General features: G+C 39.6%; 1 protein-coding gene across 1 annotated transcript; it reads left to right on the forward strand.

Annotated features, from left to right (window-relative positions):
* Window positions 1-97823: 97823 nt before the first annotated feature.
* Window positions 97824-231125, forward strand: LOC308118268 (transmembrane protein 132C; the record flags this gene model as incomplete). Its single annotated transcript, XM_080477618.1, has 9 exons — window positions 97824-97827; window positions 98293-99217; window positions 144869-145012; window positions 185248-185437; window positions 207502-207645; window positions 213951-214156; window positions 219575-219884; window positions 227967-228158; window positions 228750-231125. The coding sequence occupies 9 exons, from the start codon at window positions 97824-97826 to the stop codon at window positions 229824-229826; spliced, it is 3192 nt and encodes a 1063-aa protein (XP_080333744.1). The 3' UTR covers window positions 229827-231125.
* Window positions 231126-267816: the final 36691 nt, after the last annotated feature.

Consider the following 267816-nt stretch of genomic DNA (forward strand, 5'->3'; position numbering starts at 1 on the left):
CTGTGGGGATATTGAACTTCATACACCTTATTATTTAGGAAACCAAGTGAAGTAATTAATAGATTAAAACCTCAGAGGCGTACAGATTACGTGCCTGCTTCCATCTGTTTGTTTGTGTGCGATACCCTAACTGTGTGGTGCAGCTTTAGCCTTGATTTTTGCGCTACACTCTCAAGCAGCAGGAGGGAAAGACGTATTGATTTTAATGACCCGGCGACCTTTCTGCTGACAGTGTTTTTGGTACATCTAAAAAGTAGTGCAGCTTTTGAGTCCAGGATCATGAGAGAAAAAAAAAAAGACAGACAGCAGTCATGAATGTAATGAAACAGATAATGATCATAATTCATAAAAAAAAACCTATAGATAGAAAGCTTTTATCAGACGTGCAATATTTTGGGTGTGAAACATCCACATATAAAAGAAATATGATGTGACACAATCAATATAGAGGGGGAGTCACGGTGCTTTCTGAAATCCATCCGTGATGCATTGATGTCTCTTTGAAAAACGAATCACACAAACTACTTTTGTAAAACCAAGTCTCGTAATACCAGTTTGCGCCACAAGGTGTTGTTGGGAGTCACTCAAATGATTGGTCTGTTCATAGGCCAGCGAATGAGAAAGAAGCAACAACGTTACAGCAGTCTGGCATTCAAACCAACATGGACATGTTTTATGAGAGAGTAGCTGTGGCTCATCGCAACAGTCACTGTACGAGGTGGCAATTGTAAAATTTGTGAAATCTGCCCCCATCCTTGACAGGAGCACACAGATTGAAAGCTGCGCTCAAGGATATTGTCACAATTGCTTATCTTTCTTCTGAGATGGCCAAAATTGCAGTGTTTAGCCTCAAAAGGCTCTTTTGTGTTGGAGTAACTGACACTGTCAGAAATATCACAGGCTGTTTAACATCAGTTGTCCAAGAAAACATCTCACTGTACCACACAATCCCACAGACTTTAAATCACCATGACAGATAGATGATCACTCATCTCCTGTCCGAGACAGCTGAAATCGCAGGATGTGGCTAACATAAATGTCTAACCAGGAAGAACAACAGATACTGAGAAAAAAAAGCTGGCACAAAAAGCAAAGTGACTGGATTGAAAGCATCACATATGCTCGTTTTCATTTGATTCAAAACTTCTCATTGACCTGCCTGGGGCGGCGAAAGCCCAGCATGTGGCCCGATGGCCACAAGATACCCAGGTCTGTGTTTTAATGAACCATCAACTGTAAAGCCAAGCGGGAGATGATGAACAAAATGAGCCATTTCGTTCATTGATCTTCTGCTTCATCCAAAGAGTATGCCGGCACAACCCTTCAAAGGTAAGACAAAAGACAACCACAAACCGCCACAACTCAGTATACATCGTCTTCTAAAACATAAAGTCAAATCAGTAATTTTAAACATATACCACTAAAATTAAGCTACTCGTTTTCTTTGTCTCTCGGCATTAGGTGGTCTGAACTTTTGATTTCACAACAAGTTTCACACTGTGTAAAGGACGTCCTTTCTGACCCAAACCCTGAGACGTGACCCACAGTGGCAGTAACATTCAAACAAGCAAACGTTGTGTGACTAACTTCATCGCTCACCTTTATGCTTTTTATACGTTAAGTTAATGCTTCGAAATACCATATTAGTGATGTTTTTTTTTGTGTTGAACTTCAGATATCGTCGCCTCATTTTACTTTGGTGATGGTTTCATTTAAAGCCAACAGGCACATAATCTGTATTCTCTTTGAATATTCTCCTCAGCGTGTAGGTTTTGTTCACAGTGTGAGTTTTACAGTGACAATATTACAATACTGTATGTATTACTTTGTTAATTAAGTGACTTTTGTCATCATAATAACCATGGACTGATTGTGAAGGCTAAATTTCACCACTGTGGAATACAACAAAAGAATTGAGAGCATCTTCTTTGAAGGTTTCAGCACCACAGGAAGAGACACAAAAGAGACTGTGTTTGAATATTTTAGCACCGCGGAGGGAGAAATAAAGGGAAGAGAGGGAAGTTTTAACCCATATGCAGCCGTTATATTACTCTTTGGTGTCAGATATTTACATACAGAGCAGAAATGTTCACATCTATCCAAGGCCAAGTATTAAATTAAGGGATTTCTGAAAAATTGTAGTTTACATGCTGCAGACAATTTACTTGAATGGTTGACTGTCTTGCATTACCATTGTCACGACACAAGGCATTTTGCCTAATAACCTTCTCTATCATAGGGCTGACAATAATATATTTCTGCATCCTTTATCACTTCTTCACACACACACACACACACACACACACACACACACACACACACACACACACACACACACACACACACACACACACACACACACACACACACACACACACACACACACACACACACACACACACACACACACACACACACACACACACACACACACACACACACACACACACACACAGAGGCCTCGCAGCCATCAGTCAACCTGAGCCACTCTGTGGTTGCTGAAGTAAACACCATTATCTTTATAAAACGCTCACATCTCCACAGCAACGTCAACATTGGCTCATTTGCCGTTTTCGTTTACATATAGATACTTTATTTCTGTTTCACTGTATGCCATTAGTGTGCAATTGAACGGAGCAGCTATTGTTAGTACATTTATTGGATGTGGCTGCGACAGGCAAACCAATAAAATCAAATAATTAACAAAGAAATGAATAAATCTAGGAAGTTAGTAACATCAACACTGAATCGAATTGATTAATGTTTTTATAATAAGAACTGACGTTGGAAATTAAAGCAATATTGATAATGCTGTATTTTTCTGTTTTTAGATAAAGAAGAAGCCTGTGGAATCTGTGGATGCTGCCTTTCAGTAGGTGGCAGTGTGACACACATTTTAAATGGGATGCTTTCATGTCCTCAGATTTCACTTTTTAAGATTACACTCTGATAGTCGGTGGTGATTCGAATGGTTTACTCATTTATCTGTTATTTTTCTTTTCCCTGATCGAGGAGAATGTTGCTGAGTGTGCAGCTTTCTGCACAATCTTGCGAGACAAACACACCAGAGAGCCACTCACTGCTGTTAGTGATTGCTGTAAAGTAAATGTGTGAGATAAGAACATCACTTTCTCTGTCCAGCGTCTTCCCTGCCCATCTGGGGAGTTACAAGAGCAATCTTGTAGGCAGAGAGTAGCTTTTCCTTCCTTCCCAAGCCAGACACTCTCCTTTTCTTAAATATGTTGACCATACATTTACCATAGGTTGACACTTACCTGCACATTATCATCAAATTAACTATAGCCTGTCTTTTCAACAGCTATCTTCCAGATTCAGGAAAAAAGCAATCATAATTCATTAAAAAGAACTACAAATTCCACTTTAATATTTATATAAAAAAATCCCAGAATACATTGCCTCACAAAATATGAAGAGATCATTAAACAAAAATCAAACATGACATGTTGTCCAATGAAATAGTTGGCAGTTTTCAGCAGTCTGATGTTTGACAGTTCAGTCTAACTCTTGCCAGTGTGTGTTTCATTTTCACATTGATACGGCCTGCTTTAAATAATGGAGTATTAAATTCCCCCGAGGACAGCTGAAAACCCCGCATGGCTGATTACATCCTGCTTTGATTTAAATGCACTCATCCCTCACAAACATCCTTGGAGTCCACCCGCTCTGCCCGGAAATTAGTGGGCCAGTCAAAATGATTAATAAATGGCTGGTAAATAAATCTAATTTTGTCACTGTATAGGCGACACATCACACTCAGGGCTCCATGTTTTGGGCTGCTTTATAAAAGATGGGTATAATGACTTTCCAATGTTCAAAAAACAGTCCAGAATTTCAAGCTGTTTCCCATTGGTCAGCTGTAAATAGAATATCTCACACCCGTAACAGTGGGGATAAATGAGACCTGCAATTTAAGTTGGTTAAATTATTCACATTTTTTGGTGTTTTTGTAAAAGATACATCAGGCCTCTGGAAAAGCTCACAGCCAGGGTCCATTATAAAGACTACATTAAAGATTCACAAGGTGATTTTGGCTTACTTTCAATGAGTTACACTGTTTGAAAACCAATGCTACACAGCTATCAGTCTTAGCTGTGACATATAATGATGACACCTGATGTTTGACCTTTTAATCTATGACAAAGTATCGATTAAAGCCAAATATGACAGCAGAGAACAGATGAATATACATTTATGCAAAACAGGCCTTTCGTGTGTTTTTATTGCCTGTTGACATTCAGGACAGAACCTTTTAACCGGCACTGTGAATGCAAACTGTGGAAAACCAGGGCAGTACTTGCCACTTTGTACGTATAAAAACCAATTGCCCTATCACTGAACATTGTCTAGTAAAGTAATAGACAGAGAGGGCCCTCAGGCTCATGACCAGGAATAGCTGCTGTCCTGATTGTCCTCTCTGTTGGTGGCCGTGCATGTGTTCAATGTTCATCAGGGCTCCTATTTATTCACTTACACAGATACGCAGCAAGCCATGACACAGACGAAAACAGAATTGATTAAAAAGATTCCAGGATGAAAACAAGATTGGCATGGATAATGCAACTTCTAACAGAGATCAGTCATGCACGCAAAATGGATTGAAATAGATGCAAGTCTTAAAATTAGTCTAATATCCCCCTGAAACAGCGTCAAACTTTGAAATATTAATCTCCTTTTGGGAAAAGTATGATTATGTCCGATCACATCTAGTTTTGAGAAGGAAAGCCCTTGATCTAGGGTGCACAAGTACCATTGATTTTAAATGGAAGACTTCTCTTATCCTCTTTTTTTCCCCCTGCTTCGAGTGTATTACATCAGATTTGGAGAAGATATTCTCACACTTGCCTCGGTTTTCTAAAGGCATGTATTTCACTGTGTAATGAGAGTTTTCAAAGCACTGCAATACATTATTTCTTTTCTCTGCATCGTTTTCTGTATGTCCTAAAGAGTAAAGTTCAGTGACCATTTATTTAAAAGTCATTACCATTGATGTTTTGGAGAGCAAACATGGGAAATTCTCGAGTGCAACACGACTCAGGAGGCAGAAACGAGATTACTGATCATTACTGTCTGAGCGGACTGAGTTTTGATGTATTGCCACGCCACATGACTGTGATAGACACAGGTGGTGCAATCAGAATAATGGTTGGCATTATTGCATTTTGCATCTTGTATCAATATGTCTATGTCTTGTAAAAAGAAAAATGAAATCATACATTTATATATCACATCGAGACAACATTTCCATTTTCATTTCACGCCTCTCCTGTTTTGTCACATCTCACAAATGCCTCACGCACCTCTCTTCCTATCGGCCCATCCATTTGTTTCAAAGCAAAGATTATATAGCTTTTATGCATTATATCCAATCAACAAACTGTTTTGTTAATGTCAGTCTATAGAGATCACTTACAGCAGGCCAAGAGTTTTTTTTTTCTTTTAAAGGCCAACAGTATTTGTGTAAAATAACGGAGATGGAGGTCAACTCATTTCGTACATTTAGAAATACTTAATAAAATTATACTCACAGATACAGGTTTAACACTGGATATATGCCAGAAGAACAACATTGACATTGTACGTAGCTATAAGCTTCTGAATATATTGGGAGAGAAAATACTGAATGTACTGACAATAATTGTTGAGATAGATCGTAATGAACAGAGCTTAAGTGGATATAATACGAGTAGGATGCATGAGTGGTTATGAAAAAAAAAAAGAAGAAAAAAGACTTTGGCCATATAGACTACATGGCCTTAACTCTTTTACTGAAAAGCATATAAGTACAAAACACATTTTTCTTTATGAATACATTCTTTGTGTTTAGTATATTTTTAACCCTGGGCAGTACAATGTCAGGCTGCTACTTTCCAGCTAAGCCGCTGGAATCGGTGCAAATATCACTTATTAGTTTGCTATTTACATGAGGAGAAAATATAAGGAGGCTAAACTTTTCTTTTTTTTTTTTTTTGCTGAAACTTTTAGTAGAACAACAGATAAGTGATTGAAGTGCTCACAGTTTTTCAGTGATAATGAACAGCAGAAAAGTGTATTTAATTGAGGAAGTTGGAAGCCTCGACTGCCGGTTTCTAAACTATCACTGGCTTTTGACCATAAGTGGAAGATTGAGGCTCCCTTAAATTGGCCTGATGAATCAGGAGGTTTGCGAAGAACCTGCTATTTACGAGTAACTGCGGGCGAATCTGAACAAGCTGCCACTTTGCATCTGTTGTAGCACATTTTAGTCTGCAATGATCCCTTGCTACTTGCTGCACTACCTCAACTACTCCAGCAAGTGTGTACAGCACAGTCGCCCAATTACTGAGATACTTCACTCGTCTGCTCCTGAGTTCACTGCAATGAACTGACCTCGATGAGATGTGGCATATAAAAACAGCCAAAACTATTCAATATATACACAAAATACAAACATGTAGGTAATTATTATGCCTATAAGTTTATGGAATTATTTTAAGTGAACTATGACTTGTGTGGAAGGAACTCTGCATTTCCATAAATTGTTCATGCCTCCTACTCTTTTATAAATTTTTTTTATTGTAAATACTGTTTACAAACAAGAGCTACTCTCACCAAGTATTACTGTCTTTAAGCTGGGGCATCTGAATGTTTTTCACTAAGGGCCACATACAGAAGAATATACGAAGAGCAGAGCCACACAAGTGTCAGGCGGGGTATATGACTCAATTTGTCTTAACTTTCATGTGTCTTTAGTTCCACCTTTCCTGAAACCCAGCAGCAACATTTCCATTTTATTGGCTTTGTTTCTGTATAAAAAGCCACCTTGTTTTAAAGAAGCCTTAAAGGTACTGGTTGTCAAAATCAAATAATGTCCCATTTGTGCACTAGGTGGGAACAGTGAGTCACAGTAGGTTGTCTTCAGACAACTTCATTTAAATTTCTGTGAGTCTACTTATTGATTTCTAATTTCTAAATACTCCAGCCTTTGTTGTGCTGACTATTCTATCTGCCATTTTTTTTAATTGGACTCGAAAGAAAGTAAGAATTAAAATTCTAAAAGTGCTAACAAGGTTGGCCCTGGCTGGTTAGTTTCGTCACTTAGCAGCACACCATGTAAACCTCAATGGAACAAAGTCATCTCTATTATTTCCTTCAATCAACTTATTTCTAAGAACTATATATCAAATATATAACATATTGTATGTTTAAGGCGGCACTGGGCCCAAAGAAGCAGCTTTGTGGTCACCATTATACCATCTGTAGTTGTAATATCTTATTATTGTTGAAAATTAATGAGATCATTGTTTAAAATGTAAGGATTCCATATTACCCTCCACACAAGATGTGCCTGAATTCACATAAATCCAATGCCTGAACTCACATACACACATGAATATTTCAAACAGAAGAAGACACATTTGCTGCTCCATGTTAGTTTTTTTTCCCCCTCATTACAATCAACCACTGTGGTTCCTATAAAAGCAGATCCCACCTGAACCCTGTCACACACATCTTGTCACTCACAACTTTGTCAGTACGTATCCTTAAATCCTGGTTTCATGATACAATATATGAAGCTAAGTAACAGAAAGAAAGTGATAATAGCTATGCCAGCTTCAAACAATCTTTTCATTGTCTTGCATGGTGCCCATCATACTTACACGAGGCATGACATTAAGGTGTCCTCCGCTCATTCCTGTCCTCAATTCTGCCCATTAAAGCACATATGCTACTAATTACTTCAGAATTGTTCTGGGACTGAACAAAGAAGACTCTGATCCCAAAGGCTTTATGTCAATTTTGGGTGCCCGTCTCTTTGAAATTGAAAGGATACATACAGTATTCAGCATGGAGACCCAACACTGTTCTAAAGACTTCATTTAAGACGCTTGTGCTTTTGTCTAATCTGGATTTCATCAACTTGATCAAGGTACTTCAGCAGAAAAAGAAAACACGTAGTCTCTATTGAGTTAGAAAAGACAGGTTGACACCACATTGGGAGCCGACTGTAAGCTCCCCACGCTGCCCGACTCTTCACCCACACGTTTCCTTTCACGCCAAGTCATAATTTTTGGTTAAATACTGGACTTACTAATGTTTCTCACATTGTGAGATATAATTGCATAAAATAAATCACTCTTCTTTTACTAATTAGATCAGAGTTGGTAAACAGTGGGGCAACGTGGACCCCACCACAGTAAGAAGATCATATCACTTTTTAATATAGTAAATTAATTTAAGTAATACTGAATACATTTAAGGTGAAGACATGCAAATTCATGCATCAACAAAAAAAAAATACTTATTTCAAGTTACTTCTTTTCAATTAATTAGTTGTCCCTATCATCAGATATGCTTTTTTGATAGAAGTGTCTAATCTTTATTTGACAAGAAAGGTTGACATTTGTTTAGGTTCTCATAATGATGAAAGTTGCTCAACCTTGAGTTATATGCTTTTAATGTGAAATATTCTGCATGTCTTCATATATAATCTATAACAACTGTCCTGCTGTTACATTGAAGGATATGCACTTTAATCCCATCCCATATTATTTTAATTGTATTCTATTACATCCATAATAAAGGCAGTGGTAAAATGAAAATGTATGTTTCAATTAACTAAGTATCAGCTATATATTCCATTTTTGTTTTATGTTTTCTTATCAGACATTAAACGGAATACTAATCCTACTGGGAAAAGGCATTCCTCTGACCCGCACATCGTTCTAGGAAAAGCCCACCAAACCATTTTCAAATCTCTGTTCTGGATAAAAAAATCAACAGATCTTGTGAATACTTTTATCATAGTGGGTCTATTTCAAAATGAGGCTACCCGGGGTATAGTTAATTTTCAGCAAGGTTATTTTATACTTTGTTGTTTATATGTTAAATCTAAGTGTTGCCATTTAAAGAATCAGGTGATGAAAGACAAGCTTGGTTTATGCCAGGAACAAAAAGAGTAATATTCCATCTGATCTCATACTTTGCATTACGTGGTTGTTTCCGTCAAGTCTTGTTTTGCTGTGGATTGAGGAGAAAACAAAATAAAGGCGACTGCTGCAATTTCATCCCTATTGGCCCCTTGGCAAATTGGCCCTTTATCAAATAGGGGCCTCATCTATCAAGCCAAAGACGGGTATTGAAATTGCCCCACTGGCAACAAATCAGGCCAATGGATCGGCCTTTATCTCAGACAAGGCCGTCATCACTCTGTAGTGGCTGGAAGGGGAGGAACTGGGCCATTTAAGAGTCTATCCTGCATTTCTTCGCTGATGGATGTGGCCTACTTGACCTCTCGGTGACCAGGAGCCGCTGGACGAAGGCCAAACCTGTGGTTAACCTGTGTGTTTCTTTGTCTTTCACCCTCAAAGTCACACGTGGCCTTTTGCTTTTCTAATCCTAACGTGCAATGTTTTTTGTTTTTCACCTCTCCGCACCTCCATTACTGTTAACTTTACTTTTTCTACCCTTCTAATCTTGGCACTCTGTTGTCTCTTCACCCTTCCTCCTTTTGCTCCTTCACCCTTTCAGTCTCTCTTTCTTTTTACTTTTTCTTCTCTGAGTCTTTCCCTTCACTGTCACGTTCATTTCTGGTAGCTAATCAATGCAAACAGAGAAGGACCATAATCAACGACAAGATAAATGGATCATGTATCATTAGCTGTGCTTTCATACTTTTAGATATTATTCTACATGCTTTGATTGATGGAGGGCTGCATTCAGGTGATTCCTCACTCTTACTGTGCTTCACACAAGCTGCCATCTGTAACAGTAAGATATCTACAGTGGCTCCAAATACCATAATCCAACGGTGTGTTTCTGTCAATATGAATAACAGCAATGTTACAGGAAATACTGCTACCTATATATTTATATTGATCAGTGTGTTCTACTGCCTGTCTGCTGAATTGTTGACACACACACGCACGCACGCACGCACGCACGCACGCACGCACGCACACACACACGCACACACACACACCTCGATAGCTATGCAGAGTGATCAGTGTGACTTCGGCTCTGTCATTCACTGGCACCCGTCCCTGGCAGTCCTCGTCTTTACTCATCTTCCCTGATCAATTTCATGACTTATGGTTTTAACTAAAAGCCCATCCACAATCTAATCCTCTTCTTAATTATGTTTTAACTGCTCTGCTTTCATTTGATTAGATTCAATCATAGTGCAATTAACCCACTCTACTTTTATTCATACTCAATCAGAGAGAGGGATATTATCTTTACCTGCAGATTCATTAACGTGGGTCCTCTTTATGTCGCCGGGTTGATCAGAGAAATTAGCATGGACATGGAAAACAAGCATGCAGTGGATCTGAAGAATAAACCTCACTTCTTATATTGTTTAGGTTCAACTAACACGTCCAATAACACTGTACTTGGGAAAACACAGCCTCTTTACAACAACTGAGAAAGAGAGCCAAGTTTGCACTCTATTGGTTGTATATGTGCAACTATTGATTTTTTAAAAATGTATTTATATTGTTTTGGTCATTGGCATTCCCCTACTCTCCTAACTCAGTGTTATCTTGATTATCAGGACCTGCTTGGAATTCATTTTCTCCACAGTTGCTCATGGATTTTTGTAAAAGGTTTTGTTGGGGAAAAAGTGATTGTTTGATTTTTGTCACTAAGCAGCAAATCTGCTTTGTTGAAAAACAAAGTGAAGTTAATAACGAGATAAACTTTAAAGAATGTTCTCGAAAGCTGTGATGTTTATGACAGATCACACATAAAATGTGTACTTGAACATTTTCAAAGGCAATTCTGCCTCTCTTCTTTATTTATTAATCACATGGGTCGACTTGACAATCAGGTAATTGTCTGGCTGCTTGTGGGTTTTTTTCCCACACAAATTATTCATTTTAGCAAAGCTTACTGAGCTCTTACAAATGTTGTTATGTTTGTCTCTCAAAAAGAAAATTGCCACAATACCACGTTACCCGATGACTTATTTTTCCTGGGAAATCAGATGGGAGAAGATGTTCTCAAGCTAGAATTGATAAATGTCCCATTCAAGGTGTTCCCCCTTGGTGTTCTACTTATACTGTACAGGCTTCCATTATTGAGTTTAATCCAGATTGTACTTTGGTCAGATGCCTGAAATTCATCAGCTGACTCTAATTTGACAACAGGCCTTGCCAGAAAAAGCTCATTTTGGCATTTTGTTAACAAGAGAATGAAAATGTTGATTAGTAATTTAATCGAGAGCTTTAGTTTCCGGCTTAACTTCCTCTTAATCACATCAGATCAGTACAACATCACTGCAGATGTAGATAAAATCCTTCACTTAATCTTTCAGTCTTCTTGGATTATCATCTCATCAAAGTGTGTGCGTGTGTGTGTGTGTGTGTGTGTGTGTGTGTGTGTGTGTGTGTGTGTGTGTGTGTGTGTGTGTGTGTGTGTGTGTGTGTGTGTGTGTGGGTGGGGGGGTCTCATTACAAATTGGTCCCATGAGAATGGCCAGATGATACCTGCGTCTCTCTCCAGAGCTGAAGCCAGGCAGGCATGCTCATAAGCGTGTTCTTGGTGGCCAGATGTTCAGCTGTGGGTGTGGTCAAGCTTAAAGAATAAAAAGGCAAGTGGGGGTCAGAAGGAATGCCGCATGGGCAGCATTCAAAGGCATATAGCGCACAGGGCCTTTTTCTGGCGACAGTAGCTGGCGAGTGGGAGCATTTGTACTGTGAATATGAACAGTGACCACAGTGAAAATGTCTTTTATGTCAAACAGTTTGACACTCCTTCTATGTTCCATTGTCACTAACACCAACCTAGAGCTGCCCCGAGCAGTTTAAAATCAATGCTAAGTATTTTTGCCAGCACTATTTCTATGCGTGTCTGGCATGTATGAAGTCGACTGCATAATCCCACTGCTTGCCCTTGGTGCAGAACGAGAAAATGGAGCACCATGAAATGCTAATCAAATGTGGGGAAAACCAATTCTGAATTCTGAAAGCCTTATCCCATCCCATCCCCTTGACTCAGTATGTGTGAGGTGTTATCAGTCCCTAAGGGGAAGCAGGGGAACCTTGGCCTGCACATCGTTGAGGGAAGGAAAAAAAAAAAAAACTGAAGTCTTCCGGGGGAAGAACACCCACGCACACAATGGACACCTGCAGAAAGTAAAACAGGTCAGGACTCTGGTGGTCTGATAAGGCAGAGGACTCATGAATTAAAGAGTGGTGGCGGGGAAATATGACATTTTTCTTTTCCATTCTGTCTATCAGGACTATACTCACTTGCTGGTGAAATTACCTGGAGAGAAGCTGGTCCGATAATGGACTGCTAGACGAGATTTACTCCAGTAATTTCTCTCTCCTCGTAAGGGCAGATTGGCATTGAAAATTCTAAATACGTTTTACCGTCTTTTGGGAAATTTGTGAGACGGATGGTGGGGGGTGGTTACATTATCATAATAGATCATTTGTATCTGCTTAAATACCTGTTTTTTTTTCTATCATGTAATAGAAGCTATTCTTCTGCAAATCATTCCCCATTGGATGAATATTAGATTTACAAGGCTCATTGCGCTTAATTAAAAGAGCCTGTGGGAGCCTGTGTTCATCATTCCCAAAAGTTATATAGGCTGCCTTATATTAAGGTTTTGCATGTCGCTTTATATTTTGAGAAACAGCACATTCTGACTCCACTGCCGCTCAAATCTACTTATTCATGCAGATATAAGATCCCTGTACTATTGTTTGGGGTTAAATGAGAATGTTTGCTGAGAAAGAAAATGATTAATATAGATGTGGTAATAGCATAGAAGTGAAGAAATGCGATGGGTCTTCTTTCTCTAATGATTGGTTTAAGTGACTGCAGTAATGGGCTGAGGTGCCAGGGCCAGTGATTTACAAGACTTCTTTCTGCTGTCATGCAGCCGAGGCCGCCTGGAGGAACTAACCAGTGATTTCAGCCCCTTTTTTTAATCCTGTCTGAAAAATATAGATTCACACATGATAAATATGTCTGTACATCACATTTTTTGTCATTCTCGAAAAGCCAAGTGTGGTTCTACATATTTAATGCAGAGTAGAAGGGGAGAGGAGTGGCTGTGTTCTGAGCTAACCTTTAACTGAGAGTGTGGGTGATGCCACAGAGGTGTGTAGCGGCAAAATGATAAATGGCTTCAGCGGAGAGAAAAGGTGGATGCAATTTCTTACCATGTGCCTCAAAGTTGAAACTTTTGCGATGATCCTCGTTGGTGCCTTGAAACGGTAAGTCCCGAGTCTCGCCTTATCAGATGCCTCTGGAGCAATATACATGAAGCAGCTATTCCTCACTTTGAAAAAAGGGTTATTTTGTCCTCCATGGGGTCTTTTGGTGGGCAAACAAAGTGAAGGGGAGCCTGAGGGGAGGATAGGTGGGTAAATAGCTTCTCTAATGGAGTCCTAATCTGTGGAGGCAATCTGCAGAGAGCTGCCCCTGGCTGTGCCAGTTGGGATGATGAGAGGTGAGGTGACAGCATGGCAGTTATTATTAGTGGTATCATTGATCAGACAGCCGCAGCGGCAGAGTTGGAGAAGGATGATGGATTTGGGGGCTCCAGCCCAGCGAAGACATGACGGCTGTCAGAAGACAGTCAGGGAGGGGCTCAACGTTTCTATGTGGAAAAATGAGAAAGTGTGAAGAGTCCGCGTTGTTGTTCTTTACTTTCATGTAAATCAGGAGGGGTCTTGGCCATAGTTCAGATGGGGGCTGACTTTGTTTGACAGAAGCCATCCATCTCAGGCAATGACACGTTCCAGATGAAAGAGTTTGTGTTGTTAAGGTGGAGCACAGATAACTTTTACCAGGAGGATTTGAAGAAAAAAAGATGATCAGTATCTTTCCATTTCTCTCAGAAGGTTTGCCTACTTTAATCCAAATAGCTTTTTCCCCCTGACCTGACTTTGTCTTCTCTTATTGTTGGTCATGGACTCAACTGCATGAGCTTTCACGGTCTTAACCAGCATAACTCAAATGTTCAGCTTTCTGAAATTAATGGAAAAAGGTAGACTGAGCATATATGGCTGTCTATAGTGACATATTCAGCTTTCAGATTTCATATGGTCATATATGGTAACATGGTTTTGGTAACATGCTTGTCACAATTAAAGCAGTGTTAACCTGTCAACATGTCCAAAGTTATGAGACTGAACATCACCGGGAAATGTGAACCTTTGTACAAAATCAAACATTTGTCAAACAACATACTTCATCAACAGAAAGACCAACAAACAAACAGAACTTTGCCTCTAGTTCAGTGATTTTCAACCAGTGTGCCGTGGCACACTAGTGTGCCGTGAGAGATCGTCAGGTGTGCCGTGGGAAATTATCTAATATCACCTAATTAACCATTGTCGGGTGTCTGTGCTGTAATAAAGTGTGGCAGATAATGTAATACTCTTCTATTTCAGTGGGTGGCAGCAGAGGGCGATACATGCCTGTAAAGACAATAGAGTTAGCGCTGCGCGACACGTGACAGTGACAGTGACAGTTTGGGATCACAAAACTCCGTACTCTTGAGGAGAAGTTGTCATTTTATTTCTCTTCAGCCTTCACAGAATGCCTTGACTGGGTTTGGGACCCATACAGCTCAGCATCCGTTGCTGGAAAGGACATGACTTTAAAGGAGCAAGAGGAACTCATTGAACTGAAACAAGATCGTGGTTTAAAGCTAAACTTTGCTGATCTTCCTTCGGACAGTTTTTGGTTATCTGTTGCCAAGGAGTTCCTCATTCTGGCCAACAAAGCCATTTTGACATTGCTGCCGTTTTCAACCACATATCTATGTGAGCTGAGCTTCTCAAGCTTGACTGCGATAAAAACTAAAAACAGAGAGAGACTGAGAGCTGTTGAGGAAGAGCATCGTGTGTGTCTTTCTACCATTCCTGCCAGGATATCCATTTTGTGTTCATCGAAACAGGCCCAGGTTTCACACTGAGTATAAATACATTTAGAAACTATATCATTAACTATATGTATTATATGTACTGTGTTAGAGTGTCATTTTGGTTGGTAGTGTGCCCCAGGATTTTGTAAATGTAAAAAATGTGCCGCGGTTCAAAAAAGGTTGAAAATCACTACTCTAGTTTACAAGACTTAAACTACCATTTGCTAGAAAGATCATACAGATTCTCAGCGCAAGGAAGAAAAAACTATACCATCATTAAAACTGATGGCAACATGTACAACTCTAAAGTTCTTGTGAGTCACCAATCAGTCCAGTCATAATAGGAGGCATTCAGCTTTAGATATTGTTCTCTCTGTTTTCTTACAACATAATTCAGGATGTTTTATGATTAGGTATGATAGCGGGCATTTCCTTTGAAAGCCCATTGAAACAAGCATCCAACAGCAGCCAAAGACACTGAGACAAAAGACAAATTGATTAAATATATTCATAGTCTTGACTGGATTACAATATCTGGAATTTGCAGTCATATTTACAAGAGAGTCAGTTGTTGCTTAGTAAGTGTTGGCAAAGCATTTCAAAGACAGTTTTAACACTAATGTGACAGGCCAAAATGTTTTTATTTCTTTTAATATTTTTTTAGCTTGTGTGTACATTATGAATATTATGAATATTATGAATATTATGAACATCCACAGACTGACTTGTAGTAGCACTGAAAGTGTAATCTTTAGAATTTAGGAAGATCAGCTTTATGCTGACATGGTTAGTATTTATGAATAATACATTTACCATCATATCAAAGCAGTGAGCTGAAAGCTCAGCACTGCAGAATCAGGCTATATTGCCATCTTACAAATTTTGATTTAATTTGCTTTTAGTTTCCTGTTGCTTTATCATGTCAAGTTGCTTTGAGTGAGTTTTATCCTCCCCAAACCTTTCAACCTCAACAGACTGACTAAAGATGCCGAATGATTACAATTCATGACTGCATATAGAAACAGCCAGCCAATGAGAAAATAAATAAATATACTCAACTTTTATAAACGTGGATACAGGGCAATGATGACAAAGTCACATCCTGACTGTTATCTGCAGGGTGAAATAGTGTAGAATAACTGGGATACTTACAGCAAGTTTAATCAATCAGTGACTATTGTTACATTGTCTACAGTTAAGCTGAATGCAATAAATGGTTTATTAATTCACTATTTCATAATAAAGCTGCACTGTTCAAATTAACTATTTAGATAAAAATAGCACAAAGTTAATGAAAAAAATTAAAGGGAATTTATGTACAAAAAGGTTTAAATATTTAAAACATGAACAAACCACATGGAGATTTTGTTTATCATTTCCAAACCACACAGGGATATCCTTTGAAGCATGATATTGTGTCTGTGTCGGGAGCATTGCTATCGAGACAAAAAAGGAAATTGCTATTCATTAATTTCTCGCAAAATATAACGTGACAAGAACTTGAAACAACAACAAAAACCGAAAAAATAAACAATCATTGCAGCTTTTTTAAACAATGGCAACTCTAAAGCCCCATTTAAACAACAATGTATTCAAGTGAAAATGGAAAAACTTGTAACAACGATGCTCGGAGTCACTGAAAACGCAACTTTTTGAGAACGGTTCCCAAGGTGGAGCATTTTGAAAGTGCTCTGACTTTGTCTCCGTGTAAATGGAGGAAAATGCTAATTTTCTGAAACGCTGCCACTGCACAAGTCTTGTTTTCAGCGCATCATTGCCGTTTCTGTGAAAACGGACTTCGTTTTCAAAACAGTGATGTGTAAATCAACATTTTTCTGAAACAAAAATGCAAAAGCAGTGCTTTCTCACTTGAAATGTTGTCGTGTAAATACAGGGCCTTTAAAGATCTGTGCATTTCCATAAATTAGTCTGTGGTGAAGAGACATACTACAGGAGCAAATAGTCCCCGTAGCCTGAGAATTGAAGGGCTCCCAGAGTCCAGGTGAAAGCTAAAAAGAAAGTACCTGCTGAATAATCAACGTCAACATATTACATCTGTTTAAAAGATTGAGGATTAAGGAGTCCAGCATGGATAGCGATATACTTTGTTTTTCATATTACCATTTATCCATCTCATGTCATGGATAAGGAGGCTTTAGGTGTTTCTATGCCTATTCAGTGAGCATTTGAAGTAGCTGTAACTACCACTAAGAAGCTTGTCTGAGTGTAGGTGGGCTATCTTTCACTGGGAAGGTTATTATCCGCCTGGTTTGTGAACATGTATAAGAGTGCAGACACAAACCTCCAGGAAGACTAAAGTAATCATTAAAGGCTGGTGCACGAAAGAGTCTACTGAATCTACTCTATCGGGTCCCTGCGCACGCGTTGTGTCTGTATATTGAGTATTAACACTGACTTTTTCAATGTGTGTGCTGGACTCCATTGTTATTGCGTAATGTCGCCATGAAGATGCATCACGGGCTCAACGTACTGCTGCTTCTCCTCCACGTTGAGAAGAGCCGATTGAGATGGTTCAGCCATTTGATCCGGTGCTTCTTGGCTGCCTCCAGGTGCAGGTGAACGGGTAAAGACAACGGGGATAAGGCCCTAATGTTGACTCAGGATCCCCAGGGGATTATATCTCTTGATGGGTTTGGTCAAAGGAAGTGATCCTGTCAGCTCTTCACCTGTCTCTATGTAAAGTCTACATCATTGTCACTTCTTGTTTTATTTTGTACTCACCTGTCTGTCTGCGTGCTGCACACTTACTCTTCTCCTTGGGTCTAATCATCTTCATGCGCGTTACATGCGTCTCTCCCCATCCCCCAGTGTATAAGTACGGCTCTTCCTCATGTGTCCATTGCCGGATCGTCTTTGTACGGTTTGTCAAGACATCCCGCTGCTCCTCATGCTTCCTCATGTTCTGACTTCTTCGTGTTATTGAATTTTCGCCTGTTTTTTAGATTCTCATGTGCATGACCCTTTTTGGATACCTTTGCCTCCCTATTTCTGAAATAAACTCTTTCAATGTCAATCTGTTGTCGAGTCTGCTTTTGGGTTTGCCACGATCCCGGACGGATCGCCCACAGGGATGTCTCGGCGTCTCTTGATCTCTTTATTGACCCCTTGTAGATTCAATGGAAAAGAAGATAGACTGAATAATAGTATACATATTTCACTCTGTTCAAACTTCATACATAAAATATATCCTGCTCATTAGATCATATTCCTCATCTTTTTTTAAAAGATGGAAAATAACAGAAGCTAGATATTATTGAATCGTATGAAGATACACTAAAGTTATCAGGCTCAGACCCCTTCTTTAAAGCTAACACCAGAGCCCTTAACCATAACGTTAATTAAATATAATCATTATCAAAAGACTATATAAGTGTACTAAAATATTATGGTATAATTTAATAAAGAACTGAAACTCAACCCTCTGTTATGAAAGTTGATCCCATTTGTCACGCTTTCGTAATATCAGAGTCTTATTGGACTTCATTTTTATTTCATTATAACCGTTTTCCAAGCGATGTAAGTCACTTCCAAAGGGAGCAGCTCATGCCTGTCTGACTCAGATAGAGGGCAGAGTTGTTTTGGAGCCGAGGCTGGGTCGAGTCCAACTCCACAAACTCACCACGGAGCTGTGGCACATCAGAGTCAGTCCCATCCATTCTGCTGGCACAACACCAAACACATCTGGGCCACTTTGACGTACTCGCTGTGAAATGTCTTTTCTCTCCAAGCAGTGCACAAGAAAGAGAAATCAGGACCACGAGTGGGTTAGATCACTGTTTTCTCCTCCTCTGCTGACCCTACCAATAAATTTGACTGCAGCAATCAATCAAAGCAGGCCAGATCCTGGCCTTGTTCACATGCTGGACTACACTTGTGACAGTGAGGTCTTTAAATTGTGTTTGCCTCATGGTCAATATTACGGTTTGCTTTCTTTCGTTCCTGGTTTCTTTAGATATAAATTGTTTGCTTAAACAGAGACACTGTCGAAAGGGGACTCCAACTCACTTCTGACCCGATAAACTAAACACATTCACACTCCTCTCCTGCTGAGATTTTAATGAAAAAAAACGCCCCAAAATAATTCCACAAATTTGAATAACTTGCCTGTTATGTTCTGATTGTGCAACATCATCTGCTGGGAAGCAAAATGTCACATAAATCAAATCAAAGATGTACCTAACCACCGAGAATAGGACATGGGTTGTTGAAAAAAAAAGAAAAACGAAAGGACATTTTCTTTAACTCGCCCGTAGCTCTGACACCTCCGTGCCCTCAATTATCCCTTTGTACCTTTTCCTCCTGTCTGATCTCCTCAAGCTGCTCCTTGTCATTTAAGGTTTAAACCGCCTTTTCTAAGACAGTTTAAATTGTTTTTCTCTCCTTTGCGGTGCGTTCACTTGACAGTTTTCTGTTAACAAGACATAACAAAAATAAAAACTCTCATTCTACTTGACTTCGCATTCAGTAGCGTCTTTGGCTGTGATCCAGGCTGTAAGTCCAATTTCCATCCTCTGCTTGTCAAGTCTGTTCGGTAACCTTTTGTACGAAGTTCTGCATACGATACAATTTTATCATATGTGCCCTGCTGGGTGGAAGGTGCACAACTCTATGCAGCTTCTCCCCCACCCGAAACGCATTATGATGCCCTAATGATTGCCGGAGGGATATTGCTCATTCTGTCTTGATGTCTTTTTTTTTTTTTTTTTTGCGGATGCTGCCCTTTTTTGGTTGAACTCTGCGATTGTGAGGCACATTTTAAAAATTAAAGAAAAAAAAAAAAAAACGTTTCCTGCCTGTACTTATTTCCCTGAAAAGTCCAAGCCTCCCACAAGAAGTTACGTGATTGTGAGCCAAAGGCACATTAGCAAGTTTCACCAGTGCGCGACATGAGAGATCTTTCCTTCACTTTGGCTGATTAAATTAGATGCCAAAACCATGTTTATGTGCTAAATGTGTCAATATAAAATCCTTCAGAAAAAAAAAAAAAAAACCTATTTCATTTTCTGCACTCTTCAATGAACCAAATTCCATATTGGAGTGCTTCTGCACCATAGCACATCATCTCCTATTATCATCAAGTGGGTAAAATGCCTCCCGCTCCCGGCCATAAAGTAAACTAAACTGAATAAATTGCTTTTCCTGTGATAACCTCATAGGCTTCAGGAAAGTTCTCAATGTATTTTCTCCACCTTGGTTACAAAATTGCAACTTTTCAGACCTTCAAACTAAAACAGTTAAACCTTTGGAATTTTTACCGCAAAGTACTTCTATCCAGTGTGGCTTTTAAGACAAGAATTGTAGTATTTTCTTCTTCCAAAGTAGTAGAAGTCAAATTGTAAGTATTAATAGTATTTTCACTTAATTCTAACATCAGATTTGTCTCTCTAGTATATATGAACATTCTGACATTAAGACTTATTACATTGACAGTGATAGCTTAGAGGTTATTGACGTGGACTTGATAATCGAAAGGTTCAAACCCCACAGCTGCCAAGGTCTCTGAGCAAGACCCTTTATCCAAAGTGCTCCCTGGGCAGCCCACTGTAGCAGCCTGATGCTCCTGGCATGCATAGCCCGGGTTAACTATGGATGGGCGGGGATAAATGCAAAGATGTAATTTCCCCATTATAGACAACACTTTACAGACAATAACTGCCCTTGATGGACTTCTCACTTGTTCGCGCCTAAGGTTTATTGTGCCTGCACCATAGTCCGATGAGTTTGGATCCAGCCCAACACAACCCTCAGTTTGCAGCAGTTACATGAGAAGGCATTCTGACGAAAGTCGGATGAAAATTCACAGGGCAACAAACACAATGGGAAGATGTCGGACAATCTAAGATCAGAATGGCAAAAAGGTACTCAAACTAATTCCTGTGCAACATAAAAAACGATTTGGGTTTCTGCTAGACAAGCTTCTACACTGACAATCCGTTTACACGTTGTAAAAACAACGACGTTTGCATTTACAATCACAAATGCTCTTACTTGGAGCAGAGGCTTTATGCTTGTTGTTACACTGCTGCCTATAGGTTTGGCATTAGCTCATCGTGGCTCTTACTTGGCGTGAACTATTGTTATTTTTGAAAACGTAGAGGGTGAAAATACCTGGTTAAGTGTAAACATGGCCATGTTTTCTTACACTCTGGAACTTCCTCTTTCACTTCCTGTACTGCTTGGCAGACGATAGTAGAATGGAAAGGGTATGTAGCACAACTATGATTAATTAGTGAATGTCAACTACCCACCAGAATACTCACACACATGTTGAGTCTTTCTTTAAACGTGCTGCATTTGATCATTTCTCCAAAAACAGCAGTTCTGAAGACATATTTTTCTATTTTCAAAGGAGGATATCCGAACAGCATGTAATGAAAGATTTGGATTCAGCATGCAAATTCATTTTCCATTTATGCAGGAGCCGTGCTCAATTCAGCTTCTGACCATTTGTTATCTACAAGGGTATCTTGATATCCTTCAGTCGAACATTGGACCAAAATATGTATAGTACTTTTGCCTGGGAAGGAATCAAATCACTCCAATTTAAAATCGTTGTAAAAAAATATTATTCTAAGGTTTTGCAGTCGACTGGAATGTAAGTATACAAATAGAGTGATCATGTTTTGTATTCAAAAGCTGATTTCAAGGCGCTCACCCAAAGACGATGTAGAAATCCTAATTAAAGGTCAACAAAATTCTACAAAGAGCAGAAAATGCCGAGAAGAGATGGAGGAAGAGAATAAATATAAAGTAAGACAAGTGGATCAGTCAACGAAAGGTCCATTATAGATATGCAGATTAAGAAATTGAAGGCTTATTTAACAGTATGAGTTTTCCTTTTTTTTTTTACCACAACAGCAGATGCATAGTAATACATGACTTGAACGCAATGAAACATGGACTCTGTAGATGTTACGTAGCAAAGGGAATGTATACAAAGTAGAATAGTGAATGACAAAAAGCGGCACACGGGTGAGTGTAGAGCAGTGATAGTCAGGCCACAATACTGTATAGAAATGCAAATTGTCAAAGTGCAAACTATTAGACGTGGCAAGAGACAAGAGAACAAGACTATTTCCTTCAAGATATACATTCTCAGATCATATTCTTGCTTTGGCTCTAAGGACCCGTAACTTCCGAATTTGTAAGGAAAAAAAACTGATTTATAATTAAATAAAAATGCACTGGTAGTGTGGAACACAACTTAATTTATTGTGCTTTTTACTGCCTGTAATCAAATGTTTTATCAACAGTTTATTCCAGCACAACGGTAGATAAATCCATAAGTTAGCACAGATGCAAATAATTGAATGCAGGCACTGAAAGGTAAAGTATTACAAGTGGAGATAATTGCATGCAATGCTACATAAACTGCCTGATTAAATCACTTAGTTGTGTCTATGTCAGTCTAAAGCAGGAAACCTGTTTCATCTTCCTCCACCAAGAGCCTGTATTTACTATTCAGCAGGATGCTCCTGGTAATGAATGAGGCTCTTAATTGCCCCGAGTCCTCTAGAGCCAAATGAATCATATAATACTCCCCCGTGTGATTGTGTCACCACTGTGCTGACTAAACAATAGGCTGGGCTGGCCAGCATTTATGTCATGGTGACATGGTGAGTGGTTGCATAGTAACTTCTTAGCTAATGAGCTGACGGTGCTTCTGGACTGTGGATCTGTCTCATGTCTTTATCTGGGTCAAGTTGTTTGTGTTGAACCAGGCTGAAAATCAGGTAACATCTGGGTTACAAATGCTTTTATTGATGAGATTCTGCAGACTAAATGCTAGATTAGTGTGCTTAAAAAAGAACAAAAAGAAATAAGAAAAAGACGGGCAGACCGCGTCACGCTGCTGTTGTTTTTGTTTCTTTGATAAAATCTAGATTACATGTAATCGCTGACATCTAAAACCCTGGTGACATATTTCTTCTTCATTACATTTCTTGTGTATCCCGAAGTGTGACAAAAAGTAGCCCCCACAAGCAATAGCCAATGCAAATTTTTTGCAGATCAAGCATGACTGTATCAAAGTAATTTACATATGTATTGAGATGACGCATTTTAAATCTATTACTGTAATACAAAAACCTCTTTTTCCTTCTCTCCCAAAAGAAGAAAGACACATGCGATTTCTGAGGGTAAACCTCCATGATTGTACATGGTCACTGGCTGACGGATAGTGCACTCCTGGCGATTGTGATTAGCCAGGGGCTTTATTACCCACTGTAAAACATTCCAGACTTTAATGTGCAATTGAGCTTCTCTTTGTTTATGCTGCTGCAGTGCATCCTCTCCCCCCCCCGCCCCCCTCTCATTACAAACATTCTGCTCCTGCATTCAAACACCTTTTCAACTGTCTCTTGAAGGGCCGCACTGCCTCTTTGGGTTTAACAGGGTTTAAGTACTTTCATATGTCACTCTGACACATGCGGGGACCGGAGGGTAAACACTCAGGCGGGCCATTGCCTCCACAGTTAGACATTTCATCTGATACTGTTTGATGTCATGATTAGTGTGGTGGACAACGGGCATTGTGTCAGCCTGTCTAGACAATCTCGCACAAAACCTGGCAACGCTATTTTCCACAGTAACATCTCCTTTTTGCGAGAATTTGTTGCCGACAGACAAGGTTGATGCCACTGCCCAGCGGAGAGACCCGTGATGCATGACGTTCCTCTCATATTCCCAAGCATCTGTTAGAGGGTCAGGGATGTTTTAAAGAAGTCATTAACATGCATTGCAGGTGACTGGACTGCAATCAGCATATGAACACATAATTAAAAGAAAATTTAGGGCACTAAAGATCGTGATTAGGATCTAACTGCATTAAGTACCAGGTGGTAAAGGAAAGTCCATGGCAACGGTGAATGTAAATGTTGGTAGAAATGTGCTGCAAGTGCACCTGCAGCAGCAACAGAAGCAAATCTCTGCCCTTCTCTGGCAATATTTACAAGGGCCACTTATACTGCCTCAAGATTTGGAAACCCACTTAACATCGGTGTAGACGTGCCTTTGACCACCTGTATATTGCAGAAGACATCTATTACACATCTATATGAACTGGATTGTTATTAAACGTGGCAACAATGGTGTTGTAAGGATGATCCATTTAGGACTGAAAAGACTGAGATTTCATCAATACATCTAATGGAAACAGATTATCTCGTTCAGCTTCAAACTGACAGTGCTGGAGTCTTACATGAATTCACAATGTTATGGACAGGTCAAATAAATCAAACAGACAAGGCTGAATTAAACAAGGCAACTGTAGTTACAATACTGATTGAAGGAATCTTCACTCATATCCAGAAAAATGTTAAGCTGTTTTCCATTGGAATGATTGTCCTGTTAATTACAAATGACATAAAGAAACTCGTTCTTCATTATTATATATTATATATTGTGGTAAGATCAATTTTCTCTAACCACAAACTAACCTCTCTTTCTTGACTTGACGAGTTGCTACAGCGGATCATTGCCCCCATCACCCACTAGCCTCCTCAACAGTTACACCACCCATCTCCATGTCTTCATTCAGTACATCTTTGAGTTTTCTGAGAGTCTTCCTCTTCTGATAGGCAGCCTCTTCTCTAATGGACTATCATTGGAATGAAGACTATTGTGTCTCTTAGTTACCAATAACAACAGCATAGAAAAGGTATTGGTACTTACTGTATATGCTTTCTACAGTGGCATCTCAACCAATGTACACAATTTTAGTCATAGATTTTTCTTTTTTTAAATAAATGATATGCCAGAGTAGAGCATATTTGGTTTAGTCCACTATTGTATATGTCAAAAAAACCGACTCAGCTGGTTCTTATACTGTAGATTACAATATCAAATACATTAGCAAATACCTGATCGTTTTAACAGCTTTTTCCTAAAGACCTTAACCAACTGACTATAAGAGGCAACCGCTGTTGCATCAATGCAGAAAAAATAAAACAGGGCACCACGGTGGTCATGTTAAGTATCATAAACCTTATTTTGTCAAATATCTAATTGTCTTTTCAATACAAAAAGAATACTTGAAGGAAAATCACGATTGGATTCCTTTCGAGGGACTCAGGATGAAGTTAATATTCATCTTATAAGATGTTTCTGATTAGTCATAAAATAAACAAAAACTTGTATAGTATAATAAATAATGTTGGAGGATGCTGCTTTAATGATGTACATTTGGTAAAACTGCCATGTTACACCAAGTAAATTAAAAATCAAACTCGATAGCCAGACCCAACAGTTACAATAGCTCACTTCTGAACACAACATAAATATTTCAGAACTGTGTTTTTATATTCACCTCTAGCTGATAGAAAAAACAAATGAACTAAACAGCATCTAACGATTTACTGTTATTTTGTCTTACAGAGTTAATAGTCTATAATATAATATAATATAATATAATATAATATAATATAATATAATATAATATAATATAATATAATATAATATAATATAACGGGTAATATAACGGGTAATATAATATAATATAATATAATATAATATAATATAATATAATATAATATAATATAATATAATATAATATAATATAATATGACACAACATTTCACAGAATGCATTTTAATTACAATTGGTCCAGGAATCAAAGTGCCTCTTGTAATAACACAAACAATGTTTACCAATTACCAGCGAAGCTGAGAAGTAATTGATTACATTTTTGCAAGAGCCTTCCTGACAGGCAAAGTGTGTTACAGTTAGCTTTCTAAATTACTCTCAATGGATCACAGAAGCCTTTATTACCGGAGGTAAATGGGCTGCAGGGCAATCTGTTGCTGTCTGTCCCACTTAACCCAAGACTGCAATGGGAAGCCGATATCTAGTGGTGCAGCAGACTGTGCGGACTACAGAGATGTTAGAGGGGCTTTACTCACCAGGGAGAATACACTCCATGTCATAGGACTGAAAGGGGAAACTCTCCAGGCTCTTGGAAAGTCTTCTACCAGTCGTACCTGCTCTAGCAGGGAATGTTAGTGGTGATTTATTACAAGGTGTGACAGGTACATTTCCATTTTTATACATTCTGAAAGATCAAAAACAATTCCTGTGGAGAAAGAAGAACTTCCATCGTGTCAGTCAGGTAAATTAGGTCCAATGGCTGCGCAGTTCTTATGGTTGCAGTCATACGAGACCATGCCATACATTTTATAGTCCCAATGAGGATATTCCTTTTGTGTGGATACAACTTTGTAAAGGATCTAACACACTCAACTTGGTAACGTTATGTTTTTGTAAAGATTATGTGAGAAATTTAATGCAAAATAGAGGGTAAGACAATTCTAAACATGTCATTTGGTTCAGTCTACACATGAACGTAGATGAAGACGCTACCTTTGAACCCACCACCAAGGTAAATACTATTCAGAAGAAATAGGTAAACCATTGATCAATGGGGGGGCGATCACCTCTGATCAAATACAAATAGTTTTCTCATCCATTTCTTTTCACAAAATGTGAATATCTTTGTGACAGTGACTCATCAAGCACTTTTTTTTATTGAAGCTAAGTCTCAGTCTTTTGTCTCAAGATGCTCAGTCAGTCTGGAGGCATAATTTGCTGGTTGGAAGCTTATGATTTAATTCAAAGGTGATGGGTACTCTGTGCCCCGCAAAACAGTGCCCTTGCTAGTCTGTTTAATTAATGCGGCGATTTTTCTTTAATTTCTTTTGACAAACTTGGGTACTTTGTGAAGATGTCAGGGTGGAATTCGCCTGAAGTTTATTATGTTGTTTGTTATTATTTAAATGTGCAGTCTGCATGGATTTTCTGAGGCCTGTGGAGAAACCGTGAGACCAGTGGTAGCAATTATGAGGCTTCCTCTCTGATCTCCCTTCACTAATTTCCCCACACAATCGCCATACATTTCAGGAGCAATCATTAAAAGTGTGGTGGAGAAACGATTCGGATGCTTCGCCTTCAAAATGTACTCATTCAGTCAAGACATAATACTTTCTATAAAGTGAGAGGAGTATCAACATATAATATTTACTAGCCTCGCGAGGGTCCACCCACAACTCGCAGACCTCTTTAAGATCACATAATGTAATGTACAGACAAATCAAACACTGATGCTCAATAATTAGTAGGAAACCTTATACCACTGTTTTTCCCCTACTCTTCTGATGAGGATATTAAAAGTTTTCCATACTATAACATCCCCATTTTGCCCTTGTTAATGAGAAATAAGAAGAAAGTTCTCATTTGATGAATAGCCCATTAGTTACCATTTAGTTCACAGTGCTGGGCGGTGAGCATCTTAGTTTTTCTCCTGAATAACCAATTATTTATTCCTCTACATGCATTTCTAGATAGAAATCTTGAAATGATCACCTTTGAGGATTTAAAGTCACATTGTTTGTGACTCTTTATGGTCTTGTAACCATGGGAAAAAAAAAAAAAAAAAAAGAAACTCAGGTTACAACTTCTAAATTCTGGGATAAATAATGATAGGGTGAATTTCTTGCATGCTTTAACAGAAATACGAAGTATTCAAATTCAATAAAATCACGACAATTATTAATAATTAATGATGATATTCATTTTCATTTATTAGTAATAATAAATAGGCGCATTAAATTGTGCAAATGGAACCAAACAGCAGCATCGAGTTTCTCCGAGGTCAAACAGGAATCAGGAATGAAGGGCCACAGGCTAAAAGAAGCTAACAAGCACGGGAACTACTCAACTGAAGTTTAACAATAATTCATAGAGGTCAGAGTATTTATTTTTAAATTATTTTTTTAGAAAATGCACTTGTTTTAAAATACCTTTAAAATCTCTGCATTTGTGTCATTAGTGTCTAACCTCTCACTAATTTAAATACAAAATTTCACATGGAATTCTCTGATTTTGGTTTTAACAGCATAACGTAAAAGCTGAGCTACCAAGAACAAATGTCCATGGACCAGAGGATGGCATTTTCACACAAAGTAACCTTTACGGCTACAGATGTATCACATACACAATACCTGTCCAACTTCTCGGGAATTACTTATATGTCACTCTCATGGTGACTCTGGACTAAAGGTTAGAGGATCACTGAAGTCATTGAAGTGGCAGATGAACTGACAACTGACCTACAGACTTACTTTGCCATGCTGCTCACGCACTCAACGTCTTTAGTTTTGGTATTGTAACAATTGTGTAATAACCCAAATAAACCCTGCTTGAAATATGTATTTCTACAGGGAATCACTATTACTGTCAGGCTTTGATCCAGGAGAAGATGAGAAGGTGGTCATACCGCCTTGTGAATGCCCGATGCCATCAGATCTTGGAAGTTAAGCGAGGTAGGTGCTGGTCAGTACCTGGATGGGGGACCGTGAGGGAACACCAGGAAGCCTGAGTGAACGCAATGTGAGAGTGAGTGGTTGGTGGTGGTCAGACGGGCCAATGGGGCAGATTGGCAGCCTCACTTCCATCAGTCTGCCCCAGGGCAGCTGTGGCTACATATGTAGCTTACCACCGTCGAGTATGGAGTGAATGAATAATGCAATGTGAAGCACTTTGAGTCTCCTAGAAAATAAAACGCTATATAAAACCTATGCAGCATTATTACAACTGAAAACACCTAATTAGAACAATTCAAAATATTTTCAGATTTCAGATGTTTCAGTCCAGTTCTTTGTAGTCCAGTTGTAGTAGAGTTGTCTCCCTGACTACCCAGGTAGTGTATATGTTTATACAAACAAAGATGCCTTACATCGGAAATACCTCATATTAATAATGTACAATGTGATTGTTACTGATCTCTGACCCCCCCCCCCCCCCCCCCCCCCCCACATATTTTCTACTTCAGCTGAATTATAAAGCCAGTTTATGTGTCTCAACATAAACATGCAGTTTACAGAACAGCTGCTTCTGAATTCAAATATGTTGTTTTCCAACATATGAAATCACAGTAGCCATTATAAAATATGTTTTTTTTTTTATATATATGTACATAGAAGAAAATACACCTCCTTAGAGTGAAAAGGTAGATGCGATTCCCATTGTGGTGCCAATGTGGCATACTGCTGGCTCATGCTTGCATTTTCTTTTAGCAAAAGTTTCTGTAGTTACTAAATTAGCTAATCGCTTCAAGACTCATAGCCACACACGTCTGTTAGCCTGAAACAGCAGCAGTTTTATTCTTCACGTGAGTATTACTGCGACACTTTGTGACACCTTCAGAAACAATAACACAACAGAGGGTGAAGTTTTATGTGGGTCGCAGTAATTTATACAGTGTGGAGTGGATACTATGTGGAGATCCGGTGATGCTAATAGCTATGATAAAAAAAAAAAGCTTAATTGTTCATCTGCATATATTTGGACGTTTGTGCTCCAGTGAGTGAAAAACAAAAGATCGACAACAAAAATGGAGAGTAGCAAGGATTCTCATAAAACTACAACCAATTCAGAAAATGCATACTTTATATGGGAAATTAAGCAATTTCCCAATTCAAAGACTCTCTTCTTTGTCGAAAAAAACAGTCATATCTAACAAATGACCTAAGAAAAAAACGCTTAAAAAGACACTAAAAGCTGAAATGTGACCCAAATCAAAACTTAATTGGTCTGCTTCACCAAATGCGCTTGTCCTATTAACTGTGCTGATGTCAGGGTAAAGTATTTACCTTTTACAGCAGTGATCAATCAGTTTTTATTGTCATTACATTTTAAAGATATCACGGTACACATTAGACCTAATGGCTGCGTAGCTGGTCATGAACTTCGTAAGTAGACTTCACAAAATCAAATTGGAAAGTCACTCAGCATTAGCTGCTCTCCAGCATATAATGGCAGCTGATGACAGTTCGGCCTTGATCCGAGCTCCCTCCCTGACTGCTTGTTGTTGGTAATGGCTCGGGGGGGCGGTGCAGCAGGCAAGTAAAGACCATGGCAGGTTACACATCAATCTCGTCTTGTAGGGGAAAGGTCTCTCTTGGAGACTGATAAATGTTAATTACTTGAGCCTGACATGAGCCCAAGAACGAAGCCTGAGCAGCAGCGTTTGAGCCGAGTGAAGAAGACGGAGGGATCGTTGGTCAATATGAGCTTTATTCAACTGTTGAATGTGCACGGCTTTGTGCAATGGATGTTCTCTCTTTTTTTTCCTTCAGACCATACCAGTGGTCTAAAGGCATCACATCAAAAATAATGGACTGTGGCAGTAAAATATTTGTTACTGTTGTCTTATCGTCAGATTGCTTCAAAATTGACATTTAGGTTAATTGTTCATGCCAATTCTCAGTCTTAAAATTTTCCAAAGCCAAACAATAATGTTGTGACTTTCTGTAATCTTAGTATTCTTTATAAATACCACAAAGAATCCAAATCTTAGGTTGATTTAACCCTACAAGAAATTGTTGTCAATCTGAAGCCAGACATAGCTTATCTGTATGTATCAAGGAAGAATAAAAGAGTCCTGAAACAGTAAAAGCTGATTTAGAGGAATTATTTTAGCATTAATAACAGAAGGTTGTTCACTATAACAACTTGATTTTCTTCCTCTCTTCCAAGTAGTGCCTTGTACCTTTTTTATCGTGGATTTGTTTCTGTGAACTTGGCGTGGTCACACATGAGATGTGCTGCCAGATTCTGTAATTTTTCTTTTTGTCAGGTTGTGTTGGTGTTGAAGACGTACCACTTGTTGCTGACTGTGTGAACGGTGCATGATGGCTGTTCTGTTTGGTTTCATAATCCAACATAACTGATTCAATGGGATGTTTTGTACTTAACTGTTGGAGTACACTAAAGTTATGAAACACAACACTTCTTGTCTTGTGTATTACCACCGACGCATATCAAGAGAATTTTTTTTCGTGTTGTTAGGGTGCCACCTTCTTTGAATCCCAACTGAAAAGGAGACTGATATTTAGCTTGGTTATGGACACAAGTTATGTTTTACAAGTTTCCAGCAATGGTCAGCTCGCTGACAGTCCTTGCTATAGTGTCATTCCTCACTTAAACTATTTATTACATGAATTGCTTCTCTCCCTTCATTGCCTCACTCATATGCCCACCAAGTTCCCTGCGATTTATCCAATGTCAGCTTGTGTTGACTCCGAAACCTGCAACCCTAACATGAATAAAATGATGGGTGGATGAATGGAATATGTCTAATGATGACCGTGTACTGCTTGTAGTTTAATTTGCACTCGATGTGAACAACAACAAGAAAAAGGTGCTTATTCATTTGGACTGATGATATTTATATTTGTTGAGGTGATGTCTATTATATTTGTACCTTCGAATACTCTAAAACTGCTTCCTAATTCAAAAATGACAGAGATTACAGTTTTGATTGTAATTCATTGAACGGAAGAAGATTTAAAAACAATCTAAACGATAGGCTATAATGATGAACACTCAGAACAGAACACCATGGAAGTGGAAGGAAGAAACACCTCTTAGACAGTCTAACTCAACATCTAAAGGCTGTAATGTTTACATCATACCTGTTGTAATGGTTTGCACAAGTTCTTATAAGAGTACCAATACCAGGATCTGGTCCGATACTGCATGGAGTACTCGTACTTGGAGAAAGATCCCTGATACAACCCGACGAGTACTATGTGACATCAGGCACCCACAATGAGTGCATGAGGGATATCTGTGGTTTGGAGATTCTTTAATATTAATGACGATGGCAGAAATAAGTCAGACTGTAAACTCTGATCTGACAAAATATCAAGACAAGGGGAGAAAGATTGTTTGTACAAGTAGAGTTGATTAGAGACTCAGCGGAGGTGGTTTGAGGCCGAGGTTAGTACTCGCACTTGCGCTGGTCATTGGTGCATCCCTCGTACTTAATAAAGTAACTAGTGAGTGTGATATACATAGTAATTTCACACCGTTTTCATGGGTGAGCAGAATGAAGCACTGGTCAGCTTTTTGAGCAAACGACATACGTATATTACAAAATGCGTTTATATTTTTTGCAAACCATTGATGGGATCCTTTAAGATTGTCCAAGATCTGGGATTATAAAAGATGCAGTGGGAGTATTTATAATTTGTAGTTGGTAGAGCATGAGACTCGCAATCTCAAGGTGGTGGGTTCATGTCCCACGCCGGGCGCCACCTTCCCGTGGGCTCACCACCCGTAGGAAAGGTTCTTAATCGGTGCAATGTGATCTGAGTGACGGTGCTCAGACTGCCACCCCCGCGAAACGGATTAGCGAGAGAAAATGGATGGATGGATGGATGGATGGATGGATATGTGAACAGAGGAATGACAGAAGTATTTATTGGGTGAAGCGGCATATCCTCCATGCATTTGTCCTCATTAGTCAATATAGATCAGCTAACAGCCTTGCTCCAAGTTGGCCCAATGGAAGTAGAGAGGATGTAATACTGCTAATCAATACTTCAGTGATTTTGCCTGGAAGAGAACACATGCTTTGTGCGTGAGCCAGCTGATGTATCCACAAGAAATACTAATCAGCGATAAGCTGGAATCACAGGAGGCAAAATCTTTTCTTGCAATTATCTTCCAGTCTGAAAGCAACAATGGTTTCTTCTATTGTGAGCTTGTCAAAGAGGGGTGATTAGAAAGGAATAGACAGAAAAATAGATAGCCACAGAGAGGGACCGTAATGAGAGCTTGATGATTCATATAAAAAAAAGTATATATATAACTGTCCAAACTGAACTGATGTTATTGATATTTACAACAGTGTTGGTAAAATGTGTTTATGTTGCCAGTCATTTCAGCATCTGTAATTTTCTAGTGTTTGTTTTCAACCAATGTCCACACAGGTATAATTAGTGTCTTTACGTTTCAAAGCAGCAGGTTTATTTGTATCGCACAAGGAAATATAATGTGACACTGTTGACGAATGCAGAATGAGAGCAGATAGAAAAAAAGGCAAATGAAACCAAGAAAAGTAAGAAAAAATAAAAACATAAAAAATATATAGTATGATGAAAACAAGAGCAAACAAGTAAATGGAGTGAGAGATGTAAAGATGCAGCGTTAAAGAATCTGATCAGAGAGCGGAAATCTGCTTCCTATTGAATAATCCTGGGCATCTGTATCAAACCTTCACAACTGCAACTTTAGTGTAAAAATATGCAACTAATTTTTATAAAAAAATTGGTAAGGTCAATTAATGACCAGTCGGGACAATATGTTACGCTACTAGTAGGTTGGAAGCCAGTCTCTGTGGCACTGGCAGGTTCATCAGCCATTAAAACAAGTCTCATGCTGGGATTTTCCTAATGTGGAGGCTAGATGGTGATAAAGCTACAATAAAGTCCATCATACATATGTCTTGGTGACATGTTGGGTCCCAAGACAGTCTTGACATGCCAGATCAGCCCAGACCACCAACATTTGCGCTACCTGCTGCAGTTTCACAGAACAGAACGGAACAACATCTTCTATCTTCTATCTTCTAGCAAAGCAAGCTGAGCTGGTATGGAGACATCAAGCATCACATCACCTTACCACAGTCATCCTAAGAGGAACTGTTGAGGGAAAGTGAGGAAGGGGCCAGACTATGAAAGAGTGGAGGGTCAAACCTGCGAGTGATCTGCTCAAGCTAGATGTAAAGCCAGTTGTACTTAAGACTGTCGAATCCTGAGATATAATTGTAGTAACCAATACACTAACATAAGCATGTCAAGTTGGATGACATACAGTATATTCACTGAGTAAAAGCTACATTCAGTTGCAGTGTGACTAATTTGACGTGATTTGCTGTTGTTATTTTAAGCTGAAGAATGCAACACATCAAACACAAATGAGCTATACAAAGTTCATCCATTAAAAAGGAGAAAAACGTAGGTGACTTGATTAACTTCAAATAGGAAATACATGATTGGACCACCATCTAACTCAACTGTCTTCAGCCTTCATGAACAAAAAGCAATTCTTCAATTTTACCATTCCCCACCAAATAAATTTTGAAAAACATCAGACGCATATTTGACTTGAGACCTCGGTCTGGTGGGCAAAAATCAGAATTGCAACATTTACACTGTCACACAACAGATTGGACATGGGTCACTAATAAACAGAAAATGGGAATTGGGTTGCATTTGCCTGCAGTTCGACTTAAATGTTCTATTCTAAACAGGTCACCACCAAAGAAATACAAAGACACAGCAAAACTTAAAGACATCTGAAAAATCCAAATGCTGTGTCTTTGGAGCGCTCGGGAGGATCAGAGTACCTAGAGAAACTCTTACACCATGAAAACACCATGTTCCCATACAAAATGATAAAGTAACAACAGTAGTAATAATGATATCTCTCGTTTACACACATTACACATTATGACAAAGCAGGACCAGCTATTTTCCCATTACATTTTCCTATTTTCTGCTAAGATAATCTTTCCAGTTCTTCATATATGTCATACAGACCTAAGCAGTGATTCTGACCTCAACCGTCTATGTGCTTTGCAATGAATAAACAGCAAGCATGATTTTAACAACTCTAAATCAGCATCATGGAAGCTTCTATGATTGTTGGCTCTGCGGGATATTAATAACTGACATCTTTAAAAATAGGCTTTTACACTGAGTTTAATATTCCTTGTTGCAAGTAGTGAAAACCTGTCAATCAGCGAGAATCACCCGCCACAGTGCCACAAGGCTTGTGTGCATGCAAGACGCTCACAACATGCCACAACTGTGCAACCAAAAAGCTGGCTGATCGTTTGCCACCCACGCGTTTCCTGAGGATGGGTCAGTGGGAATCTGACACCACCCATCACCATCAAAATCCCCCAGCGTGCCGAGTTGCAGGTGTTTTCTCCGAAATGAATTGCGTGTACTGTAACACAAGTGGAAAGCTCTGCGATGAGATAAATCAGCGTGCTTGACACCATGTTTACTTCACTAATGGGTCTCCCTAAATGTTCTCGTTTCCCGGTGAATTGCACGGGCACTCCGTCTCAGACCTCTTTGGTCCTTCATTTGCGTTGAGGAATTTCTCAAAGGCGCATGGCAATATGAAGGAAGATGTGTTTCACAGCAGCATCTGATCTTTTATTCATGACATATCGCTGTCATTGCGCGTCTGCCTTTCTGCTCCCATTCATCAGCACATTATGATATTGTTTTGTTGGTGCTACCCCCGCTGTGAGAAGGGTATGAAACAATTTTCTTTTTAAATACCTAATCAGGTCAGCCTCTGGTAACGACCCCAAATCAACGTGTGTGTGTGTGTGTGTGTGTATGTATGTGAATGTGTGTGTGTGTGTGGGAGAGATATGGAAACAGAGAAAAAAAATTATTAATATCAGCGGTGGATCTGGTGATTCATGCCTTTCTTGTACTCTTCACGTAGGTGAGTTCAGTATTTGCCACATGTGGAAGGAAACATGTGCGCTGATAAGCCTTTTGTTGCCGATGCAGCAGGGCTTCCAGCGAGTGCCTTCCTTTTAATATGTACAGAGAAAATGCAATGTGATTAATGCTGCTCTCTGCCTTTACCCTAACTGTTTAGCATTCCTTCCTCATCACCATTTCTGCCGTAATGTTATGATGTATGATGGGTCACCGGCGGAAGAGATGTGTCCTTTCATTCTACTGCTGCCAAAAAAAAAAAAAAGTCCAGATAGGCTTACCTAAGAAACCCACATCTAAAAAAGACCATGTTAGTTGTTTACCAGTACATCTGAGGCAACATGATGATTAGTTGTAATGTCAGTAGTATAGGCAAACAGATCGAACAAGGCGTGTTATCCAAGGCCGTTGGATTTCTGTCAAATACAGGGCTGCCAGCAAACACTTGTATTCTCGCTGCGATTTCATGTCTGCTCTTTGTAAGAGTGTCCATCCCGGATAGAAGAGCTTATAAAGAAGCAATGGGAGGAGAGTCGGAGTCGCACTCATTGGCATCCACTCACAAAGCTTGTCAGCAAACATAAACCAGGAACAAGCTACTCAAATGGCTTATAAAAACCGTAATTTATGACATGTCATTATGATCTATCAGGAGGATTGGATGTCTTACAGCTTACTGAACAAAGCTACACGAAGTCGACTGGCTTGAAGATTGCTGATCAAGACACAAAGTTGCTCACAAACCTGTGAGCTTGCAAAAATGTATTTGCATTTCCAGGCTTGGATAGTAAATGAAAAAGTGAAGAACCACACCTTTTAGAGACAAAAAAAATGGCAAGTCAAGCAAGGGATTAAAAAGGAGCCATCCATTCTATCTCAGTAACAACAAACAAAAGTAATAGTGTGGCTGTAAATTGAGGGAGTCTACTCAATCCATCTTGGTCGCACACACAAGGAGAGTGGAAGACAAAAGCAAGAGCTGAAAGAAAGATTTTTGTCAAGTGAATTCACCATCCATCCATTCATCTTTTATATCTGCTTTATCTGACTTCGCATCGCAGGGGGTCGGCGCTGAGCCCAGCTGAGTGCTGCTGACAATGGATACACTGTAAACAGGTCTGTCCCCTGGTTAACATGCATGCACACCTATGGGCAATTTACTGTCTTTGACGTACTCGCATAATGTAACATGGACTCAAACTTGAGTCGTCTCACGCCACTGCGCAGTGCACAGTCAACTTAACATGTCACTAAATGAATTTGTCTTCAACCTTAAAGACCCAGTAAAATAAAGAATAACAAAAATAATTTCTTGTTTTAAATTTTATGTGTGTTTGCTAACACTTTCATTTCTTGATCACGTGAATGCCTGGAGCCATCCTGACCCTCCCTGCTCTGTGCTTATCAGACCACCTACACATAATACTTGCACCCAGACTCTCACCCATCCCATCACCACCAGACTCACAACCTTCAGTCTCTCTGCTCCAACCAACACTGACTCCATAACCACCGTTAGATCCCTCCTCACTCGCTCACTGTCATTATTGTTGTTCTGCTGCATATGTTATCATTTATATTCTTAGTTTTATTTTGAGTTAACTATCTCTGGACTGTGCTCTATTTACATTTCCATTAAAAAGTGATTCACACCAAATTCTACTGCTGTAAAGATGTCAACTGTCTGATTATTAATTCTGCACTCAAGGCCAATTCCTGATTCTGCATCCAATAGAAATACTAATGTAGTTTTACGTCTGGCTCTGCTGCATCAAAAGGATTCTGATAGGCTTCTGATATTGGCACAAACTTACAAGGATGCATAAGTAACATATATGCAGTGCAATTAGTTATTTAAACTGTTTATCAAATCCGGACATCAATCACAACTTGCAAGTTCACTCCCCCATCTACCTCAGTTCAAGACGCTGAACTCTGAATGGCTCAAGGGTAGATTGAGCTGTCACTATGTGTGTGTGTGTGTGTGTGTGTGTGTGTGTGTGTGTGTGTGTGTGTGTGTGTGTGTGTGTGTGTGTGTGTGTGTGTGTGTGTGTGTGTGTGTGTGTGTGTGTGTGTGTGTGTGTGTTTAACAATGTAAAGCACTTCAGATGTTGCTAAAAAAAAAGTGAAAAACTATATAATAATAATAATAATAATAATAATAATAATAATAATAATAATAATAATAATAATAATAATAATAAGCATTTTACCACATGAAAACTTAATCTGAACATTGTTGGCCTTGATTTATATTCCATATTCAAATATTTGCTTATGTGGGATAATGGAATTTAATTGTACTGCATTTCTTTTTTTTATTCATTGTCGTTTTTTGTTAAAAACATTTCAGATCCCTGTTTTCTGAGAATGCTATCCCAGTGATAATCTTTGGTACCTCTTTATTCACTTAAGGCCATGTCTTGATGTTTCTTCACACGTTACTGTGTCCATCAGCAGCTCATTCTGGATGCTAGGATTTGTTATGTGTGGTCTCCTGTTGTCAGCCAGAGAGAGGAGTGTTATATAACACTCTTAAAAACAAAATATAACCACATTTGGTTATTTTTCTTGTTGAATGATCGGGTTACGATCGTATTGAGCTCCTCAAAAGGCTCCCTCATCCATCATGCCAAACCACACAAGATACATCGTTGGCAAGAGCCTCTGAGAGCCCTCAACAGACAAAATGTTGGAGAATTTATCAACAGTCTGGCATCAGGGATGGATGAGTATGATTCAGATAAGATAACCACGTCTGAGTACAAATCTCAGTGAGTCATTTTGTAAAGGAACAGCTTCTCATGCCTCCACATATAATCTACAGCAGTGCAATCCTAGACGTGAGGGATTGCAACATGATGGTACTTCTCAAATTTGTTATATTTTAGTAAGATATTTCGACCAGTAATTCAAGGTGATGTTTTTTTTTTTGTTTTTTTTTACACCTTGAGGGTTTAATTCATCCCATCTGTATGTTAGATTTACCCATACCTTGGAGCGATGAATTCGGTAACAGTGATAATCAGATAAACTCCCTTAATTCCCACGAGTGCAACCTGGGATTTACAATAATTGCTATTCGATATGGTTAAACCCCACAGTTTATAGTCAAATCGTTGGTAATGCAGAGGGGCTCATAATATCTTATTCTCTCCTATGGATCACTTTCTAATTCAAAGGTTATATTTCAGTGCAAAATCATCCTTCCACATTTGGAGAAGTCCTGGGTTGGATAAAAAAAGAAACACTAATGGGACGTGTTACTTTACAGTTACACTGCAGACATCACACCGTGTTCAGGAGCTAAGAAAAAAAAAGAAAAGTTTTTGACACATACAGTCACCCGTGTCTGGTAAGACCTCCATGTGACTTCTCATCAGCACCTTTACATTTCTTGGTTTGACCTTAGTTTTCTACACGCGACTCCTCTGTTGGAAAAGCACTCGGGATCCTTTGTCAGTAATTGCAATCGTGTGTAAGAGAGCGTGTTAAGAATTCATCTCTCTGTTGGCTGACACAAGCATCACAATCTGAGCTGCGCCAGAAGTAATTAAGGAAAAGAAGCAAAAAAAAAGAATCTCCAAAAACAACAAGATATGCTGTTACATAGGAGAATCCTACAAAGTCAGCTGGTTCTGGAAACCTCTCACCATTTCGCAAGCTGAGCTGGTGCCAAGAAGCAAGGAAACAAGAAGCTGCAACAAACTGGTCCCAGAAGGAAATCAGGAGACGCTCAAAGCCAGCAAAGTGACATCCCATGGGGGCTGCGCTCACCAGGAGGAAAACACCAGTTATGATTTCACCTCCAGGATGCGTCTGTGTTGGATCAGGCAAACAGTCGTCGTCTTGCTCGAACACCAACATCAGACAATCTGTTTTAAGTCTATTTTGTGCCTCTTTGATCGGCGGCTAATTAAACAATCGCAATGCGAACTATCATGTAAAAATGATGACGTCAATACTGTGTAATCGGTTGTGGTTATACAGTGATCAGCCAGAACATTATGACCGGTAAAAATAATAACATTGCATATGTCTTTTTCATAGTACCTCTCGTCAAGTGGAACATGGATCTCGAAAGTGGACCTCGAATCTCTGCAGCTCTGGTGGAGGTGTTCGCAGCATCTATCGAAAACGGTAAAGAGAAAAAGCAAATCAGTGCCATGACTGGTCAAGATTTATTCAAGATTCCTACTATTGTCATTTTGTGAGACATCACAGAGGCAAGAAAATGCAGATACAACCTAAGTAAAAAATATCAATTCAAAACTCACAGTAAAAGGTATTTATAGGAATACAAAAAACCTTTTTGGATACTAATGTGAAAGGCAACAAAATATGTGGCTACTGACAAACAATTATTATACAGGACGAGTTCACTAGAAGGAGTTCAATCTGTTTTTCGGAGGTGTGGAAAGGAGAAGATGCTTCTTTGTTAGAAATAGACGTACATAAAACACTGTCAGGTGAATGAGATCAATGTGGCTTAACAGTATTAACAGTCTAGGTTTTCCTGTTGTGCTCTGATTTAACCGACAACAAGCTACAATAACTTCGACTGTAGCAAAACTTCATTATGTCTCTAACTTAAAGGTATCAGATCACACAATATTTCACTGTCTGTTTTCTATGGGCAGCAAAACAGACCTATACAAAATCAGGCGTGTGGCCATAAATTCATGGTTAATCTGTATGTTTCTATTGTTGCTTTGCATGTTAAATTACAACAGGAAATCTGGTCGTACCATAAGAAGTCCCCAGTGTTTGGATGATATATTGGATTTTTGCATTGGAAAAGAAGTGAGGAAGAAAACTTAATATGAGAAACCTTTTTCATTCTGTATTTTAGTCACGCAGGGAATGCGGCTCTTATTCTGACTCAGTTACACTTTTCATTCAAATCATAGACCCCCTACCCAACATTACAGGAAGAAGAAAAGGATTAACAGAGGTGAGAGTCATGCTGGCCTCAGAATGTTTTTGTGACAGTAAAACAGGTATATTAGAGAACTGTCTGAGGCAAGTGAAGGCTGGCCGAAACAGAGGTGATATCCTGATGAGAGACAGATGTACGAGGCGATGTAACGAAAGCTGTTTTCACCTCACACTGTTTTGATTGCCACTGTTATGAATATTGCCAAACACCTTCTGTCACTTGTAGCTCTGAGAGACATTCATTTAGCGTCACTCAAACATCACATTTTAAGTAATAACATGTTGCAGGACACACAGTCATTTTCAAGAATCTCATGCAGGGAATGCTAACTATATGTTTGGATTTTTCACCCCGACTGAAAACGTGACAGGCCGAGATCCAGACAGCTGCCGAAGCCAGACAGCACGACTGAAGTCACTAAAACAGCAGCAATAAAATGTACCATTCATATTTTATGTCAACTCCACGAATCCGCGATGCGGTATGGGGGAAGCCTTCCTCGAATTCTGTCATTTGAGAGAAGAATTTTGGAATTGTTCTTCCTTTGATACTTTATTCCACTTGGATGGTGCTGGAGGAGCTGAAAGTAGGATGCAGGGAGGGGGGTGGGGGGGGGGGGGGGGGGATGAAGGAGCAAGCCGAAAACCCACAGGGTCTCTCGGTTGCTCAGCTGATGGCCTGTAAGCGGTGTTTAGCACTGCTGTGGAGAGGCTGCAGCTGCAGGGTGGCTCCTCTGGCCGCCTTTCTGCATAGCATGGGCTTGTTTGTCCCATAACAGCATGTTCGCTCTGCTCTTTAAGAATAGTCGACATGTACCCCGGCAGTTCGACCTGCAGGCTTTCATCCAGCTGCTTTCAGTGAAGTGAAAACACTGATAGTTAACGGTTAAAAGTTCTAGACTCTTCAGCAGCATGCCATTAGAGATTAAATTCTTTTTTAACTAGAAACAGGCAGCGTCCTCTGCCTGTTTCAATCAAATTCTCATTAGTGAAATCAACTTAATTAAATGTATTCTTTCGTGAGTTTATGTCTCACAAACCACTTGGATCTACACTATATGTGTACAAAAAAGTGAACAAAAAACTTTTTACCATTAGAATAAGTGTCCAAATGGACGACTAAAGGTTGAGGAAAGACCCGGCCATTAAAGCTCTGCTTCATCTGGACTCACACGCCGCGATCATGATGTGAAGGAGGCCATGATGTGAGAGGTGCCAGGGCGGCTCTACTCCTGCTTGGTTTAAAAGCTAAAAGCTGACCTTCACACACACAACTTGTATCCATCTCACCGGCAGATGTGAATTCACTGAACAGCAAAGTGGATCATTTGAAACTACGAGGAGTGTCATGAGGGTTCCTTATGGGTTTTTGCTTGACTGTGCTGCATTCAGTCCAAGCAAGTGGGACTACGAGCTTCCTTTGCACACTGTTTCCTCACATCGGGGCAAATCGGACTAATATGAGTGTATGGATCCATTTTGCTTTTCAGTTTTATTCACACTGCAGGAACAGCTGCCAGAGGAACATCCATTTCTCCAAAGACTGCACTGATATGTTGTCCCATAACAGTTTGCAGGTTGTAATAAAATGAAAGCAATCGGCTGGCAGATGTATATTAACAGAACAACGTGGGTTAAGCAAAACTACAGAGAGACACTTAGAACGTTATGAGGGTCCGGTGTGGCCCACCCAAGGTTCCAGTCCAACCATTTTGGATGAATTTAGTGTGAGAATCAGTGTGTGATTTATTCATTGACTAGGGATTGTGCTTTTGAAATTTTTTTGTTTTACTAAGAGTAGCAAACATAAATCATCAGTCAGACCCATGCCCAGAGATCAGTGCTGCAGCAGAAAACGTTTGCTATTGAGATGTAACATTAGCATCTAGGCCATGCTTTGAGAGTCAATTAGTGAATGAATAAATCAATAAATCAATGAATGAATTAAAGCTGTAATTGTGAGGCTTGAGGAACTTTCAGAAATCATCTTTGGCCAACAGAGGAACACTGTCACAAAAAAAAAGGATTTCTTAATTTTCAACAGATTTGCCAAATAAAGCTCAAAGTCGAGTCATTAATTGCTTTGTGGTGACAATTGTATGCAAAGTCGGAGAAGAAATACAAACTGCTGAAGGAGGTTTTTCTCTTTCACAGCTTTTTCACAATATTCGGAACTAATGGGCTTTGTTAGAATGACACATTGTTGAGATTGGATTTTTTTTTAAGTAACTTTGAATAAAGATATTTATTAAAATAGCTAACACAAAAGGAAAAATATTTGAATTTGCTGTTAATTATGCCATTATTTTTTCTTTATCAGGCTGATGGAAAATGAGTTTGACCATCAGGACTCTGAGTTCCCTCTTGATCTTGATAACTGACTTTGAGACGAAGCACGTGTCTGTGTAAGTTACATGTAAGTTACATGTATTCTGTCATTTATGGTTACACCGAGTTTGATTGGTGGTCTCATCATATTTAAGCAAATGATGATGGCGATGAATGAATGATGCCGTTTCTGACCCACTAACCAAAAAGGGGTAATCAGTTGTATCCAGTAAAATGGCAAATGTTTAATGATCCACTTTTTGAAGACGCCCCAGTGTGGCTGATCACTGATTATTCCACTTCAGGAGCTGTGCTCGTCAAACACTTTAGTGTCTTGATGCCACTTCAGCCGCGGACATCATGTTCATCCTGCAGCTGCTCCGAAGAAGACTGGCGCTGAAGCAGCACTCTGGAGGTCTGAGGGCTTGCAGTCACAGGAGCCCCACAGGGGGCAGTGTTGGCTCTCATGAACTACCCCCGTGGCACAACAGGTTGCACCAACTGTTCTCACCTCTGCACTGGCCGCTCGCTCATGATCCACCTCCGTTAGAGATGTGATCTGATGGAACAATCACATCTGTTTGGCCAATTAAAACCCGAGTTTAAATGCGATAAATATTTGCATTTGAATGGAATGTCCAACACAAAACCTCACCCCTGATGGAGTTGTACTAGACAAGAGACGAAACGAAATGGCAAGTTGAGGCAAATGCAATGCGAACGTGCATTTTCTACCGTTTAAAATTAGTTCTATTTATTTGTTCATTTTCAAGCCACAGTATTATAAAATAAATCTATCTGCTTGGTGTGACGCGCCGTTCTGAGGTGTCCACTCTCGATTCCCAACAAATTGGAGAGGGAAAAGGGCATAAAATCCCCCTGTGATAGGAGCTGGGAATTTCATGCCACAATACTTGCTGACGTGACGCCCGGAGGGAAAAAAAAAGAGAAAAAAACCCTTTCAATTTGCCGATCCAGCCCCGGAGTGCGCGTCCCCCTCTCAGTTTCTGCACCAGCATTCTCCCATTCACAGCCACAGGGTGCAGAGAGGCAACAGGATCCGGCAGACAGCCCCCCCTCCTGAGTCTGTGCTCTCTCTCCCTCTCCGTGTGGAAAGTTGCAGGACTCTGTCTCTTAACAGATATTACAAATCTTGCGTGATGCGCGCAGGCGGTGGGCATCGCCGCAAACGCGCCGCTGTATGGAAAAGAAAAGAGAAGAGGGAAACAGCTGCGAGTGCCATGAGATCTCTATTGGGGGAAAAGACCAGATATTGAAGAGGATTTTGTCTTCTTCTTGTTATTCTTGATGAAAACATTGCAGTGTGATCAGAAGAGGCGGCTTTATTTGGAAGTCACCTGCCAATAATCGTCTGGGAGCTGCGCAGCGTCCAGGGCAATAAGAGAAATGGTAAGAAGCAAAGAAACAAGCCAACACTGCATCACTTTTCACACACACACACACACACACACACACACACACACTTCTTCTTATCTCCTTTAAATTGGCTTTGCATCGCTTCCCCGGCACACTGATACGGACAGATGTTTATTGTCGATGCAGAGAAAGACTTAAATAAATCCCCGGGACGCATTCAGCACAGATTTGTCAAATATTAAAAGGTGCTGTAGGGTGTGATTGGTGACAGACGGTTTATTTCCACGCACCCCGAAGCTGCCTGTTTTATCCTCAGAAATAAGCACTCACAAGGTACCGTGAAGACTCAGCTCAGCCACAAGGAGAAGTTGATTCACTGTGCCTGTTGTGAAATCCCCAGGTTCGGGGGAAGATTTCAGTTTTCCCTCTTAATTGCCTTCTTTTGAACTAAAAAGGAAAGAAAATCTATTGTGAAGTGTTTTTTTTTGTTTGTTTTCTTTCCTTCTGACTGCGCATTCATGTCTGTGCTGGCAGGTGGTGTCGCACGGAATACAACAGTTTGCTTTTAAATGGAGAACTGCTCACAGAGGATAAATTGTGTGCAAAGTTGCGGGGCTTTCTGCTGACGGAGTTATCCATTCGGCTGACAAACACGCGCGCGTCCGCGGAGGGACATGGGGCCGCTCCGGTGCGTGGGACTCACCACGCTCCTCCTGTGCGCAGGTAAGAACCCCTGAATGGGAAACCACAGCCAGCAAACACGCCTGCTCTGATGATAACACAGCAAGAATTATGGGAAACCGAAAGGTTGTGGTCGTGAAATGAAAGACACCGTAAACACATCAACCTTTTATTTACTGAGTGATTGCATTCAGCTCGGGACATTTAATGAAATGCAAATTATTTCCTTTTAGCCAAGAGGACATATATAATTTATGAGACACATAATTAGCTGTAAGCTGTTGTGGCAGAATACAAAATGACTTGTAATATTAACATGAATGAACTGTGACAGTTGCCTAGAGTGTGTGTGAGTGTTTGGGTGTTGTAGCAGCACTGAAAGGGAATGCAGTGTAGTGTACATGTGAGCATGGCACTGCAGAGCACCAGGAATAACAACAGGCTGCAGGAAAAGAAAAGAGAAAAAAAAACCTGGGAAAGAGAAGAAGAAGTGTCCTTAAGTTTGAGCAGCTCTCCCTTGTATAAACCCCCCCCCCCCCCAAAAAAAAACAATAAAATATGTGGGTGTCAGTGTGTGTGCACTGTGTATATCAGAGTGAGCGAGCTGGTGTGTTTTTTTTGCGCGGCTTTGTGCAAACCTGTGAATCAAAATGCATATGTAGGCAATACTAAATCATGTGTTTTGCAGTTTCACCTTTAAGTGGCAGTCGAAACTGATGTGAAACAAGGTTTCTCGCCTGGGTAGGTTCAAGAGAAGACTAAATTCATATTTATGTTTGGGTGTCGGGTAAACACAACATTTACTGTATGCTCATGTGGATCTTTGTTTTCCCTCACGATAACTGAATTCAACATTTTCACTGCACAAAACTTAAACCAACGTCCAAGAACGTCCATTGTTTGACTGATCAAAACCATCAAGTACAAGTGGACAGAGCACTTCAAGACAGTGAAAGTGGTTTAGTTATGTCTGTATAGTTAGACATTGTCTTGCAAGGTCAGATAATTTACAGAGAAAGGATTCTGTACATAACATTCCCTGAAACTATGACATGTTCTCGTTATTCCTGTGCTTTTCTCGAGGGTAAATAAACAGGTTCAACCGGTGCAGAGCCAGATGATGCGTCTACGATCTAAATGATATATATATATATATATATATATATGCAAGTAGATGGTAACCAGCGAGTGTCACAATGACAATTTAAATTTTATTCCACCAGAGACACAAAAGCGTAAATTGTTTCATAATGTTGAGCAAACAAAGCTCAGGACAGGATGAACTGTGATTGGCAATGAGGTCCTTTGTAGCTCAGAAAGTGCAGTGCTAATCCAAGCACTGCAGAAGTAGGTGTACGGCATGCTGTTAACCTAAAAGAAGTACTCAATATCAGATAGACACAACTGAATTGCGGCATTAGTCTGAATGAAACTGGACTTTATTCGTATACATAAGCTCGGCTGAACGTGTTTAGAGTTGGACGAATACACCTGGACAATGTGAAAGTCAAACCGCTTCTGCATGTATACAGAGAAGTCTGACTGGAACGGGACGGGGTGGTCAGTGCAAACACTGCACCTCTGGGTCAAATCCTGATGCAGAAGTGGACAGAGTCAACAGAACAGTATGCTTGTCTACATTTTTCCATCACTGTCGATTGTTGTGCTCTTGAGTTGCTCACTTCCCAGCTCTGATGGACTATTGGTGAGGTCTGTCCTATGCTGTAGGATGACCAGAAATGGCCTAATACTGAGAAAAAGAAAGCGTGCATATCACCACCTGTTGTCTCTGAGGCAACATCATTTAAATAACAGCTCAACAACATTCTTGTGCATATATACCGAAAAATTAAACATCTTAGTGGAACCATACATTGTGCTTTCTTGTATTTGCAGGAATGGAAAGAAATGGCTTGCGCATGATTTAGCTTGATTTAAAATTAAATTTGAAATAGACAGCACACAAGAATGTATGTTAGAGTTGGAAACAGAGTTATGCACAACTATGCATAGTTTTCAATTCTCAGTTAAATGATTTCAGTTAAACGGCAGCTTTGCTTCAATTAACCAGTCTGATTTTCTAACCACTTACCCAGTTTAGCAGGCTACTTTCAGAAAATCTTTCCACTTTCCTAAATCTCAGCAGTTTCTGAATAATTGTTCTCTAAGCTGTTTTTTTCCCCCCACTCCTGTGAAAGCTACATTGGAAAACAGCGCTCATTTTGAGTGAAGCGACTGTCTTCAGCAGGTGGAGCGACTGCATAAACATGACGATTGCTCCCTATCTCATCAGTTCGGTCAGCATCCCGAGGTGAAAGTAAGAAAGTGTTGGGAGGAGAGAAAAAAAAAAAAAGGCTGATTCCATCCTGTCAGTCAACCCCCTGCAGTTCAGAGCCTCAGAGGATAATATGAGTCTCCAGCCACCTGATTGCTTTCACCGAAGGGTTCGAGGTTGTCTCTGTGAGACAAACGCACTGACAGGCAGGAACCGCGGAGCATTCCTCCTCACACTCATGTACTGTCAGGCTGGTCATCAGGACATTTGGAGATACTTCATGCTTCTACTACATGCACAGGCATTGCTATCTCTTTGTCAGACAGACAATGACTGTGTTTAAAAATACTTCCTCTGTGAGACAAATATACACCTGTCGCAGATCTTGTTATTAAAACTCAATCTTAGATTTATTTAAACAACCCAATGCCGTTGTTCAGTATAGTAAGATACAATAAACAGTGAGGCATAGATACTATATTCATGATTTTGTACAGCATCCGTAAAAAATGTGATGAACTTTAAAAGAATATTTGTGCTGGCTATAAAAGACCATAATTCAGACCCGTTTCAAAGTGCTAATTAGATCTTGGTGCACACACCATCTCTCTCTTTTTGTCTATTGTTTTCGAAATGTTTCATGGTCCGGCTTTGTTCCCATGTGGGGGCGCCAGAGAGCTTTAGGGGAGGCGCAGCAGCAGGAAAAAAAAAATCTGTGGGTCAGGGGGTTGTCTTTACCAACATTATTTTCCCCTTTGAACATTCGAGAATGATTCTTGACAAAAATAAATAAACAAAAGGTGCAACTGTTATGTTTTAAATTTGTTTTGTGTAATGTACATTGCCAACAGAAAAGAGCTGTTAAAAATTATTATATATTTTAAAAAGTGAAACAATTAGGAAATCTGTTCGACTCTAACATTAGACACGAGGGGCCTCCTATCTATCTATCTATCTATCTATCTATCTATCTATCTATCTATCTATCTATCTATCTATCTATCTATCTATCTATCTATCTATCTATCTATCTATCTATCTATCTATATGTAAAATTGCACATTACACAGCTTGATTGCTTGTTTTAAAAGTACTTGAGTATGTGGTAGTGGTTACAAAGGGCACAGTGCTAAACGTGGGAGGATTCCCACTTGGAGTTTGCCTTCTTTTTTGTATGTGTGTGGGCCTTCCCAGAGTGGATTGGGATGGAAAGTTGAAAAGTTACAAAACCAAAATACATTTTAGCCCTAATTTAATAATAGCTCACTTGTTCACTTTCACTCCCTCCCGCATTCTCTCGCTCATATGCTCACACGCACAGAGCCCAAACCAAAATTACAGTCGCCAAAGGCGTTTGTGCTGGTAAAGCTATGTGCATTTTCTTTCAACAAAAGCATTACAGCTGAATTTCTCAGTCAGTTAGTCACAGAGCTGCTTTAGCACATTGTAATGTAAACGCTGGTGATTTAAGCCTGTCACCACATAGGATTGTTAAAATTAGACGATGCTGCAAATTGCAGACTGTACCAATAAAGATGTCACTCTCTTGCTTTGGGTGAAATCTCTCCACAATCACTACAGTGGGGTTAAGGTTAGGGAAGGATTAAGCGTGGTAAAGCTTGGACAGTTCAAATAAATATTTAAACATGGCGTTTTCTACTTTGTAGATCTGTTATTCATGCTGGCTTTTAGTTCATCCCCTCTGTCATAAACATATCTATGTGGGACCATATCAACCAGGTCGAACAGATTATATGCCATGTATGGAGAATATGGTCTTGTTCTGACTTGTCTTGGTCTGGGGTTGATTTTGTGAGGTAAAACACCATCTCCAAGTTGTTTATCAAAGCAGTAGATTCATTAGTTTTAGCTTCAAAGCAAAACCACGCACACCAATGAGCATGCAGAGTTCAAGCCTGGGATCAACAGGTTTCAGTCGATGCAGCAAACATTTCCTCCTGTCAGTCAGCTGCAGAGCATTAAACCAGAGCTACATTGTCTGTAAGGACGATTTCAGTTCTCTCGTTTGGCTGTTGCTCAGTTGAGGTGGAGTTGGTCGTCTTCCAATCGCCCAGGTTGGTAGTTCAATGTCCCATCTTTGCCCGTCCTTGGGCAAGACACTTAAGAGTTTCTCCCAGTGGTATCTTAGCACTTTGCATGGCATTGGTGTGGAAGTTGTGACTGCAGGGGTGGTAAAAAAAATAAAATAAAAAAGCAGGGTAATTTAAGTCTATTTATCTCTGCCTCCCTCATTTTGCCTTTCACTGAATCTAACTCTTCATGCATGCACACCATGTCACTTCATTGAGGTGTAGACATTACTTCCGTAATGTTCGTTAAAACCTCGAGCAAATTATTATGATGGACATTCTTAAACCGGTTAGCGTTACGCTATTAGTCCAGGTGGTTAATTTTATTCCTTACATTCATTTAATATCATTAAATAGAAATATCTTTATATAGCATGCTACAAAGAGCTTCAGATTCATAGAACCTTTACTTGAAATACAGCAGTTTGAAATAAACCAAAACATCTTCATTAATGAAAATAAGATTTATTTTTTATTTTTTTTAAGTTTGGCTTTATGCTAATGAAAACTTATTATTCAGTTAATTAACATTTGTTCAATATAGACGGAAGAGGCAATTATTCTGCACAAAATATAGAATACCGCCTACATACATGACAAATATCATGAGCTATTTTTGTCTGCTGGCTGTGTGTAACTGTACCAACCAATCCAAAACAAGGCTCAGCATGAGTGCCGTTATACGTGCAAGGTCTATGTTTGATAGGTGATTTGTATTAAAAAGTTCATGAGCCCTATTAACAACTTCTACGTGCGTTCCCACGGGGCCGGATTAGCCACGCTTAGTGTAGCTCAGCGAGCTTCGATGCCGTTTCCACAATATATTCCATCAGGAGTTATAGTCAGTTCAGCTTCATTGACAGTTGTTGTGATAGCGTCATTAGAGGTTGTTGAGCGTTCATGCATGAGTCGTGCTTGGCTGCTGAGTCAAATTTCACGGATGTTTTTCAAGCCCGGCCTGTCCCTGTCATTGTAAATTAATTGCTCCCATTAACCTTTTCAGTCACACCGTTTCTTACTCTGATCTTTCTTTTTTTCACTTATGCCGCGACAGCGTTCGCACCAGCCTCTACAATGGAATGAAAGCTTCGCCTCCCATGGCTCTGCCTGAATGTTTTCTTTATAAATTTTTCATCATTTTGAAATCACAAATCAAAACTCATACTGAAGTAAACCGATTCCAGCCAGCCGGGCTAGACCTGATTTCCAGGAGCACTTTTTTTTTTTTTTTTCAATTACTAGCCCTTATACGGACGGCATTGCTGCTCCTTTTAGAGACGGGAGTATATTTCACTGGGTTGAAATCATTCTCTGGACATTTTTTTTTTCTACCTCTGTTTCTAGTTTTCACAAAAAACTGATTATTTCATGCCAATGTTAGAAGAGAGAAGAAGCCTAGAGTGACCCTGCACACACATTACGGCGGTAATATCTAAACTGGCAAGTACCTTCAGGAGAGTGAAGCCTCATGAGATATTACTTGTTGGCTCTTAGCATCTCCTGGATTAATTTGTGGAGGAGGTTGGCAGAGCAGCGCAGCTCAGAGCAGTTAAAGAAACAGCAGATGCTTAAAGAATTAGCTGACTTTGGAAAACCTGCATGAGAAAAAGAAAAAAAAAAATCTCCTCTCTTTTCTGTACCGTCTCTTGATTTCTCCTTAAATGGTTCAAAATGCATTTCAATGTACTGTGATGTTCATTACAAGAAAAGAGGCACTTACGTACTTGTTGCTGGAGGACCTGACCAGAAGGAAATTCTCTCATGGGGTCTTTCCCACAACAAAGTGGCAACAAACCCGGGGGCAAAGTCAAAGTGTATCACTCAAACAAAACAAAAATAAAGAGCAGGAAGAGTCAGTGGGGAAACAACAGGGGGGTTGTTTTTTCAACTATACTGTAGTTCCTGTAGAGTTCAATCCTAATATTATATTGATTAAATTGGATGTAAAGGAAATGTAATCCAGATGAATAAAAACACAAGCTGTTGTTTGTTTGTGTGATGAAACCACACACACACGCACACAGTGAACAATTTGCTATGAACTTTAAAGATGGCGAGTACACGGACATTTGTATGACTATTACGGGCGACTCAACTATAAAACTACCAACTCCTAGTACCAACTGGCAGCCGCCATTGTTGTTATTGTCAATCTACTCACACATGTACATAAGTACTAGTTACTACAGGCACATGTGCAGTAGCAGCACGTCAGAAAAGTTGTGTTTCCCCCGTTTCCATGGAGGCAGACTTTTGATGTTTTCAAAAAGTTGCATTTTCCCCCATTTAACAGGAGATGGAGTCAGACCGTTTTCAAGAAAGTTGTGTTTTCTGTGGCTCCGAGCAGCGTTGTCATGCAACACCTAAAGTGCAACGAAAGTTTTCCATTTTCACTTGAAAACATTGACGTGCACACACGGCCTAAATGAGGAACTCTCCAAGGACAGTTAAAGCCCTCTAATTGTCACACATTTCTTTTAATTACCTCTGGAGTCCAACAATGATTTCCAACAAAATCTTTGTGAAATTGCTGGAGACGTTTGACGTGTGAGTGAACTTAGAGTCACTGTCAATGTGGGAGATTCTGCTGCTGCTGTGCTTCACTTGGATTTTAAAATTTCAGCTTTCCGCTAGTGAAGTAACTTTAACCGCAGTGAGAGGGAGGTAGATTTTATTCCTCTCTTGAAAAACATAATTCATCTGAAGGGGGTATACACTGACCAAAGGGGAGTAGGTCCTTATCCGTCCCCAGGCCCCCTGGCAAAGCACACTCTGGTTGTTTGTGAGGACAAACCCTTACTTAGCGATAATTCGCCACATGCAGCACAAAAATGTTTTGTCACCGACTGAAACGTTGTATTGTAAAGTGATGGATGGAGCCTGGTTTGCCCTGTGTGACACTGTACTTAGACAAGACTCCAGCGAGCAACGGAAGGAAATGTTGCACCAGGGAACCGTGTGTCATATTATATGGGTCATAACGCAGAGACAAAAAGTGATAAAAAGAGAAGTCGTGCAAAGTTATGCCGAGTACAATTTGTAGTGCAAATCCTTCCACATTTTGTATGCTTGAAAGGGCTCCTATGTAGCGTGGTCTGGAATATAGTAAATTGAATTTTATACCAGGCTCCAGAGAGCAGCAGAAGGAAACGCTCCAGCAGGGAGCCGTATGTCTTTCTATACGGGCTTTATATGGATCATAACACAGACACAAGTCATAACATGAAAAGTAATGTGAAGTTGCGTTGTGAAAGGTCCGTGCAGCAAAGCCATTTCTTTGTAATTTTCAGATAGTTACAACATAACAAACATAAATCAAATCGACCATCCTTCACCAATAAACCAGCACCGTCTCTCCGCGGTGCTCTTGTGAGGAGTTTTTCTAGGTCCTTGGCAGTCGGGTGGTTCCAAGCATCTTGTAGAACTTCCCACAGCTCTTATGTGGGTTTAGGCAGTCTCAGTTGTGTCTATCACTTCATGTAATCCCAGACTGACTCAATGATCAGGGCTCTCTGGGGGCCGCGCCATCTGTTGTAGGAAGCCCAGTTCTTCCTGCCACCGAGGAAGTTCTCTACGACTCCCGATAGCCAGTCCGGGTTGTTTTCTCATGGCGCCAAATACATTTCAAGTAGACACCTGCCTGATGGTCGTACAAGACGGAGAAGAAATAAAAGAGCAGTATTAAAGCTAATATCCTAGAGGGAAAGCTACAGAGTTATTTCTTCTTTATTGTCATTTTTACTATTCTTCTGGTTCTCCTTCTTTTTCATTTTATTATCATCACAATTGTTATTATATTGAAGCGAAACTTTGTCAGGATCGCTTCAGTAGTCAGTGCATATCACTGACGGCATAGATATGCACTTAAACAAGCAATATTCAAACGTGATCATAAAGTGGTCTCACAAATAAAGCTGCAGGATGGCACTAGAGAGCATGCGATACGCAATAATATTGTTAAGTCTTGTAAATAAATGACTGCTATTCCTTTTTTGGGAACAAATTTTAACCAGCCACGACTGGGACCTATTGCATTACATTTTTTTATTTTAAATTTTTTTGGGATGTTGACATGAAGAAGATGAATGATAGTGCTTAGACACAACACCTTTTCATACCCGTATACAGTATTGTGAATGTTGACATCGTAAAATCTGCAAGGTATTGTGCATTTAGTTTAATAAACTTGAACTAACAATATCCCACAATCTCTTGAAAGTAATTTAGGGAATATAATAAGGTTTGTATACTGAAAATCAATCTGTATTTAAACCATTCATCTCATGCCATTCATCCATCATCGATATAGTGGCACTCACTTAGGGAACCACAGTTATACAGTGTCGAGGCAACAATTAAACACAAATACATCTTCAACTGTGGAAGCAAATACTCTGAGCACCTGGAATAACGTGCACACACAGGGAGAACATGTAAACTCCATTGAGAAAACCCCCCAGATCCCAACTCGGACTCAGACCGGTTATCATCTCTGTATAGGAGTACAAACCACTGGGTCACCATGCAGCCTCACTCCTTTCGCTATTAAGAAAAACAGACTGTTCATTACTTTTAAACTGTTCCATGAACATATTGAAGATTGTCCTTTTTAATTACAAAAGTATACATTTCATTTACCAACTGTTCTCCCAAATAAATGATACCCACACTGAAAGTCAATTTGTTACGTTGAAAAAGAAAGTTTTTAATGATATTTCTAGCATATTTCGGGAGTCTTGTTTTTTTCCCCCCCATGATGAATCATGCAAGAAAAGTACACACACTTTCAGCTGTTTTTTTCCATCTCTCCACTAACTCATAATAAAGTAAATGAAAATAGAATAAATAAAAGCAATGTCCAGTTTGCGAGAATAATATTTCATCCATCATCTACTTGCTAATGTTTTCTGCCATGTGGTGTTGGGATGACAGTGAGGAGGCTGTTATCTATTAATGCCAAATCTATTCTCAGGCTGTAGTGGTTCTGCTCGTTTGACAATAAATCGTAACTTCTTCTTTTTTTTTTTTTTTTTCCAACCAGGAGCATCATTTCACATGGCACATAATCATTTGATTCATTGTTGATTCGAATCTATGACTAATAGCCTAAATATTTAGTGCGGTGATAATGAGAACACAGAGAAAGTTTGAAGTGCCTCTGCACAGCCACTCAAGAGCAATTTGTGAAATGGCAGGTTTGGTATCGAGGAAAACAATTAAAATACAACAAGGGGACTGTTGCACAACAGCAAAAATACCAATATGCACTTAATAAATACAACAAGATGTATCAGATGGTGATAGAGGATTAGTTAAAGCAGCTCTCGTTTCTCTGGTGGTTTGATTAAAGGACCAGTGTCTCCCCTTTATTCAGGGACATCAAGTGGTAAACAACTGAATCGCCCCTCATCACACACTTCTGTTTATGATTATGAGAAACCTACCAGCTGTGAATTTAAAAATGTAAAAGGCCCACCTCAGACCCAGTGGTTGGCTTGTCCTGCACTTTCTTTTTTTCTAAAACACTTTTCACAGAATGAAGCATTTTTTCCAATTCTACTTCTTTTAAAGCCACTACTTCAAAATCATCACATCATGAAAATACGGGCACATGAAATTTATGAACAGTTTTACATCATTCTGAATTTTAGATTACGGAACTCTTAGAGGGAAATTTAATGGGATCCTGTTCAGCACTTGCACTTTTCCAAATGAAACACAACCAGAATTTATTAAAAAGTTACTTATTTTAGAAAACTTGACCATCAGACAATGTTTCTGTGCGTTTTCTCAAAGTACTGCATGTAACAGCAATTACACCAAACGAGCCATTTACCTGCACGGTGCGAGGCAGTAAAAAGTAATGAATAAGTAAGTTGTCTGTTGTAACATCCTTAAATTTTTATGCTGCAAATTAAAACCTTAAGTGAAACATTACTTAGAAAATAAGTAAAAATGTAAAACAAGCATACATTATATGGGCTCTGCCTGGATAATTCAGATAAGCACCACTTCTTCCGGGTGTTCACTCTTAAGTGTCTTTTTGGCACTGGATGACTTTTAATTGATTCAGTGGATTTTGGGCAATTCTTGTTCCCCAGCTGATACACAGGTTTTTAGTTTTTTTCTCCAAGTCACACACACACACATACACACACACACAGAGTATGAGCATTCAAATTTCCAACAGAAGCAGGAACATCCCTCAAGGTGCCTCTTTGATATAAACAGAAGTGACAAAGGACAGAGCTTTATGGAAAAGTTGAATGTTGCTTGAGAGAAGAATCTAATAAACGGCACCAGACTTGGGGTGCAGCACTGATAACAGATGTTTGGACATTCTGTTCATTCTTTCCTTTGCAATTGGCAGATTTGCTTTTTATTCAATAAGCACTACATAAAATGTATGGATAAATAAAGGTCTCGTCTTTGAGCTTGTCTTTCTTCTTCTGAGAGATTTGCAGTGTCATTGTGAAATAATAAAGTCGGTTTGGGGCTTTTTGAGGGAAAGATAATGTCATAATTCTTTTCCTCATTTATATTCTGCGGGACTCATTATCTTAATGACATGTATTGCTTGATTCGAAGGTGAGTCCATGTGGGAGAACTGTGGACAAAGACGAACAAACGTTACAAACTCCACCAAGTTTGTATGGGATTATTACAAAGGGCGGAGTAAAATTTACATAAAGAAAGCGTATACTTTAAATCGATACATTTTATTTTAAAATCTGAGAACAACCAGTCAGCATAATGGCATCCAGCTCAACATCCTTTCAAACTACAACCTTAAAAAGAGATATCCAGCTGAATGAAAAATTTAACAAATCAAGACATTATTGTCTTCTTATGAGCAGAATTTATAGCAGTTGTTGTGTAAGAGCACATTCGACTGTACAGGTGTAGTAGCCATTGTCAGTGATTGTTGATACAAACGACACAATCTGTCCTCATTTATGCCTCAATTTGTATAAATTCTACAGTAGACGTTGTGTATGAAGCCATTCATCTTTTAAGTGGATGTCAACTGATTGCAGATACTCTTTTGAAATAGGAACGGCGGGATCAGTCAATCAAAACTTTAGCAGATATGCAGCACTCTAATACCAAAAGAACAAGCTGGTGTTTTTTGTTTTTTTCCTCCAGCAGCTTTGCAGCATCTTTCAAGTTAACGAGATCTAAAGAAAACAAAACAATCCAAAAAAACCTAAAAACTACTAAACTCACATAAAATAAACTGCTCAGAGTTTTCCTTGTGTGACTGCTCACTTTGTTGTGTTTTCTGATGACTACATTTGTACAGTTTCTTAAAAGTAATGACTAAAACAATATGAAGCTTAAGTCACAAGCATTGCCGAGTGTCTTTTGAGCAGCAGTGTAGAAGTACAATTACACTTGTATGGAAAAAAAAAAAACCTGGAAGTTTTGTGTTTAGAGAATAAACTTAAGGTTTTAAAAATGCATTTAATGTTTAATTGAAACTATTTAAAATGTCATCAGATTTTTTGACATGTTCGCGTTCCTCTATCAAGATGAATCAAATAGTCAACATTTCAACTGTAATATCAAAATTCTCAACATTCCACGGCCCTTTGTGAATTTTCTTTTAAACTTCATTTCAATTTCACTATTAGTTTCAATATTTTAACTTTATTCTTTAGACATGTTTTTCCCTTAATGCAGCTCTACTTTGCTCTCATACGTCAGCCATTGTCATTTCCCGTCCAGAGTTAACCCACTCAAAAATCTCAGAGGAAACTGGATGTTCAAAAGTCCTCCTGTTCCCACAGGTTTCACTTTACTAATATGATCAAACGCGGAAAGGATGAAAAAGAGAATAATCGATAGACGATGGCATTAAGATGAAACATTTCACGGCTTCCCCTCTTCACTGTGAGTGTTTGGGGAATTGGGAATAGAGCGGGCCTAACCACGGCTGGCATGTGAGGATCCGTGCTGCTGCACCCCGACACACATAATCACACACAAGCCCACGTGCACAGCATCATTAAAGATTTTGTGACACAGTGGTGCTGTGCACTGTAAACACACACAGGCACACACACACACACACACACACACAAACGGAATCATCTCCTTGGGCAAACAACTTCACAGCCATCCAACTGGGAAAGGATCGCACTCCGCGGGAGGTCTGGAGACAATTAGCATAACCAACACAATGCTCAGCGCTCAAACAGCGAATCGGAGAGGAAATGAATATGAACCTGAGCAATCAGAGGAAGGTTGGGGGGGGGCTGGGTGTGAAACCGTATTATTGGCTCTTCCTGGATGAAAAGATTGACAAAGAGAGCACGTATTTATCTCGATTCAGCAGCTCTGGTCCCATAAGACAGTGAAGGTACGGTACGCCCCCCCACCCACCCACCCCCGCTCAGATGTCCTCTGGCAGCATCACTTTTCAGGTAACACTGCCATAAGTTTTGCAATAACTTGTGAAAGAGAGCCTTTATTTTCTTAGTGTTCCTGGAGTCGTGTTTTGTGTTTAAATACCGCAAGAGTTGTAGTGGAGATGATGACAGCAGTGATGAGGGAAGAGTTTTCCGGCGCTGCTGTTATCTGTCCAGGTCAGAGGAGGAAAAGCTATTGCCTCAGTATTTTCTTCCTTTTGTCCGGCAGAGAAACAAAATCCAACATGATTGATGCCTGTGGCAAGGGTCTCGACAGGCAGCGCTCACACTCATCTCATCTCATTATTGCCTGCTTTTTGTAAATGCCTGACTTTACTGGAGAGCTGTTCCGACCATCCAGTTCATCAAATGTTAAGAGGCCAGAAAAATAAGCTGCAAAAACATAAAAATAAAAAGCTCAGCTGAACGTAACAGCACCCCCCCCCCCCCCCCCCCCCCACACACACACACACACAAAAGGGTAAAAAAAAAACAAAAAAACAGACAGGTGAATTTTAATTTCAAACTTGATCGACACAACAGAATTGCAACCTGAGGGAAAACTGTTCCACACCTTGAGGAAAGTGGTTCCCAAACCGAGACTCAATTCCCTCACCAATTATCAGCAACACTGCCTCTCGAGAGGTAAACATTACTCCAGCCAATAATAAAAAAGTATTAGCAGTGGGGCTGCCATCTTCTAAAACCTATATCTGTATAGGTGTTAATACTTTCACACTGCATTTGAGGCCGGGAGCATTTCAACCATAGTGATAACTAGATTGGAATGGACTCTTTCAGACCTTCCAGACCTCATAATTGTATACTATTTGCTTTAGATAATCGAAAAGTATGCCCTTATGCATGTAACTTCTGATAGCCAGTGCCAACTCAAGCGTCAACAGTTTTATTCTATATGGTAATGTGCTCACCATGCACGGCGCGTCGTCTCTTCAAGACATTTGATCGGTGTGTAACTTTAATCCCGTGGAACAGGCGACAGGGTCAGAAACCATTTTGTTCTAAGCATGCAGGTTTTGCTCAAACAGGTGATGCATTGGCGGGCAGAATGAGGCACAAATATCGATCGATCTGCAAGCTTCAGGCCAGGACCCGAGCTTGAAATTGTGAACTGCCTAAAAAAAAAAAAAAAAAACCCTGTTATTGGTCAATTTCTTGTTAGCATTAAATGTGCTCATGGATGGTTGGTAGGCCCTATTAGGTCAGGAAATTGCAATCTGTGCACCAGTGAAACAGATGTCATCACAAAATGAGAAAAATCTGTTTTTGAGTTGAACATTGTGTCCCTCTGTCTGCGTGCGTGCGTGCGTGCGTGCGTGTGTGTGTGGGTGTGTGTGTGTGTGTGGGAGAGAGAGTGTGTAACACCAATGGCCACATACTAAGTGTCTGCTTCTCAGTTTCAGTGTCGTCTGCCAAAAAAACACTCTGTAATCAGATTCACAATAATCACAAATGCCGGTCCACACATATGGTGTTCCCACCCTGCTCTATTATCCACCTTTCATCGTCCTCATCTACCCCATGCTTCTCTGTCCCCACCTCACCTTCACACCTTCATCTTTCTTCTCCTCTCATCTCAAATGGCGTTTCTCTTTTCCACCTCTCTTGAATTATATCTCGCATGGTCCACTTTCTCCCGCCAAATAACAAAACTGAAAATAACATTTAGCCAAATCAAAGCAAAAGACCACAGGAGGTTTTTTTTTTTTTATTGTGACTTTGAGCTTACTAGATTTTTCTAGTAACGACAAAGGTACCTCAGGAGTTTGCATGTTTCCTTGTACATGTATGGTTTTTCTCATTTGGTGATGTCTTCCTATACAGTCCACAGACCTGTTGGTTTAATTGTTGACTCTAAATTTGTAAATGTTTTCACGTATAATTGTGTCTCTCTTCGTTTGGCTTGTGACTGACTGGTGCCCGACCCCGCTATTACCCAATGCTGGGTAGGATCCCAACACCTGCCACTCTAATTTGCATGAAGACAGTATAGTTCAAATGGATGGGCGCTACACATGGAGTTTGCACCTGATGAAAAATTTTTACTTTTTGAGAATCCCCATGCTTGGTTTCTTCAGTTAGATGATAAATCCATTCATACGTCAGAGTGCAGAAATGAAACATGATGCATCTTCAACTGATTTGCATCCCCCCCCCATGTAATTGATATTAAAATATGGGTCACCCAGTGGCTGGTAGGGCAATCAGTGAAGTTATATACAGGTATTTCTATTAAGATGCGAAAGTGCAGGCCATGCCTTAGGCCTTTCTGTACAACTATTTATGAATGATGTATAACACAAAGATGTCGCAGGTTAATTGTACCACCCCCACTCAAAACACACGCACGCACGCACGCACGCACGCACGTACGCACACACGGGTCGGTTATTGTGGCGCATTTGAATGGCTTAAGGGTTTCATTGTCACTGTTACAAAAACAATGAAATTTGGCTCACCACTCTCCCAATTAACAGCATTTAAAGATATATATTATAAAGCAATGTTAAATACAGATTAAAAAATATGTACAATGGAAATATATCCAAAAAAGAGAAAATAGAACATATGGACTCCGTGATTTTCCACTAAGAGAAAATCGGTCCCTTGATTTTCACACACTGGATTGTTAACACATGTCATATCCATTGATTGTCAGCACAGGCATAAGAATGACGTTAGTTATTTTACCTCAAATAAATAAAATTATTATACTCTTTAAAAATGTCTTCAATTCCCATAAAGGTCTAAATAGTTTGTTTTAAATTCTTACATAAACAGTACAAAATCAAGACTCCAATAATTTATGATTTCAAATATTTCTGTCCATTGTTGTCACACAGCGAACGAGGAGTCTACTGGCAGAATTTACTGACCTGTACATCATGTTGTATTTCTAGCAGTGTGTCCCTATGAACTCATTACTTTCACTCCTCCGCCATCTGTGACATTTACCTCTCTGTAGAATTTAATTACCTCGGGTAACCAGACCAACCGATGTGCGTTTTCACAGGCATCAATCTAAATTTCGAAGAGAAATGGAGAGTGAGCTTGCTGCTGGGGCCGGCTGTGGAAGGTTCACTTTTGTGGGATTGTGTTCAGATTTTGAATGCTCCCTCACGTTTGTGCAGCCAATGAAGATATTCCCAGTCCTCCTTGTCTGAAGCTTTTGACTCATGTGGATGCCGTGCCAATATTTGTCAACAAACAGATTTTAAAGGCTGTGGCATTTATTTGATCAGATTACCCCAAATATCTGATAACAGCCCATAATGTGCATTTCCACGACTTTAATCTATGCCTAGGTCATGCATGCACCCTATCCAAAGCAGGAGCAGTGGTTTTATGACGTCTCTTATTTAAAAATTTCGCCCTCATTTCCCACACGAGCAACATGCCGGGCTGCTCTGGGCATGCCCAGGGCCAGATCTGGGCACGGTACTTCAGTAATAGAGGATAAATCAGCTCTTAAAAGGTCCATATAGGGGGAACAGAAACGTATCCAAAGCCTAAGGATTTGAGCAGAGTCGTGAAATCCTCTTTGTTTCGCTGTGGGCATGAAACAGAGTCAGTGAGCCTTGTGTGGGCTCTTGGTACCAGTCTGGGGCCTCTTTGATGCCAGCTTTTTTTCCAGCAGGTAATTGGGACTCTGTGAGCTTGTGTGTGTATGAGTGTAGCCTCTCTCCATAAAGTGAGGCGGCACGCTTCACTGTCCAAAGCAGATGTGGAAAGACACATGCCACTTCCATTTGAGGTAACTGATGAGGTAGACAGCTGGACTGATGTGGTCCACTCATGTCTTAACACTCAGAGCCTGAGGTGTGATTTCTATCAGCACTTTCATTTTCTTGAGCTTTCCAACCTCTTTGCGTCCCCATATGTGTTTTACTTTCTGGGATGGATTCCCAGAAGATTAGAAGGCGGATATTGATTTTGCATTAAAACATTCTGTGCTAAAAAGAGTTAGAAGGTATCATCTCTTTGTAATCGAAGCAGATGCTTCAAAAGGCTAAAAACACAAAAAAATATGCCAAGCGCCGATTTGCTTGCCAACTTGCCGTCTTATTGCGCGGTAATGATAATATTTGGACCAAGGGGTGCTCTGAGGAGCGAGAAATGTAGAGAAATCCTGCACTATATTGACATTCAGTAAACAAGACTCAACAGTACACTGTGTAATGTTTGCCTTTGTATTACTCTGCAATCTTTGCTCTAAATCGCACATGCATTGTACAGGATCAGATTGCTTTTCTCGATGTAGTCAACTCTCTGCTCTACCTACAGTTATCTCGAACAACAGATGTGTCGCCTTTGTTTAATCCAGTCTGTTAGTTTGTTTGCACAGTCTGTTAGAGAACACCGGTATCACTGCCTCATACAGTACGGAACACATTGTGGGGGTTGTTTAAAGAGTGGGGGTGTTAAAAACCACATCAAACTGTGCTACACTGATTATTTTCCTAGTTTATAAGCAATTTCTCTCAAATTACCAGTTATTTTAGTCTTTTAGCCAAGATTTATATTGCTCGTTTTGTCTTAACACCAAAACTTAGAGCCAAATGTTTGGTATTTGACTTTAATGGCTAATTTGCAAAAAGATATTTGGAGAATGTGGTCAAAATGAATTTCACAGAAACCTGACTTGCTTTCAAATTTTCATCTTCAATGGACAACTGCAGAGACTACCGGGGGCAGACTCTCATAAATAAATGACTTTGTGTGACTCTCTGATTCAAGTTTCCAACAGGGGAGAAAATCTGAAGGGAGGCAAGCCTCATTTTGGGTTAGCTATATATGATTATATACGTCTCTGAATGAAGAGTATAAATTAATATGAGTATAAAAATCCAATATACTGCAAACATTATACTGTCTTATAAGTGAAGAAAATGTTAAATAGTAACACGAGTAAATGACCTGCCGTCAGTTTGTCCTTGTTTGATCCACACACAGCAGCTGCAGGCAAGACAATGAGGCTGGTGTGAAATTAGAAATTCGGAAATGCATTATCCCTCATCACTTTAACATAGTGCCAACTAATATTTATTACTAATATAGCCTACTCCCTCATCACTCATGCTTCATTTCACCCCAAATTATTTTTTGATGAGTGTCAGACTTTCTCATGTCAGACATTACATAAATCTACAGGTCTTACTTTAGTACTTATGGTAAGTTCTTATATAAAGCCTGAAATCATAGCACTTGATGCATTCATGGTTTGTAACGTTATTTCATGTATACTCATTACATTTTAAACCACACTCAGTTTTTATTTGTGTGTTAATCTGACATATATTTGTTTTAAACTCCACTTCTTTTTTAATTTCAGTTATATCAGTTGGATTTCAAAGAGTCTCAAAAATGTGTGAAATTGTTGCTCTTTATGATCTGATGTATTTATTGAAATGTGGGTAATGTGAAGGTTACTTCATGAGCAAGATGCAGAAGGCAGTTTTACAAGAAAATACATCTAGAAATATTCTTGAAAACTGTTTGTATATATTTGGCCAATCAATATTAGGTATGATCCTGGTCTGTAAAGCTAATTACCTCCAGTTTCGTCATGATGCTGTAGAGGGCAGAGGTTCTTTCATATGTAGATATGATTAAATTATGCCGTGGTGAACTCATTAGCTTGGATTTACATTTAGAGATGTTTTTGTGCTCCACCCCCCCCTCCCTCCCTGAGCCCTCACAAGGCGGGTAGCGCAATCAGAGGATTCTGATGACCTGACATTTCCTGGCCAGTTTTCCACCGGAGCAGCGCTGCACGCTCACACAGTGATGTCTGCTCATCAAAGCTGGGAAATGGCACCACGCTGCTTTTAAATTCATGGTTCACTTTGCTATATTAAACACTCTCGTGGTTCTGTAACGGGACTAGCTGGGTAATTAAGTGGGTCAAAAAGCAGATCAAAGTCCTCTGGTAGATAAAGTCTGTACTTCGGACCGTATAAGCTGTGTGGAGTCGAACGTAGGTGGGTGTGACACCTCGCTGATCCTGTCAGGCTTTGATTTCTGAATCAAATAATCTTCATTGTTTGAATTTATAATCGAAGAGATGACTCATTCAGTTGTTCCAATAATTGGATTAGAGTATCAGAATGCATTTTTTTTTTTTCTATTGAAGGTTTAAACTGAAATAACAAAACAAGTCACTTGAAGCTTTTCACTCTCTGTGGGTAAATTTGCCGGGTAACTGACTGTTTTAGGTGAGCTTGTTTAAAGAAAGTAGTGGATCTTATCGTGAAGAAAAGGGGGAAAAAAAATACAGGTAGCCATCAATCATGAAACTATGTTTTTTTTTTTGTCATACTACTGGCGCACCATCACGACACCACAGACTGCAATTTCATAGAAAAAGAACGCTTTATCTCAGCTGTCAGAGAAATGACTGGCTACCTGATTATGATGTTGTGTTTTCTCTCGGAAGTTTTACCATTCGACATATGACGGTGAATAAGCCGTCGCACAGCCTGCAATGCACACACGGCATGCCAAACATTCAGGGTAAGGTGCCCTCATGAATATTAACATCACAAATTGTATTTCCATTTGCTTACAGCTTTTCTTTCATAATGATTGTTTTCTTCTTTTTTCCCCCGTTGATGTAATATTACACTGGAGAATAATAGTGGTAGAAATAAAAGGGAGGATTGAGGGCTTATCTCGCTCTGCAGGTGTGGTATTACAGGCTTCTCAATGGGAATCAGACTTGTGGTGTGAAGTATAAGCTCCTGCACTGCGCACAGCATTCTGTACATAATCCTGGTGCACTTTTCCCATAACTGGGAGCTGGGACAAAGTGAAGGGCACACAGTCTGTTGGCAGCATGACACTGACAAGCAACTGCTGAGATGGGGGTGGAGGGTGTGTGTGTGTGGGGGAGCGTGGTGGTGGTAGGGGGCACGTAAGTGCTTGTTTTGCTTTTGTGTGTTTTGGATACTGCTGTGGGTCAGCATTGCCTGGGAAAACTCTTCTCCGAGTCACTTTAAAAGCTACTTCTTTTCCCCCATTCCATTTCAGTGTTGAATAACATGCACAAGAGAAAGGAAACACACAAATGATAGGCTGAGATTGTTAATAAAGGATAAAGGGCTTGGCAAAGCTCTTTTCAAAATCCTAACAAATTGGTTCGATGCAGTCGAAAGCAATACCCCGCTCAATGTAGTATCATCATCAAACGGGCTCATTATATATTATTAGTGATGTAATGCTCTTCGATGGGTCATCCTTCAAAGCAGTGTAGAAAAGCAAAATTAATGCATTCTAATATATTTTCATTATGTATACTGATCTATTTTTGTGCACCACAGTGTTTGGCTCTTCTAATCAGAAATCAGTCCCAAACTTATGCTATGTTCTCATCTATTTCCATGCACATTGTGATAAAATGAGACAGTGCATGTGGACCACTGAATATTCAGTGAGTCTTTGTAGACTAATTATAATGTGTGTCTTCATAAACTTGGGGACTGCATGCGGTGGCTGAATAAGGCAGAGCAGAAAATAAATTGATTTCTTCCTTTGAAGCAGCTGTGTTGTGCACACGAATGTCTGATGAGGGGCTGCGTGAAATAAAAGAAATTGTATACTTTATTTCTTTTGTATGATAATTTAGGCCAGCTACAGCGTAGATCGCATTGTGTCGAATCCTTGCCTCAGCAAAAACATTCCCAGCAATCTATTCTGGGATGTGATGAAATTAATGGAAGACTTTTTATTGGTGCAGGTCATGTTCGTGGTGTTGTGGCACTGTAATGAAGAAGAATGTTGAGGGTTGTTGAGGAGGAGGAACATAAAAATGGCCCCTGGCAGGTTGTGCTCACTACTGAATGGCAAATGAGTCCATCATGAGGAACGCTCACTCAAACCAAGCAATAATGAATCTGAGTTTGGGTGTGCTTACGCCCATGTTTGCTGATAGAGTATGTATCAAATCTGCAAAGATTAGGATTTACGCATACAAATTCACTCTTATGAGCAATTGCACTTAGTCTTTCATCGGCTTTGAAGAGTTCAAGTACTTTGCACACACGCTCACATATATTAAACAAATTCATCTAATACACTCAATATGCTCTCCATTTTTGCACTCTTCTACCAAGGAACGTTATCTTTTCTAAATTAAACCCAGAACTTTATTTCTGCTCACCTCTGAGACAACATTATGTCCCCATGAATGAAAACACAAAGGAAAACTGCTCATGTGTGTCCGTGGATATCAGTGTGCATAAATTAAAACTTTAAAAAGCACTGTAAACTTGTGCGCTCCCATCAGTGGATCACAGGCACATTCATTTGAAGACATTAGTGTAATTAATGCAAACAGATGAGACCATTAGATCTCAGCCTGTATTTGCCTGTGATTTGCATTTTAGAACGTGAATGAAATGTGCTGAAAGGAAGAAAGAAGCTCGGCTTTTGTCAAAGTGGAAAAAGGAAGAATAAAAAACAGGTACTTAAAACAAATAATATATTTCACGACAGTTACCTAACATATTTGGTTTTGCCCATAAATCTCTAGTTTTACTGATATTTGTCATATTATGACTTTTTTTTCCTTTCTTAATCCTCGTCCATTATTCACTATTATTCGATGTGGCTTGCCCCATTTACAAAGCTTGGCAGCAAAATAGGGTGAACTGACCTGCAGTAATAGGATCATTCATCCATCTGTTTTTATCCAGATGGACTCTGGATTTTCTCGTCAACATCAGGCAAAATGCTGGACACACCCTGGACAGGCTACCTGTCCATTACATCAGGTAAAACATTAATTTAACCCTATCTATTTATCCATCCATTTTCTACACAACTTTTTGAACAAGCATTGAAAAGTAGGTGATGGAAAGGCCTTGCAGTTTACTGAGACCCTAAACAAACACCTGTGCATGCAGTGAGTAAACATGTGAACAGCACAGAAAGGCACCAAAGCCTGGAATTGAATATTATTGTTGTGATGCAAGACCACAAACCACTTCAAAACAGCCAAATCAGGTTTTTAAAACATAAATACATGACCCAGAATCTTCCATCGGTACTAAAATGAGCTTTTGCAGAAGTTTGTCTCTAGATGTTTTATATAGTAACAAGAGTTTACATTCAAAGCTTGAATTATTGCTGCTTAATATATTTTAGTTTGATGTTTTTATTAATATTTTTTTTAGCACAGCTTTGAATATTTGAGTTTAACTAAAACTAATCTTAAGCATTATTTTCCAACACTGGGGTGTTTGATAGCATTTCCATTCAGCCTTGTTTTTATCTCCAACCATAAATGCAGCATAGGATTTCTGCAAGTATGGATTGGTATTGAATAAATATTTAGAAAACCTACCATAAATAATATCTTCAACCTAAAATGTGGCTTTATGTAGGATTTATAATTTAACTGTGTTTACATGATTTAGTTCTGATTATTTCTGGCTGTGTCTTGGTTAATCTGGTTATAAGAGGAAAGAAGTACAAATTAATTATGTATTTTCTGTTACTATTGCTAACTGAGTCCATGAAATGCCATAAACCAAAAACAAAACCCGCTACTATCATGTACAGAGTTTTTACGGCCGATAGCTGAAGAGTGATGATGCAACCAAATGCATGTATGCTTCTGAGAGAGAGAGAGAGAGAGAGACCTGAGAATTGCACGAGAAGCTGCTCTTCCTGTGCGACCAGACACAAGTTTGCTCCAGGAACAGACTTTGATGAGTCCTCCGGGGGAACTGATGGGAGACTGAAGTCAAAGGACCACTCGTGCAGCTGCTCCTTTCATACGGTGTGATCTGAGATGTGTTGCTTCCACTTGTAGAACAGACAAGTCCCAGGATGCAAAGGCACCATATATAGCCACACGCGCACACACATACATATATACGCGTCTCTGTCTGCTTTCTCTCTCGTCTTGATCACAGATGAAGTGCATACATGATAAAACTGGAGGAGCTGTATAGCCTACAGTCGGTGCTAATATTTGATTTTGTCATTTATGAATGAGGAGAGTAATCTATAAAATTTAATCTGAAAAGGGAAATGTATTTGATTTTCATACTGAATTTGATTCAGCATCTGAAAAGTCAAACTGAAAAGCAATTGAAGAATTTGTAGATGATAGCAGCAAAAGAAACTAGCACTTCCCAGATCGAATTACCAATACAATTGCCACCGTTGTTTTTACACTAGCAGGCATTCTCTGAGCCTTTGGCATGATGACTCTTTGTGGACTCCTGAGACAAAGGCCAGGCCAGAGTTGAAGCCCAAATCGATTTCAAATTTGGCCTAAAGTGTTTGCTGTCATCCGCTGGATCTTGGCCCTGTCCTCACTGCTCCACTGTGGTATATCACCCGGAGCAAATGCCACAAAGAAAGCATTGGAAAAGTGCTACAGATTGTACAGGACATTAAAGTGCACAAACTCATCGACCACTACATTATCTGGGTGGTGGTGGTGGGGGGGGGGGACCCAAAATGCTTTCATTAGATTACTATTTAAAACATCCAGCTGCCTTTATTCCTCCCCAATATATGAGAAGTGGCTTCTCTGTATAAGGGAACGGCAGAGGCTTGAGTGACTGGACGTCTCAGTGCTCCGAGGCTGCTGAGTCAGGTCAGTCTGCATCGCCAGAGGCCATCGAGTCAGAAACTGGGGGCCGATGTTAACAAAGGAAAAATCCACCACTTCTTGTCTCCGATGAATTTTCTCAAACAGCAACCCAGTGATACATCCCAGCACAATAGAGCTACTCGAACTCGAACTGCTGCCTCAGTATTTAAGTGTGAAAGTGAATGCTGGATGTTTCCTCAGCACTCTCATGGTACAGTATGTTGTTTTAAAAAATGTAGTTAAGGAAGAAGATACCTGGAGGTGACTTGAAGCTATAACAATGGGAAAGAGCACAGTTTGCCACAGGCTGCGGTATTGTTAGCCCTGTGTGTAGTTTCGTTGCAGCTCGGGCTGGGCGATTTGGTCTAAAAAAAAATTTTTTTTAAAAAGCTATGATTTTTTTTCAAGAACAATTCAGGTTTCGATTCAATTTTTGATTTTTTTTTTTCCTCAATGCACTTAAAAATGACTGCAGACATCAGATATATTGTCAAAAGTGCAACTTTATTGTTGTAATCGTCCTCAGAGTTAAAATGCATATAAACAATCTCAAAATACAAAGTAAATGTCATTCAACAAATTCATGCTTTAACCCAGGAACTACGGAAACTCACACGGAATGGTAGAACAAACACCTTTAAACGACTAAAACTTTGGGGAAAAAAAACTTTAAGCTACAAATTCAATAAATCAATTAAATCGATTTTTTTGCCCAGCCGTAGTTGCAGCACAGACATTGAGCCTCTTTTTGCTTTTTTGTTTAACTTTCTTCTACATTTTGCAATGTTTGTTCGCTGCAGAATTTGAACATAAACATGAAAACATTTCCATCGTTGTTAATGTCGAATTGCAACATGGATAGTGACACAGCAATGGAGAAGACAGACTTCTTCTATATGCAAGAATCAATTCAGTCAGTGTATTAAACACAATGAACAAAAACACAGGAGTTATGTTTCTTCTCCTGGACTGTGCGGAGGTTTTGCATGCACACAAGAATTTGAGAGGGGTCTTTGACATACTGTAGTAGTGTTTCTGGTGATAATACTGACATTGGTTAACACTGATGAAATAACTATACTATATGGAATGATTTATCCCCCGAACAAAACATCTGCTGGCATATAATTAAATTGAAGACATGCGCTCCATGGCATTTATTCATTGAGATGGATAATTTATATCCAAACATAGAGTAACACATCTAAATAAAAGGTATCTTCAATACCAACAACTGCAATAAGTATGAATACCTCCAAATGTGCACATCATGCAACATGTGCAAACAGTGCCAAGAGTGTGCAATGAATGTGCAGTCAACTCCCAGCTCACCTCACTGGAAATGTGAGCGATTAAGAGTATCAATAGATCCCCGATACACTCAGACACGCCGTACCCACAGATGCCTACTCCAACACCAAACACTTATTTGAAATCACTTGTATGGTAACTTCCCTGTTTCCGACAAACATTTTAAATATACTCAATTCAGTGAAAAATTCTAAAATTCGTAATGGAAATTCATTAAGATTATTCAAGCAATCTATAAAAGTGAAGCTGATCAGCCAAGCACAGTCATATGATGTCACAAAACAGACCAAAATTCACATATCAAATGTCAAAAACACCTTTTAAAAAAAAGTGGTGGAAATCCAACTGAGCCAACGGGAAGAGATCTAACTGTTATGCAAAATAATTGCGGTCAACTCAAACAACTCCAATCAGGGATTTATGCAATGTATGATTTCCTAAGGGGTATGCAGGGGATTTCCTCTTCTTTGGTCCATTTCGCGCTCCCTCTGCTGAATTAGTTTTTAGCACCGGTGGGAACATCTACTCCCGCCCATATAGTGATTCATGCTACTTCACCAGCAGACCATGAAAAATACATAAAACCGATGTATTTTAAAATCTAAGAACACTGCAGCAGCTTCGGAATATTAGTGAAGTCAGAATTGGATTTTGGATTTCTCAGAAAAAGACTCATTCCCCCCGCGCCCAGGCCAACGACAAAACCAGAAGCATCTGGTCTAAACTGAGCTTAACAAAAGCATTTTTCCCTTCCACAAATCTCACCCTGAAATTTATGTAATGTCTTTCACAGATTTGGATTTGAAAAACAGCACCTGGGTGGCTGGTTGGTGGAGAGTAAACATCCACTTGCAAACAAGCAATTGCAACTTCGAACTGTGTGGATTATTTACATAACGTGCACGTCATGTACGTGCAGCTCTAAGCTCACAGAATCTTGAAAATTTATCGTCATCGGGACATTAACATGCGCAATACACATATCGCAAGAGACTGAACTGTGATAAATTATACATTTTTCGTGCATTCATGCTCTGCATTTCAACGTATTTGGCTGATTGCACAGAGCCTTATTGCCTCAAAGGCCCATCCCTTAGTGTGTGTTATAAAGTTGGAACGGACAGAGACCAATGAACAAGTTCTGATTCTGTAAACACATTAAAATATTGTGATCTTTGATCTAAGTTTAGTAAACTCATGTGTGCAATTAGAAACATCAGGACATTGGTATCTGCCCTCAAACATCATATGTCAGCAACAAAACAATCCTCCAGAGTGCTGTTTTGAGCAACTCAAAGAAAAGATGGAAATCACACCTCCTGTGATCCCTGTTGTACCACAAGTCACTAATGAGCAATTGTAAGAGAAAACGTTTGAGATAGATTTAACTAGTAATAAAGTGCAAGTGTTTTAGGAACTGATATAAATCAATCATTTTCACACCCATAAGAAGAAGGCAGAGAACACCTTTGCTTTGTTCATCAGGAGGTGTACAACAAGGTCTGTGCTAATAACTACTTTGTGATTCACAAAGCAGCAAGAAAATGTTAATTTTTGAACCAGCCACAATAGTGAAAATGCATTTTGTGCACTCCCAATAATCGATTTCTCTCTTGCACCTCACACTAGGAAACCCAAGAGGTTTAGCCTATTTATTTCATCCCCTGCTATCAACGTGGAAACTTGCCATGGGCTAAAGCTCCTGTCTGCTAATCACTTTTATCACAGGCCACTGCCGTCACCAGCTGGGAAACAAATCAGCAGCATTTGGCTGCTCATTTTGCTCATTAAGTGTAAAAATTAACATTTCAACCTTTAGTGTAAGACAACCCAAACAAGAGATGACCCTGTGTGTCCATGGAAGTGTGTCTATGAGTACACACACACACGCACACACACGCACACACACACAAACGCACGGAATCGAGCAGCTCCTTGCAGAGTGATGGTTGCAGCAGTGGTCCCAGCTGAAGGTAATTGAAAGGATGTGCAAATACCATCTGTGTGCAGGTGAGAAAACTTCACCTTCCCAGGAGTGTGTGTTGCAGGGAAATGACCAGCATGCTGCTAACAGACAACAGACTAATGCCCGGGAGCTGCTCAGTGACCCGCGGAAAAATATGACAGTGTCATAACAGCCATCTGGTCTGCTTCCATTGCTTCTATTAATAAATCTACTGACTAGGCAGAAATGGAAATGACGAGTGGGGTATGCAGAATATTAACATGTCAAAACCTCCTTTATCACATTTTTTTCCTCTCTACATTTTCCTTCAACTCCCCCATCTCATGCACACACACTCCACCACTTCCCAAAGACTTGGCATCATATTAATTTTACTGGAGGCATGCGCCTTAACAAAACACTAATCTTATGGCGCTGGGAGGTGTGAGTGGAAGGCTGAACCAAGAACTTGGATTGTTCCATTGGGAAAACTTTTCATGAGACTTAAAAATGTGATGCGACATCACATTTCACTGATGTTCTTCATGAGAAACACACTTCAAGCACAGCTAAAGTGAAAATAGCCAGACCTCATTAGCCGAGTGTCAGGCGTTAACTGGTTTTATACGTATAGAAGCAACACATTGGTAGTAAAGACTTTCTAGGCATGGTTTCATCTGTGTGCGAGTTTATATTGGTGTATGACAGCAGTTTGTGCCCTGTATGCAGACCTGCTGGTTGTTTAATTTTTTTTGTTTTGTTGTTGTTTTGTAAATGCTCCCCACTGAGACATGGGGGATGATTTATCCTTATTTAACAGGTCTATTTTCTCACGAGTAATCCCATATATAACGTCTCTACCACCAGCTGTCATGTTTGCAGGCTGAAGCAAAGCGATCACCCACATTCAGGGATGATGACTCAGGGTGTTAGGCTGAGTGTGTCACCCCAAACATTTCTGAAACAAAACAACCTCCTGTCCTCTTTTGTCCTCAGATGTATTTAAAATGAAGTTCTTCTTCTTCCTTTTTGTCATACAACGTATTTATTTAGAGGTTCAAAAACACGAGAGCCTTTGTTGTGTTAAACAAGACCAAATTAAAGAGATGGACCGAGCAAACCACTCCTCTCATTGAAAAAAAACCAACAAAAAAAACAATAAAAAGTGATGTTATAAAGACGAGAGCCAGTGAATGCATCCATTGAGTTTCTTAAAGTTGAGGAATGGAGAAGAGAAATTTCAGGAGTGTTTGGTTCATATTCCCAGCTCTTTTTGTATGTTCCAGACTGAAAAACAACCCCAAAAAGGCTTTCATTACTTTCATTATTTCCCTTGGATTCAAACTCATTTTGATGTTTTTGACTCAGGTTTGTCGCTTGAGATTGATTTCAGAAGGAAAGCAGGACGGGGTGAAAGGGGTCGTAACAGGAACCAAAACAGAACTGTGTTTTTGGCACACCATAATTATATTTCAATCATGCAAATGAGTTTGGTTTTGGTAGTTAGAGAGCTGTTGGAGTGTGTAATTGAAAATGCAAAAGATTGTCTTGCATCAAAATGTCGAGGAATGCGCTGGCTGTCTGCTAATCAGAATGGCCCCCACGTGCCACGCACGCTGAATCGCTGCCTCAATCTCTCCAGAATTGAATCGTTTTATCTTAATTAACTGCGCAGAATCCATCCAGGTTTGCCAGAGTGCCAATTTCGTTCACCCTTCTCTTGCTGCACATAGCGAGAGGGGGAAAAAAAAAAAAAAAAAAAAAATCAGCGCTTCCCCCACTTTAATAAATATTTCTGGGCCCCGCTGTGATATCGACGAGAAGCAGTGATCGAAGGACCGGGTGCTGTCAGTTTACTGTGCACCAGTTAGATCTTCAACAGATATACTGCGCACCTCTCTCAGTGGAGCCGCCGTAATGTTCCTCTACAGCCGGTTGTGCCACATCTTAGTACAATTCATCTCCATTTCCTTCACTTGTGTTTCACTGCATTTTATACCCTAACCAAACAGCTCTTGTGTGGGTGATATACATTTCTTGTGCACTTCAGAGAAGAAAACTTTCTCCGAATGACATCAATGGGAAAGCTCTTAGTACATTTCAGCATCATTGGTTTTTTTTTTGGTCGTCCTTTTTATGAGAACACTTTGTTTTTCTCTTTACTCTCCTATAGAAGCCTTTATTAATATCACCCCCATCGGTGGGGTTTTTGGAGCTGCAAGAGAGTGAGATCTGCGTTTTCATTAATTTGTTCACATTCTTTTGCAAGTACAAGCCTCCTGCTGTGGAGCTCCGCAACCTTAACAGACAAGCCTGCAATTAGTAAAAAAATGTGAAAGACGATGTAGCACACTTAAAAAGCAGCAAAGAGGTAGTCATGCTTCACAGTTGATGTTAAATAAGATTCCTCCATACCTACATATCTCCACTGAATGATAACCCGGAGACATGGCTGATAATTTCCTCAATAATGAGCAGTAAAATTTAATTATGTTCCCAGTCTGATCCCACTGCCCAGCACTGTTTGAGCATGTAATTTCACAGCTTTAATTGCTTGCAGCAATTAAGTAGCCTCTACTAATTGCTCCATTATGGACACATTGGACATGAATAATGAGCAATTTAATTTAAATTCTGTTTTTGCATTGCTCATAAGATAAATTCATTGTGGCTATTTTGTTATACTCAATTGGGCCAAAAGGCAAGCTTTGCCCTTAAGCATCTCGGCATCGGCTAGTGCACACTGCACTCACCTCAATTAAAGAAATTATAATTTAAATGATAATTTGTGAAAACCTTTGGTCTTTGGGGGGGAAGTGCTGGACAAAGAGAGAGCAAGAGAAACGAGGTGGAAAGAATGGAAGACACTGCAGCCCCAACAATCTCAGTGTGATTATTACAGAGCAGAACCCTCCCATTTGTGCTCGGAGCCAAGGTCACAGCAGACGATTTTAACAGTAATTCTACACCTGAGTTGTCCACCTTCAACATCCCGGACAGATTATCCTGTAGTGTGAACGGGCTGAGGGCCGCGGAGTGTGGCACCGTGGGCTGACGAGATGTTTTCAAACGTGTCTGGTTTTATCTGGCTCACGTAGTGTGAAGTGCAACAAGAGTCACCCAGGCTGAAATTTGAGAAAGAGAATCCGCAACGGATAATCAGAGTTTAGACACACGGACAGGAGATGAAAAAGGGAATGAACTGCAGGTTGAACAACAACAATCTCACTCAGTCTGGCAGTTTCCATCGGATAAGACCCAAACTCTGTTTGTTTAACATTGTTTAGGCCATTGTGGGAAATAGAGCAATCAATATTCAATCAGTACTGTGACAGGAATAAGTGACATCCAGATTTTGTGGAACTGTGTTTTGCATCGGCGTCCTATTTTTGCTTATAATTTTATTTACATTATGACTTTATCAGTATATTATATTCACAAAATTAATTATTGCTTTTTGTGATACGAGGATCCCAAGCAGCCTTTATTGACCCAGTTCATCACAAGACCAACACAGAAGGACACACAAGCCAGATGGACTTGACACTGGACAATAAACTGCCATCCATCCATCCATCCATCCATCCATTTATACCCAATTTATCAAAGTTAACATAGGAGGGGCCTCTAGCTATCATTGGGCCAAAGGCAGGATACACCCTGGAAAAGCCAACAGTCAGACAGCCAATTACACGCGCATGCATTCACACTGATAAACAACATACAAATCACCAATTAACCGAGCATGGATGTGTTTGGACTGTCAATGAAAAAAAAACAACAACAAGCAAACATGGGAAACACATGCAGACACGCCAGGAATCAAACCAGAGGTTCTCACTGTGAGGTGATTGTGCCAATCATTGATTCAGCTCATATGAAATAGACCTATTGATGCAAATTAGTAAAAAAAAAAGTCAAGTCTCCTTCTGTGTCTTGGTCAAGTGTGCTTGTCTTACCTGTTTCACCACGTCCTGTTTTATTTTGATACTCACCTGTCTGGTCTCTGTCACACTTGTCCTTCCTTGCTGCGTGTGTGATTCTCCCTATTGTGACTCACCTGTGTTCCCCTCCCAAGTGTATTCAAATGCTTTTCCCTCATGTGTCTGTTGCCAGATCATCTTTATCACTTGTATCCAGATATCCTGCAGCTCTCCTCGTGTCTCTCTGGTGTCTATTCGTGTTTTTGACCTCCCCGTTTTGGATAACCCTATTTGGACTCCTTTGCCTCCTGATTCTTCATTAGACATTATCATTGGTCCAGGTCTGCTTTTGAGTTCGTCATGATCATTGACAGAAAATACATGTCGGTCATGAATTCCCTTTTATCGACTTCAGAGTAAATGTGCAATTGTGAAATAAAGACAGATGACACAATTCATCAATTTCAATCATTATAAAAGTTTTAATAAACTTGGTTACGACAACATATTTTACTGAATGACTTCAACATCGAAAGCGACATCCATAGACATGTGAAGATGCCAGCTGTATTATGCCCAGACATGTGTGGACGTTGGCATTGTAACATGAAATGTCATAAAAATGGTAAGAATAAGATGTGTAAACAAGACTTCTGCTGCCACAGCTCTACATGGCGGTCCACTTTTCCTCACCTCTATATTTATTTGTCTATTTGTTTTCACCGCAATGCACTGTAGCCCAGTTGGTTAGTGAATAGCTGTGAATGGCAGCTGTGCAGTGTGGTTAGTCGGCCATTGTAAAATTTCAAACACTGCCAGAACATTACTGCAGGTGGTTGAACAACCAAGCACATCTGTCTGTGAACATCTGTGAACAGGTCTCACTGTACAACCCAAACCCACAGATTTCAAGTAACAATGAAAGGCATGTCCAAAATCACATAGTGTGTAGCTACCATCTGATGAATAAGCTATGAAATGACGTTTTTCTGTAAATGTGGTGGAAATCCAAATTTTGCCTAAAATAGACTGCATATTACACATTGATAGATGACAACTAACTGCCAACATATGAATAATATGTAGTTTTAATTTTTGGGTGAGGCTGTATATCCTTGTCAGATCTAATTCGTCAAGTCTTGACTTCTGCTTTAGCTAAAGTTGCACAGTCAGAGGAAGGTAATGCATCTAAAGTGATCGACTGCATGCGAACTTTCATGAAAACAAACAACAAACAGTGACAGAGGGAAAAGAACCACATGAAAGCCTAATTGTAGTGTTAAAATGGGCGTTTCATCATTTTAACAGACAGAGACAAACTGACAACCAACATAACAGCTTATCTTCACATATTCAGAAATAATGGAAGAACACAAAGAGGAATATAAAAAAACCTTTTGTGACACAAGCCCTCACTGAAAGTGAAAATGAAGGATGCCGCTCGCTTGCCTTTGATGGCTTTCCCACACTTCAAGTCTCGCTAAATGAAAGACAAATGTGTCTAATTAGTCAGCAGCAGGTGCAGGGAAATGGCTGGCTTTAGCGGCGGGGTGCATCTTCACTGCCTGCCTGTGAATATTGACTGTTGTAGATTGGGCATGCGAGGAGGGCGCAATGGGGAAAAGCAGCTGACCATGACAGTGGCTATGACAGGCGTTATACACTCCTCTCTCCGTGTGCCACACTAAGTCTGCGGCGCCTGTGTTTGGGGACAAATTCACTCGTCTTCTGTGTTTGCGTCAGCACATGTTTGCTTTTGTCTGTCTCTCTCCGCGTCTGTGTGTGTACAGAGCCGGTTTATGATACTGCCTGTGGTGTTTCCTTTCAAGTGGATTTGTGTGCGACTCCGACATTGTTCCATAGGCTCCGTGCATGTGTTGCATGTTGAGTGTGTGTGTGTGTGTGTGTGTGTGTGTGTGTGTGTGTGTGTGTGTGTGTGTACATGTGTGTGTGAGACTGACAAGGCTGGAGTGTAGAATGGTGTCACTGCAAAGACTACGGTGCTGTGCCGACAGGGACCTGAGGACTCAAGTTCCTCGGCTGAGGTGCAGGCTGAGATAGAAAAAAAAAAGGAAAGTACAAGAAGAAGAGGTTAAGTGGGAAAAGACAGATAAAACCTATTCATAAAGATGGAGGGGGGAAGAAGGCAGAAGAGATGGATAAAATGAGGGGTATTTTGATCAAAAGTGTATATTTACTCTGCCGGAATGAACTTATTTTAATATGAATAAAAAGTAATGTCCTTTAAGAAATGAACTGAACTGGATTTAATTAAGTGTCAGCTGTAAAAGCGGTCGAGTGTAAAGATTTATACATTTGTTTAAAAGAGCAGTGCTGCTCAAGACTAGGCCCAGCTGTAAATGCCACACTGGAGAGCCTGCAAAACTGAATAAATATTTTCTCCTAAACAAACCACTCATGTACAAGTTGCCTGCGGAATATTTCAACTCCATTAGAATATTAGCTCTTTCAATGAGCCACCTGAAAAGCTGCAGGTGAGTGTGCGCGTCTGTGCATGACTCACAAGCTGTCACTGGATTTTTACAGTAGCTGCCGTTGTACTGCCTTAATCGCTCCCACGAAGACTCAATCTGATTTGCTGTAATTTTATCATTAATCCTTCGCTCTTGATGTAGAATAGTGACAGGTCTCTTCAATTTCTCATTGATGTCAGCAAACACTACACTTTCAAGATGTGACTTACAAAGGAATAAGCACTCTGACATTCGGATTTGAGAACTAAGAATTACAATGAAAAGTTCCCTCTTGAAGAAGGAGTTCTTTTGAATGCTGAATTTGAAGGTTGCAGCCATAGTAAGAGTAAAAGGTAATTGCGATTAGCCAGTTAGCCAGCAGAGATCCATTCATTCATCTTTAACAAACTCTTCATAAATGTTGGAGCTGCTCATGCCTATACCAGCTAATATTGTGTAAAAGGCAGTGAGTACACCCTGAAGTGGGTGAACACAGCAAGGTATGCGTACAACTTTTGTTAAATAGCCAAAGTACCAGCAGAAATATTATGGATGCACAGGGAGAACGAAGCAAACCTTGGAGCTCTCATACTTTGAAACTGTCCCTCACCAGACAAAAAATTAAATAAAATCACAAATTCATTCAATTTATCTGTTCTTTTTGTGAATTTGACAAGGTGGCATCAAAGTCAAACCAAACTTTAAATTCTTGATTGAATGTATATTAATATAAAAATATTAATATTAATGAATTCCGGTTCACTTATTGAACTCGACAACTCCTGGATGTTTTCTGGTCACTTTGCATGCGTCAAATGGATGGTTTACCCTCAGAGTGAAGAACGCCACAAACACATCTTTTAAAGTGAGTGTTTTCAACATTATCAATTAACATTAACAAGCATTAACATGCTTCTTGGTGGCGTGATGTGGTTTGTAAGACCATTTTACTCAAGAGGACAAATGTTTGACACCCTGTTTCGGTAAGCTTTCCATTCATCTGAAGCACCTGTTTGTCAGGTGCTTCCGTAGCGCTGAATCTATTGTGAAAGTTTTGGCTTAAAACAGTTATTTTATTTATTTGTTGTTTGGGCAGGTGTACTCTTTAAAGTTTCACAAGAAGAAGATATCTGCTGACTTCAAGAATATAAACACTACAAAGAAGAACAACAAAGCAGAGGTTCAACCAAAACTTTTCATTCACGTAAACCTTAGTTATTTATTGTCTGATAATTGACACAACAACTTTTTGCTGAGAGAGCAAAACTATATGAATATGAAACTCAAAAATACTATGTTTGAATAAGATTTTATACACGCAATAAAGTTAAATGAGTTACTTAAAAAAGCATATAATTGTAGGGAAAAGAACTATTTCAACAAACTGAAAACACACTGCCAATTATAAGCAAACCTTTACAAAAGGCCACCCTATTTTTAAACGTTTTACATCTGATATCTTAAAGCATTTAGTTGCGATCTAACACAACTTGATGCCTTTTTATATGAAATGACTTGAACTTTAAATTTTTTTGCAATTAAAACTAACCTTCAATCCTGCTCTGTTACTGGTAGTTTCACATTAAGCTCCCTGCTTTCTGCTGTTATCTAACTGAGTCCATTTCAAGGCAACAAATTAACACTTAAAGAAACAATTCAAATAGTGCATAATCTTTTTTTTTTTTTTTTTTTTTCCTGAGGAATAAAAAAGGCCATATCCACTATAGCAGGGTTTTCAGCTGTGCCCGGCAAAAACGTAGAGAACAAAGAGCCGAGAACATTTTCGCTCTCTGTCATTGGCTGCTTTGAGCTAAATGTTCCAGGGACTGCTGGTGATTTTCATTACCCGCAGTCTTATCAATATTTTCTGTAGCGATCATACTTTTTATGGGAAAGTACAGATAAACACTGTCATCTCACCCTTATGTTCTCCGCTATGGTAACAGACACATGCAGCAGATGAAAAGGACAGCTCTCCCTGACAGGAGACAGTAAATGATGCATGAAAAGAAAAGAGAGAGGATTTCAAGTTGAATTTGAGAGCGAGGAAGTGAATAATAGAAGAAGGCTCACAGGTTTGGGTAATGTTTTTTTTGGGTGGGATATCTTTGAATCACAGCTACTTTGAGATGGTGTGCGGGTGCGAGTGGAAAGCCAAGAGATGTCCACTGCTAATTTGGACTCATCAGCAAGATCAGTCGAGACACAGCAGTGAGCGGGGGATTGTATGAGCCCCCCCCCCCCCCCCCCCCTTCCCTTCAGCTGCCTGATATTCTTTTTCTATCTCCAAGCCACTGAGCTGTGTGTGTGCTGTCAGCTCAGTAGCAGTGTATACTGGTAGGAACAGGCACTCCTCTCCATGCCCCACTGATCTCTACAGGGGGGTGTTCACAGATCTAGAACACACATACACACACACACAGATCCAATAAACCAAGTCCATGTTATGTTTTGAGGTATTCATCCACGTCTGCATTTACACAAACACCACTCCGTGACACGCATTTAGTACACATGCTAACCTGGATGCATTCACACAGAAACATATAGGGAGGCGGGGGCTCAGCCACAATCTTGATTCCCAAGCACAGCAAACCTCTCGTACAAAAAAACAGCATGACCTTTGAAGCCATCTCATCTCTAGCTGAATGAGGAGCGTGAAACATCCTGTGTGGCTCAGAAATGAGTTCACAGTGATGCCAAGTTGCGAATGAGAGCCCCAGTGAGATTGCTCAGCTATGAACAGCGTCCTTGTGGAGATTTCGGGCTGGAGTCCTGTAGCTGAAGCTATAGCTGACAGACTGAAGTGCACGGTGACAGATGAGTGGATTTGGCCGCGTCACATTGGAGCCACCTCTAGTTTTGTAAGATAAATTCTGAAAGAGATCATGTGGCATCCTTTTGTTTTTCAGTTCATGATTAAATCTTCAGCTTTTTTAGCTTGTTTATTCATTCATGGCTCATATTACACAGCTAAAAATCATAAACCGATACATAGGATATTGAAATTGGTGAGACACAAATACATTTTGGATTGTTGATCAAGAAATAAAGGAGTGACTTTGAGATGAATTTTGATAAATTGTGCGATTTCTCATCAAGATTGCTGCCTTCCGGACAAATGCGACAGCTACGGACTAATTACTCAGAGGACGAGCTGGTGTTACTGCTTTATATCATTTGTTAACATGCATTATTTTTGCCCTTCTTCCAACAATGACAATTTCTACAATGAGATTTTCTCAAAGAGACAATGATTTCACATACTGAAACAGAGTACGCCCTGTGTATTATGTGTGCTCTATCTTGGTCATTTGAAGTGTTTATGCATTTTATTTTATGGTCTTGCATCAAGTGGCATTGTAACAAGCCTAATCTTCCCATTAACAAACTGATATGTGCCTTTTATTGGCCTCAACCTGTGTCATCTGAACTGGATTTCTGCTCAGGGACTTGTGTGTTTTGTTCTCTCCCTCTGCTGGTGGATCAGTTCTTCTGGCTGTTAAAATTTCATGACTGTTGTCTCTGTGTGTGACAAAGAGCCACTGTGCTTTTATCTTTGATGGCTCTTGCTGATGAAGTGAGAATATAAAAACAACAAGAGCTTGCTCGTGGCCAGGGGGAGCTGAGCCAAGCTGCCAAGAGTTGCGATGCGTGATGCCCAATATGATGCTCATGAACCGCTCAGCTGGGTTGTTAAAAGACAACCAGCCATTGAATGTGAGCTTTAAGTGAAGACACTGCATGCAAATCCAGCACAGTTACTTATGAAAACCATAATACATGCTCTGTCTTTCCTCTCCCCTTTCACTCTCTTCACTTCAGTGGACCCCCTGTCTTGCTTGGCTGGCCACCAGCTCTCGTTCATATTTCATCCTGTGAGCCATGATCAAAGTGGAGCGGGAGTCTTTGTTTTAGCAGGGCCCGTGTGACTGCACTAAATTTGTCCAGGACTGCACTCTCTGTGTCAGATCAATTTAAACCAACATAAACAAGCAAGTTCCTTCGTGGCTGGTATTTAGGGAGGGTCATTAACTTGGGAAAATGATTTTCCCAGTTACATCATAGATAATAATAGGCAACTTAGATATTGATCTGCTCTCATCAACGGAATGCTTTTTCTCTGACAGTCTGCTCTCTTTTCTGGACACCCCGACATGTGAAGTGAATACTAATGCCTGCAAGCACCAGTGCCCTCACGTACATGCTAATGGAGTAAATCAAGCGTGGAACTCCTTAAGTGTAGTTATGTGAGCACTTGGGGAACTACAGGCCTGTGTTTTAACACATTCACAGAAACTCTGCTCGCCGTCTTTATTATCCGAACAAGCAGAAGTTTTTTTTTCTTCTTTCTCCCTTTCATGACCAACAGATTAACATTCAGAAGTCAGTGAGGGGGAGGGTAATGCCTGATTCTGATTGCAGTGGCATTTTGATAGTGATCAACATGCAAGTGAGTGAAAGTAGAACAGAAAACTAGTCTGCACATGCCTCCGACTGATTTCCAAGGACAACAAGTGTCGGTCTAGGACATCAATGTCGTTGTGGTTACGTGTCGCCATATGTCATGAAAGTGTATAGATACAGCAGGGGAGGGAGAGACGATGGAAAGCTAAAAGATGAAAGGAAAACGTGGCAACAGATCCCTAAAATAGATTAAAAAGAACAGACCCATGAACAATAAAACCATAAACCATAAAAAGAGGTCTGCGAGTCAATATTCTCTATCAGTTGGCCCATGAAACTTCGTACAATTCATCCAGTGATTGCTGGGATATGTCACTCAAAACTACAAAAGTTATGACAGAAGAATTGCAACCGTGTTCAATGGCATCAGTCCAAATGAAAGGTCCATTTCAGTCCTTATCTCTCCCTGTTTATATCATGTGGAAGTGGCCACCTCTGCCTCCCAGTCAGCTCAGTCAAACATACAGCGTCCTCAGCAGTATGGCTTTGAAACTGAGCCTTTTGTTAGCATGGCATCAATGGAAATGTGTGGATGTGAGACTTTGGTCAAGTTTAGTTCCTCTAAAGTCTTTCCTCACTGTTTGACATGCAAGCTGTAGGGCCCCCAATCCTATCTGATTCAATTCCATTGAACGACAATTTTGGGGAAACAACTTTTGTTTTCAGCCATATTGGTTTTACAGACCTGTGGAAGGAGTTACTGTTACACTGGCGTTAGAGTGGAATGTGACAACTGTATCCGTAATTGAGGGACTGAGCTAAAAGTTATTCCAAGATGCCAAAAACACAAACTCAGTCAATATCGTCACAGCAATGTTACATTATTACGTATTACTATCCCCAATTTTTTGTGAGTGGAAACACATGAAAACCCGTATCATACATGCTGCACAATGGAAAGGAGGCCTAAAGAAATGTTTGCAGTGTCACTTCTTATCTTGAGTTGGTCACATGTTATACTTAATAAATAAATATAGAAATTACATTTGGTACACAGCAAGTGTGGAAAACAATTTTTTGATCAGTGAGCAAATACAGACCGACTTTATCTCAACTGGGTCCAACCAGTAAACTGAAAGCATAATGACCAATATAAACCAAGAAGCCCATCATTGATAAAAATCCTGTAATTTCTCAGAACACAGTAGTTCTGCCATCTTTACTGCAGATGTTTTGACAACCTCACCACCATGTTAGTCGTGATTCTCTCCTCAGCTATGAGCATTTCTGACATCAGCTGTTCATTTCTGGGTCTTCGTTACTGCGTGGACACAAATAAATATTTAGAATAGAACCCTGATCAGAACGAAAATTCTTCATGTGAACAGATGTATTGGAGGATTCTGATTGGTCAACTGAGAAAGGTATTTCATTCTCAACTAGATGGGTTGTTAATGCCGATCCTTAGCCACAGTGAACGTATACAAAGAACACACTTGTTTGTCATGTCTTCCTAGGGGGGGTCAAATGATCGGAAAAGGGGCAGTAGCACAACATAACTAGTGGATATAAGGGGCAGTGCTGCCACATCACACGAAAAAATACACTCCATGTTCATCTCTTCTTGATGACACTATATCACCAAGGGGAATGTTTCTGTACAGTAACGGTTTCAAAAGAAACACTCGGAAAATAAACAAAAAGTAAACACAAGCCTTATTTGTCTGGCTGACAAATCATCTATATATATACTGGAGAGTTTCCAGGTAAAGCTGGATGTGGATGGCCAACATCACAGTACAAAGTACTATGGGGTCGTTCCACTGATTGATCCGAGTCATATTTGCTGCACATACTGTATAAACCTGTTAATAATTTTATATATCTGTAATCCATGTTCAAGTAATTGGGCCAATTTGTGATTCCTCAATCAGATTGACAAATAAAAAGAGCATTATGTCCTCTCTTCTTTATATTAAAACTCCACTTACTAGAAACAGAAGTTTTCTGTCCAGTCTGAATCACATGTTTGGCACCCCTGGTTTACAGTCTCTTTGTATTTACAATTATGTTTTACTACATTTAACTACTACAGCAAAAAAATGTAATTCTGCTAACTATTAAACACACACACGCACGCATACACGCATACACGCACACACACACACACACACACGCACGCACCACTTACAGATTCAAACAGGCTCTATAAAACAGTATTACCTCCATTAGAGAAAAAAAAAACCCTCTCTCCACTCAATACTTGTAAACTCCAAATTGTTGTCACAGAGTAGAAAAAAAAACCACAAGCAGCATCCCTCTAAAGCCTCCTATATTGTTAGCAACTTATAGATTAGTCCTCAAATATACGAGTGTACTATGTATGGGAGCTATTGTGTAACATCTGTTGTGGATAAATGCTTTAATATCTTGCAGGAGACTGTGACCTTGCTTCATTGTGAGCCATTAATGTTTGTGTACCATCTAAACTACCAGCAATCAAAACACACAATCAAAACGGTTTAAAAGCAGTGACACAGCTGGATAGATTTTGTTTTGAATTCTTTCAGAAATTTAGGGTTTTTCCAGAATCACTGTGCCTCAAATGTATCTGTCCTTGGGATGTACGTGGTCAGCAAGCGACCCCTCATTGCAAAAGCTGTTTTACTGACATGATGAATGATTAGATGTATTTAAAAATTCATTCAGGGGTTGTAGATGGAGTTATAGACTCGATGTCTCGAGCATTAGGAAGGGATTTGAACTTCTTCACACATTTTGCGTTCCGGCCTGATTTTAGCTGAAGTTTTCCACACCAACTACAAAAATAGCCTATTTAGATGCATTGAACAACGACTCTTAAACCCCTTACATGTTCACTTATACATGTATTCCTCGTCCTCAGAAACAGGACACAGTTAAGTGAGGGTAGAACCTGGTAATTTACGTTTGTCCCCTTCACAGCGCAATTAGACTTCTCCTTGCTCCAACAAATTCCAGCCCGAGTCAAGAGTGTCTCTCTGAAGATTCTCCAACCTCGACAGCTGTTCTCTCCTATGATTTTCTCAACCCGTTATCACAGGGGCCCTGCAGAGTTGTCCTTTTACTTATGTGAAATACGTAGGTGCAAGGAGCAAAAAGGAAAACTTTCAGAAAGCTGTGCCATCCATAAGAAGGTGAAATAACAGATTGTCGATCTATTACTTAGATTTATTTTGGATTTATTCTGCTAGCCTTTTGGAGAGGTAACCTTAGGTCTCAGTGTCGCTGATGTTTCAACCCTGAGTGATTTACCAAAGGAAGACAGCATTTTAAAGAGTGCCACAATGATGTAAAGACATTTTATGATGCGCCGCATCTTATTTTACGGTCGACTATAAAAAATGGAGAAACTCTGAAAAGCTTTTTCTCAGCAAAAACCCAAGGCGATCGTGAGGTAATTATCTGACTAAACCTTTCACAGCTTCTGTTAGTCACAAAATCTGGCCAGAGAAGGATGAGGCTGACAAATAAAACTAGGTCTAAGCATTGAGAGAAAATGATAGACAGCCTTTCTCTTGGCATCTTTATTTCCATTTCCTGCTTATTCCCTTAACCACTAAGCTCACTCAAAGACTCAAAATTCTCCGTGGCACTTTTTTTGGGGGTGGATATGGATAAAGAAATGCATGCCGTGAGCATTTCGTGCTGCGGGGAGAGACCTCTGAGTTCATCTCATTTCAGAGTTTCTGAGCAGCCGCGAAATGACTGTCTGTTCTTTCCCTCTGCTCCTGCTGGAGTGTGCAACGGACATCCTCAGGGCCCTGTGAGACCAGACTCCTCTCTTCCATGCTGTTTACCACCTTGCTGCTGTCAGAGGCGCGCAGCTCTCCGCCAGTGCCACTGATCAACACAGTCCACTGTATCTCTGCCAGAGGCATCTCACTACACTCATTGCTTGACTCTCAGAAAAATGTGTTTGGGCCATACTTAAAGATGATGCAGCAAGACTTTCAGAAGTCCAAACTTGTGATCATCTGTTGTTCGGCCAGTGGGGTGCTCAGTGGCTCAAAATCTAAATATCCATTGAAGGTGTTCGCCTGAGGCTGCATGATAGTCATCTGAGGAGTTCCAAGGGGTTCATGCATATCCAGAGAGAGAGAGAGAGAGAGAGAGAGAGAGACACACACACACACACACACACACACACACACACACACACACACACACACACACACACACACACACACACACACACACACACACACACACACACACACACACACACACACACACACACACACACACACACACACACACTTGAAGCAGAGCTCTACACAATTAATCATTCAATTTTTACTTTTCAAGCCAGATTGATCCATATCACAGCGTGGTGGAGCCTATCTCAGCCGATATCAATTACCCTAACAAGCATGTGTTTGGATTTTGGGTTAGAAGCTGGTGTGCTCATTTAAAGGACAGGCACAGGGAGAACATTAAAACCTCGAACAGAAAATAGGTACCAGAAAGATGTATTTCTAACCTTATCTTGAAACATTTGATCTCTAAAAGAAAATAGAATGGGCTGGAGAGAAGATGACATTGTTGAAGAAATAATTCATGAAATGTATGAATATTTTTTCCTCTTTTAAGCGCGTGCATTAATCATACCTTTACAGAATAGAACCTGGTTATGAAGTGGTAAATGGAGTAAGTGAGTTTTAGTGATGGGTCATTGAAGAGCACATTACAAGATCAATCACCTTCTTATATTCACATTCCAACAGTTCTGCTGGAACAGAACAGAATAGAATCAGTATTATTGTTTGAAAGTCAAGACCCAGTGTGACTGAACTGAATAAAATATATACAAAACAGGGATTATTGCATTTCAGACAAAATGTGAATGCTCAGGGGAAGAAACAGGTGTTTTTTTTAAGTGTGAGTCACCTTGTGGGAGGGAAGCTGAGAGAACAGGTGATCTGGGGCCGTTTGAAAAAAAGTAGCTGAACAAACTATTTAACCGGCAGTTTCAGTCATCATCATTCATATTTAGATCATCAAATTGTTTATATTGGAAATACGTAAATGAAAAATGATTCCTGTGGGATGTACTTGTTTTTCTACATGAGTGTATGCATACACAACACAAGTACACACACACATTCATATATCCACATCAATCTTATTTCTCCTGCACTCTTTTGTGTTGCTGGTCTCGCACGGTCTGATCTTCAGATTTTCTATTCCCAACTCCATAAATCTCAACACATATGCAGTCAGACGAAGGGTGCTCATTATACAGTAGCGCAGAGCCCCTAACAACCCACCAAACTCATGTTTAAATATCTATCTCTTGAGCAGGCAGCAGATACAGATCCTTGAACTGTGAAAAAATGACTTCTGCGGCAGCTTTGTGCAATTACAGCTGCCTTCCACTGCTTTTAGTAAAACTATGTTGTGAAAGATCATTCTGTTAAATCACCGTGCTCCAGTGCTTGACGATGCACTGCAACGTCTAATGTTTGAATACAGACGTACGTGAACTCAAGTTAGATTTAGTTTCGCTCAGATTTTCAAAGCTTGGTATTTCAAATGGTGGACTACAGTTTTCAATTATCCTGAAAACTTGAAAATCAACTATCGTGCACATTTGCATTTTACTGATTCAAGCATTATGATAAAGTGGAAAAAGACCTGTTGACTTAAGTCAACTTTTCCCATTTCATCACTTTTTTTTTTCTGTCGAGAAATACCTTCTGATCTGGATCAGCTCACACACACTATCTCTCTCACTTTCTCAGAAATCCTTCTCAATCCCTTATTAATTGCCTGGACAGTACTTTTAATGCGCCACAAACTGAAGGAGCAGTTATGGATCACTAGGTGTTTAGCAGAAAGGATTTAGGAGGATGAAAACATTAAACACCTGCCGATCACACCGGAATTTTATAGGTAACCATAATCTGTTCAGATCTCTCTGCTGGGAGTTCATCTTCTGATCATCAGCTTAATTGTTCTTTCTTTGAATTTGCTATAATTCACAGCACATAAAGCCCATCCAATATTCCGACTGGGGTTCAGTCCATTGACTTATAGCACAACTATAGTTCTGTCATTATGTCCATATGTTCATTTGTAATTAAAGAAAGTTAGTTAAATAATAAAATATTGTATTGCTGTACTTTCCAATTCCTGGAGATAATGAATCTGCTGGTTTGCATTATTTGAGTCCTTGGAGCAGCTGCAGAGCCTGATGTCCAAGGCCCATTGACTCTCTTACAATGTAACCTTGCTGGAAATGCCAGGACATTACTCACCCTGCTCCATTTTTTTGCCAACTCACTGCATTATTCTTCCCCACTTAACTGCATCTGATTTTATACATTTGCACAAAAAAAGCATCCCCGGTGTATAATACACAGCGTAGCTGAAATGGATTCACTTGGATGTGATTACCATGTGCCGAGAGTTGTCGTTATTTATGACATGAGTTCCCCCCCCGCCCCCCCAACCCCTCCCCAAATCCCCCCCTCTGTATCTAAGCACACCACTGCACCATCCGTCACTGTCACTGCTTTCATTTGACTCACTTTCAGAGAGCGGTTACCTCTGTTGGAGAGAGCATCGGCCACATTCATAAGCTCGCCAAGCCAATCCGGGGGCCTAAATGACAACAGCAAAGCTCACATAGTTAAAGTTGAAGCCTTCGATTACCCCTGTGGGCGCCCTCGTAAGGAGGCTAACTGCTACTCTGCTCTGCGCAGCACATTTCCCGTTCCTTCAAGAGCTCTCGTCTCCTGTTCATCTCATCTTAACAACCACCAAGGCGGCCATCCTTAGTGGCTCCCCACACCGCCCTTTCCTTTCCACCTTTCTCGACACTGTACAATGCACAACGCTCGGCCCGGAGGCAACGGACAGAATTGAAGTGTCATAAAAAGCCCATTCAAGTCCCAAATGTGTCTTCAAGGCAGAAAGCTGAGTTGTTGTTTTTTTTTTTTGTTGTTCTTGTTGTTGTTTTTTTCCCCTTCCATTCCTTCACAAGCGCCATCCCTCCGTACCTCCACCAGGGAGATGGGACGCCTGCCTGAGTAAGTGGGAACAATGTTTTTGATGAACACAAAGAAATGTTTGAAAACTGCAGGAATTTCTCCCCAGTGAGGCATAACTAATGTCTAAATGGGAGTTTGAGCTTTTCCACTTCCTGTTTCTTTAGGATTACTGTAACACACAAATACACTGTTATGGAGTGAGAATAGGTGGTGGACAGATCTCAAGCTGTGTTTCATTTGGGGTCATCTGTTTGGGTCTAATCGAAGGAGCTTGTGGTGCAACACACTGACGGAGAAAGACTCATTTTCAGAAACTTTTAGACTGTGTTCACTCTTTTCACATGTGTTCCAGTTCAAATAGACCTGGGTGTGAAGCATGAATCCTGCGATTTTCAGCCAGAATCGAACCTGTTTAGAAAGCAGTTCTCAGTATGCTTGCAAATGTTCTTGTGATTCAATTGAAGTCTGATTGAAGTCTGATTTCAAAACAGGTCAAAACACAAGACATAATGGATGTTAAAAGTGCCACATTCTCACAGTTTATTGTAATTCAGGTTTTCCTCTTGCAATTCTTGCTCCTGTTTTGGTTTCACATTTTTTTCTCTTCTTTCCCAACTTCAGGGAACTGCATCACACGAGTGAACGAGTGGTGCAGTTCTTGCTGTATACCCCGTTAAGTTTCCTGCCCCCTCCCCCAAGGGATGGCACACCCCACACTTTGAAATCCACAACTCCAAATTCCCATCCCAGCTCACTACTAAATTAGGGTTTGCCAAAGTGTGGGAGGATGAGATCGCCAATTAAAGATAATAAAACACATTGCCTCCTCCCTGCATGCAACACCCCACCTTCATCATCAACTGCCAGCCCTCCAATAAATATATTTCTCCTTAATGAGATCATTGAAAGCCGTGAGGAGTTTTTCTCATGAATGACCCCCAGAAGACACAGACGAGATCAAGCAATGCATAGCTTTGGCAGTGCCTCAACCACTGTTCTGGGAGTTTACCGGTTTTACAATGCCTCCAATTACATAATTCTTCAGTTTCTTGAAGGAACTGTTATCTTTTCTTTAAAAGAATTCTCTTTTTATTTCTGTGCAAGTAACACGCTGTGGTGGAGGAATATTAGTAGGAGTCAAAGAAAAGTTATCCTCATTCATAAATCTGTCCTTTGACCACTCCTGACTGGCTCTTCCGTTCCCACAGATACCAGAAACTAAAGCATTCTGATCCGAGCACACCCGCTGTTAGTCTTAGTTTATCTGGTTGACATTTTTCTGTTGCTGGGCCTCCTCATATAGTTCTGTGTCACCACCCAAAAAAAGACATATCCCACCACTTGGAAACAACATATCTGTGGATTACAGGACAAATTAAACAATTTTAAATGCCATTTCGGCTCTTTTTCTTTTTGCCTCATCCCTCATGGAAACTTCATATCTATTTATGATTTTGAATTGAACAGAATATGAAAGCTGCAAGGTACCCACAGTAGACACACAGATGGTAAGAAAAACATGTTCAAAGAATGATCAACAGTGTCATCAGAAATGGATTTAATTCACTTTCCAGGCTGCTTCAGTTATTTCACCCAATTAGTTATTCAAGGACGGAACAGGCAGAAATGTTCATTATTTCAAATACATTAGCATATTTCACATAAAGAGGCGATTCTCTGAAAAGCAAACTTTTTCTCTGCACTTTTACACCGTCTGAAAAGATTCCAGCCCAGCAGGTAATCGCCGAACGTGTTAAAGAATCTGATTTGTATTATGCAAATGAAAACTAATGCCTTTGTGATTAATCTGTCTTTAGAGTTAAGTGACTGGTATTACGAAAGTGGAGTGGGGAATATCTTTCACTCTCTCTTAATGCAGGCCAATAGTCGCAACAGGAGCGCAGCATAAAAAGCGTATCTCGATATATTTGAGTGTGTGTTTGTTTGAAAAAAACAACATGAGAGGCAGGTGCTTTGCTTGGGAGCGAGGAGGATATAACAGCATGCTGTAAATTACTTCAGACTCAGACGACATCGACTTAAATGACCCAAAGGCCATTTTGGAACTAAAAAAAGCCATAAGATTTGCCTGAGGCAAAAACAGTTTGAGCTTTGAAGAAACGTGAGGCTCTGACTTATTGGTGATATCTGTGAGCCACCAAGCCCTGCTCCATCCATCTCACCCGGGTCACAATACTTCATTTTCCCTCATTTCTCTGAAAGGGGAAAATATGATTCCACCTATCGATTGCTGCATAAATGTGTTGCCTAGTGATGAAAGATGAGGTGTGCCTTGCTTTTATGTGATCCGATTAACCTCCAGCTGGGAGTGGGCTCTCTGCTCGGCCCTGGCTCTCCTGCGGTGTCAGGGTGCATGAGATGGGCACTTAGAGCGATTAGTGTTCTAACGTGTTTTGTTTCGGTTGAGATATCATCCCTGATGTTTCACTAACCAGGGGATTATACCTGCTAGATACTGAGCGCGGTTTCACATCTACTTAATGCAAGAATAGTTCAATTAGAATCGTTTAGGCTTAAGCGCCAAAGAAATTATAGTTCCGTTCACATTTGACTTGATTTGACCAAAGTTGATGTTTGTTTTATACATAAATATTGGTTTTCTATGGCTATGGGAGACCACCAACAGTTTCTGGTCAATTTGAAACCTCTTTTAAAGTAATACTTCTAAAAGGTGATGGAAACTGCTTACAAAATGGTGGAGCTACGGCTTAAAATTCAGACTTATAACTGCTGGCAATTAGCCCAGTTCCAATCAGCATCAATACAGAATAACCTAGGTTAAGATTAAGGAAAGCTAAAGTTTTTCTAGTGACTCCAGGCTCACATCTTAGAATAATGTGCTCAATCCAGTGTGCTATACCCAACACTTATGTCTGTTTAACAACTGCCTTTCAGTTTTCCTAGTTAAGTGTCGTGGGGCTCGGAGGCGCTGAGAAAACTCGGTCTTTTCTCGGCTGTATGCGCGCAAGAGGATTTATCAGAAACCGTCTTTGATAAGGTTTTTAAACTTCTTGACTTCGCCAATGGCATTTTCTCCATCTGAACAGCAGCTGACATTTCTGTCTGGCCCTCCAAGAGCCCCAAATACCCTTTTCACTCCATTGTTCTGCAGCTGAAAAAAAAAGAAAGCTACTTCTCATACTGACGGCCAGTAGGTCCACTGATGGCGACTTCGACGTCCCCCAAGCAGCTTCTCTTCAGACAGAGCGCTCACGTAGAGCAAATGTTTAACAAAAGAAAATGCCACGTAAAGATCACGTCTTAATGTTTTACCTGGTGGACTTATGAAAATTGGGGATTTCAAAAGCTTTCTAAATGTCAGTATTAGAAGATTAAAAAAAACAAAAAAAAGAAAAGAAAAAAAAACAGCAGTGCCTTCTCTAAAATTGAGTCGAGCGAAAAGTGTGAGCACTTTGTGATGTAGAAATAAGACAGAACAACTGCGTGAACAAGCCTTGTTGAGGTTTGTTTTCAATTCGAGTTTGATTGACTAATTCAAAAAGGACCTTGATTTAAATTTTTTACACAGTCACAAATAGATGCTCACCTTCAGTGCACTTTTTGAAGGCCCAATGATGAACGGGAAGACAATCAAAAGTCACATTTTGGATGCTTTGATTGAAAAGACACTGAATGATTAAATCAAGCCACAATGTTTTAATGCATACCATCATAGGATGAATGATTACTTTTAAAAAATAAATCACAAAGTGTCCCGAAGTGATGTCATTCAGAAGTAAAATGAATGAGAAATGCCCCTTCTTGCTAACAGAGAAAAATAAGTTGTTTATTTATTAAGTGGGGTTGTGGTTAAAAAGTTCATTTAAATTTATTTTTGTCAAATCTTTCAAATTTCCAGAAAAAAATAAGTATATGAGCAATTTTGATTAAAATTTTTCTAAACAAGTAATTCTGAAGGGAGTGATTTACCTGGAGTGTATTTCAGGTCAGGAATGGGTGATTTTGATAGTGGAGTGGACAACAGCAACAACAGACTTCCTGGAGGATAACTAGTAACTGAGCTCTGGGAATGAAGTGGGTATTTTGAATCTACAGGCAGGCATTTTATAATTACACTTTTAAATCAGGTAAAAATACTGTAAATGCAGAGAAATGATGACTGATTTCAGGATCTAAATCTATTTTGTCCTCCCATCACACACACACACACACACACACACACACACACACACACACACACACACACACACACACACACACACACACACACACACACACACACACACACACACACACACACACACATATATATATATACAATTTCTGCAAATAATTTAACAAATAAATCCTCAATTGTAAGCTAGTTTAGAATATAGACAAATCTTGATTGTGTTTCTCCAACTATAGACAAAGACAATGATAGACAGGCTGACAGATGGACCAGATTCCGCTTTGTCATTGAGCACCTGGGCTTGTTTTTTTGCACTAAAAGAATAGTCGCAAAATGTTGCATCAGCAGGTTGGAAAGGAGTGAACTCATGTACAGGTGCTTCTAAAATACAGCAATGTTCTGCAGTATTTGTGATATTTCTGCAAGGAAAGGAAGTCTAATTTTAAACCCAATCCTAAAATGAAGGAAGCACGAGGGCCACTCACATCATCTCCGATCTTAGGCACACTTAGAAGAAGACTATCCACCATCATGGTCACCTCTCACTCTCGCTCGCTCCGTCCTCTGCTGCTTCTCGTCTTACCTAAACTACTTCCCCTCCGATAAATCTCTCATGAAGTCTGTTTGATTAATGCATTACTGAAGTTGGCCGGGCTAATGTGTCTGATCAGGGAGTGGTTGCAAGATACACACATGGTGAAGGATAAAGGCAGGATGAGAGGAGAAAAAAGGCAAGATGAAGGGATTATATTTCTTGGGTGAAGATCAAGCAAGGTCACCAGGGAGAAGAACAGGTGATTAGATGAAATGATTTCATTCTAAGCCACACGTGTCTGTCTTGGGGACATAAATGCTGTAATACCATTTTTTAAAAGAGGTTATTTTACAAGTTGTTTGCTAAATGTGGTAGGAATGGCGAGGAAAATGTTTTAAATGCATTTTAATTCGTAGCCCCTGCTACTGGGGGGCCTCCTGGCTCCAGCTACATGAATATAACATCAAGTCATTAAATCCTGAATCTTAACATCTGTCTAATGATGAGGTCCGGTTCAGCTGCATGTTTGATATGTGATCAAACTCCTCGGCCCCCGCGTCCTGAGGGGTTGGCAATGCCCAGAAATGGTGCATGAGAGTTTATGGCCAGGATTTACCACAGAGGATAAGTTATCTACACAAATCATTTGCTTTTTCATTTGCAGAAACAGTCCGGCAGACATGATTTACAAGTACAGTCGCCGCAAACATGAAATCCAAGGGCAGCTCAGGGCAGGACAAATCACAGCAGCTTTGCCTCTCTATTTACGATGTCCTATTGGTGTCATGGAGTGGGACATATTCTAAATCTGAAGTTACAAATTACGACATTTTCCAGCTGTAATGAGGTATTGAGTTTGATCTGTGTAAGTAGAAACTAGGACAGTGTGTCACATCCCACCCTAGAGAAAAGGCTAGACAGGAAAATCTGCTCACTCTGCCATAAGCACCAACTAAGCACCTCGTCCCCTCTTGACATTGGTCTCGGGTTGGTCGTTTATGTATATATTTTGTTTTTTGTTTTTTTAAAGGGCAAACATTACTCTCACAGTCAAAACCATCCAACGGCAATCACTCAATTTGTACCGTCTAAATCAAAGACTTCAGATCTTTACTCTTCCTACCTACAGGGAGGCGGCTGTGTGGGAAAATGCAGTTTGCCTCCTCAGTTTAACGAACACAAATAGAAACACAAAAGCAACTCGCAAGCTTACAGAGCAATGCAACTAATTTCATACTTGGAATTCAGTTGTTACTCATATCAGAGTCAGACGTTATGCTATTAAAGGGTATGATTATAAAGAAGAGAAAAGCCCGTAATTAGGTTTAGCTGCGTGGCTGTTCTTCCTTTAGACAACAAACACACCTTTATTGGTGTGGTGGAAACTCAGGCAACATTTAGCACAATTCTCCATTAGTAAGTGTGGATGACTGTTAATAACACTAAAATAAATGCACCCAAACTTATATTTTGGGTCGTAACTCACATGTTTCTGGTTTGAAGTCAAAGACTACTTGATAAAATACATTGCTTAAATGCACTCAAATGAAAAATGGGTATTCAAAATATTTAATTCACAGGAGCTTTTCACAGTTTGCCAAATTTCTATAGATATAGCTTAATTTACCGTGTATATATAATCAATCAAATTACTGTATTTCTTTTTGTGATCTTTCTTTATGACAAGTACTAATGACGAGATCGATATTGTCAACTGTACAGTAGATATAAATACTACTATGTATACAGTAAACTTGCATATTGATTTTTTTTTCTTCTTAAAAACAATACATTTATCATTTCTATCATCAGTCATTTTGATAAAAGCAGGATTGCTAATGGTGAATTAACCCTTCACTGGCTCCTTGTTTCTGAACTGCTGCCCTTGTGCCTTTGGACCAAGAGCCAGTCAATGCACCGTGGCCATAGATTGTCACAAATCACTACCACGCCACACATCCCACAGCATTCAGGGTTCAGGACAGAAAATCAATGGGCTCTCATGGGCCACTCCATCAGTCCAAATATCTGAGGCTTGATGCTTGATAGTGAAGAGAAAGAGGTGGTGGGGAGGAGGGATTGGTGGGAGTGGGCTTTAGTGGCATGTGAGGCCTGATGAGGTTATATGGCCACGGCTAAAGAGTGTGCTGCGGTGTGAAAAGAAAAGGTCATTTAAAAAAAAAAAAAATAGATAGAAAAGCGATAAAAGAAAAAAAGCCTGGAAAATGAGACGGCCATGATGCTATATGTTTATGCTGGAAGTAATGTAAACCCTGAACTCTTGTTCACAAAACCAAACTGATGTTTACAAATATTGCCACACAATGTAAGCGCATGTAATGCGATATTGTGTATCAACTTGTATTAATATATATAAACAGATCTACAGTTAGGTTGTACACTGATCACCTTCTTAATAATGTGATTGACTCTTTTGTTCTCCATACACATAAAGCTGCGATGCACTGGGCATTGTGACACCTTTCTATATGAACCAGCATTAACCTCTGCAGCAGCTTGAGAGTTGTATTGGAAAGCACAAGCTGGCCTTCAGTTCCCATCAATAACCTTGGAAGAAACTCGCACTTGTTTTTGCTTCTTTCACATCAACTTGTAACGGAATGTTCACTTGCTGAATAGCCCCGACCTCTAACAGGTGCCATGAGGGTTATTCACTTGCCAGGGGTTATAATGTTATGGCTCATCACTATTGCAGAATCACAAAATTTCCCTGATACGTCATGAATGCCGTCTTGCACAAACAAAACTAATCAAATCAACCCCTGTCATGACTTAACCAAGTTTCACCATATAAATTTGAGTATATTTGGAATTAATGTAAAACGGAGTGTCTGAGAAACTCTACATGTGCTTGTTTATATGCATAATAGAGAAGCATATTTCTGGAACTGCGAGAGTTGCCTGAAAGATGCGATATCTGGAACACCAGGCAGAGATACTCTGTAATGGCAAAGAGACAGGTTCATTCGGAGAGGTCACGAGCGTACCGGAGCGCTGACACAGGATGACAAGACACCATGGCCTTGTCACATTATAAATTGGTTCTTTATTTTTTTTCCAACTGTGATTTTATCAGCTGCCACCAATATGCTCCTTTACGTGGGTCATATCAGAGCCCTGGGTGAGAAAAACATTGTAATAAACACAGTAAACATAGAAACTACATAGAGTCTACTGCAGCCATCTTTGCTAAAATCACATTAATACACGTGTCATTTTTCTATATACTTTAAATACAAGTGAGCTGTTCTGGGGAGCAATGTGAGTATTGGTCCAGCACATCAATGCCATATTGCTTTGTTGAGGTAGCAAAATAATAGTGGCCTACGTGCCTACTTATTGTATGTCGACTGGTGGTGCATACATGCTGATGTTACACACAGATATTGGTAAAACATCATAAGTTGTGTTTGTTGCTTCCAGCTGTTTTGCGGCAGTTCAGTTGGTTTATTTTGGATCTAAAAGGGAATGTCTACAGTAAGGTGGAACAGAATACGACAAGATAAAACAGTGTTAAACTCAATGTTCGCATTTTACATACAGGAAAAAACGAACGAGAATCAATATCTTGTACTCGTGCACCATCTTACACTTACTATTTACTTGTATTTATCAATAGTCCTGAGCACCATTCATTTGGTGGGCTTACTTACGGCTCAGTTTTACTGTGTAGTAAAGTCTTCTTTTCTACAGCTTTTCAAATCCACCCACATGGGTCAAAGATCAAAGATATCAGCATTCGCGGCGAAAGTGAATGAAAAATAGTCCTCAACTGGGTTTTTTTGGTGTTGCACAAAAAAATAAAAAATAAAAATCACACCTATTGCTCATTAAGAGCCTGAGTGGCAAGTCGATGATCTCTGCACCTCACCTGGTGCTTAGACTGTCAAACTTTAAAAAGCGAAAGTGGACTCAAATGTGTCCAAATGTACCTATGGCATTAGCTTTCGATCTTGAGACAGGAGGCTGAATGACTTTCAGATCTTGCCAGCGATGAATGAGAGACTGATAGGAGAGGGGGAAAAAAAGGGAAAATATGAAGTCCCGGAAGAAAAATAAAATGAAGGAGAAATTGAAGGATGGGTAAAAAATAAAAAAAAGTTGGAGTTTATCTGCAGTAATGAAAAGGATTGAGAGCGGGAGGGAATACGGACAAGTCTGATAAGCATGTGACTAAGAAAGACAAGTGTTTTGAATTGAGTCTAACAAATTCTTTTAAATAAGAGCAGTGGCTCATGAAAGTGATAGCATATGGAAATGTCTCCAGCAAAGCATTTAACATTCACTACTGGAACTGACTTTAGATACGATTGCCTCAGGTTGCAGGCAGCGCATGCAAATGTTAAATGTAAACTGCCAGCGTCCACTTTGTGAGTTATTTCATCCAATTTTTCTTATTCTGCTCTCTGATTTCATGTCTGCATCAGATTTTGTAGATGGTTTCAGACCATTAATCTTTCTCAGACAGTTACGAGAGCTGTGACGCTGAATTTGTTGAAACAATGTTTAAAGGTTTTTTTTCTGTCTTTTTTTTTTTTTTTCTTGCAGTGGTGAACAGTAAGGTGATCCTGGAGGGTCTGCAGAGGTACGGCCCAACGCCAATCTATCTGCCTGTCAGCTACCGGATTCTCAACGCTGAGTCAGCGTTCTTCTTACAGGAGGCAAACCAGGACTTAATGAGGAACTCCAGCCTCCAGGCCCGCACCGAGTCCTTCTTCATTCACCAGGCACGGCAGATGCCTTTCATCAATGCTAGCTATGGCCCGCTGTCTGTCCAGCAGCCTGTCCCGCTGGAGCTGCTGCAGACACTGCCAGGACCATTTAGCGCACCCTCCTTCACTTCATCTACAGTGCCAACTACAGCATCATCCTCACCCCTTTTTACGTTCAACTGGAAGGTCCACACCTACATAATTAGTGAGCGGATCCACCCCAGCTGGCCAAAGGTTCAAGTGTTGTTCTACGTAGCAGGCAGAGACTGGGATGATTACAGCGCCATCCACAAGCTCCCCTGTGTCCGAATGTTTGCCTTTCATGAGACACAAGAGGTTCGCGGGACGTGCAGGCTAAAGGGCGAGCTGGGGATATGTGTTGCCGAACTGGAGCCCCTGGCCAGCTGGTTCAGTCCGCCCACGGTGAGGCCTGGCAGACAGAGGGTCTCTGAGCAGGCCCAGGGCACCCCCGTGGAACTCTACTACATGGTCCAAACCACAGACACTGGAGACTGCAGTTCAGAGGACTCCAGAAAAGGCAGCTCCGTGCGCCCAGACCAGCAGAGGCCGATGGGCTATTTCGCAGGGCATACACCAATGCAGCGCATCGGGAGCGTCAGGCTGTTTCAGCCGTTGTCGGAGCTGAAGCTGGACAATAACTTTGTAGTGATGGTGCCCTCCAAACCCATCCGACAAAGAGAGACAGTCTCAACCTTTCTGGCTCTGTCCACACTTTCTTCAGTACAAATTTTCACCCTCAGGTGAGTCAGCTTGCATGGGAGTTTACTTTGCAGCTGTACTAATGTTTTCTCATTTTCCAGTTTAAACAGAAATCAGTGAGCATTCATGTATTTCACAATTTACATTTAGAATATACCCATCTGGCACTTAGGTGTGAAATTGCATTCAGCTTGCAAAGGGTTCCTAAGGAAATTCTTAGTTGTGTTTGTTTAAGTTATACAGCAAAAAGAGAATCAAATTGGTTTCAAATTTCCATTAACATGATGTTGTCTGTTGAAAATCTCCCAAATTTGGCACGACTCCTATTTCGCTTAAGGTTGACTTTAAAGTTGATTCTATTTTTGTACTATCTCAACAAACAACAAACAACCAGTGCTGTCTGAGATATTGATAATTAGCAATTGATTGCATCTTCAAAAAGTAGTGGTGTAAATGAATGACTCAATACCAAATGAAGTATATACTCAGGGACGTAACTATCTTCTTCCTTGTTAAAAAGAGTCTTAGAAATGTGAATTACCATTTTGTTGCTTTGACACTACTGAGCTATCAGCGCTGTGTGGTTCACTCTGATGACTCTTATTCTCATTTGGCTCAGCTGAAGTTACGTCAGCTAATTTGAGGAAGATGCTCTATGTCCTGAATGTTGGCTTTTGCAAGAAGAAATTGATTTATGAGAAGAAAGACCCAGGTAAATCATGCAGGCAGCTTAGAGAGATGGGCTTCTGTTCATGTAGGGGCGTGAGGCAGTGAGATGCAGAAAGAGAGAGCAGATTCACAACTGTTTATTATGCAATACTACTTTCACAGTAGTAATCAGTCACCAGCACATTTCGGCCAAAACTGGCGCCATTACAGTAATGCATCACTTTATAACATGTTATTCTCAATACTGTCAAATCCTAACCCAAACCTCTCACATTACATTCCTAGCCATACATCACAACATATATTATATTATATAAATAAACAAGTCTGAAAAGGTCAACCATTGAAGAAAACCAATAACTTATGTGGGGCATATTTTAGTCGTATTTGTAATATCTGCCTTCTTAATGGACAAATGAGCAGTTTTCAGTCAAAACAAATGAACAATCGGCGTGTTTTTCTTTCTCCTTTGAACAGATACTGTTTGTGAATCATTATTTGTAACAGCCTGTTTAATCAAAAATAATCTGCAGTTGGTAAAATCATGGATTAAACTCTGGCAAAGGAGATTAGAAAATGTGTGTGATAAGCTTTTGATTTGCCACACGATACACCAGCCGACAAAGAGAGTTACCATGACACCACTACTCCGCTGCCCAGCAGCCATTTGGTAATTTGGCCTCTGATTTAGGTCATTTGAGTATTATTCAAAAAATATATAATATCATAAGCAAAAAACCTGCTCTCCCAAATAAATAGAGATGTGAAAGCACCAACCCATAATCAACCACTGTGTGTGTTCTCAGATCAATGTGATTCTAATGAGCAAATGTTAATTTCAGCTTACATATATTTCTTTGGGGGAAAAAATAAATAAATTATCTTGCCACACTTGCAATTTTGGCTTCTGACCAAAAGTGGAAGCTCCAAACTTTTTTTACTGAACGTTTTACGTGAATCTATTTACAGTTTGTTTCTGTTTTAATTTACACTTAAGGGGTCATGCTTATGGCTGGATGTCAACATTGTAGAACATAGATTATATTTTTAATACCACATATTTTTCACCCTAAATCTGTCTCACATTAATAGTAATCTGACTGAATACAGCCCATAAAAATAAGATGTTTAACTATATCCTGTAGGGATTAAAATGAGGATTTACTGTCTGCTGTAAATGCTCCGTTATGAACACAAATTTCTAGAAGAGCGCCAAAACACCTTCCAAAACATATTTATCACAGTCTGTAGATTACGTTGACTAGATAACCCTCAATTACACCTTTGTGCCACTTACATGTTTGTTTTATGCACTCAACCTTAAAATTGCCGGTCTGAGGGCTTTTTTATCTGCTGTGATTCCACACAGAAGCAACACTAGTTATTGATTCATTGAGCTTTGTCTCATACAAATTGCTAGTCAAAGTGACTGTAATTGCTTTATGTTGTGTGATGCAAATTAAGGTGTAAGGAATATGCATTTCCACGAGGCTACTTTTATGCCTGAGATCTAAATCATCGCAGATGAAACAGTTAGCAGCCTCAAAGTGGAGCTGTGACAGAGAGCCTTGGCAATTTGTCAACCCTGGGTGAGCAGGAAATCTGCCAAAAAGCCTCATTGCTTTTTCTCTCACTCCAGTGATGATGAACTCCCATGAAGTATTAGCGCTCACAGTGTGTGTTTATCACATTTGTCAGCATGTGTGTAAATGGGAACTTTAAAGGCGGTATTTTTCCTTTAGTGCCTCCTTCCACTGGTGTTGTGCCCCGACTGTTCAGAAGTTCATCTTTTTTATGTTTTTCCGTTGGGACAGCAAAGACTTAAAATTCAACCAAAATACCTCATTAGCAACCGAAAGATTAAGCCTCAAAGTGTTTGAAAATCACAGGCTGCTTCACAGTACTTGACTGCCAGCTTACCAAGAGTCTGTAAGTGAACAGCCAAACGCTGACTATTAATCTCGCATCAGCTTTGTTGTGCGGCGCTTTTATCTTACAGGACAAAACCTGTGCCGCTATTCAACGTCTTTTTCTCACAGGCACTGGGTTTCCTCTACAAATTAACACTTTACTTAAAAAAATTCACTCCACTAACTCAATATCTTCATGACGGTGGTTTGAATTTTACTTCTGTGTCGCTGTTGATGTGGGCTCCAGTGTCGGAGTGTCTGTGTTGATTCTCCTTTTACTGAACAGTGAGCTTGTGCTTCTCTTTGCTGCATGTGTTTGCATACCGACTGCAAGTGTTTGCCTTTGCTCTGGTGTGGATGCGTTTATGGACAGCTTACTTTACAAAGTACTTCCAGTGTATTTCTACTATCCACCAAGGCATCCTTAAGTATTTATGAAGTCCCTCCCTCTCCCCCTGTGAACTCCCTCTCACACCCTCTGCCTCCCCCAAGCTTAACTCATGACTAAAACAAGGAGAGTCGCTCTGGACAGTCTTTCATTCAGTGTGTTTTCTTAACTCCGTGTATTTTTTTTTCATTTACAACACTGCATTTTTGGGACAAAAGGATGTGACATATAATCCTCTTAATTTATTGTTTATTAAGCAGATTAACTGATGCAAGACGGTGCGTGTATTTACGTATACATGGATGAATCACATTGAAAAATGAGGATTTTCTTTGAAGGCTTTGGTTAAGTGGACTTCCAAGGGCACACTGCAAGCGCAAATAAGCGTTTCTTCAAAATCAAGATGCATCAGTATGTAATAGTTTGTCGATCTGCCTTGTTTGCTTGTTCTAGAGCACCACTTCCAATCAGCAGGCTCACATGCACTTACACCATTTGATTTACTTGATTACTCAAGTGTCGTTATGTCACGGTGGTTCATGAAGACTTCAGTCTAGTATGTTAGGATTTAAATCAGGGTTGTCTGTAGGCAGGAGTTTGGCAATAGACATGTAACAGACAACAGAAAATACAATATGAAAGATCATATGAGTGAAATATAATCTGGTTTGTTAATTTTGCAAACTAAAAAAAAGAATGGTCGCATGTAAGTTGAATTGTTAGATAGCATAAAAACAAAAAAGGATTAACTGTTTGATCACTAGGTGGCAGTGGAAGCAGAGCTGATGTCTTAAAAAAAACCCTGCAGAGATAAGAAATTACTTGTGTTTTGTGGAATGATTGCATTTCCCCAAATGTACTGTTGCAATATTAAATTTTTCTTTAGGTTTAATTGTTCCAGCTCTCGTTTGGATGTAATGCAGAGCAGTCACATTAAATCACATGCAAAAACAGAACATGGCTAAATATGAAAATATAATATATAAAAATGAACATTTTTAATTGTGCGAATAGAATATAATAGTTTGGCCATGTTACAAGACATTGCTCTCAAGTGAACATGGGAAACTTTTGTGTTTTGGGTGAGTGTTTACACGACAATGGTGCTCAGAGCCATTGAAAACTCCACTTTTTGAAAACGGCTCTCAAGGTTTAACCTTTCAAAAATGCTCAGTTTCAGACTCCGTGGAAACAGGGAGGGAAAACAGCTGCCCCTGCACATGCGAACCATGGCCATAGTAAATAGTGTTTTTGCACATGCGTGAGCAGATTGACAATAACAACAATGACGGCATGACTCCCAGTCTATATAATCCTGAGACTTTGCAGTTTTTTAGTTTAAAGTTATTTGAAATAGTCCAACTTTGTTGTCTGGCCAGAAGAAGGTCAGTGGACTCACCATTGTTTATGTTTAGAATGTATTGCTCTGTGTGTGGTTTCTTTACAAAAACAAAACAACAGCATCCACTAGTGGCCCAACATGAAAACTAATCGTTTTTAGTGTGGTTGCCGTTTGTGTCTAAACAGACATCGTTTTCAAAAGGTTGCTGTATAAATGAAACAGTTTTCTGAAATGAAACGGCAACAAACGATGCGTTTTCACTTGAAATGTTGTGTAAACGTTGCCTTAGTTTGCTCTGTGCTTGAGATTATTAGATAAATATGAAGTTTCTTTTTAGTGTCCAAGAGAACCAAAAAATATATATATTCTGCTTAACAAGGCAATAATATTCAGGATATTCTTCAGGGAGCAAAGTGAGAAGGTAATGACTCAAGAGTGGATCATTTTTAACACAATTGTTTTAAGAATTTCTATACTGTTTCAATGGCGTGAATCAGGAGTTATTCAGCACATCCTGCACCCAGAATGTCTGAGAGTACAAACTGGATCGTATGTGTGTTTGGTCTTCACTTCACTTAAATGAAGAAAGCTGCAAGTGCTCACCGCTGCTTCCTACAGTCAGGGAAATGCACCGATTCTCTCACATCTTACTTGGTCATTGTGTTTTGACAACAAAACAGCTAGACAAAGCGTCCTATCGACAGACATAAAATAAATAATCTATTCTTTGTAAAATGAGGACTTCGTAAAGGTTTCTACAAACATTACACTGACAAAAAAAAACAGAGGGACGGTAAAATATCCGAATTGAATCGCAGCCCACAGCTGCCTCTCCCCACTATTTGACCAGGAAATTGGCACATTTGGCAAATTTGAGCAATTTTGACACTGAAATTACACTTTCAGCAGATATCACACAAATGATAACGTCTATTTTATGATATGTATTTTTCCTTTTTCATGATAATCAAAGTGGCTCTGACTCCAAAGGTCCGTGGGGTGGCTTGTGGTGAGAACTTCATCGCATTGCAGGAGCTGTACAAACACACGAGCTCAGCTGTCAGAAATAGTTACAGCAACAAATTGTGGTTAAGCAATTTTCCAACTATATAAAGGCACTATAACATTTCACAAGTGTGCACTACTCAAATGTATTCTATGTGGAATAAACAAGGAGATGCTCACCCAGCAATGCCAACTGAAAGAGAAATTATTGATAATTTAACAGTTTCTATTATATATGATCAATAATCACCACAAATACACAATAAGTTGACATTTTCGAGAATGTTTGTTGTAATCAGCCTCCTGCAATCTGTAAATTACTTTCTTAGCAAACCCTGAGGGCATATGTCCTATGTGACGTGTTTCCAGCGGATAGTGGTTTGTTGGGTTTGAAATACCGTGACGTTTGTCTCCGGATGTACTCAATGATCAACTTCTCCCACCCATGAGACATTCAGTCAGGGCAGATGATGCCATACTGATGCCAAAAAAGCCCTTAGTTTGCCTGTGGGGGATTAATAAACACAAATAGACTGTATTTGATTACTGTGCTGGAGCACAACCTGTTATTTCAGTTTTGAAAAGTGTAAGATAATTTCTCGAGTAGTTTCCCACCTGACAACACTCTGTTCATCTCCTGCTGCCTTTATTGGGGGTTTTTACCGGTAGTTATTTTGAGACGCTGATGACTTGACGTCACAAGACACTTCGAAGAAGTTGCACAGAATTGGCACAAAACATCCAATCAAAGTAGTTTTGCGCCAGCTTCTTGTGGTCTGTCAGACATTTTATTTATTTTATATTCCCTTCACAGTGTAGTCTGGAGGCTTTGGAGAAAATGTTGACCGAACAGTTCCTAGCAGGGTAAAGCAAAGAAAGTTATTTGTGATTGCAGCTGTGCATTCCTCCTCCTCTTCTTCCCCAAACTGAGGACATGCTTAGCCTCATCTACTGCAGCCCAAACAACCGTATTTCAAAGAAGTCACCACTATCTCTCTAATAAGTTCAATCAATTACATTTTGACTTCAATAAATGTGATTCGCAGTCAAAGTTATTCTGTGTACCACTTTGCGTACAAGACTGCAACACAAAGCCCCTGAGTGAAACTTACGCAAAACAAAAATCACATGTACACACTGAGACTTGTGTGTACAGACGATTTGGAAAACACTGGAGTAGAACATACAAACTATATATATATTGGCATTATCGATATATATTTTATTACACTCCTGCCATGTCAATATTTTATTCTTTAAATCACATCAGTGAATCAATATTTGGCCTTAAAAGGTTTAAGTATTCACTTTTGAGACATTTACAACTTTGAGGTAAGTAACAGTCAGAGGACCGTCTAATGTACGACTCTTTAGTACCCACCATATTCATGCTTTTAAGTTGCATTAAAATATTTAACTCACTTTAAAGCTTCAAAGGAAACGGTTGGCGTTTGTGATTAAAATTTTAACTATTCCACCTTTGCAATTGGAGTTTCTCACATTGGAAAGCACTCTAAAAATTCAAAAATGAATCCTGAGCTGACTTTTTTTATTCTCTAGCTCCACAACTACTTTAATATTGGCTCCCCGTCGTCTCCGCCTCATCGTGTAATTGGCCATATTTAATCTAATCTAATCCAACGTAATTATTTTGAATGTAATTACAGGAATTTAATCCCAGCAACTAAAAAAACCCCACATACAGTCATAAATATTCACATATACAATACTCTCATAGTTCCAGGCATGCACACGCACTCATAGACCCCCCATACACACATACATGCATGGGTGCATGCACCCGTGGGCTTTCTCTGTGCCAACTGTAAAAGTCATGGTGTGTTTGTCATGCTAAAGGCTCCCAGTGGAATCAATAATTCCCCCTGCCTTGCCTCATTAGCCAGGGATAGAGTGGTGTAACAGGTTGGTAAAGGGTTCTCCAGCTACTCTTTATTCAACATGCAAATGAAAACACTATTTCCTCCTGAACAAATTAACAGGCTTTTCAAAAGATAAATTGCCCCAGCTGTATTGTAATTTTGACTAAACAATCCAACATGTTTCCACAGATCCCCTCGGGGGCAGTGCTGCTGATGAATGCAAATGAATTTCTAATATCTGAGAGTGTGAAGGTATCAGTGTGAGAGTCTTCATGCGGTGCCAGCCCAACCAGCCAACCTGAGTTGGTTTATTATTCAGGGATGGAGCAGGTGAAAGAGGCAGCTCAGTGCTGCCAGAGAACTGGGTCTGGTCGAGGGCAGTTTGTTATTCAGATGCTATGCAGACACGATGCTGAGCCTCGTGTCGGCTGATTCTGGCCCATAACGCAGTTCAGGTTTACAGGTCATCGGCCCTGGTTGTTTGTTTTCTGGCCATTGTGTGCAGAAAATATCAGCAGAAGAAAAAGGTTGGAATAAAGGTGTTCTCCACGGAGTATTAACTTTATCTTGACTGCTCTCCTCTGTGATTCAGTTCCTGGTAAAGGTCACACAAGATAGGTATGTCTCTTTTCCATTTTCATTTCTGTACTTATCTGTCCTTTTTTTGTACTTTATCTGCTGCTCTGTCTCTGGTTTCCCTCTCTTCCTTGCGTTATTTAACCTTTCTCTCTGGGTACATGTGCTCTCCTTTCTGTCAGACTCTTGCTTTCTTGTGGTTAGACATGTACCCCCGTCTTTCTGTGGCTTTGTGCTGAAACACTGGCAGAATCCCTCCTTTGACATGAGACAGAATTGACTTTTAATTCTGGATATCTAAATTTAAAAAAAAGAAGATAAAAAAACAAAGACTTCTCGCCCTCATCTTCTTTTCTTTACCCGGCTCCCTTTTCCCTTTTGCTCTGCTGGCTCGCTCACCATTGTTTACTTTGACAGCACAGACTTTCCTCTTCCACTCATTAATAAGTAATTAGTGATTTGAGGCCTTGGGAGACTGCTCACTATGTGGATCCGACTCTCTATTGGGTCCTGCTGCCACAAAGCAATCACCATTTGCCCGCAGCAGGTAATTTGAATCCTTGTATTTCTACCATAATGATTTTCCATCACTTTTCTCCTCTTGAATTTGTGTCTAAGCTGATGAATTTATTGGACCTTGGAAGGCCAGAATATATTGCTTTGCCACTTCCCCGCTGTCTATCTTCTCTCCCTCCCTCTCCCTCCCTCTCCCTCTCTCTTTTTCCCTACACTTGCCCCGTCCATCTGCCTTAGGAAAGGCTCCATGTTCCCAAGGGATTTTTGTGATCCCACAGCTTGGCAGAGGGTCACACCAATGTGCCGTAACATTCAGAGTGACACATGCCTCCAAGACTTTTGAACACCGACGGGGTCAGAGGTTGCTTCGGTATTTCTCTGTGGTGGCTTTGAAGTTGTGAAAGTCTTGCAGGTTTTTTATAAGGGCAATGAAGGAAGCAGGTGCAGGATTCTCCCAAGAGAGCGGCGCTTCATATCTTGGCGAGTGATTGGGTTGCAGTACAAGCATGTGAAGAAGATAGGGAAGTGTGTCTCTTATTCATTTTGACATTTCAACCCATATCAAGATACTCAGTGCAATATGTCATAAGTGAAAAGAAGGGGGTGGTTGTTGACAAGATTTTGGGGAGGTGTAGGCTTCCCCAGCTATCCATACATCCACCAGATACTTTATTGGGTGCAGATTTCTTGTACCTAAATCTGTGTGGGACAGATTCAACAAGGGGCGGAAAACGTTCCTCAGAGATCGTGGTCGATACTGACATAGCGTTACATAAGCCCTAGATTTGCTTCACATCTGTGATGCAAAGGATTCATTTTACCATATCCCCCTGGAATCATGTAAAAGAAACCAGTTTCAGATTATTCAAACTTTGTGTCATGGCAAATGATCCTGGTGAGTGTACCATCAGAAGACCGTGGCCATAAATGGAGCCCACACCAGTTGTAGCCTCAACAGTTTATATAAGGCAGAATGGAGCTATGCTTTCGTCTTGTTTACTCCAAATTCTGACCCAGTCTAACCTGGGTGGCAGCAGGTATCAGACCAGGGAAGACTACAAATCTTCTATTGTCCAGTTTTGGTGAGCCTTCCGCACACTGTAGACTCAGTTTCCTGGTTTCAGCCAAAAGGAGTGGCACCTGGTGCAGTCTTCTGCTGATGTAGTCCATCATCTTCAAGGTATGATGTGTTTGGGTTAGTGTTGCCTTTTGATCATCTTAAGACATTCTGGTCATTCTCTTCTGCTTGCTGGTATCAACACGGCATTTCTGCAAAAAGAACTGCTGCCAAGTGGATATTTTTCTCCTTCTTGGACCATTCTCTGTGAAAACCCAAGATGGCTGTGCATTAAAATCCAAGTAGCTCAGCAGGTTCTGAAATACTCAGACCAATCATGTGATCAGCTGATTAGCTATTTGTGGAGTTCTTGAAGAGGTATTCGTGATAAAGTCACCAGTGAGTGTATGATGGATCAACATGAGCCAATTCTGACACCAATGAGAAGATAATATAATTAATATTCTTACTAATAAGATCTAGTTTTTATACCATGGGATGTTGGAGCCAATCCCAACTATCTAATTTGATGTAAATCAGATAAATTGTAAATCATTTTAAACTTTAGTGGTAAAAAATACCAACAAAAAATATTATTTCCAGTTGAGGATGTAATAGTACGAAATTTTAATAGAATACATTTTCTGCTGAAAACTATATTTATTCATTGCAACTTATTCAAACAGTAGCTGAAATTTTAAAAGTAAACTCAGAATGGAAATTAACATTACATGAACCACCAATTTCATGTATCTGGGATGTAATTTATTGTAACACTTCTATATTCTTAATACATAATCATCAATTCCATTGTTTTGAGATTTTGTGTTACAGCTGTGAGCTCAGTGGTATGAAGCTAATCAAAGTCAATCCATATGAAAAAAAATCAAAGATAAAGAAGTGATTAGAAGGCCAAGCTTATGATTGTCTAGGACACACACACACACACACACACACACACACACACACACACACACACACACACACACACACACACACACACACACACACACACACACACACACACACACACACACACACACACACACACACACACACACACACACACACACACACACACACACACGAATGTGGTAAAGTTTAGTGTATTAAACTCAAGGCTTTTAAAATAGTTGATAACAGCTATTTCCTTCGAGCTATTCTACATACAGAGCAACAATCTTCAGCTTAGTCCCGCTCGGCACTCTACTTACAATGAAAGTACACCCACACTTCAGACTTACAGAACAATGGGGGCGGGGGGGGGATGCATTACAAACTGCATCTGTGTGCATCTGGGAGACTGCTCACATCATTTTTTAACTGAAATTAAAGCTGCGCAGCAAGGCATTGGAAATGTATAAACAGTCTATAAGTAATCCAGGGATTGTTTAATTTGTGAAACAGTCACTGCAGAGATGCATCTTTCTTATAGATTTGCACAAAATCTTTCAGCTTTTACTACTGTGTAAAACTGCAGTTTAACATTAAGACAGGCACAATTCTTTTTCTCTGCTTCACAAAACACAGAAGAGGCAAGAGAAGTTGGGGAAACATAGGAAAAGATCAGAAATTATTAAATGGTTGAGTTTCTCAGATGCAAGCACTGAACAAGTCTTTTTCGACTTGTTTCACACTTTACATAAATACAATATTCAACATTTCTCAGAGACCTTAAATCTCTTTCATATTAGTCCTGGGGTCTTCACAAAGTTTCTGCATTCATTTCACAGGGTGAAATGTCACGGTGTTCGTTATATAATTGCAAATGATGGCACATTATTAGTTTAAATTGAGCACTCGGTAATTTGAACCAAGATCATATAATTATTTAGCTGCTCTCACGAAGTAGAGCTGCATACGTTTTTGATCAAATAAACGGCTAATAGAAGCTTTGGTTCATGAATGTTAATCAGACATAAAGAAGTGTGCACTCTCTATCAAAGATTTACCTTGACCTTGTGTATCGAGAAGCACAGCATCTGAGCTATAATGTGTCGTGTGTTACTATGTGCAAGAGTCACAATGCTGGACAGGTAATGTGACGGTAGGCAAATTAGCTTAGACACATGAAGCGATCAGCACCATTAAGGCCACATTATCTAGGTCACAGACACGTACACACCACTAGCCAGACAAATGGCTGAGTTCAACAAGCAGCTCGTACTCACTGGCCGTCACACACAGTGAAGAGGTCAGGCCATTTGAAAGTGTCTGTTGCTAAGCTGCCAACCCCTGCAGTGGATCAAAAAAAGAAAAAAAAAAGAAAAGCCAACTAATAGTAAGAACAGCCTTCCAGTCTGACTCTGGCCATACCATTAATGGACAACCATCTGTTCGTGGCCACGGCCCATCATTTCCAGGAGGACATCGCCCCGTCTGGACCGAGGCACATGTGTTAAAGGAAGGATTTCTGGTGCAGGCCACAAAGATGATACTCAAAAATTTTAATGTATCGAGAGCCAAACCCAATGAATTGGAGAGAATCTGTAGTTCAACACAGTAGAACATTCAGACAAAACTGTACTGCAGTAAGTGTCCAGGGCTGAGCGAGATAGCACTTTTGCTCCTCAGCGAAACAACCCTAGTTTAATTCTCTTATTGGGATCTTCCTGTGATGAGTTGGCCTGTTCTCCCTGTGAGCATGGGACTTTATTTCTCTTTCCTTTTCTTGTAATTCACTGTCCAGTGTGTATCCTGAATGTCCGATACTGTCAGCACACTACCTTGGATGAAGTTATGGAATCTACAGAATATGGATGGATCAGAAGGTTAATGATTTAAAAAATAAATAAATAAAAGATTTCTGAAAGGCAGTTTTGTTACAGCTAATGTGATTAACAATGAAGTTCTAAACCTTGGGCATGTAAAGACAGGTTGCTCTTGAATTTGTTTTTTGAATGAATCCATTACCATCAGACACTGTACAGTTTGTAAGGTTCTGCAGCAGACTTGTAATTTCAGGCTCCAAAAATAAACTTTTCTCAACTTGGCAACCGTTATGATGCAAGTGCACAGTGCGGCTTAGAATCAGACTTGACATCTAAAACCTCAACCCAATCGATCTGGGCTGCAGTTCTGTTGAAGCTAAATGGGACGCAGCTCAGCACATTAAGAACTGTCTTCAACAACAAAAAAACATTACGTTTGATCTTACTGGAGTACCAACATGATGGCCCCGCTATCAACCAGCCAAGGTTGTCATGAAGGATTTGTTTATTTTCCGCAAGCTGCTGGTGCAATTCCTTTACTTATCATGCTGTTTGTTAACATCTTCAGGCAAGACTTTTTTCCCTCCAACTTTTACAACTCCAGTTTCTACCGTCTGAGTTGAAGATGATATATTTAGGGCTAGAGGGGTTGACAAACAGGGTGGGATTAGGTAGCGAGGCAGTACTGGCAGAATAAGCTCTTGCCAGTGAACTGGTGTGTGTGTATGTGTGTGTTTCTCCTAGACAATCATAAGCTTGGCCTTCTAATCACTTGTTTATCCTTGATGTTTTTCATACGGATTTACTTTGATTAGTTTGATCCCACTGAGCTGACAGCTGTAACACAAACTCAAAATTAATGCACATTTTAATGTGGACTTGAAGGAAGAAAAATATAAAGATAGAGGGAGAAATGACTAAATGTTACGGCTGTTATATCTGCTGTTTGCTTTCGAAAACTGATAGCCGACCAGAGAAACAGACAGAACGTATCCCGGCTGTACAAGAAATTGCGTCACTCACAGTGGGCCAAGAGAAATGCATAAAGGTTTGAAACCGTCCGTAAAAATAAACAAGGTGAAAAAGACTGCAGAAAACACAAGCCACCAAAAATTATCTAAAAAGATTTGTACTTGTTTATTCTAATTAAGAAGCCATTTATTGTTGTTGTTGTTTTTATCTAAAATCTTTTTATCATGACAACAAATGAGCGTGAGCCATTTCGCCATGTGCACTTCATAATGTTTGGCTCCATTCATAAATTATCCATTTTGAACCATCCTGCAAGGAAGGTAAACGTTCTTTGAAAATGTGCCCTGCATGGATAGAAACCATTCACCACAAAGAGAAAAGAACACAGCTTATTAACTTATATAGTTTTACTATGTTTGACAATAATTGATGCTGCATCTATAACATTTAAGAACTATCATTAGGAATTGTTGACATTTTATTCCCACCTTGAGCTTTTTAATTTTAGCCATTTAGTGTTTCAATAATACTTTTGTCGTATGTAATCTGTCTCCTAATATCAAACAGACAAGTAAACCAGCACTGCCGGCAGTGAAAACTAATGTGTGTGTGTGTGTGTGTGTGTGTGTGTGTGTGTGTGTGTGTGTGTGTGTGTGTGTGTGTGTATTTGTGATTGATTTCTAATATCTTTTTTAAGCTTATTAAGCACTTTGTGCTACAAAACTGTCGATACAGTGCTGTACAATTACATTTTACAATTACAATTACATTTCAATCGCAGAGGCTGTGATGAGCTATGTTGCTAAATCTGTGCGAGCCTCATATCTCCTTTCCTTTCCCTCCACTTCTGCAGTTGCTCTTTTCTGCTTTAGCTCTCACCCTCATGCTCTCAGAATGGCTGGGCACTTTCTTTTAAAAGCCAATAACATCAAATACAATTACCACAGTTCAAACTCGTACTGTGTCCACACAGAAAGTTGTGTAAGCGGCACGTTGGCAGAGCAGCAGCAACTCCAGCGCTCCACTGGTGTGTCGACACAATGTGCCGCGGCGCTGCGGGGAGCTCCAGTTAACCCGTGGCTTGGCAACGCACAGAACCAAATGCACAATTACAGCAGTTAGGGAAGTTAATCAAAGAAAAATAGACTTGAAGCGTAAGAGTACACTTGCTGCTACACTCCTGCTTATGAGTTTAAGGAGCAAATGAAAAAAAGAAGAAGCTGTTCCTCCACCTGTGTAGTCCATTAAAGAAAAAAAAGAACGAAAGACAGAAAGAAGGAAAAAGCCTTGAAAGGGCTCCTGTGTAATCATTGCTTTCAAGGCAAGTTGAGAGAACATGAATAGAAATCTACAGTCAAAACTTACCGTTTCATTTAAACGCTAAGGTCAGAGTATTTCATATTCAGGAAGTGTTTTACAGGCAAGTAAATTATTAATAGTTAGAACCTGACCACATCAATTAAATCACAATGTCTCTGTCAAATAAAGAACACCAGTTTTGATCAAAAAGAAAAAGTTATTGGTTCTAAACTCCTTGTAATTACTTGGTTTTCTCGTAGAAAATCAGGAACAAAGTCTGAATCATCCAAAAACCAAATGTATCTGACATTTGCTATTATTTTGTAGATGATGTGTCACTATTCTTACCATGGAGAGAAACATTTTATTTGAAAATGCCTATCTTATCTATTCATTTTGCATTGTAGACTGATCAATTCACAGTCATCAATGATCCCATCAGCCATGTGTTTATTTTGAGGGAGGGAGCAAAATTACCGGCAGTCATTACCAGAACATAAACTTTACAAAGAAAGGGCACATATTCTTACAGGTTCAAAGTTTTTTGGTTTATCTACACACAAGACAAAGCTTTTAAATATTACAATGACAAGGTCGTCTTGTACATACAGACTGTACATAAGTTACTGCATTTGTCTGCGCTTGAGTCACTCGGATGCAAATCACTGCAACAATCCTGAGACCTGGTCGACTGAGCCCGCCCATGTTACATTTAGGAGATAACCCCATCCAACACATTACAAGTTCATCACTTAATGGATGCCATACTCTCTGCCTAAACTCAGAAATGCTTTGCCACACATGGACTAAGTCAGAATAAGGCTGAAATCTCCAGGGCGACATATTCAAAGCTCTGGGTGCTTTACATTGAATCAGATACAAGAACTTGTTTCATTCAGCCAAATAATGATTCAAAAGAAGCCCATCTTGCATTGTGTGCTTTTTCTGAAGCACAGTAATGACACATAATTTCATTAACATTTAAAAAAGTTAAATGATAAATTATATCTTTATAAATCCTTCACATTGAAGTCTCTCCAATAACTGTCATAACAAACAATCTGTTCCATAAGACATGATGTTTATCTGCATTTGTATGGATTCACAAACCTCATTTCTGTGCTCAGAAATGACAAACGTGCATCATAGAGGTGTGTGTATGGGATTGGGGACAGCATGTATTGAATGCTCAGCTTAAACGCACGACAGAAATAATGATAGAGAGGCAGCTGCACAGAATTTACAAGCAAAAGGTTCCAGCCTGTAGTCTACACGTTGTGAAAGCACTGATGCGACACCAAGTCTACTGACAATCCTGTAAGAATAAGAGAATTCTGAAGGGAAACCGACGAAATGCAGTACATAATAAATAAATAGATAAATATATAAATCTGTAATGTTTTCCGAATTATAAGCATCTGTTTGGAACTCTAGCCGAGTCTCAACCCCCACAAAAAAATAAAAATTTTAAAAAAAGATTGTATTTGCAATGCTGCAATGTCCACTGTACTTTAAATATTGATCTAACCACCAATTTTGAAATAACGTTTGAGACTGACAATAAAACACACCCAGAGTAGAAAACTCTTTATGTCCATGATCCCACTGCCTTTATAGATTTAAAGAGACAGCTGTCTTCATGTTGTACACAACGTTTGACAATGTCTCAAAGTGTGACAGCATTTGAATCCTTTGCATATCCCAGCCTCCCACTGCAGTCAGCATTAAAAGTTAAATCATTTTCTTTCCCTGCAGCATAAGTCACATTTTAACAAATACTGCTCACAGAGTCGGCGCTTAAAAAACCCCAGACAAAAGTCTCATGCGTAAGAACTGATTATCATCACAGCTCCACATTTACTTATCAAGTCTGCATCTCCTTTACATCCGATTCATGCATCTTTACTTCTGTCTTGTCTGATCACCTGAAACTATTTTCTTTGAACCAAGTCTGACGCTAATACTCTTTATGCTTGTGCTACTTTGCTGACCAACAGTAATGCTTTCATCCAAGACAGTTCAAGGCATCATGATGTCCTGAAGAAAATGTTGCAAAACCACTGAGTATACCAGCGCCGATCCTGGATTGATACATTTGAAAGCGCTTTCCCAGTGTTGGGTATGATAGCTACATTATAGGAAGTTAAAATTCATCCTCTGCTCCTGCAAAGATATTGCTCTTTTATGTGGTCGGCTTTCATTCCCTGAACAGGTCGCCTTCCCTTCACAGGCGCAGGCAGAAATACAAAGTTCGTGGCAGTGACAACAAAAAAGGCAGTGACAAAGACCTAGAGAGAGAGCAACAGAGAGCGAGCGAGAGAAGCGACAGAGAGGGAGGGAAAAAAACTGAACTGACAAGCTGACAAAGTCTGGGGCTTCTGGGAAGAATCATTAGGCTGATATAACATTCAGCATGCAGCTTGGAGCGGTGCCTTTGGCTGGGCTTTAAGCTGTGTAGTGTTGGTCAGTCTGGCGGTAGCTGGTTGGGAGGTCAGCCATTGATCTGAAGATATAAGCTGGTACTTTGGATCCAAGCCTTCATCATCCTGCAGGGCTACCACCACTGTGGGTGGATAAGTCTTGATCTGCTCAGGGGGTTTGCATCTGTGCGTGTCACTGTCTGCAGATGTGGTATGGTTTGGGTGTGCATACACAGGGATGTGATCTGTGTGATTAATTTTCTTGTCAATCCTCCTGGGGAGTGTCAGAAGAAGAACAGAGGGCATGAGAAGAGAAACACGATTAACTGGGTACCGAGGAGAAACAAACTGCCTCGCAGTGTGTGTGTGTGTGTGTGTGTGTGTGTGTGTGTGTGTGTGTGTGTGTGTGTGTGTGTGTGTGTGTGTGTGTGTGTGTGTGTGTTGTGTGTTGAAAATAGATCAAATTTCAATGAATCTTCTGCCCTCTCTTATTTAACAAGGAAGGAAGGAACACCCTGGGGCAGATTGTCCATCCATCACGAAGCAAACACTGACACACACACGCATCGAAGTCCCCAGAGAAAACCCATGCATAGACAAGGAAAACATGCAAACTACACATAAAAATACCCACGCTGGTGACACTTCTGCCATGAGACGAGAGTAATACGCATTACAAAATACATTACTCTATATTGTGCTGCCAATAAGTCACCAATTGACATCACAAGTGCATTTTGGGATTACCAGAAGAAAATGCTCAAAATGGAACCAGGGTAATCTGTAAAGACTAAAATTCTAACCGCTCCACGATTGTACTGCTTACTTACCACTGAAGAAATGTATTCGAATAAATTGATACATTACATCTGAATGATGACTCATAGCATGACATTTAACCTCATGAACAAGTTACAAGTTCTGCATATCTAAATATGGCGGTTAATTAAAAGTAAGAAATTTTACAAAAGAAAAATCACTCTCTTACCTCCCTATGTTCAACTGGGAGTTAATAATACAATAATCATTGAAGTTCCATTTTTGTTCTTTTAAAGAACATGGGTAATGTTAATGTATGGTGTCTTTCGAAAAAAATTTTTTCAAAATAATTGCCCAGCTGAGTGGTCTAATCTTCACATCAAATTTTCGTAAGACCTGAGAACCAGGTATTTATCTACAGTATCTTTTTTTTTTTTTTTTTTTAACCTTTCATTTAACTTCGAAATAACTTGGCATTAAAGTCTACCTTGTTGAGGGAGATCTTGCACTGAAGGCTACTTGGCACCGTGCATTGTCACAAGGTTAGAGGGATGATAAAATCAGGCATGACAAAAACAAACATGGGACACTTAAAAATAGAAGATACATCCAACAAAATCAACCTTAGGAGCAAAAATTGCACACTTAGTTACACTTTTTTTTTTTTTCCTAATCAGAGCTTTGAACTCCCTGCGAGGCAAAATGATTAAGCTGTAATGTGTTTTGAAGGTTATCCTCACAACTAGGGCACAAAGTAGGAGACAGCTATTGGAGCAACTTCTGAGTAAGTTATTGGGTTCCTGCTGAAGTGGCGATATAGAAATACAGAAATCACACTTATTAAGTATAAGTGATTGAAAATTACATAGATAAGAAATGAATTTCCCATATGCGGCATCCGTAATTAGACCTCACTCTTGCTGCGGTTGCTTGAGGCTTAATGAAACCAGATCATAAAGTCATCATGTGTCAGGGTTATAGTGAGTTGGGTCACAAAAACCCCCCAAAAAACTGTGTTCAGAGTATGGGCAGTAAGCATACGAATAATGTACTAACAATCCAATAGGCATATACATTTTCCTGTTTGCCTAATATACACTATCTTTATAAATGTACAATAACCTGTTTCAAAATGAAAATTAAAAAGATTAAGAACATAAAACTGGAGCAAATGCTCTAAGCACATTTTGCAAATGCACTTATTTTTAATGTTGTTGGGTTTTGACTCTGGACCATGTCATGTGTAGTTCTGGCACTTACAGGGAATGGTGTAAAGCAGAGCTGCTATCTTGCACACAGGGAATCTACAGGTAAACTCAGCCTCTTACACCAATTGTACTCGTCTCACACCAGGTGATGTGTTTTTCGTTGGACGCTGGATTTCCTGATGTTTTTCACAACAAAACATATTTTCGTCAATATCTGTTGGAGCCCACGGGGGATTCATGTGGCCCATCAAGTTCAGATGTGACCTTCAGAGTGTGTGTTCAAATCGCAGTCGCTGCAGACGGTAACAACCTGCTGTACCCCATAGTTGAAGTATTTTACTATAAAAGTGTAGGGCAGACATCTTTAGATGCAGCCTGTAACCATTGCATTTATGGTTTTTAGTATAGCTAATTCTAGAAGCTACAATGTATAAGAACACAGTAACTCTCAGCTCTTGTTGAGATTGTGGGAAGTATTGGTGCTGAGGGTGCTGCAGCACTTGTTGGAAGGAATAGAACCTGCACATCTGTAACTACATTATATAAAACATGCACTGCAAACAATCAATGTCTCCATATTTGCAAATCAAAACCTCAATAATAACAAAATGAAAAATGTTTATGAAATATTGCCAGATTACACTCGCCTCTGTAAAGTCTTACAAACTACAATGACAAACTTTGTAAGAAATCTTATATGGGTGACTCCTCTAACAGCAATGGCAGCTGCAAACTTTGCAAATTTGGGCTATCTCAGCCAGAAGATGGGCAATCGTGGCAATGACTGTTGGTGGTCAAAATCTGTGACCTTGTGCTGTATTAAGATCTCTGAAATATTAGTCAAGTGACCACCTACAGCCTTCACCGACGATCTGAGAGCAATGGAGAAAACACAATACAGCAACATAATTCTGGCGCAGCCGAACAAGTTGACAGGTTGTAATGGAGGTGAAAGACAAAGAAAAGGTTGATGGGATTACAAAAAAAAAGAAGAGGACAGCCTTGTAGAGCTGTGGCAGCAGATGCCTTGTTTTACACAATGCATCATCAAGCCCCTACAGTGACTACCACGTGGTGGCGTAATTCCGTATTGACGCGTCACACAGTCAACATCCCCTTTGGACGCCACTTCTGATTCATGTTCGGATTTATGAAACATGTGTTTCAAGTACTGAACCTACTGCTGCTGGGATGACTAAATTCAAGGCAGTCAGTAGGCGCTTTAATCCTCAAATTAGTTTCCCATAAGAATTGTTTGAGATTTCATATTTACAAAAAAGGCATAAGGAACCAAGACGCTCTAATAGGGCTTTTGATTTGAAATGAAAACATAAAGTTATGGCAGTCAGGCCTCCTGTGGTGTAACTTTCATCACTCAGGCAGTGAGTGAGTCAATCACTTGCCGACATTTGCGTTTATGGGGCTGGCCCAGCTGTTGTGATCCAGCATTTAATTGATTAATATGACAGATTTGTGGCCTGTCTAACTGAATGCGAGGAAACCAATTCTGTGACGACAAATTAAAATCGGTGACAGATATGAGAATGCAACGTTCATGTTTAAACTTTAAGAGGCCCTTTAGATAAACCGGCACGCTGGCTTGGGTTTGGACCAATTAGTGCAATTAGAGTTTTATTAGTGAGGACTCTGAAACAGAAGGTTTTTTTTCCCCCCCTTTTAATCTCCATCATACTTTCATTGCAGTGTATGATTTCAAGTACAGACTCATTAACAATGCATTGAAGATGACGCAATGATCACTTGTGCTAAAAGATTAAAGTCCTTGTAGAGGTTCAAGTTGAGAAGTAATTTATCAACTTTAAGATTTCTTGGAAGACCTGGGCAAATACACCTTCTTTACTCCGGATTAAATTACATTACATCATGTTGTGTCAGTAAATTTGTCATCGCTGTGTGAGAAACCTCTCTTGCAGCAGGTGAATTCAAACCCATCACAGGTAGCTTTTCACTCAGATGATATCTGTTGGCTGTCACAATAATTAATCTTTATACAAACAGAAAAAAAAAAATAGGGAAAGTTATTTCGGATGAACTCCGACTACTTAATAAATTGAACTCAAAATGTTTGTGTGATAATCTTGGAAAGATAGACACTAATAATACAGTCAGAGGGTATTAGTTGGTTAAATTTCTCTCCTGACATGAAACACCCAACATCCCCCTCTGTTTATCTAGTTGCACCACATCTCCCTACTTCTAATACTACAATGTGTATCATGTCAATCCATAGATAGGCCTTAATGTCATGTAAGAATATAGCGATGGTCCCCTTCCAGTCCCTCTTAAAATTTTTCTAAAAAAAAAAGTTTGAGTAGGAAGTTTGAGTACCTGGAGAAAGAAACAGGTATTCCATACAAAAAAACCAACATAAATATTCAATCAAAGCTGAAAACTTGATCGTCATCAATGACAGCACCTAAAACAAAAATCCAAGAGTACTAAGATAGCTGCATATGGGGATTTCACCAGGGCGAACTCCTCAACTATCTAATCCATAGCCATCACTAGACACTACGAACATATAGGACGGGTTATGCTGCTTGTGTTTGCATGATGTGTTTAGTAGTATTCTATAATTTCCCTAGAGGGTAAACTTCTGAGTGTATCTCCAGTGGGATTCACAGGCAAATGGTAAGTTCATCGAGAAGTGAAGAACCCTTTGTGCTGAGGTATTACAGCCTCCTTTGTCATCTGTGTGGAGCACTGAGGTTCAAATGCAGCCGCACACATCCCTGAAGCATGCATTCACGAAGCAGACGTACATTTTCTATCAACTATCCAGACGTCTCCCCGGTTGTGTGAAAGTGTTGTGAAATCCTGGATGACCATTTTGTAGGGTTCACTCTCCGGTCGACCCGAATTCTGGCCCAACAGTAATGGTGACTGGAGGAGAGCTGGCAGCGTCACTCCACTTTTTCTCAGTGCAGATGAGCGTCACTGTGGCCCAGAGGACTCACTCCGATTCTCTTTGTCTGGCTTTCATGACACAGAAACTGACACAGACGCACCCAGCTCCGCACTGACACAAAAACATCACATCTCTTTTTCGACTGTTTTTCAAGCTGCTCTGTATATTCATCAAAATGCGCTCCGGTCCATTTGCAAGCCCTCTTTGCACACAGGGTCGCATTTCCACGTCTGGACTGCCAGGCCGATTTGTGATAACAGTTTGTGTGCTATGGGGGGAGGGGGACTCGTCATTTTTGATTCACGCACCATCAACTTTAGTTATGATTTAAGGGTCACAACTGATCAAGCTGGACCAAATCTGCTGCGGTCTGGGTTAGTTTGTCTTGACAGTCACAGTCAGGTTCAGACAGAGTTATTTCCCATCATTGCCAAGATTAGTGCAAAGATCTTTTTAAAGACTAAATGAAACAGTGATCAACATTCGGGGAATTTGAACCCCCTGCAGAAATATTGTGGCAAACAAACTGCTTTGTGCCACTAATAAGCATTACATCATCAGGTTTCCTTTCAAAGACACAGCTCCTTCAAAACTTCACTTCAGACCCACCAAGTTCACTTCTGCTCAACACCTCGCTGGCTGACACTGTTGTCACCTTCTCCTCAACCTCGGCGAGATTCAGCAAGTTTCTTCACAAAATAAATTAACTTGACAAACTCTCCCTGATGGCACCTGGGAGAAACACAAAGTCTTGATGTTTGAGGCGTCATCACAGGTCTTGATAATGCTCAAATCGGATCACAGCTTTAATGAGTGAAGCAAGAAGCTGCTGCAGAATATACGTACACAACCACACACTTTTACTTCAATGCGTCAGGATTAAACTTGTGAAACTACATATTTATATATTTTTGGTGCATCTCCATCCATCCACGCGAGTTTCTTGCTAATTAATGTGTCGGGGAATAAATTGCAGCTCTGTCTTGACCACCGCCTGCTGGTTGGTGTCATGGCCTGAAAGAGATGTGCGGTGACGAGCAGCAGGGAGCGAAAATGAAGGAAAATGCAGTCACACTGACAGAATGGCTGGCTGGGGCTTCAGTCTGGTGCTTGTCTTTGGGTTTTGTTTTTTCACTGATTAATTAAAGACTCTTTCAAACAGGGCCCATCTTTAAAAAACATTGTGAATATTTTCGGTTTTGGCTTCGGTATGCAGGCTGTTTGCTCATTGCACAGCTGAGTGCTACTGAGTGCTACTTAACAGGCTCAAGATCTCGAGTCACTGTGTGTGTCTAACACAAAAGATTCCCCTCAAAATCTGATTATAAGCCGAGCGTAGCATTGTGGCACGAAAACACCCAAAGCGTTGCCTTTGGCAGTTTTGCAGTTGGACCTGAGATGATCTGAGCTGTTGTGTTTGTCAAACTTATTTTCAAACCTAAAGTTGTGTTTATTTGGTCTAAATCCAGGTGAAAAAAAAAAAAATGAATAAAAAGACCTAATGTTGCCCTTTCGTTGTCATAAGCCCTGATGGATAACTCATTATTTGTGCATCATCAGCACAACGCAAACCCTCGTAGCAAAATCAATTTCCAGTGACAGCAAGTCCTGCAGCACTTACTGTAGCTTTTAGGTGGCATGAGACAACCTTGTGAAGAAATGCTGCCATTGCATGTTTATGCAAAGTCTTGAGTCATTGAGTGTCCATGTTTCTGAACCAAAAGTACATCATACAGCAACATTTATAAATACCAAACAGTTCTAATTGTGGTCTCTTAAGTTTTTTGTTGGAATTAATTATCTCCAAACTTGTCAACACAGCTAAAGTTTAATGGAAGATATTAAAAAATAATTTAATTGGAGAAATGTGTTAATTTAACCATTTTGTGCAAAGTCAATGATCTCAACATTTTGACACTGTCTTGTTAAGGACTCTAAGTGGAGTTATTGCTGTGATTAAAACACAGCTGAATGAATATTATCCAATAACAGACCTCCACTGTAACAGCAACTACAACAAACACATGAATAAATGGTACAGTTTGGTTCAGTTTGGACAAGAAAACATCCACGGCTTCTATACTCCATTGTATGATTAAAAAACAAACAGCAATTTGTAATATTTTGTCTGCAGTAGCTGTTATGACGGCTGAAGGTTAATTTATGGCTCATCAGTTTGAATATAAATGGTTACGAGTGGCACAAGCGTCTTTACACTGGCATTCAACATCTTCATAATAGGTAGAAATGCACAATGCCAACAATTTTGTTGCAAAATATTATTGCAACGTTTGTAGTTATCTTTTGAATATATTCTTCTAAATTTATTGGTTGCACAGAAAAAAGTCTGAAAAAAACCTCCCGTTTATAACTGTGAAGGAGTGATTTATTTATATTGTGTTATGAACCCCTCCCTTGAATTCCTATCCTGTTGGCACGGAAAGGAATTACCTACCACACTTGGCTGTTTATGATACATAGAAAAGTCAAAGTCCCCCAAAAAGCAGACGAATATAGGTTTTTGTTGATATACTAGCCACTATACTGGCTCACAAGACTTCTACAATATGACCGTCTAATCAGAGAAAAGACCCACTGGCATATCACAACAACTTTAAGCTTCTTTCTAATGTTAAAAAAAGATAAAGATGCTGAAGAACCGCCTCAGTTTGAAAGTTGAAATTATCTTGGGAAGAAGAGGCAGAAGTCTCACCCTGCATGTTTTCTGTTTTCACAATTCTACAGCCACAAAATCTAAATAAATTCAAACTCCCTCATCATCAGAGAGTGAAAGGGAGATTGTAAGAAGTATAGAAGCAATATATTTAACCTATGCTTGATAGATTACACTTATGCCAAGGTGGCTCCGGTATGAATTGATTCGCTGTTTTTGTTCACACTTTCATCCCTTTGGCACGCAGTGTTTGACTGTGGTCAGAGGGAACAGACCCAGCATTGTCACTCCACAAGACTCAATGCAGACATGCTGTGTTTTGGCCCGAGGGAGGGATGGGTGGAGAGAGAGAGAGAGAGAGAGAGAGAGAGAGAGAGAGAGAGAGAGAGAATGAGCGAACAGCCCAAGGGAGTCCTCTATGAAGGGATCAGTGTAAACATCCAGTGGCAGTGGAGGTGTTGGTGGCCCTGTGAAGTGGAAGCTGTGCTCAGGGCATGGTGCTGGCTGATAAGCACTACTAACATGCAGGAGAGAAGTGAGTTGGTCATCCCTGTTAAAACACCGCCAGCCACCCGTTCCCCTGGTGCTTTATTACTGGTGCTGCACACTGAGGACAGGATCAGACTCCTTCCTGCAGGCGAGGTGAAGGAGTGGAAGAAGGGCACGACTTGTCCTGGTACAAGCTTGTGTAAGTGTGTGTGGTTTCAGGGAGCATTGACACAGAGAAGCCATTAACACAATCATGATGCATCATCATTAATCATCAATTATTTTAACAGACCACAATTAATTTCTATGATTCTGACAATTGCCGTCATCTGAAGGAAGTTCTCATATTGTTGCTTTGGTTAAATGACATGCAAGCCCCGTCCAACTGTGTTTCTAAATACGATTTGCCTCAAATCAAACAAATCAGATCTGAGGCAAATAGGCAGCAGTCAAAGGTGCCTGAATTGTATATTTACAGATCTGATCTCTTCAATGTTTTATTTACATAGCCTACAAGAACAAAATAAATTGAAAATGTAATTTCTACATGTTCTTTTGTCGCCTGCCGGTAATTGACTTTTCTTCAATGTAGTCGCATATTACCATTAAGCATTAAATGAAGCAGATGATTAAAGCACATAAATCATGCATTGTTAAGATGGTGACAGGCTTGATTATTAGCTAATATGTCTCTCTGGGACTTGTGGGTCACTTACAATATACGTATACATGAGAAACACAAAAACTTAGTAAGGAATTCTTTAGCGAAGAAATAGTCACTCTAGTGAGCAAAAAGAGCAAAGGTAGCAACAAATTATAGTGATGAAAGAACAAAGAACAAAGGAATGCTCCACCAGAGTCCTGCTTGGAATTTCTCTTACTACAATACCATCAATAATTTGGTCTGTTGCCGCTTTTCTTCTTCTAATGCAATTTGCACCAATTTTGAAGAGCATTCTGCAGGAAACAACAATAATCACATTTTGGGGCGATTATTAATGCATTTATTTGACTACTTTCTCCTACAATGACCCATGTAATAACATGCTTTGATAAAAAGACATTGTTAATACTGTCACCAGAGGGTGTCCGTCATGATTCATACTTTAATATGGGGCATTATTTGTGATGAAAGTCAGAGTGGGGGACTATGAGCAGGTGTATCATAGGTAAAATGAGATGAATTCATACTAAAAAAGAAAGAAATATCAAGTCAAAGTAATGTCAGTTCATTCAAAAAAAACATTTTAATGTTCGCAGATAAACAATTTACAATAAAAATTACAAGCGCACTGTTTGGTGGTTTGCGTTTGAATGCAAAGACTTGGCTAAAAATGGCGAGAACACGACGACATTCATGTGGACAGGTTGATGAAGTTGGATTGCTACCATCAAGTTGTGTTGAATATTGTGATGGAAGATTGGAAGAGTCTCTGTGAGTATTGAGACACTTGTGTTAAGTCAGAAACACAAAGAATTCAAGGCAAAGCCAATCATATTTTTCTTTTATTGCTGAAAAAAATGAACTACTTGGATTTGGGGTCTTAAAGTGATGTTTCACTGAGGTGTGGTTCAGTAAATAAAGAACAGATACCCATGAGTACATGTATATACACATATAGAAAAGCATTTTGAAGGTAAGGGTAAGAAAAAAAGCCATGCAAATGTCGGTTTTATTCTGACGTATACTTTTTATTCCTTGTTAAGGGATTGTAGGAGAGCAGGCAGCAGGAGTCTGAAGTATGACCAAAGAAAATGAAGAAGTCGCAATCTGAACTTTTTCAACTTTGTGAAAATGGGGCAAGCTTGCTTCAAAGTGACACAGTGATTTACCCGAAAAACTGACAGGAAGCCCGGAAATCTTAACCAGCTGTGGAAAGATCATCAACAGGAAGATCATTTGTGCGACTCGCGTCTGTCTCATCAACGCAGGAGATTGAGTTAAAGTCAGAGAAATTCAGCGAGAAACTGTCGTGCGAGAATATTTGCTACGCTTGTAAGAGAAACCGCCTTGTGGTGGGAGTCATTATCAGCATACACTCGCTCCATGGGATTGCATTTTACCTCAAAATATAGTATGATGCTACACATACAGTAGGTCTATAGCTCTATGATGATTAAATAATATACATGAATCACACATTCTTGTGCTGAAGAGGGTGTATGTTTACTGTTTGGACCAGGCTTTCTGTAAGTGCAAGGTCAGCTTGCATATAAGCCTTAAATTTCATTTGAATTTTACCCTGCTTTCCTCTTTGGTGATGTGAGGCATGCACCTCCCAGTGACTGCAAAATAAGCCACCGTTGCCTCGGTGAAATGCACACCATGACCAGAGCCTGATGAAACCATTTTTTAAGGATAATTTCATCTTGCAAGGTTGTTAGCAGTAAAAAAGATGTTATTAACTTTATTGTAATGTTGTTTACCACCTGCTACGCAATGGAATTTCAGACTATTTCCTTACACAGTGAGATTCCAATTGTCACCTGAGTCTGTAAAAGTTTCTGTACAATGCAAATCGAGAGCAGAAAAAGTTTCACCTTATCAGCGCCGCCATGTTATAGTATGTTAAGGGATTTGGACTGACACTCTGGACGTGTTACACTTTACATCTTAGAGCTGCGCTGCCACAAATGCATGCTGTGCAGTTTGATTTTGCTTTGCTCCTGAGGAAGAAAAAAAACCCACATTATTTACTTCTTCACAGGCACAGAGTGAAGAAGAGAGTCTGTTTTCTTTTATAGAACTATTCCGTCTCAGATCTCTGATCAGGGCCCTGAGAGGGAAAATGGGAGGAAAATAACAAGTTAGAGAGGAAGGGGTGATGAGGGGAAAGACAGTCAGAGAGAGAGGGAGAAGAAAACACATTTCTTCAGAAAGTCTGTTGTTTCTGATGCTGCTGATAACAAAGAACCATTTTTGCAAAATACTCAGAAATATCAAGGAAATATCTGTCTGTCTGAATCCCATATGATATGAATATATATATTTTTTCTTTCTGGTAAGATAGAGTGGCGAGATCACAAACAAAAAAGAAAAAAAATTGCCTTTTTTTGCATAATTTTGCAGCACAAGCGTCACCCTGCAGCCAGCAGAGATTATGTGCCGTTTTTCCTTCCAGGCCTTTATCAAAGTCAATTATTCAAACCCTAAATCACCACCTCCGTCCTCTCTTTGATTGCTTCCCTTTCTGTGTGTCACCATCACATCTGTCACAGTCCTCACTTTTATCTCACACACACACACACACACACACACACACACACACACACACACACACACACACACACACACACACACACACACACACACACACACACACACACACACACACACACACACACACACACACACACACACACACACACACACACACACACACACACACTATTCGTTATGGGGACTTGTATTTATTTCCTGAAGACTTATTCTGAACTCAGCTGGTAACTACTACTGAAAGCTAAACCCTTTCTCCTACAAATTTATTGACTTCTCAAATTGAAACCTCAGTTTCTTGCCCCCATGGTGACACAGTGACTTGTATCCCTGTGGGTCAGTTTTACTCCTGCACTGGATAACATATGATTTGTCATAAAGGTGTTGATTAGTGCGATAGCAATATTGATTTGTGATAAATATACATGAGCACATGATATTGATGCGGTTGTGCTTTAGAATGTGTTCTTCACAACAGCAGTCATCTTTCGCTTGACCCTCATTTACACCAGATGTGACTGGGTGTTGTTATTCAGTTCCCACCAGCAATGTTTCAGAAATGTAGCAGTTTTAGGACTTTGCTGATCACCGACATTGTTGTGTTTCGGCCTTTTGACTTCTTCCCTGTGGCCAATATGCATCAGATAATATCAAGATAATGTTTTAGTTTTTTTTTACAAGGTACTGTCTTCAACAAACGACTAGTTTCACTATGCCATTTGTGTGGGGACTTCCTCTCTGGCCCAAGCTTGTCTGCATGAATAACAGACGTACTTTCCAAGTAGCCACCACGACTGCAGAACACAGGAGAAACGAGCATTGTGTAGAATGACCGCAGTACTCCGAGTGCCACAGTGCTGATGTGACTCACCACAGCTGATCTGATTTACAGGTCAGCGATGAGTTCTGCTTTGTCGAGATTTTCCTCCGCGTACCTTCTTCCATTACAATGCTCACTAAGCTCTCTACACACAGTTTGTGGCCTCTGACTCTCACACCAAGTATAGGGGCATATAGGGCAGTACAACTCAATCTGATTGGCCAAATATGCTGACAGGCAGAGAATGACTTATTACTGTTCAGTTAGTCTTTTACAATAATTCTGCATGTTGATTTTTATATGATTTTGCAATTTTTTTTTTTGCAGCCCTCATTCGAAAGCATTCAGGTATAGTTCCCAAATCTTACAGAAACACAAGGCTACACATATTTCAGACCTTGTCAGATAACTATACAGTCACTCGAGGCTTTTCCCTGTCTCCTGGATGCAGTGCCCAATTCGGACTGTTTAGAGGAGCCCACTGGTGCACATAATGAAGTGCAAATAGGTCTAATGTACTAGTTGACATGCCAGCTTTCCCAGAGCAGGCCGGAATTGATTTACCTTCAATTTCTTCTCAGAATTTTTCAATAATCTGCTCATGGCACTTTGCAGAGGAGAGTCAGTAGGCATTTCTGACAAATGCCTTGTTTTGTCCCTGAAGGAAGCCCGAGACCGAATGAAAACTAGAGTGGATATTTATTTCTGAAGTTTTGCATTTCCACAACAGGATCCAATCCTCATACATTTTGTGACTATCATGACAAGTTTTCAGAGGGACCTTGTCTGAAATGTTGGGTTAGTGTGCGTTTCCTTGTCACATTACCACTCGAGCACTTCCTGCACCACCTTCCCACTGCTCCACAAAATGTGCCAATACTGACAAATACAACAGTGCGTGGCATGCAGAGCAAGAATGCTGTGGTTCACTCACAATGGCAAGTAACGTTTAATCAATTAGATCAGAAATATTGTTCATTCGCCAGCCCCGAGACAGCTAAGAGCCATGGTGTGACCCTTTGATCCTGATCACCTCGCCACACATCTGCAAGTGGAAACCCTCAGCGAGCCAGTCAATAAATTAGTCATACATGAAGTCAGGGGAGAACAGGCTTTTAGTCCCTTCTCACCAAGGCAAGTTCCCAGTGCCATTCATGCAGCACACTTCATTAGTCCTAGCTGGCTTTTGTGTTTGTCCCCCCGTGTGTCACATCCTTCAAAACCTCCTACAACAATGTGCTCACACAATTTATGATCTAATTAGGGGGCATAATGAATAGTCAACCATTTGTAACGATCATGATTAAAATGTTTTACTGATTGCCAAAGATTAATTGTTTCGGTAATGGTGTCAGATTGATGTAATTTGCATACATATGGCAATTATGATTTTTTTTTGTTCTTCCTCTACAAAAACTCCTTTTGACACTACAGCTTCATTGTGTGAAAATGATTTACGCTTAAAATGTCTGGTCAGAAATATTGTGATGAAACAACAAATCTCAGTTCAAAGTAATCAACTCACAAAAAGTAATTCTTCTAAATATATATATTTTGTATTAGGTGATCTGTTTGATATATACTGTATATCAGAGGTAAATTACAATTTGGGACATTCATCTCTTCTAAACTATTAAAGACTAACAAACATTGAACAAACAAGTATCTCAATCATAAAGGCAATACTCTATAAAAGCTGGTAGCTATGTAGTCCATTGGCTTTAAAAACTATAACAAAGCACACATTTTTAACAAGATATTGTGGACAGATGGTTTTCTAAATATTACAAGTTTTAAAAAAAAAATGTCTGTAGGGAAATGGTATTTTACTTTTATTTTCAAGTGAGTAAAGCAGTTGTTTGTTCCTATAACCTCTAATAAATCAGAGCATTAAATTATCTTAAATCTAAATCTCTTTTGTTAAGTTTTGGTGTTGCTTTATTCATAGAGATGATGCATAAATGTATAAATCAACTGAAACAAATTTGCTATCATCTGATTTCTTACTGGGGATCTGTAGAGCAACGTAATAGCAATTTATTCATAAATATTCCAGTCAAGAACAAAGTTGGCATATTTGAAGCAATGACTCTCGACATTGCTGACATCAATAATGAGTCAGATAAAGGTGGCATGAGGCATGGAGTTATGGTCCTTGTCTGTCATGAGGTTGAGAAAGGAATCTCCAGTATTGTCTACTGCTATGGTGCATTTCTCTCATGCACAACATGTTAGTTTGAACCAAACATCTAAGGTTTGCGTCACTTGGAAGGCCGTTGTAGCGAAACTTGCAATAGTAAAAAGGACTCGACCAATCACTGAACTGCAGGTCAGTGCATCAAGTTCCTACACTGACATCAGCATCAGCGTTAATCTATGTAACCCTTCCTACATCAGGTTTACCAACTTGCGATAATCTGTTGTGCTATATCCTGAGATTATGCCGCATGGCCCCCTTCTATACCCGTCCAAATATTGGATGAGTCCTGGATCATCCGTCCGGCCCAACAGAGCAAATGTAAAGTCTAATTTTATCCCCTGGTTGCAACCTTGTGTCAAATAGGTTTTACAGGAAGCACTGTCTCCGTGTGTTTGTATCCCCTGTTTAACTGGCCAGGCTCCCTTTCAAATGGCAGCCATAGGGATCAAGCTTCTGTCTGCAACAACATGACCTCATTCCTTCAGCTATAATCTACAGCAGCAATGGTAGTAAGTTCCTAAAATCCAGCATTAAAGCAGATACAAAATTGGAAGTTTTCACGAGCCTGTTTGATGAATGTTCCAACAAACATAAAAAAAAAATAAAGTGGAAAAAAAAAGCCTTTGACACATATTTCAAATCTGTGTCGATATGAAATCCTGTGTTTGCTCTACAAATACTAAAGATTGGAACGAGAATCGAAACACATGTAGAGCATCAGATTGGCAGAGTTCTTGACTTTTACATTTCAAGTCTCATGTCGTGATGGGAGTCAGATGTGATTTACTGGAGGTGACTTGCTTTTGGCCACAGTGGATGTTGCACCGTCACGCCCCTCAGTGTCATCATCCCGTTGGCCCGCTTTCATGTACACAGTCGCTGCACACACGGCGTTCTCCTTGTCATTTCAGTCAATACCCACCCACATACAGTCTGTTTCTTTCATTAAGAATAACATGTTATTTTGTTGCCTTTCCCTTTGACATTTTCTCCAACAATTTTGGCTTAAAAGAAATGTGGCTTAGGGGAATAATGAAATCTTGGGGCATATTAAAATAAAATAAAGTCATTGTGTGCTCGAAGCTATGGGCTTTGGTAAATCACACTTTTCATGAGCTACAATGTAATTTCCTATAATTCTTTATTTATTTAAGGGAATAATACCTTAATTACATCTCACTCCCGGTCTATTGTAAGATGGCTTATGTATGGGCCCGGCCCAAAACAGCAGCAGTGCATTGTGCAGAAATAGGCTTCACATTAGTGCTATCGCATCAAATTATTATCATAGTGCTCCTGAGGCCGTTGCTTACAAAGTGATGTTTTAAGGATTCCATTAGCCTCATTTGTTTAAGCATGTGGACGTTGTATGCAATTTGCTTTAAAGCCATTACAAAAGAGAGTTCAGACAACCCCCTTCCCCCTCGGTTTTATATAGTACTGTCCATTTCATTCATTTTTGCATAGTTGCTCAAATGCTGATGGACGGAATTGAAAACCATTTCTGAAAAATGATACGGATGCCCACGGTGACTGCATTGTATTGATGTCTCTGCTCAGTAAACATCAGGACCTTGACATTTGCTGTTCATTGACAGGGGAATAAGAGATTCCCCAGTGCTAAGATGTGCTTAAGATGTACCGTTCGTATCAAACATCACCAGGATTTTCAAGTGAAATGCTTCCTTCCTCAGACGACCTTGGGGGGTGGGGGAGGGTGAGGTTGATCTCTGAATTTCACATAAATTCATCTCTCAATACCCCGGCCCATATGATTGCTCTTGATCTTTTATGGATATGTTCATGTCATACGGCTACAGCCAGATCACGATTCAAACATCTTCTCATGTAAAGACAGTAACACCCCTCTCTTATTTTGTCCCTTCTTCTTTTTTTTTTTTTTTTAAAGATATGAGTTTGTTTTCAGAGCTCAGGTCCGGGTTACCTGGATGATTTTAATTTCAATTAAAAGCAGACTTTCTAAAAGAAGGTGGAGAACACTGCAGATGAGGCGTCACCATGCACGGTGTGTTTTTCAGACGGATGTCGCTGAAGGCAATCAGCAGCTCCTTTATCATCAAACTGAAAAGCAAATGGCCAGTCATTTTCCTAGGACAGTCCCACTTCCGATATGGTCACCAGATTGTAAATGTGTTTGGTGACTGTCAGCATCTACTCAATTAAGTGGCACTCGATAGAGTCCACTCCAGGTTGAAATGACTAAGCAGCACTTTCAGTAGTACTCTCTTTGATCATCTTCGTCCCTTGATAGATGGGCAGCTTTTAACCGCTCACAGCTCTGATATTCTCCAAACACATCCGTTCACTGGCTGGTTTAGATCACACAGATATTGATCTGTGAAGAAAGATGAGATGAGAAGGCGGTCAATGAAAGTGAGAAGTAAAATTGACATTTCACAAGGCTGAAATGAAGAATAGGCCCCAAGCAAGGCTCCATTTTCCAGGAGTAGTTTTCCAGCCGTGAGAAGATGAAATTAGAGGGTGTGAATGAAAGTTAGTTGATGACAGCTTAGATAAATAATACGGCAAAAAGGATTTTTCAGGCATAGGATGTCAGCAATCTCAACTATAAAATATTTTTTTTCCTATGATACCATTGTTGCAGTTGAGGCATCAATGTCCTATCTGCAGTAGTTTGTAATAATATACTGGACTTTACTGAACGAAACGTTGCGATTCTGTGTCTTCTCATGCCATTTGGTCCAAAATAGTTTTAGAATTGTTCACAAGTTCATTTTGGAGCACATACTGTGGCAATAATTGGACACGGAGACAGCTGAAACAAGACTCTGGGAGTCTTTTTTTTTTTTTTTGTGTAAAAAATATTCAAATTTAAAAACTTGACCTCATCAAAGGACTAAGTGAAGTGTGGGGCAAATTACAGACATCGACAATCATCACAGACGAACTAAACTGCATTAAATTATGAGAAGTGTTCCCACAAGGATGAGTCCTAAAACTTTTACATTTCCCATTTCCCAGTTTCATAATCAGTAAGTTTTATAGGGTGGTTTCTGGTAAGAAGCCTAAATCAATATCCTTTTAACACAAGTTCAGCAGATTTTTGTCTTTCATTGTTTCAATAAATACCAAACTAATGGTCTTTTTTTTTTTAATTACTTACAAAGGGAAGTTGCCAACAAGTGGTAAAATAAAACTACAAATGCTGTCTGGGATTTGGCAACGCTGCAAAAATGCAAACCGGGCCACTTTTACAACATAAAAATGTCACAATCGCACTCTTGCCAACAAACCCGAAACCATGAAAAATATCTCATTGACTTTTGTCAGGAAAGCCATGGTGACACCACTTTCATTTTTGACCTACTAAAATAGATCCTGCCTGCAGCACTCTGTAATCCAGGCTCACTGGGATATCAGTGTTTCAGCAAATTTTCAGTCAATAGTTATCGACATGATTTAGTCTGAACTCGAGTGGTAGAGAGATTGCCACTCGTTTGTGAGAGTGGTTACAAATTCAGCACCTTTTCCCATTGAAGCTTAAAGTTCCAATTACAGGTGTGCGTGACTAAAAACTGTAAAGTGAGAAGTATGCAACTTTCCTGCAAACAGCTGATCACTTGCACACATTTTGTTTAATTAGTACGTTTCAGTCAGTAGACCTTCAAATTACCTGATGTGAGTTTACTCACCGAAATAAGGTAATTAAATCAAATGAATATGCGTGACGGACAATGTGCAAGATCTCATTTGTTTTTCCTTTTTATATATATATATATATATATAAAGCAAGATAGTGTGGGGCAGGAACGATAAATAAGCACGAAAAGAAGGGTGAGTAATGATGTGAGAAAGGGTCGGGCGCAAAGACTCGGTGTCAAAAGCAAAATGTTTGAGAGTGGGAGAAGACAGAGACCGACAAAGAAGAGATAGGGAATGTGAGACAAAAGGGTGAGACGGGGAAAAACAGCACAAAGCCTGGGTGGAGATGAGCTTTGTCTGCTGAGCGCGCTTTATCAGATGGTGTTAATCTTGTCTTCCGTTTGCGACGTTGCCACGCACCAGCACTTTTGACTAGCTCTGATAATTGGGAGAACAGCATCAGGCTCGTTAATTGAATTAGCTCTCCCTTTATTTCCACATCTGCCCGTGTCCACTCGCCCCTAAAAACACTCCACTGACGACTACTCCCCAGCTAATTGACTCGGAGCGTTTGCCATGCAGCCTCGTTTCACCTTCCTAATTTGTTGGTCCAGGTCCCAGCCTGTGCTCACCTGTCAGTGGTGACCATCTAATTTAATTTTGCTTTGTGTTAAAGGAGATTATATTGCTGTAGAGCAAGATGAATAGAGAGGTAGATCACTAAAAATAGAAGCCAATATGGTAAACTAGGGGTTTGACAACTTTACGATCAAAAAGAGCAATTTTCCCCCAAAAAATTTAACGACTCAAGCCACAAAGCACATTTAACCTTCCGATTGAAGCCAAACAACTTATAAACTCGTGCACATAGTTTGGTCTGTGTACCATAACTGTCGATCATGAAGTCAAAGAAGCACAATGAGTATTATTCTTAATGGGAAGTTCCTAAGACCATGCAGTGCCAAACACCATAGAATTTATAGACACAGTTGTCCTGAGCTGTGCCCGACTTATTAGGATGAGGTAACTCCTAATGGCCTGTCTCTCTGTGTTTGTCCTTTTATGGACAGGTAACATGCAGTCACCTTTTATCCATTTTGGGTTGGGACTGGCTCTAGCCTTCATGAGTATTGGTTGGATAAAGTATTGGCTGAGCCTGAAAATACAAACATGGCATGGCAGTAAACAGTGAGAGTCTCCGCTGGTTAAAATCCAATTTTAGCAGCTTTTCTGTGTGGCGCTTGCATGTTCTCCCTGTGGGTGCATGACTTTATATTATGGATACACACTTCAGGGACACGCGCATCAGGTGAACCGGTGACTAGATTGTATATGTGTGTATGTGATAGTCCATCACTTTCTTCCCCGTGATGCACCGGCCTATTGACTTTTGTAAACCGTTACTGGCTCCAACTCACGCAACTATACGTTGGATAACGTGTTACACAAGATGGACTGAAATCAAACATCCAGGCAGCCAGAATTGCTGTTAGTGAAGGCGAATAATTCCAGCCTAAATGGATCAATCAGTCAATTGAACTCTCAGATTCCTCCCTACTCTGTTGCTTTTCTGGGGAGAATTTTGCATGGCTGTCCTACTGAGGGCTGAAGTCCAAAACTCAACATTTATCACCGGCAGTCAGGTTGCTGTGCAGGCTACATCGGGTTTAGTAGCAAAATAAAATAAAATATTTAAGTGTCACATACAACACCTCAGAGTGCAAGATAAGAGTTGCTTTGAAAGATTTGCTGCACGGCCACAGAGAAAGGCTTAAAGAGCCTTGCGTGGCTCCGGCGCTGCAGGTTGCAGACCCCACTTTTGCCCATCAGTTATTGAGGGTCTATTTCAGGACTGGTTTTGGCTGCAGGTGTTCGAGAATTAAAGCACACAGGTCAGCTAAACTACCTGTATAAAATTTAGCTGATCCCACCTGCTGTTGCTAAATTCAATTTAGCTAATCTGCCTTTTTAAATTTAGTTTGTAAAACAGGCTCACCGGCGTTTTGAGCACAGGTCCCTTCATTCGACTAACCCCCCCACACCAATTTGTCATCTAAGAGGTCTTTTTTTTTTTTTTTTTTTTCCCCTCACAGCATTCTCCAGTGTTTCAGTGCAGTTATCTAATGATGCCTGGTTGTATATGCGTGCGCTGTGGCTCATCTGTCATACAACTTCTCTCTCCATCTGGTTCTCTCTTTGCAGGATGAGGTGCGGAAACAGTTTTGTGCTTTTTGTAAAATAGCTGATGTCAGATGTGATTGTGCTCACTTTTCTTCAACTCATCACTCACTTTTATCTTTCGTGAAAGTTGGTCCAGTACCCCACTCCCTCAGGGTGTTTTAACATTAAATAAAATACAAACACAAGGTGCATCTGTGTGTGTGTGTGTTTCCCTCGCTTCTGCGTCTCTGTCTTTTCCAGAGTAATGATCTGTTATCACCTGTATGGCAATACAGAGATCTCATTTCCCTTCTGTTTCTCCTCGTTTTGTTATTATGAGTGTTTCAAGTTAGAATTTAGTGGGTGGAATAACCTCGCTAATGGTCTCTTGAGGATGACATTGACATATACCTCCTTCTTATATTGTTGTGAATGTAAGTGAACAGACAACGAATGCCTTTGCTGACTTTGACTTTTTTTTTTTTAAATTCTGTAATCACTATAGGTCTCTCTGCAACTTTTCTCCTCTCACGAATCTATTCTCTGTCCCCTGTCCTGTTTCCCCCAAACAGATACAACACCTGTCTTTTCTAATCCGCTTGGCTGATCTCTCTCTCTCTCTCTCCCTCTAAGACCTTTTTTTTTTTTTTTTTTAACAACAACCCCAAAGCCAGCTTTGGCGCCTCCATTACTGCTGGAAACAAGAGCCAATTTTAAGATCAAGTAGGACTCCAACCTCTGAATGTCGCTCCAAAATTTTGCTCATTTCCACAATGCTCTTCAGTCATTGTCATCTTAACGTCTCCTGACAGTGACCTCCGTTGCTTTTAAAGAAGGTCATTCTGGACTTCATCGCTTCATGCCAAGGTTCTACTCTTTCATTTCAAAAGAATTTATCGAGACCTGGGTTACTGAGGACTAGAGCTTTGACACACACACACACACACACACACACACACACACACACACACACACACACACACACACACACACACACACACACACACACACACACACACACACACACACACACACACACACACACACACACACACACACACACACACACGGGGAACGTAGATGCACTTATTAACGCAATAAGCATGTTTGAAGAAGCCAGAGAAAACCCCACGTAGGTAGAGAGAATTAAACTTCACACAGGAAGGTTCAGTCTCTCAGGAGGTTTGAACCAGGGACAAATTTACGCTCAGGCGACAGAGCTAGCGATTGTTTACCACGCCGGTGCAGCTTTCCCGAGTGAAAACACACTCCGATAACATGCAATCTTAATCTTTAGCTACCAAGTCTTGAGCAGATTATCTTGGAGCCAAAGTGAACATTTTTAGAAGCATGTTCTTTCATGCGGCGAGTCACATCAAAGACCACCAAATCCTAATCAGTTCATCTCTGTGCAAAAAATTGTAAACACCTCACATGTTGAGAAATCCTGTTAAGGAAAATCTGCATTGAAGAGAATGAAAGGGACAGACACAAACACATTCTATAAAAACAAGCTCAGAGCTTAATTCCTGTATTTGCCACACCTTGTATCGGCGTACCTTTCCATCAACCATTAAACTATATGACCATATAAACGTTATGACTCCACAAGTTCACACACTTCACTTATGACAATGGCTACATTGTGGTCAAACCTTTATTCACACATACAGATGAATGAACAGCAAGACCACTCACCATAAATTAAGTATATCACTGGAGTTTTCCTCATTTACATGTCACTTTTCTTTAGTTCTGCTAGTTTTGGTCACCAGAAGTGACAATTTTCTATGATTATCAAAAGAATTTCGAGACAAAGTGTTGCTTCGTGTAAGCCAAATAAAAAAGAACCACAGTCCACAGTTGGTCCCCTGGCCATAGTTTGAACACATCTGGAAGAGACTCCAACATAATACATCACATCTCTAAAGCTGGTGCGTACCGAGCAGCTGTGGTCCTGAGGTCTAGACACTTGGTGTGATAAATCAGCAGAAAACTAAAATCTGGAGTTTCTCTTGGCTCAGGACATCGACTTGTGATTGAGCATTTTTATGCATTATTGCTGTTTTTACTTTAGTGAGAGATCTACATTCTCACTCTTATTACATCACAAATAAATCAGATGCTTTGTCAGGTGTTTACTCTTTTCTGCAGCCTATTTAAAGATTTTTCTCCCTTTTTATTTTTGCCAAAGTACTAAATAGCTCCTACATACTGATCATTGATTGTACATTTATATTGTGCCGGCATATAAATGGTTTAATAATTCTTTAAAAACATTGAACAAACGCTATAAAAAGTAGCAGTGTACAGTGGGCCATATAGTAAATAGAGAATGGGAACAATAGTTACATGCCGAACTTTTTGAATTGATTGAAGCTTTTCTGTCAGGGCTCTTAAGCTGAAATGACCTGCCTGAGGAAACACGGTTCAATATCTTTTTATAGCACTTTTTAGACATGGCTCCATAGACAGTAATGTCAGCTTGTCTATCTGTGCCCCACATTGGTCAGGGCTGAAAAATCTCAACAATAGTAAGCCGAATTGCCATGAAATTTGGTATAGATATCTCTTAAGCCCAGAGGATGACGCCTAATGAGCTTCTGTTGCAGCACATTAGGTTCAAATTTGTGGATATGGCATATAGGCATGTCCCCCTGTGAACGAATGGTAATCCCCTAAAGATTCATTTAGAACGATTTCAGGCTTGACATAAACAACACCTGATCTCATGAAGTATTTTAAGTTTGTTTGCCTTCGATCAAACTTCCCGCTGTGTACAAAACATTAATATTAATGTTGGCCGGCATTTAATTAAGCGTGCAGGAGCCATGTCAGGAGTGCAAGGTGTGTCGACATGTCATTCGGGCAGTGGCTGTGGTGGAGTGCCATTTCTGCACATCAATCAGATCCCGCTGAAAACGGTCCGTTCTGACAACCTCGTCTCATCTGTAAATACTCATCCCATTGATGCAGCTTTTCATGGAATTAATGAGGCAGCTTCATGTGCTGATGCATGTGGAAGGGGATCTCCCTTCAAATTGCTTTCCTTTATTGCCTCCCCCTCTCCCCCCCCATCCTCTCAGTTTGTCCTCTCTCACCAGAAATCACATTAGCCAAACCAATCTCATTTACAGCATACCATTTGTTAATTTAGGCCCCCGTGCGGTGCAGCTACAGCACCCGCTTCAGTTTCTATGTCAAAGAGCGCAGCGCACGAGTGTGAGAAATATAGATAAAGTTTAATGAAGGAGGAGAGCAGAGAATGAGAAAGGAGGATAAAGTGTTTGTGAAAGTGGAAGAAAGGTTGATAACAAAGACTGCGGGTTTCAGGACCACAGAGAGGACGTCTTCATGAGTGCTTTTATATTACACTTCAGGAAGAACCAATCCATTGACTGACTACCTAATGCATTGATTAGGTCCTCTGCTGAATAAAATGCTGAGCTTGAGAAAAAAATAAACATACTGCAGCTGATTTAGTCCGGGCATTGAAAAATTGCACTTTAATTACATAAAGAAATGCAGCTCATCTCCATTCGACTTTCTTTATTTTAAATTAAAGGATAATATAGGTCCTGTGTATGAAAAAAACAAAACAAAACAAAACAAAAAAATATTCAGTTGGAGCTCTGTTTTTCTGGATCATATTCTGCAAAAGCAGCCATAAATCAAATCTCACTGAAAAAGATCAAAATGTGCAATGCAAACAAATCAGAGGCCCTGTTCTCAGCTGAGTAAACTTTCACTGCGTTTCTCAGGGCAGTTTTTGAAAACATTCTCGAAATGGGCCCGTCTCTTTGTAAACTTTTAAGGAAATAGTAGTACTGCAAATGCACACTACGACTGCAAACTATGACTTTGATTTATGTTGTTTGGCTACTCATGCAGCCAATATTAAGGAGTGACATATCAAAATGAAGCAGTGTGTACCATCTGGGAACACCAGGTGGCACTGTATCTCAACAAAATGCTGCTACAATATCACTAAAACCCACCTTCTCCAACCACATTTGTCACCATGTAAATCAATGAATCACAAGGTTATTTGATCCACCACACATTCCATCATTTGTCATGGTCGTTTTGAATCGCTTCATGTTGTTGCAATGTTAAGGTTAAATGATGCTGTTTTGTTGGTTCCTATTGTTTTGTGTTTACTTGAATGCACTGTTAGAGTGAGTTGGTATGTGATTGGCCGAGAGCGGAGAAGGGGGGCAGGAGCGGAGTTCGCAGTGTGCTAGCAGACGGCTAACAGTCGCATCACCTCTGACGGTGCACCGCGGATCTCTGGCGTGTCTACAATGGAGTAAATATCGTACCTCCCCAGGATCTGTTCGGTCCCAAAATCTATTGGATTGGTCCTTGGATGATAACAAATCATCCTTGAATCGTTGATAGAATTGGGTTTTGTAGTTTTTGCGAAAAGTTTGTCAAATTCATACATACGTACAAACCAATAAATAAATACACGTGGACAAAAACATAACATACCCTTCAACTTTCGTTGGCAAAGGTAAAAAGTAATAAAACACAGAAACTGAGTAGAACAAAGAGAGTCAGTAGAGTCTAAGAAATTAGGGATTCGCGAAAAACAAAGGAACTGCTCGCATAATGAAGAATACTCCCCTGTCTAAAAGCACATCTCAGCAACTCCTCAGTTGCAGGTCCAGAAAAGATGGTACATTTACTTTCTCTTCATCCTGATCAGTGGACATGCATTTCTTCAACGTACCAGATACCGAGGAGGCTTACAAGATGAATGGGGGCAGTTAAAAGGTGCTTGAATGTTCTCTGTCATGTTGTATTCAGATAAACACCATCAACTTGTGGCCTGTCATGCAAACGACAGCATTTCCAGCATTTCCCGTCGTTCCGTTTTAAAGCCGATCATTAACAAAGCTTTGCCGTTTTGAGACAAAAAATGGAAAAAGTACATTAGTTTCCAGTGGATCAGTCCAATGTAAACAATGCATGTTGTAAAATTGTGAAGAATCTCCATTATTTTGATTTTCTTTTTTTTCTATTTAAATTTAGTCTTTAACCTTTGTGGAGAAAATTGATGAGTTGACATGAAGAACAGTTTGAAATGTTGGAAATTAAATGTATTACGCACAGCCATTTATTAAAGGGAATATAAGCTCATGGCATAATTAGCCTTGACAGTTTGCTCATGGTCTATTTATCCTACCGGCTGCACATCAATGAACCTGGACTTGTAGAACTAATAGTTGCTTCTTTTGTACACGTCGCACCTTATCTTGACTGTATGAACCATTTCTCTCACTGGAGCCAAAGAAAATGTACTGTTGGTCAGAGAGAAGAGCGCTCAATGACCCTGATACTGTGGAACAGATGCCAGCTCGCCTGCAGGCCTCCTACAAGACAGTAGGAAAATAATTTTCGATAAAACAGGAATGAAAGTAAGAACTATGGACGATATAAAAATCTCCCAACAACACCTCTTGTAACAAAGACAAATTAATTTATTAGGATTTTAAGTCTGAAGAATTGGCCAGAATCTTCTATGGATGCAAAGCTATATACTCCTCTACTTTCTGGTCGGGTTTCAATTTTGTAGATATAATTAATTTACAAGTTATGGTCATGAGAAATGTGTATTGTGAATCATGTCAGTGGCAACAAGATGGAAATATAAAGGTTAATTCAAACAGATCTGAAAATATTTCTAATTATTTGGGGGGTGGGGGAGGGGGATCTCATGGATTTGTAAAAACAGCTTTCTTAATGTGTCGAAAAGGGCAAACTGAGTTTATCGGAAAAATGTAGTGGAATGTAGAGGAAATGTAATCAAAGGTGAGAAAGGTGTGACGGTTATGCATCATTATATGATCTAACATTTACCTTGAAACTGGAGTTTGGTATCTGATCAATCTACACACACAGAATACTGCACGGCTTCAGTAGATTATCGCTTTTTCTGCGCTCCCTTGCCAGATTCGCATCTGTTTGTGAGTTTGCGGTAATTACTGTGCCGTGTCGAAGGTGACGACTGGGGAAACGGGAGGGCAGACGGCAATCAGTTGTCTCCTCCTAGTTATTGTCGGCATCTTCCACACCAGCGGCCCTTTATCTTTGCTCGTCGGGATCGGCGGTCGACACGCGGCCAGTTATTACCGCTGCAGCGACCACGATAAGATCAAAGGAGACCGGTTGTACATGGAAGATGTAATGACTGTGCTCTCCTAAGCACTGCTGCTCGGGTTGTCATGTCATTATCCACCCTGTTAATGCCGGGGTTTTTTCTCTCTCCACATCCTTTACTAGTCTTTTGCAGATTTCAGAACAAGAACAGTCTCCAATTATTTTGATGTGCAGGGAAATTACACAGACTCTGTGTTTTACTGAATAGAACCGTGTCTATCCGTTCACCTTTCCTGTGCTGTTGGTGTTTGACTTCAGAACAGCCTTCTCTTGCCATCTTGCTTGGTCTTTGCTTTTTTCCCCCCCCCCCACATAAAATATTCTGCTCCATTTATGCCAGAGGTTTGAACAACAGCAATTTGTCATGTTGTAAAAAGAACTACTGAAAGCCGCTCATGTACTTCATGACAATTTCATGTGACAGATTTAAAGGTTAAGAAAGCAACACACTGTCAGAATGTCTCCAGAGGAGGTCATGGTTTTGTAGCGCCCGTATATACCTCCACAGAGCGTGACCATGAGTAATGGAAGTGATAGCGGGACAAAAAGGGTGGGACAAGGGTAGAGATGATGTGGAGGATGTCGTGACTGGCGTCCTTTAAGGTGCTTTAGGTGCCGAGCAAAACGGATCAAACATCGTTGTACTTTCTGCCAATTTCCGCCTCCTGATATTCTGATTTTATTGAGCATCAAACACAGTTTGTCATGTACAACAACGCTTTCATTTAGTGAATACACTAATTGGTTTTACACATTTTCAGTTGAACTTGCTAACCCCGACTTTGCATTACTTTAATTTAGTGAATGTGCCATCTGTTCTCCTGATGTTATGTTTCAACAATGCAAAAAGAAGTAAATCATGTCTGAAGGCTTGCACGAGCTCAGCTCTTTTCCACAAGTGAAACATTTGAGCGTCTTTCAATGTTGGACCTTGAAATGAACAATCATGGCTAGTAAACAAAGCTAATCATGGCCAATCCATTTAAACATACCTATTATATATTATATTCTACCACTTATTACAACCCGAAAAACAAACATCTTAATTACAATAGCTAAACATTACTACCTTGGTCTAGACACAGGTCTCTGTGACAGAGCTGTGGTACTGGACCACAGTGGTTTGTACAAGACCACTTATTGAATAGGCAGTGTGTATATTGTCACTGTCATGGGCTGAATTGTTTACATTCTCACTGGAGTTAAACTATATAGGTATAATAGGCAGCATGTCCCAGAGGTATTGTTCCAATTACCACTTTGGACCTCACCTTTCACTCCTTTTTCCTTTAGCCTGTGGCACTATTCAAGCTTCTCATGCTCGTTCAAGCTGATGTCACTGTCAAATAGGATTGCCAAGTCTATCACCGCTGCACATCAAAAATAATATATTTCAAAAGTCATATTTTCACATAGACCTTGAAAGAAATTGAGAAGTGGTCATCCAGACATATTTTAAACTGTGACATATAAAGTCATAATGAAATATTGAAGTATCTGCAGCCATTCAAGGTTGGTAATCAAATTTAAGATAATTTGTGACATGAACGTCTTTGTACAAAAGGTCAGATTGCCTTCAGTTGCATCCCTTCCAGTGAACCAGACGATACTCAGGGGCTTGTACAAGCAAATCAACTTACATTCATTGGTCACCTGTTATGAATATAGTTCTACAACAAATTTCATTAGATGTGTCAAACCATAATTGACTCTGAGGTCTGTGAGGGTGCATGCCATTTTGAGATACTTTGCAGAAGCTATATGTTTTGTATCTATAGCATGTGATGTCCAATGAACAAAGCCTCAAGCACTTACAAGAAGTTAAAAATCAGCTTCATCACAGACAGTATGCTACAACAAGGGGAATACAGGCCTGTAAAAAGAAAAGAAGAGTGGCGGGTTAGAGGGGAAATCAGGTCAGTTGCTTGGGGTGGACTCAGACATACCAGCGTTCATAGGGGATGACTGACAACAAGTCCTATTTAGTGATGAGTTCAACTTTGAGATTAATGGCAATGACGCAAGAGTGTACGTAAGGACAAAAAGCAAGAGAGAGTGATAGTGCCGTGGATCAAACAGACAGTGAAGCACGGTGGAAATATTCAAGTCAGGTGGTGTTTTGCCTTGTCTGGAGTCGGGTACCTGCACTGAATTCACACCGTCCTGACCCAGTATGACAAATTGCATGCCATTCCTATGAGTCACAGTATAATACCCGTGGTGTATTTTTTTGTGGAGAAAGATTCACGCTTGCCGCAGGATAATGTGCCTAACTTCCTCAAAGTTTCGCAAGAACTATTGGAACTCCAATGTTTGCTGACTCATACCGATTGTGTCTGTTGCAAAATGGTCCTATAACCTCTTTGTGAAAACTTAATAAATCCTGTAGTTTCTATATGATCTGATACACTTATGAAGTCAAGTCAAAACTTTATTAAAGCGAAAGGCTGAATGGGTCAAGATTCTGAAATTATGGAACATTTTCAAGTCATTAAAATTTAGTGAAGAATATTTTTGTTTTATGTTCTTGGAGCTAACCAAGTGAATCCTCAATCCATGTATTTGTATTTTTTTTAAATACTTTTGGAGCAGACATGGAAAACGCTATGTGGATTTCTAAAATCCCAGAATCAAATGTTTGCCCTGTGGTGGCGGCTGATTGTTAATGTCCGACTCTGACCAGCATATTTTTTGTGTTCCAGGGTCAGGCTGAAGGACGGTGTGGCATTTCTGGGAGCCAGAGCCAGTAACCCAGTTATGTGGACGGTGAGTCAGGATGTCAGGAGCGAAGGTCACAGGGTTGTCACCCTGCACTGTCACAGGAAGGAGAACAGTTTCAGTCAAAGGTATGGCCAACGTCCTCCGCCCTCCTCCGCAGAATTAATCATCGTGTGACTGAAATATGAACCTAACACAATGCTGAACAACCAAAAAGCAGCACCACACTTTATTTCTCAGACAGGTGTCAGAAAAGAGTGATAGCAAAGAGTTAGGTTGAAGGAGGACATGACTCACATCTCAACCATTCATTCTCTGGCACTGCCAAGCGCACAGATTTCCATCCAGTTTCAAGTGTCGTCAAAGAAATGCATTCTTCAAGGAACACAATGTTAGTTTTGCTGGTATTTAGACGGTCAAAGAAAGGGAAGAATTACAAAATGTCAGGAAGTGTTTCTGACACAGGTCCCTGTGCTCATCAACTTTTTTTTTTTCTTTCTCTCTAACATCTGTTCTTTTCAAACATGGAGTCCTGAGAAGCCTGAGTCCAATCCCAGCAGGGTTTAGGCAAAATGTAGGGTACTCGCTGGTTACCTGGATATAAATCCACTGGGGTAAAGGAAGAACATGCAAACTTCACATATGAAAATCTTGAGCCTCAACAGATGCAGTACTGTTCTGTTTTTTTGTTTTTTTTTTGAGGGAAGAGTGCAAACCATTCATTACTGTGCATCCTTTCTGACCACGTGTACTCTTGTAATCAGCATGTACTCCTGCTGTCTAACAGCCAGTTTCACTCACGCTGTGACGTGAAGTGTAATCTTACACTTCACGTCTATTTTTAGAATTGTCAGCACATAGGTACAGTGATTGTGTGGGTGGGCTCCGATTGCTTCCTGGAATCCTGGTGAACTACAGCAAAATAGCCTGCATTAATGTGTCCTGCACATGAAGCACTCATCTGCTCTAGAAAGATACTGCTCTTCATCTCACATCTCCTGTGATCTCGCACAGGATATTGTCATCTGTCCCAAAATGAATAGGTGTTCGTCAATGAATGCATGTTCATCAATGGATTAATAAACGGAGCACTCAAGAAGAGTCAGAAGTGCAGAAATGCTCAAACAGTGATAAAGTCACTCAAGGCAACCACAAAGATACAAAAGTGGCCACAAAGAAACGCAAAACTACACACAAAAAAAAAAAAGAAACAAAAAAATGAAAAATGGCTGTAGAGTTAGGTATTACTGAGGGACCTCAGTAATACAGATAGAGAATGACCACCTAAGTGTAGAATGAACAACTAAAACAAACTACAAAGAGTTTTTACAAGTAAATTGTTCTTTGTCTTAGTGGAAAGATGTAAGATGCATTTCTAGAAAATGTGAAGCAGTTAAAAACACATAAAGAAAAAAAAAGGTGCCATCTCAACATAAAGCCATTTTTAACACTGCTAATTGCTACAAAATATACAAAGAAAGTCCAAAACCCATTTGATCTAATTGCAGCATTTTGCAACTGTCGACATGCATGTTTTACACCAGTATGGCATTGAGTCTCTGTGTTGTACTGTTATTGCTAGTTTTACTAAAAAAGGATCAATCAATTACTTTTACAGAGAAAAAAAAGAAAAAGATATTTTATTTAAAAATTTGTGACATTGCAAGTGCACATTTTTGCACTGACTGGAATGGAACCTTTGAAGGGCCAGTTTTGGCTTGCAGGCCTCATGTTTGACAGCCGTCAAGAGACAACATATGAACACATGATAGAAATTAATGGAGATGAAACATAAAACACAAAACTATATGAAAAAAACCCCCAAAACAATAGATAAGAGATACAGAATGAGATGATGACACATAATACAAGAAAGAAAAACAGCATCCACAGTCATTAAAACAACACTTAGGCATCCAAAATAACCTTATGGAAATGCAAAAAGACAAAAAAAATGACCAAAAAACAAAACAAAACACAAAGACCATCAATGTGACCACATATCAAAAGCCAAAATTACCATCACAACAGCTACAAAGTGACCCAATAGGATCACAAACAGGGTGGAAACACACTGGGAAGCCTTTAATGGTCTATCTATGGATCCATTTTTCTCTTCTTCATCTTTTCCTAGACATATTCTGTAAACAACCATAATCACTGTGTTATATCATCAGTCCAACATATATGGTTCTGCGAGGTGAAATACTCTGGCATGTACTGAACACATCTCTATAAATTAGCTTTCAGGGGTTACAAACACATCTTACAGTTGCTTGTACAAAGGTGTATCCTACAAGGTATGCATGCTTTCCCCTATATCACACTGTATCTTTTAAGAGTTATTTCTCACCTTCCACACAACCATTCATTTCACTTAATTTCAGCGGGCCATAAAAATCATCCCAGAGCGAATTGACACTTGGTTCAGATGGGTAATCCATCAAAGTACATTCATCCCAGAGGGGGTTTTATCATAAAGCGAGCAGGGAATTTTTCCTTTCATGTACATTCCAATATCCTCAGACTTTAAGTTGTTACATTAATAACCAATTGTGTCCAAAAAAAAAATCCCTAAAACAAATTTGCTTGGAAAAAACAGACAAATTCAATCCTGTTGGTTAATGGGTGTACCAAAATGATTTTATATATATATATATATATATATATATATAAAAAACGCAACTGTGCTTTGAAAGTGGTTGTCAAGTACAATATAAATTTCAGTTTATGGGATGAAATATAAACATAGCAGAATGTAATATAATTTATCGCAAGCCTGAGAAACTTACTTAAAGTCAGCGTGCGCTAAAAAGCACCGGCTCTGCCAGGTCATTACAGAAATGCAAAAAGTTCAGCGACATTTGTAACTTTTCAATCATGTCGAAAGGATTTAAAGTATGTGTGCATGCCCATGTGCAGGTGATTGCCGCTAACAGGTCGCCGTTTCCAATAATGAATAATAACTGTGTGTCAACGTTACGGCGTTTGACATTCAACTCGGCAGCCAAACGGCTTTGGGCAAAGACAAAGTAGCTGCACACAGGAAGTGACACACCGTGGCTGGGTTGTTATTTCCTCCCGGGTGTCAAGGTGACGACAGTGATGAATGACAAGTCATCTATCATTTACATGCATCTCTTTCACAGCCCCGCTGAGGAGAAGAGACATTGAATTATACAGCACTGCTAAAATCAAGGTCATACATGTTGAATCTGGTATTATGCCCCGCAATGCTGCGTGTCACAAAAAGACTACCTTGAAATATTGAAATGATAATGCAGCACCCGCTGTGACCCTGTGCTTTCAAGTTTCCGAACGCCACAAATCAAATGGAATAACTGCAGAACATCCAGTGAATGTGACGAGCACCAAAACAGTGAGCTTTAATTTATAAAATCCATTTGATGAGTGTAAAGAAGTACTGAGAGAGCAACGGTCAAGGTTTTGTCGATTTCATCAAAATAGCAAAAAATATATATAAAAAAAAAAAAAAAAATTGATGAAGTAAACATGGTCACAGCACATTAAACAAACAATGATTTTCTCCTGTTATGTCACTTTAAGCTTGTGACCACAAATGGTGGACTGGGGAGGTCAAACCTTAACCAAAAACAAAAGACATCCCCATGAACTGTCCTGCACCTGAAGAGACAAAGACACAAGTTCATCAGCTGTGATTGCTCTTCGCTTTTTATCTCCAAAGTAAAAAGGACTCCTGCATTTCCTATTGAAAGTGTCAAGAAAGAAATATGGTCCATTTGGAGAAACAAGCTCTTTCTCTGAAAAAGAAGGTTCTAAGTCTTGAAAGTAGAAAAGAATGGTTCGAGAAAGATTTTTCTATTGAATGAAGACTTGAAGCTTGGAAATGTAATTTAGCTCCATGATATCTGCAAAGATTTCCATTGTGACATTTAAAAAAAGAAAAAAAAGCATTTTAAAGTGATAGCTCATTATTCAAGTCTTTTTGTTAGGATCTTGATAGCCATCCTGTGAGATGGAGATATCAGCCTGCAAAAAAAAACCACAAACGAGGCTACTGGAAATGTGAGTGGGAAGCCAATGAGTCTGAAAAGACAAGCGCCTTCGAACATATTCCTCCAAATGTCCATCGACGCTCGCTTTGCTGGCCATTAAATTCCCTGCCAGAGCATGAAAGCTAAACAGCAGCAGCAGCAGGATGCGTTTCTTTCGGCAGGAAGTGAGGCATCAAAGCCAGTTAACATGACCACCAGACCTGATGAACTTAACAGTCCAATCAGATGGAAATGGATACGGGATGGAAATATGAAAGTACACATTCTGTCTGTAACGCAGCGTGTTCACGTATCGCTTTGTCCTTTATGTTTCCTTTATGTTTCATCTTATCATGTCCATTGTGCTTCTTTTCTGTGCAAACCTTCCCTACTGGTATTTAATACAACCTGCTGCAAGCTGCAGATGAGCATCCTGTGAACTATTAACAGCACACTGCATATTATGTTTACGTATACAGAAGTAAACTGTTGGTTCAGTTTATTTGCGACTTCGGTCAAGCACTTGTTTTCAGGTTTGGAATTTTTAGTTTTCTCTCCCCACATTTGTGTGTCATTTACATCGATGCAAAACTTTTCTGAAACGGAAACACAGGAAAATGTTTCTGTTGAAACTTTGTGTTAGCGAGGCCTAAATGCCCAAATGACCAGCCTGCCTTTGGGATCTTTGCTTTTATAACTCGAGCTGCCTTTTGGTTTTCACTATTTCGTCCACCTGTAAGTATCTACTACACTGTCTGATTCCCCAAGTACAACTCTTTAAAAAAAAAAAAAAAAAAAAAGGTGAAGAAGACTTGTGCCATTGTACATTATTTTGTGTTTGGGTCTTTTCTCCCTAAAGATTCTCATCCTGTGCTCGCACTGGCACATAGCTCAAAACAGGTATTCTCCTGCACCTCACCAAAGCGATTTCATCAGATGTAATGCTCTGGGATTGTACTAATGTTTTGAGTGACATGTCGAGAGGAGAGAAGCAACAGAGATTGTGGTAACACAAGTTTCATCACTGTCCACTAATGGCTTTGTCAGAGAGAAGGTCATCGGTTCATTGCACTTTAACCTCACAATGTTGAACTATTTTTAATCCATTGAAAGTACAAATATAGTCTCTGTTTCTGCCAGGGATGATGTCACAATGCAGTCAGAAATTATTATTCACTTTGCAGCATTAATGACAGCGGAGATAAAAGGAAGATTAATAAGTGACACTTACTCCATAATACTTCATTCTTTAATCTGTTGAGTCTCTCTGCCGTCTCAAGGCTGTGGACACAGGTCCATCTGCCTTCAGTGGAACGATGCAGCACACGTCAAACTACTATTACGCACGACAGAGCCGTTGGTGAGCTTCTGTGCATGAAGCACCAGACCGCCGCAAAATAACCACTGACACCTCTGGCTTATGTGCACATCAAACTTGTCACTCCAATGAATTATTCTGCAGTTTTCACTGCAAATCAAGCGGCGCGCTGCATACTGACACGGGGAGAACAGCTCCTGCAGTCCAATGAAAAAAAAATCAAAGATCAATTAAAACTTCCCTCAGTGCTAATAACACCCCTGAGGACCGTCCTTTTCTGCCGGTCTTTCAAAAATGCCTCCCCAGAAGACGCAGAACAACCATCTGGTCTGTCGTCTTTTTAACGAGTACTGCCAAAGTAATATCAGGAGAGCTGCATTCTTTACACAAACATCATCACCAGCATGATACGATACAGGCTGATGGCATGTGAAAACAAATGTTATGTAAATGCAGATTGCGGACCCTTTCGCTGGCAGACCTTTTGACGTGTCACAGCGAGTAAAGCAAAGTGAAATTAATGGCATTAATAATGATTTAATTCCATTAAATGTCGTACTGAGCCATGACAGCGAACCGGCAGAAACAATGGCAGGACCTCCCTTAAGTGGATCGGAGCTGCGTCTCTCCCGCTGTGACATGTGGAAATGTCCGCTCTGAAAAGGCTCGATTATCAGGGTCACAATTGTCTTTGCAATATGAAGGTTGTGACTGTATTACTCTATCAGAAAGTCAGCAATTATTATTTCTTTACAAAACATTCACATGAAGACTGATTCAAATGAGATTAAAATTTCATCATTTTATAGTTATTTGGCAAATAAAGTTTAAGAATTGTATTCTCAGTGCTGACAGATAAATGCAATATAACCCTTTTTTTCCCCTCAACAAGTTAGAAAAAAAATATTTTCTGTCGTTTCAAAAAAAAAAAAAAAATGTCTTTAGACTATTATTAATGACACCTTTAGTCAGTCAGTGATTCTTTGGCAGGGGTGACGGCATCTAGAAATTTCCTGCAAACGTATGCTTCCAGTTTCTGAAGTGCAGGTTTGCAGAAGTCCTTTCCTCGTAGAATAAATTCTTCAGCTCCAAACGTCGCCATCACAGCACCTTTTGAGCTGATCGCTTAAGAAGCTGTGCCATTTGACGCTACATTGCTTGAGGTAAACGAAGCACAAAACTAGTTTAGGTCTATGGGGTTTAACTACTTTTGGTTGAAAATTTTCAGTCACAAAGCAACAAGTGATCAGTGATTTAGGTCTTGAGTGTTTCCATGAGAGTGAAGTGAGTAACTCTTCTTGCTTTACTGTGAACATGACAGAGCGACTGAGTGGCCAAGAAGTAGAATTCAGACCAGAGTACATTGCAAGAGATTTAAAGTGACAGTAAATTGACAGTTTCAACAGAAGATATCGGCAAATAAATGCTGCCGCACCGGCTGAAATCATAAATAGTCTCCTACTTCCAACACAGCAGGCGAGGAGGACAAAGTCTCACCAAAAAAGAGGAAAGTCAGTCAGAGGTATGTGGCAAGGATCCCGCTTCAAATCTCACTGATGCCATTTAATATCCCCTGTTTCTATGTTCATATTAGTATCAAGGCAGTTTATTTCAGGCTGCTCCCTAGCTGCTTTACATACAACTGTAGTACTGTAAAATACTAATTCATTTTATGCAAAAAACATATATAGTCATTTCACTATTTAATTAATAATTTCAAGGTCTAAATGTGCCAAAATAAAATAAATATATACGCCATAAAATAATTAATTAAATGTGTCATTAATTAATTAAAATCTGAATTCATTTTATGTAAAAAACACATTTGATTATTTCACGATTGTATCTGTCAAACTCGCCAATCAAAGTCAGCGGGCGGAGCTAACGCTGATCGAGTCAAAGCCATTGCTTTTGTCTGAAGAGTTTCTATAACATGATGGCTCCGTTACCGGGATCTGCATGAAATAATTATGTATCTTTTTTTTTTACATAAAATTAATTAGTATTTTGCTAAATTAATGACACATTTAATGACACATTTCTATATTTAATTCCCATTTTAATTATTTAATGACATATTTAATAATTTTTTTTAGCATTTAATGACACATTCATATATTTAATACCAAATTAAATAGATTTAATGGTGTATTTTTAATTTATTTTTTAATTTAGGAACATTCAGTCCTCCATACAGCCACAGTTTTGTTACTTTATTTTTTTTTAAATTTTAACTTATCGACTTCTTTGAATGACTCAATACACCAAATTGAAGTACAAAAGTGTATTACAAAACTAAAAAGGTGTTGGTTTGGGAAAACTGACTGACTTTAATTACCAGCAGCACATAGTAAAATATCTTTGACACAAATGATTATTTTAGATCATATATATTGACAAAGAAAAATATTATGTTTCACCTTTAAACTATAAAAGATTTTACAAGCTTGGTAGCCCATGTTATCCCAGATTTATCCAAGCAAGTCCCAGAAACTTCATGCAATGCCCCATAAGATTTGGGTACACTCAGTTTTCAAGGTTTCCATCAATATTCAGTGGTGTGGATGTCAGTTGAAGTGGTCTTGATATTTGTTTGGGCGGTTCATATTCCTGCAGGAAAATGTTTCTCATTCTACAAAGGCTCAATCCAGAGGGTAGAGCATGTCTGTGAAGAATGAAGAGCTATTTGTCCGTAGTCGAGGCGAAGTTGATGTAGAAGAGGTATCACACTTCAAAGTGAGCAACACCCCCTGACTCAGATATTGACTCCAGTTTGTCTCAGTTTGTTCCCGGGTTCCTCTATTCATGTCCTCAAATGCACTCCTCTGTTTCTGCCATAAACGTCGGATTTGGACGCATATGCAAATCTGTGAAATTCTGATACGTCTTAGTCAACGTCAAGTGTTTGGCCTGGTCTCCTCTCCTGACAAGCGGTTAGCCTTTTAAAGTGCTGCGAATGGCCCCTTAAAATGCTTCAATCGAGCCCCGGTTTGACACAGAGCAACTCTCTCTGCTTCGAATAACAATCTGGCGTTTGACACTTTCATTTAGTTGTTATATTATGCTTCCGACTATGACAGTGCTCCATAGTAAGCTCTGCTGAGTTTAAAACATGAAGCCCAGCTTTATTTGCAATTTGTGAAGAGTGAGTGCAAAGTGACTCACTTAAACATGGCTCTAATGAGTTGATCGAATTCACCCGAGTATAAATCTGAATAAAGCTCCTCTGGAATGGTTTCAGCTTTACTCAATGATGCCACAAATGTTGCTTCAGCATCACTCCTGATGTCAAAATAGAGAATAAAGTGCAAAACGTTTTCCAAACTAGCAATGTGTTATATCCCAATTGCCAGGCTGCATTGAATTATACTCAACAAAAATGCAAAACACAAGACAATTTATATAATCCAAACCTAATGAATTTCCCATTACTTTTATTCAAGATGTTGCTTTTGTTGGGCTTGGCCCCAATCTTTAGGCTAGTCAAACATTAAAAGTGGGTCTGAAGCCTTTTTCAGGAGGCAATCTGTGGGGCTTCAAGAAAGAAAGGATAGGAACCACTGGCAAAGTGAATAGTCTAATAGTCTTTCAAAACAGAGGGAACACAGCAAATAGCTGTGATTTTATGTTAACACAGCCCCTGAATATTTCAGTGTGGCCTTAGTCTGTGATTTTTGTATTCCAGTCAGAATTGTGCACTTTTATATAATCAGCCCTGCGCACTGCTGGACGTCACTGAACGAGCAAAGGTAACAAAGAGAAAAAGTTCCAGTCTTCAGATTCTTTTTGTGAATCAAACCTGGAATTATTATCATCATATTCTTTGTTTTATAGTAATTTAAAGGTACAGAAACTGGCATAAGTGGCCAATCAGTTTTACCACATTACTTACAAGCACAGTATTCTATTGTTTTTCGGCTCCTATTGCTGCACAAGTTACTTGATGCAAACCGCAGAGACCTCACACGGTGTAGCTGACAAATACTGATGTGTTTCCCATATTTATGGAACTCTGCAAAAAAAAAGGGATTACATCAACATTCTGTTTGACGTCTGAAGAAATGCTGTAAACGACATTGTCGTACGCCAGTGTGCGTCTTTGATGATAATGTGAACCCGGCATGTAAATTCAAACTTGTTATGTGGCCAAAAAAAAAAGAAAAACCTGGGCTAGCTGCATGTTTCAGTGTGACCAAAGAAGCCCTTTAGAAACCAGTCAAGCAGATTTTTTATTTATTTTTTTCCCCCCAAATTGCTGATCTGTGTCAGAGAATACTGTGTTCAGCATATTTTATTTAAGGGCATCTGTATGCAGACAGCAAGGACTGCAGTCTGGGTACTATTGTAACGGATAAGGAAATCCCATCATGAGCCAGCTTGGGTCGTGATGTTACTGAATCTGTCTCAGTATCATCACCGAAGATAGTTATATATTTGCCTCTAATACACACATTAAGTCCAGACATCAATACCAGCGTAAAGGACAGATGTTTTTCAGTATCCGGAGGTAAATCATGGTACAGTCTTGAGATTTGTTATTTTGACACGATCCCATCTCCTTGGATATGGTTATATTTGAATGTATATTATTTCACTTGTACTTTAAATTACAGTTCTTATTAGTCAGTTTTATCTCATGATCTGTTATTATCTATCACTATGTTGCTGTTGCCATACTGGATTTTCCCCATGTGGGAAAAATAAAGTGTTTTATTTGATAATAAATACCTTGAGGAATACCAATATGAAGGTATGACGTGTGAATAAACAGGATACAAATCTGGAAAATAAGCACAAAAAGCAGATAAAAAGTGTTCATGAGGTACAGGGAGTAAGAAGAGTGGGATATGCACTGGGTGTTTTCATTGCTGCAACCATTTATTTGTTTATTTACTTATTGGCTTCCTTTGCTTTATTTTGTAGTTTTGAACATGCGATTGCTTAAAAAAAAAAAGAAATAAAAAAAGGAAAAAAACACAGGATCCAAATAGACTGATGGGAGAGGGGGTAGGATTTAATACACTTATGCTTCTTCCTACTCCTTTTCAAACTTGTTAGGTTGTCAACTTCAGTTTATTTAGTTTTACTTATTATGTCTGAACTAAAATGCAAGGAACAAACTAAGGAATGAAGAATGAAAGGTAAAAAGAATGGTCATGTAATTGGCCTGCAAGAGGCTCCAATCCTGACTGCCAAACCACCAGGCCAAAAAAAAAAAATTCCTTAAGAGTAGCACACACAACACTGAGGCACTGAGATCATTGTGAGCACACTAGTTTTTTGAACATTTCTCTTTATTGTGCACCAGAAGGTATCAATAAAGTTGACTTTATGTTGACATTGTTTCAGTAGTAACCCTTTAGTTTTATGAAAATATACACATTTTCATTGTCTATACTTTATGCCACAACAAAGAAAAACTTTAAAGTTTAAATCAAATTTATATATATATATATATATATATATATATATATATATATATATATATATATATATATATATATATATATATATATATAAAATAGTATTTTACTAGTTTAGCAAACTCAACATGAAATTGGACTGTATATGGCTCCTGAACTAAAATGTGTTTGACATCCATGTACTGTACCCTCGACCATCAAATTGACAGCCTCCATCACCTGTCAACAAATGTCTTCTCTTGCTTATGAAACAATAAATGAAAACAACCAACAACAAACTATAAAACATATTTAGGCTTATTATGTAGAAAAATATATATGATAAATTAACTTTTTTTTTTAAAGTTTTATTTATTTATTTATTTATCCATTTGTTCGTTCATTCATTCATTCATTCATTTATGATATTCCTATATTCTGGGTGCAATGGTATTGGATTATACATGACAAAGTAAACTAAGGAATAATTATTTGTTTGCTTGAAAATATTTTATTGTAAATTCTAATGTAAGATAGTTTTAAATGTGTTATTTAACCAAAGCAGCTTCCTCTTATTCATAGAATTAGACTACGTGGTAGCATGTTTGAACCAAACATTGTGATGTCACTTGCTCAGCACCTATCAACAGAATCCACTAAATGCTTTGCAGATTTAGCGATGAAACTAACTATGATGCAAATCTAATAAAATCTGACTGCTGCAAGATCAACGCTCAATCAGTGGTCATCGAATATTACTGGTGTAACAATAGGGTGTTATAACAAAGCCAGATTTACTGTCGACAATGTTTCAAGGCACTTAAATGCTGAGAGTTTCCTTCACCAGCCAAGACCTCTGTGTCCGTGTCCTTCTTGCTCTTTGTTTCCACGGAATGAGGAACTGCTTCTCCCTGCCATGTTGCTGATCTACATCTCTTCTTTTTTTTTGCCTCAAGTACAGCTGAATTCAAAATCCCCATCAGGTGTAGAGATAATTAGGCAAGGGAACGCACACACACTGGAGAATCATGTACACACTCCCCCTGTGTCTGTGCATGTTGATGCTGGAGCAGCGGTAGGGCCCTTCATGTAAATGGTACCCACAGTGATGTTGATGGGGGATAATCATTCGGGGATCTTTCGGCGTGCATGTTGAGTGCTTAAGCCTCCTCTGCTGTTTTATCTGTTTGATGAAAGTTTGCAGACTTTTGGAGTTTCTGTTTGATTTAAAGATTTGCTTGGACGCCTTAAAGAAATGCAGGTTTTGTTTGCAGTAGCAGCTTCGAGGTTTGGGAACGTCTGTGACACTCCTTGCTTGCTGCAATGGGAGTTTGATTTGTAAATGCAGGAAGTGAGGCGTGGCATCTAACGACTAATTAAAGCAAACTGCCTTTAATGACCAGCGTTTCTCGATGCACTCACAGCGAGATGTGCTGGCTCCTGCTTTTCACAAACAAAAGCCTTTTCAGGCAACAAGTCCAGAATTTCAGCTCTATCAATCTATTGGAAAAGTTTTTTTTTTTTTTTTTTTAGCTTCTGTTAGTCAAACGTGAAATGCTGTAGAAGATCTATGAGGAGGAAAAAGATTATATGAAAGAAGACAAATGTTCTCAATTTTCTGTCAGGCTGCACCACTGATGGGTTTTTAAACCTGTTTTCAGCACAAAGCAGGGATATACTTTCCAGTTGGACTCATTGGTGATTACTCTGTAGATTAATTTAGAGGTTAAAAGACTTTTGTCAAGCAAATATCAGAATAATAGTCAATAACGATTTTTATTCTAAGGAGCCATAATATTCATTATTCAGCAACTCTTGCTTCACACTAAATTCGCACTCCGAGGGACAGTCGTATTGCTTTCATTTTGACAAGGTCAAGAACCACTACTTGAAACATTTCTATAGCAGTTCAACATAAACGTTTTCTTCAGTCAAGTACCCATAACCAGTCAAAGCGTTTTTGGTTGGAAAAAAGACAGAAGACAATGTCAGTGTATGATTTCTTAAAAAAATACTTAGCTCCCAATAAAGATTTGTGCTCATAAAATTACTCCATTTAGCTGTCCTCTTTTAGGTTGAAATAAAGATCTGTTTTAAACTCAATGAATAAAGAGAAAAATAGATTAATATATTTCTATCAACACTGAAGATTGGTGCCACTCTTAACTCGTTTTCCTCCACATAAACACAGAACCATGGATGGGTTGCAGCTTGTAGATTCTCACAGTGCTAGTAAATTGTGTGAGTGACCACATATCTAGTTTTTTTTTTTAAGTTAATATGATGTCACACACCTTTTTTTTATTTTTTAAATTTCTGTCATTTCTGATGACTGTCACGTCATGAATTATGTTCAGACCTGCCGCATGGTGGTGTAGTGGTTAAGCACTCTCGCCTCACAACGAGAAGATCCGGGTTAAAATATCAGCCGTGTCTGTGTGCATGGGTTTCCTCCGGGTACTCTAGTTTCCTCACACAGTCCAAAAACATGCATGCAAGGTTAATTGGTGATCTTAAATTGCCTTTATGTGTTGATGTGAGTGTTGTGGTTGTCTCGCTGTGTTTGCCTTGAGATGGACTGGTGACCTGGTATATCCTGCCCTCGCCTTTTGTAAGCTTAGATTGGCTCCAGTGCCCCATGACCCAGGATTAAGCGGCATAGAGGATGGGTTTGGATGGATGGATGGATGGATGGATGGATGGATGGATGGATGGATGGATGGATGGAAAGAACCTTGGGTCCATAGTTTCCAGCATATTTGGTCACACTAGAGCTCAAATGACAGCTTAGATATTTGTCCAAATGAATCACAATAGAATGTCTATCACTAGATTTCATTTTAATCACTCCATAACTCTAATTGTTATTGTGGTTGGATTACCTAATGTGCACCCTGATTCCTCGGCTTGAACGATTCAACTCTTGAATCTTAAAAATAAGGCCAAACTCTTGAGTTGTTTGTTATGCTATGTTGTCATCATGCTATCATTTTGCTGTTCCGCCTCAATTGGGCTCAAACTGGGCTGCATGTAGCACTTGAGCTAAAATTACTTTGATCACCCCTAATTTACATGGCAGAACGCTAAAGGCTGATTAACAGCAAATTGAGAATACATTCATCATTTGTGCTTGTTTAAGTAATAATAATAAAAAAAGGCTGGATATAAATTCTAATTATATGTATTGCCTGAGCTTGTTATGCAAAACATACTGCCTGTGGATAATGAGGGGTGCTGTGAATTACCTGCAGAGAAAGTGGTTTAATAAGGGGTTTGGTTTGTGTATCTACAGTGTTACACCAATTCAAAGTGTGCACAACCGATACGTAAGTATGTGTTGCATCCTCAGATTTCTTTATGGCAAACTTTAGGTCATTATAAGTCATACTTTAATCATGTTTAGGATGTAGCATCACTCGTGAAAATCAAGAAATATTACGTTTTGATTATATCGCTGCATTGATGCACAATTGTCCACATTTGCATTGCGATGCATCGTTGGAACGATTAAATGTACCACCCCTAGTAAATTATAAGAGGTACAATTGCAAGCCATATTAATCATTCTTTTAATAAAAATGTGGTCATTGCATTAAAACTGAAGTATGAGCCGCTGCCCTGGCCAAAAGTTTAGTAGGTTAATGGTTGATTATAGCATTAATATAGTTCTGTAGAAAGGGCCAAAAAAAGGTCAGTGAAAAGAGTTTCATTGATTGATGGGACTTAATAAGTCGTCTCTCAGTTCCTTCTTAGAAAAGGCTTTTTTCTTAAAGGCACAGCTGTAAAAGCACATTCACACTTTATGTTTATGCACCATGTACATGAATGTGATTATGGTAAATGGACTTCAGCTGCGTGAGCAGCCCCAAAGGACTTTACATCATTAATCACATTCACCCATTCAAACACACACCAATGGAGTAACTCTAATGGGAGCAATTTGGGGTTCAGTGTCTTGCTCAAGGACACTTCAGCATGTGGACAGGTAGAGGTGGGAATGAAACCTGCAACCTTCCAATTGGGAGACTAACTCTACCAACCGAGCCATGCTGCCTCCCGTTCTTTGTAGAGCTGTGCTTTGTAATAACTTGTCCCTTGGTCCAACAAATACCCCGAGACACATGACAGACATGTACATGTACCAACTTTGAGTGAAAGGGAAGCTACAGTCAAATATGTTTTTCTGCCTGCAAATATTGAGTTGTGTCTGTGTGCACACACTCAACCAAGTATGTCGACTGATATGCATACACACCAAAACCAACAAACAAGCAAGTGAACAAATGAAACCCTCCAGCACTTCTTCACCTTCAAAGTCTGCTGGATCATGAAACATGCCACCATATTCAATTTGTGTACGGTTGCTGGAGAGGACTCCTGCTGTTAGAAAGTGGGAGGAGGGTTTGCTCCGAAAGGCTGACAAGACAGTCGTACAACACCTACACAATGATGCAAGCCTGTAAACCAAAGTTCTCAGGGCTGCTAAACACCACAACGGTCTTGCTCCTGAGTGACAACACAAGGAGAAGCCAGGATAAACGGGATTAAACTTGAGCCAGCATTGTGTGCATTTCATCGGGTTTCAATTCATTGCAGTTGTATAAAGAAACTTTATTTTTGGGTTAAGGTTTTTAACAAAAAAAAAATAAAGATCTTGCAGGGAAGTTGCATACGAAGAGTCTCAGAGTTGTACGGAGCCTTTGATCGGGCGAGTCTCAGTGTGCAAGTGCTGGTATGAAAATAGGCTAAAGATTCAAATTGTTTTCTAGCAGTTGATGAAATCATGTTTTAAGCATCAGTGAAATTGAGACTTGTCATTCTGTGTTTGCCCCAGCCATATGCTGAGGGAGGTGACACGAGCCTCTGAGGGTCTTTCTGTGAAACAAAGGAAGCGAGCATCAGCGAGGGGAATGGAGGACTTGTTTTAGACAGGAGTGATTAGCATATTTTGTTCCCAAGCAAGAAGAAAGTCATGGTTGCCATATAAATAGTCCATAAAGATCCCAGTGAGTTAAATTTTCCTGTGCCAAGCACTGTTACATCCCAATCCAATATTTACTTCCAAGCTGTATATCAACAACCCTTTTGTATTTTTATGTGGAATTATTCGCTGAAGTGTATGAATAATTGTGGATATACTTGGTCATTGATTTTCTGGGTGAAGCACATAACGGCAGGATCTCATTATGTTATTGTATTTCCAGATTAATGACACATTGGGTCATGATGCCTGGGCGAGTTAATAAAACACTTTTCCTATTAACCGGGCGAGCTGCACTGCAGCAATTTGTAACAGTGTAGGCCAATGGGTCATCTACCTGTTGTCTTGCCAAAGGAAAAGTACTGAGTGGACTCAGCTATTCATGGTACAACGTGTGATTGAAACACGAAATGGCCATATAAAACATGGGCTATGTGAGACCTTATCCCAAAGTGAAATCACAATGCGTCATTTATCTCCTGGCGGCTGGTATTTCATCACTTTTATGTTAGCAGCTGAGACATGCTTAACTAAAATATCAAAGAAATCCTTGAAATATAAATTTTTTTCTTATGAGAGGGAGAGAGAGAGTATAGTATTCACTCAAGAGTAGGTCATCCGGGTGTGTGATTATGACCTTCGTGTCAGAGCTCCGCTGCTTCATCACGTCAAAGATTCTGGATGGTCATATTCCGAACGTTTTAGAGACAGTGAAAGCTTTGACATTTCATCTACATCAATATACAATACAAGATTGAAATAAAAATACTAATACTGTTTAATGGTTTGGTTATATATGATAATCATTATTGGCTGAATTTCAAAAGTGAGAAATATGGCATCAAAATTACAAAACTACTAGTCGGCACTATTAGTTGGCCATATTGTTTCTGGAGGCCTCATGATGTTAACAGCACCTTTGCCTTACGAAAGACCCCGGTTCTTGTTCAGGGGCCTTGCTTTGCAGAGTTTTCATGTTATTCATGTGAATAGATGTTTTTTCTCCTTGCACTCTAGTTTCCGCCCACATATGTGTTTTTAAAGCTAATTGGAAACTCAAAACTGCCATTTGGGGATCCAATGGTTCTGTTTGAGGATTGTGTTTGAGGATTGTGCCCATAATCATCTTGTAGAGAAAGAACTATCTGAATCAATGCAGAGCTGCGGTGAGAGATGACCATCATCTTATTTCTAAAATATTCCATCTTGTGAGTTGTGTTTGTCATAACTGCACGACCCACATCCATAAGGTACAGAAAGTCACTCAATACTGCCTTGCACTGCTTTGGCACTTTTGCACCATTATTCTTGTCATCTCTATCTACTGGACCTTCACCACCATTATCATCATCATCATCATTTTAAAAACCTAAATGAAGAAATCCTTTATAGGAATGATGCTCATCTCAAAGCCCAAATTGTGTTAATTGTATTCATTTGTTGTCTCTTTTTACTAATTACTTCAGAATGAGGTACATACTGCCATTAATTGCAACTGATTTTGTTCTGCACCTATGAGAAGACACCCCTCTGGGTTTTTGGTTATAATTAACAAGATAGCATCAAATAGTAGTTGAAAATGTGTTCGCTGCACATCCACAAAGAACATTGCAGTCCAAAGGAGTTCTACTAGATTGAGATCTGGCAAATGGAAACTATTTCAATAGGACTGAATGGATTGAGACATGCTCTTGAAACCAGTTTGAGATGAATTGAGCACTATCACATGTCCCATTATCAAGCTGGAATTAGCCATCAAAGGATGGTACACTTCGGTCACGAAGGGACAGACATTGTCAGCAAAAATTTTTATGTGTGCTGTGGAAACAATGTTCAGTTGGTACTGAGAGACCCCACACCCTCACGACATTACCAGCAGCCTGAATCAGTAATATAAAGGATGAATTAATGCTGAAATGCTGTTTAGACTGAATTCTGCCTCCAACGTACCAGCTGCAGCATGAATCGGGAGTCACGGGAGCAGGCAGTTTTTTTTTTTTCTTCCAATCTTCTGCTCTGCCTTTGATAAGACCAAGTGAACCGTAGCCTCAATTTCTTGTTTTTATCTGACTGAAGTCATACCTTTTTAGATGTTAGAAGTTCGCTCATCTGCTTTAAGGGTCCACAGGTTGCGAGTCCAGAGATGGTCATGTGCACAACTTAATTTCAACCTGCGGTTATTTGAATGGTTTATTGGTTTCCTGCATCTCAAATCAGTCAGTCCATTTTCTGACCTCTGGTATCAACAAGCCACTGGACACAGAACTGCCACTGACTCAATAGTCGGAGTAGTCCGCAGAGATAGTTGCATGTAAAGGTCTCAGTGGAAAAGCAAGTTTGTGACACACTCAGATCATCTTGCACCAGCATCTCTACTTGAAGTCGCATTGTTCGCATTTATTCTCAAGTGAACTAGTTGTGTTGACCACATTTACATGACTGAATATATCTGTTGGCTGCCATCGACTGATTAGATATTTATGTTGATGAGCTGGTGAACCTCATTTTATTGCTGATGAGTGTCCATTGATTGCGTTTTTGACTGAATCTATGGTCTCGATGCAACTTAACTACCTGCCTTTAGTGTATATTCCCATATATTGATCCATCTATGGATGCATTTAATCCATGCAGGATAGATAAGACAGGAATTTAGATCAATGGAAAAGGTTTCGCTTCCTCACACACAGGTTATACGGGTTCCAAGTGTGTGAACAGCACAATCTGTGTCACATATGGAAGCCCTGCTATGTACATGATCTCATTTAACAAGCCTAAGTGGCCCTGAAACACCATGTACATTTTAACCCAATTTGATTGATTGTTCTCATGATGCAGTAATAATAGCCCAAAGCCTTGGAAGGAGTGCAGCCTTCCTATGCTTTCATCACTTTGTCTTCCGCTCTTGATGACAGGTTCTCTCTCTTTCTCCACCCTCGATTTGAAATGCAATACAGTTATTGTGTGGCTTCTCTTACATAAATCCTATCATTGGAAAAGAGTAGAAATTTGTCACTCGCAAATGCATCTGTTATTATGAGCAATGGTGTCATCCTACAGTGGATATATAATGATTATTTCTCATACAATTTGAGAACTTGTGTATGTTAATGATCCTGCAGAGATGCAATTTAGGCCACCATATGCGTATGAGAGGTGATTTGAATAAAAAATAGTTTGCTCATTCAGCAGTGACATTTGACTGTGCCTCCATAAACCGTGAGCCAATGCAAATGTACATTGTTGATGTTAGTGAATATATGTCTATAAGGCTGCTTCACTCCATGCCCAAGAGTCGTTAGGAGTCGGAGCGATTGACAGAACAATGATGAGTGAAGATTGAACTAGAAAGGAGTTCGATATTCAGTCCTCATCAGTTCACGGAGAGAGGTCAGAGGGCCTTGCACTGTTCTCTCTGATTGCACCGAGCTTCGCTCACATAGCGAATGAACACATACAATCAATGGTCAGACCAAGCAGGAGCAGTGGGACTGCATTTACAACCAGAGTTAAATCAAAGGTCCCCTCAGTGCAATCTGATTCCAATGGAGAGACTCTTCATGCATCAGCAAGATGCATGGATGTTAATGACGTGTGTGTGTGTGTGTGTGTGTGTGTGTGTGTGTGTGTGTGTGTGTGTGTGTGTGTGTGTGTGTGTGTGTGTGTGTGTGTGTGTGTGTGTGTGTGTGTGTGTGTGTGTGTGTGTGTACACACCTATTTATGTGTAATTGATTAAGTGGGCAAATTTAAGAATAGACTACCATTACTTTGAGCCCTGAAAAGCTTGGCAGTTTTCATTAGTTCAGTGTTGTTATTTGTTCAATTAACACAGAGTCAGAACAGTGTGAACTCAAACAGCAAGCAAGGTGGATAGATTTAATCAGTGTGTGTGTGTGTGTGTGTGTGTGTGTGTGTGTGTGTGTGTGTGTGTGTGTGTGTGTGTGTGTGTGTGTGTGTGTGTGTGTGTGTGTGTGTGTGTGTGTGTGTGTGTGGTCTCAAAAGAGAGCGAGAGAGAGAGAGAGGAAAAATTGGTGTAAAGAAAGGGATAATGTGTATTAGTGTGTGTAGATGTAAAAGTGTTTGTCCATGTGTTTTCCTGCATGCCCTTGAATCTATGAAGGGTCCTTTGCTTTGTTTCTCCTATCTATCATCTGTACCATTGCACTTGCAATTACCCTCCCAGGTGGTCTAATTTGTATGTTTGTGCACTGCTGTTTTCCTTCAATTGCCTTCACTGGTGTATGGAGCATGCTATTTGGTTAAAAAAAGAATTTGGAAAACGTGCTGTAATCCTTCAGAAGCAATCACTCAGGCATCGTATATTATATTTTATAAGAAATGTCTGCTGCAGTCTTAGCTTGACATCTGCATGATTGTCAGATACATCCGCAATATTGATTGTATGTAATTCAATTTGCATGAGTGGCATATGAGTCCTGCGTGTTGCCTGGCATCCTCATGCTTTAATCATAATGACTCAGTAAAGAAACCAGCCCCCTGAGTCTAATGTGATCAAGATAAAAACACAAGTCTTATTTATTCCCTCAAACCTGCCATCATTAATGGAAATCAACATGACATGATGCCACTAATGAAAAATAATTAATTTAATCTCAGGAGAATGATTTATACCACATCCTCCTACTGCAAAGATGTACTCTGCCCTCTTCCTCACTTTAACCTTCTTTAATAACAGCTTGAGAGACCAATTAGATGTTTACAGTGGATTCCATCATATTCTTGGACTTTACTTAATTACTTATAGAGTATATCGGTCTGTGTGAGGAGAAGCTTTCCTGATTGAGCCTTTGGGGACCTCAACCCTGTTGCTAATCCAGGTAAAGCAGCGAAAGACACCAATATGTGGAATCAGCGGGAAACCAACAGGAGGTTAACGGCTTCTGTTATCTGCTATGTCTGCTCCAAGCTTACATTCACACATCCCGCGTTTCCATGTTGTCAAGAACCAAGTTGAACAGCAAACCTAAATCAGATAAGCCATGCCTCAATATAATTGTTGACGTAAAAGCTGTCGGAGAAACCCCTTGTGTAAAAATGTAATCAAAAAAAGAGACTAATACAGATCTTTTGGTTTTGTTTTCACCAGGCATTTTTTTTTAATCTGCTGTTTGTATTTAGAAAAAAATGTCTGTAATTTTAAATCCTTCTCCTTTCACTTCCTAACAAAGCTCTGTAGTTTCTCAATCAGACTTATCAGCAAATGGAGCCAGAGCTGGTGGGTAGTTGCCCACAGACAAGCTGGAGATTGGCCATGAAGCCTGGTGGTGTTTGATAAGGCAGTCCTATTGGCCTTGGGACCCCAAGCTCAGACCCTCTGATCCACTTCATCTTCTAATAAATCATCTGCTGAATCCTTGGCCCCTGTTAATTCTTTAGAGCTCCCTTTGAGGTACTGCAAGAAGGTGTCCAGGGATTTCCAGCACACAGCCCTGTGCCAACAACTTAAACACACTGTATAGATTGCCTTGAGACCAGAAAGATTAAAGAAAAAGCTTTCATTATTCAGGAAATTGTTCTTTTTAATATATAGAGTGCCACTGAAAAGTTAAACGTATTTTACTTTAGTGAGCAAACAGAGCATTGTATGGTCGTGTGCATGAACCAAGTTCCATCAGGAACAATGCCGCGTGGCATTGACATTAAAATCTGCATTCCACACATTTTGGCCACGGCTTGCTTATGAACATCTGTAATCTCTCTCAAAAGCAAACATCGGACTTTATGTATAGACTTTCATGAAAAGACTCTTTCATGTTGATCATCAACCCAGGAACCGTACGATTTTTTAAGTGTAGTCTTAGTCTTAAAACTTTGTGATCTCCCTTTGCATCCTAAGATACTGTACGTATTCAACAGAAGTTCTGACTACTCATTTAGAATTCAGTGAGGCTGCTGGGTGCCTCGGTGTGTGTGCGTATTTGTGTGTGCATGTGTTTGTGTGAGAGAAAGAGAAGTTGTGACAAATCACAAGACTTAACACATTGAAAAGTTGTTTGCTCAACTGTTGCCTTTAACACCACAGAGAGAAAAATAGAAGGAAAGGCAAAACTGGGCTGCTTGTCTCTCCCTCTCTCTTCGAATCCCTGTCTCATCCAGTGTATGAGCTGGAGAGGGTTCTGTTTACTTGACAGATTAATGAGGCAAGGGAACAGAAGGCTGCAGGTCAGTGGGGTCAGCATTCTTATTAACCTTGGCCAGATACACCGATTCAATAAACGCAACCTCAGAGGTGTTTGTTTATTTGTTTGTGTCAATGCGTGTGCATGCATGCAGCCTTGCTGCTTGTGTTTGTATGTATTTGCACCTCCGAGTGGGCGTGAGAGGAGCAGAGCCCTAGCTGGAAATTTCACAGGTGCCATTGACGAATTTGGACTGGGTCAAGGAAACATACTATTGTAACGCCTGGATTTGATTTGCATCATGTAGTCATAAGCATTGACATACGTAAAATAAGACAGCCACCAAAAATCAGCTATGAAATATATTAGCATTTTCTCTCTGGCATGTCATAACAGCTAAGTGATGATGACCCATGAGCTCAGGGGTGCCCAACCCCGGTCCTCGAGGGCCCCTGTCCTGCATGTTTTAGCTCTCTGACTGCTTCAGCATAACAGAATCTAGTGATGATGTGAAAAACTCTAATAACGAGCCCCTCATTGCAATCAGGTGTGTTGCAACTGGGAGAGAGCTAAAACATGGAGGAAAGGGGCCCTCAAGGACCGAGGTTGGACACCCCTGCATTAGCTTCTAAAAACCACCCACAATACATTGAGATAGATGATAACATGGATAAAGCACAGATCTCATGGGTGCAAAATGCAAAACACTAAAATCACTGAATAAAATCCTTTTCAAAGTCTGTACTGGACTGGGGGGATGACAAACTCTAATCAGTTTGCTGGGTGGCCTGTAGCCAGACATCCATCTTCTATACCTGCAGTGTGACATAGGGTCATAGAAGGTTAAATCTCATACCAGCTCACAATCAGAGAGATGCAGCAGAGAACTTGGACAGTCCATTACAGGACACACAGAGAGACATACAATTACACACACACACACACGCATGCACGCACACACGTGGAGAACATTCAAACTCAATAGACAGAGGCCCCAAATCCCACAATTAAACCAGCGTTTACAGCGAGTACTGAATCTAATGAGCTGCTGTCTTCTTCAGTGATGCGTTCGGAAAACAAACTGTACATGAGAGGATGATTTCCCTCTTACTTTTCATCTGCATCAGTGACGCCAAATACAAGATTGGTCTTTAAAAAAATTCTGATCATTATCAATATTGATCATATTGATGATCTCACCATATTCTCACAGAGACCAGCTGCACTGCCTTTATGTCCAGTCAACATGTCAACAGTTCAAATAGTGACAGGCTTGTAATTCAAAAGTAAAATAAGTAAAAACTAGCCAATAACTGTGTGCCATAAAACCTCATGTTAACTACAACAACATGCAATAATAATGGGAAAAATAAGACCGTAAGAGTCCAACTTTCCACAGCCAATACATTTAGATAATTGCCAAGGAGCGTATTACATCATCATGTTAGAAGCAGTAATATATTACCATTCATCACTGTGTTGTCATTGCAGCTATCTTACGTATTCATTAATTCCGCCCACATTGTTTACTTCGGTGTCACATATGGTCAATGTCACACATCCAAACGTCATGCAATGCCAACACTTGATGTTAATTTATACTTAACAGCATGAACAGAATTCTTCTCCATGGATGTTCCTACAGTGAGCAGCAATGTACTCTGGGAAAACAGATAATTAATGACAGTGAATCCACATGCAAAAGATTTACAGTGTGAACAATAGAAGTGTTGCCACATATGTTTAAAGGCATATTTTGGAATAAGGGTTGACATTTTATCACGTTACGTCAGATTTAAAGCCACATTGATATTTGGTTTAAAATCACATGCTCACTGAGGTATCTCCCAAATCTATCAAGTTTTAAAGTTCAGAACATAAATTGTTTCTATAAATGCTTTGCAGGACCATGTATCTTGCTTAGGCACCAATAAAACAGGTAGAAAATGTTAAAAAAAGCCATGTAGTCCACTATTTTGAAATTTTGTTGGGGAATAAAATACTTAACAATACACCAGCTAATAGCAGTTAGAAATATTTATTGCATCCATACTTTTGGTTCAGAAACACCAAGATTCATATTTACATAACAGCCATCACAGTGCTCAAACAAGCTTTAATTGCAATACGACATATGCAGAATAATAATAATACAAATGCAGAATAGATGCAGAATGGAAAAACCTGTCATAAAAGTAAACATTGCAGTCTCAAATTCGAAACGGATCTCAAATGCTTTCCAAAATCAAATATTTCATTGGCTTCGTAAACCCTCAAATTGATAAAGGAGTTGCAGGATTCTCACAGGGACATGCCAGTCAAGCTCCTTATGCTGGAGCACCATGAGGCTACAAGCTCATCTCTCTTCAAACTGACATCAGCGACACTTGCTTTGTGGTAAATTTCCGTCTGTCGATAGAAATTTGAAAGTTGTACAGTCTCCTAGGGCAAGGCTGAAAGAAGTTCAGAGAAGCTGCTCTCACGTTCAAAAACAAGCATACTGCTGAGACCCTGCGGACAAGTGCTGTACGGAGAGCTGTCTATGAAGAAAAGATTTATTTTCTAGTCATTTGAATGATCTGTTTGACTGCCTGTGTATATCTCTTGCAATCAACTCAAGTTCCTCTGATAGTAGAAGAGGAGAGACAAGTAAATTGGGGGGGGGGGGGGGGGGGGGGGGGGCACCTGTGATTACGTGCTCGGCTTCCTCCGTTCGGCATGGTTCATCGAGGGAGAACTTCTTTCTTTCTCAAAGCAAGAGAAAGAAGAGAGAACGTATGAAGCGTTGGGAGCGGTGAGCCAAAGTCAAAAAGCAAGAAGAAGTGACAGAAGTACAAAGAGAAACTCAGCAAGTGCGATGCCTCTCAGGCCAGAAAACACAAAACCTAAAAATCATGCACATCATGGGATTTAACACTGGCAAGCAGAGGCAAGTAATAGAGAGGACAACTTAATCTAATTCCTGTCATCTCTGTGGATGTGTGTGAGTAACAACGAAAAGAAGAACTGTCATTTCTGGGGGAGAGTTTAAACTCCAAGGGGGAGATTAGCCAGTCACACTGAGTTGATCTTATTGTCCGGGATAAGAGGATGAGCACCACAGCTCTCTGGAGAATTTCACTAACACTCCTGCAGCTCACAGAAATCAATAATGGGATGGAAAATGGTGTTTATACACAGATTGATTGTGTTTTATCGTTTTCAACGTCTTTAGCGTGGCTTATAACAGCCAGCTGGTCCTTGAGAGGGGTTTAATGGCGACCAGTTAAAAGGTGGTGGCGGCGGTGGGAGGGATCCCGACACACTGTGTGGCTTCTCTGTCTTGAAAAAGAAATTCAGAGCTTTGAAAAAGCCAAGGTAGACTGAAGACAAAAATCATTTAATAAATTCTCCTTCACATGTTCTCTTTGCGAGCACTTCACTCAACTTCACAAATGCTTTAATGCTGCGCTGCGGCAGAGCTGACTGAAAGATAACCACTCAGAGGATGCTTTGCTTTGTAGCATTCCTGAGTTAAAAAGATAAATCTAATGATACAAGCTACCGGTCAGGCCATAAAAGAAATGTTTAAAAAAAGTGTTAAAATCTGTTCATGTAAATCAGTTTGCCCAAATCATTTTGGGAAAGTTGTAAACACCAGCTGAATCATGTCAACAGCCAAGTTTTCAAAATCAACATTTAGTACAGGTCAAACAATATCACTGAAAATCCAATATTACTTTTTTCACATACTGTATAAACTAAAAGGTTTTAAGCATCATAGAGATTGTGGTTGTGATTATTGTGCCTCAGATTTAGAAAAAGAAAAAGGGAAAACAAATGACATGATGAAATATTCAAACAGTTTAGATTAAACTTGGAGCTTCACCAAGTAAGAAGCCAACATCTTACACCTTCCATTCAGAATGGGAGAAGGACTGTTTTAAGTGTTTGTCTGATCTGCCAATCGAACATTGCTATTCCCTAGTAGGGAAATGTGGAGCAGCAATTCAGGTGGCTCATAAAAACTTTGATATTGGCTTCCTTCAAAAGGAGAGCTCAGAAAGAAAAAAGTAAAGGAACTGAAGTCACAGATGTCTGGACAGCACTTCTTTTTTTTTACCACAGCTGACCTCAAACGCGAAGGCAGCCACCGAAACATCGTTCCGTGTGAGTCACTCCATCGTTAAGCACAAGAAGTCCTTCCAAGATGGAGAGAGGATAAAAGAGGCTTCTGTAGACTCAGCCAACTCCTTATTGAGGGACTTAAAAAGCAAACCGGAAATATTATCTTCAATCAAACCTCCAGACGTGGCATTTTTAACCGACCTGACCAACATGCTGAATGAGCTTAATTTAGAGCTGCAGGGCAAAAACAAAATGGTGGTCAATACTATGAACTCAGTTAATGGTTTCAAACAAAAAAATACAACAAATGTCTTCAAAGCTGCAGTGCCATGATTTTTAGGTTTTTCCAAAACCTTGTGTCAGAGCTGGAGATACAATGGAAGCGCAACTGGAAAATGCGCAATCCACAGAGTAGACTGACAAGTGTCTGACAAACGCTGTCAAGACTTTACTTTAACCTGCGGAGGTTGATTCAGTTGTATCTAATATTGCAATATTGCTTCACCTGAACCTCTCTGGAGTGGGGGATGACATTTTGACATACAAATAAATCTATAAATGACAAAAGCAATGTTGAAAAACAGTTTAGAAAACAACAACTGACAAAATAGCTCTTGAATTTAAATGAAGAAAAACTTAAGTTGATTTAAAAAAAAGTACATTTGTTTTATGTTTTTCAAATGATAGTCAACATTATAGTTTGAAACAGGAAGATATTAACCAGCACTAAAAAAAACGGGGAGGCTAATGTCCCTGTTGTGTTGTAAGCCTGAATAAAATCACTTGATATTTTTCCCTCTGCTTTTACAATATTATAGAAATCCTCAACTGGTAAAAGGACAAAGTAACACATTGGCAACTTGTAAAGAACATTTTACCACTTGATTTGTTAAGAAAAAATTTTTAAAAAAGAAGAAAGACAAGCACCAGCTGTAAACTGAACTGTGCTGAGAATCTCTGTCATCAGCACTATTTCAGAATCAAAATAGAATGAACTGCAGGAGTGCAGGTTATTGCAAAATTGTTTAAAACATTGGTTTTTGAGAAAATAGCATATCTTTCTGATGTCTAAAGTGAGAGAAAAATACTGTGCTGACATGTAATGATTTACTGTAATTTAGCAGTGTGAGCAACACATTCAGCAGAGTAGCAGTCAGTGTTTCTCTACCCGATGGGGCGACGCCATTGAGGTTTGATTTAACTCTGCACTACAATTCACAGTTCCTCAGACATTTAAGATGGAAAAATCAGTTTGATGCGGAAAGACATACTTGTGTCTCTCTTCTATCCCGCTTTGTACAGTCACACGCAACATTTATAGTTACAGGGAATTTCAAGCCTGAACTGAATGTTTTTGGACTGCATGTGGAAACCAATCTATATTAGCACAATGTGAACATACAAACGCTCTGCAGCTCCGAAAAACCTACCTTGGAGAGATGGCATTATTGTAAGAGGAAAAGGCTGACGGTGAACATCTTTCTGAAATAGTCAATTAAATTTCAATTACATCCAAAATTATTAGAAAAACATGATAAAAAAACAGCAATATGAAGTGTGCAAGTGTAGCCGTTTCTGTCATGTACATCAATGTTTGATGGGTAAAGTCATAGTTGTGATGAAGAATTCACCTCACGGGCGAAGGCTATTCAGACCATATTTGTTAGTAAAATGCGATGTGTGCACTTTAACAGAGCAAAACAAATTACTCACCCATTTTTTTTTTTTTTCAAATTTAATTTACATAGATTTCCAGTCAAAGTGGTACCGACATCTTATTGAAGGTTAAAAAAAAAAAAAAAAAAGCGCCACTTTTTCCATACATATTTTTGCGGAACAATTTTGTGGAATTTCAACACGGTGACAGGTTATTTATAGAGGATGCTCGTCTTTGAGGAAAAAAACCTCCTTCGACATGATTAGATTCAAGTCCTAAAGCTGAGCTCACCGTTATGCGTTTGCACCATGCTAATGTTTCCAATTTTCCAAGAGAAGTCTGTCCTCCCTCGGCTGCATTTTAGGCTCTGATTGGCTTTTGTTACGATGTGGCTCAGAGTGGCTTTTGATTGGTGGATGCGCGGAGCCACATCTGTTTTCTTGCAGGAAGATCAAATCCCCTCATTTCATACACCGTTCCAGAGAAATACACAGGAAAAAGGTGGAGAAAGAAAGGAAATAGATCAGCAGGCAGTTCAAAAAGGCAAGATGGGTTGAGAAAAGGAAGAGGAATGGTAAGAAGACTATAGGGTGACGGGGGGGGGGGGCAGCGGAAAAAAAAAAACGACCGAGGTCAGGAAAGGAATGAGCATGAAAGACCACACCAGAACAAAACGGAGGGGGTTATTTCAAAAAATATCAAAGAAGAGACGAACCTAAAGGCAATTTGGGAGACGACCTGCAATATTTCGCTTTCAGTTTTTCCGCCATCTGCTCCCCCCCAGCCCGCCCTGCTCCACAGGCCTGCTGTGAGAGCAAACTAATCTGTACTGACAGGGACAGGGCCTGACGTTGAGGGCTTGATAGTTCCTGAGGGAAATTCACCCACATACATAAATTGGTTACTCCACGTTTCATCTGCCTCTTGACATGGCTTCATTTTATGATCTCTTTGATTATCTGTCTGTCATATGTCAATGTTTATCGCTCCATAAACACATCCATTCGGGATGAAACAGGCATCAACTGTACGAAAAGCCATCAGTTCCCCAAATGCTGCAAGGTTAGGATCACAGAGCCGTTTTATGAGCACCATACATTTATTAAACTCTGACGCGGCTCAGCGAATTGTCTTTGGGGAGGAATGTTTTGTGTTTTGTTTCTCTGAAAATTAATCATGATCACCCACACACAACGGAATTATTTTCTCCCTGTTTTATTGTGTTTGTCATGTCTACGTGCATCTCTGTCATGCATGTATGTTCGTCACTTGTCTCAACGCCTACAGGGGGCTGAGTAACTTTCTGCGTCTGATCATCACCTTCGGAGCTTCGGTGGCAAATTCTCTTAGTTTTAAGAAGATCTCACCGTCATCATTGGAGATTAGAAACAGATATTAGACCTGAGAAACTGAAACTCCTAATAGAGATGATTGGACTCTCATGGGATGTACACACCCGATTAAATTATGGCTTCTTCTACACTCGATTCAGGCTAAATGACCTCGTTACACACATTTAGGTTAGTTTGGACTGAACTAGCAGAATCAGAGGTTGTCGCTGCGATTGATGTACAGTGACCTTTATAACTACAAAGTATTAAGACGCAAACCGAAGCTCCCGTTGTAACAAGGTTATATTCATTTGAGATAATATCTGATTTCCCGCGATATCTTCAGACCGATTGGAATTGAAATACATTTCTGTTAGGATGGAGACAGAACACTCAGCCACACAGCTGGAGAATAAATAGACTACAAATAATTAAAACAGCTGCAAAAGCAAATCATCCGTGTCACCAGACAGAGAACGCAGAGAAATAAAGACGGTAATTACATGTGATGTACAATGTGATCTCCATTAAAGGAATAAAATCGACATTTTGCAGACTGCATTGTTCATTTTCCAAGGCTTAGAGTCCAACCAACACCACAACTGCGTGGCTAATTTTGTTATTACCCTGTGGAACAGAAAATGATACGTAAGAGCAGGTGTTACAGCGTTAGCAACAACTTTAGCACATTCCTCACACCAACAAAGACTGCAAGCTGAGGAACTGTGCAGCATTAAAGCACTGTTAATGAGTCAGAGCAACAGATTGTTCTTCTGTGTCAAACGTGACTTGAATGCATAACAGAAGAGCCATTTAAAGTTTAGTTACCTGTAAAAATACAAAGGTAGACACTGATGTGTTTGGTAACACCTTCAGCTCTAAAGAGACATGCACACACATTTTGCAAGCATACAAGCATGTGCTGCTGGAAATGACTTCCTTTTTTATCATAATTTTACAAAAAAATGTGAACCCAGCATACGCAAACCTTTTGTGATGCTAAAAAAATGTCTTGTCAGCCGAGAGAAATGACGTATTCAAATAGCTCGTGCCTTATGTATTCTCTGCTTAAGGCATGGATGGTCACTGCATCCAAAAAGCACAATTGTTATATCATAAATCATAACATTTTCATTAGAAATATATTTTTCATAGGATTATTAGACCAGCATGTCTCCAACCCACAAATGAAAATGCCATCATTTTAATACACTACATTTAAGGACAAACTGTTTTTTTTGTTTTTTTTTTGTTTGTTTTTTATTTAACTTGATGAAAATGTTTGTCTTGCCCAAAGACAATAGCAAGAACAAGCATGCAATTGTAACCCACTGAGCAATCGATACTGCCAGGGTTAATAGGATAGAAAATTTTCTTGTTTATACAAACAAAAAAAGGATAATTATTTGTATAACACTTAATGCATAAGACTAACTGTCTCAAGAGGTTATGCAGATGGAGAAAAACAAAGGGTCACGGAGGAGGTTAAAATCTTAAATGTTTATAAAACTACTGGAACGCTTGAGTTATTCATGATTCATTCACTCAGTGAGGTTTCTGAGCCTGGTGCCATCACTGCAGCTGACTATAGTTGGTTCCATGCTGCAGTTATTCTCCACTTTTGCTGGAGTGAGACGTGGTAACTTTGAATTTGCCAAGAAAATGGCAGATTTCATAAGAAGTTACTGCATTCAGTTGCTTGTTGCCAAGAACAAGTGCCAATACACAACCCCTCATGGACATATTAACATTTCAACATGACAGTTTATTTCTTTCATGTTGTTGTATGTTTTGTAGGAATCTAATTAAAGGCACTGAGGAAACACTATTGGAATAAAGTGTTAAGAAGCCAGGAAATCCTTTAAATCTATTGAAGGCATGTTTCTAAATGCATTGGGTAACATGGAATGAGCAAGATTTATGGGCCCAGCCTCTTTATGCAAGGACAGATGGACCAGTACTTGCTCATGCTGTCCATCATCACACCTACTTTGTTGAATTACTTCCAGTTGATGGACAAGACAACTGCTGTCTACCACCGTCCATACAATTTCTCCATCTGTTTGTACTTTCCTGCTGCCAACAGGTCTATGTCATACCCGTCTTGGAAAACACTTCCACACAGATGTCTTGTTCAGTTGTTGATCTGACCTCCAGTCAACCACGAATCACACAGGAAATGATACGTGCTGGGTCACAAATACAAACATCCTATCTGCAGCACTTCAAACAAACACAATCTCAAATGCTGGAAATTCCACACTTGAAGCCCAAACACACACAAAGTGTGGGCCTGGCCAAGCTTTTTGAGCCAGAGATATTATTTACATCATGTCCTCACCCTGGCTGAGAAAATGAAATGGTAATGTGCTCTGGGAGTAAATTCAGTTGTCTCCTGTCTCACATAATAGATATAACTGCACAATTTTTTTTCACCTTTAAAAGACCTGGAAATATTGGGATATTTTATGAATTGCTTTTTAGAAGAAGAAAAAAATTGCTGCTGCATCTAATTATCCTCATGATTGTACAGAGAAGACGTTTTCATTTTCACTGTGCAACTTAGCAGCATTTTGATTCCTTCAGCAAACTTTGACAAAATTGGTTACAACTGTCTTACATCACCGTTCCATTTGATTTCATCCTTTAATCATTTGGGGAACTAAGGATTAATCGTTACAGTTGGTGAATGTAATTCCGGTCTGTTAATTGCTTGATAGAAGAATGTAGTTGCTTAACAGTCTGTGGTCACTGTGGTCTGATTAATCCATTTCCAGGTCAGATGTGGCACGAGCAGCTCATGCAGCAACAGTTTAATGCAGTGAGAAAGCTGAGCTGTAAGGCAAAGTCATCATTTGGTCTATATTTCTACCCTCACTTATGAACTTTGCTCAGAACAAGAACCATCAGATTGCTGCAGATATTGGATGAGGTGTGAGAGGGTGAGGAGTTCAGCTCTTACTCATATCTGTTGCGAGGAGTCAGTTGAGGTAGATTGAGCCTACAGTTGACCTCACACAGCCAACTGGGCTAAAGGTAAACCAATTAAACCAAGATGCACTCAAGAGATTATATCCCCAAGTAAATAGACTTCTTTTATTTATTGCAAGTTCACACACACACACATACATATGCTATACTGTAGATATGACTACAGTGAATATGTGCAGCAAAATGTACTTCAATGATTTCAACACACAAGTAGTGGAAGTTAAACAGCCAACCTTAATACTGTAAGGAAATCAGTTCTCCTGGAGGAAGTGTCGGGGTCAGGGATACTATATCTGGTGTTTTTATCAACACTTTGACCCAACAGAATTAGAAGGTTTGATGGATGATCTCTTGCACATTCACACACACGCCTACAAAGCCATCTTGTTGAAGCACATGCAGAATTAAGTCTGGTCTTGTCTTTTCCACATCTGAAGACGTCCTAGGAAAAGATGGCTTGTGTTTCTCAAAAATCCCAATACGTTTCAGCTCGCCATTGGCACTGACACTGCATGTCGACATGATGTGGATACTAATGCACATTCATGCCATGGCAGATGTTGGCTTTTACATACTTTGCTAATTAACATTCCAGATGGTTGGTTTAGACTTTGGCATGGAGATGTTTATGTATGTTTTTCCTGTCAATAATCTTGCTTGTGGACTCATCTGCCCACGGCACACAATTCTACATTTATCTGGACCATCTTCAATGAACTTGAGCCCAGAATATCCAGCAGAGTGAAACTGAAGCATGACTTTTCCTTTGTATGAGACATCTTCAGGTTGGACATCAGCTTGATTTAGCAGTGTACAGTGTTACAACGTGTTTACTAAGTACTTTCAAGCTCATGGGGCTATAGTTATCCCAGCAACAAGATGGTTATTCACCTTATGCTTTAGTTTAAGGCCTTGAACATCCCGTTTGTTGAATACATGTGCTTTGTGGCCTTGCCCTACACAGACTGAGACTTGTCACAATGTTATGTATATTCGAGAGTGCAAGGCTGCATTGAGATTCATTCTTTTTGAACCTGTTTGACAATTCTCTCGGCCTATCTTTGCGCCTCAGCCTTTGTTGGATGGTCCTTTTATACCGGAGTGTGATAGCCCGACTTGTTACCGGTTCACCTGCATAAAGTGGAACGTTTCAAAGCCAACACACTCTCATAGTTTCACTTTGAGGAGAAAGAGAAAACAAACATGTCTCCAAAGCATAAATCTGAAAGCGCACAAGAGGTTGCCACAATAAATACAGTTGCACTGAATGTCTATAGTGAGGAAATCCCTACTACTGCTATATATACTGGATACAATACCCTAATACAAATTCAAATCATTTAAATATTATTAAATCCACTGTTTTTGTAATTAACACTATATATTTAGAGTCCACAATTATAAGTACAAATTAATTTTTTTTATTAGTTTCCTTCATTCCCATCCATGACTACTAATTGTCTTGGTTTGTACTTTACATAAATAAACTGCAAAGATGATAGATCATTACAATATGTTACTTCTGACATTTCAATGTAAAAATACAGATTTCAAACCTAAAAGTGTGGTCACAAACGACCAAAAAGTGCCAACAGACATGATCAATACTATGTAGTACTTCACAAATAACACATTTTACTAACACATCCAAACAATTTTGACTTTGAAGCAACATTAATGTGAGCACTGAACCATTAAACAGTCATTATCAAACAATAACACAATTCACATAGCAAGTGAATTACTGGATTAATGAACATTTTATTTTTGCCTTGAAGCTATAAATATGATGCCACTGGAATTATACTGAACAAAGTCTGTCAACCGGTTTCCACATTACATGGAAGTTATCTTGATTGTGTTCATCTTCTGTGAAGTTTTTATGACACCTCAGATTTATGGCAGGTCATGACTGCATTGGAGATAGGACTGTTGGTTATAAAACGTGATTTACACAGATCCCACATTTACATTTTTATTGAATCTATTACGGTACACTTATTTTAAGAATTGAGTAATAACTCAACGGTTTTTAATTAAATTAAATTATAAAAACAACTCTTATTGGATATAATTGAATAGAAATACTTCCAAGGGTTGAGGGGTTCCAAAGAAAACAATTGGAACCAATGTCTTTCAACAAAGGAATTCTCTGACAACCCTCCAAGATTTACTAGAACATGCATCAAACACCAACAATGATGGACACAGCAACATATAAAACCAATAGCCCAACAAATAGTCTGAACGCTACGACTCCCCACCATCCAAAAGACAGACACTTGCATGCAGTTAAAAAAAAGAGAACCAGTGTCAGACTCTTAGATGTTTGATGCGTGTGCAACTTTAGCATCCAAACGCACCTTGAAGCCTGCTTTCCAAGATAAAAATGTGTGTGTGTGTGTGTGTGTGTGTGTGTGTGTGTGTGTGTGTGTGTGTGTGTGTGTGTGTGTGTGTGTGTGTGTGTGTGTGTGTGTGTGTGTGTGTGTGTGTGTGTGTGTGTGTGTGTGTGTGTGTGTGTGTGTGTGTGTGTGTGTGTTGTAGACCATGTATTTCACGAGCATAAACAAGGTTTGAATTGAATCTAGTTGGGCAGTGAAACGACTGGAAATATTTATTTAGTAAGTGTGTTTGTTAAATAAAACTTCAAGACAAGATATCTGAGATCCTGTTTTTATTGCATTTGCAAAACGTCGTGACTTTTGCAGAGATGAGGTTTGTATTAATCTAATTTACACACACACGCACACAGACGCACACACACACTCTGCTGGACTCACTGTCAATTCACTGCGTTGAAATAGATTCGGCTCTTTGATGTATCATTGTTGTCAGTGCTAACCAAATCACTGCTGAGCATGAAAAGAACCCCTTCGGGTCTCCAAAAGAGACAGCAGACTTTTCTTTTGCTCCCTTTCTCTAAACCAGATATCCACAGAGGTGTTAAGAGTGAAGAGGAAAACATGACTGCATGTTTTACAGAGCTTTGGTGTTTTCAAAGATCCATTTTTATTGTCCTGTTTTTTTCGCACAAAAGGAATTTCATTCTCGTCATTATCTTTTTCTCCATTTTCTAACGCTTCTTTTCACTCTGAGCTCTTTGTTAAGACAAAGGTGTGTTTGAAATACATCTTACCGGATGGAAAGAATGCATGTTTTTCCCACTCTTTTTGTATTTTTTTTTTTAACCTTGCTCTGTTTGTGCTTTTACCTCCAACAATAGGACTGACAAATGGAGATACCTCAAAAGCCTCCCCAAAATGACATGACCGATTTTCCACCTCATTTCACCACAACAAACCTGCTATGATACCTAGGCATTGTCACTATTCATTTTTTTGGAGTGGCACAGTCAGTTCTGTGGTCTTAGTAGAAATTCCTGCTTTTATTCAAGCTCTTCAAACCCTGTTTCTACTCATTTTTCTTAACCGCGAGTGTTTTTCGTTTCGGTGTCCACTCCTTGCTCCCGTCCCCGTCCACGACACAGGGTGGGAGAAGTGATAGTTGCCAGTGAGTATATTAAATTGTATGGTAATCGTGCCAAGAAAAGGGCACACAGTGCCGTTATGTTTCTAATGAGACATGGGGAAGCAGCCTGACCTCTCCAGCTGGTGCGCCGCAGACATTCATCATCCCAAAGACGAGCTGGATGAAGGGGTGAGGAGGATGAGAGAGAACGAGAGAGAGAGAGAGAGAGAGAGAGAGAGAGAGAGAGAGAGAGAGAGAGAGAGAGAGAGAGAGAGAGAAAGCACTGCCCTCTATTGAAAGCAATGTAGCACTGCGGGTCAGCAAGAGGGAAAAGATAAAAAGGAGGAAGGGTGAGGAAAAAGATTAGGAGAGGACGCAATAATACAGGCAACGCGGAGAAAGACAGATTGAATGAGAAAAGAGTCGTATTGTGGTGTTCAGCACTGAAGCGCTGATTGTTTGCAGCTTCATTGAAAAGCAGGACTGTCTGTTGCAGATAATTGATTTGGCTGTAATTGTACACCATGAGTGCAAACCACATAATCACTGCAGTCACTACCCCTGAGCCCAGCGTGTTGTCAGGGAGCAGAGGATACTGTGGCTCTGCTTCACTCCAAGCATCCCTCCCCTCCCAAGGAGGAGGAGAAAGAGTGATGGATGTGCATGGATGAGTGATTGATACTCGCATTCCACAGGCATGAAACCAAATACAACTACAGTCTAGAGTAAGGGCTATGTTTGCAATTATTGCTCTATAATGCTTATGGTGGTTCACTGAATGAAAAAGGATTTCAATAAGCTAAAAAAAAAATTTATTAATTGCATCCTCCATAAAAGTATGATTTTACTAACATTTGGCAACACTGAATTTGAAACTATAGCTAATTCTCATAGATGTATTTTTCAGACGGTGGGCATTTTCCAAATCCAAAAGTCAACAGTGTAAGAAAAGAATATAATTTTAATTCAAACCATTCATTCAATAGGGGAGAGCACAGGATGCTGCAACAAAAGAAAAGTAATCAAACTGAAAAGAGAGAGCAGTTTATTATTTGGCATCTTTGAGAAAGTTGGAAGAAATGGCTTAAACTGAAAAAACTTTGAATCACGTCAATTTCTAAAAGCCATTGTTTTTTTTATAATGTCAGAGTGTGAATATTACCGACTGTGATGTACTTTTGAAATGGCTGAAGAGGCAAAACGCACTCTATAAGTTCATTTACTTTAAGCCATTGTGTGTGTCAGTAAGCATGCCATAGTTTTCCCACTGCTCGAAAATGAAATAGTAGAGTGTGAACTTTCTATCAGTGTTTCCATTTTCTCCCTTACCGGCAAGTGCAAGCAGCCCTATAACGTTCAGAATCTTTGTTCATGTTGTATTATATCAACATTGGCATATTCCAGCCATACATATATATTATATCCTTATTAAGGCCAAATACAAGGTATATGGCAGGTTAAAATCCACCCTTGATAGGTATCCAGTATCACAAACTTCTGCTACTCTCAATATTTGACTCACCTGTCCGACGCATGCAATCAAGCTACTTCGCACTCACCAACCAAAACAGTAGGTATACCTTGCTAGTAGCAAGTCTTCAGCCTTGGTGGATTGATTCAAAGTTTACATTGAGGTGCCAGTATTGCAAATTTGCTGCAGATTCTTTGACTGATAATCCTTATTGGGAATATTCTTCTCCACAACATCCCAAAGAGGCTTTTTTGGATTTGAAATCTAGTCAATGTAGATGCTTTTTGAATCCACTGAACTAATTGTCATGTTCAAACACATATGTTTGAGACAATTAGAGGTTTCTTACTTGGTGTATTACCCTCCTATGAGCTCATCAGAAATTGGGTACAACTTAGTCATAACAACCTGGCTGGAGAGCTGTTGTGTGTCGCTGAGCTGTTCTTAGACCAGCAGAGGCATCCACCTTGATCCATCCTTGCCATTCTCCTCTGACCTCTGGCAATCAACAAGACAGAGAACTGCCATTCATTCGATATTTTGTCTTTTTCAGACAATCGTCAGTAGGCCCTACAAATGGCTGAGCATGAAAATCCCAGTAGATCAGCAGTTTCTGAAATACTCTGTCAGACACCAACAACCGCGCCTCATCCAAAGTCATTTAAATCTCCTGTCTTCTCAGTTTGAACTTTAGCAGGCCATCATGCCTAAATACACAGAGTTCCTTCCATGTGAGGGACTGATTAGCTATTTGGGTTAATGTATCTGTAATAACAGGGTTATTCACCTGTCTGCCTTCACCCACTTCAGAAAAAGAGAAGTAAACTGTTTTTGGTCAGTTTAGATAATTGCAGGTTTAATGACGACACACAATCAGTCAAAAGCATTTCTTCAGACTGCAGTAAGAATTCAAAGTACTGGCTAAAAGCCAACTCAAACTCCAGAAAAGCCCCAGCGGCCAGAAGTTTTCTTGTGAGGCCACAGCACCAGCCGCTGCTCCACCAACTCACACAAAGAATCAACATCGACAGAATCATTGGGGGTAGATTTTAGGACTGCTGTAATGTAGCTGGAAGACACCAAATGACAGCTGCAAAAGTAGGCACTACATAATTTGACAGCAGCTGGAATCATAAAGGAAAAGTTACATATTTCATGTATGGTAATTGAGGCATATTTTTTACATCTCGCTAAAGGTCTAAATGAATTTCCAACCCAAATGTTTTTTCTTGTACCCGGTAAGCCTCACATATAAATCCCGCCTGAGGATATCTATGTTGACTCCAGTGTATTAAACTGGGAACACTCACACACATCAGCAGCCGGTCAATCAAGATAACGACTTCAAGTCTGGTCATTTTCACTCCGTTACATAAACTGTGGACAATACGGTATGTCTTTGTATTGAAAGACCTTTCTGGAATAACTCAACCAACTAGCCTTAATGCTCATATCCACCACTTCAGTTTTACCCCACTACCGAGTCACAGGGTCTGAGGAGGTGTGAAAATGAACCATTTCAACAAATCGAAGCAAGTCAAAACTATTTCCAAAACAAATGGCCAGTGTATGTTTTATAACATTCTTTAATGATGAATAAAAATTGCACTTTGAGACCCTTCTCATTCATGCTTGGTGTTCTGGTGAGTATTTCAAGGCAGCTAGATAGTGTGGCATTATCTTAAAATCAATGCCAGCACCCTTCATCAGAGCGGAGGGATACGTAACCCCCTGCAACAATGTGACTCATGGGTTTTTGATGATTTTTCCATGATGATGCAGCTCAGACACAAAGGAATAGACTGCTTGTTGCAGTGATGAATTCATCATTGCAAAGTGGAAATATGCCCTTTCAACATTATTTTGGATATAATTGGGGGAAAAAAAGCAAAGCCGCATTTGTCTGTTTGCTTTTTGTTTGCAGGTAAAGACATCTAAATGCATTCTCGGTTAAAGATATCCAGAAGGTGAATAATTTCATACAGCTTCACTGCCATCTGTGCTGCACTGCACTGCAGCGTACCTGTAATATCTCTTTGTTTTCAAATACAATAGCATCTCCACAGCACTCACCGTGTGGCCAGATTCACACCGACATTCACCTGCGATCATCCCGCGCCAAAGCTTCTCACCGGTCCTCTGGAAACATGTTTAGTATAATTCAGAACATTACCAGCTGAAAGTGAAAAGCTTCTGCTTGACCTAGAATTGCTACTGGAGCTTGTTTTCCTCTGCAATGATTTTCAGCATCCGACACTGGTCTCCTTTACACTTCCTCACCAGAATGGATCCTTAAATCTGCACTTTGATGTGGAACTGGCACATGAAGGTTCAACATAAGGGGGGAGGGGACTTAAAAGCAGGCTTGGCCAAAATATGTTCAAGGAAAAAGTTGGATCTTACCCTTAACAAGCCCCTCCTCATGCTCATTTTGGGCTCTCTCCGGGCGCGTTTTAATGGTGCGACAAGGAAAACAACAAACATGCGGCTCCTGATGAGTGGAATAAACAGCATAGTGTACATATCAAAAATAGCTTCTAAGGATAAAGAAAACTGTATTTTTCCACATAAACCTCGATGCTCTTTTACTCTATGATATTACAGAAAGTGTTTTGCAACTGCATCTCAGCCTTTGTTTTCACTGTCGTCAAAAGAAGCAGCGTTCCGCAACATGAATGTTTACCTCTGTGAGGCACTTCTTGCTCCCCAAGTGTGAATTGTGTTTTTTCGAGACAGTGTGCACCGTATATTTGCGTCTGCATGTTGGGAAAAGGTGTTGCATCGAGTTTTGACTGTGACAGGGAACACCTGAGGGAGAGGGAGCTTGATCAAACCAAGCATTCAACAAATCAAATAAGTTTGTGAGATATTATTCTGCATTCATTCTCTTTTTTTCTGCTTTGTTTGCATCTCCATCAGCTGAGAGAAATGATTTGCTTGGCTCTGGAAATCCATGCAAGGGAGGCACAATATTGCAAAGAAGGGGGCAGGAAATAAATAGCTTTTTTTTTTTTTTTTGCCAACATCGCTGTTTGCGTGGGTGAGAAAAGGAATTTCAGTGATGCTGCAATTAGTTTCATAATAGATTTTGAGATGAGGGAAACCTTAAAGACATTTTTAGGAGAAATACCATATAACTCATAATACTGCCCAGCAATCCCAGAAGCAATTGTATTTCCTTTACACATGATTAAAATGCACAATTAATTTCACCCCGGTGATGTGTGATCCGCCTCAACGCGCCTTTTGTTTTCCTTCATTTTCACTCCCTGCTCGGATTCCTGATACATGCGTATTCACATTATCTCCTCGTGTTATTTTTGCTTTCCTTTTCCCAAGCTTGGCCTCATCTCTTCCCATGCTACATTCTCATATTTTCTGATTGCTACCTATCTCTCCCTCACAATCCCTGCCCTCCCTCTTTTTATCTAAATCCACTCCTGACACACATCTTCTCTCTCTCTCTCTCTCTCTCTTGCAGAGTGGAGGCAGTGGGATACCAGCGAGTGCTGCAGGTAGACCTGGAGGTGAATGGGTTGATGGGGACTCAGGGAGGCAGAGAGGTGACATGGCAAGTGGAGTATCCACTCACCCGCACCCTGACCAATGAGGTGCAGACACTGATCCGCCTGGCACCGCAGGACCTGGGTGGCATCGTGCCACTCGCCATGGTGAGGAATAAGTTTGTTTGCAGTGGAAGTAGGAAATTTCAATTCCGATGGTGATTTTCCGTTAAAAATCATAAACACACCGAGCGCAGTTCTGCATAAGTAGCTGATCAATATCAGACCAAATCCCCAGCGGTGGATGATTTAACACCGGGGGTCTGAAGCCAAAAGTATAGATTGCGAAATATAGTTACATCCAGAGGGGAGACCTTGCTGAATCCTCAGCTGTCTCACATAGCTGTGTCATTTGCATGGCATTTCTGTGTCTGTCGCAATCACCAAAACTGTATGATTGTATTAGTGTCTCATGTGACATGCATGCATATTTCAATCCAAAGATATCTGTGAGTTTGCAATTGTCATACAGTTTTTGCAAGAATGTTGCACAATGTACCAAATTAGTGACATTCCAAGTGTAAATTGTCACTTGTTCTCTAAATAGTCATGAGTTGTCATGGCCCACTGAGAGAGGAGGTTTGTAGTCACACCACCTGTTCAGCCAGAGCAAAAACTCTCTCTCTCTCTCTCTCTCTCTCTCTCTCTCTCTCTCTCTCTCTCTCTCTCTCTCTCTCTCTCTCTCTCTCTCTCTCTCTCTCTCTCTCTCTCTCTCTCTCTCTCCTCTCTCTCTCTCTCTCTCTCTCTCTCTCTCTCTCTCTCTCTCTCTCTCTCTCTCTCTCTCTCTCTCTCTCTCTCTCTCTCTCTCTCTCTCATGATTTGAACCATTTCTTTTTTTCTCAATAGATTGAGAAAGGAAAGTGCATATAGGTGCACAAAACAAATGAAAGTAAAACAAAAATGTGGCCAATATTTTGGTCATTGCACTGCCAAGTGTCTTAATATTAAAAGATACTGTGAAGCATATTTGGGAACCGTTCAGAAAGTCAATACAATTAACGTTTTACCTTTGTCAACAATCACACACCACTGGAACCCTGGATTTTCTTACACAAGCAGTTGGAAGACAAATAGTCATTGAATAATCCTTCCAGACTGAAAACAAGTTACAGGAAGAGTATTTTAATAATACCAAATGTGAGTGAGTGGAAGGTGTGTGCTGTCCTCATAATTCCGTTTACACTATTGCTCCAAGTATTTAAATTCACATTACATTGATTTTTGTATTAACTTCACCCTTCAGTTGGAGGGCACACAAATGCAGAGGTCTGCAATGGCAAGGAAATATGGCATTAATCCAAAGCAGCAGTCTGTTGAATCAAGATCATTTCAGCTTAATACAAAAGGATCACGAAAGCAGCTGACTGGGTGAAAAACAACTCAACCTGATCAAAAATGAGATGGCCCGAAAGTGAAAGAGAGAAAACACCAGCGCTAATGGAATAGAACACAATTAAACATCAAGCTTTTGTCATTCATCCAGGTTGATCATTCACTTTTTTTCTCTATTCTTTTTGAATTATTCTACGTTCCTCTGATGATTATGTCAACACGTACGAAGTCCCGTCAATGCAAAACAATTGCTTCATTACTGCGACAAATCAATAAACAGGTCTAAACCTTTTTAAGCTGATGATACAAAATGGGCATTCGAGAGTGTGCTATCAACTTTGGACCCTGGGACTTTTCACAGGGGTGGAGGGGTTTGTTTTGATAAAGAAAAAGTCCCTCTTTGCTTCGATTAGCAATCTGGCTTCCGACAGTTTCATTTACGCCTGGTATGATGCTGCCTAATGTGACGGCGCTCCTTAGCAAGCGCTGCTGAGATTGAAACATGAAGCACGGCCTTATTTAAACAGGCTTCTAATGAAGAGATCTAATCCAACAGCACATTGCTTCCAGGGAACGGCCGCAGCTAAACTCAATGATGCCACACGCTTGTTGAAACACTACTGATCTCAAAGCAGTAGAACATATGCCTGTCTTTAGAAACTTTGATAACTTCTCAATTATTATTTGGCTTTACATACAAATAGGACACAATTAAAGCAGTCGCATACTAAAATATACGGATCTCATTAGATTGCAGTAAATTACATCAAGGTTAGTGCCCCAACCTGGGGGGTCCTGTATACCCTTTGGGTGTTTTTTTTTTTTTTGTGACTTGACGCCAGAAGATCATATGAAGACATTCTCTAGTCCACACTTGGAAAATTCCACATGTTTTCATTTTGAAATACCCTGCCTCAGTGGGTGTGTCTGTCAGCATTTGTCTTCACTATGATAAATCAGAGATCAGAGAGAGGTGAGACCCCAGAGGACCCCTCAGCCCCTCTTAAAAGGCAATCTCGCAGCACTCCAGGAAGAAATGGTTGGGGACCACGGCTCGAGCATACTTTTTTGTTTTCCTTTCCAAGTACCCAGTGTAGGTCATTGTGTAAGCTCTATTTATACAAAGTGCCCCAATTTCAGGACACTCTACAGGACACTGATCCAAAACATAGAGACAAGGCAGCAGTTTCTTTTTTTTTCTGTTCGCTTTGTTGTTTTTCTTTACAATCAAACTGTGAAATGCTCTTGACTGTATGAGTCAGCTGACCCAAATCCAACTGAGCATATTTTGCACTCAGTCAAGACAAAACTGAAGGCAAAAGGCAAAAACTGTTAGTACCAATGCCATCTGATGTCTCAGTCATTTTTCATGCTAATATTAGAAGTTATATTTTCAATGTTTATCTCCTTAAATTGACTTAGCATGGATAAATGAAGATCATATTAAATTACACAATTAACATTGAGTATAGTTTCAGTGTGTTCCATGTTGAATTCAATGTGCAAAACAAATGTTTTATTTAATGGCAAAATTGTAGCAACAATGAAAATCTGATGAACACAGAAGAAAGATGTAATAAAATAAGCCTTACAAATAACAAGGCTTTGGTAGGATGAGCTGAACGGCTAAAAATAGGAGGGAGATAGTCTGTGGTTACTAGGCAATTCTTTTTAAAAAAAAATTTGCTGAAATACACGGTGACATTCACTTCATCGAAGAATTTCTATTCAAAGAAATTGAATTGTGTGTGGGTTTCCCTCACAAACACTAATCATTACGAAAGCAGGATAATCTTTTTGATGACTATAACAGCGAAACATTTTTGACAAGGATCTAAGACAGGGAATTTAAGACTGGTTTTCCAGAGTATGAGGAGTGCCTCTTCTTGGTGCTGAGGAAAGGAGTGCATAGTGGTGGAAACAAGAGGAAGATCTAAGGTTCATGAGGACTTAATTTCTTTCTTTTTTTTATATACTGCTTTATACAGCTGAGGGTCGATCAAAGAGCTGTGGGCAAAGACGACAGGGTATACTCCGTTCAGGTCGCCAATCATTCACATAGTAAACATCGACAATTACACACGCATATTCACACATAGTTGCAATCGTAAGACTTTGGACTGTGGGAGGAAACTGGGGAAAACCTGCACAGGTAGAATATGCAAACTGCACAGAAAGTCCCCTCCCCAAGACCTCTGTGGGCGGAGGCCTCATCCTCCCACACTGTGAATACCCCTGGTCTAACAGCGCCTCAGCTTTCATATGGTTTATGTGGTTCATTTGTTTCCAACTTTGACAACCATGTCAGAAACGTGGCTTCATTCACAGTGATAGCAATAAAAGCGATAACATAATCACCATTCAGACAGGCTCCATCATTTTGAACACAAAGCTTGCACTTTTAATTTGTCAGTAAGCTGGTTACCACAGCACTCAGTTTGCTGACTGAGAAGTTAATTGAGTTTGGATTCAAACGGTCCAAATATGGCATAATTGCCAAGTGGCTTTAGTTTGCTAATTGCATTATGATAATGACTACGTAAACACAATAAATTGTTGTGTAATTGTTTTTGCAAAAACGAAAGGGAAATCACAGAGTATGCTGCGTGGAGATAAGAGAAGTTTTAATTTTTCACACTGATAAAGGCTACGTTGAAAATAAAATGCCTTCAAGCACTTCATAAAGTTTTATTATAGTAATTTTGTGAGGTAGCAGTTCACTGCTGATTTACGCGTTCTGGCCACTAAAGTAGCCTTGAGATTGTGACTACATTTTTCAGCTTTTAATGTTCTATTAAAAGTGAGTATATAGTGAAGTGACACTTTCCTTCATAAATAAATGAACCAACTTGTCTAATGCACATAAGATTGACAGGTTTGTGGGGAAAGTGTTGTCAAAAAATAATGAATGTGGGAGGATTGGCAAATTCACTTAAAGAAAAAACAGAATATGAGCCATATAGTGAAAATGTAGTTTTTTCTGTTGCACTGATCATGAAAATGTCTTGCATATTATGAGTACAATTATTAGACGGCCTTAGTGTTTGTCAAATCAAGTCAACTTTATTTAAATAGCATATTTATAAATATTTATAACCAAACAATCAAAGTGCTTTACAGTTTAAATGAAAAATAAGACATAATCTCTGAGGAAATATACAGAGTAAGGTAAACAATGCCATATATCTTCAGTAGCCACTTGAAGGTATCATATTTGGCAAATCACATGGAACTTATCATATTTCACTGTATTATTTCAACAATATTTCATATGGGTTGGCAACAGGGAAGCACACAAATCAAAAAAAATGACCAAAAACAATAAAGTCAACAAACTGTTTTGGTTATGAGGTGTTATGGGTGGGAATGTGGATAATGCGAAACATGTGAAAAAAAAAAAATAAGTATAAAAAATGAAACCTGGCGCAGTTTAAACTTCATATGTCATAAATGCCATGTCATATGTTTACCTACAATCTTTTGGGCTTAATCTTTTGATGCAGCTACCAAAGTTGTGTCTATCCTACAGGATTGATTTAAATCCCAAAACACAATTTAACTGAGTGTACGACAACATAAGCTTAGTCCTAAGTCCTCATCACAAATTATGCTACAGTATGTACCTGGGTCACATTTATAAGATGGGAAGAAATGGGAAGTACAATGTACTGCTCTAATACAAGAGAAAGGGCTGCTCAAATGGAGAGTTCAAGTTCAGAAATCTTTTGAGCTCTTAGTTTTCAATAAGACTAAAAATGCATGAACAACAAGCATCTAAGTCAGATAGACACATTTGAACGACAAACTTTTTGTAGAACAATCTGGAAAACTTGGACGACAGTACAGGTCAAGCACTTTTGGTTGTATTTCAGCTATCTTGTGACCTTTGACCCCATAAAATGACCCCAAAAAGACAGATTGCTTTTTTTTTCCTGCACTTGTCTGCAAAATGAATCAAAAAAAAAAAAAAAGCACACTGCCAAAGTCAAAGAAACTGCAGTACGAGAAGTGAAACTACAGATTCACTTTCTGTTTCCATCCAGAAAAACTAAATGTATTCATGCAATGTTTTGTATTCATATGATCTGTTCTGTCTTCATTATCACTGCAAAAGACTTCTGTATTCTGATGTGGCTGTTGTTAATGATGCAGTAGATGCATTATTCTCTGCCGCTGTAATGCACAGCGATTTACAGATCACAGCTTCAGCCCACATAAACCAAAGCATCACCTCAGGTCTTTAAGACCGACCACATTGACATATAGGCTCCCACACATTTGATGTTTAGTTTTTGAAGTCTGCAGTTGAAAGAACTTCTGAAAACACATTTTCGCTCCATGAGCCAGTTTGTTTTATTTCTTGACCATTATTAATTCAAACGTTCAGCTAAATAGCATTTACACAATATCATTTTCATTATTCATTGAGTGCCTATAAAGGGTGTGCATGCTCTGACAGTTTGTATTGCACTTTAAAACCCAAGTAATAAATTGAAGGCCAATAAGTGGGAGTCAACAAATCCTTTGATTAAACTGGGTGTTAGTAGCTGACATCAGTCTTCACTCCTGCGACAGAGCACACACTGCAGGTAGACACCAATCATTCCTGGCACTCAACTCTACTTGTCTATGTACAAAATGCCAGACACCTCTGTTCAATAAAACTCTCATCTTTCTGTGATCGCTTTTGGCCTGCACTCATTCACTCCCACAGAAAGACACACAGATGCTCACACTTGCAGAGCACCTGAAAGTCTGGCAGACATAACACGCAGAACTGATTTTACTCCAATTTCATGTTTTATCCTGACAAAAGAAGAGTGTCTTGTAGGATAAGCAACATGGACTCTGATTACTTTGTTGATAGAACAAAGACAGCATGTGTACATGTGAAACAATGTTTAATCAATAGGATATTGCTGCGTATGCACATACAGGTAGAATGGTAGGCAACTTTACACACGACCCAACGATGAGGCAAATTAGATTTAAAAAATCATCAACCTCATATGTTTCTAGTAACCACAATCGAACAATGCAGCCACAGTCAGAAGTAGATTGTCATTTTGCAGCCTTAAACTAAGCCCATCATTCCAACACTGCGCCTTCACTAACATAATAGGACTGAGTAATTCGCATTGTCGTACGATCGATGACTCACATGTCATCCTAATTTGATTTTTTTTTTTTTAGTAAGCCTTTCCAATGCTGAATGCGCTCCAGAAAACATTTGTCCTCACAAATAATTTAATCTTCCATTTAAAATGAGTGGACAAAATCTTGGGCACTTTGATGAGATGATTCATACTCCTTTCCAAAAGGAGAAATTTAAGTATTTTCATAATGTATAATTATACTCAACCGAAAGACTATGGTGCTATTGTTAGAAAATCAATGAATGTATCAGAGCACGTTCATTTATATAGGAAACAAATGATATCTTTGGTTTTTTGTAGGGGTTTAGTTATAGATTACTGAGTTTGTTGAATTTAAGGGTTTTTGCATGTTTAAGCATTAACCCAGTGTCAAATCAATATGTTCAAATGCCTCGACTACGAAAACACAGTGTGTTAAAATCCAAAATACTGTACAAAGAAAGCTTGTGTAATATATACCAGCACAATGTCACATAGCAATATTAAAGAATATTGATTGTTCTTTATATCAATAATCAAGAGAAAATGAAGCAGCATATGATAAAACCTGGAGCCAACAAGGTAGACAGAAAGAGAGAGCGTCAAAGTGTTTCATTTACAAGCTTGAACGAAAATGCATACGGAGAACACGCCGGCTGAGAGCGCGCCACTTTTACTGCATCCGCCCATGAATTTTTGATCTTGCACTTGCCGCACTGTGCCTCTCTGTTCTCTCATTAGAAGAGACAGCCAGTGTGGCCCTCACAGCTCTTTACAGTACATCCCAAATGCTATCATTACCATTTTATTCATAGTGTCGGAATCTCGCTCCATTTCAGACTCAATAACATTAGCTTTGTGCTCACAGTCCCATAACAATATAATCAGGCCCATTAGCAGAAAGCCCTGCATGAACTTTTTTGTGGTCACAGTCAAGGACCTCAGTCTAGAATTACAATAATTAGACCAAACCCTGCTTTCCCAATTGTGTATATGTTTGACAGATAGTCATAGGCTAGGGCAACAAAGACAATGGGATTAATAAGACGTTGTGTCCTCTTGTGGGAAACGAAGCAAGATCTATAAAACATCCACATTGCTATCACAGCGTCAGGAGCAGCCGGCAGTACTTCAGCAGGTCGGTCGGTCAGTGACTCACTGTCACCAATAGTAGATGCAAACCGTGTGACAGAGTGCTAATAGGGTGTGCAGTGAAGGTATCCACTGGCATGTTAATGGTCTTCAAGGCAGCATTAGCCATCTGCATGCACCCATAATGCCCCTTATAGCTTAATTAAGACCTCCTGTGTATATATGGGCCTCTGAATTCACTCCTGCATTGTTCTACTCTGCATTAATTCTCGTGACGGCCTTTACCTCTTCTAAATGGAGGCACATGCCTTTTTCACACCTCTATTCCTCATCATCGCCAAGCTGCACGTCTGACAGGGAGACACAACAGAAAAGCCTTTTGTAGAAGAAATTCTGTAGAGGAGCTCAAAGGAATTCACTGGACTCTAAGATAGTGCAGATGATTACAGAAAAAGTTAAGAATTCAGAGAGACAAGTACTAAACAGACAGCTTGCTCTATCAATTCTGAGGGGCCAACTTCTGGAGAAGCATATTCATGTAGACACCCAAATCATTAGAAATAGGCAGTATTTAGATAAGGATGTGTATGTACTGTGTGTGGATACTTTGTCTCAGAATTGGATGAGATGTTTCTTGGAGTAGAGTTGACGACCTTCAGGCTGTGTGGCTCCTGTCAATGTTACAAAGTGGAGCAAACTGTCTTTCATGATGTGATGACTATAGGTGAAAAGGCTGAAAGTGTAAAAAAATTGAAGAACCAAGTCTCATAGGATCTGTACAGAAGACTTACAGTGATCAGGTTTTCTTTATCAACTTTTCTTCTTCCCATCTCATTGTCACTCCCCTTTCTCTAAATGAATAAATAAAAGATGAGCAACGTGGTTTGCAGGAATGCCTTTCAGTATATACATGCTTGCATCAGACTCCAACCGATACTGGAGTTGAAGCTGATATTGTCAACATTTTTTGATGAGTGTCACTTGGAAAAACTGGGCATTAAAAATAACATTATAGTTTCTGACCTTCTTCATACAACTTGACCCTGTGGCAAGATTTTATTACAATCACAGTACTTTTGGCTAAGGTTTTGAGGCACTGCTTAACCCTTATGAGTCAATGAATTCCCCCCTTGCGTTTAATTGTAGTAATGACTGACAGCCGGTCTGACCAATACCAGTGTTTGACAGCTGTCTCCACTTTCTTGAGGCCCTGTTAAGCCCCTATCTCAATCTCACTGTGCTGCAGCGAATTGTGAATGGAATTCCTGAAGGAGTTCCCAACAAATCTCACAACCATTGCAGGGGCTCGCAATTTCCTTCTGCGAGTTCCAGGGCCTCACGAACGTCATTAAATTTATAAACATGGGCTAAAAGCATGCTTTTTTTCCAGTAGGTTCATAGTATCTGGAATCATCTAAAACCCTTCTCAATTTAGTATCCGCGGATTAGAAACTGTGAGAAATAAGCCTTCTGTGTGTCAGCCTGGTCTTCATCCAGCAGATTCTGCATTTCCTTTTTAAAACTCTATTTCAAGTGTAATCTGATCTGATGAATGTATAATGAAGTTTGAGCAAGTCAGGTTGTGTGTCTCGTTTACGTCCCAGATGGATTGTGATCCCAAAATTTTTTCAAAACATTCTTGCACCTTTGCAACATCAAGTGGAATGTCCATAATATTTGCACATTTCTTTTCACTTTATGGAGTTTAAAGCTCTTTGCAACTTGTCACAGCCTTGTGAGGTTGGGGCTCCAGCACAGAAATTATAAGCAGGAAATTTAACTCATTCAAACGGCAGAGATTGGACACAAACATCTGATTTGAGCTTCTTTCACCAAACACTACAGCAGTTAAAAAAAAAAGAATCTGTATAACAACACATTTTCTGAGGCTCAGAGAAAAATGTGTAGTTTAAAAGTAAAAAAAAACAAAACAACAACTAGCCTACAGGCTAATCTCTGCTTTGAGTTAGATATGCACAGAGCCATTCATCCATAGTCTGCATTCATTACAGCTATATTTCTGTCTCCTCGAAGCTTATGGATATGAACCAAACGTTACAATACCACCAGGAGATGTGGGCGGCGTGTTGAAAATTATGGGTGATTGAAAAGTGCATCAGTCCAAGTATCAACATTAGGGCTACCTCAGCCATCATTAACATTTACATCCTTCTTCACTCTTAAAAATAACACTTTTCTTGGTATTTGGTCAGCCCGTTAAATCAGAGTGGTGAGTTTTCGTGGACTGAAAGCTCACTCCGACACGGTTGATGCATGAAAATATAAAAGCATTGATGTTTGCAGTGCTTGACGTGCATGTTTCTTTGCACAAGTAGAGCATAAATGATCCTTTCCTCTCAGGAACCAAGATCTATTACTCAACTCTGTACAGTTATTTTTTTGCAAGTCTGACTTGTGTCTCAATTTTCATTTTTTAACTAACTTACTAGGCTAAGTCAGTATTTCTTTCTATTTTTTCCCCCCAAAAATCAGCATTCTTATATTCATCATATTCTTGCTGCGCACTCCGTTTCAAAGAAAAGCACACGGTTCTTTAGCTGCCAAATGTTCTGCTATGCTGAAAGTACTTCAGAGTTCTGCAGTGATGAAGGGAAGTGAAGGGAAGTTCATGACGCATCATGATGTAAGGTATATTGAATCCAAAAGATCACACTGCATATAGATCATAAATTATGATCATGTCAGCACACAGCAACAGATTATCTGCACATTTTCTCCCAAACCACAATCAAATCAGTTGGATCCCAGCCTGCATTCATTAAAAAAGTTTGGCTCTCCAAGCTTGAAAGCTGCAAAAAGCTTCTTCTAAGCAACTTCAATAACTCATTTGCTCGTCCGCACTTGCTCTGTGGCTGGAGTCGGGGTCGTGCCTTCGACCAAGTGTGACTGTTCACCTCTTTATTTCTCTCTTTATTTCTCTCTCTCTCTTTATTTCTCTCTCTCGCTCTCTCTCTCTCTCTCCAGCACTGCTCCATGCTCACTGCTGCAATCTCTGGTTTCACATCACACATATTCCGAGTGCTCAGAACAGCAGACACACACTCAAACTTTGTTCCACTCCTTTGCCACCCAACATGTCTCTCCTGCCTCTTTCCGAGCTCCAGAAACAGCGTCTGTGTATGTCAGTCAGGCTTTACTTTGAAGCTAAGCCTGTCCATTCTGTCATTGGTTGTTGTTTGTTTATTTTTTGCTGGCTCACCAACCCTCACCCTGTCTGCCGTCTCCCCCCTCCTACTCTGTCAGTCTGACTTGAGTCTTTTATTTGGCCAGCTTGGGCCAGAGTCCAGCACGGCAGAGCTCTCCAGTTTATTCTAATCAAATGTCCTCCTGAATGAGAAGAGAGGGGTCCGTACAATACGGACAGGCTTTATCAGGGACAGCCGATTTATCACTGCTGACTTTGGCATTTCCTCTCTTAATGTTAGAGTGAGAAAGTATGAGGCAGGAAAAACAACAGGGGCTTAATATTTAATCTCACTAAAAGTATTTAGAGCTCGCGGTACACAATAACAAAATCCAACAGATTGCCAGGCCAGTTATAAATCAATATCTAATTAATGAGGAGAGTATAAATCACTGCAGGTCCTGATTTAATAATCAATAGTGGTATTTCTTACTTCTGGTCATGGCAGAGTGCCCCCAAACTGCCCCCAACTCTTTATTTGCTAATACTGCAATCACAGCTCCTTAGCCAATTGAGGTAAATCAGTAAAGTTGTAGGAGACAATTATTCAGCTGATTTTATCTTTACAAAATAAACCTGAGAATCAATTAACATGCACGACAAAAAAAAAAAAAAAAAGATGTTTTATGCATGATTTTTGGCCATTTCACCCTTTTATGGCATCTACTTTGAATTTAAATCTAACTTGGTACTATGCTGAATGTCAGCAGCTGCACCTTGCCTTGCATGACTGACATCTTCCTTACATGTGGGAGGAGAGACAGAAAAAAAGAAACTTTTCCCATCTCTTCGCCTATTCGATGGCATCCTTCGTCATTTCGGTTATCAGCACCTTGCTGCAGCCTCTGACTGACTTCGGCATCATGGCACAGAATAACTTGGCTGCTGTGCTTTTTCCCAAGCCATGAACATAGAAAGATTACATTGTATGAACACTCCTCTCCCCTGCTGTTGTACCTCTATGTCTCCGGGTAGAAGAAAAAACATTGGGAGGTTTTCATTCCTCCGGCCTGGCTTTCGTTTTATCTACTGCTATAGGCTGTGAGATGTTCCGATGTTCCTGAGTGGCGGTGGGAGACTGTGGGCGCTGGAGGGAATAAGCCTTTTATTGATAATTGATATGAACTGAATAGCTGAGAGTGCTGCAGTGACTATATAAATCCTGCTCACAAGTGCTGATGGCCAGTGCTTCACAGCCTGTGAGGTTACTGTCAATCCCAACTGGTTAGTGAACAGTTCAGCTGTGATTATATCGCGAGTCAGCGGCATCTGTTCAGGTACAGAATATTAAATTGCTAGCGAATGTTAAGCAACGGCTCATATAAATGCTAAGCATACCTCAAACGTGTCCCTACTATCCAGCTCCTTACATGCCTTTTAATAAGTGTGCATGGTAAGCTGTTATTTCATTTCACCATTAGACCTCTCTTAAGTTTGTGTCTCAGGTATTCGTGTGTCAAGGTGAGGGGACCACTCCTGGTCATCATATTGTGCCAATTCTTGATAAAATGTGACAACCTCAGGAGGGAGCTGCCAACATAAAAACTCTATATTCAATCACAAAAATCTGTTGAATCAGTCTTGGGAAAAAAAATTACATTTCTCGAGTGCACAATAACACTGTTGCTTTCAGGTGATAAAGTCAAACTGGCTGGCTGACCTGAGGTGTTACGTTGAAGGGATTCAAGTCTCAACATACCTCGACAATACAATGGGAAAAAAATTATTATGTTAACCATTTTAATTTCAGGGTATAGTGTATGGAAAGGTTATGTTACATAAGCTGAGCTGCTGCAACTAGGCTACATAATATGCAAAATGCAATATGCTTAACATGATGCCAGGCTACTACCCATAATATTGACAATACTCAACATTGTTAACTTCTGGTCACTATGGATCAGACCTTCACAATCTTCATCACGACTTCTCACGATTTCTCATAGAGTAGCTTCACTATTTTCAATTCAACAGTTGAAACCTGTGCTAATTCAGCAACATCATTGGATTCAGGTCTTGGCTATGATTGGATCCCTAAATTTCAAATGTGAGTGTAATCATTTGTGGATTTATAGTATTGTCTATTGCATTGTGGTATAATGCCATTTTAGAATCTTGAATTAACATGGACTTTGGACTCAAAGAGTATGAACTGATTTGTAAAAACAACACAGAAACAAGTATAGAGGTGGTGTGATTGTGTTTACAGTTAAACATATTGCATATGAGGATATAGAAGAAGAAAAAAAGAAATCCTTTGGAAATAAATAGAGTGGTGGATAATGGGTTAGAATGTGTTATTCTTGAATTAATCCTAAAAAAAAAAAAAAATCATTGTGAGTCTTTATCAAATTCTGGGTCTAACCTTGACTCACTGCTCAACTACATTAAAGAGAAATGTACGAACACAAACCAAAAATATCTTGTCTGTCTGCAGAAACTTCAACCACAACATGCACAAAAATGACAAGGATGCATTACATCTCACTGTGCTACCATAAATGTATTTCATAAATATCCTAGAATAATTTAACAAGTAGATTACTGATAAATGACTCGACTTAACACTTACCTGAATTTACATCATATGACTGCAACTGTAAAACAGTTACCTTGGATTGGCTTCGACGCCCAGCGACCCTGAACTGGATAAGCGGTGTGGATGGATGGATGGGTGGGTGGGTGGGTGGGTGGATGGATGGATGGATGGATGGATGTTAAGCAAAGCTGCATATGTTTCCCTATCAATTCAACTTTTGGGTTTCTTTGTCTGTGGGAGTTCCCGTGAATCCATTATTACTTTATATGACTCAATGTTTATTGCTGAGCTCACTATTTCTGTAACACTCTTCAGCTTGGCTGGGCACTCATCTTTGTTTGTCTTTGAGGTAGCTAACCCTTTCTAGTGATGTAAACCCTAATCAATGGGCAAACACAAAAAGTTCAAAAAAAGTTTTTTCTCACTCTTGTTTTTAATGAGTCATAGTAATTGTTCTTTCCTTTTCTGCCTGTCACCATTTTCTAACTCACCAACTCCAGTTCACCCTTTCCAGTCAGTCGTTCACCTTAGAGGTTCACTTGCAAATGGTTGATGTGAGATCTGTTAACGTTCTATCACATTAAGCTCATTGTGTTCACAGTTGATTTAAGATGATGATAACATCACATTTTATACTTCATAGGCATTGACATGTGAGCTGGAGTCTAACTTATCCAACTAAAATCCGAACAGTGAATCTCAACTGAAGAGGTTTTGTTCACTTCATTATTTGTAAATTGCATCAGTGTAAAAACAAAAAAAAACAAGATATAGATTACATATTTCTGAAACGCAGTAGAAAGGATGGCTCCTTTTAAATAGATGCAGCACATCATGGCATGAGGCCAAGCAGGGGTGTGACTTCATCACTCAGTCTCTCATTCTGATAGCAGACTCACTCGACACGTGCTGAGACTGGACAGAATCGATCACCGGTAATCATTGCTCGTTGCATCTCTTTCAGATTTCTGTGTAACTTGAGTCCGATCTATTCTGATGTCAGGCAAACGTCGGCAGCGATGAACCCATGACAACAAGGCAGCTGCAGATTTCAGCTCTGAGCGTAACAAGTGCTGTCACCATACTGTATGGACCGAGCAAATGATGGGAAACCCCTGGTTTTCATATGATCCAACCAAACTAGTATAATAATTCAAGTTTTCTTCGACTGGAATAGTAATCCACTTGCTTGCTTTTAACGGTTTACGTTAATTACATTTACCTTGCCCCTAGGATGACATTTAATATTCCAATATAATATTAACATTCAAAAACGGTTAACTATACATTATAGTTTTAGGTTGGACATAAAAAAAAAACATTAGTCATTTAATTATCTCAGTTGGAAATGAAATAAGTTGCAAGTAGTAAAAACATGTAGATTGAACCTTTATGATCTACTAAAGGTTACCCCTAAAGACATATTAACAGAAGTTAAGTTACAGACAATGAATCAGTGGGCTGATCATGTTTTGCTGAATTTAGTCAGATACCGTGAGCGTACGAGCAGGGATGACAGACGTAACTCCACCTGAACTGCTGGCACCTCTTCTTGACTCGAAGCATGTCGATCAGGTTCTCCCTCTGTTGCAGCACAAACTAAAGTGACTGCAAAACCAGCTCCAGACTCATTTGTTATGTATTAGCCCCGTTATTACCTTCACCAATGAAAGTTTGTGACAAGGTTAGGAATTTGTCCAAGTGTATTTATTTACTGTTATGTATGTATGTACATATGTTACCAATGTTTCGCAAAAACTAATGACCCAAATTGCATGGCATTTTCTTCTTTGTCTTCATCCAAGGATGGTTCCATTACATTTTGAGAGCGATTGAGTCTAAGGTCAAGGTTTGGGTCATGAATAGGTGTAAAATAGTCATTTTTAACCCAATTGATGTCAAACCAGTGCCAAAATGTTCAGTTTTCAATTCCCCATCCTTTGATATGTGATGTGATGCAGTGATGTCTTTCCCCTGGTTAACAGTTGGGGGTCAAAGGTCGGGGGGGGGGGGGGGTCACATGGAAATTGTAAAACAGGTGTTCATCAGTGTCAAACAGTGATAACATGAAGCAATTTAAACAACCATGACAGATGATGGAAGGAGTGGTGTGGTGAATCAAGCAACTCTGTAATCCATTGGTTTCCATGGTGACAAATGTGGCGTTGGCGAAGCTATGCACTCTACCCAATGCCTGTTCTCATTTGTTTAGCTTTCTGTTTGTTCTTTCATAAATGAGCCAGGTTCAAGGCACTTCCAACCCACTGTGCTTCTGAACTGTTTAATATAGTGGATTTGTGAAGGTATGGCTTTGTGTTTTATCAAGTTAAAGCAGCCTCTTGTGAACTGGGAGACAAATGTGTTTTCAAACATCCTTGATGACCGCCAAGACAACATATCTGAAGAATACTGGATTGCTCAGAGCTGTGCAAGAATGGAAGATGTTGTCCTTGAGCTGGCAGACATTCACACCGGGTACCTACTCATCGAGCAGTGCCTCTGTAGGTTGGCTTCTACCTTACACATGATTCATCCACAAACTATATCAGCCCCCACACACTCCACCCTTCTACCCCAACTGCACAGAAGCGTAATGGCCTTTTATCGATTCTCCCTTCCCTTCGCTGTCTTTCCTCTCTTTTCCTGCCCTGCTCTCTGCACTGCAATGAAAGGTTGTTAAGATAAGCTGCTGCATGAGGAGCCTCTCTTATGTTTTCCTTTCGCTGGCCAGCATTTGGTGTTTGTGCTCGTGTGCGTGTCAAAGTTAATCGGTGTATGCGTAGGTGAAAATTTGTGTGTATGTAGAATATGAATGCGTGTAAGCTAATAGCAGCAATCTGGGGCCATGACGGTTTATCTGCTTGTTGTGTGCAAATAGGCTTCATGAATAAGACATGCATAGCAGACCTTCACAACTCGAGGAGGGCATTAGGCAGACAAGTGATGCCCGGTGAGAGGCAGGGAGATTTCATAGAAAAAGTCCCTGCCCTGCGTCATTCGAGCTGTTTTGTTAAACTTCACCCAATTTGACTGAAGCGATTGAACATTGTCATCCCGAGGATTACATCCAAGCTTCTTTTTGCACGGACAGTCCCAACAAAACATGCTGTTGGGCTCATTATAGCATCTTTTCATGGTGTTGTTACAGTCGTAATGGCTTATTAAGTAAAAACCGGCCTTTCCCATTACACAGACATAGAGAACATAAATAGCAGTTTTTATAGGTGCTTATTTGTCATCGGACTCATACAATTATCGGAAAAGATGTTCACTGATAATCAGGAAAGAGAGTTCATGTTAAGGTCTTACATGGTGAGTGCTGTTGTTTTTAGCACTCACCACACATTATTAGCATCCATAAGTCTGTTAGGGAGGGGTCTCGCTCAAAGACAGGGATCACATCTCATTAGAAAGTTATTCGGCCACAAACATCTGTCCTGTTAAAAACCTGAAATGTATGAGAGAGACACTGCTTTCCATTACATTGCGGATAGAATTTAATAGCTGACTTTTTGTGTCATATGCATCTGGAACAAAGCTTTTTGTGCTTCTTGAAGGCCAAACAAAGTCAGCGATGGTCTGAAAACAAACTCTCATACTTTAAAATATACAAGAAAAGCTTTGGATCACCGACGTAAAGTTTGCAAAGGTTAATCTAAAAAAAACAGAAGTTCAATGAGAAATACTACGTCCTTGGAAACTTCAGTGAAAAGCATAAATTGGACGACATCCTTTTTTGTTTTGTTTTTTTTTGCAAGATGCTGAATGGATGTCTCGGTAAAAGCCACAGTGGACAGTTAATTACACTGCTTGTGTTGGAACATAGCTCAGGTTTCGTTTTTGCTTTAATGTTGCTTCTTTCACTCTTTTCCTCACCTTTTCATGGTAATACTTTAATAAAGTAGTGATTAAAGCATTTTGGAGAGTTCATCAGAGTCAGCTTATGGCAAATTCGCCCTTATTTTTAATCTTCATTCAAATTCGAGGTCAACAAAAAGAAGCCAGACAGTATTTTATTTATTCAGCATTTCATTTTTTTCCCCCCAATGCATGCACTACGTTTATGTAAGATTGAGCATTAATTATATCTGCTCTTTCTCAAAAGTTGCATGTGAAGAAGCAAACAGAAAGGAAATAGTTTTGATGAACAAAGAGCTATCTAGAGACCCGTTTTACTTTGCTTTTCAAAGCATTAGGCCTCTTAGTCGTCTTTTATTGAAACTAAGCCATGGATCCACTGTTATAGCAAATCCTCTGTACAACCATCATGCCGACAGCTCAAGGATTAACAGACGTTGTCTTAATTGATCTATTATCTTTTTCCTGCTCTTCTGTAAGGGCCTCCACTCAAGTGTATCTTGTTATATCTCTTGAATGACTCCAATTTGACATAAAGTATTATTTTCAGAAGTCTTTTTCTTTGGTTGAAATGAGGTGTGGGGAATAGCGATGAAGGCGCAAAAGCACTGTAGTGTGATCTCTATACTTCAGTGTAGCCAAACATTAAAGGCACTCCTGACTGAAAAGGTTTGTGATCAGACTTGCCCATAAAGCACACAGTGAAGGGGGGCTCATTCTGCATTTCAAAGTCTGTTCATGGGTTTGAAGAAATATGACTACACTTTGTAAATATTGGGCTTTTTTTTTTTTTTTAATTATTCCAAATGGAGCTCAATATTTGAAAGCTAATCAGAAAGCAGCAGCTGAAAAGTGAGGAGTATGAAGGCTTTCAACAAAAAGACAAGTCAGAAGTAAAACCCATCAGATTTCTGCAACACTGATCAACAGCAGACAGTAGCCATAGTTGTGAATTTCACAGATTTCTGTTAAGATGTATGATTTATAAGAAGCACCAGGTTTTAAAAAGAATCTGCTGCTTTAAAATATGTATATATTTATATATATTCTTTTTAAAATATGTCTTTCTTGTATTTTCAATGGTGAGTTGTAGTTGATCTATATGGAGAGCAATGAGGAGGAGAGATCCCTTCTCTCCACAACTTCCTTACGCTCTTCTGAGGACCGAGGGATAAACTCAAGCCTCCTTCAGGTCAGTTGAGAGATATAAACCCTTCATTGGGTCTTGGGTCAACCTCAGGCCTCCTCCCTGTTGGCCTTGTCTGGTAGACCTCTGATGGTAGGCGACTCTGGGGGCTTTCCAATCAGATGCCTGAACCGTCTCAACTGGCTGATGTCACTGTGGAGAAGGAGTGGCTCGATTTTGATTCTCTCCCAGATGGTCGAGCTCCTCACTCTATCAGAGAGAGCCCAGCCACCCTGCAAAGAAATCTCATTCCTGCGGCTTGTACCCACAATTTCCTTCTGTTGGTCAGGACACAGACAATATACCCTTGTTAATGCTACATACTATTTACAGTTGGCACACTGTACATCGGGATCTTTCAGCGATGCGCATCTTCCTCACGGGAAAAAGCAAGCGGTGGCGGTCTAGGATTTCCTTCGGTAACTGATCGTTGACGCTGAAGTCCGGCCCTCGCAGTTCCTTGCCGTGGCTCTTCACCAGCTCTTTCTGCTTCAAATGTTCAAACTTGGCGACGATGGGCCACAGTTGGGCTGGGCAATTTGGCCCAGATTTTTTTTTTTTTTAAAATGGGAGTTTCAATTCGATTCGTCTCTCAATGCACTCAAAAATGACAGCAGACGTCATATATATTGTCTAAAGTGCCACTTTATTGCTGCAATTGTTCTCACAGTTAAAATGCACATAAACAATCCAATGTTTCCTCTAGGATTTTTTTCAGCAGTGGGTTCAGGCTCTCCAGAGCTTTGGGGGGACGTGGCGACCAGGTTCCGGCCGCGGCGAGGCGTCGAGAGGGCCCGAGGCCTCCTGGCGGTTATTTGTTTGCTAGCCTGTTCCTCTCGCATGCAACAGAAAGACTTGACTTTATCTCGGAGCTCGGTCAGGATGTCGATCTTGTTGTCCAGGATCTGCTTCAGGTGCGTAGCATAAGACTTGACATCTCGACGACCTCCTCCGTCATCTCCAGCAGCACCTTCTCATACTCCAGCCAGCGGACCTGGAACACGGCGCGGTGGTCCTCCATCTCCACCAGCTGGGTGATGTGACCCCCCCTCTGCAGGATCTCCAGGGGCCGGCCGGAGTGGATGGACAGCTCCTTCAACTCATAAATGGGAGAGATGTCTGAAGGACTGATTTGAACTCTTCACCCTGTTGGCATATCTCAGTGTGTTCAGTGTGTTTTCGCAAGACGCCATGCTGGAAAACATGGTGGCGATCATGCAAGTACTTGAGTTTTTCCCGATGAAGGAGTCTCGCAGCACCTGGGTCAGTTTACTTTCTCTGAACGGAGTGTGAGGTATGTTTCTGCCCAGAGCCCGAATTCTTATTACTACTACTAAAGCATTAAATCTTCCTTTTGCTAATATTTTCTTTTTTATAGCCAACATGCACATTCACTGAAGGTCAAACTAGGCCTACAGCAATAAAAATCATCAGTTTATCAGTAATTGTTCCCTGTAAAGAATACAGGTGGGAAGTCATTGATAGCAGTCTCTTGAAGATTACTGAGTAAAACTGATTGTTTATGACACTCTATCCATGGGGAGCAATAGTATATTTTTACTGTAGAAATCCAATTCTGAGAGAAAAGCTGCAATCCCTGTCACATTAGTTTGTAATTGAAGGATATTCCATTCAAGAATAGAAACTTTGTCTATTTTCTTTTTTCAGTAACATCACTTGCACCATAGTATACATGTATTTGAACGGCCTTCCTGGAAAAATCACATTTGTATGTGCACAGAGGACTGTGTGTATTTGCAAAGACTTGAGAAAAGACCTGATGCATCACTGAAATTCTCTGAAATACTATTCCCATTTCAAGGACCCTTTCAAATACACCCATACTACCAACCTTTCAATTTGATATGATGACGTGGTATCCTTGGAGTACCTTTTATGGAGCAATAACTGTAAGAGACCTACAATTGTACAGTGATGCTTTTTTTTTTTTTTTTGTACAAGTGGAGAAGGTGGCTTCTATTTGAGTTTTTGATTTACTGGCTCAACCTTTCTGGTACATTCGGCTTATCATTCGATAGTAAAATTTAATGGAGATAATAACAGTTCCAAAATTTGTTTTGGAAGCAGTTTAAAAAGGGAACTGATTTTAAATGCCTGGAAACTAATTGTTGGAGATGGCTCTAGAATATTTACTTCATATTTACTTCCTCTCACGCCCTCCATCACTCCTTTCAGTTACTCCCATCGAGCCCGCAAAAAATCCTCCAATATAATCCTTCATGCCAAATGCAATAGCCACTCTGAACAGAATGAAATAAGAAACTGGACTGCACATACATACTTATATTTATCTTTTTGTATCGGCTCCTGTTTTATGGATGGATGAGTTTGACAGACAAAATGTGTGAAGCAGTGCAACACCGGACCATGAAATAATTATATATGTCTGTACTTGTGTCTTAAGTGTTAAATATGTGTTGTATTTTATTGTTTGGGGCCTTGTTAAAGAAATATTTCTGTCACCGCTTAGGGCAGACAATAAAGTTTATCTTGTCTTGTCTTGATTAGGTGATAAGTTGCTCATTTTATCTGTAAACTGATGTCATTTTTCACATGTTTCAGGTTATTCAATTACTGGAAAAACAAAACAAACACATAACAAAACCTAATCATTACTTGCCGCCCTGAGCCCACTCACATGAACACCTCTTCGCTTTATATAATGTGTGGTCTGAAATTGAACTGCTAATCGTTACGTTGAGCTACTTGAACATGATGTGAAGAGTCTCAAAGGGTGAACATTTGTGAAAAATGGGGTCTTCAAAATGGTATTACAGACGGGTTTTTTTTACAGACATCCGTATTGTGGACACAAAGTGTTTATTCTTCTCCCTAGTTTGACAAGAAAAAGGTGGTAAAAGCTTTAATTGGTTTATCCTTGGAGTATTATGAAGTTTCACTGTTGACTCAGTGCTATTTAGAATAACTAAACATCTTTTTTTTTATTGCTGCTCCACCTGGACTGTTTTTGTCTTTTTATTTGATTTGAATCGAGTAAGCAGAAGGATATAATTCAAATACTTCTAAATGTGGAATTACTTCAGATTTTGTTACTTGCTTTTTAATGAGTAAGATCAAAAAGTGTTTTGTTTTTTATCTTTTATGACGTCACACTTGGTTGCTTAAAACAAACATGGAAACACTCTTTAAATTACTTTTGAAATGAATTCAAATAATTGAAAAAAATTATAAAACGGGTGGGTAGGTTCCAATAGATTATATATACTTTGAGATAAACAATGATACCTGTTATTTTGATTGATCCACTGGAGCAGCAGCCACTCCTGTGAGTCCATTGGAAAATTACAAAATCTAAATTCGCAGAGCTGGTTAGTAATATTGATTAGATAAGTTATGGCCTATTAACCAAGAGACTGCTGCAATCTAGTAATCCCATAATCGCACACATGAGGTGTGAAATCTAGTCTTTTCATGCAAAGTGGTCCACTCCGAACAGAGTTCTGCGAGATTTTTAAGTCACAGCTAACAAAACGTGAGTGTTTTGGTGCCAAACTTTAATTATGACTTGTTTTTGAATAAAACAAAACATGTAGTGTGCGTGTGCGTGCGCGTGCGCGCGTGCGTGCGTGCGTGCGTGCGTGCGTGCGTGCGTGCGTGCGTGCGTGCGTGCGTGTGTGTGTGTGCAGGAACCCACGATGCTTACATCTGAATGGAGGTCAGATCATATGGAAGCCAAGCAGCTCATTATTTCACAGCTGATGTAAAAAGCATGAACAAGGCAGCCAAAGCGCGTTAAAGTGTTACAGAAATACTTATATGCACCTTTCTATTTTGCCTTTACAGGAAACAGAGATTCTCAACACGGCTGTCCTCACCGGACGTACGGTTGCCGTACCAGTGAAGGTAGTCACTGTCGGGACGGACGGAGCCGTTTCTGATGTTACCGAGTCGGTGGAGTGCAAGTCAACGGATGAACAGGTCATCAAGGTCAGCGGGGCGTGCGTTTCGGGCAGCTACTTTCATTTTGCTTTGCTTCAATTTGCTTCCTCCTTTAATGGTCAGCTTTCCAGTAGCGCGTGGGCGCGTGAGCAGAATGGACAAAGGGGAGCTGTGGTTTAAAAGCAGTTTGTGCACATTAGTTCAGAAAGCAGGTTGTGACTTTCTTTCAGCAAAGCGTGGACCGAAATATTTTTGTTAAATGGTTTGCAAGAATCTGAACTCTCTCGGTAAGTCACAGATCAATACTTTCTAAAAAAAAAAAAAAAAAGTTAGAGAATGAAAAATACTTTTGAAAGAATAATTTTCAGGGGAAATGCTGTCTTTTTAAAACATTCCTGAAGTTGTGCCCACATATATTTTTGAGATTTTTGGAGTATGCACTAATGTCGGTTATGCAGAACACCAAGACAGATTTGCCAAAGAAGACACACTTCACAGTGTATTTAAGTTCCCAGCTAAACTCAGTTTGTTTTTCTTATGTCAAGAAAATGTATTTTCTTGACAGGGTTTGCACTCCTGATCATTGCAAGCATAATTAGCTTGGCAGTTAAACAGGTAAGAGAATACAATATAAGGAACATGTCATTTAACATCATCTAACTTAGATGCAGTTTTGTGTTGTTGTAGGTAAAAAAAATTCACTTTAACAATTTGTTTTTATAAAAAAGGACAAAATCATATGAAAAGAAAACCTTTAGCAGAAAATCATATGTAAAAGACTTATGCCCCATTTACACGACGACAAAAAAAAAGTCATTTACACAACAACGGTGCTCGGAGCCACAGCAGCTGTCACTTTTTTAAGAAACAAGGTTGAACTTTTCTTTGTCCTGAGTCCCCCCGTGCAGAGACAGCCAGAGGCTACGGAGCGTTGTGACACGTGCATGCGGATCCCCACCGCGACAAACAGATAATCTGCTGTTGCCGCGTAAACGCGAAACATTTCTGAAACAAATGAGACATTGTTACTTCAAATGTTGTTGCCTCATAAGGACTTACCAGATATCTCAAATTGAAAGCAAGTAGCACGAAAAGTGTTACACATTTCATTGTCTATCGATCCCAACACTATTCCAAAAATGAAGGCTTATGTTACGAAAAACATAGGTTGACGATGTCAAAACTGTTAGTTATATTACTTTTATTTGCACAATGTTGAGGTGGTTGTTATTTTCATGCTCATATTGTTTGAAACTTGAATAAAACTATAAGATTTATCACTCCATGTCCAAACTGCTTGCCAATAGCATAACTTAAAAGTAACAGTAAAAGTGACAAACTGTTTACTGTCATTGGTTTTCTCTCTCAAGTTCATTTCAAATCTCAGAGAGTTGATTTTTATTGGCTTTCAGAAAGCTGCAGGGATTCAATTTAGTGAATGACTTAGAAATGTTTCCCTGGATTCTTTTATATATATATATATATAAATATATATATATATTTTTTTAAAAGGTGTAACAACACATGATTTGCGCCTTGTGGTAACAGCTATCACGTCATGTGTAATATCCACAAGAAGATATGAGATGATAATAGTGCGATAAGTAACAAAAATAAAGTGCTCGCTTTGAATTGTATGTGTGATATAAAACTGCTGGTGTTACAAGTGGGTCTGCGTTACACTGCATATGCTGATTTAGTGCATTTCTGTGTGCCGTACATGCACATGAGAGAGAAGAGAAGAGGCAGATCTCTCAAAGGGTTTAATTATCCGTTGAAGTAGCTCCACACATTGTGACGTTGACCTCAGTAGCGTACTCCCCTGCCCACCCGTCTGGTTTGGGAACAGGAAGCTGCACCCCTCCTTTCTCCACCCTATTTTCAAAGGATTCTCAAAATAAAACACTTATATATATATATATATATATATATATATATATATTTTTTTTTTAAATCAGGAAGACATCTCCAGCCTCCTGTGCTCTTTCATTAGAATGTGAGGGTTAAGACTTGTTTTTCTGGAGGCTTGGTTACAGTAGTAGTAACACTCTTGAATGTGTAGGCGACTAACTGGAAATTAACATGAAGCAATTTTTTTAATTGTAATGATTCTAGCCATTATACAGACAAAAATGACCCTTTTTTTTTTTTCTTTATAGCCTACTAATAAATGTTCACTGGATGTATTTGTTGGATGTTTAATCCAATTTAGACAGACTGCATTTTACTTTTTTTACTCTTAAAACTTTTTTTTATTTTTTTTTATTTTTTTTCCAATCATCAATGGACAAAACAACCACAAATGCAATGACAAAAAAAATAAAAAAATAAATAAAACCTTGACTTGAGTAGATCATAAAACACTTTGGAGAATTTTGAAACACAACTAATCTCCGAATGTGACAGCAATGAACTGACAAAACAAAGAGTACAACTTTTAACTGAGAATTGAATTCATTTCCGTCGCTAAATGCTTCCAGCCAACAGGAAATACTAAAAAAGTGGCTTGACTTCCTGTTTCATTGACTTCTCCTCTGAAAGAGGGATTATTAAAGCACCACTAAAAAAAGAGCACAAAGTAGATAAGGATGTCAGGAAAATTATAATACATCACCAGGCTGATAATGTTACAACATATCGAGATATGTTAAGTTATACTCTGTATACAATAAAGAACTGAGGTGGGCAATTAATTTCTCCCAATATGGTCACATAAGAATCTAGGATTACTGTGGAGGGCCGATTTATATAATCTGCTCAATTTGAATAGAAACATCTACCTCATTACAAAGCAGAACATTGTATGGATTTAATGAGCCGTCACTCGTGCGATGTATCACACAAGTTCCTGTACTGTATGTTTCTGCATAATCCCATTATTTGATGGACGTTACACCAACAACTTCAAACTTTTGTACTTTATTCATTTTTCATAGCTTTAAAGGAAAAGCAGCTGTATTTCCAGGATTTCCTCCATATGTACACGAATAGGGTTATTTTTGAAGTTAAAGGGTAGAACAAGAAGTAGCATTAAAAATACATACGTTTGAGTCAATGTGTTCTGCATTTATTGATCATTTGATCGCTGCCGAAAATGTTTTAGGCACACTGCATTTCACTCAAAATGGAAGAGTTTCACATTGAACACCATTCCTTAAAACAGTCATGAATGTCTGATTGCTCATCCTCTACTCAAAGGCATTTTCTAATGCTGCATTCAATAAAAAGGTACATGCAACTTTCCGAGGGTGTGTTCTGCATTAAGAGCAGAGGTGGTTTCAAACATGAGCTGGAGGGAATGGCTGACACACAGACAGAGCAACTATAAGAGATCACTTGTATGTAGAATCCATTCCCGCTGCTTTTCTTGAAAAATACACGTCTTGACTCAAATATGACTGACATTCAATTGTCAGGGCCTTTAAGTTACTTATCCAACGTAAAAGCCATCTGTTCATTCAGGGAATACGCTTTATCCTCTCCTACTTCACAGGAAATTACTATGAATTGCCAAAGCACACATTATATTTAGTAAACAAAACTCAACGTTTGCAAAGACTTAATATCATCTGCTTTGTCGCTTATCAGCCAAACATTTAGACAAATTGAGTAACAGATTAGAAACACCACTAATGGCCTTGAAAGAAAAATGTCCACAGATGACGTACAGTTCAGTAGAATGTGTTAAACCCCCAGTCCTTCAAGAGAAATTCAATGAGTTTGAGTCAGTTATCACTTCAATCGCCAGCTCGTTTATTCTGAATTGGTTTCCCCCCCTCCACGTCCTTATCTGTGTTTATGTGTGCCACCCCAGACTGCGTGATTAGTGCCACAAAGAATTGTTTCCATGGAAAAATGACATTGATTCGTGCATGTTGTCACGACACGCCACTGATAAGAGAGGTTGCGGAGATCAGTCAAGTGCTTAATTTCTCATGTGGCGTAGAAGATGCCAAGTTCCAGTGATCTCGGTTCAATCTTCACGGTTTTATCACCTACAATACCTTTTGGAAGGAGAAAAGCAGATGGCATCGGTGCGTGAAAACAAAGTGGAACTGAATTGAAGATTGAAAGAAAAAGATAATTTGAAAAGGCAGTGAGGTGAGGGAGTAAGATAAATTCTCAGCCTTATTCACACGAGAATATTCTATTACTTGTTATAAATTATAAGAGATTTTCATAGCTGCAAATTATTGTAAACCTGACAACCCTTTATTGGACAAGTGACCGAAATGAGTAACTTGTGGTTGGATGTTTGTTTTAAATATGAAAAAAGTATTGGGAAAACTTCACATTTGCACATTTCTACTGAAATAATAAACACAAAGAGCTACAGTCAATACTTGAAATAATTGTAGGAGACTAGTCATTAATAATGAACAGATATTCAAGTCAAGTGGGACTAAAGACCAAAGAGAGGACTTTCTAACTCGAAATGCTAAAAGATGGAGGATTTGGGTCAATTTCACACCCGTCTTCAGGAGATTCGATTATATATTTAGCTTACATTGGTGTGTTTTCATACCAACACCTAAAGACTCTCAACAATATCTTATGGTTAATTTCTTTTAATTTGCCCATATTTCAGTGAGTTATTTAGAAAGGTGTTAGGGTGAACACATTACTGTACCAACAAAACTCACAGTAAACACAGATGCCTTTAGGAGGACGTCATTTACTGCCACTCACAAATAGGAAAAAAAAAAAGATACAACCTAAAAACTGAACTTTCTTCTTACTCTGAGTCCCACCTTGGAATCCTTCCTTCCAGATCAAAACCTGCTCCCGTCCCAGAGACGTGGAGTATGTAGGAGGTACGGTAATACTGGAGTAGACTGGGAGTGAAGGAGTGGGAGAGGAAAAAGAAAAGAGGAAATGAAAGGGAGGAGGAGGAGGAGAGAACTGACAGACACCAAGCTGTCAGTTTTGTTCCTCGGAGAGAGGGGCTGGTCTGACATCATTTGAGAGTAAAGCTGCCAAGTTATATGCAAAGAAGTGGAGACAGATGACAGTCTTCTTGTGACTGGTTTGTTATAAAGACGCAATTGTCAGTACTGAGGACATGTGCTGAAATTACCAGTTGTGCCAATCAAGCTTATGATGGTATTTGGAATTAAAATGAACCGAAATGCGAGTGATTACAAACAAAATTCAATGACAGATTGTTAAATAGATTTGGTTCTCTTGAGAGAAACGAGTGGATTCTGGTGCTTTGTAGATAATGACAGCGACGTCTGAAGTCCCGGCTATATCATTTCTCTATGCTGGAGATGCATCTGAGAAACTTTAGTGACTGATTGTAACTGTTGTACTTTCTCCAGCCAATCAAAATGTGGTCTGAGCGGCTGTTCTGGGTTTTTTTTTTTTTTTTTTTGGGGGGGTCGGATGAAACAGGTTTGTGTCTCTTCAGCGCTCCATCTGTTTAGTTGGACCAAAGTCACAATACTTGCACATGTAATACACTGCATATTCAAGCGTTGAAAATGGATCCACACACACAAACACACACTCTCTCTCTTACACGCACACACAGGGAAAGAAATTAAGCAGACCAGACACTTGAGATTTCACTGAATCATTGCCAAATGTTTTCAGAGGAAGTGGACTACACATAGATAATATTTCTCACAGCATCCCAAATGAGAAGATTTCATCATTACTTCCATGAAATATTGCAGTAATAGATGTATGTCTTCTCTATAGAAAATTGAAGACTTCCATCCATCTATCTTGTATAGCAGATTTAGTGATTGACAGTGTTAGGAACATTGCAATGTACAGCAATGCTTTTTCTTAATGCCACTTTTACAGGCTGTTTTAACTCAAATACAATTACTGAGGTATCAGGAAGGTCATTGGTTGTTCTTATTGCAGATGAATATTTGTAAACGTGTGTTCCATCTATCCAAGCCATTGATCATTACCATTGCAATTGACAGTCACATGAAAAACATCCAGGTACCATTAACATTAGATTGTGGCCACAATACCTGGGATGCATTAGCAGCACACAGTAAACGTTAACTGAACTTCATGAGAGGAGTCGGAGAGATACACAGCTGTTATCTGGTTAACAGTATTTTAGTTGCACATATTGGCAATTCAAAGTCAATTATCGTAGCACACATCTCTGTTTGCGGTATACAAAAGGCCAAACATGCAAATTCAACACAGAGAGGCTTTGAGTCTGGAATCGAGCTTCGGTTTTCACTGCTAACAACCACACCACTGTGTAGCCCGATCTCAAGATTACATTTTCTAAATACACCAGTCAAAATGAATTTGTTTCCTTCTTTCCTTCACTGTTTTTGGCCTGCATCTTACTTCATCCTCTCCATGTCCCTTTTCCTCAGATGTCAGAGCGCTGCGACTACGTGTACGTCAATGGAAAGGAGACGAGGGGGAAAAGCCGGGTGTCACTTAACTTCACTTACAGTTTTCTGAGTGCCCAGCTGGAGATGAGCGTCTGGATGCCCCGTCTGCCCCTGGTCATTGACATCGCTGACCCCGAGCTCAGCCAGATAAAGGGATGGAGGGTCCCTATTAATTCAAACAGGAGGTAAGACTATTGATTTGACCCATATGTTAAAAAATCTATTATTGAATCACTGGTTTTCAAGCACAGCAAAGTTAATAATTGCTTCTTGTATATTTGTACAAGTGATCTTGCTGGGCCAGAAACAGATGTACCCATATGAGCTAGCACTTGGAAAAAAAAAAAGACATACTCTAAAGTTTAAATAAAGTATTTACTAGATCAGTCGTTCCAAACCTTAAATTGAATGTTTTTGTGTGTTGGCGTGTCCACCAGTGATTCTCTACTGTGCAACACAGCAGTCACTCAGGGACCAGAGACAAGCACCGCAACCTTTGTTAGAGGCAGATTCGAAACGTTTCTGAGGAAAAAAAAACCCAGATCTAGATCATTAACCTGAGTTGCTTGGCAGTTTCACATCCACCAAAAGGTAAAAAGAGGACAGGCTCAAAGAAACTGCCTCGCTGGTGGTGGTGGAGCCATATAAATTCAATACAGGCACCACTGAATAATAAGTGTCTAATTATTCATTGCACTGGTTTCCCAAAAAAGTACTTTTACTGAATAAGAAAGGAGCAAAGGTTTTTTGTTGTTTTGTTTTTTTTACACAAGAGAACCTGGGTAAAACTCCTGCATCTGAATAGTGACACAGTGCACAAAGATGTGGCACAACAATGATAAAAATATGAACAGTATTCCTCCCACATAAATAAATAAACTATTTTTTAAAAAAAATCATCACCAGTGAAGCACGCCGACTAATTTGGATTTGATAACGGCTATTATGGTTATTTACTGTGATCATACAGACAGTAGCTGGGCCGAACACAAAACGCATTGTGAAGTATAAAGGGATTAAATTACTCCGTGTATTACAGTGTTTATCTCATTTGCGAGAGCCAGGATATCACACTAAAACAATTTACACCGTGGAGCGAAAACTGCAATCATATGAAGCAGCAGACGACATGTATGCCCTCTTTTTTGTTGGTAATCTATTCAAATGAATAATGAGTGAGTGCGTTGCGTCACAAATGGAGCTTCAGTTTACTGTAAATGGAAACATGTTGGACTCCATTCAGGTTGCGGTTGTCTGTTGTGCCCCCATGTTGTAATACCACCATGCTGCATACGGAGAATGGGCCATTAACCTTCATTTTCTCCACCTTGTGTCCATTGCATTTTTTGATATAAAGTCGATACAAACATCAGTGTAACATCAACATTCTAGGTGACTGCGTTCAAAACAGTAGGTTTCAAAAACACAACTGGATTGATCCTGAATAATCATTTATTTTTTTTATCAAGTATTCAATGAAATTTTTACAGTATTTCATTGTTTTGGAGGGACGAAATAAACGTTAATACTAATAATTGCTCAATTGCAGTTTCGTTACAAGTGTATTAATCACCATATTGTGAATGTTTAATTCAATTGTATTGGTTACTGAGTGTAAAGGGACAAAAGTAAAATGTACATCAATTTAGTGCCCATCATGGGCCTGTGAGTTAATTGTGTAAACCTTTTCACATAGGCGATGCATGCCTTTAACGTTTACTATTGATCCACCCACTTCTTTGATTGACTCAATACATCATCTTGAATTGCAAACTTGTAAGACTGAACAGGACGGATAAAGAGTCCAGGTAAACTAGCAACAAATCACAAAAAGCCGATTACTCCAGGTTATATTGATCTTATCATCTAAACCCTATAAACAAACAACTTAAACATCACCTTAAAGGATTCAAGCATTCATCAGAAGAAAAATCTTATATCAGTGTTTTGTTTTGTGTTTTTTTCCACTACATTCTTAATGCACTTTTTCATTACTGTAATGTATGGAATGGTTACTGAAAGTAAGATCAGTGTGCAAAGGAGAAAGCTAAGAAAAAGGCACTGGAGAATTGAGAAATAAATGCAAAATGCAAATCAACTTAAAGCAAAAATCAGGATAGAACTGCCAAATACAAAAACCAAACAAAAAGAAACCCACTAAAACTCGTAGTCCAAATTTTTGCCATAATGCACTTCAAAATGTAGGTGGTCTACACTCTGAACAGCCCTTTTACGCTTTCAAAGGGGCAGTGAAGCATTTGTTTCTGCCGCAGCTAAATATACACACGCTAAGATCACATTTTATCATTACTTCGCTCAAAACAGTTTTAAAGGAGTCAAAAGTCCTCATTTTTCTCACACATGAAAATTCCTGGCACCCTCAGTGGCTTTTAGCCCCATTTGAAGTTGTAGTTTTTCCATGTTTTCAAAAATGTTACATTGTAGCTTTATTTTTTATTGTGAATAATAAAAATACAACAGAACTGATAATTTTCTGTCTCAATGATTCACGCTAAATATCACTTTTTCCACTTCTCCACTAGTATATACAACAATACTATTTTCCCTCTAAAGAAAGTCACAAATCAGCCTTCTGAATGTGTGTCAGATGTCCAGCAGACTGAACTCAACCTGGCCACGTGGGTGCGCACAGAAGTCCTTCAGTGTTGACCAATGCGTTAATACAATTGTAAATATACAGTCTTATCTACATCAGAAGACTACATTGTTTGAAATGTGCTATACTAACTGTGAGTACGATATAGGGTCGGTTGAAGTTAAATGTTTTTCAAAGTGCAATCTGCCACAAAATCTATGCATTGTCACTTTCAATTAGGCCACAACCCACTGGGTGGCACTCTAACACAAATACCCCCTGCTATCCATGCCTGATCACATCAGTCATGTCTTTCAAGTGCCTCACTGTTTGAGTGATAATGGGTTTAAGGTGGAGCAAAGACATAAAGGAGTAAAAGAAAAGGAAAAAACATTGGGAAATCTGGATGGAAAACATTTTCTCCACACTGTTTTGTCAATGTAAGTGTTCTCTGAATGCATTCATTCGCCTTCACCTAAGAACACAAGGCAACCTCATTAAAGTCCAGCACCACGGCTGACCTGTCATTCATGGCTCCAAACTTGCCCTGACCTCATGTTTCTGTTGCCAGCCACAAATGTCACCTTGGTTTAGATCGCCGTCCCTTCACTGATGTGGAATGGGGGGCGGGGGGGCAGGTTAGGGACTAAGCCAAGCCACTGGGCCACATCATGTTAACCTGTCAGCCCGTTTTTCTGCCTGACCGGCCATGCCTCATTAAACCTAATGGAAACTGTCACTGTCACTCCCCCCAGCCACCTGACCAGTAGACAGCGGCAGACAGTTTGAAAGAGTAAGGAAATATAATGGAAGGTGAAAAGGAAAGCGAAGAAAGAAAGTAGAGAAATTGATTACAGTGAAGACTGGAGAGAGAAATTGATGTGGGAAATATAGAGTGAGAGACAGGCAGTGTGAGCTAACAAAATGACAATAGTTCTTCACAGGGCAACAAAACCAACCTACACCCAGTGAAAGAGAGTGATGTGAGATAAAGAGCAGAAGGATAATAGTCGTGCGTACACCTAACAGCAATAGTACGGCACCAAAGACACAATGAAATAGAGTAAAGTAAAACTGAAACTCCCAGACAATGGGGTCTTCCATGGCAAACCTTTCCACTGCATGCCTGGCATGAGCGTTCCCATTACCGCTATATGCGAGAGTCGATTGCACAGAGCATTTTCAAAATTTAGACAATGGAATTGTTCTCATAACAATCAGAAAAATAATGGTCCTGCCTCTCAGTAACCGCCAACTTAAGGTTGTAAACATGCTGTGAATGTTAGCTCACTTGTTAACATTCAGAGGAAATTATGCAGGTCTATCATGGGTGGATATGAGTTTATAAAAACCCAGCAGTCGATATGAGTAACAACTAATGTCTGCACCAATTGAGAAAAGCACCGTTTTGGAAAATGTCACATCATTGACACTTTTTGTCGCAATGGAACCGTTTAAAATGTTTGTAACGTAGTTCATAACCAACATGCCATTAGTGTCTCATTTCAAACAATTTTATTAAACTACTACTTGGTAGTGTTTTAGATGGTTATTTGTTTTTCCTAACAGTTTGAGCTTAAGTTGGACACACTTACAGTATTTTGGATTGAATTTGTGAAAGTCTGTAAATATGAAGGACTCAACAAGGAATTGTTGATTTGTCACATTATTTTGTGAATTCTATTATTAGGGACTTTGTGAAGTATAATAGAAGTATATTACTATCACAATCACTGCAAAGTGTGGACACCATTTTGGATGTGCACTTGTGCAGGTTGTGAACTCTGGGTGTTTGGCTGCTTTTGTCCCTCAGATCTGGCAACCCAGCTTTCAGCTGCTAGTCGGTTTTCTGTTATCTTCTTTTTTTTTTGCACTTGAAATTTCCTCATTAAGTTATAAGACTCGAAGTGTTTTTTGTACCATTTCTGATTATTATTATTTTTTTAATGGACCGTAGAAGAATACTTTCAAATTGCTGCATTTGTTCTGCTTAAATCTTAAGTATCACACACCTCGTGCAGTACTCGGGAAAAAACCTTGGCGTAATAGTAATGTCATTTTGTACGCATAACTGATCATTTTTGCTTTGATTTAATGAAAACAACGCTTACAGTAATCCAAAATGTGTATTGCTGTTTATTCAAATAATGTTTGTTATTGTGTGTCTATTATATTGTCAGTATCTTTATTAGGGGTATTCGTGAGTATGTACAAATGGAAAGGTTATGTGGCCACATGTGACACCTGAAATGTTGAACATACCTGGCAATGAAAATCTTTGTGATTCTGTCCTACTTGAGCATATCCTGCAATGAAAAAAAAAGACTTTTAATCCAATAATGTGATGTAATTTATGTTGGTTCTCTTTTCATTTGTATTTCTTCTTCTGGCAAAGCACAATTACCCTTTAGTGTGAATAATGGGCAATCTCAAGGTATTTAGATATTATTCACACTGAAAGGTAGTTTCACCCCCCGTTCCTTTCCTCCTCCTTTTAATCCAGTGTTATGCGGGTATTATAGAGATAAAGGGTCCTGTAAATTTAAATAGCAGCAAAATATTCAACCAAATGCTTTGTGAAAACCCAGTGCTGGGCTCACAAACATTCATTTGTTACAAAACATATCTTCTATGATGGCTATATCCGCAAAGTATTTGCCATGAGCAAAATAAATGGCAGACGTACTGCAAAAATATCAGTTGCCCTTTTAAGGGAAATGAGAAAGCAAGCCAGGCAGCAGTTCGTCTCTGCAAGCGGTTTATAATGGATTTTTTGAAAACACTGGGAGGCTGTGGCTTTTGGAAAGTCAAGCGAACCTTCAGCAGAATAGACTGTATGTAGGATTCGACTGCAGTAAACACATCACAGGCATTCGACTTTTGGGCATTTATGGTGACACGCAGCACTTTGTACTTCAAAGCAACCTGAAGTATCCACTTGGCACTCTTTTAGGTAATTGAACCGTGCTTTATTCCCATGGTTGAACCTCTTTCCCTTTACTGTTAGGTACGAGAGGGTCACCGATGACAAGAATGGTGTAAATGCAGCCGAGGAGAGGACTGAGAACGCTTGTGTGCCCCAGTACCAAAGCACCACCCTGCGCATCCTCACGCACTTCATGGCAGATGTGGGGGAAATGAGAGGAGCCATGGAGGACGACGGGCTCAGCCAGCCAAACTTCCTGCTCGGTACCGACTGGCAGGTGGACGTGACACAACTGGTGAAGGACTCCCTGAGGGTGAATGACCCGAAGATCGCTCAGCTGCTGGAGGGCCAAGTGCTGATCGGGCAAAGTGCTGGAGCGACCAAGCTACAGGTAAAGTTTGCTGTGCATGTGTCTACGTTTAGGGGTGTGGGGTGTACTTCAAACAGTGTCGTGATGGACACATTCATTTTATGGGCATTACTGGAAGCAGTTGTCATGTCAGTTAACCTCTTAATTAACAAGGTTAATCAAAGGCAATAGATGGACAGCATGAAAGCCATGCATGTTATTGAGGTGGACGAAACATCCCATTATAGTAAAGTCATGCCAAAGGATAACGGAAAATATTTAGCCATCATGCATCTTCTTTTTACCTTTATCCCAGCTGACACTACGGCAGGTGATACCCGGAACAGGTCACCAGCCTGTCACACAGCCAACACAAAACCACAATCATTCACAACACATTCAGCTCATTTAGAGTTACCAATCAATTGAACAGGCCCGTCATTTGATTGACGATAGGAGCTGAAATAATTGGAGAACATCCACACTTTACTCAGCATTTAACCTTTTTGTTGTGAGGCTATAGTGCTTATTATCTAACTGGAACTGGTAGGTGAGCGTATACTATTTATAGTTACTGAGGACTTTCAAACAATTGTAATACCAGGAAAATGCAGTGAGTGTCTTGAAGTTATTGGATGCATTAAAATGGGACACACCTCGAAGCTTCTTTGAGCACAAATGTCTGATATTTGTCGTTGAGCAAAGGTGAACGTAAGCCACAAATTTGATTAAGCTCAGAAAGATTTTGTGGGTTCACCTTTACCTCAACCTTTAACCTACTGATAGCAAATCTTAAACACGCCTTTGATAAAACTTTTACTAAAAAAGACCAAATCTCCTTCTGAAGATGTTCTATGCACTGACATTTCCAGGCATGAAAAAGAAATGTATAGGGCTTCATCAGCCAGTGTTGCATATCAGCTGCGTTCATAAAAAGGCACAATACTCCGAACACACAAAATAAATAGCTTGATGAGGCAATAATATGACCAACTCAAAGTTTTCCAGGTATTTCCTCACATTTCGGGCCTATACATAGCCAGAAAAATAATTATAGATTTAGATACGCAGTTTGCTCATTACGACAGTATAACTATAATTAAAGTGAGAAAATGTGGTGGGAGGCTACAGGAGAATGTGGAGTAAAATGGAACAGGTTTGGCAGAGGAAAGGGAAGTAAAAAAAGAAAAATACACTGCGACAGTGATCACAGCACAAACACGTAAGCCTATCATGGGCTCACAGAGAAACACAATATTGTGGCACATCTAATAAAAGCTTGCACCTGTACAGTCTGAGTCTCCCACTCATTTACCAAGTCTCTCCATCAGGCAGGTACACACAGCCATACACATTCATATAGGATTACTTGTGGGGCCATCCATTTGGTTTTTTTATCCCAAACTCGACTCAGTCCAACCCTAACTCATCCCTACACCTAACCCTTAAATACAATTAACCTTTGTCGTGCATTTCTATAGTGGACCTGAATTTTTGTTCCCATAGCGCTACGTATGTCAACATCCTCACCAGTATAGAAAAAAACGCAAGCAGATTTCGCTCAGTAAATTACAATCATAGCTTCCACTTAAAAGTGGATTAATTTAATGAGTTGCTTTTAACCACCAAATCTAAAAACAATCCCCTTGAACGACTACATTAACAGATCTCAGTCCCCACTGCTTTGGTAAAAATACCTGGCCCACACACAGAGAAGTTCTCGAATACAATTTATCCACTAACACAATCAGAGCTTCGAACAGGTTGGCATGAGTGCCTCCTCCTACTATAAATCAGAATCAATCTGGCATTTACAATATAGCACAACGCAGGGCAACACGTCGGTGAGCGAGATGAATGGGTTCATAATTTCTTGTTCTATATGAATTTGTGAGTTTATGTGCTCTGCTACATTGATCATGCATGTGTATGTGAAACACTACGGTTTCTATACTGGTTAGGATAAAAGTTTGATAAGAGATAGGTGACAGAAAGGAATGCAAGAGTGCATTGGATTACATATTTTATCATTTGATATGTTTGGAATGGCAGATCAAGGAGAGATTGAAATTGTCTGCAGCCACTTGCGTTTGTATTTTCCTGCCTTATGCAAGCATTATAGTTCCAAGTGGTCTATATGGATCACATATCAAACAGCAACCATACACGCAAAGCAGTGAAACACCACAAAGTTTCAGTTTGAACACCTGATATTAAGCCTTGAAGTCTGTGATACAGTTCTAATGCACTTCATTTTTGGCTGTGTGGAATTAAAGGTGTTGCTGTACTGCGAGCACAATTCTCAGAAAACACAACCAACTAGAATATACCTTAAAAAATATGTTTTTTTTTGTTTGTTACATAAAATATCAATGTTAACAACTGTTATGATCCATAGACTGTGAAGACCCTGCATTTAACCTGCACAAATTAAGTTTCTGCTTTTCAATTCATGTTACATTTTTGCATGAAAGAAAACTTTCTACTTCTTTTCTATCCCCATTACAGTCACAATAAAGTCTGTTTTATAAATTTCTTTTGATACAATAACTTCAACGTAAAGCAACTGGAACAAACACAATAAGGACTCCAACTAGACTAAAACACGAACCGCTTGGTTGTGAGTTGACAGTGCAATCCACTTCTGCACCATGCCACCTTCACCAAGAAAAATAAAAAATTAAATGCAGTTATAAAACTGGCAGGAGCTTCTCATATATATATATATAGCAATTTACAGAAAATCGGCCAAAGCAGGAAATGACATAACTTTTTTAACGACACCGATAATTTGGTTTGTCAAATTGGTAGTTGTACATTTAACTCAGAGAAAAAGATTAAAGTACAGAAGTAGAGTCTAAGTTGACACGGGCTTAGATGCTGTAGTCTCTGCAGTACTGTTAAAGTTGACTGATGTGTTTGTGGAGGAGGCAGCGAGTCTCTGTCAGGGCTGATGTTTGAAAACAGTGTGCGCCGTCGCTGTAATAAAACAGCGTCTACAGCTGCCTCATGTCAGGCTTCTCAGCAGCTCTCCAGTGTAAGTGATTAGCAGCTGTTGTCAAGGTGAAGTCATATTGATGTTAAAACACTGTCGAATGTGACTTACTGCACTTTCTCGTAACGAATCGGCCTCGTTTAAAAAAAAGCAGCTCTGTTTTCATAATTACATCTCTATAATAAAGACTGACGTTGCTGAATATACTTTACTCTCTAAAACTGAACTTGATTGTCATGAGGTATTTTCCTTAAATTGTCTGCGTACCAGCAGTTTTATAGAGTGGGTATGCCAAGCATAAAACTCTCGTATTTGTTCACTCACTGCATCACTTCTTTCATCTTAAACATAACTATGTGGAGACTTATTGACAACTGGAGGTTGACTGTAACATCCAGGTAATTGAGATGAATTGTTGATCCAACTCCAAAACAAATGCTTATAAGTTTTTGACATTGAAAAGTGTGATCACAGCAGTAACAAAGGGCTTGTTAAAAAAAAAAGAAAAAAAAAAGATAAAAATTACTTTTTTGCTTTCTATAGATCACGGAGCTCCACTTTATTTGAGAAAAATAAGCCCTCAAATCACAAACCTGAAACCACAGTGTGTCCCAGCCATTAGACCCCCAAAATCCTCCTCACAGCATATCCTTTTTCACAGTAATTTGGTGTAGTTTTCTCTGTAAGATTGCGTTGAGATGAGGTTATTGGTGTTATATAAATTATATTTTGATTGAATTAGTTCGATGTTTTTCAGCGAAATATGTTCGTCTTTATTTAAAACCTACAACTGTTGCAACTATTACATTAATGGTTTTGCAGATAGTTTATTATATTTTGAATATATCTCCATTTAACTTACAGTAAATGCAGTTTCTGAAATGTGCGTTTTAATAGGTTTTACACAGACACACCCCCACCAATTCAATATATCAATTATTAACACCCTCAGTTTACACAATACCGTATGATCGTTAAGGTTTCAACTGCTGCTATTTGACAAATTGGAGTCAAACACGAAAGTGTGTACTGTGTTAGCTGTGTAGTTTTTAGTCTGCTGCTCATATGGTTTGTGAAAAGGTTAAATCATTTTGAACGAAGACATGCTCTTAACTCCGGACAAAGCTTTTGGGCTTAATACAGGGAAATCGTGTAAACACTTAGTGGAATGGGCACGCAAAGCAAAGCACAAAATCAGCTCAATGAGCCACTATGGGTAATAGAGTTTTTGTTTTATTTAGTTCTTGTTGTTGTTGTTGTTTTATTTTTAAACCCATTATAATATCGCAAAGTCTGGGGACCTTTATTTATCTGTTTGCATTTATTATTGATGAGAGACACAGGAACAATACTGTTGATCGGGTCTCTTTTTTTGACGCAACTCAACTAAGAATTTAAAAGGCACTGTAACACAACCTCCTGTACTGCTTAGTGCCCTGGAACCTCGAAGTGGACAGATTTCAGCTAATATTAACCAAAGAAAGAGTACAAACTGGACAGGTCTCCAGTCCATCACAGAAAACAGACAAAACCACACACACTCACATTTATACCTACAGCCGATTTAGAGAGACCAAATAACCTTGTTCGCATGTTTTTGAACCTTGTGAGGAAACCTGAGTACTTGGGAGAAACCTTTGTCTGACATTTGGCAAAAAAAGGGAAAATGTTTGTTTACATTTTTTGTATCCACATTTCTCCTTGATTATGAAAGGAATATACTGATAAAAAGTATAAATAACAAATTATAACGTTACATTTTACAATTGAGTAGAAAGCCATCATAAATACTAGAACCTTATACAACATGTATGAAATTTTGCAAAAGTATTTTGCATTTTTAAGAAGTGCCATTACGTATCTCAGTTTCCATTTTTAAATAAACAAACCAGGAGGTTTATTTTCTTCTGTTATTATGTACAAGAATTGTAGAATTCAATTTGACATTTAAACTGAAGCCAAGAATTTCAAAAGGCCACTCGTGCGTTGGAGGCTTCTATAGTGGCAACCGAATTGGTAATGTTATCATTAATATACTGTGCTGCAAGTTTCATGGCGTGGCAAGAGAAAGTAATCTATCTATTATGAGCACTCTCTCTCCGACACGTCGTCGATATACTGCGTAAATGCAGAGCCCATTTTGAGCTTAACCTTTGAAGATGTGCTGATCCACGTGTTAGAGACACATGGTGTGGGAAACAATGGGTCTCATGTGTTATTGTCGGTAGCATCAACAAAAAATCAGAGTGCAAATGGGATTTTGTGGGGTTTCCTGTAGCCAGCACGGCTGGAAGTCTGTACAGAAATCATAAAAGACAAGACTCTGACAGCTTTTGAAGGGGAGGAATAGGCCTGGAAGGGGTCTTTAATTGCTCCCTGGGGCTGAAAGGAAAAAAAAAAATTGTAAACTCTGGAAGACCTATGTGGAAGGAGCTTAACGTGTTTGGAAGAGCGGTGGGAGAATGGCTCGATTATGGACATGAGCCTAAAGCAGGATCTGCAGACTCTCTAATGGGTCGGGGTGGAGAGGAGAGGCGAGAATTGGACAAAAGGACTCTGATGAAGGGGAGGGAAGGGGATCTGACTGCTCCTACCACCACCGGGAGAATCTGGGAAAAGTAGGCCTGACATCTGAAGATGAGAGCAGTAGAAAGCCTGGACATTTGTTAGAATCTAGCTCAGGCTGGGCTGAAAGGAGTGGTGATCTCTTTGAGGGATACAAAAAATGCTCCTGACATCTCGTGGAGAGCTCTGTAGGAGGTTTATAGATTGCATCTTAGAGGAGAAAGATGCAGGTCATTTCTTTCATGGCTAGAGGATAGGCTCCCTCTGCAAAGAGTGGTCGATGCACGATTTTTCAAACTTTACACACTTATTTATATTTCAGTAGCACAAGTTTAACCCGAAGTATCATTCGAATTCAATTTTAATGCAATGGGGATGCTAGTGACTTGCCCATGTGATGAATATAAAGCATTAAAGGGAATATTGATCGAAACATCTCGAGGTAAAAGCACAGAAAGCGAGATGTTGGCTTTACAATTCCTTCTTTCCACTGAGATTGCAGGACTCATGCATAATGAAACAAGCCACTGGTTGTGAATTCTGTGTCCTTTCTTATATTGCTTTCAATTTCTTACTGTATTCAAGAAAATAAAATAATGTCCATGCTTCATTATCAGTGTAAAAGTCTTCATGATCACTCCTACTCTGCCTTTTTAGCCTCTCCTCTCACCCTGTAACTGAGTCCAAAAAAAAAACAGCTATGCGGTTTAGTGACCACATAAATCTGTTTAACAATGCAAGGTTTTAGGTTGACAGGCAACCCCCCCCCCCCCCCCCCCCAAAAAAAAATAAATAAATATTGCAAAAAGCTGAACCAGAGGGAAGAAAACATGGAAATGTGCCTATACAAATAAGGCAGTGATCGATGCTGACAGTTCATTATGGCTGGTAAATGTGGCCATGTGGGGGCAGCTGGAGGAGAGACTGCAGCCATAATTGGAGTGGATGGAAGAGATTCTCGTCTCACAACAGTATCACAACTATTTACATGCCCACACCTCTGGCAACTCCAAGGCAGCCATAATATGTTGCTTGGGTGGAGATCATATGTTTTAGGAGCATTTTTATGGACGTGCTCGTTTGTATAATCACATTTTTTTTTATGCGTTTTTCACGTTTCGCATAATAGGTACCATCATTTACATGTATCATAAGAAGTAAAGAGATGAATGCAGGTTTGTTGCTCTATTTGCATACATTCCACTGACCTTAAACAATGGAGTGCACAGCAATTGTTTAACATTATGACATACATCTGTTGCTGGAGTATATAACTGTAAATGACATATGTTACCATTTTAAAACAATGTCTATCCTGAACATGACATATTCTATAATTTAACCACAGTTATCACAGAGTTTGAAAATCCTCCCCCCCCAAATTATTATTTTTTTTTTAATCTGAAAATACTCCCCCCTCCCTCCACAAAAAGAAATGTGTAACATTATGAGGCTCAGACACAATACTGTGATACACGTAATACCTGTCCAGAGTGTACTTTGCCATTGCGTATTGTAAACTGAGATCGAATCAAATGCTACATGACCCCAAACTGAATGAGACTGTATAGAAATTGAATGCAAGGATGAATATACAGATTGCATAAATCAATTTACATGTGCCACTTTTTTTGACTTGTCAACTACTTTTCTTTTGCTTTTATAAGTACAATGTCTTTTACATCCCCTAAATGGTCTCAAACTGCCCTAGGGATATTATAAAATATGTCCAAAACAGATATTTCATTGTACAGCTTTGTATATGTGATAAACAGTATATTTTGGTGTGACATGTTTTCTTGTATGACGCAGCTCATCTCTGGTTTCCTATCCAAGCTATGTGACCTAAACTCGTCAAACCTCCACTCCTTTTTTTGGGAAGGGGAGAGAGAGAATATAATCATTGTAAAGTTCAACTCTTTATCAAGAATCAGAATTTAAATACTAGGAAAACAAGAATAAAATCAATGAAGACCACGATGACAAAGACACAAAGTTCAGTTCAAGCAGAGTTCAAGAGACTGGAGGTATGTGAGGCCGTTACACGCCTCAAAGTGTCACACGGCCGCTCTTGTAGAACTTCTCTCTGTTATTTGCTTCTAATCTCAACATTGCACCCACTGTTGGTAGTAATGCTCCATTGGTCTGTATTTGTAAGGTTGAGATGAACAGAAATACAGATGTACTGAACACAGAGTATGGACCAAAGACTTTGTAACCCTGTAACACAGTGGTATAAGAATTGTAGCACTCAAAAGGGCCTTACCATACATAAGGTAAACTTCATTTAGCTATGTAGTTTTTGATTCAACTGATGTCAGCACTAAAGTCTATAGAAGCTCAGTTTTTAGGCCACTAACCTGAGTCAACATGCTTGAAATCGAAAATATTCACATTATCTCTATGGTGAACTTCTTTCCAATGCATAATCCAGTTTATCCTGATCAGTTATCTAACCACCAATGTCAAATCTATAACAACAGCTGGCTACTTATCCTTCCTATCCCCACAGCTGCATGTCATTGCAGATCTTATACAATGAGCGTTGTACTTGTGTGTTTCAGGTGCTGTCCCCTCTGACATCATTGGTTTTGGCTGAGCGGAGCATCAAGGTGCTTGATGATAAAGTGAGTGTGACAGAGCTGGGGGTGCAGTTGGTATCGGGGCTCTCGTTGTCTCTACAACTCAGTCCCGGGAGCAACAGGGCCATCGTCGCCACTGCAACAACGCAGGAAGTCATTGAATCACTCAAACAGGTACGACTCAAGAAATCTATATTTGATATTGGCAACCACATATAATGTAGCATTTTACAATATTGACTTTTTAACCTACCGTGGGAGGAAGAGAGTCAAATAGGGACTGTATTAGTTCTGCAAATTGCGTTTAACTTGCAAGTTCAGGGTTGTATCTAATTTATTACCAAGTCTATGATATTCATTGTAATTTTTCTTTTTAAATTAATTCACAGTTGATATAGTGACGCTATCTCTTTGATTTCCATCTCTAACCACTGAACAGCTCTGTTATTCGTATAATTATAATTTCAAATGAAGCAGGGCTACAGTCTCTCCCCCGAGGGAAAATATACTTCCAGGAGAATAGTCTCATACCCATTCTATCCAGTCGTTTCAATGAACCTTCCTACTGTAATTAAGACTAACTTTTGCTTCCTCCATGTGACTTTGTTTTATGTTTTCCATTCCATTTTTATGTTATATTCCCCTCTTTGCACTTGTTGGGAATATGCACATTATTGTTGTTGGAGTGGTTTTCTGTGCAAATTTCACACTGGGTTACTGCTGTGGTGCCAAATTCTCTTTGTCTGTTTGTGTTTATTTTCTTAGGAGTCCCTCATCAGTGCTTGGCTCCAGTTCAGTGATGGATCCATGACTCCTCTGGACAACTACAACCCTGCCCATTTCACCCTGGCAGCCACTTCTTTGGATGAACAGGTTGTGGCCGTGCAGCAAAGCTCAGCATGGAAGTGGCCCATGATTGTTGCAAAGGGTGAAGGTCAGGGTTTACTTGTCCGTGTTGAAATGGGCCAATCAGAAGTGTGCCAGAAGGGCAAGCGGCGTACTATTCTAGCCACTGGCATGGTGAACATAAATGTGAGGTTTGGTCAGTCGGAGGAGCAGTATCGAAAACCCGGAGACCGGCGAACACGACCCGACCCTCCGTATTATGGCGGATCGATCTCCGACATGGAAACTGGGTTGATTAACCGTGGAGCCACCACTATAAGAGGCCAAGTTCCAGGGAGGCCCAACGGTGGCCGTCTATCAGCGGACAGTGGGGCAAGGACCCCAAATGAATTCTCTGAGTATCCAGGTCAGGCAGAGTTGCCACGGAGCCGCAGCACAGATGACGACTTGTTGCCATCCCGACGAGGACTGACAGATCTGGAGATCGGTATGTACGCCCTGCTGGGAGTCTTCTGCCTGGCCATCCTTGTTTTTCTGATTAACTGCATCTCTTATGCATACAAGTACCGCAGCAAGCAGCTCTCACTGGAAGCGCCAGAGACAATGCCCCATGCCCATGACTGGGTTTGGCTTGGCCAGGAGGAAGGACTTTGTCTGCAGCAACAGCAGCAGGACGAGCTGGGCGGGGCCCTCGAGGAAGGCAGTCAGCTGTTAAATGGAGGCATCCAGCGTGGCAATTCTGGTGGAGGAGGATGTAGCGGGAGGGATCACAGGAACGAGTCACTCAACTCTCCCACAACAAAGAGAAAGAGGGTGAAGTTTACCACTTTTTCCAATGTCAAGTCCACTAATGGATGTCCTGTGCTCAGCCCATTAGCACTTGTGCAGACCAGTGAGATAAAATGGGTATGTCCAGACATTGAACTTGGGGACTCAAAGGATCTTAGGAACTACATGGAAAAGCTTAATGAGAATGCGATCAAGAACATTGCATAGGGGATACTGGGTGTTTTCAATGAACTAAAGAGAAACTCACCTGAATGCCTTGAGAATACAGAGGGAAGGAGGGAGAAAAGGAAAGAGCAGAATAAGTGGTGAGGAAAGACGTGGACCAAGCCTGTTGTTAAACTGTACACCTCACCATAACAACAGGATAGTGCATTCAGCCACTGATGTTTCCATGGCAGTACTCAGAAAGAGTCAAGAGATGGACCACAATAAGACATGCTTTGCCACGACACCACAGCATAGATGTATGAAGGGGGTAGTGAGAAAATGGTATTGTTGCTTAACTTAAATGTATGTTTGTTGTCTTCAGTTGAGGTTCAGTTTCCATTTTCCTTTTAATAAATGCCATCTACATTAATTTATGTTTTCTTTTTTAATATGAATGTTGTATTTGTTGTGCATTTTACACTTTGTTTTATTCATTTTATTTATTTTTACTTCTCTGTGCCCTGTTCCAGGTCAGCAATTTTAGACTCGAAGAGAGATAAAAGCAATTTTGTATTGTATATAAATGCAGAGTTTGAGTTGAAGGTACTATATGTATAGTAACATTTTGTAACCGTGCAGTTGGGTTTTGTTTAGATTTTGTTTTGTTTCAAGTTTGGTTTTGTCTCCAGAAAACAGATCCATGCATGACATTATTTAAGAGGAGGCATGTGTGTCTGATCTGGTAACTGAAAATGTGTAGATAACTAATAACAGTAACCTGGAGACATGTCAATTTAATATTATTGCATTCACTCATTAGCAGATGATTTTTAGAGTTGAATTGAATGTTGATATTGATTTTGTATTTTGTTAGCCCCCTAACGCGTCCCCTTCTTATTTTGTCATTCAGGAAATCCTCTTGATTCAGTTGCATATGTGACACAGAGTACAATTTTATACCACTTAAACAGCCTTGTACTATGGTCAAGTCAAAACAAGCTACACTCAACAGAAAAATAATGATCGCTACCAAGAGTACCAACAGACAATCACATTGTGTATGACCCAATGTCTTCAATCCTAAATGTTCCATGAAAATCTCTCCAGTTCATTTGTTGTATGGTCTGAATTAGGTTGAGATCAGAAAACATTTTCTTTCTCTGACTGTTGTATATGACATTTTAGATTACAGAAAAAAGGTCATGACAGTCCATGAAAAAAATATTAAAAACCGTGGGGGGAAAATATCCCAAATTTGAGTCATTCACTCCATTAGTCATATTGGAGAAGTTCATCCTTTTCTACTGTATCTGTTCTAAAATTGGCTGCTGGACTAATTAAAACTGAAGGTGAATCTTTCGTCTTGCAGCAGTGTGATTCATTTATTATAATGTTTTTATATTATTGTTCTGTTCCACCCTCAGCTTGTTATGTTGTGTTCGAAGACCGGAGTGCTTTCAGGAGTACCCAATCAGCGGATTGAACAAATATCAAAACCAAGTGCCTGTTTGACAGCCACCACAACAGCCCGCTGAAACAGAATCTATTTTGTAATCATCATCCCACTTTACCTCCATCAATGAATTAAAATATTCATAGATTTTGCTTTTCAGTGATATTTCTGTACAGCAATATAACACACAAACACAGACACACACACAACTTAATCTATAAGGCCACATGCCGTCATAGCTGCTATTCAAAACACAATGCTGACCTATGTGTGGAATATTCATCAGTGACCAGAAATGCTGAAAAGGAACAAGCAATACTCAAGTTTGGTCCATGAAACATCTACATCAATGTGATAATACCTGTGGGTATCATTTGTGCATCACAATTTGCTGTTACAAAGATTCAGGGCCAAGTTGTGCCATAGCCTCAAACCACAGGCAGCCCACTCAAACAATTAGTCTTTTCCCACAGAATCACAGACACACTCATCTTTCTAAAAGGGCAACCTAATTAGAGATTACTTACTTCAGTCTTACTACATGTTAATGTGGCATTTCCTAAGCAATTTGTCTTGGCCACTTACTGTACTACATGTTGCCATGAAAGGGTAAAAGTGTAAACATTCTTTTCATAAGAAGCACAACGGCTGATGATTTTACTCGCCCCAGGAATGCAGGCTGCTTACGGATTAAGTCACGACATATGCCTAAAAATAAAAGTGTTTGCTGACCTTCACTTACCTGCTTTATACTTTACTGCATCATCACTTATCTGTCACATTTGCTGTGAATTAGATTTTTTTTCCACACCTCCCAGACCAAATCCAACTTTTTTGCTTAAAGCTACACCTTTAATGTTGGCTCTTTCATTTCCATCCAAAACTCTTAATATCCTGTGAACACATCACTGTGCATTCGAATCACACCGGACCATAACTAAGCCACTCAGCTCAACTGTCTGTCCCACTGGCACTGAGGTACTCCAAACAGCTTCTGCCGCCTCTCACTCCCCAGTCTCAGTCTGGGCTGTCTGAGACTTGTGTCCTCTACACTGAAGTGCCAGGTATTCCTCTTGCTGACACAGGGCTCTCTGGTGTGCACTCTGGCTCAGTGACTAACTGACAGGTCCTGTCACGTATAATTGAACAGAACCTTTCCCCCATCATGAACCATCTACACTGACAAGCATTAAGACAATACATCACTAGTTATCCCATTTCACAAATTTTCCAGCCATCGCCAACAATTTTCAACGTGACCCTCACTGCTTTCCTTCTCCTCTACCATGTCTGTTTTCCCCCTCATGGAAGGTGGCACACCTCCCCAATTACACGATTACACTACTGATAGTGATGAAAGCTGACACACTCACGAGCAGGTGAAGATTTGTGGTCTGGTGCTGATGCTATTTGGTAGAGTTCAGAAAGGATATCAGCAGTATCAAACAGGAGAACCACGGTTGAGCACGTGTGGGTAGTTAATACAGCTGTATTAGCATCTTTACACAACTTTAGCAGTCATGGAGTCTGCAAAAGTTTATGTTTCACTGCAAATCTGCATAAAGGGTAGTGCAAGTACTTTTGCTAGTTTTACACATAAGCTGTTATTTTCTTATCCAATGGGCAAATAATTTAGTAGTACTTTGCCATTTCTGCTTGACCACTGACATGTTGAGGTATGGGCACGTACACTGATGGCATATCGCTATCCTGAGTCAGAGAAACAACTGACTAAACTGAGTGTATTAAGTATATGCAAGATCAGACAACATGAAGGTCTGCAAAGTGTAACAGGACAGATTTAAACATTTAACTTATAATTATTTCTTCATTATTTTAGATGTGCAATTATTATTATTATACAATAGTGAAAGTTGACACCCAGCTACACTGGAACCACGAATTTAAGCAAGGCACATTTGATTGTTTAAAACAAGACCCCAATACTCTCCACCAGACGTGTCAACTTCAAGGTTCAAGGGCCCAACAGCTGAATTTAATCCCAGTTGTGAAAGTCTTGAGGGGAAAAAAGTGCAATCTGAAATCCTAGAATGTGCCACAATGTTTCTCTTCAAACTAATGTTGACAAATGCCTGTTGCTTCTCAGAACACAGAATTTCTGAAGCCTGTTGCATGCAGAATTTCGTGTGGATCTTGGCCTGTCAGTGTGCGGCTCGAGAGCTGCATGGGCAGGTAAGAGGATGCGAGTTGCCCTGCAGGAAAACGCAGTTGCGATATCGCACAATGAAAAATGGCAGGGAAGAAACACGTGGTGAAGTGAAAGTAAGAAGCTGAACACATTTCTTGCAAAGTGGGAGAATGATTTAATTCTGTGTGTGTGTGTGTGTGTGTGTGTGTGTGTGTGTGTGTGTGTGTGTGTGTGTGTGTGTGTGTGTGTGTGTGTGTGTGTGTGTGTGTGTGTGTGTGTAGGGGGGCAGCATAAGACAGGGAGATTGTGTGCCTCCAGTCATGGGTATTAATTTGTGTGTGTGTGATAAATAAATCTGGCTTAGAAAATATATGGATTTTCATTTTATGTCATTTCGTGTTTCGCGTTTGTGTGAGAGGGAGTTCATTTTTAAGTCCACATGTGCATGATGTGGGTCTTTGAAGTACCACTGTCATTTTTGTGGTTCTTGGTCTTTGACTGGTCGTCCACCTCTGGTACAAACGCAAACGACAGAAACAATAAAAAAAAAAAAAATTTAGTTTTCATGTTGGGCCACCAGTAGGTGCAGTTTGTTTTTTGGATTTAAATCACACTCACGGGATCAGGGAAAAATAAGCTGTAAAAATTGACAATGGCGTGTACACAGGCCTTAGCATGGACAGATGACGAAGGTGAATTGCTGCGTGACTAAACTACATAACTGCCACGGTCCCAGGAGATTACCAACTGGGAGTCATGCCACTCCGGTGGCTGCCATTGTTGTTTTTGTCAAACTATTTAATGGTGCTAAGTGTTGCATTGTATTTGTAGTGTAATGCTACTTCTTCCAGTGGACAAGTTATAAGACTTTTTTATTTTACACTTCAACATCATCTCGCTTGGCTAATTCGACTCTCTTGCAGGCCATGGAATGTAGCATACATGTTTGACACAGAGGAAATAGCAGACCTTTTCACCATACAGGAGGAAAAGTCAAGGGACCGCCTAAATCATTACAATTCATCAGCGAGGAATGTCTGCACAAAATTGTGTTCCAATCCACCCAATAAATGTTGTGACATTTCCCTGGATGGGCGGAAACTGTGACCTATTGCCAGCATGATAAGAGAGGCGAGGATATCATTTGGAGTAATTCCCTCAGAGAGTGAACTTCTGCACCAAACTTCCATCTGAAAGTTAGAAAGATATTTCAGAAAAATATACAATGTCAACTTGTTGTTGGCATAAGAGGAAATATACGGGATAATGACAGTGAGCAGGCTTCACCCTCTGGGGATTAAGCATTTCAACAAAGTATATAACATATACTTCAAATATTCATAGATATTTCACAATATCACATTTATTGAAATTCCAAAGTGCTTGAGCAAGAGTTGCTGTTTGAACAACACCCCTCAACATGAGCATGTGTATATTTCTGACAGCAATAGGTGCAGTTTTCTTTTCGGTCACCGAAAATAACTTCAGATTGAAATAAGTCCAACACCTGTCCATCAATTAATTGTAATTTATAAACACGCTCCGTATCCAAGTGTACAAGAGTTATTGGGGTTTATGAGACCTCTGACTTACCATTGTTCACATGTGTGTATACACTGGCCAGTATATATTTCTAATGGCACGCTCCACTGCTGCTTGTCATTTCGCGTGTGTAGATAAACTCAAACGAATTGTCTTGTGCGGGTGTGCCCATGTGCACATGTCAGGGTGATTTATGAGTCTGACCAGTGCAATTAAAGCAGGCTTGAATGCGGTATTGTTTTCTTTATTCTGCTGACACTAAAATACAAGATGCCTTTGACCTGCCTCGGTCTGCAATTGTAAACATTCAGAGAAGAATGCTGCCATAACTGACTCGGTGCAGCACCGAAAAACAAACGAACAGTTCATTAATGGAAACGAGTCGTGACATTTTTAGCTGCGTGCAGCTGATCATTGGAAATCCCTGTGGTGATGGCCTTATTGAGCTGAAACCAGAGATGGGGCTGCAGCTGTTATACACCCATATACTGAACACAGAACAACCACTTCAGCTCTCCTCTGGAATTTATTTTTTGCTTATTTTATCGTCAATGGTATTTTTGTTTTTTAGGTCTCCATTTCCCCCCCCCCTCGGAGGGATGTGCATTCTCAGTCCCTGAAGTGATAATGATGGCTTGCTGGCTGGTTCCTTTGTTCTGCAGCATAATGCCACACTGTCAGACCAGGCTAAGAGAATTGCTGTAGGACATAGTTGAGGAATCAAGCGAGTAGCAGCTGTTTGCTTTTCTGTGTTCTAGAGTTAAGTTCATTACTGTACATAATGTTTTGAATTATGTTAACTCTCTATGCACCTATAAAGTTCATATATTAAAAGTGAAGCTCACTTCAAAAAAGGGGCTTCACTTACTATTTCCCAAAAAAAAAGTGTAACCGAACTAAATTATGTTTAAATAACATTTCCTTATTTTTAATATTGAATCATTGTACTGTGACCAGTGTTAATTTTGTCGACTAAGACTATGACGAAAAATATAAGCCAACTAACCTTTTTCACGGACAAAGACTTAATGAAAACTAAATTAAAAGTAAGACATGAAAACAAAGACTGTGACAAACTATAACTGACACTTTAGTCAACGAATCAGAAGGAGACGAAGATGTTAGGGCGGGATAGATGGACAAAAGATTTGAATCAGAGCTGCTCTCATTGCGGGACAAGTTGTGAAGACAGCCAATCAGAGCGAATCATAGAGGGTAGGTTGATCTATGTGAAAGCAGCTGAGACTTTTTTTTAAAGAGCCATTCTAAACTTTAGACATTTTACAGGACGTTTCCACATCAGTTAAATTGTTTACATTATATTTAGTTGTGTAATGGTGCAGTCTTAGTTACACAGCCAGTCTAAGTGCACCGGCATGCAGCAGCAGGTCACAAACTACAGTAATGACATCTGGTCAAACTTCACATATAACTACTTGGACCACAAGACCGTCTGTAAACCATGTGGAGCAGAAATCGCTGGGAAAAGCTCTGAAGCGACACTGACAGACTTCTCATCCAGAAATCCATGTGAAGGTAAACACCAGTAGAGGGCCCAAGAAAGAAAATTTGGGAATCACAAACTGATTTTGATTATATTTTGTCCATGAATACTTCTTAAATAATTCCAAACTGTCTGTCCAAACTGTCTGTACACCAATCAGATTTTGATATTGGCGACTCAGGGTCTGCTCGCAGGCCGAGGGTGACGTCAGCATATTCAAGCCCTCTGATTGGATCATCAGAGAGTTCACTCTCCAGCGCTCGCTGACTGCGTCTGTAGTGAGAGGCACGAACAAAAATAGTGTTTATTCAATAGCAGTTTTGTCAACCTACAATAACTAAAGGAGAAGTAGAGAGATTTTTTGCTGATTTACTGTCAAGTGTGTGTGTGTGTGTGTGCGCGTGAGTGTGTGTGCGCGCGCATGCATGTGTGTGTGTGTGTTTTCCGGAGGATCAGCATGCTTGTTTTCACATCTTTTGTGAAAATGCCATGCTCATGTTTTTGACATTAAAAATAAAATAAAATACATGTTTTGTAATACAACTGTTAAATCTGTGTCTGTATTGCATATTGAAACTTGAATATCTTCTATAACAGACTGATGGATATTTCCAATTACTGGATATTCTGGAGAAACACTAAATCCATTGTGGATTTAGTCGATTAAAACTCTTATGATATTTAGTCAACTAAACTAGACTAAGACTAAAACGGTTTCAGATGACTAAACTAAAACTATATGGCGTGTTACTCAAAAGACTAAGACTAAATGAGAATTTGTTGTGAAAATTAACACTGTGACTGGAGTGAAATAGCAAATCCATCATGACTGTTGTTGCTCAGTACCTTAAGAGTAATGTGAAAATCAAAATTAAAAATTAAAATTAAATGTCAACCGTTAACCACTTTGGTGTAGTGTTCAAATGAGATGACCTGGAAGAGGATTGTTCCATCTGTGCCACTGACAGTTGAGATCTCACCTGTCCCATATGTACCTTTAAATAGGTTGTAATTGAAGCCTCACAAGGAAAGTGAGAGTGTGTCCATCGATGAGGAGGTCTGGCCTTTCAACACTCATGACACACTCACATTAGGCGTGAGACCAACTCCAGCCTTCATTTCCTGGGACACCCCCTGGAGTGACTTTCAGTGCCAGAGTCCAAGTGACACTTAAGTGCTTTAAACCTGCGTTGCCTGGTTTCAAAGCCCAGTTGGCCTGCACTGATACAAGTGGCACAATCAACTACTAATGCGGCATGGTGAAGTGAGGCTTTCTGTGCCAGGAACAGCCTCCACTGTTGAGAAGCTGCAGTAATTGCACTTGATGAGCAGGGACAGCATTATACTCATCTCGACATTCATCACCCATGCTCTTGGCATAATGTTAGAGCCTTGGCTTATGACTCAGTTTATCTTGAGACGCTATTTTCTAGAACTGGCCTGCAGATGACTAAAAAAAACTTCCCAAGTGATTAACAATTACATGTCCAAAGTCAAGCACAACCTGTGAATACAAAATTAATTACCTCGATTGATCATTCTGTTCATTACATTGAAGTTCTCCCTCTCTGTTGCCTTTATGTATCAGTGTAGCTGGGTTTGTGAGGAATTACCTCAATCAGCCAACATATGGGTGGAGACAGATGGAGTGAATAACATTGATTAAGTTGTTACAGTGGCACCAGTCAGTGAGTGAAAAATAGTAAGCAGGAACATTTTGTCCTTGAAGTTAATGTGTTGAGGATAAAAAAAAAATTAATAAAAAAAGAGTAGCTCTGCCAGGAGCCAAAACAAACTAGTACTACTACGGCGTCTCCCTCTCACTAACTATCAATATTGGTCAAAGGCATGACAAATCATTGAACCAAAGAACAGTCAAGCTTTGTCAATGTGCAAGGGGAAGGGAGGCTGCAGTTACAGTATGTGGCCAAAACCAACAGAAGAGACACAACAAGTCAAATAATTGGGGAGAAAAAAAGGCTGTTTCTGTCAGAGAAGTATCAGGATACATAGCTATTAGCAGCTTATTGTGTACAGGGTTGTATAGCAGCAGACTGATCTCTGTCAACTGAATGTAACTGAAATGGGTCATTGTTTAACTTTGATTTACAGGACAGGGTAATGCTTGAGCAATATACTGAAAAATAGTTGGTCCTGCCATTGATTTAGGAATAGTAACACCTCTCTAAATAAAGATGGAATATTTCCCCAACGGCAGTTCCCATCTTTCAAAATGAGTACACCACTGTAAAAAATAAACAAACAAAACAAAACAAACAAAACCGTTTGGATCTGAAACTGATTCTGCACATGTGAGATACATCTTGGAAAAGTTGCCTAACTTCAAGTACACCATTAACTAACCACTAACCCGAAGACCTGTTAAACTACATCACATTTAAAAAGTGTGTTGCCTTGATTTGTCATCAAGTTGGCCCAACACTATGTTAGGTTAGTGCACATGAGGTTATATCTAATTGGCCTCCAACTTCTTGATATGCATCAACAATTTGAATAAACATATTAAAAAGCAGAGTCCTTGTGAAGAAGCAGGTAGTGGTGGGCTGTGGCAATAGTGATGCTAGTGAGCAACAATCATAGAAAGCCAGCACTCCTGCTCAAAATGCTAAGTGAAAATCAGTGTGACGTTGTGACAATAAAGACACCTGGAGCTTCAAAATGCTTAAAGGCATTCAAATTCAAAGGGCACGACAAACATTTGACTAAGAAGTCTCCAAAGAATGTTTGATGGGAAAGCCTCAAGTTCTTGTTCACAATAACAAGTAAAAACCTGTAATGTGTTTTCATCTGATCCTGGATAATAGACGAGGTAAATGGGCATCCCTTCAGTCTTTTGAAAGTTAAATTACCCAAGAGGCTACATAGGCTTGCCAACAATGCATTTTTAACAAACTTCCTAAAAATCATTTCAATTAAATGAATGTTTAGTGATTTCTATACTTCATGGCCTCAAGCCTCTCGGTGTTTTTAGTAGTTATCCCCTCTCCTGAAGTGGTGTCGACGACTACATCACCAACATTGATATCAAATAATCTTAAGGATAATCTATCACACTTCCTCAGACAGACAGTCGCTTTACCAACAAACATTTGAAGTCGCAACATAGAGACCTGAAGCACATCTACCACATCCCTGTTTTCTGTCATTACATTAATAACTACAAAATGTTAAGGGTGACGAGTGAGTTAATAAAAAGGCTAAAATTAGACAAACACTAGAAAATAATAGCGGCTCAATTCAGTTTCACTGTGGCTGGGGGGTTGGGTTGGACATGAATAGGTCACAAGCAAGAGGTCCCCATAGCCTGGACCTACACCTCCAGGCAAGACAGCTCACACAGGGCCCAAAGTTCTGCATCCCCATCAGATCACCATCCGGCCCAGGGCGGAACTCCAGCACGGCCACTCCTATCTCGCCCAGGAGAGACCCCTCCCCCGCCCCCAAACCCGCACACGGCCAGCCCCAAGGGCCCCAGGGTGAAGCCGGGTGGTGAATCGCCCCGAGACCAAATGTCAGTAATGAAGCTTGGCTCAATTTCCAAATAAGCTTTGGAGGTCATGTTTCTGACACGTCTCCATGATGTAGACTTATTAACAAAAGTATATCTGCAATTTAAGTAAAGGGTTCACACACCTGCACTTTAATATCTATTTTCTTTTTTTTTTCCTTTCATGTTCTCCAATAGACTAAGAAAACATCAAGAATATTAATGCATGCTCCATTACAAGTAGTTTCTCTACATGTCCATGTTTCAGACGTAAACCAAATTATAACATGACACAAAGACGAAACTAAGCAAATACAAAAAAATTCAGTTTTTAAATGAGTATACTTATTAAGGGAAAAACATCAAAACCAACCTGGGTGTATGTGAAAAAGTAATTATAAATCAAATAACTTGGACCTGAAACATGTAATGGTGACTAAAGACCAAAAACAGAAGCTATCTATGAGGGTGCAAATATTTTTTCTCAGCACTTTATATCCCAATGCTGGACACGCATATTGATTAATAAATCCCATTAGTTAATTCAAAGATATACATAAAATGTTTTACAAATCTGTTGTTCCACAGTTTACCATCTGTTTTACATTTAACACCAATCATTAAGAAAGCAGTTTCACCTGACAGAACGCAGCTTCAATACCACCATGTCACAAACACCTTTTGTTGAGCTGAAAAAATATTTAACACAACAAATATGAGTCAAAACTGATGCTGCAATCTACAAATACACATTCCTGTAGCACTTTATATTTTGTTAGAGAGCAAACGCAGTTGTGTGTCCTGGTATATGAACACGTTATATCCCAGATTGTGAGTACAACAGCAGCCGAGACTCCAAACTGCACCTCACAAAAAATGAGCGCTATCTAATAGGAGGAAATACTTAAAAGCTTCTTAGATACAATATAGTTGTGTATACAAAGGAGCACACCGTGGTCCCTTCTCAAGTGTGTGGACAATGACGGAGATACCATGGGGCGTACAATTGCTACCAGAAAACCTCAACAAAATAAAGCAATATGAAGCAATACCTTTGCAACAATGAAACCTTTGTTAAAGCTTTAGAAGTTTGGTTTTTTTCTATTCCTTTTTTCCTCCAATACTGTGTGATTCACGTTGTAAACAGTTTTGAGGCAACAGTCCCTTTGTGCTTTTGTATTGCACAATGCAGTTGGTTTGTAACTAATAATTATTATTCCTTTCTTATGTGTAAAAGGTGCAACTCTTTTCCATTTGCAACAAAGAAAAGAAGCAAATTCTCCCACTTGGTAGACTGAAAAATACATGTTTTTGCTTTATTCCAAATGAGCCAGAGTTAGTTCAGTCATTGAATCATCATAATTGATTTACATGGACGTATAAAGCTCATCATCACAATTTTGATTCAAGAAACTTTTCTATTCATATAGCATAGAACTCAAACAACCAATCCAAGATAGAAAGACTACGTTTGACTTTCAAGTTCATTTACTTCAAGAAAAGTGACCAAAGAAGTGTTGCTCTACCAAAAAAGAAATGTTGCAAACAATATCTCAATTCCTACACAGTGGGGAATCAACTATTTTTTTTTCATTTGTGTGGATCAAAGCACAAACAGGACTGGAGCAACATGGCATCCTCACAATTCAAATGGTCTGGGTAATGAACAACACAAACAAGAAAAAAAGTTTCCCATTAGTAGGCAAGTCCAAGAAAGCCCACAGACGTCTAATATTGAGCACCATAGTCATGAAGACACAAAATATCATATTTTCCAAAAGGCGCATGCTCCCTTCCCCTGTATAGAGAAACAAAGATATGTTCATAAAGACTGAAGCCACCACAGACCCTAATGTTGCTCATATAACTTAATATTGATAAAGTTTTAATCTAATTCAACTCTCCTGGGAAACAATTAAATTGCATATAAATAGTAAGAGAAAGAAGAAGACACAAGAGAAAGAAGTGCCATATATCTTATATTTACTACGGATGCCGATGCTCTGAGGCTTGTGAATCTCCTGGTTTGTACAGGGTAAAATGCAGAGTACACACTATAGTGGTTACCATTTCATCACAGGTTTAACTCAAATTAATAAAAACCATCCATCCATCCATCCATTTTCTAACGCTTATCCGTTTCCAGGTCACGGGGGTGGCAGTCTGAGCACCGTCACCCAGATCACATTGCGCCGATTAAGAACCTTCCTGCAGGTGGTGAGCCCACGGGAAGGTGGCGCCCGGCGTGGGACATGAACCCGCTACCTTGAGATTGCGAGTCTCATGCTCTACCAACTGAGCACAAACAAATGTACTGCTACAGTTGACTTAAAGTCACCAGTCCACCAGTCCAAAAGAAAAAACCTGCAAACCCCCCAAAGTCGTGTTGTTTCGTGTGGATGCTACCTCTCTCTGAAGGAGGCGCTGTCAACACCATCTTTTAGTTTTAAGAGGTCACATTAGATTACTACATTTGGCTCCTATACCGACTAGTACAATGGCCATCAAATATGTGTGGACGGTTCCCCTTCAGATCGCCACTGTCATGGCGTGGCCTACTGTCTTTCTGTGTGGCACCTCTAATTAATGCAATTTCTTACCTCACAAATTCCTTTCGTTCTGGTCAGAATTGCACTGACGCACTATATTATTTGAAACCAGGAAACCAAAAGTCACCAGATTTGTGTAAGATGTAAGATTGTGATTTTTAAAATGTCATCTTTCCACTTGAAATGAAACTGAGTGCATGGCAGTAGGCAAACTTATCTTTGAGAGAAAGCCCGGAGTTGTGTGATTTTATGCAATAAGAAACACACAAACAAGCAAATTCATACAAAATCTGTGGGGAAATGACTAATAATGACTTTGATGGGAAATTTTCACTTAAACGTCCAAGAAACTATACAGTGAATGTTGACGCCTTCTTGAATCCGTTGGCCTGGACGAACATTTTTTAGTCATAGCTCCAGGAATGGCAAACTCAAACTAACTGAATGCATGTACAGACATTTCTGGTGACCATCACGAGGTTGTTGTGGTGTATTTCATTTAAACTGAAAGGAAGGGTAATTAATTAACTTTAGTTTCAAATAAAACACTTTGAACACAGAAATGTGTCAAGAATAGGAATTCATGGTAGAAACATTGTTTGTGACGCAAGACATTTTCACTCCTGCGAGCAAACGCAAAATATCACACGCCCCCTCTAATAGTCTGACCACCTGCACACGCCGGGGACGGGCTTCTGTGACAACCATGGCCCCTCGTCCTTTAATCCTACTCTCTTCAGAGCTACATGAATTGTTAGTATGTCTCTTAGCGTGAAGTCGTGGAATAAAGACTTTCTATATTTAATATGCTGTAAAAAAGGATCAGATGATCGGTGTCAGAGGATGGGAGGCCCCCGCACTGTCAAGCCTGTTTTCACTTCATCTCAGCCTAGCGATTTATCAAATTACAGCCTGGTTCTAAAAGCTGCCAGGGGAGATTACCAGCACATGGAGGAGGCGAGGTGGGTTTTAAGTGGAGCCCTATGCCTTAGCCTCCAATCAATGAAGCATCCTCTACGACCCAAGTCATGTTTTCTCTTTCTCTACCTGTCTTTGTCTCAGCCATCTGTTTCTAAAAAGGCTCGATACAAATGTTGAGTGTGTGTATGTGGCACACCTGCATTTGTGTGTGCCGATCTGTGTCTGCATGTGCATGTGTATGTGTTCTCTTGCAAGCTGAAATGTAATGTGGGAGAGGGTCTGGCAGCTCCATTATCTTGGTGGTGTCAGCCTGTCTTGCCTGTGCACGCTTCCTTTCTTTGGGCCCACCTTCCCATTCAAACATTTATTTGCTGCCCTGACATACCCTGTCAAGCTTCTTCTGCCTCCGTCAGGGAGCTGGGGCTTACTGTACTGATAATGCTGCTGCCTCAAGGCTGTCTGCATCATGATGTGACCCCCCTTTCTCTGAGAACATTTTGCAACGTATTCAAAACGAAAAGTTTGTATTTCGGATGTCCATCCAGATCCATAGAAGTGAGAATTGGGAGGAATTTCATTCAGAAAAAAGATTCAACATGGCAAAAGTTTGATAACTCACTTCAGAGCCATGGCTAGTACAAGTCAGTTTACAACGAAAGAAGCTGATTTTATTATTGAAATCTGCAAGCGGTTACAGTTTGGACGTAGTACATGCCACCTTTGTATCCGAGCATTTGCTGACTTCCACACTGACTCAGCATTTGATTAAGTCAGTAATTGGGGGCAAAGTGTAAATGGATTACTGATTCAATTAACCTTCGTACAGTAGGCATCTCAGATCACAGCCAGACATTAAGCCACATCAATGAAAGCCTCACAAACCTGTGGGTTTTTGCAGAACACGGATGGATGGTCCAAATTGAGGTTTTCTGCAGCGGCCGGGGGAGAAACACTTTATGGAGCACAAGGCAGCTCAATTAAAAGTGTTAAATGTGGAAATAATTCTGGGCGCCATTTTACCAACCACCAGGGAGGAAGCAGCAGCATAGAAATGTCATTTACTTATGAGGCAAATGAGAGCACAATTAAGTGACTCTGGAGGCTGAAACAACCTGCTGTGTCGCAAGTGGGAGATTGTTCTCAGTCGTAGCGTCGAGAGAAAGAAAGCTTCTTTTTTTTCAGTTTGGCAACAGTTAGCGCCCTTCACTTTATACAACTATTATTGATGGCTCTTATGAGATGTGATTTTCATTGCCAGAAAAGGTCGAAGTCCCAGTACCTTACACACGATGATCGTAGTTCCACCTGAAAATTTATATCTAGGTCACTAAAATGAAAGTACTGAAAAAACTTTAATATAAGAGGACACTTCACCCCAGACTAAGCATCTATTGAATTTATTAGCCTAATGTAGAACCAATAATTGCCTCATCCAATAATGTCAGACAGGATGTCATTCGTGACCCAAAAAGATAAATAAACTCAACACACCTCGGCGAGATTCATAAAGATGAATGCTAAATTCACCAGTCCTTGTACAACGGTTTATGTTATGAGAACAGTAGTGAGATGGGTTTTCTTTGTTTGTTTTTCTTGACACATGATTGGGCAAGACAGCAAGAAATCAAATAAATCGCGATACGTATTATCAAATGAAGTAAGACTATTCGATCAATATGTTACTATAATTCTCATCAATACTTAAGGTTAAAGTTGGAATTTGGACTCCTGTAGGAAGGATGGCAGATTTATGGTCTTCAAAGTGACAAGAACATGGAAAGTACACACAGAAAGGCCCTGGCTAGATTTGAGCCTTCTTGCTGAGAGACGAGAGCGCCAACCACCGTGCAGCCAAAATATGATACTATTGTCATATATTATACTTATTTCTCAAAGGTGATCCTCAAGAACTTAGTAAATATTTTAGATAAAAATGCAGGAAATGCCTTAAAGGGGCTAACATTTAGTCATTCATGTGAAGACCTGCTTTGTGGTACATTTTGTCACGAGGCAAAAACGATCCTTCCAACTTTTCCCAAACGTTTGAGACAAGTTGGCCGGAAGAAGTGAGGTGGTGTTTGTTAGGAGCAGGGTGGGGCAGCTGGATGGGCTACGTCCTTCAATACAAAACATACAGTAGTAAAGTTGTTCTTGCCTGTCACTGGTTACTCTGCTCTCATGAAATTACTTTGCGTCATCTATCTGCCTAAACATTAGCCTGATATTTGTATGGTTAGTAAGCTATAACTGTGGAAATTGTGCGTTTTCAAATGCCAATATCTGATGACGTCTGATACGATTGACTTTTTGTTTTGCATGCATGAGTGGTAGCATCGTTCCACTGAACACGTGTCAGCATTTACCTCAAAGCACTGCGGTGTGTGGGTACACCAGACCAAGCTGCTCGTTTAGCTTTGTTAAGTATTCATTGAAAACATGTTTTAATTATTCATATCTGTAGTATCTGTTTATACATCTACCCAGATGGCAGTGATTCAACCCCTAAACCCTCACCGCCACACACTTTACTTCTCTGTTTGTATATGAAGTGTTCCTCCTCCGCAGTGGTTTTCTCCGGGTATTCCAGAATCCAAATATATGCATTTATGGTTAATTATTCACTGAAAATTCCCATGTGTGTGAATGTGAGTGGTTGTGATAGTTCGTGTTCAACCTGACCAGGGAGTACCGTGCTGGGATTGGCTCGAGCACCCAAAACTAACAAACTGCTATAGAAGGACAAACTTGTTTTCAGAAAAAAGCAGAACTTCAGCTGGCTTTTTAATTGTTTATCCTGTCTAGAGTACACAAGGAGGATCTGTCGATTTCTGGGTGGCTTTTCCAGCTATGTGCTCAGAGTTCACAAAATGATCTCTATTTCTTTCTATTTCTCTTCAAATGCCCTCCCAATTTTGTCCACTGCTTTCCTGCTACCTCACTCTCCCAGCTGGCTCCAAAAGAAATCTGATTCAAACCATCTGTCTCCCACCACAACACATGCCTCCTCTGGTCACCAGAGAAAAAAGAAAAGAGCATGTGGGGACGAAGTAGACCCATTATGGGAGGAAATTCTTTCCGATCCTCCTCCCTTCATCCATCCGGACAGATGCCACAGCCCCACATGTCGAGTACTGTCAGTGCAAGGTGGCATTGTGGGATAAAGAGAAACAGCAGGTGGCTACTGAGTGAATGTAACTTCTGAGGGACATGGGGAAATTAAACACACCATGATTCACATCATTCTCAACCAAATGCAATTATACTTTAGATATAATCAGCAATTTTCCGACTAATTTGTCAGAGTCCATAGTGGTGCATGATTACTGGCTTTTGTGTGTGGGGTCCTTCACTTTGGCAGGTTCAGAGCTCAGCAGGGTGTTTGGAAGCTGTGATGAAGTGTGATAGCTCTGTGACAGTCAATTGGGTCTATATGCATCGATAAATGCACTACAGAGCAAATAAGTGAGTTTTAGATTTTGGTTTATTTCTTTAGCTTTGTCCAATGGTTAGTGCAGACCTTCATAAGTTTGACTAATGCAATGGAGAATCATAGAAACAAAGTTTGAAAATTGACCCTATCCGATGCAGATCAAGGTTATTTTCATCATATTAAAAGTAATGGCATGACAATGATTCAAAAAAAAAATTAATACTCTGGATAATTTCTACAAAAGGAACCACTGAGCAAAACATTGCTGATTTAACTTTGACATTTTCCATTTTCGTTCATAATAATGTGACTTTGAACACCACAATTTGAACAAATAGAGCATGCCATCTTCTATATGTTCCTATACTGATACAAAACAATGATTTTAAAAGGGGTATAGAGTTCCTTTCTTCCAAATCAAAGCTCCGACCACTGTTTTGGTTTTTTTCCACATCAGAAAATGTTGTACAAATGGGGCATCAATCAACAAAAACATGTTTCTTGAATCCTGCTCACATTTTTTTTTTTTATATATTATTCGCCTGCATTGCATAAGGGCGCTGTCCAAGGTACTGACTGGGGGTGAAACCAGCCGTACTGGTTTTCACAGACAGAAGCTTCAAAATAGTGAACAATTAGGTTTTCCAATTAATTCTGATGAACATGTGATGAGTGATGCCTTGTTAAAACAGAGTACTTTCAAAAAAGGTAGGCTGGATTAATCTGTCTTTACCACTGTCCCCTGAAAAATAACCTAAATTACCAATCTGCAAGAAAAAGTATGATCATTATGAATACTATGAAATATATGCAATCAAATATAAGTGCAATGCTCCAAGGTGTCAAGGTCAGGGATAAAGCAACACTTATGTATTGACAGCATGGATTCAACTATTAAAAGCGTATTTTGAACTTGATAAATACAATATATAAGCAGGGTAGATTGTGTGGAGGTATGCCACAAAGGCATGGGTAGAGAATGCAAACCACACAAATATTACTCCACTCGCAAAACTTTGGCCTTGATCTTTGATATGTGGCTTTTGCGAAATGTTCCAAGATGTAATATTATAGTATGCTCCAAAAGGTTGAGTTTCATATATTGCAGTTTAATTAACATTTGTGTGTCATTGGAGAACCTCAACAATCAAACCGTTAAAGCTCTTATTTGACAGTTTGAAGTCAACGACAAAAGTTCCAATGTGTCAACATAAAACAAACTGCAGCTAAATCCATGCCCCTAAGGAGTTTGTATTCACAAACGAAACCACATTCTGTGTTTTTGATGCTTCGCATATCATCTGTGCAAAGAAGAAGACAAGAAAAAATGTATTATGCCAGTACTGGCCCCTGTAAGACCGTATAAAATGTATATTTCCTTTTATTTCTTCTTCTTTTATTAATTCCAACTTGTGCATTTAATTGTTGGTATAAATGGCCTTAACAAAGTTTATCTCAACCAATAAGTTAGACATCCAGCCAGTGTATCAATTGATTTCACTGTTGCAGATTTCTAATCATGTCTGTTACCTAATTAAAGGAAATCAATTTATTAGACTTCCAGTCTAGATTTACACCTGCTTATTCCTTACTCTAACTTCCTCCTCGCCCGGCCAGATTTATCCAGTTATGCCTCGAGCGGTCAAAGAACAAGCTGTTCAATGTACCGGAGAGTGTTGCTTCAGCAGTTAAGAAAACATCCTGTTGCTGCTGTCTCACTGGTGACTATCGAGCAACAAAACCACTGCCAAAATGTCTCTTTGTACTCACACCACAAAGAAAAGCCAGTGATGGAAAGATGACGGTGCGTTGACAGATAAATACATGACTGTGCCAACTGATAAGATGCTGTTATGTTCACTACATGACAATTTTACTTTGACATAGAATTAAATTACAACTATAAAGAAGAGTTACAGCAGAAATCAAATGGACTATCTTCCGTTAGAGACCTGGGTGAGGTAATTCATAAGAACGTTGTTTAATTTGAAAAAAGCTGTGCAGACAGTAGTTCTGAAAGATAAAAAAATAAATAAAATACAGGCTTTGATAAAACAAGCTATTATTAAAGTTAATAGTTCTGTTACTGTGATGTTGCAGTTTAGATTTTTTTTGCCAAGTTAAAAGTCATCCAAGCAGAACAACCGCTTATAAAATGAGACCTATGCATGTCTCAACATTTGTGTTGAGTCATTCCAATCAATCTTTTGTTCTGGTTAAAAAGAAAAACGGTGAGAAACAGACGAGAACAAAAGTATTGAAATAGAGTATGCATGCCCACACAGCTTCAATAAAGCAAAAAATAACTGAAGTTGGTGGGATGTCTGTAGGTATTATGTAAAAGTTAATATATTATAATTTTCATGAATTCCAGAGAGAAGACATTGTTGATATAATGAATTTGCAATGGGTTACTGTTAAACTCTGACAAATTTCACTTTTTGGAAGCTTATATTTCTTCCAAAAAGTAGAAATGCACATGGATTTTTTTCTTTTTTTTTCCACATTCTGGAAGCTGTAGCATATAGAAATGCATCCCAACTTGGAGTTTGGGGCAATTACAGGGGATACAAAGCTTTTCCTGCTCTGAAGTTACCAAAATCTTTTTTTCACTCAAAACCCTACAATAAAACACACTCCATTGCTGTTCTTTTATGTTTGTAGGTTTGAGTGTGTTCACAAGCATTCAACTTTACTGTAATCTTTTGGCAGATCTGAGACTGGAAAAGGGCTCTGGGGCCTTTCTTATAGGCAATCTTAAGGAGTTCCAGCTAAAAAAATAAAAGATTTGGAAACACTGCCGTAGAAGACACTATGCCAAAATAGTCGTTATTGTTAGTGCAAAATTACTTGTATGGGACACGGATTCCTGCACCTCTTAGTTTTTATTATATTGCCACTGGAAACCCAAATGGACCAAGAGTGAATACAATTGTGATTGTTTGTGGGGAGGAATGTCACTACTACAATCTGCAGGCTTCATAAGACAACACAAATGAGTGTGCTCTGATCAAAACTGAAAAACACCTTAGCGAAATTAAAATCGGCATAAATAGCAATGGTATACAAAAGAACAAATGGTTCTTTTGGGCTTTACACTGACGAGATAGCGCTTAAAGTGTGAAGCTGAGTTTTGCTATTCTTTTGATTAAGTCTTAAATCAAGCTATTTATTTCACATAATTAACATGGGCAGCCTGCACAACTCAGAGTATGTACTGTATATTCACATAGAATATGTTCAGTAGATGACTTCATAAATTTAGCCAAACCTACTAATTTCACCACCATTATCAGGACTTACAACCTCTTAAAGAGCAAATAATTTTCAAAGCCTAAGCTATATAGAAAGTAAAACAGAGATGTGTCACTTCTCCAGGATTCTTAGATCTTAGATATATCTCACAATTCCAGGTTCTAAATGCTTCAAACTCAACTGTAAAATGTTTAATTGCAAGCAGTTCCAAGAAAGGAATGATGGAAATGTATATCTTTACTATTTATACTTTTGTTCTTGTTATACCACATGCTATAAATGAAAAGGATGCAGTCATATTGCTTTCTGGCTTTTATATCGTTAGATAACTATGTCTTGGAATTTGCAATAGAGCAGCTGGCAACGGAAATGCAAAGTGCTTATTATTTTAACTGTCTAGTTACCAATTTAAGTCTTGCTTTTGAAAATAATGTTGGGTTTTTATGTGAGTGGTATTTTTGAGGGACTGTCGCCATGCAATAGTGGAAAAACTAATGGAAACTCAGAGGTTTACCAAAACGACAAAATAAAATAAGCAGAGGCGCAAAGGTTAATTCTGTTAAAATTACTTCTGATTAGTTTACACCATGGGAATGAAAATTGCACTTATTGCTTTTTTTTTTTCACAGCAGCTTTAGTGTTTCACAAAAATTGCCTGAAGCCTTCATGATATTCACCTTAATTTGCTGTGCTTCAGGACACGGGTAAGAGTCACCGCAGGAAGTGATTTTACAGTCGTGAGTTTTATAAAACTGCACCCATAAATAATAACGACAAAGCCAAGTATTTTCCGCAGCCTCCTATCGCATGTTAAACTGTGCCTTCACACCCACTCACATTGATGTCAAGGACTAACAGAGCTAACATATGGACATAGTTTGTTAAGAAATGTCATAATCCAGATTCCCACATTGACACTTAAGGCGGTTCACTGACAGTCTGGTCTCTAATGATCACTTTGGACAAAACTAGCTGGTGCCGGTGTTAACACAAACCACAGCGTGAAATTAAGACTGCTGCTGGTGTGACATGAAGCCCACCTCAGCTTTTGAAATCTACATCCAGTGTACATTCAGCTCGACTCAATTTTCACAGAGATACGCTGAATTAGACGGAATCTGTGCAGCAGAGAAACACTGCAAAGACGGAGGAAGAGCTGCAATTAAAAACAGTTTCTCTGTGTCTTCGTCTGTTTGATCTCTGCATGTGAACCTCCTCTTACACAGAGAGAGAAAGGGCCACTGAATACAGGCAGAACAGTTACATGACTAAAGTCAGCATGATATTTGACACTCATCACAAAGACAAGCTGCTCTCACGTGTCATGTTTCATTATGAATCCCAGAGGATTAAAGAACATACAGACACGTCAAGTAATCCTGTTAACTTTCACACTACTTCACAGGAAGAGGCTTGGGCAGACTGAATAGAGGAAAAGCTAAAAGTTACAAAATGGTCATGGTTCAATGGTGCTATTATTAAGTAAGGCTGCACTATATTGGATATGTGCCGATGTCCGACATGCCGATATTTTTAAAACAAAATGTTGCCGGTTCCCGATATGTCAGAATCACGTGTCCAGAGAATCTGTGAATTTTCCGCTTCCCATTTGTTGTCTGTGTGAAAAGCAGTGCGGTGCATTCTGGGTGCGATGCGGCACATCTCATTTGCATAAAGTGGATTATAGCAAGTTTAATGCAAATGAGACGCGGGGAGCGGAGGTCCAACAAATCGTGAAACCTTCGTAAAACGTCTAAACTGGCAGTGGTGAAAGCAAAACGAGAGTATATTCAGCAACTGCACCGCTCATTTCTCAACTCAAACGTATTCTAAAATACTTTTGGCTGTACTGTTTTAGAAATGAAAGTTAAAGTTTGTGACTGAGCCACCATGTTGGTTTGGTTTTAACTCCAGGTGCAGAGTGACGCCCTTGTCCGATCAGGTGCAGCACTCCAAGTCATGCTACGCGCTAAAGAGTCTCAGGGCTCACACAGAAGCAATGCTACATGCTACAACTGATAGACTCATTAAAAGCGGTTGAAGGAAACAGGTTGTAGGAAACAGGTTGAAGGAAAGGCTCTTTTCAGATGTGTTGTGCTCTCATGCAAGAAAAAGTTCTGCTGTGGATCCAGATGTCATTATCTTTTTATCACCCTGGCGGCCTAGCGAACAGCCTAACAGACAAGCAACACGCTCATATTCCCTCGTAGGGCCTATTTATGTCACTAATTAGACACAAATACATACTTTTGGACTGTGGAAGGAAACATTGGTACCCATAAAAACACCACACACATACACAGGAAAAACATGGAAACCCCAACTCCAAGGTATTTTCAGCCAAGAGTAAGAATGGCCTTGGGGGCTCTCTGACTGTGGCTTCATTCTGCTGCTCTATATTATATCTCAACTTCCTTATTTGCATTCACAGCCTACACCAATCCACTTTCTCCACACACTCATACGATGAAGCTTACTATAACCCAAACAAAAGGCACGGTGGTCTCTGGAGGGGTCAACAGGTTCTCACGGCGCTAACACAGAATCACACACACAAACCGGTACAATTTAGTGTCACACAGGCTAACGGACACATATTTAGCTTGTGGAAGGAAGTCTAAATAGTCAGTGAAAATCCACTCAGCTTGTGTTTGTTTTCGAGTGTGACAAGTCAATCTTAAGAGTCCACCCATCTGAAACGTGGTAGATTTAAATCTCACTAATTATTTACTACATGCACGCCTTCTAGTTTTTAAAACGGTTTTTTTAATGAAAGACAGTAGTACACCACTAGGAATGAATACACTTTAAATACTACTTTCAAATGCTTAAAACGCAACTCTAAATTCATTCAAAACAATTTTCTGTCATTTATTTGATATGTGTTAATCTTGCGCATAAATCTACCAAGTCTGTTTTAGGCCATGTTCACTAAAAACTAAACAAAAAACATCACATCTCTAACAACACTATGTGCTCAGCTAAATGCAACACAATGCACAGTGGATTACTTTTAAAGGATTCACTGACAATCTATGAAATATATGAAGGAGTCCAAACCGCGGCAGGTATTCCTCTGTTATGCCCATCGATTAGGACAACTGTGAGAAACATGGCGATCCTAAAGTCCATCACATCCTGTGTTTGATCCCTGCTGCTCTTTGGTCTGTGCAGCTTTCAGACTTCAATGGGACTTTAATTGAAGTTTGAAAGCGTACCAAAACACGTTCAGTCCCTTTATGCTGCACGCCAGGGGGCGGACGGCAGCGTTCACACAAGAAATGGATCTCACAAGCAGAGTCCATTTCAGCCAGATCAAACTGAACTGGTGCGGACACGTTTTTAAATTCACTTTCAAGGATTTCTATGACCTGAAGGAGTTAATCGACGAAAAACAGTTTTGCTTTTGTTTGACAACAATCAAGTTAAAACAACAATAAAGTTTATTGATTGTATTCATTTCAAACTCCTACTCTTAGCAGTTCAAATTCAGTCATGACACTGAATAATTGCATTGAAAATATGCATTTTGGACATAAAATATGTTTTGCTTTTGTACATAGTTTCTGATAAAGTTTAATTGACTCATTCATTCATTTTGTATTTCTTGTAGTACTGTTGCTGGGCTAAATCAAATGTGTTCAATACTGATTTATTAAGTTAAATTGTTTTCGCCCCTTATCAAATCATCCAAACTTTTGTTGTTGTGATTCACTTTAAGACAAACTAGTAATCTGACACCACTTTGGTTTTAATTTGACATCAGAGTACTGCACTCCTGAGTCTCATTGACGTCCACATGCTTCACCTCCCTCGCTATCGAACGAGACCTGTGAGACAACGGGCACATTAAAGACCTCCGCACCATTACCAAGCCATCTTCGTAGACATGTGTGTGTGTATGTGTGTGTGTGCGTGCATATAAAACTAGACAACAAGCAGTCAGCAACTCAACCTGTGCTGAGAGAGCAACTAAAGATAGAAGGTTTAAAAAAAAAAAAAAAAGAGCAAATTAATGTGATGACTTTTTCCTCTGCAGCAACATAAACCTGAAACAACAGCAAATAAAAGAAATTACTCAGACGCAAATTCTGCCACTGTAAAAGCCTAAGGCAAGTATTACAAACAACTTAGCCAGCCAGTAAGCACTAGAGACTCATGAATAAATGATCCTTAGATCTTCAATTTGACATCAAAAAGATACACACTGAGCCCACCATCAAAGCTCCTCTGTCTGTGGCAGTACGTTGTCACCATAAAAGGTAATAACTTTCTATTTCTTTCCATGTCCCCCCCCTCCCCGCTCTCTATGCCACTCTCTCTCTCTCTCTGTCTCTTTCGTTTCATTTTTCATGCAACACAATGTAATTACATCGCACTGCCACTGAATCCTACTTTTGATACGACACACCCAACTGCCAGACGTCCTGTGGGTGTCAAGACATCAGACGGCAATGAAAGTCAACCACCTGCTGGGCACACCCCCGCACGTCGCCGCTTGATCAGCAAAACCAATCCAGCACCATTGCCGACGTGTAGTAGGTCTGACAATCAAACTGGCACGTCTTCTTTGTGATCTAAAAGCTGTCGTGGACAGCCCACCCATCAGCTGTGGTGACAAGTGCACTGATGCAGGTAGAGCCAGATGGAAGCCTGAGGTGAACAGGCAGACGTTAGAATAAACTCTCCTGCTGAATATTTCCTTTTTTCCCACCTTTACCAGCGACAGTAAGTTTTACTGTAACAAACGAAGAGATGGGCATAATTTAAAGCATGGCAGATCATTAAAAGTGACACTAATGTTTTATGACTTTGTCATTTCTTTGTCTTTGTCAAACGTTAAAGGTTTACCACTTACTGCTCTGCATCACTTCAAAAGTTGAACTTTTTCATTACTTTTGGACTGGATGCATTGACTCTGACATAATGCCGTCATGTTTTTGGTTCATACAAATTAAAAACCTTTTATTTTTTTTCCCCAGGAGCAAATTTTAGGAACATGAGCAACATGTGCTTAAAATCAACTCATAAAATATGCATTTTATGAACCCTAGTGCCCTTATAAATAATGATGCTCTGTGATACAAATGTTTAAATAGGAACTGATGTGTTTCAATGTGAAAATGAAACATGCTTTTGTCCAACTTTCATCTAGTTAAAACTCACATAAATGCTCCTGCCTGCTAGCTATTTTCAAATTGAAAGATATTGAATTATTTGGAAGTTATTGAGTATAATGCTGTGATACGTACAGAGTATGATGCAAATGAGGTATTCAGTGGAAATGTCCACATCATTTCACAAAACCAGCCCTAACCCCCCCCCCCCCCCCCCCCCCAAAAAAAAGAAATTGACAAACTATGCAACCTCTATAACTTCCGTCTTGTTGTATGATAATACAATGACGAGAGTAAAAACTTTAATCTCTTTGGATTCTTCAAACCATTTAGGGAATTTCTTTGAAGCGATGGCCTGGAGCAGTAGTATCAAATCCTGATCCTGCACGTTTTAAATGTCCCCTTACTTCAATATACCTCAATCTAATAATGACTGTTATTCTAATGCTCCTGAGATTTGGAGTATGTGGGGTCTGCAGTGTTGTTGATGCAGGTGGATAAGTGTCACAGTAGCATCCGCACAAATGCCTGAACTCAAGGTTTCCCAGCACAAAGTGTCACAGCAACTCTCAAAATGATGCAAAATAAGCTGTCAACATGACATCAATTTCTTCCAGTCTGCCTCCAGCAAATACCCAGCGTGAACTCAACTGACGGCGCCCCGCACCACAGGTGAGGTGTGACACTAGCTGCTTTTGCCCCATGGAGCTGCGCTGCAAGCCTCGGAGGAGGAAAATGAATGGAGACGACTGCTGCAGTAAACAGATTACTGCTGAATTAGTACTATCTAAATAGAATCCTCTTTTTTTTTCTTGGCCTGGATAAGACAAGTTTAGAACCATGGCACAATTAACATAGTGGCCTCCAGCTCAATGTGGGAGAAAGTGAGCGACAGAGATAAAGCACAAGGAAAGACACGAGTCTACAAATCAACGTTATGTATTCATGCTTTCTGGTTAGTAATGCACAACAGCCTCTGATGTTGCATGAATATGAATAAAAAAATACTTATTTCTTTGATTCTGTTCGGAAAAATTACAAATTTTACTCAGGGAAGTCACACAAGACAAACGTACCATGAGAAAAAACATTTGGTAGATCTGTTCTTTATTCTCATCACCACTCACCAGCTCAGGCAAACAGTAATAAATCCTATTGAGCCCCACAATATTTTTTTTTCCCCCACAGAGGTCAACTCAAGCAGGTCGAGACCAACCTGTGTGTGTACCACAAGGTGAATATGCTGTGAGCAGAATAAACATGAATAAAGAATGTGAAGCACCTGTATCCTTCTGGAAAAACTCAAAGTAACTACTATGAGGGAATCGGAGAATGAAAACAATTTGAGTGGACTCCGTGATCTGCAGAAGACGAATCATTTTTACATTTGTGCAGAACACATGCTATTTCTTATCCTTTTTACCTTGACGTCAACATTTAACCCAACTGCAATACATTTTGGATAGAGGATTTCACAAATGATCAGGCCATTTCTTCTGTTGAGAAATGCCAAAGTGGGCAAACGGGTTAAAAAAAAAAAAAAAAAAAAAAAACATTCTCAAATTTCCAACTTACTCATTTGTTTGTTTGTTTGTTTGTTTGTTTGTTTTTCAAAGCCAGACCGAGTTTTCTTACTGCCGCTTATCTGCAATTTTTCCCCATTTCCGGATTGTGATTGCTTTAAATGGAGATTTTTACCATTCCCCTTTGCACTACTTCCAACATGTTTCTAGAAGCCCAATCTAAAATCAAAACCGTATTTCTTGCTGAGCAAAGACAAAGCAAAAAAGACTGAAAGGAAATATTGGTTTGAATTCCTCAAAACGACTCAGAAGGGCCAACACCACAACACAGTGAAAAGCCACAAAAGAAGTGCGCAGCGGTCAGAAGAATAGACTTTGTTTCCCGGGATTGATATTTTCTGATGGACTATTTTGAATATGGGAGATTAATAAAACAAAAGTCAAACACTGCTGCTCGACGATTGTGATCAGTGCTATGTGTTTTCAGAAATCAACAATGTTGGTCACCGTGTTGAAATTGTTATGTTATATGTGCTCCGCTGTTCAGTGTTTGGTTCCGTCAGAAAGTAATGTCCTCTGGAAACAAAGCCCGTTCTCAAGACTGCTGCACCTTTCCATTGTGGCCTTTGCAATTCTGTTGTGGATTTTACAGTTGCATTATGGCCCTGGCCCTTCTAGGCCACTGAAAAGACAAGTACATCAAAACAATTGATTTTTAATTGATTTAATTGAAAGAAGACTTTAAATTTGATGTGCAAATATGCAGAGTGTTGATATTTCACATCAATCCCCTGTATTAATGTCACCTGTGCTGCCTCTGCTGCATGATCTTAACACGTCAGCCTTCTGTGTTTATAATAAACCATAAGTATCAATAAGCAGAAAAAAATGCTCCAAGCATCCAACAATCATCTCAGTTAATGACATAGAAATATTACCCAGCACTGATTAACCAAATACTTGAAGTGAAATCTGCTTAACAAAGCCACATACCTGAGGTGAAATCTTCCTGAGGTCCCCTGAGACTCCTCAGTACAGTCCTGGGTTGGAAGCTCCGCTTCAGAGTCGAAGATGCATTCAAGTCAGAACTTCCAAAGGACCACGAGGCAGGAATCGTATCTTTTATCCAGTTTCCAAATCCTTCCAATGGAGTTAAAGACACTTGTATTCATCCAGGCAATCAATTACATCAGCAATGTGACGGTGTGGTCTACAAGAGCATTTCTAGCTGCTGTTTCAGAAGTTTATTAGGCTTCCTTTGCAACATTAGTTCCTAAATCGTAGGAAATAAGCTTTAGAGCAGTGATCATGCCTTGTCTCAATCAGCAACAGTTTGTGTGGAGCGTGAGCCAATCAATAACATCTGGTGCAAATGTGTGTCATGTCCAATCAAAGCACTCCTCAAACAAACAAACAAAAACACACACGTCATATAGTTTATTTGAAACACACAACATCTATCTGTGCAGCAGTTCAGTACAGTGGTACTGTACGACAGGGTAAGGTGCATTACGGATGACAGAAAACTACACATGTATGTGAGTGTACGCTGTGGCTGATGTCTGCCGGTTTGTGTTGTCATTAAAGAAAGCTCACCCAGAGAAAACCTTCTCTCGTTTATTCCACAACACACACACACTTGTGTCTTAATTTCTCAAATGAAAAGTGGCTAAAAACATGCTGTACATTCAAGGTTCAGCCTACAAGAAAGGAAAATAGCATGTAGTTTGTAACAATCAACAAAATCCTCAGATTTTTTTAAACTTTTATAGCATATCTGGAATGAACTGAATGTACTGGGGGGGGGGTCACCTGTCAAGATAAATGATAAATGTAAAACTGTCTTACCAAAGTTTGATCTGTAAGAGGTTAAATGTTTAAAAAGCTACAGCTCGAATCCTCACAAACACCAAGACATATTGTCAGTTCAATGACCTCCCTCTTCAAAGAATAGATTTCAAAAAATAGTTCCTGTCCACAAAGCTCTGAATGGTCTTAAGCCCAAAAATACATCTCATGTCTTCTGTTATGGCAGAAGCCATCCAGGCCTCTCAGCTCATCGAGATCAGACCTGCTTTCTGCTCTCGAGTCGGAACCAAACATGTTTTTTGTTTCTATCCACCAAATACTGACATCTTCTACTTTTTAGGTCTTGATGTTTTATATCTTTGTATGTTGCTTATTTCATTTCATTTTAATGACTTTATCTAAGACATTTACTTATATTTATTCACCTTTTTCATCGTCAGCTGTGCATGTTTGTTACTGTAACGTACTGTGACTTGCCTCGTCTCAACACAACAAATCAGTACAATGTCGACTTGGCTGGGTTTTTGTTTGTTTTTTACACTGGTTGACCGCTTCCTGCTGCAACCAGGTTGTCACTAGAAAAACAAGAGGTTAAAAGGTTAAAAACACTCAAGGCTGTCAAATTCTATTGATTCAGCAAAAAAAAGATTCAGAAATATGGACTGGGGCATCAGGATTTTAAAAAGAAATCTCAAAACTTGCAAATTGTGAACGGGTGACTTTCTAAAGAAAACAACAACAAAACATTTGGGCAAATACAATGCAACAAACTTATATTTTAAAAATACAATCTGCATTTATTTCTACATCTTCTTGTTTCACATTGTCTAAAATAGAGCTATGTGGAAGACGGAGCGGAAACTCAAAGTCAGCAAAAAATGAGGAGAAGGAAAAAAAAAAAACTTGAGGGGAAAGAAATACCAAGAGAATGCAGTGAGAGTGGCAGGTGTGAGGAAGGAAAAAAGAAAAGTGATTGGGGGGAAAATAGCAAGACAGTCTGTCTTTGCTTCAGGTCTGTAGGCAAGATAAATGCACTCTGTGTATACGGTGTGAAAACAAGTGGGAAATCAAGTGCAAAAAGGAGAAGGAAGAGCGACAGCGGGAAATAGGGGAATATAATAGTTGTCAAGGATTAAATAGATAGAGAACTGTTTACTGTATATGAGACACAAGTACATTTAGAAAACAAATGGGTATACTCTAGTGAAAACATACACAGTGTTGCTTTAAAATGTTTTGTCAGCTAAACAAGTCGAAATATTTCAACTATCTCTGAGCGCTTCAAAAACTTCCCCCCACAGCCACCTTGCGATATGTCATATGTTACCTTCATTTCTGTCTGACAGACCAGCTCTGTCTCCTTTACCTTCATCCTTAACCCACCCAGATATGCACAGTCAAACCAAGCTCGCTTTCTGTGTGAAAGTATGAGAATATTTCAGAGACGCACTCGCACATCCAGCTCTTCAGATCTGAAATGAGGTGGGAAAGTAGCTGTGAAGCCAGACGGGCGCCTGCAGCTATCTCAGGGATGAATACAACTATTCCATTACAAACACCTTTAATGTCGCCATGGTACGTCTGACTTGCTATGCAGTCCCATCATTTCAGTTTTCTTTAAGGCACCAACACTATTATTTCTGGCTGCAACTTGCGAGTGCGCCCCCTCCAAAGGGCCAAACAGCAATCAACCAATATGTTTTCTTAATGAGAAAGCATAAAATGTCTTTTATGGATTTCACAAATTCTGCATTGTTTTCTCTTTTTTTTTTTTTTCTAATAAAAAATAAATAAATAAATTCAAATTACAGAGGCAATGTGGTGAAGCTGGAGAAAAACTCCTCTGCTGTGATGTGTGAAAGGTGTGTGACATCTGTGGTGGGAGGATTACTATTCATTCCCAGAGACTATTTTAATCTGCCTGTCACAGCTGTGCAATATGATATGAACTTGAAGGTCAATTTTTATCACTTTCTGTAAATGGTATTGATTTAAAAAAAACAAAAACTGATTTCTTCAAAGGGCTTGAATTTAAAATAGTTTTAAAATCATAGAATTATGAGAGATTCAGATATTTCTTTTTTTGTGGTTCCTGTTTACCGGGCGGCGCTCTAAGAAATCCACCCCCTGACATCAATTCTGACCCCTCTCCGTGGCTTCCCCTGTGTAGTTTTTGTATGTTCTCTTTATGTGTGCCTGGGTTTTCCGTCACAGTTCAAAAACATGTGTCTGTCATAATCTGATGTTTTCAATTTGCCCAAGGTATTATTGTCTCTGCCTTTGCCCTGTGATTAACTGGTGAGCGGTGCAGCTAGGAAAACGTCCAGCACCACATTAAACAAAAATGCATAAAGCTAAATGAATGATGGATGATTAGATGGTAGACTGCATTTGTTTATGGTGATGTAAATACGGTATGTGATGTGCTGGTGCTGATTTGGCTTACTTATATTACTGCCTGCTACTGTCATGGTTTGGAGTAACTTGAGTTCTTCATGTGAAAAACATGAATAGAATTGGTGTGTCTTGCACAAACAGCATTGGTAGTTTCACAGATGTGAGCAGATGTCGGGCTCCAGCATGACTTGTGCCACTTGTTGTATATGTGGGTCAGTCGTTTGTGAGACTGGGATTTAAGTAGGGGTCGTTGAGGTTGCATTAACTCTGCAGGATGTCAGTGATTGCAGTGTCATCTGAAGATAATGAATAAACATGTGTTTGTTTGTATTTGTTATTCACTCTTTGTCAAGCCAAGAAAACTGTGAGCGCAACCACACATGGTTGTAACCCCAATTGTGTGGCCTAAAATGTAAAAACAACACAACGGTTAATTATTTGAGAATTAAAATATAGTTTTAAGGTTAGGTTACAATGTAGTTAATGTTATGGTGAGAGTCATGGTTGCTCTTGTCATAGGCCTCAAGGAGGCCTGTGACAGCTCCTTGGCCCCAGAATTCATTCATTCATTCATGCATGTGATGATCGCTGAGGAGCTGGGGAAGTGGCCCGTTGGCCATGATGGCTGACACCTGGGTTAGTTTGCTCACCCACAGAGACTGAGGTTGCATCCAAATAGTCCCTCCTACCTCCTTTCCTATCTACTTTTACTTAAACCCCGGAAGTGTTTAAGTGGCGGCCATGATAAGGAACGTTGTAATTCTCATTAATCTAAGGAAATGAGGCTCAATGCTTCCTTTGTAACCTCCTTTAGCATAGGAAACACTGGTGCATCCTTTACCAAAGGAGGCGGGCAAATGCTGCCTCACACTTCCTTGCAACATTTAAAGGGACCCGCTCATCCGAGCGTTCACAGAAACGCACAATGACTGAAAAGGGACGCAGATCATCATCATCATCATCATCATCATCATCATCATCATCATCATCATCATCATCATCATCATCATCATCATCATCATAATAATGCATTGGTTTTATATTGTGCTTTTCTTGACACTCAAAGATGCTTTACATTGCATTATTCATTCACTCCATACTCGATGGTGGTAAACTCCATATGTAGCCACAGCTGCCCTGGGGCAGACTGACGGAAGCGAGGCTGCCAATCTGCGTCATTGGTCCCTCTGACCACCACCAACCACTCACTCTTACACTGCATCATGTAAATTACCAATGCAATAATCTGCCTTGAACAACTTCAGAAATCTAAAACCCAGATCCCAACTATGAATGTTGTGCGGATGTTGTAAAACGAACCCAGTAAAGTAAATTTTGTGAAGCCTATTCTCAGTTTGCATTGGTTATATGTTCACCTGGTAGCCTCTATTATATTTGAGATTTGAGATTAAATCAGCGGTTAGAGGCACAGGGGAAAGTGTTATAAATGCGCTTTTGTAGTCCATTTTCTGAAAATTTTGGTTTTTTCACAACGGCATAAGTCACTAACCTGAGCCGCCGTCGGATTATTATTAAGTCACTTAGTGAAAGTGCGATCTGACAGTCACAACAACATGTTGGCCTATCCCTAACTCCTTTAAGAAGCCTCCTAACACCTTTCCTTAACCCCATGACGAAATCCACGGGATTGAGGAAAAGTGGATACGAAAGGAGATAGGAGGGACTATTTGGAAGCACCCTTCGTGGTTTTTCCCAGGATTCTGATTGGCTACCATGGCTTCATGCTTCTCGTGACACTGCCCCCTATAGGTTTGGCATGATCATAGTAGCTCTCAGAATTGGCTTGTCAACTGTTCGTTGGATCGCCATGAATTTTCATGAAGACTTTGAAGGTCCCTGGATGATGCTCTCTAATGACTGTGGAGAGTCCCTGACTTTTCTAGTGGCGCATCAGCAGATCACTTATTCAGTGACATAGCCAACAATTGACATTAATGGCTCTCTGACGACAAATCCCTCTGGCTATGGCAGTTTCCTGAATGTGGTTCTCACTGGAGTTACCAGAGTGAAATATTAGATATTTTGACCATTTCGCAAAAGAAACGCCATTAAAACTTTTGTTTTCACTTGATCATTTATGTAAAACCTTTTTTTGTGTAAACACTTTTAACGACCCTGATGCAAGCTTTAATCACTTGTAGTATTGTTCTACTTGCTGATCTTCAAAAAAATAAATAAATAAATAAAAAAACACCGCTTAGTTAAGCAACTAAAAAACTTGGGTTCCGCATGTGATGACAAGCTTTAGAAAAGCAGCACAAAATGCACCAATTTCCTTTTGTTTCACAATTGATTTCGACATACTTCTATTAGTATATAAAACTCTTAATGGCCTCAGATCTGTTGTTCAGATGGATTTTCTTTCTCTACTTTATAAAGAATACAGATGGTTTATGAGTGGAAATAAACACTTTCAGGATGTTTGTATTGATATAAAATCAGCTTACGGAACGTGAGTCATTATTAGCACCCACTGGAAATGTAAAACTAAAAGTGGTTCGTTTGTGCCCAATGGCAGTGCATCCAGAGGATATTTGCAGAGCTTCACTTTTTCCACATTCTGGTATTTTACATTTTTTTTCCCAAACAAACTCGCCTCACAGCGAGAAGATCATGGGTTCAAGTACGACCTGGGGCCTTTTTGTTTGGAGCTTGCATGTTCTCCCCGTGTGTGCTTGGTTTTCCTCCGGGTACTTCGGCTTCCTCCGACAGTCCAAAATCATGCATGTGAGGTCAATTGATGATGTTAAATTGCCCCTAGGTGTGAATGGGTGTGTGGTTGTTTGTCTGTATGCGTTTGACCTGTGATAGACTGGCGACCTGTTCAGGATGTATTCTGCCCTCGCCCACAGTACCCTGGGATTGGCTCCAGCGGCCCTGAACAGGATAAGTGGGATAGAAGATGGATGTTCTCAGGGGAATCTTTCAGCCTGACAATGCGCTGAACACAAGAGCAGACGGTAAGTTAAAAACGTTCCACTCACACACTAAAATCCACTCTCACCAACACCTTAAATCATTCACATTATGCACACAAACACCTAAAAGAACAGCTAATCTCAAAAAACATGTATTACACAACACTCAATTAATTAATTGTCACTTTGCCTCTACAGGCAGGTTGCCTGACAGGTGACTTACCCGGACCGGACCTACGGCAACAACATAAGCTTTAACAAATAAGTTTAAAAATGCTAATTGTGTGCAATCTGTTTATATGTGGAAAATTAGTGTTATCTTGAGGTGCTGTGTGCCAAAGTGGTTTGAATATTTAAAGCGCTGGTTGTAAAGTGCCTATTCGTTACGCTGAAGTTAATTTAATTCATATATTGTGTTAACACATCCATACAGTGCAGCTTGGGTTTTGTTGGGAATTCATTGGACACAGACAATCTTCATTTGCCATGATATAAAAATCATGCATGCGAGTCTGACTCTCAAATCTGCTTGCAGAGACTCTCAGCGGGGATCCTGCTGCCCCGATGCATCTCTTCCCCTCTCAGAGCACAGAGACTGCCCAAGGTCGCCAACATGATCAAAGGTGAATGGTCAGGTCCTCACAGGGACTGCCCCTTCCTCTGCTCTGCCCTCAAATAAAGCCTTAGGTGAGCATTCACTCTCTTCCTCCACTGACCGTGGAAGGAGCAGGCTGCACCCGGCCGCACAGCCTGTTGGACCAGAACAGTGAACAAGGATTTGAGGCCTCAGAAGACCTCAAATCCTGTAGATCCACAATTGAGGCCATCACCCAGCGTCTGGCCTCATCGCCACCAGGGAACAACCGGCCCTCTCTTCTCCCTTTCTGTTTTTCCTCCAGCAAGCAGGACAAAACTCTCCATAGATCTCAAGATACCAGCTCTGCAAGGGGACAACCAGGACTGTCCTGAACCACGACTCGGCTTGTTCTTCTGCACAATGCAACTCAACTAGAGTCTCAATGCTAACTCTCGTTGAGCTGCATTTCAGATTTATAAAGAAAAATAAGAGGGATGGACTCTGAGGAGCAGCAAAAGGCGATTTCAGCACAGAAACACTACAGTGTGCTTGCATGTCTACAGTAAGAGGGGGTAAATTCCTGACATGTATTGTGTGAAGCACTGTGTTGAATTCTGTTGTGAGAAAAGATCTATTTAATTAAAAAAAAATATATTATTTTGTGATAAGCTTGAGAATAAAAGAGATACTGACGCACTAAATAATTTCTCTGAGTGAATAACTCACTTATTGACTGGCTAAATGGATTAACTGATATTCTAGTGAACCTAAGCCATACTTTTTGTAAACAAACAGACATCATGGTGACTCTTTTGCTTGCATGTTAACATCCTGACATTTTGTGTGTGACAGCATTTAGCTGAAACCACTCACACATTACATTAGGAGTATTAATAAGGGTCGGATTCTGCTCAGACTAAATCCATTAATTTAAATGGATACACAAACTAGCATGCAAACTGGATTGTAATAATGTGGCGACACCTTCAAAGCAGCTGGCTGTAAGTGTGCCTGTGAAAAATGTCAACATATTGAATAAAAACTTTCTTGGAATTTGGGTTTTGTTGTTTTCACCCAAGCCCTTCATGGTGAAACACAAAAGATCACAGTCGGGATCATTTAAAAATGCAAACACTTTCTGAGGAGCAGTCGAGCAGTGATGAGTCATCCTGCTTTTCCGTGTCCCATCTGTCTCTGAGCTTTCTGTCTTGCTTCTGTCCCACTTTATAATTTTCCTTGTACTTGCACACTCATGAGCCACATGTTGTATACCATATCTGAAATAAATATAAAGCTATACATCATCTTGGATGAAACTCATTTACCTGCCATGTGTACTTAATCTCGTTGAGATGTTGTCAGTTCTGGCTTCTCTATTATGACAAAGCCATTTGCTGCAATCTGTCTCATTAAGACAAAGAAGCTGTCTTCACCTTTCCGTCCCTTTCTTTGCAACATTCTTGACATTATCTCAATATGGGAACTGAGCACTGATACTGCTGACAAGCGACGACTGTGATGAGTGTACCGGGGGAAGAAGGTAGCTTGTATTAATGAGCTGCCATACAGTCAGAACTTCCTTCCACCTGTGATACAAGTGATCTCTCATCTCTGTGTTCAGCTCCAGAATAGTGTCTGTGTGTGGCTGTCTTTTTTTTTTCTTTCTCTAACTTCATCTGCCTTCATGTTTACAGTAAAAAGTAAAACTGCTTTGATACTCATCTAATACCTACTCAATACAATGAACCGCACGATAGCTGTTGTTGTTCATGTGAACCTCAATAAGACACATTTCTATCGAGTGGAAGTTAAAAGCACCAGTTCTTTAGTTTGGCAACTACTTTCATGTCATTTTATGACTTTTAAAAACGTGAAATCTACTGAAGTTGATTGACTCATGAGAAGTTCCACAAACTTACTGTGGTAAATCAACAACTTATTTATTCTGATAGAGCTGAAGACGCTCCTGTTAGAGTCACTTCATAAAAGAAACAGGAAAAAAGGCCCAGAGTTGCTCAAGGTGACAGTTTGAAATTTCAAACTTTTGAGAGCAGCGTTTGATTGACATTCCTCTTCCTGATGATTGATATTGTGTTTATTTATCTATTTTAAATCATATTTCATCATGTCTCCATATTTGACGACTTCTACCAGACGAATATAGGCAGTGGTAACCAAAAGGTTAGGAAAGTGAACTCCTAACCAGTTAACCGGTTAGATTCTCAAACCTATGGTCCCTGAACAAGTCCTTTAACATCCAAATGCTCAGGTTGCATCCGGCATAAAACTTGTGCCAGATCAAACCCTCTCTTCTGTTCCTAAGAAAAGAGGGGCTTAAAGAAACGCAATTAACATATTTAAAGTTGAAATCATGTCTTCAACCAGCAGTGTGCAGTATGCATGTTTGAACATCTGGGAGTTGTTTTTTTTCTAAACTCAATTAATTAGAATAAATGAAGTTTCAATCCTGTATTCCGGAGCACTTGGAGGTATCTCCTGCAGAACCTCAAAAATGATTCTGGCTAAGAGCAGATGCTTCAACATGGAGTAATTAGATTGAAACGATTTGTAGAACCCTTCAGATAGAACAACAAAATGCACCTTAAAGCTCTAAAGAGAACTGACCGACTGTGTATTATCACTTACGCTCTCCCTGTCCCCTCAAACAACGAGCCAAACACAATGTATTGAGCACATGTCCTTTTTATGAATGATCGTATTATTTTGCACTCGTATATTCATTTGCGGAATTATTCAATAAATACAATATATAGCAACTGATAGACATTAAATAATGTTAAATGTTAATATTCTTGAATAAGAATGAAGTCATAGGAAAAAGATATCTAGTAAACTGATCTAAATTTGGAAGATCAAATACAAAGACAGTGAAGTGAAAATTACTGCGAAGTATTAGATTGCACATTATATTAAGTGTCATAAGGAGAAGAAGGACTTGCGTTTTTCAATTTTCACATGCTCTTTCCCACAGACACCTTCTGTCTGTGACCATGTGTCTAACCTGTAGGAAAGCAGACTTGTGAAATAAGTGTCCTTGTCTCTTTTGGCCTACATTCTATCAGGGTTGTGCCATGGAGATGGTCCACTAATGCACACTAATCCTCCAACACAATGACCTCAATCCCTTAAATCTGTCAACAGGGAAGCTGATGCTTCAGATTAGAGATCCAGTTGTAATGATACCGAGGGACTTCACTTGCATCTTCTTCATGAACTCTCTGAATTTACATTCGTCATTATATTAGTCTGTTCTGCTGTTCCTGTGTACACATCTATGGATTACTGGATTATTGTATGTTGCTACAAGAGCAAAAGTTTGTACGATGGCGTGTCAGTGATCTTTCACTTTAATCTGG

Source organism: Lipophrys pholis (genome assembly GCF_963383615.2).
Source record: "Lipophrys pholis genome assembly, chromosome: 12".
Taxonomy (NCBI): domain Eukaryota; kingdom Metazoa; phylum Chordata; class Actinopteri; order Blenniiformes; family Blenniidae; genus Lipophrys; species Lipophrys pholis.